The 283,670-nt window shown below is 54.3% G+C and overlaps 2 protein-coding genes across 5 annotated transcripts; one reads left to right on the top strand and one right to left on the bottom strand.

Moving 5' to 3' along the window:
* Positions 1-25,637: 25,637 nt before the first annotated feature.
* Positions 25,638-84,104, bottom strand: TUBGCP3 (tubulin gamma complex component 3). The gene is made up of 22 exons (XM_057707262.1): positions 83,885-84,104; positions 77,326-77,433; positions 75,178-75,245; positions 71,576-71,653; positions 70,146-70,357; positions 68,273-68,445; positions 67,405-67,523; positions 66,602-66,727; positions 64,864-64,932; positions 64,391-64,523; positions 62,817-62,983; positions 53,434-53,544; positions 52,987-53,095; positions 49,958-50,147; positions 47,175-47,310; positions 46,315-46,383; positions 43,754-43,889; positions 36,783-36,871; positions 36,539-36,670; positions 32,566-32,706; positions 28,665-28,781; positions 25,638-26,722 (listed from the first exon to the last, which is right to left on the bottom strand). The coding sequence occupies exons 1-22, from the start codon at positions 83,958-83,960 to the stop codon at positions 26,564-26,566; spliced, it is 2,718 nt and encodes a 905-aa protein (XP_057563245.1). The 5' UTR covers positions 83,961-84,104; the 3' UTR covers positions 25,638-26,563.
* Positions 84,105-157,931: 73,827 nt separating this feature from the next.
* On the top strand, positions 157,932-271,828 carry ATP11A (ATPase phospholipid transporting 11A). 4 transcript variants are annotated; one of them, XM_057707571.1, is made up of 31 exons: positions 157,932-158,058; positions 215,238-215,360; positions 222,374-222,463; positions 223,240-223,320; positions 226,646-226,753; positions 229,857-229,985; positions 231,957-232,060; positions 232,522-232,572; positions 235,965-236,029; positions 236,666-236,747; positions 237,900-238,050; positions 239,083-239,280; positions 240,812-240,985; positions 241,312-241,475; positions 243,171-243,242; positions 244,254-244,327; positions 248,041-248,144; positions 251,063-251,244; positions 253,123-253,374; positions 254,452-254,626; positions 256,303-256,405; positions 256,636-256,781; positions 257,357-257,416; positions 257,881-258,008; positions 259,590-259,725; positions 265,110-265,175; positions 265,807-265,910; positions 267,280-267,445; positions 268,745-268,826; positions 270,892-270,995; positions 271,690-271,821. In XM_057707571.1, exons 1-30 carry the CDS (start codon positions 158,020-158,022, stop codon positions 270,993-270,995), a joined length of 3,513 nt encoding a protein of 1,170 aa, XP_057563554.1. In that variant the 5' UTR covers positions 157,932-158,019; the 3' UTR covers positions 271,690-271,821. The 4 variants fall into 4 exon arrangements, with proteins under 4 accessions (XP_057563554.1, XP_057563556.1, XP_057563555.1 ...); XM_057707573.1 differs by lacking the exon at positions 270,892-270,995 and having other exon boundaries at positions 268,740-268,826; positions 271,690-271,828; XM_057707572.1 differs by lacking the exon at positions 268,745-268,826.
* Positions 271,829-283,670: the final 11,842 nt, after the last annotated feature.

Here is a 283,670-nt window from a genome sequence, read left to right as displayed (position 1 = left end):
TGCCCCTCTGTTTCAAGGCTTCCCAGGGGCTCGAAACATCTCCTTTCTCCCTCTCAGGTTTTCTGGGAGCAGAGGTTTGTTCTGTGGACTCGGAAGCGGCTGTCACCGCCCCCCAGGGGCCTCTCAGGACATCTGCAGGTCACGGCGCGGAGGGGGGTGGGTCCCTGGAGGCCACCCCGGCCTCCTGCCGGGCAGGCTGCCCTCAGGAGAACTCGCTTCCCCGCCCGGGTCGGCCGAGCCCTGTCCCCTGCCCGGCCTGCCCGCCCCGGGGCCTGCCGCCGCCCCAGCCCCGGGTGGAGCCCTGCGACAGCTGGAGGGCTGTGCACGCCCGTCCTGCGCTCCCACACGCCTGGTTGGCTCCGGACAGAGGCCAGGGACCAGGGCTGGCCGTGCTTGACCCTCCGGCACCTGGACCGCGCCTGGTACGCAGTAGGCGCTCAGTACATGCGCGTGGTTCCCATGAGCGTGCACTCTTCTCCGTGACCCCCCGTCTCGCCTGACACCACGACGTTTTAGGGGCTTCGTGTCGGTTCTTCCGCACAGAAGCTCCCAGAGGAGGGGCCGAGGTCGGCCGAGGTGGAGGCAGGCGTCGCGCGAGCATCCGCACCCGCCCCGGCTCCGCCGGCCGCACGCGCAGAGCCCGGGGGCGGGGGAGCCCCACCGCGCGGTCCCGCTCCTGTGTCGCAGCAGCCCCACCAGGAGGCCGTGCCCCTGAGGTCACCCTGGCCAGCCCTGCGGCTGGGGGCGGGGGCGCGTCCGCAGCTCCAGACGTCAGGGCCCTTCCAGGGCAGGAAGAAGCAGAGGTGTCTAGACCCTCCGCACGTCCCGCACCCCCACCCCGGCTGCAGGGCTCTCAGAGCCCCCCTGGGGCACCCATCCCCCCCCCCGCCAGGTTCAGGTTCTGTGGGGGAGGGAGCCGCAGACCCGGGAGCGCGTGGCCCCGCACGTGGCCCCGCGTGTGGGGTGACGTCTCTGTTTCCCGTGACGTGCGCGGGCTCCTCCCCTTTCCGTGCGTCTCCACGTGAGCTGGAACCGGGGGAGCAGCCGACAGCGGCAGCTTCGCTGGGACTGGGGGCCCCCAGGACGTGGTGCCGGGGTCCAGCCCAGGCAGGATCCAGGGAGTCCCTTGGGAGGGGTAGAGTCGGCGAGGAAAAAAAAGAGACAGAGACAGGAGAGAGAGAGAGAGTGAGAGAGTGAGAGTGTGAGAGTGAGAGAGAGTAACTTTAATTTTTGCTCGGGTCTTATATATCTTACATCTTGCTTTGTGGATTTTTCCATTAGGGGCCCCATATCCCTCCCCCAAATGTCCCAATGACTCCGCCGGGGGCCTGTCCTTAGTCAGGTGACGAGTCTTCTATGTAATCATTAGTTCTTATCAGTTCTTCGCGTTCTTGTTTTGTCCTTCCAGTGGTTACAAGGGGGAGGGGAGCACAGGATAACAATCTCTAAGGGCAGGCCTCTCAGGCGCCCAGGCTTGAAGTGACAGACACATTGTTAGCAGGTTAAGCTTAATCAGTGAGCTACATTCTCTATGCTACGTGACAGCAGACATGCAGGACATGGACATAACATAGATACCCGTAATATTCTGTTCTTATAAGGGAAGAGTGCATGGGATATTTTATAGGCAACTTTGGTTTGACGGACCCTCACTTCAGAGGTTTGGGATAATTGTGATTGGGTGAGGCAGCATTCCTGATCACAATGCATGGCCCATTACGGCCGAATTGCCAGCATGGCCCAAGGGTGGGGACAATAAGTTTAAACATTCCTCCATTACCCGGGCCCCCTAAGGGTCTACATGTGATTTGTTTGTGGCCCATAGAATTTCCACAACACCAAGAAGGCGGGGGGTAGCCACCATTCTTGAAGGCGGCGTTGGCGCCCCTCACCCAGAGAGCTCATCATTCCTAGAAAGAAAAAGTACACAAAGGAGACTCATAGTGAAACTAAATCTCGGGGAACTCCGGTACTTCCAAGATGCCTGCTTTGCAGCTCTCCCGAACCGAAGGTGCCTTCATCGGAATTCCCGCCTTGCAGGCCATTCCCGAAGTGCTCGGCCTTGCCTGAGCCTTTAGGCAATCCCCGGATGGCTCCCGGCAACGTGGGACTTTCATGTGGAACCAGGAAAATCAGGGCAAGAAGGGCCACCCCGCTGGGTGCGAGGCAGCACCGACCCAGCGCGCGGACGGCTGGTCAGCGCGACCACGGGCTTCACGGCTGGGGGCTCCGCGCTGCTGTGTGTCCACCAGCCTCCGCCCCGGTCCCAGACTGTGTTAAGTGCCTCCTACGTGCACTGCTTCATTGGTACCTCACAGAAATCCCACTGAGATCAATACAGACCCCATTTTACAGACGTGAGAACCCAAGGTCCAAGAGAAACGTGTGTAAGATCACATCCGCTGGGCACAGAACCAGAGTGTGGTCCAGGGCAGCCGGACACAAAGTCCAGGACGCCTATGTTAGACGCTCCCTGGGACAGGTCAGAGGATGTACAGGAAGAAACCCTGCCTCACTGGGTAGAAATCAGGAGAGACGCTCGTGCCGGCCCACCTGCCGGGGGACAGCTAAAGGGGGAAGTCAGAGAGAGGACAGCGCGGCAGCCGGGGCAGGAAGGAGACCTGCGACGCCCGGGCCAGGTTTCCAGCATCGTGTCTCCAGGGGGCACGTTTCCTGTGCAGGGTACCCGGATGACCTCAGGTTTTCAGAAGTTATTTAGGGAGGCAGTGGTCTCCCTGCCCAGACAGGGTCCTTTAGAAACCAAGTCCGTCTCCACGGAGTTCCTTGTGTCCAGTCCTGCGTTCACCGACTGCCGTAGGTCTGCATAGAGCAGAAGGGTGCAGGTCTTGCATCGCTGGCTTAACTGTCCTTGTGTGCTTTTCCCAAGATGAAATTCTAGTCCAGGAGATGTTGGAGCGAAATAAATCATCATCTCTTGAAACACAAAGTCTACCACCAACATCAACAATGCCTGTGACAAAGAAAAAAAGCAAGTACACATTTTTTAAAGCCTTACCTGCATGTATTCCTAGAGGTCTGGATATATATGCACAGTCCCGTCATGGTAGCATTTTGAGGCCGTTTTCTCTGGGGCAAAAGCAGACGGAGACATGGAGGAAACAGGCGTCCCAAACATTCCTGTAATCTTCCTGAGCAGGGAGGTCAAACCCAGATGGGCAGAGACAAGCTCCTTTATCCTGGCTGGTCTCTGGGTGCACGTGCACGAAAGGTGTGCGTGGGGAGCAGGTGGGGTTTAGCCGCGGCGGGAACCCGGGGCGCACGGAAATAGGAGCTTTCGACCACCCAGCACATCTGACGCTCCCCTAAGCCTCCTGAGAGCAGGGCAGGGACTGCGACCCCATCCAACAGGGGGTAACACTAAGGTCTGGAAGAGGCCTGGCCCAAAGCCCCAGAGCTAATAGCGAACAAAACAATGCGCTTTTCCAAAGCGCAGCTTCATGGGGTCCAAGTGCACACAGAGAAGTAAAATAGCGCTGAGGCCAAGACGGACCGTTAGGTTGACCCTTGCTAAGGAGAGAGCCGCGTGTCAGAAACCTACAAGCAGCACGTGAAAATGCACCCAGCAGCAGGGAAGTTCCGCATTTTCTGGAAATTTGGCTCCGGATGTAGAGTCCAATTCCTAGGATTAGCTCCCAAAACATCTGCCAGACTGCTGGGTTCAGGGAAGTCAGACGATGCCTGGCTGTTCACACCCTAACTTGCCAGAGCACTTTCTCAGCAGAAGCTGAAAACTGTGTTCGCAGCCCAAGCCGGTGCTTTTAAGTACAGTGTGGATGGAGACGGCCACGGGAGTGTGCACTTACGGCTTCCCTCGCTTTTCCACGCTCTTCATCACAGAAGCTGGTCTTGATGAGAACCGTCAAGCTGCTGGTCCTGAGGGCTCTCACGAGCTCTCAGATACTCCATCATTGTCTCTGGACACTGAGGACAAATTTCTCAATAACGGTAAGTGCAACCCAGCAGGTCCCCGCCCGAGCTCAGACGGGACAGGAGGACGGGAGGATGCGGGCGGAGACGCCTCCCTCAAGGGGGATCAGTCGCGTGGTTGGGGAGCACGGCTGCTTCCCTCCCTCCCCATTGGGCAGATTTCCCGCCTCTGTCGGCAGGGAGACCAGAAGTGACTCAGATACACATTCCCGGGGCCCCTGGAGCATCTCTGCAGGCAGGGCCCAGGAATCTGCCTTTCAGCCCATTCCCCAGTCTCTCCAGTGAGCCGGCGTCTGGTGTTTGGAGGACTGAACAGGAATAGGACCCAGTTATGGCTAATACTGCTCACACCTGTGGATTTGTCCCACGCGCTGACTTGTGCAAATCGCCCCACAGCCAGCGCGGTGTTTGCCGAACGGCAGTTTTCTATTTTTTTCATCCTTCTCTGCTTATTAATTAGGATTCTGCTTTAAGGAAGAGCGTGCCCTTGGTAAACGTGTAGGTGTGTGCGTATTTACATGTTCATTGATATCCATTCACACTCACAGATGTCTACTTTATTCCATTGACTTTAGCACATTCATGTCCTTATTTGCTTGTGCAAATCGCCCCTAATTTGCCTTGGGAACGCCTTCCACTTGCTTCTTGTGTCCTTTTAACTCCCCACCCTCCCAGGCGCTGCCTTGCCTTCTGCACCACAAGGCGTCCTGGGCCTCCTGGGCCGCGGCTGCCCCCGCCTTGGAATTGGGTTTCCTTCACTGGGGACTGAACTTAGAAACCACAGCTGGGTGCCAGGCACACTCAGCGGAACAGCGTCGCCCCCAGGCTCCCTCGGCAGGCACAGCTGGAAAGCGTAGGTATGAAGACACACAAACACGCACGCACAAATGCGCGCACGCACACACGCGCGCACGCACACAGACACGCACAGACACCCCTGTGCTGAATTCTCGGCTCCCCGCCTGCTTCCTTTGTTTCTCGGTGTCAACGCCAAGGTCACGTGGGCACCTCTGGTCCCACTCCAGCATCACTTTCAGGGGCCCATCTCGGTACCACTTTGTGAGAAACTGGTCTCCCGCTTCCCACAATATGCTTCATCCTTTGCTTAGTCCTAGAGTTCAGAATTGCTCCCTGCCCCTGAGAAAGCCCGCTCTCCCCACAAGAGAACGACATGTGTCATTAGTCCTTTCGTCTCCAGGTGCCACTGTTTTCCGGTGTCGCGGGGCCGCCCTCCCTGCCCGCCGGGCACCCCGCACGCAGCTCCTTCTGCTACGTCAGGCTCCTGTTCCCGTTTGCTTTCCCTGGCGGTCCCCTCGGCCCGCTAATTAGAAATACTTATTTACCTTTGACTCTGTGAAGCTCTCCCATGGTTCTGAAGGTCCCAACTATAGAAAAAGGAGCACACAAGGCGCCCCCCGGCCCATCACCCCACCGGGGCCGTAGGGACCAGTCTCCTGAGTTCCACCTTGTCCTCCTGCGTCTCCTTTCGCACAAATGAGGAGATGCCAGATATTCACGTGCCCCTCCTTTACTGCACGAAGGGCACACACCATACATCTCCTCTAGTCTTTTCTTCCACTTAACACTGGAAACTGAAAATCACTGTACGTCAGTTGCAAAGTATCCCACAGTGTGCGTGAACCACGCTATCTGCGTCGTCTTCTCGCGTGTTTCCAGCGTTCTGCAGTTACGAACGTTGCTGCGATGAAAAGCCTGGCGCATCTAAGGATTTCCTGTTGTCGCAGATGTGTCTCCAGGATAACTCCAGGGAACTGGGAGGGCGGGGTCAAAACAGTGATCTGAATAGTCAGATAATGCCTGATTCTATATTTACACAATAAGTTTCCAAAAAGCTTTCCAACAAAATTTGAAAACGACGTGAGTGTTTCAACCTAACCTGTTAAAATAAGATATGAGCCAAAATGTTTGTAAGTAGGTAATCAGGGAAATGTCTCCCCATTTTTTTCCATGTTCTTCACCCAAGAACCCAGTGGTGATGAGAGTTACCAAGCTGGTCGTCCCAAGGGTTTCCGTGAATCACAGCTGTCCCCTGGCATTGAAGACAGATCTCACGACAATGGTAAATGGGACCTAGTGCCTCCCCCGCCGGCACCCCGCATGCTGGGCGCCGAGCGTGGCCCGTCCGTGTGCGCGTGTCAATTATCACCAGCCTGATGGGTGAGGAGGGTGATTCCAACTTGTTTTAATTTGCAATTTTCCAATTATGAGTGAATTTGAGCATCTCATATTTTAAGGGCCATTTTTTTCGTCATTTCAAATCTTTCCTTTTATCCTTTCCCTTCAGTCTTTTTCAAGGCTTATTTTTAAAATACAGTTGGAAACATACAATGTGAATTCTGTATCTTGCTTCTTCTTGTAATAGTGTAATGATTTTCTTTTTTTTTCTTCCAGTTTTAGTGAATAGAATTGACACACGGCACCGTATACGTTTAAGGTGTACAACGTGATCATTTAATTTACGTACATCATGAAGTGACCACGATCAGTCCGTGCAACGTCCGTCATCTCATTTAGATACTAAACTAAAGAAACAGAGAAAAACAGTCTTCCTTATGATGAGAGCTCAGGACTTGCTCCCTTCACAGCTTTCATATATAACAGGCAGCAGTGCTCATCATACTTCTCTGGTTGTGTGTTATGTCCCTAGTATTTACTTATCTCATAGCTGGAAGTTGGCGCCTTTTGACAACCTTCATCCCATTCCCCTCCCCCCCCCCCCCCCCCCGAGCCCGTAACCACAGATCTGATCTCTTTATCTACGCGTTTGTTTGCTTGTTTGCTTGTTTTTGACGTATAATTGACCTACAACACCATGTCAGTTCCTGTGACACAACATAGTGAATCAATATTTCTATTCCCTTCAAACTAATTCACACACTACCAGTTGCCATCTGTCCCCACGCAGAGTTATTACATAATCACTGACTATGTTTCCCACACCGTATGTTTCACACCTGCGACTCCTTAATTTTGCAGCTGGAAGCTTCTACCTCAATCTTCCCCACCTATTTCTTTCTTCTTATTATTGAAGTATAGTTGATTTACAATGTTGTGTTCGTTTCTGACATACAACAGAGTGATTCAGTTATAAATATATACAGAGAGATCTTTTTAAGATTCTGTTGCATTATAGGTTATTAGTTCCCTGTGCTACACAGTAGGTACTTGTTTGTTATTTATTTTATACTCAGTCATGTGTATCTGTTAATCCAAACTCCTAATTCATCCTTCCCCCACCCTTCCCCCTTTGGTAACCGTGTTTGTTTTCTGTGTCTGTGAGTCTGTTTCTGATTTGTAAATAGGTTCGTTTGTACTACTTTTTAGATTCCACATAAAAGTGACGTGTGATATTTGTCTTTCTCTGTCCGACTTACTTTACTTAGTATGATAATCTCTAGGTCCATCCACATGGCTGCAAATGGCATCGTTTTATTCTTTTCATGGCTGAGTTGTATTCCACTGTATATATGTGTCACACCTACTTTCTCCACTCATCTGTCAATGGACATTCAGGTTGCTTCCATGTCTTTTCTATTATAAATAGTGCTGCTATGAGCATTGGGAATGCATGTATCTTCTCCAATTAGAGTTTTCTCTGGGTATATATGCCCAATAGTAGGATTGCTGGATCATACGGTAGTTCTATTTTTAGTTTTTTAAGGAACCTCCATACTGTTCTCTATGGTGGCTGCACCAATTTACATTCCCACCAACAGTGCAGGAGGGTTCCTTTTTCTCCACGCCCTCTCCAGCATTCGTTATCTGTAGACTTTTTGATAATGGGCATTCTGACCGGTGGGAGGTGATACCTCATTGTGGCTTTGATTTGCATTTCTCTAATAATTAGTGATATTGAGCATCTTTTCATGTGCCATTTGGCCATCTGTATGTCTTCTTTGGAGAAATGCCTGTTTAGGTCTTCTGCCCATTTTTTGAATGGGTTGCTCGTTTTGTTGGTATTGAGTTGCATGAGGTGTCTGTATATTTTGCAGTCGCATTGCTTGCAAATATTTTCCTGCATATTTTCTCCCATTGTCTTTTCATTTTGTTGATGGTTTCCTTTGTGTGTAAAAGCTTGTAAGTTTAATTAGGTCCCATTTGTTTACTTTTGCTTTTATTTCTGTTATTCTAGGAGATAAACCCAAAAAATATTGCTGCAATTTATGACAAAGAGTGTTCTATATTTTCCTCTAGGAGTTTTATAGTATCCGGTCTCACATTTAGGTCTTTCATCCACTTGGAGTTCATTTTTGAATATGGTGTTAGAGAATGTTCGGATTTCATTCTTTTACATGTAGCTGTCCAGTTTTCCCAGCACCACTTATTAGACTGTTGTTTCTCCATTGCATATTCTTTTTTTTTTTAACTTTTTTTAAAATTAATTAATTTATTTATTGGCTGCATTGGGTCTTTGTTGCTGCACATGGGCTTTCTCTAGTTGCTGTGAGCGGGGCTACTCTTCATTGTGGTGCACAGGCTCCTCATTGTGGTGGCTTCTCTTGTTGTGGAGCACGGGCCCTAGGTGTGTGGGCTTCAATAGTTGTGGCACATGGGCTCAGTAGTTGTGGCTCATGGGCTCTAGAGCACAGGCTCAATAGTTGTGGTGCATGGGCTTAGTTGCTCCACGGCATATGGAATCTTCCCAGGGAGGGGCTCGAACCTGTGTCCCCTGCATTGGCAGGTGGATTCTTTACCACTGCACCACCTAGGAAGTCCTCTCCATTGTATATTCTTGCCTGCTTTGCTGTAGGTCATCTGACCATAGGTGTGTGGGATTATTTCTGGGCTCTCTCCACTGCTTTTGTGCCAGTGCCACACTGTTTGATGCCTGTAGCTCTATAGTATTGTCTGAAGTCTGGGAGGGTTATGCCTCCAGCTTTGTTCTTTTCCCTGGGGATTATGTTGGCAATTCTGGGTCTTTGTGGCTCCATATGAATTTAAGGATTATTTGCTCTAGTTCTGTGCAAAATGTCCTGGGTATCTTGAGAGGGATCGAGTTAAGTCTGTAGGTGGCTTTGGGCAGTGTGGCCATTGTAACTATGTTAATTCTTCCAATCTAAGAGCATGGGATATCTTCTGATTTCTTTGAATCGTCTTCAATTTCCTTTACCAATGTTTTATAGTGTTCACCTCCTTTCCTTTCCTTTCAGTCATTCAGCATCACTTTAAGTATACAGCACATACTTGGATCTTGTTTTCTAAGTGTTATTGCAAAAAAAAAAAAATTAATTCATGGGTTAAGGCTACGTACACTGGAAAAGCCTGAGAGTTTCACACTGATAGAATTTTGTTTTAAAACAAACTGATAACTATGGGGTAAATCCAAACAAGGATTCCTGAATAAAGCAATAATTGTGAAGCAATTCCTCCCTCATCGTGGTCATGCAGCTGCCAGTGCTGGTCGCCCCCCAGCCTCGAACAGGCGTCTCTGCTCCCCTGACAACTCGTCCAGGCACGTTTCACTGGCTCTGCGTGAGGAGGAGTTGATGGGAAATGCTCCCCCATCTCCACCGCCACCACGCTGATACTTGTTCAGTCTTTCTCACTGCATGGGTGTAATGTTTCCTGCTTCCTGATCAGGCATTGGTTCCCCCTCCGTTTGCTCTGCAGGCATCTGTTTTGGATTTTGCAGGGCGTCTAGGGTGATAGGCTGCCAGGGCCAGGAGAGATCGGGATGACCTGCCAGGATCGGCTAGTTTCCAGGAAAGAATGGATTGGCAGAGGGGCTCACACAGCCGACGGGTGGCTGGTGACATCCTGTTAGAGGTTCAGCCCTTTTAATTAAAGGGAAATGGCATCGTGGAGCCCAAACCCAGATGCTGCAGAGTAGACATCTGCAGACTCCGAACGAACGAACGGGCAGACGAAAGACCAAAGTGTCCCAGCTGGAGGGGTGATCGAACCCTGGAGCTCATGTGCGCAGAGCACCTGCTTCTGTGGGCTTGTGTTTCATTGACATGGGGAAAAGTGATCGAGTAACCTTACCAGCAGCTCAAATGCAATTTGACAGAGTTGCTATTGTGGTAAAAGGGATGAGTTCCAGGGTCCACACACACACCCCCGGAGGGCCTTGCCGAGGTACACACCGTCCTTTTGGAAGCATGCCAGGAAGCTGTACCAGAGGGAGATGCCATGCTCACGGAGGAACTGTGCTGGAAAAACTGTGGGAAAAAAGTGAAAGGAGCATGCTCCATGTTCACTGAAGGCAAAGGGCAAAGATGAAGTCTGGGAGAAACAGGGAAGATCAGACAACAACAGGCTACAGCTGGAGAGGAACCATCTCCTTGCTGGGGGTTAGGACACGGCTGTTCCCCTCAGGCCCACCTGGTGGACTGACACCTTTCCACAGGATGAGGGGGCTCCACCAGGCCAGTGGTTTTCAAGCCACTGAGTGGGTCCTGAAATCAAGCTATTGGGTTGGCACCAACATTTGGAAGAGAAGAACAGAATAAAAACATCGCACGTTATTGGGTGTCAATTGTATCGCAATAAAAATTCTTTAAAAAAATTGCATGTGTTGAAGAAACTTTTGTTTCAAGAGACAGAACATGGTCACAACACAAAGCGCCTTCCTTGCTGAGGGTGGGGATTCAAAGGGCCTGAAAGCCAAGGCTTCAGGGGATGCGCCCGCCCTTCCGTGAGTGAGATGGAGCTGTGTGTGCGTCATGGGTCTCCTGGCTGCCCTGGTCTGGAGTCGGGACCCACCTCCGGTTGGGAGGCCCGCGGGCGCGTTCTGTCTACACTAGGGCCCCCCTTCCTCGGCTGCTGGCTGTCAGCATCTCACCCCAGGCAGGAACGTGCCCCATTGCTGCACCCTGGGCCACTGGATCCACCTGTGTGCAGAACAAAGTACCGAAAACCCGGCGCCGAAACACCAGGAACCATCCGCCTCTCGGCTCTGCAGACAGAGTCCAGAGCAAGGGGTGCTGGGCCCTCAGTCTCCTCTGTGCCCCCCGCCCCCGGTTCTGGTGGCTTCCGCAGTCCTCGGCATCTAGAAGTACCGCAGCATCTCTGCCCCTGCCGTCACCTGGCCTCATCCCTGTGCACGTCTGTGTCTGCGGCTAAATTTCCCCTTTTCATGAGAACACCAGTCGTGTTGGATCAGGACTGCCCTGCTCCACGGGACCTCACCTCAACTTGTCCCAACTGCAATGACCCCATTGTAACCAGGTCACACTCGGAGGCACTGGGGTCAGGACACCAACACGTGAACGTCAGGGCGACCCCTGACCTCACCTGCCAGCAAAGGCCTTCCAGCCAGCACCTGGGAAATCATCAAGCCAAGGGAATTTCCCCGCTGAATGTCAACGCATTTTTTACAAAATAAAAATACATACTTTGCATTCATTTCGATGAAGAAGTGGCGTGAGGCTCAGGGAGCCTTGTCTTCCTTGTTATGTTATTTCCTCCCGTGACCCTTGGGGCCCAGCCGCGTGCAGGGGGCACCCACGTCTCCAAGGAGACTGCAAATGGGGGTACCAGGGCCGCTCAGGACAGACCCACTGGGCGATCGGAAGAGGCTTTGGGGGGATCAATCCCATTCGCATATCAAGTCCACCGCCGAGCATCCTCTGAAGAGGCTGTGGTCTGGGGAGAAGCCACAACTCAAACTCTCCAACGTCTGAGCCTAGACTGACGTGTGCAGTCAGGTAGCCCATGGGCCACACCAAGAGCGTTTGCTTTTCTCATCCGTGGGCTCAGAGTGTCTCTGCCTCGAGCCTGGTCGTCCTGGGTAGGAACGTGCACAGAAGTTCATCCAGCATGAGGTTGCAGGGATGGAGGTGACAGGAGTCAGCCTGGCAGTGAGGCCAACCTCAGGGCGCCTTTCAGCGCCTCCTACTAAGAGACACAGCCCCACGCATCCCTGGGTCCCGTGACCACCCGCGGGCCATGTGTGGACAGGCCTGGCATGGCCACGTGCATCATCTCACATCGTCTTCCCGCAAGCTCACAGGTGGGCGTGTTGCCTCCTGCGGAACAGGAAGCTGTTTAAGAAGCAGGATGTCAGCGGCCCTGACCACTCGGGTGCGAGGCCACCGGCGCTGTCTTCTCTGTTCTAGAAAAGTTCAACAGAGAGAAAGCAGCTCCCAGAGGCAACCGCTCCGTGGGAACTCAGAAACGCAGACCATGAGCTGGGCTTTTAATGAGCTGGAAACATTGCCACAGAGAACACAACGAGACGGCGTTTGCCTTCCGCGGGGGTGCTGACTGCAGAACTGCTGTCCATCTAGAGCCAGCAGCCAGCGACCCCCGCCTCCCCCTGGTGACACGGAGGGGACCCTGAGCCCTTGCGCCCTGCTCCCCCGGAACAGGCAGGACCGTCCCCCCAGGCTTTATGGGCAGATTTGTCCAGAACGTCCTCCTGTTGCCAAAGATAAAATCACCTCCGCAAAAGTGCTCCTGGGCTGTCAGCTTCCTGATCTCCCTGCTCACGGGAGGCTGCCTCAGTGCTCAGTATTGATTTAAGCACAACAGGGATGTCTGTTCCCGCCTCATCTAAGATCCCAGAGTTTGCAGTGACCCATCTGAACTAGGTCAGAGGTCAACCCCATATTCTTCGAAGACAAACCATCACCTAGGAGACAGTCATCATACGTGTCTCTGCTTTGGGGACTTCAGAGCCTCAAAATTAGAAGGAATGAGTCGATTATAACATCTCTCTGAGGACCAAGTGTCAGGTAGAGCCGTTAGACATTCCTGTTTGTGCAGATCCAAAGCGGCCCCATACCCGCAGCTTCACGGGTCCCACCCAGTCCCTGGGCGCCTTCAGGGCCCCTGGCCCGGGGTCGGGGGGCGTCCCAGCCCTCAGGGTCCCCGCGGGAAGGCGGCCCCGCCTCTCTCCATCCTCCGTCCTCACGGCGCCCGCGCTCTGTGAGCAGGTGCTGGGCCTCCTGCTCCCATCGCCTCGGGCAGAGCCTCCCCCGTGCTCCGCGGCCTCCTCCCCAGACAGACGCACGGACCCCGGCACGCAGGCTGCCTCACAGCCTTGGGTGTGTGCTCACTTCTCCCACAAGCAGAGGGACCCCACGTTTCCTGGACTCGTTGTTCAGGGCGACCCTGGACCCCACCACTGCCCGCCCCGAGGGGGGCTACAGGCTCCAGAACATCGTCCTCGTGAGCCAGACCTCGGAGGCACGAGGCCAAGAGGCTCCAGAGGAGGCTCCCAGGGTGACTGCGGGCTCCACAGCCGGGGAGCCGCCCTCACGCCACTTCCTGGGCTGGAATCGTTTCCTCACCCCTAAGGCGCGTGATACCGCTGACCGTGTAACACCAGCTCCCCTGACGCTGTGAACAGCAGTGGAAGTGGAGAAGCATCTGTGGGACGTGGGGACGTGGGAAACAGCGCAGGACGGAGGCTGAGAGGCGGCCAGATCCTGGCTCCGCCTCTCATTAGCTGTGCAGCCTTGGTTAAGCGACTTCACCTCTCTGAACCTGGTTCATCACCTGTAAGCTGAGGGAACAGTGCCTTCAGCGACGGAGTTACTGTGAGGGTTAAACGAAGTGACAGGGGTAAAGAACTTGGGGCAGACAGAGCCTGGTTCATAAGAAATGTTGGGCATTATTACAAGCATTTGGGGGTTTTATGAAGGTACAGTTACACACAGTGAAATCCACTCTTTTTACTGTCCAGTTCTGCAAGTTCTGACAAGGCTCACGTCGCTGGTGCCACGAACAAGACAGAACAGTTCCGTCACCCAAGTTCCACGCCGCCACACAGTCAATTCCTTCCGCCACCCCCAGCCCTAAAGGCTGCCCTGTTTCCTGTCCCTGTGATGTTGCCTCTTCTGGAGTGCCGTCACGCGGGGTCGTTCGCTGCGTGGACCGTGTCTGGCCTCCTCCGTCGGCGATCAGCCGTGCCGTGCGTGTGTCCACCACCGTCCCCTTCTCGGTGATGCTTGTTGGAACCGTGGTTTGTTTGTTCCACCAGCAGAATGACAGATTAGAGAATTACAAATAAAGCCACCGTAACCACCTGCAGAGTCGTTCTGGGGTGAATACACATTTTCACTTCACTTAGGCAAATATCTAGAGGTGTGGTAACTATGTTTTACTTCAGAAGAAACTGTCGAAACAGATTTTTGCATTGACCAGAAGGATTCCAGTTGCCCTGGGTCCTCCTCAACACTGGTATTTTCTGCTGTTTAACCAGCCTAGTGAGTCTGCAGCAGTGTCTTACTGTTAATTTGCATTTCCCTAGCAACTCATAATATTGAGCATCTTGTCCTGCTCACTTGCCATCTATCGTCTTTGGTCAGACATCTGTTGAAACGTTTTGTCCGTTATTTATTAGTTTTCTTATTATTGCATTGAGAGGTATTTGTATATTTTGGATACAAGTCCTTCGTCAGATATGCGACTGGAAAATATTTTCTACGAGTCTATGGTTTGCTTTTTCATTTGCATAACATTGTTTTTCTGAGATCAGAAATTCTTAACATTGGTCAAGTCCAAGTTATCGATTTTCATCTCATGGATTATGCTTTCGGTGTCGAATATCAGAAATCTTTGCCTAATTCAAAGTCACAAATATCTCCTCTGTTCTTTTCTGGAAGTTTTACAATTGCAGCTTTTACATTTAGGACTGTGATCCATTTTGAGTTACTTTGTGTCCATGAGGAAAGGCACAGATACTTTGTTTTGCTTTGGTTTCTTGCACATTGATGTTCCATTGTTTCAACACCATTTGTTAAACAAACTCAGCTTTCTCTGTTGAGCTGCTTTTGCTGACACTTTGCTCTTTAATTTGCCAGATGGTGACAATCAGCTGATGACATGTGTGTGGCTCTATTTCCGGATCCTTCCTTCTGTCCCACTGACATAAGATCTGTTCTTTTCCAGAATCACAGTGCGCTGGTCCCTGTATGTTTACAGCAAGATTTGAAATCAGGGAGCGTGAATCCTCTCACTATGGTCTTGATTTTCTAAATCGATTTAGCTATTCTGGTTCCTTTGTCTTCCCATATAACTTTAAGAAACAGCTTGTTAATTTCTACAAAAAAAAAACTGGGTGGGATTTTTTTACATAAGTTTATTTATTTATGTATGTATGTATTTATTTATTTATTGGCTGCATTGTGTCTTCGTTGCTACACGCAGGCTTTCTCCAGTTGCGGCGAGCGTGAACTACTCTTCATTGCAGTGTGCGGGCTCTTCATTGTGGTGGCTTCTCTTGTTGTGGAGCACGGGCTCTAGGCACGTGGGCTTCAGTAGTTGTGGCTCACAAGCTCTAGAGTGCAGGCTCAGTAGTTGTGGCACATGGGCTTAGTTGCTCCACGGCATGTGAGACCCTCCCGGACCAGGGCTCGAACCCGCGTCCCCTGCATTGGCAGGCAGATTCTCAACCACTGCGCCACCAGGGAAGCCCCTGTTAACATTAGCTTTAACAAAAGGCTCACTCACTCAGTAAATATCAACGGAGCATCTGCTCAGAACAAAGGATTCTTTTCCAACAACCCACAGACAAGCCAACGCCTAGTTACCGCTCACGGGTTCGACAAATATAAACATCCAAACCTGAAGGGTTTTAAGTGTTCTGGGCTGTACTTATATGGAGTTTTGGGAAACCTGAAGGGAGGTGGGTCTTCTTGGTGAACTTTGCGAGTAGAGAGGGCGGGAAGGAGAGCTTCCCGCAGGAAGACCAGGGCCCCTCACAGGCAAGCGCTGCCCTGCCGTGAGCCCCGGCCCCTCGCTGACCCTGCAGGGGCCCTGCGCTCCGCTCCCCATCCTCGGCAGTGGGACCGGCGAGTGGGCTGGACAGGAGGGAGGCGGGGGAGTCACCCCTCTGAGGAGCGAGGGGTCTTACAGAACGTGTGTCCAGGACCAAGAACAGCGTCCAAGCGGTCAGGAGCACCCCCCGCGGAGGCAGCGGCGCCGGCAGACGACTCAGATGAGGCTGGCGCGAGCTCCGCACGTGGAGAGGCGCACGGGACGCGTGAAGACGTGGCCTCCACCCAACGCCTGAGCACCGGCCCGCGCGCTCGGAAGGAAGGGTGTGTCGATGGCCTACCCGAGGCCGTGTCACCTCCTGTGCTCTGTGAAACACTGCTCTCCCAGAGCTCGTGGCTTTCTAAAGTTGAAAAGAAAAGATGTTTGGAAACCTGCCTTCACTATTCAGCAAAGCTTGATTGTTATACTTATTTTTCCCCCAGGAAAGAACTCAAAAAATGACCAGCAAGGGAAACAATCGGTTCTGGACACGATCCTTGAGAACACTGGGAAATCTCCAGGTAAATGGGACCGAGAATGGCTGTAATAGAGATGCTTCCCTGGTGAGAAGGGACGTAAAGTATCCGCTCAAGGGACCCGTGTGCCCTGCGAGCCGCTCGGGCAGCGCAGGTGGCTCCCTCGCGGGGGGACCCCTGTGAGCCCCACGGGGTCTCCCGGCCACCGAGTCCATGTTCCGGCAGTCACAGGCCACCTGTGGGCGTCCCCTCCTTTCCCAGCTGAACTGGGCGAGGCCGTGCCTCTTTCCCAGGAGTGACTGGGAGGCGGGGTCCCGTCCCACCCCCCCACGCCCGCTGTGCCCAGGCCGGGGGAGGAGGCCCCCCCCACCGCCGGTGAGATGCAGGCCTCTCGGCAGGCGCCGCCCCACCTCTCCCCTCCCCCCCCAGGCCTTTTCCCACACGAGCCTCACTGCTGAAGGCGTCCACGCCTCCCCCCTGGCTTCTGCCCCCGTCCCACGCTTGTCCTCGAACCTTCCGGAACACCTCTGAGCCTCTTCCCCAGGCCGGCCTCCTGTCCTGACGGCCTCTCCCAGTGGACTTGGCAGCCACCTGAAGGCTCCAGGCAACTCCCCGGGCACCTCCTGTGCCACACACCTGTCACCTCGTTCCGCCTCATCTAACGAGTGTGAGCACCTGCCTCGCGCCAGGTGCTGTCTCAGGTCCCGAGGTTCACCCACCCCCACCCCCTCCCCCAACCCCCCACAGAGCCCCACCCTCGCAAGAGCTTGCGTCCTCGGGGATGCTCAGTGAGGCCTCACTGCTCCTCCAGGCCCCACCGTCCTCACGCAGCAGGACCACCATCCTGTCCTTGGTTCAATGCCGATGAGGATGGGGTCCCAGGCTCAGAGCTGGGACCTCCCAGGGGTTTGCGGTGTCATCAGGCACAGGCCATAGGATGCTCTGAGGTGGGGCCTCCCAGCCTCCAACTTTGGGGGCCAGAGCCGGTCCTGGGGTTCCCCCAACCTCCCCGCCAGCTCCTCCCTGACCTCAGCCGAGGCCTCTCGCTCCCCCAAAGCTGCCGGTTCTCTCTCCCCTCCTCGCCCGCTGACACCCTCCCCTAAACCCACGCGCCCCACTTTCCCTCCGGGCAAACACGCCCGATCGCCCGGGGCTCCGTCCTGCGTCTTTAACATCCTCTGAGCCCGAGGGGGTGATACCCAGCACCTCGCACACAGCGTCCCCGCTGGCCACCCTCCTCTCCATCTCCTTTCAGCCTCACAGCCCTTCCGGTCGCTGCCCACAGACCAGGGCACTTGGAGGGGTCTCAGGCGTCTCCAGTCGGGCAGCTGGGACCCCACGGGAGGCTCTAAAATGCAGGCTTATGGCAGTGAGTGGAACTCCTAGAATTTCTCAAGGAAATCTCTCTCCAAATAGGAAACTCTTTCCAGGAAATGGAAGAGGAGGAGCAAGGCCCAGAGGAGTCGGGGAGAGTGGCCTGCGAGGCCGTCCGCTTCCAGGGAGCCCCAAAGCCGCAAGTCCAGACACGCGAGAACCACCCCATCCTTAGCAATAAAGGGCGTACACGTGTACACACAGACATACTGTTACCCACTCCGCAGGCGGAAAGCTGTCCTGTGCGTGTGACCTTAAGTAGAGTCCGTTTATTTAAATGTTAAGCTAGAGGGTATGTGCTTTTCTTTTGTTTTTGTGAAGAAATAGGAAACAAACAAAAAAATAACACCTGAAAGGAAGAGCACCGACACGTTCCTCTCTTCTAACAGTTTAAGGTTTAAGGGCCTCTGAGAATTCTGTCCGTGAAGAAGCGGAGTCTGAAGGCCTGAATGTCAGCCCCCCCGCCTGCCCCCTGCAGCAGCAACGGGCACACGCGTGTACAGCACGCACCCACACACATGCGCGGACACAATGCCGTTGCATCGTCACGGTGGCCAGGCTGGGGACACACAAGCTGCGTCTGTGCTGTGGGAGGGGAGGCCGAGCTCAACGCCTACAGCGTTTTCTTCAGGGGCGACCAGAGCACAGTTTTCAGCAGGTTTTTTTTTTTGCCCAAACCCTTTCTGACTGTGGGCAAGTTATACCTCTGCTCGACTTGACGAAAGAGCTCCTTAGGACAAAGCGGTCTGCCCCATTTCTCCAGGAAGGCGCGTCTGGGGAAGTCCGTGATTCTGGCCTTAGAAACAACCGCGGAGACAGAACTTCTGTTCCGAAGGGCAGGCCTGGCAGTGGACTGCTGTCGGCTCGAAAACCCCACTTTTAAAGGCAGCTGGAGATCGGGTCAAACTAAACCATCTTATTTGTAAGTTGCCAGCTGTGCGCTCTGCTCAGGACGGACATGACCCCGTCCTCTCTTCCCTGATGTCATCAAGACAACGGTAAAATAGCGGCTGGGCTGGGGGACTGGAACCGGAGAATGAGGCCCTTCCTCCAGCCCCGAGACCCCAGACGAGGACACTGAGGCGCAGAGTGGGGCCAGGACCCACGAGTCACCACGTCAGTCGGCGGCCGAGCAGGAGGCAGGCAGCTCTGGTTCCAGCCTCTCCTGTTTCTGCGGCACCCTTCAGCAGCCCCTAACAACAGATGGTGTTCCAGAGCTGTTTTTCTCGGTTTGGGGACACACAACTTTAAATCTTTCTGTTTTCTGCTTGAATCTCCAAGAACACTTCTAGAGCACTTTGTGATTTGGAAGTGGTTTCCCCGCATGTCAGACCAATGGACCCTCAGCACATCACCTTTTAAGTGGCCAAACAGACTTTCAAAATGTTTGTAGGAAAATGTTTCTCAGCTAAAGATCTCCCGTGACGCTTTTCAACTCAGGAAGCGCTTTTCCTGCTTGATTCTGAGTCCCGGGCTGCGGGGCTCCACGCGGCTGTTCCGACGGCCCCCACGGCCCAGCGCAGAGGCCACACGCGGGGTCCGCCCCCAGGGGAGCCTCTCCTTCCACACAGCGCCAGGCCTGGCCCGGCCCGGCCCCACCAGCTCCCGCCAGGTCCCCAGGGGCCGCGGCAGCCGCTCCTCCCATCTGGGAGGCGCCAGCCGTGTGGACGCGTCCACGCTCGGCCCGAGTCCTTGCCACAACGTGAGAACACCCAAGTCCCTCCACGGACACGAGGGAGACCAACGGCGGCAGGCGGCAGCTTCTGGATAAGGGAAAAGGTAACCGTTTTACAACCGCCTTCCCTTTGCTGGTCTTTGTATCCTGCCCCAGGACGCGCGTGGGTTTTCTGAAACAAGCGGGAGACACGGAGGATCACAGAGTGGGGAGCCGAGTCCCAGCCATGGCCCTGGCTCTCCATCACCACCACCCCCTCCCCCGCCCCGCCGAACCGGGTACCCACACGGATCTTTGGGATCCGCGTCCTGGTTTTAAACCCTCCACGCGTGTCTTTCCGTTGGGTCTGATTCGACGGAAAACGTGCTGTGTGCTCCGCTGAGAGACAGTCAAGGAGCCTCCACGGCCACGGCAGTTTACTCACAGAGACCCAGTTACACGATTCCCAGGGCGGATTTCGCTGTCTTTGTTGAGCCCAAGAGAGGACAATGGAAGCCTCCGATGAAGGCGCCGGGAAGGAAGACTTCAGGACGATTCGGGAGGAGGTGGCGCGTCACTCACTGGATTCGACTTACTAACCAGCGGAGCTGCCCCAGCTCACCCAACAGGCAGGAGCGCCTCCCCACGTCGCAGCAACCCTCCTGGACCCCGGCTGGGAGCAAAGTTTGCGCGGCCGGGAGGAGGGGATGAAGACGAGAGGGCCTCACGGCCGCCACGCAGCAGCCCAGCGCCCAGGGCTCCGCGGAATCTCTGGGCCGCAGTTCGCCCCGTGTCCCGGTGCTGGAGGAGGGCGGGAGGTGGGACGGCTGCCCAGGGCCTGTCGTAGAAGGTGCGGAGGGTGTGGGCTGGCAGAGCACAGGGCCCTGGAAAGGAGCGGGCACGGGGCAGGCCCGGCCCCCACGGGATAAAGACCACCGTGGGCAGAACCAGCCGTGTTCCCACAAGGAGCCTCTCCAGACGACTGGCCCGGAGGGACGACGGGAGCAGGGCTCATCCCAAGAACCTCAATGACATCTGCAGAGACCTTTCTTCCCAACAAGGGCCTGATGTGAACATGTCTTCTGGGGGGGCCACTATTCCTCACTGCCGTCCCCAACATGAAGGACACACAGACCCTGTCAGCGCGTCACGAAGGAGTGACGTCCATTTGAACCCACCCCCCCCGCGACACGGACCCACAGGCAGCCGCTGCCTCCTCTGAGCCGCTGGGGTCCAGGGAGGAGCAGACGCGAGGGGAGGGCACCACCCTCCAGGAGATCCAGGCGGGAGAGCAGCAGGAGCAGCGCGTGGGACCCCGCGGCCACGGCGGGTGCCCCGGGGGCGGCGCCGCAGCCAGCCTGAGCCGGTTGTGCTGAGCCGGGCCTCAGCCCCGGCAGAGAGGCTCCTGGTCCCAGCGCCAGGTGAGCTGCCGAAACCGCAGGCGATGCTGAGAGCAGGGCCTCAGAAAGGATGCTCGGGGTGGAGACGAGGACCAGCTGTGGCTCCAGAGCACCTGCACCGAAGGGGCTGTTCCCCCCACGGTCCCCCCGGGGCATTAACCTCCTGCAGGAAGACGGGTGCTGCCCGCTGCGGGGAGAGCGCCGCCCAGACCCGGCAGGAACGGCGGCCAGCTGTCAGGCCTGCGCCCCTGGGATGGCCGTCACCCACGAGCAAGGAGGTGGCCCCATCTCGCCCGCGAGCAGCCCCGCCCGAGCCCCTCGGGAGTCTCCACACCCGCCCCGCACCCCCGGGTCCCCCACGGGCAGCATCGGCCCTCCTGTGCCCGCGAGGGCCCGGAGCACCCAGCCCACGGCTGTCAGACAAGCACTCAGCCCGCCCGACATCCCGTGCTGGGCAGGGCCCCGGAGACACGCCCTGGGGGGGGCCGGAGCCGTACCCACAGCCAGGCGCCGACACCAGGGGCCAGGTCACCAACGCGTCTCCGCGTCTGCGAATGGCTGAGCTGTAACCACAGCCGCGGCGCGCGCTCCTGGGGACAGAGCCCGTGGAGCCTGGCCCGAGGCCGCGTGCAGAGCAGGCCGCCGGGCGGCAGGGGACACGCCAGCCTGGGCAGGGCCGGGGCTCCACCCTCCCAGGAAGGAGGGCCCCTCTTCCCTCCGCAGCAGGAAGTAATGAAGATATTCACAGATTATTATGAAAATCACATCCGCTCCAGGAGGGATGGCTTAAAATAGGTGATTTGTGAGAAGCCAGCGGACAGAGCACAGCAAGCGGGCGCTGCCCCCGAGCTGAAGGGGACCGGGGTGCGGTGGCCGGGGCGGGGGGGCCCGACGTGACAGGCGCCGGACGCCCTCCTGCCGCCTCCGCCCCGGACAGCGACGCCCCCCGTCAGGCTACAGGCCTCGCCTTACCTGTGCCTTAAGCTTTTCATTTTCCAAAAACTGAAACAGAACTGTTGTCCCAGGGATAGAACGTGAGTCTGAAGTGATTGGTCCACACGGTTGGGTCCACATCTGTGCTGGTGGCCACACCAGCTCCTGCCGAGCTGGACGGGGCTGCGGGCGGGGCTCCGAGACCCCCAGGAGCCTGGAGCTGCGACCTCTGCCCCGCACGTGGAGCCGCCGCCGGCCTGGGCGCCCGCCCGCTGGGGCCCGGCCCACACGGTGTGGGGACCCGGCACCGGTGGGCCTGAGTCTGGGCCCTGCATCCCAGAAATAAAATGACGGCAGAGCCAGCGGAGGCGCAGAGCAGGAGGGAAGAAACGGGCGCCGTGGCCCCTCTGCACGCCGGGCGCCCCACCCCAGCACCTGCAGACGCACGGCCTCGTCGGTCCAGGAGCAGAAGGACGGTGCCGAGGAGGAGCGCCGCCGCAGCGGCACCTCGTGGACACGGGTTTCCTCCTGCAGCCCCGCCGGACGCGGCACCCCAAGGGGCACCCCGCTCAGCACGGGCATCCGGGAGCCCATCCGCAGCCACGACCAAGACGCCCTCCTCTTCCCAGGGGTCTGACAGCCCTCCCGGGGCGCCCGCCCCTCCAGCTGGAGACCCTTGGCCCCGGAGGGAGGGGAGGCGTCCGACGCGTCCCCGGCCAGCCAGCGACCGCAGGGCCCTCCTGCGCGCCCTGCCCCGCCCCTCCCCGCCGCATCCAGGGGGCAGGCAGAGGAAGCGCCACAGGGCCAGCTCTGAGCCCCTTCCACTGACACGAGGCAGACGAACCACGCGCCACCTTCAGTATCTTATAATTGACAGATTATCTGCAGCATCCCCCCAAGCCTGCGTACACCATCCGCTTGACGGTGCAATTACGAACCGACCTCAGCTCGTGGCCTCTGAGCTGCTTAAAACGAGAGCCAGGATTCAGAAACCCCAGCACGCGTCCCAGGGAGCGTGTGCGTTCCTTCACAGGAAGGTGCCTAACAGGCACCACATTAACGTCACAGAAAGCTCAAATTTTAAAAGGAAAGATGATTTTAAAATAATTTTAGGGGCGTCCCTGCGGTCCCGTGGTTAGGCCTCTGTGCTTCCAATGCAAGGGGTGCGGGTTCGATCCCTGGTCAAGGAACTAAGATCCCACATCCCGTGTGGCATGGCCAAAAAGTAAAAGCAAATTAATAAAAATAAAAATAATTTTAAAGGCATCAACTTTCTTTGCTTTACTAAAATATGACATAAATAACGATTTTAGTGAGTCTATGCATAATGCTTCTTTATCTCTGAAACACCGACTTTAACAACTTGCACTACAACCATCTGACATGACATGTAAGTTCAGCTAATTTTGACACTTGGTTTTAACGACTGTCACGTCTGGAGAAGATTCCTCACCAGGACACGTGGATCAGAATGAGAAGCGCATCCCTGCTGGGGGCTGGTCCACCCCATCGCCCGATTCTACGGGGGATTTTGTTAAAGTTTGGGCAGTAAACCCCTGCCCGTGACAGCCATCAGCTGCGGCTCTGACCGCCTAGAATGTGTTGGATTTTAGCAATTCTAACAAATAGGTCCAACCAGCTGGAACTTTTCGCTTGGAACATCTTAAAACAAGTTTAAAAGGTGTTGTTCCAAGTTTTTTAGGTGTTTAAGCCCAACTTAAAAAAAAATAAGGGATACACACCATTCTTCACGATAAAACCCCATAACAATTACGTAACAGTTCTGAACGTTCATCGTCAAGATGTTTTCTCCGGACACACACTTGTTGTGAAAAGTAGCTGCTTCCTCACTTGTCACTGGGGAGGTGCCCCTCGCGGGCCAGCTGCGCGTCTGAACACTGTTGGAAATATCTGCTCAGTGGCCCCCACGGAGGGCCGGTCACCCTCAAGGAAAGATCCACAAATTCGGACATCTGTTATTCTGGAAAACTGAACGTCTGCCTGTGTGAAAGCTCGGCCCTGAGGTCACTGGGCGTCACCGAGGACTTTCGGGGCCTCTTCCCATCTCCTGGCAAAATGCTGTGAAGATGCCACTAATAAAGGATAACTGACACTTCAGCTTCTGCTCTGGATGCAAAGGTCAAGAGGAATCGAGGGCAGCCCAGCTCTTTCCAGGCAGAGTCATCGCAGGGGCCCACGCGCTCTCATGTCCCGGGGGGCGGGGTGTACTGAGGAGGGGGCACACCTGCAACCGAGGCAGGGCAACTGAGATGCAGGAAGAGCAGCCCGGAGACCAAGGACAAAGGCTGGGGACCCCCTGCTCCTTTGGGGGCCGGCGTGTGGGACCTGCAGTGCTCTTGCAGGGTGAGATGCAGGAACCCAAGGCCCCCTCACTCGCAGACTGCAGGGTGGAGGCTTGTCCAGGGGCGGGGACCCCGCACCCCTGTGTGCGACTGGTGTCCTTCCCACATACGGGCCGAATCGAGCTGCACGGGCTGGCAGTACTTTCAGGATTCATAAAGCTTGCATTTTGGTGTTTGTGTTGAAAAATAAACACCACATATTCTTCCTTCTGCCCCTCCCCCCTCCACCCCGGCAAGCACCCAACCTGTGAACCCTCCAGGCCCCTGTCACGGGGGCTCCCAGTGTCTGCCTGTGGTACTGGGGTCTCCAGGACCCCAGGGCGGGAGCACGCGGCTCAGCCCTTCTGGAATCTGCCCTAAAGCCTCAGGTGGACCACCTCTGGATTCAAGATGCGAGGGCTTGGGGCTCAAAGGTCCAGGGTCCAGGTTCAGCTGGGCCTCTGGGTACCAAGCTGGTGGGGGGACCCCCGCCAGCCCAGGCCTGCAGCCCCCAAGGCTGAGACGCCTTCCCCCAGCCCCACCCTTCACTTCAGGGCATCTAAGGGAAGGACCCCAACCGTCTGCCAGGTAGTGTGGGAAGCACAGGCTGCAGGACAGGGCGACCCGCCAGCTGGGGGTGGAGGCTGACAGGCCACCCTGACCGGAGAGTCCCCAGCACATCCCCGTGGGCAGGGAACTCGCAGGCCCCTCCAATGACGCAAGCCCAGCCTTGAAACCAGAAGGGTGCTCTGATGGCAGAGGCTGGCCCGCACTCCCAGGGGGAAGGGTGCTCTGATGGCGGAGGCTGGCCCGCACTCCCAGCGGGGAGGGGTTACAGACGCAGGCTGTCAGGCTCTGGCGTCCCTCGGGGTGGGGGGTGAGGGGGAGACAGGGTTAGACGATGGGTGGAAACTGGGGAATTTGGGGGAGAAGGCCAGTCAGAAGCTCTTGTGAGCAGCCTGAACAAGTCGCTGTGCAATTTCTCCTCCATGCATTTTTATTAAACCCTTAAACTGGAATAAAGGCAGAGAGATACAAATTTATTTCTCTTCTTGAAGAGACACCTGGCAACACGTCCACAGAACAATATCCATAATCACTTAGTCAAATTTCCAAACCATTTGGCTCAATTTTCTGGAAAGCAGAGGTCTATTTTCAGCGCAGAGATCTGTGTGGGATTCACGCCTCCCTGCTCCCCAAGCCCCCGCAGAGCTGGGGGAGGCTGGCGGGGAGGCTGCAGCGGCAGTGCCCCCAGTGCCTCCTCCCGGCAGCGGAGGGATCTGACCCCGTGCCCCCGGGGGCCCAGGTCCCAGCGTGGGGCTTTAGCCCCTAGCCGCCTGCTCCTGCTGGGCAGGTGCCCTGAGCCACTGCACCTCCTGAACCTGGGTCCCCCCAAAACACAGCAACGGAAACACCTCCAGGGTGGCTGCTGCAAATTTCTGATTGAATGGATTTTTACACTGGAATTAAACGTGCATTCTAAGAAGTTCTGACCTTCACCCGGGGCCATCTCTGCACAGCCAGGACCCCCGAAGCCCCTTTTATCCTAAAGGGACTGTGCACCCAAAGCCATCAGGGGTGGGCATCCGGAAGCTGAAAGGGTGCCCCACACAAGCACAAGGGAGCCTCCCTCTGGATCTGCACCGAACGTTGCACGGGGTCTAATTTCTTGGTTTCGCTGATTAAATAATTCATGTACTGAAGCACGACCTCTCCCAGCCCCCAGCCCAGAACCTGGAGAGTGAACTGTCTCTTCATAGACAATTAAGAAAGAACCAACACATCTGAAAGATAATTGCTTTTAATTTTCTAAGTTTTCACGTACGCAACATAATAAAGGCAGATTTATGTGACTTGATATGACATTTTTACAAAAAATGTCCCCCCAACATATAGGCAGTTGTATATAAATATTTACAATGAAAAAATAGGCAAGGAAAAAGGAAATCATTGTTCAAGACAATTTCTTTCCAATGCTTCTCAGAATCCTGAAAATAAAATACTTCATTAACTTTCTAGGCATCCACATTGACACGCTGATTCCACTGACGGTTCAGAAATCTAGGCTCAGGGATGCTTGTTCTACATCCCTCCTGCTTTCTCTACACTACTGTCCAAGTTACCTGAAAGAGTAAATTAAATATAAAAATGTAAACGTTGAAGGAAGAGAAAAAAGGAACAAACGTGTAAATGCACTGATAGAAAGGTCCTTACAGAGGTTAATATTTTACAACACTAAAAACCAAAATAAAACACTCTACATATTTCCTTAGTAGGGACATTCGGTTTCGATTTAATTTGATAACATTAACAAAAACTGCCTCTAAAGAGGATGTTAAAAAAATAGCAATGACATGACCCTCTTAGCTGATGAATATCCCACACCCTGATTTTCTCTAAAAGAAAATGTGATTTTTTTAAAAAGTGACAAATATAAATTATATCGTGGAGGCTTAAGAAGCCTCAACAAGGTGTGGCATCTTTTAAATATGAAGACTTTAAAAAATAAGTTTGAATAGTGCAAGCAGCCTATGTAACTCGGTGACAGTACAAACCACTTCAATTCCAGCGTATAAAAGCAGGACTCTGCCTCCGCCCGACGCGGGGCCGCGGAGGCAGCAGGTCGACGGCAGCAGGCCGGTCCCGAGGACGTGGACGCGCGTTCCCATGGCGACGCCTCCCCGGCGCCCGCGGCCCCGCGGCCGGGGCTCACGTGCGGGAGCTGCGCCGGCCCCTGGCGCCCAGGGACACGCGGAGCCGCGGCTCGCGGGCGCGGTAGTGCTCGTTGAAATCCAGCCTGAAGCTGAGGAAGCGCAGGCTCTCGTCGGGGCTGGTGGTGAGCAACACCAGGAACTGCTGCACGACGCCCTGGGGAGACGCGGGGACACGCGCTCACCGCCCCGCCCGCCGCGCCCTTCGGGTTTCCACCCACGCCCACCCGGCGGGCGTCCCCGGCACCGGGGACCGAGATGCCCGTGTGCACACGTGCGGACTCACAACAACGACTCCAAGGAAGAGATCTCACCAGCAGATTTCTTCCTTTCTGCCCTTTAGTTCTACAAGAATCCGCAACACAGCAAAGCAACCGGTGGGAACACCTCCTGCTCTAATTTTCTGAGCAGAAGGCTCCTCTTACACGGTTCACCTCTCACGTGACTCACGCGAGGATGTCATCACGAAGCCCCGACGCGAGGACAGCCGAGCACACAGGGCAGCGACGCGTGCTGGGAAGCACGCCTCGCGCCCTCCTCGGGGCTCTGCAGGGACACAGCTGCCGGAGGCGCCCGCTCGGCATGCACGCGGCAGAGCGCCCGAGCGCGCCCGTCTGCCGGGGGCACGCGGGCAGGACGCCCCGGCCCGGCCCGCCCGGCCGTCTCGCGCCCGCGGGCCCGCAGCTGCTCAGGGCAGCGCGCGGGGCAGCTCTGAGCTGCAGGGAAGGGGCCACCGACACCCCCGCCGGCCCGCCGGGCCGACGCTGCCCCCCGCTCGTCTCTGGCGGACCCCCGGGCGCCGGCACGGGCGCAGCCGCGTCTGCGGACACGCGTCACCTCGCCTGGAGCAAGCACGCTGCCCGTGTGCGCGCGCGTCACCGTCCCTCCGGGAGGAGAGCGCTTAGGAGAAAGCCCGCCGGGACCCGGCTGCCCGGGTCGCCGCCCGGGCTTCTCGCCAGCGAGAAACGGCCACCCGCGGACGAGGGGCGCCGCCGCCGGGAACCGCGAGAAACACGCCCTCCCGCGCGGCCGCGGTCCCGGCGCCGCTCACGGGCCGCAAGGGACGCCTAGCTGTCAAGACCTGAGCGTTTCAGCCGCCAACCCAGAGAGCACAGCAAAGCACTCATGCTGTCCAAGAAAAGGAGTCTGAATGGTAATGATTTACAGAGATTAAGCCTGTCATTTGTAATGTGTAAAACTGGGATTACATGAGGATTGCTTTTTAAAAACTGTATTAACTCTACCGGGAAAACACGTAACCCTCACTGTCCTTTTAGAGATCAGCACCTGGACACACTTTAATTACTGACCTCTCCTGGGCAGCTGTGCACCGTCTCAGCTGACGGTGTGGACCTACCCATCAGGCTTCCGTTTTTAACTGAAGAACTGTGAACACAGACCACATACACGACCTGGGTGGAGACGGTGTTTCTTCATCGAGAACACGTGTCCAATAACGGTACTTCTGCACTGGACGTACACCAGCCATTACCACCGTTTATGAGACATGTTTTCAACAAAAAGGTAACAGGAGGCCAATGCCAGAGTGGGGCCACTTACAAAAGGGACAGATGCATCCCGAGTGACGCTGAAGAGAAGCTTAGAGTTAAAAAGCATGAGGACCTGGGGAGCAGACTAGCCTAGAGGGCAGGGGCGGGATGTCTCAGCTGGAATTTTGAACCCATGAATACACAGCACAAAAACTTAAGTTTTAAAGGTTTGGCGGTCAATGCTTGACTTGTCTAATTTATTATCAGAACTGAATGGAAAAACTCTTGATGACATCTTTTCATCTATGTTTTCATCTGTTTCCACTGAGAAACAGATGAAATCAGAAGCCAAACCCTCACAAGAGAAAGACAAAGGAGCACGCGTGGCCTCCACCGCTCAGTGACCCGAGGCCGGCCACCCGCCGCGCCCCACGCCCTCCCGCGTGTCCACAGAGGAGCGTGGGGGCCGCCGAGCTGCGCCCCCACAGCAGCCACGGGAAGGGCCACACCCTCATCTACTAAAATACGCTTTCTCATCATGTTGGCAGCTAGCGTCCAGCCCGGGAGGAGAGCCGGGTGGCGCGGGCGGCTTTGCCACGGGATACGCACCTGGTAGAAGTGCGTCAGTATCCGCAGCTGGGAGCACATTTTCGGTATCGACTCCTGGAATTCCTGGACCCGCTGGTTCTCCTGCTCTTCCTCTGCGGCGGTCACTCCCCACTGGCCCTGAAGTCAGAGGGAACCAAACGGGTTAAAGTCCAGATGGAAGACGCTGGGGGCTGGGGGTGACGCACGCCCCTCTGTGCTGCTGGGAACATCTGTGTGGTTTTCTGAGGACAAACTGTTCTCTAGCTTATTTTTTCAATTAATCATGTACCCTGGAAATATTTTACATCAATACACACGCACACACGTTCTTCACGCCAGTTACAGGGGACAGTATCACGTTCTGTCACGTCCGACAATGCAGATAACTGGTCACAAGCTCACCAGCCTTCTGCTATTACAAGCAACGCTGTGATACACGGCCTCGTCCCTTTCTGTCATTCTGTCCGCATCTCGATACAGACAGAGCACACGCAAGTGGCTCGGGATGGTTCAGAGCACTGGCGCCCTCACACCCTGCGTTCACTCTCGACGTGAAGGCTTCCTCCTGCTTCCCTTGACCGTGATGTACGTGAAAGACTGTTCTCAGTCATCAGTGAACGTGCCTGACTGCCTTCCCGCCGGCACACACGAGAGATCACGGGACCCTTTTCTTATCAGTCAGCATGGGGACCATGTGATCAAATCTCCTGAACCCCTGCATTCCTGAAATAAACCCCCGTCTTGGTGAATTATCCTTTTAATAACTGTTACATATTTCCACTAATGTTTCCTGTAAGATTTTCTCCATCAGTGCTTACACCCTAGATTCGGGATAAACATGCTCGCCTCTGGTGTCCACATCACAAAGCTCCACGAGCAGGCTCTGGGAGCTCTCCCCCCTGGCGACGGGACTGCCTCAGGGGCACGGCGCCCGTCCAGGTGGCAGAGGGGGTGATAAGCGACCTGACTTCTCGTCCTTCTGTCTAGACCTGCCTTCTGTCCCGGGTCGACTTGGGCAAATCCAGACAAACTCTTCACCTCCTGCCCGTGTGCAGGCTGACTTCATGGAGCTGCGTAAGACTGCAGCGGCGTTTCCTCAGCTCCACCGAGTGTCTGTCTTCCCCCCCACGGCCTCCTGGGCGGGTTTCCTGGCCTGTCCTGCTCCCCTGGGGCCCCCGCCCACACTCTCCCTTGTCTCACCGGGGTCTGCCCAGCTTCCCCAGGCATCCAGGTGACCGTGTCCCCGGTTACTTCTGTTCGCACGAGGGTTATGTGTTTCCAGAATCGCGTCCGGGGCTCTGTGGCCTGAGCGACACGGCTCACCCCTGTCCCTCGGGCCTCCCGCTGCATCAGGTCCTCACGTGACCCCCGCCTTCCGTCAGGAGCTGGCCTTGCCTCTGCCCTCGACCCAACCTGCTTTGCTCTGAACAATTTCACTACATCTGTCTGTCCTCTTCTTTTCACTGTCTTGAGTGTCTTTTCTGTCTCAGAACCTCCTGACCAGCAGCCCTGCCCAGATGAGCCCTCAGCCACGGGCCACATGCCCAGGGGGCAGCCCCACACTGTCTGGTACCCAGAGGCCTTTCCTCTGATGAGGTGGGTTTAGCCTGGTTACCTTTATTGACAGGACAGATACATCCGGTCTCAGGTGTCATCACGTTACTGAGACACTTCTACCTGACAGCGGTCATCTTTTACCATAAGGCCTGTGTTTCTTCTGATAACCCGGAAGACGTCTACGTTTGCTCCGGTGGTTACCTTTAAAGCAATACCTTCATAAGACGGACCACCCCGCCTCCTGCTACTTTAGATGCTGTTCACAATCCGCCTGAGCGCGAGTGACGAGCGCCCTGTCTCGCCACCTGATTTCAGGAGACACTGTAGGCACGTCCGCATCTTTTCATACATGCCCTTGTTTTACTTACTTTATGAGCTTTAAAAAATATCTTTGGCTGCTGGGTTTTAAAAGATGAAGAAATTACTAAACTTACATTTCTTCTCATCTCTTCTTCCCCTACCATCTTTTGCCTTTTTAAACAAGATTTTTAAATATTCTACTTTCCTGTAGCACAGCACATACAAAAAAGCACGGGGACCCTAGGTGGGCAGCCGGAGACGCTGTCACAGCGCAGCACACAACGCGCGGCTGGGCTCTCACATCCACCTCCACGGCAGCGACACAGCGGCTGCGGCCAAATGCTCTGCCTGGTAGATATGACTTTGCAACCAGGTAATGATTTCACACAATTCAATTCAATTCTGTTCTACAAAGGGAAGCTGCCCTGAATAATCAAAAGAAAACACGAAACTAACGAATCTGTGCCCTGAGCTGGTGGCACAGCCTAAGGGGAGCGGCCATTTCGGGGAGGGCGCCTCACGGGCAAACGCGTGGCCGGGACTGTGCGCTGCGGTGCGTGTTCAGAGACCGTGGTGTGTACAGGTGGGCACAGGTGCGTGGGGGGGCAGGTGGGGGCAGAGAACAAAGAGCTGGTGAGTTCCTGATAGAAAACAAGATTTCCAATTGTGAGACAGAGAAAGAAAGAAAGAAAAGGCCTTTAATCCTAAATTTGAATTGGACACGTCATCACACACGTGGGGTTCCTGAGAAGGGGAAGAACGCAGAAAACTGAGGGCCGGGACTGAGGCAGGAAGGGAACCCTTCTCCCCGGGAGCCGCTGTCCTCCACCACCACCACCACCACCACTACCACCAGCAGGAGAAGCGCTGGGGCGGGGAGCAGGTGGGGCCCCCAGGCGCCCCGAGTCTGCTCGCACAGTCCCTCCCACCCACGGGGGCCTCAGGCCTGACGGCGGCTCCACAGACCACCCTGCCCCCGAACGCTAACCACTACTAAGGCAGCTCCGCTCTCCCACCTGCTACGCATCCCCAGCACGTCTGCACAGACACACTGAATACCCGCCTCATCACGCAGGTCTGCCCTGAGGCGCTGACCGGTAACAGTCTGGAGAGGAGCCTGGGCCCCGCAGAGCACAGGCTCGCAACTCAGCGACTCCCCAGAAGGGCAGATTCTCTGGGCAGGTGGGCAGTTTAAGAAACCACAGCCGTGGCTGGACTTACTGGACACCAGGTGCTAAGCAGCTGACATACAGCAGCACGTGGAAAGAAGGAGCTCCGCGGAGTCTGTTCACTTATCACCACTCCCGTTTTACAAGCCAGGAAACTGGTCTCAGAGAGGCCAGGTCAGCAGAGGCACAAAGCCAGTGACGGGGTCGTGGGCCTCTGTGTGTCCAGCGTGTGGGCCTCCCGGGGCCCTGCTCCTGGCAATGCAAACGGAGCCAGCAGTACACCCATCCCAAAACACGCTGAAGACACGACGCACGCACGGCACGGCTGTGAGCCTTCCAAGTCGGGAATATTCAAAAATACAACTAATCAAACTGAATCAACTGAAAACTCTGTCACCACCCCAAGAATAAGCACCTGGAGAAAGTAAAGACTGTACAGATTACATCCAATACAAGAACTCCCGTGAGACTCAAACTCGTGCGATACATCTCCGTACTTCAAGGCGATGAAGCACACGAAACCCTGTAGTGAGGTCACTGAAAACAGCTGACGTGTAGAAGTCCGGTTCCCGTGGGTGAACGTGCGTCCACCGCTCCAGACGAGAGCCGTGCGGGGTCAGCACCGCCGACACCCGGACACCTCGCCACTCACCCGGGAGCGCTGGCAGGAGACCCGCGGCTCCCGTGAGCACGGCCTCTGCTCCCTTTTCACGACGCTGATGACGGCGATGGTGACCACTCCGTGCAAAGCGGCCCGCGCTCGCCCAGGACCCCGGCCGGACGAGGATACGACCTCGGCCTCAGCCACGCTCCGGCGGCAGTCTCTGCTGCGTCTGTGACAACCGTGGCAGCAGTTCACGGTCTAAACCGCCAGGCCCCCAGCACCAGCACCGTACCTCGGCCTCGCGCTGCTTCTTCCTCTCCTCAAACTGCAGGCGTCTCTGCAGCTCCTCCAGGGCGGCCCGGTAGATGGCATCCTGCGTGTTCTGCAGCTCGATGATTTGATCAAACACGGCCCGCAGCTGGTTTAAAAGTGCCTGGAGGGAGAAGACAAGTTTTTTCTTTTTTAACGGAGCCCCCAACACGCTTGTTACTAAGCTTTTCACATAAAATACTGGCAGTTGGTGAAACCCTCAGGTGCTCTCCAGCTGCGCGTTCGCTCATCAGCAGACAACGACCCGGCACGGCGCCCGGCCCGGCAGACGTGCGCGTTCTGAGTCACCGGAGCAGCGGCGAGCAGATGGAGCCCACGCTCTGGGCCCAGTCACCTCCCGTCCTCACAGCGACCTCGCAAACCCAAAGCGCGGAGCACATAGCTGCGTCCGCAGGGCAGCCACCCGAGGATCAGAAAGGAATGGGAGAGTACTTTTTTCTATTCTTTTTTTTGGGGGCGGGGCCCACATACCAAGGCCAGACGTGGAGAACATGAGAGCGGACATTCTTTAAAACATACAAAAAACGTCGACAAGGTTTTTTAGAAAAAGGTTTCATGTTTCAACAGCAGGAATGAAAGGATGGTCTTAAACCAAGTGTGACAGTGCGTCTCCATAATTCAGGGGGCTCCTCGGGCCACACCCACCACAGCCCATTCATTCCCCTGCTGGCGGCACGGAAAGGAGGCCAGAGCACACACCACGTGCGCACACCAGCAACCTCCACACGCCACGTGCATCCCAACCCAAGGTCACATGGTGCGCGCCAGGGAAGGGTGACGTTACAGCCACGACCACGGGCCTCTCGTGGATGCACAGCGATGCATCAGACCAAAGCGGAGCAAAGACTAACTCTATCCTCCACCATCTAAGGTTTTTCTAAAATCTATTAACAATTTGAGGGGGGAAACGTTTAAAGAGGGTGGGAAAAATCATGTGTTAAAATTTAACTCTCACTCATGGTTCACTTAAAACATCCGAACAAACGAGGGCTAGAGAAGCCCCTGCAGTTGAATAAAGGCTCCGTCAGACGTCCCAGCAAACGTCTACAGGAAACAACACAACATCCCCAACGTCAGGAAAAGACAAGGAGCCCCACCTGGGCTCCCCGTCAGCCTAGCTACCCACCAGGGCAAGGAAAAGCAGAAGGCACACCCTGTGGAAAGAAACAAAACAGTTTTTCCTTGTAAAAAACAGGATCTAAGCAGAACTAAAAAACTGGAATTTAAAAATGGGCAAATGATCGAAGTGATTAATAGTATTCCCACAGACCAGCCAAATCCCACAAAGGCAGCGATAATGTAACAAAAGATCTATACAGCGTTCACGGGAGGAGAATGATGTAGCTTCACTGGGAAGCATACAGGACACGTAGGTAACTGGAAGGACTGCAGGTTCCTGGGTCTCAAGAAAGCTGATCTGGGGAGGCACTGGGACCCAGGCCACCTGCTACTGGAAACACCTGCAGCACCAGAGGAGCCTCCGCAGCGCGGTCCCCACCCCAGCGCCTGTGGCCGCGCTCTGCCTGCTCAAACGTGGCCCCGGGAGGGGCAGTGACCTGGGCTCAGATCCCATTTGTTCACTAGGCTGTAGCAGCACCACTGCCGGGTGAGCGAACATCTGACTCTCAAATGAAACAGGACTGAAATGGTTATTTGCTGAATGACTTCCCAACAGCCTAACTCAAGAGAACGCAGACCCTGCAAAACGAACTATTCACATTCTCTTCTGTTCAGGAGAGTGCCCTCGCGGGACCCAGCCACGGGGGGCCTGGCCACGCCTGAGCAGCGTGCTCCTGCCGGCCGCCCTGGGCTCCCACGGCGAGCACCGCGGGCGGCTCAGAGCTGCCTGTTCCTGGGGGGGGGTCTCACCCGTAACAAAAAACCAAAACCAAAACTGGAGATTTTTTAATCATGATTTATTTCTTCTAATTTGTTTCCTTATTGTAGTCAAATAAAAACTTACTATTTTTGGAGCAGTCAGTTACTCTGGGTGACTGTTTACTCCAGGCTAAGCGTGCAGTTTGTGCTTGTTACCAGCAATCTGTTCAGACAGGGCAACTGCAGAAGAGCCTTCTGTGCTGACACCAGTTTACAACAATTTACAGAGCGACTCAGGATTTTCTCAAGAATGCACAAACAGAAATTACAAAAATGTTGTACACACACCCGTCACAACCTCCAACTTCAAATTTACGTGTATCAAACAGCCTTGTTTTTCTTACTAAGTGACATAAGAAAATATGTTTAATTCATGTCAATAACAGACTGCTTTAGCTTATTCTACGTATCAGGTTTCTTAAAAAACCTGTTAGTGATTATCTGAAACAATCCATCGAATTAAAAGTAACCCCTCGGCAGACGGACCATCTCAGAGAAGATCATCAGGCTTCAGCAAGACTCCTTCCACGACTTCAGCCGGGACCCGCTCACACGTGAACATCTCCTATCACGAGGAAACTATGCTACAGGCAAGAATACGTCCTCCCTTGGATTCTGTTCATCTCTGTAGAAATCTTTCAGCAGTGAACAGAGTGGCCTCTAGCTGTTTATACAGAATTTCCACATGTGCAAACAGGTGGAGACGACCCCCCCTGCCGGGCGCACGTGCTCCTTCCTCACCAGCGTAGGGACAAGCCTCAGCCCCTCACAGGCTTTCTGAAAAGTATTAAATCTAACCATAAATCATAAATCTCCCTGCAACACACACACACGATGACTCTTAATTGTTTAAAAACAGTAGCAGCTCACACGTGCCGGGCACTACGACGACGGCTTACAAGCAGCTCATGACAATTCTCACAAATCTCGGCAAGAGGGAGGGGCGCTGCGCTCCTTGGAAACGCGGGAGTGTAGGCGCCCAAAGCTGAGAGGCGGGACAGAGCCGGGCCCCGCCTGCCTGCAGCGGGCTGAGCGCACAAGGCCCCGCGTGGCAGCGGAGGCCCGGGGCCCATCGGCCGTGCCCTGGACACTCAGCTGGCCAGACTGAACGTGAACGTGCCAGCAGGCAGACCCCTCACAGGAGCCGTCCACGACGGCAGCCTGATACGGACCCGGCTCAGGGACAGAAGCCGGGAGCTTTGAGGCGCACGTGTCCTAAATTCTCGTTACACTCTGAGTATTTTACATCGCTCCTGTGCTGCTGTTTCAATACATTGATAAAACAGTCTATAGAGAAGCATCTTTGATCTAAAGCATCTATAAAGAAGCACATAGAAGTGATAATTCTTTAATAATGAAATCTGACATATCAACATATCTGTTTTCCCAGCCACGGCTGGCTAACCAGATCTACTAAAACTCAGACAAGACAAAAGCCCTTTCAAGCAGCGCGTTCCCACAGAAGGACCCTTGAAGTGAGTGCAGGTTTAGTGGGAAGCAGCCTTCTGCAGCCCTGAAATGTCTCTAAAGTTGCACATTTAACATCAAAAATGCACTTGAAATTTTGCTTCCTACTTCACAACACATTTGTCTCAAGTGAAAGCAGAGTGCTCCTCGCTTCCCCGGATCTCGGAATAACATCTAAGCTCCAGGAAGACTTGCCACACGGAACCTGCGACTTCTAGGGCTGCAGCCTGTCCTGGGTCCGCAGCCAGAGGCTCCTAGAGGCCTCGCCCCCGCCCCGCCCCCGCACTGAGGGGCGGCTCGGAGTGTCTGTTCTTGCGCTACCTGGTGGGCTCATCGGGTCAGAGGTTACCATCCCTCAGGACGACTCCCCCTAACCGCGCGCGGGGAGGCAGGCGGACGGTCGGACGGACGGACAGGCGGCGCCCGCCCGCGCCCTCCCACGCCCGGCTCAGGGCACGTCCTTGCCTCGCAACCACAGCCCCCACCCTGACGGGACACACGTAACAGCGAGACTGCGCCCCCCACGGCTGGGGCCGCATCCGGGGACGACCCCAAGGGAGGGACTGGCGGACCGTCGGTTCTGGTCTCACCCTGGAGTCGGCGTCCAGCAGGCAGCGGGAGATGACCGTGTCCAGGAAGGCCTCGTGCGCGGCGATGATGTGGTCCAAGTCCTGGGCCTGCTGCACCTTGTTCCAAAGTTCGTCCCAAGAGCACTCGAGCACCTGGAAGCGACAAGCAGAGCCCGAGGGAGCAGCTGGCGCCACGCCCCGCGGCAGCTCCTACGAAACACAGCGCGAAGGCCTCAGCCGGAATCAAGGGCGGATCCCAACGTACCTCAAACGTGATGTAGTACTGCATCTGGTGGATGAAGTGCACCATCTCGGACGCCAGGACGTGGCAGTGGTGCAGCACCCCCGAGAACTCTGCACGAGAGAAGACACCGCGTCAGGCCCAGACTGCCCGCCCTCCTGGCCCTCCTGGCGCCTGCGGTGGCGTCAAAGACCCTCCCTTCCACTCTGGACCCCTGAAGCAGGAAGCAGCCTTTCCAGAGTCCATCTCTGTGCTATCTGGACACGGATGTAGCCACCTAACCATTCAGCAACAGATTACTTCACAAAATATAAGCATCTACCAAGAAATGGCATAAAGCAAACTAACTGTATTTGAAAATCAGAGACATTTTGTTTTTATAACAACGCAGTATCTTGAATATGGTTTATTTACCATAGTCAGCCTGCCTACTGTGCGTGAGACGGTCACCATTCCCTAGCTGTTTGGAGACAAAACGGACACTTCCTTAAGGACTGAATGTGACCTTGTCACCTGAGAGAAACATGAACTTGCAGGGGGGTGGGCAGGGCCCAGATTCCAACCCTGTTCTTTATGAGATTATAAAACCAGGCAAAGGCTGGAAGGTCACCAGCGAGCAGCCAGTCTCTGCTCATTCCTGCGCAGACTCCCTGGACTATTATGGGATACCACTGTCCCTGAGGGCTCCGGCGGGGGAATGACTTTCATAGGGGTCAGACTTGACGTATTTCTGTTACCGCTTGAAGGGCCCTGGATTAGCTGCCCGGATAACTCACTTGTTGCTGCCGGCAGCTAGTGGAGAAATCATTTTTGTCCCTTCCTCAAAGAGTAACCATGAGTGAGCTACATAACCAGGTGTGAAGAAAACAACAGTGGTGCCATATACCGGAAAAAACACTCCTTCCTACTAAGTGATGCTTGCGGGATCCTGCCTGGTCTAACAGGTGCTAGAGGGAAGAAACAGCATGGCCGCCTCGGAAGATCAGCACCGCCTGACGTCCCCGAACCACCAGCAACCTGCAATCTGTGAATACGGTAAACATTCATCCGAAAAACCAACTGCAAGCTTCCTGCTTCCTTTGTAAGCCCAGAGTGAAGGACGTACTCTTCCTACTAAAACCAGCACGGGGCTGAGGCTTCTAGTCTAGGACTCAAAGCCTGTTTAACTGAAATTACTCTTCAGTGGAAATGGGCGTAAGAACAGCTGCTTTCGGCCACATTCACCCGCGTGATGGTTTAGGTGAGCTCCTCAGAGCAGTAAGGCCGTGTGTCACGCCGTCTGGGGTTTAACCAGAGCTGCAGCAGCGGGCTGTCCTCGCCACACGGCAGGCAGTCCCCCGGGAGGGCCATCCGTGCACACTCAAACATCCCACACGTGTGCGAGGGCACCAATCTGGTTCTCCAGATCTTTCCTGGTGGGACGTGGCTTCTTCCTAGAGCAACAAAGTTCCACGCAGCGGTCTGTGATGAAGTGGTCTAGAAACCCCTTGTGGAAGGTCTGTATCTTTAACAGACGCTGGCAGACTCTTCACGGACGCCCGGCGCCCCTGAGGCCTCCCCCAGCACGACCTCACCCCCACCTGGCGCACGGCTCTGCGCCCTCGGTGAACGGGGTCGGCCTGTTTCCAGCCTCGAGAGCCGAGTCTGCAGTCCACGCTAACCCCGCCTGACACCCCCCGAGACAGTTTCACATCACAGACAGAACAGCAGGTCTCATCCTGCCTCCCGACGGGTGACAGGTAAGAACGCTCAGCCCATCTCGGGGCCTGGGTCCGTGCAGAGGCTCAGGGCACACGTGCAGGCACTCGCCAGCCTGCAGCTCCAGGCCAGTCTTCACCCTCGGGGAAGCGGCGTGATTCCACGCGCTCCGGGTTCACTGCTCTGTAGTCTGGGTCTCCTCCAGGTATCATCTAAGCCCAGCCAGGTCTGTCCCGGGCTGCACATCCAGCCACCCTTAAGCACATCTCAGGTGGAGGTACCTGACAGGGCAGCTGGCTGCCCCCTCCTCCCGCAGCACCCGGAGGCAGAGGCCCAGGCACCCACCCCCGGCTCTGGGCCCCGAGGCTGCCGGCTCCCCCGGGCTGCGTCACACTCGCACACCATCACGGTGGACCGTCCGCGGCCTCCTCACTCAGCCCTCAGCTCCTCTTCTCAGGGACACCGGAGAGGCCGTGCGGGTCACTCCTGGGGGTGGACCCTCCCCAGCCCCCGCTGCACTGAAGTCACATCAGCTCCCTCGGCCTCGAGGCCCTCGGACCTGGCCCGTCCACCCCTCTCTGAGGCTGCCCCTCTGCTGGGACTCCGGCCCTGTCCCCACCGCACACGCTCCCCGTCTAACGTCCTCGCCTCCAGATGCAGCCTGGGAGCCCCCCTCCTGCGACCCGCCTGGCGGGGTTCTGCCTCCCGTGTTCCCGCAGCACCGGGTCCTTCCTGCCTCACACTGATCACCCTGCCCTGAGCGCCTGCTGATGCACCCAGCGTGCCCCACTAGGCGCGCCACTTTTTGACCACAGGGTCTCTGTCACATCCACCGCTGGACCCCAAGCGCGGGCAGCACCGAGCAGGCCCCGGTCACTGTTTACTGAATGAATCATTTCGATCCTCCAAGTTCCAGCAGACAGCCTGCATCATCTGTGTCGTGACTACTTAAAGTCACATCCCTCTCTAAAGGTTTCCATGACCAAGGCAAATCTGACAACATGACAACACGTGTTCTTTTCTTTATAGTCTTAAAGTACTACCAAACATATTTCCATTCTAGTGAAATCATCTGGCAGCCTCCTGAGAGGGACGGGACCCGAGGCAGCTGCCCCAAGGGATCTGGTCAAACAATCCACACCGTGATGTCTGTAGTCCCTGCAACCCCCACGCCTCCCCTACCGCGGGAGAGCAAGCGCTCGGTGCTAAAGCATCTTGGAACTGCTTGCTGCCCAATTCACAAGCAGACTGAATCCGCGAGGTGCACGTTGGTCTCTTAATTCCTAAAACATACAACTTACACCTGAAACAGCCCTTGAATCTCTTTCCTCAGCACCTTGAAAAGACACTTAAAATACACTTAAAACATAAGTCCTTGTGTTTTTATGACTGACCCACAAATAACCATATAATTCTAAAAATCCCAAAAGCAAAGCAACATTCACCCTGAGGTCCAGGAAATAAATGTAACTACCATCATCTCCCGCTGGACCAGCTCCAGCCTTACAGACGCCAAGAATGCCCACCTCCCCGCGGCTGACTCGGGCGCCGGCGTCAGACCGGTCTATAACTCTCTACTGCCCTCTCAAGGCTGCGAGCGAACCTCAGGGCTGGCTTTAAAACACCGCCAGCTCTTACAGGCTTGACCGTGTGGTTTGGGCATCTTTAGCAGAAGCTTCTGCCCAACTGGAGATGCACAAGAAACAGCCTTGATTGTCGTTAAAAATTACAGGAGTTTCTTTTTTAAAAAAACCCTAAAACAATGTATTCACCATTTCAAAATCACCTCCTTCAACTTGTTTCTACAGCTGTTAAGACAATATTGAAAAGTGACTTCACGAAGCTACCCATCATTCATTTCTCAAGGCTGTGGAATCAAAGGACGTGGTAGGATCCCGGGTCTCTGCTGTCTCCCTGGGTCCAGGACCCCTGGTACCGCGTCAGGGCCTCCTGCAGACACCGTCTGGCGTCCTCTGTCTACCAGGCAAGAGTGAGGACGCCTGTCCACAAGGGGCTCCCCAAGGGGCGCCCGGCTGAGAGCTGCACAGAGTCCACCCTGGGAGACCGCGAAGGCGACTGCTGCCCACCAGCCCGACCCAGACGAGGACACTGAGGCAGAAAGAAGACTAGGGATCCGCTCAAGGCCACCACCCGCCCAGGCAGCGCAGCCCAGCATCCGAGCAGAGCCCTGACCGCTCCGCTAGCAGTCCGGCAACCAAGAAGAGCCCGTTTCGCTAGCCAGTAGTCCCTGCGGACGACCTACTCATCCACGTGGACAAGACGACAGACACACCCAGGAACGTCCAGAGAGAAGAGTGCTCCTCACCTCTCACCACCACCCCACTACGTCCAGAACACCAACTGCAAGCTGTCACCACCACCTCAAGCACCAGGAGAGGAGCACAGGCCCGGGCGACAGGGGAGCTGACCCCGCCCAGTTTTACTTCCCGCGAGGACCATTCTTTGGGGAGGGGACCTCCATGCACTCCCTCCTCCCAGAACACAAAGGTGGAGAGAGAATGCGGCAGCTCATTTACCTGTAGTTTTGCATTTCTCTACTTCATTTGGTTAAATGTTATTTGAAATACAAATTTAGTTGTCACTCATAGCAACGGTTTTTAGATTAATCGCATCTACAAAAGAACTTCCATTTCTTTTTAAAGAAGAAAATATTTAAACCATTTCAGATCAACAATCTTTCTGTCCAGCCAAACGGCAAACGTGTATAAAATAGGTTTGCTTGGTCTGGCAGTCCGTTACCAAGAACTCTCGCTCTGAGCAAATCATTCCCAGGTGTAATGGTTCACTTCAAACAACTTATTTTGATGAGTATTATTCAAATGATATCTGGGCTGATAATCACGGATACTGTGCACATGACCAAACACACACGTGCACACGTGAAGGACTCCACGGGCTGCCTACAGAAGCACCTGCTGGGATCTGCCTGTATTTCTGCCTCAGATTTGGGGTTGGTGGGACATTTCTAAATCTGCTGTGTTGAAAAGACTATCTGCCCGGCTGACCTCTGTTCACCACGGCGCCAAGTCATCAACAACCAAACCACTTCCTTACAAGTCAACGGTAAGAACGCTGCACCCCAGCACCCCAACAGAGACATGGGCAAAAAAACAATTTCCTGAAAAAAGAAACAAAAATGACAGGAAAAAAAAAAAAAAAAAAGAGGAGAAGGAAAAGGAGAAAGGAGGAGGAGGAGGAGAAGAAGGAGAAGAAGAAGAAGCGTTTACATTCAAAGATAATTAAAGCATTAAAAGAAATCAACATGAACTTCCAGGGACTTCCCTGGTGGTCCAGTGGTGAGGACTCTGCGCTTCCCCTGCGAGGGCAGAGGTTGGATTCCTGGTCAGGGAACTAAGACCCTGCACGCCTAGCGGTGAGGCCAACAAAAACAAAAAAATAAATGTAAAAAAATTTATAAAAAAAGCAAATAAATGAAATGAACTTCCATTTTCACCTATCAAATTGACAATCTGAACATACCCAATGTTAGCTTGTGGGGACACGTTAAATTGGTACAACTTTCCTGAAAAGTGACCTGACCATAGGTCCCAACAGAGCTAAAATATGAACACAAACAAATGTGAGTATTAGTAACTAACGCAGAACTAAGATTCATACCTGTTAACCCAGCAACTCCATTTCCAATTCACCCTTCTAAAGAAATATTCAGAGGTATATAAGCATATATTTAGAAAAAGCTTATGGCATTATTTATATTAGTGGAAAAACAGTAAAACAACAAAAAAATAAAAAACTACACGTCCAACCAAAGAGAAAAAAGAAAATGATATGTCCACAGGAGGCAACATTATGCTATTAAAAATATTTTAGAAGATGTTTTAATGACAAGGGAAAAGGCTCGGTGAAAGAAGCTGAACTGAACACAACATAACAGGATCAAGTTATGTTAAAATTACACAGAAAATTGATCAAATAAATGCATTAGTCATCTTCAAATAGAAAACAAAACTCATTGCTGATTATTCAAAATTAGAGACAAGCCAGTTTGCATAGACATTGCTGATATTCAAATCAGAAAAACGTATCACAGCCCAATACTTAGAATTGCTATAGAGCTCAGATTTCCCAGAGCTAAGAATAACACAGTTGCTTATTTTGAAAGGAGGAGAGTGATACAGTGACCAAGGATGTGCACTGCACTGAACTGACCTATATCAGACAGTAAGGAAGATGAGAGCCCTCTGCTCACGGGCAGGAGGAGAGGGCAGACGGGAGGCGGGGCAGCCCCAGTGAGCAGCTGGCAGGCGCCCCAACCATGTGACTTCCGGGAAGGGCAGCACAGGCAGAGCCAGCGCCGCCTCCTGAGAGGCGGCCCCCACGCCAGCCAGCCCACGGTGACCGGGAAGTGGACGCTGAAGGCACATGCACCGTGCAGAGCCATAACAGGATGTAAGAGGAAACGTCCCCTCTCACCTCCTTCCCCTACCGTTAATCTTCTTGGAAGTGAGCCCAGAGGCAGCTCGGCCAGGAGCGCGGGCACCACGACCCGCTGGCCGGTCCCACCGGGAACACGGCAAGCAGGGCGCCAGCACACCCGCGATCCCGCCGTCCGCAGGCGGACGGGCGCCCGCAGCGGCGGCGCGCCTCGACCTGGCACACACGCAGAGCTCGCGCAGGCCTTCTGCAGCAACTGCTCCTTTTTTAGTAACTACTTTCACCCAAGGCTTAGCAGTATGACCACGCGGTTCTTCTCTGGAGACATAACTTGTTGAAATACTTTCTCAAAGGTTTTGACCAAATCACTTTCAATATAAAGATTTCAAAATTATTCATAATTGAAGTCATTCAGTATTTATAACAGTAAAATAAATTTGACTGACACGAGAGTTTTATTACAGCTTTTAATTATGAAATAATGTTATAAAATCTTTCCATGTCCTGGTTTATGAACCAAAACAATACTAAAGCAATTCCCAAAAGAGACTTTAATTAAAACACTAAGTGAATTTTAAGTGAGCCAGTGATTTATTAAATGGTTTTCTTAAAAATTATTTTTTTTTTTAATTAAAGTACATATATGAAAACTACATGATTCTAAAAGGAACTTCATGGCCTAAAAAAAGCTAACTTGACTCAATTTTTTTCCTGATTTGCACTGAAGTCAAGAGAAGCAGTATACAAACAAGCCTCTTCACAAAAGACAAATCAAAAGCACAAGAAGAAACCACTTTTCAATTACTTTAAGGACACTTTCATTTCTGCAAACCTGCTTGAAACCGCGGGCCAGGCGGGGACAGACCCTCTGCAGGGTTTACCTGGCATATTTCTCAGGAGCTTGGCGTTGCACATGTGTCCCTTCCGGATGTCAGTGAGGATGTACTCCATCCGCTTGGCCCTCCAGAGGAAGTTGAACACCCTCAGGTAGTGACTCATACACTCTCGAGTGAACACCTGGAAAGGTAGAACACAGGCTCACAGGCTCCCGTCCCAGGAAGGCCCTCCCAGGGCAGGGCTGTCTTTTTTTTTCTTTTCCCTTAAACAAAAAGCCAGAGGACACACAACCAACTCCAACATGTTCTAAGTAACATGTAACCAACTAACATGGACACTAGGAAAGTGTCATCATATAACAGCCACGCTGATCATTTACATGCCAGAGCACATTCAACAGACCTGATGTTCAAAAGTTCACTGCGACCACAGTTCCTGAGAACCATGAACTGTCAGCACGTCCGTGACTTACTGCAGAATAAAGTTCACAGGAACATTCAACAAATAAGCTCCTGACACCCCATCTAACACCCTGGAGATCAAGGGCAAAAATAAACGGATTTTCTCACACCCACTGTCAAAACGAGAAGATCTTTCCAAATCCTTCTTCACAGAACTTGTAGGAATCTAAAATCACACTGCGTTATAGAAGATGCAACTATGTAACTGAGATATGTGCCTGTTACAATTAAATTCTGCACAAAAATGACAAACTCAATAAGAATAGAAAGGAAATAGAGATTAATACAGTAAATTAAACAGCAAGAAAGCAGGAAATACATTTGCTTCTAAAAGTTGACTCCAAAACCATAAATATTTAAATAAAATAGCCCTCTTTTTATCTTTCTAGGAACGTCTGTATACAACTGCACAGAATTTAATGATAGTTCAAAATTATTTCAATTTCTAACATTTGTCTGACTATCTGCAGCTGTACAGTAACATGGCTACAGGCACAGCCATACCGCAGAGAACACATCAACCCAGCACGTCCACCGACCGGAGGATTGAGGGCAAAGACCAGCGGGCACAAGGCCACTTCCTGTGAGCCCCGGGCAGACCCCGCCAACCAACCTCGAGGCCTCTTCTCTTCCAATCCAGCCTCTCCCTCAGACCAGCAACCCACTGGAGATGGCAAGGAAACCGACACCCACCCTTCACAAGTAGGGGTCTGGCCTCCATCTCTTTTTAAATAACTCCACAATATAAACTTCTGTTCCTGACTCTACTGGCGCTTTTTAAAATCTAAGATTCTGAAGATACAGCAGTGCGATGAACTGGTATGCACAAGGCACGCACACGTGGGCACTCTTGGGAAGACCTGCGACATCACACAGTAACTAGAAAGTGGCCACATACACACACACACACACACCACATTCGGTTTACTTATTACTCCAGGCACCTACGTCCTGAGAAATAATCGGTGCAACTGCCTTTACTGTGGTATCGCTTATACTACGAAAAAATAACATAGTATATGCAATATTAGCAAGGTAGATAATGTGAAAGTTTCTAACATAAATCATGTGTTAAAATATCCTGTTTTGTACATTATAATTACTTAAAACTGTTTATGATATACGTCAAAGGAGAAAAAACTAATTTGAATATGACCGAAAATTAAGTCTGTGAGCAGTTATGTACTGAAAGTGTGGTAGCTTTGATCTGGTAAAATGGAAACACTGGGAATCTATGTGTAAAACATTTGCCCCGGTAGCTACCACCTCACAGCAGACAGAGCCACCTGCCAGAGCAAAGCTGTCAGCCCGAAAGGGAAAAGCAGGAGAGCCCTGCTTCGGTGCCAAGGCCCCTGCAGGAGACAGGCCCCCGTTGCACCTGGAGAGGCAGGGCAGCGCAGACCCCACGGCCGCAGAGATGGCGAGGCGGGCACTGCAGAGCCAAAGGACACTCCTTCTTAACAAAATATTCTCCCAAGAACTAGAAGAAAGGCGTGTCCTTCAATGTTTCAGATATGAAAATGGCTCACGTAAGTTCAAAGAGGTACCTCGGTCAAGGAGAGTGTACTCAAGTCTGAATAAAGAAAAACTGAGCACTGAAGAGGGCATTTTAACTGCAGACACACACGACGAGAACTGTGCTGGTCCACCCCTTATGATCGGGGAACCATTCCAGGAAACAGCACTTTTCTTTAAACACAATGAAAGCACTATGATCAATAGGACAGCTGTTTTCTCATCAGTTTAAATGAATACTAAATATCAAATGTTATCTAAGTAGTAAAAATATGGCTCCCCTAAAATACACTTCATAATTCCCTTCAAATTACCCTAAATTCGCTGCTACAGTCTAAGAATAATGGAACAAAATGCATAACCCATTTAAGAAGTACTTGCTGAAACCTGTGGTCAGACAAACAATATCTTTGAGAATTCTTAAAATAACAGGGCATTTCAGCACTCATCAGTGACTGTTTAACGCGCGGGCGCACACACACACAGGATCCTGGCTTAAGTATTCATTCCATGGGTGTATCCTGGATGTCAAGTGATCACTTCAGGAGAAGTTCTTAGAAAAAAAGCAGTTCTGAAGCAACAGGACGCACAGCCACCCGAACGGCTATGACGACGCGCTGGGGTCTTACGGTTGCAATCGGCCCGTCCACGTGGTAATCCAGGCTGAAGACATCCCAGCCGGTGTCACCGGGAGAGACCTGAGAGCAAAGATACGCACACAACTGCAGGGCTTCCCACCACTGTGAGGCTCACTGCCCACAAACCTGTCGGAATCCTCAAAGAAAAGGCATTAAAATAAAGCCCAATTTTTAAAAACCACTCAGCAGTTCTGAGGATTAGCACGTGAGAGCAGAGAAGGGCATCTTCTGACCACTCCTGAACCCTCAGCATCTAGACAATAACGGACACCTACCAGGTGTCCTGCAAATATTCTGGAATGAAGGGCATATTTTTAATGAATGTTGTAAAATCGATTTAAAATTCATCACCATTTTTTTAAATGACAAAACCCCACTACCTTCTTTGTTCCTATTCCTTAAAAGGAAACATTTTTTTAAAAACCCAAAGCTTTTGCTAATGGTCCTTCCTCATAACCAAGCAAACAATGTATTACGGTCATGACTCATTCCCCTAAAGAAGTCACCTTCTAGCAACTAAAACGAAACACATCTGTTTGTGATTAATGCTACCGTGACCTGTCACCTCTGCACCCAGTAACGGCACCATCAGCAGCTGCTGTGGATACAAAGTGTCCACGTGGGCCAGGCCCCCAGGACGGAGGTGCGTGTCCCATCAGGCGAGCACACTGAGGTGCAGGGACCCGTCTGAGATCACGCCAGGCAACGCAGGGTGGGGTTCAAACGCAAGGTAGCCAGCACCCCCCACCAGACCAGACCAGCAGGGCCTGAATGCACGCGGAGGACACATCAGCAAGAAGGCACCGGCCCCGCGAAAGCTGGAGCCCCGGGGGGAACTAGAGTGCTGATACCTCCAGCAGCCTCACATCCAGCCTTTTGAGGATCTCAGGGCTGTCAAACTGGGCGTTGGTGGCTCTGACAGCTGTTTCAAGAATTCCAGTCAAGTTGTGTTGATACAAAGTCGTAGCTGGACGTACAAGTTCTGGTCTTAACAGATTTTTGTGAAAACAAAAGAGATGTTACTTGAATTCTTAATGAACTTTGCAAAAACTTAAAATTATAGAGTTCAAATTACAAAACCTAAAAAGACAACAAAAACTAAAAGTACAACACAGTAACAAAAGTTTCACAGAATTAACTATAAATAAGATTTCATCAAGTATTTTGGGGAGTAAACATTTCTTTAAAATTAACTTTGATTCAGCTTAAAATTGAAAATACTTAAATGTGCCACCCATGTTAACACAGTTTTCAAACTTAAGCCTGGCCTATAGCAGCATGGACTACGGTAACTCCCTGTATGGATCCAATGGAGAAAGGGCTAGACTAAACCAAAACAACCGGATGTGTGGACACCATGATTCCACAGGCTGAAAACTACCGCATTACCAGCAAACATCTAAGAGTTCTGACATCGGAACCCCCAAACACGAAGCTAACATCTCAGTGACGGAGAGCTGCCTGTGTTAGGAAGGCAGCCTGTGCACCACAGGTGCATGTACACTCTGCTGCTGCAGCCTTTACAGCAGAAAAGGGTGAAAGAGGACCAACAATGTCAGCGTTCCTCAAATAAACCTGAAGCAAGAGATCAGTGGCATTCCTCTTTTTTTTTTTTAATTAATTTATTTATTTTATTGACTCTGTTGGGTCTTTTTTGCTGTGTGTGGGCTTTCTTTTTAGTTGCTGTGAGTGGGGGCTACTCTTTGTTGTGGTGCGCGGGCTCCTCATTGCCGTGGCTTCTCTCGTTGCGGAGCACGGGCTCTAGGCGCATGGGCTTCGGTAGTTGCGGCACATGAGCTCAACGGTTGTGGCTCACGGGCTCTAAAGCACAGGCTCAATAGCTGTGGTGCACGGGTTTAGTTGCCTCGCGGCATGTGGGATCTTCCTGGAGCAGGGATCGAACCCGTGTCCCCTGCACTGGCAGGTGGATTCTCAACCACTGCACCACCTAGGAAGCCCGGCGGCATTCCTCTTTTAAAACTAGAAACTTAAAACATGCCTTTGAGAAGAAATACATTTTTTATTTACTATCAAGAATGAGACACTCTAATTATTAAAACAGCATAATACAAACACAGCTAGGTCAGCTAAACATGATCTGTAACGTGGCCACGGCCTCTGAACATTCACAGACACCTGCTCACTTCCTCCCGCAAACCTGCATACCTGCTCCCCCCACGCCCTCTCACCTGCCCCCCTCAAGCCCTCCCCCACCACACCCCCCGCTTGCTCCCCCCATGCCCCCGGCCTGCTCCCCCACGCCCCCAGCCTGTCCCCTCCCACGCCCTCTCCCTCCACGCCCCCTTGCCTGCTCCCACCTTGGCCCTGCGCCACTGAAAAACCACTTCCCCCTAAAACTCATCCCCACCCACACTGCCCACAGGCACGGACCCGGGACCAGTACGTAACTCAGCAGCGAGCCCCTTCCTGGCAGGAGCATAAAGGCCACTTACAACTACAACCACCAAGAATTCACGTTCAGCAGATCAACTCTTTCATGAGCTAATTCCTCAAACAAGATTACCCGTGAGCCTGCTGTGTGTGCCCCCAAAACTAAACGATCTTTCATGCTGAAGACTGCCTTCTGCTTAGAGGTGGGACTACAGAGCTTTCATGCCTGAGGCGGGTTCTGAAGCACAGTTCCCACGCCAGCAGCACCGCCTTGCCAGGACCGTCTTAGAGACACAGCATCCCGGCTCCAGCCCAGAGCCACGGAGCCAGCCCTGCGGGCGCCCAGCCATCCAGTTCGACAACCTCCGGCAGGGATTCCCACGCACACAGAGTCTGGGGACCAAAGGCCTGAGACACCGCTCGACGCACACAGGCACAACGAGGCTGTCCTAAGGGAGCGCCAAGAAGCCGCACGGCCAGTCCCAGACGCCCGAGTCCATGATCGTCTCGTCCCGAGCCAGGCGCACAGCCGGCTGGGTACAGGGCTGTCTGCGCCTCTACAGAAGGAGGGAGGGACACACGTCCTTCTGGAAGGGAAGATGCCAGGAGGAATGTCACGGAACAAAACAGAAAGAGCAGTAATATTTGTTCTATGAAGTTTTTTGTTTTGTTTTTTTTACAAGAAATAATGTAGACTAAAAATATGGAAGAAAAAGTTCTACTTTAAAACACACATTTGGGACTTCCCTGGTGGTACAGTGGTTAAGACTTCGCACTCCCAATGCAGGGGGCCCAGGTGTGATCGCTGGTCGGGGAACTAAGATCCCACACGCCGCAACTACTGAGCCCACATGCTGCAATGAGGACCCAGTGCAGCCAAAACGAATAAATAAATAATAAATAAATTTATCTTTTAAAAATATACATTCTGTTTTGCAGACTACTTTCAAAATGAAGCTAAGCTAACGGACCACGCCACACGCCCTCACAACCCGCCGGGCGGTGCCAGTATTCGAGGGCCACCCAGGCCTCTGAGAGCAAAGCACAAAACAAGCAACACTAAAGGGGTCTCGACTTGACAATGTGACAGTTTTCTCTCTTCACAGCTTATCTTCCCAATGTTCTGTAAGAATTCAACATATTTCCTCTAATGCCATTTATTCTTTTAAGCAAAAATTGTAAGACTCTTAACCACGCTGAAATCTACTGCGCATTCATGAAAAAATCTAAAGAGTCTTCTTACTTGAGCAAATCCATTAAGTGCCTGATAAAGTCTCCTTGACCAAGCAGCAAGTACCGCCGCATGGCCTGCATGTGGTCCAGCAGGCTGTACTTTTTATTCAGAACGTCCATTAGGTACTTGCTGGTCTCAAAATAAGCCGCGTCAATTTTCCCCTGAAATGCATTTTCCAAATCTGTGAATAAATCTGCAGCTGTAAAGAACAAAAGGGAAAAGTACAAACACGTACATAATCTGCATTTAACCAAGGAGAGCGAGAGGCTCACACACACACAAGTCACTCCACACACGCTCAAGCTTCGCTGACAGGCCGAGGGCGTTTGTTCTTCAGAACAATGGTTCCATTAAGAAAAACCTGTTTTAGTACTGCTGCTGTTCTAGTCACACATTAATGCAGAAAAACTAAAGTGTCCACAGTGAGGAAAACGTACGTTTTCTGTAGAAGGTGTGGTCTGATGGTGCAGTAATGGGAGCTGACCACGGTCATATTTTGGGATGGGGTGGGAGGGGGGCAACATAAATTTCTGTTGACCTACATCATTTTAAAAATGTCAGTTTCGTCCCCAGAAATGTTCTTACTGTGCCACTGTTTGATTCATTAAGGATTTTCATTCCAAAGAAAAGGTTTAATGCCAACCAATGTCAGCCAAAGCTCCTGTCAGAAGACACACGACCCAGAGCATCACTGGACAGTCTGTGCTCCTTACGCTCCCACTGGAGAACATCTACCCTTCACTCTCTACACTCACTTTCAAATCTCCAAAATGTTTCACATATGAGAAATACAAATCTGACTTTTCCCATTGCCTTTCACATTATTATCAGCAGTCCTTCAGAGTTTCTATCTTTTATCTTCCCATCTGGACTGTAAGCTTAATAGCCAGAAAAACCCTGTCCTGCAGACGGCAGCAGTGCAGGGGGCAGGAGTCGCTGTAACTGAGGAACAGTCGTAGCAGCCCGACAGCAGCAGCAGCAGCGCTCCTTGTGGCAGCCTTGTGCACGCCCGCTAGGCACTGGGTGCTCTGCACTGGTGCTGGCCACACCTGTGGTCTCCATAGCAGGCAGGGCACACACTACTTGTCCTTTCTAAGTGCTGTCTTCCCTGTGCACTAGGGAAAGGTCAAAATGTATCCAAACATCTCTTCACCTGGCTCTTCTTCCTTCTTCTATCTCTTAAACATAGGTAGTTTCAAAAAATCTGTACTGGGACCTCCATACTTTAAGAACTAACCTAGAATCTCTGAATTGCCAAAAAGGTTATGCAAAATAGAGTGTGTTAAACACACCTGGGATGGAGAAGGAGGGGTGAGAGGGAGGCACCTGACCTGCGGCTGCAGCCACCGCCATGCCCTGCAGCCCCGTCCTTAACCAGCAGGGCGATACTGGCACTGCCCACGTCTCCAGCCAGCCCTGCCCTTGATCTGGAGGTTCAGAGCAGCGTTTCCAACACATTCCGGAATCTCCCCTTGGGGGTCCTCTCAGATACTGAAAATCAGACTGGGCCAAAGGGAATGGAAGAAGGTGCCCAACATCACCAATCATCAAGGAAGTGCCAATCAAAACCACGAGAGAGCACCTCACACCTGTCAGAATGCCCACCACCAAAAAGTCAAGAAATAACAAGTGTTGATGAGGACGTGGAGAAAAGGAAACCCTAGTACAGCATCAGTGGGAATGTAAACTGGTGTAGCCACTGCAGAAAACAGTACGGCAGTTCCTCAGAAAATTAAGAACAGGACTACATCCACAAAGGAAATGAAATCAGGATCTCAAAGGAATCACTGCTCTCCATGTTCACGGCAGAATTAGCCACAGACACCAAGACATGGAAACGACCGAAGTGCCCACTGACGTGTGAATGGATAAAGAAGATGCAGTGTGCATCCGATGGAACACAACCCAGCCTTGAAAAAGAAGGTACCTGTGCCTCTGTGACCACATGGAAGGACCTGGAGGGCATCGTGCTGAGTGAAGGAAGCCAGACAGAGAAGGAAACACCATACAACCTCACTTGCATGTGGAAACTAAAACAAACTCACAGACTCAGAGAGTAGAATGGTGGTGGCCAGGGACGGTGGAGAGGGGGAAACGGGAAGCTGGAGGTCAAAGGATCCCAAGTTCTGATTATACAAGACGAATAAGTTCTGGAGACCTGCACACAGCAGACGGCACAGTGGCCTCAGCGGGCAGCACTGCACTGTGCACTTAAGACCATGCTGGCCGTACACCTCATTTCATTTATCACTTCCTGCCATTTACTACTTACTGATTACTGATTATTATTTTATCCTACTGCACATTTAATCACCCCTCCTAGATCACAAGCTCACGAAGCGCATCACCATGAATTCACACGATCCCCCCTACAGCTACCACAACGCCCCACACAAAATAAACCTGAATGAGTCAAGACAACAGTGTAAGCAACACGTGTGGCCAAGACTGGACAGCTGTCCGCGTCATTCCAGACCACAAGAAATCAGGGAGGACACGGCAGGCAGCACGTGGGGAAGGGGCAGGCAGGACAGCAGTAAATGACGCCGCGGACGGTCACCCGCCAGCACCCTGAGTGCAGAAACACCGGGAGTCCTTGCCGATCCCCAAACAAGCCCCGAGCGCATCAGCACGTTTTTCCTTCACTCCCTTACTTCTGCAAGCTGTCGCCGCATCGTAAAAAAAAGTAGCTCAAGTTACCAAGAAGAGGAAAATAGCTACACCTCATCCAATTCTTACTAACTCTGTATAAAAAAGGAAATTCTAAATTTACGCAGTAATAGATATTTATATGTATCAAACTGTATATTAAGGTATCTTGGATAATAATTCAGAAAATCTGTCAGTCCTATTGAACAAAAAATACTTCAAGCAATATATAGCAGTCACCACCACCACCGTCGCCCCTACATCACCACCGTCACCCCTACATCACCACCGTCACCACCACCATCACTGTCACCACCACCACCGTCGCCCCTACATCACCACCGTCACCAGCACCACCATCAATGTCACCACCCGCACTGTCGCCATACCATCCTGGGGTGATTCTGCAGACTTGGTCACAGCTATCATCTTTGTAGTGGGTGTCTGGTCGTGACAAACCTGGTGCAGGAAATTTATTGATTTTCCTATTAAAAGGACCTAAAAAAGGAAAATATCCTAGAGTTACCTTTATTAACAATTAAAATGATCAAGCATCCAAGTACTACAAATATTCATCAGAAACACATTTTTCTATTGATCAGAAGCTAAATAACAAGAACATCTGGGATCGTATCCAGTGAATTCCAGGAACTGAAAGCACTGTTATCCACAAACACACACTAACAAGCTGATGCAGCCGATGAACAGATACTTCACCCCAAGAATGTGAACCCTAAAACGCCACAAAGCTGTGTTCCACTGGAGCCTGGTTTTGTCGCCTGACGCAGGTGAACACAGCACTGACACGTCACAGTCACAGGCGTGCCCGCGCCCACCTTCCTGGACTGCTCCATGGTCATGAAGGACGGGATCATCGACGCCCTCAGGGTGTACTTGTCGTGCCACAGCCGGTCGGTCTTCACTGTTGGATCTGAGGCTACGAAAAACTGAGAGCAAGGAGGCAGTGAACATTAAAAAGATAACAGCCAACAGCAACATCAAACAACGCGTGATTCTAGAGAGCAAAATCCTCCGGATACAGGGAGACGTACCATTTATACAACAAAACCTATTTTAAAAGGCACTTGGGAGAGACGTCTCTAAGTGGAATCACTTATTCCCCACTTTTTAAAACCAAAATGTAATGAAAATAAGATAAGCGTTTTCTTGAAGACACGTGGTCGCCCTTAAAAATATCAATCCCAGCCCCCGCTGAGCACATCACGGATCTGAGCGTGAGGCCTGCCCGACCCACACGGACTCTTCCCACGACTGAGAAGCACGCAGACTGCGGGAGCTGTCTGAATGGTCAATTCACGCCGACTCAGAGTTTTCCTCTCCTCCTCCTACCCATCAGCTGCGTCTCCTCCTTCCTCCTGCCGCCGCACCCGTCCCCTGCAGAGGCCCCAGGTCTGGAACAGAGGCACCTAAGCTCACAGAGGGCAGGCAATCGCCAACTCCTGACGTCCACCCAGCGGCACTGCACAAGTGACCTTCGAGGGGCGCTCTCCCCGAGAACCACCGTGCTCAGAAGCTTCCCCGTCCACTTCCCCACCATCGCTGACCCCGACCACCAGCCTGTCCGCTGACATCAGAAAGGACGTGGGACGTTAAGGAGACCACTAAGTTGCTATTGTTTCCAGCTCGTTTGCTACTGCATAGAGGCCATTCTCCTTTTCCAATCATAGTCCCAACGGACTTGTGCTTTGATTTCTATAAATTCAATTTCTAATAGAACTGCTGAGTCAAAAAATTTTTAATTATTGTAAACACTGCCAGACCTGCCTTCAAAATGGCCTGTCGACTGGCCCGCGCACCACAGGAAGCTCTACGTTCCTGCATCCCTGCTCAGTTTGGATTTTGCCAATGAAGCAAAATCACGGTTGCTTGTACTGTTCTTTTACTGACAACACAGGAAGCTGGGCCTATTTTCATAATGCTGATTACCACTTGATTTTCTTCTCCTGTGCATTGTCTTTTCACATCTTCATCCCATCTTTCTACTGTCTTTTTCTTATCAATACACAGAGGCTCTTTGTTATACAACGGATGGTGACCATTTGTGAATCATTAAGAATTACAACCGTTTCCAAGCGACCCCTCTGCCGCTGCTTAAGGTGCGCTCCGTGGTTGTCTTGTTCTTCCTGGGTCATGTTGGGGACTGTCTTCCTTTATGGCTTCTGAGACTCCTGTCTTCCTAAGAGCGCCCCATCCCAGATTACAGAAATATTCTCTACAATTTTCAGTAAGTACACTGGGCACTCTGTATCCACGGATGGGTGAATCCACAGATGCGGAACCCAGGGATGGAGGGGTGGGTACCACAGCATTTTACATAAGGGGCCTGAACATCCGCAGATGTTTAGGTGTGAGGGCCCTGGGAACAACGCCCCACAGACACCGAGGGACGGCTGCATCTCCACTGCTCGCACCCCTTCGGTCTTAGGTCTTCCATCCCTGCACACAGGAGACACTGGGGTCTGTTTCCCTCTGGGCTGCGCGTTCTCTTCACTGGCCAGGCCAGCACCAACCTTTCCTCTGAGCCAGGCTGCCTCGCCAGGGACGACTGTTACCATCATTTATGTCAAAAGATCCAAAGGGGAGAAAACTGACTCCACCCAGAGACGCTAAGGAGGGTCTGACAGCAGGTGTGCGCCATGCGTGGTCACCACCTCGAACACGGGCTGAAGCGTGTCCGGTGCTTGGATCCACCGCGGCCACCAGCCCTCCTGGCACCCGCTGCCCGCGCCCCCTGGAGGGCAGAGCACCTGTGAGCTGGTGCCGAGTCCTTCAGACTCCATGTGAGGCGTCTTCCCTGCTGCTGGCCTGATCCAGGCTCCTAAGTGCTTTCTCCCCCGACCTAGCATCAGCCACTTCTCCACGGCGCCCCAGCCCCCTTTAGGGAGAAATGGCATTTGGACCCCAGCCTGAGGACTTTAAGTCAGCAGCTGGGTGTCTCAGACGAGCACTGGCTACGTTACACGTGGCGGCCTGGTGCCCCCGCCCCGGACTGTAAAATCCATGCAAGTCCTGACATACCTAACTAACACAGCCTTTTTGTTGATTCTTACATGAACTTCAAATCACCAACTGGTGAATGACACACAACCCTGGCTACAAAGGTGTGTCTGCAGATACAAAATGGATTTAAAGAACTTAAAAAATATTTTTAGCAAGTATCTAGCAATACAAAATTAACAGTTTCCTAGCAAAGAGTAAATAACCAAAACAAACCTAAGGAAGGGACTTGAGAGAGAAACCAAGAAGGAGAGAGGGAGAGAGAAGACTCTAAAAAGAGCAGTACTTGCAGATGAAATCAGAAATGTAAACTGTTATCACGAAGACATGGGGCATATTAAACTTTAAAAAAAGCTACCTTTCTTACATTATTCTAGACCACAGAAAAATGTGCAGTACCTGTTTATTTTATGACTCTAGTTTAACACAAGCTAATCCTGATAAAAATAAAGCCCCAAACAGAAGCTACAGACCACCTTCATTTGTGAACACAGAGGAAGAAAGCTCAAGCGAAACATTTTCCTTGTGTTACTGGAATAAAATATTTTGGGGCACAACATACTTCTAATACACACTAAATGCCTAAAAGTGAATTACAGAATATTATCATGTAGTCATTAAAAACGAAGTTTGGGAATTTCCTGGCGGTCCAGTGGTTAAGACTCGGCACTTTCACCGCCGTGGCCTGGGCTCAATCCCTGGTCGGGGAACTAAGATCCCGCAAGCCGGGCCTCACGGCCATAAATAAATAAATAAATAAATAAATAAATAAGAAGTTTGTTAACTCTCAGAAGCCATTCTGAGAATATGATGAAAACTACAGATTTTCTTCCCAGGAGAAAAATGCCTATATCCACAAAATACACAATTTTATGTGCTATTCAGGAGTTTCAGAGATCACATTTTAAGAAGCCTTGGTATAGAAGAATAATGTTTAATGGCATGAAGTTTTCATTATTTACTTCAAGTAAAAATAGAGGTTACAAAATACTATGCATGGTATGATATACACACATAAAACATGTACATAAGAATACACTGTAAAAAATACACTGTAAAAAAGGATATACAAAAATACAGATTATTGGTTCATGATGGGATTCAATAAATTTTAATTTTCCCCTCTGTTCCTACATACTTAAAAATGTTTTAACTGCACAAACATTTTTAAATCAGGAAAAACTTCTGTTCAAAAGGACTGAGTGATGCAAGCCAATGAGCAAGCACATGGCACAGGAAGGACTTGGGAGAAACACCACTTTCCCAGGCGACCAACTAGAGAAGGTCTTTTCCTGTTCACAGAAATCTACTCCCAAGGGCAACCATTTAAGGAAACAAAATTTCCAATGATGTTAAGGTCTTACATTTGATCCTTGTACTTGCTCCTAGACAGCATCAATCAAATACAGCCCATCTCCTTTAAGCAGGTATCTGAACAAACGTGTGGCCTTGGTCATTTTATGACCAATAGGATGAGACCGCTACATTTATCTTCAACTCAAATTCTTACTTTGGCTGTCAGTTTACATTATGAAAGTATTTACTGATATTCCTTTTTTAGGCTTTTTTGATTTATGTTCCCTTTCTAATTTTAAACACATAACTAACGGCTGCTTTCAGTCCTACTGTAACGAGGCTATCACCACTTTAACATAAACTCAAATCAGCCCTGAGAGCAATTAAAGGGTCAGAAGCTCACCATGAACAATCTGCGAGGTTACCCAGTCACCCCAGTGCATCTGCTCTGCAGCTTGCCACCCAACAGATTAGATTAACTGCACATAAACTGTTATTTATCTGCTCTTCACTTAAATAGGAGAGCTAGTTTCTACAGACAACACACTAATTTATCCTGCCAGTTGGAGTGCAGCCGGATTTCTATCAGTAACAACAAGAAAACTTAATTTTTTTTTTAATATATAATACTCAGGCATTCAGTCACCTTTAGAAATTACAAAAGCATCGCTTCATCTGAGGGCAAAGCAGCATACAATCACCCTACTAGCAAACATTTAGACGTAAACGCTGAGAGGCCTGGGCACATTATATATAATTAATCTTGCAAAAAATATAGTTACGGAGGAAAAGAATCAAGGTCAGAATATACTTGCAATATGCTCTTATCTTATTGATGCACTTTCCAACTCGAGGTTCTTAATTTTCACCATTACATCAAACAGAAAGAAGTGTAGGAAAAATAAAGCATAACTGAACCATGATTTCTCATGAAGTATGGACAGATGCCAAGGCCTCCCTCATGAAAACAGAAATGAAGAGGGTAGTTTTCTTAGCAAGTGACTTATTTTCTAAGACCAGATCCTTTCATTCAGACCCCAAAGGACCCCAACTTCAACTGGTCAACAGGCAGGTGACCACCCCAGCCCCGCCTCCGACCCCACAGAGAGAAGCTGGAGGCTCTGGGCCAGGTAGGAGCTGACCAGGCCACGTGGCAGACGACAGCTTTCGGGATGGAGCCAGGTACATGGTCAACTTTAAATCCAGCCATTCCCAGCAAAAGTGTAAGAGGAACAGAGCAACGAGGGTGCGGACTGGCTCCCCGAGACCAGCCCCAAGGCAGCCCCTGCATCCGCTCGCGTTAGTGCACTGACCCTCCGACCCAGGGATGCAGGCCTGGGAGCGTCGGCGCAGCATCTCAGTAAACATCTGACTGCTGGCTCAAACTTCCCTAGTTTTGAAACCAAGAGTGCTGACTTTCACCTTATGTTTGTGAGACTCCTTTTCCTTGCTCTGGGTACTTGTGCTCTCTTCTTTCTCAGTGCTGTATCATATCCTACTGGTGACTAAACCACAATTTATTTATCCATTCAGCTATTAATAGGCATTTGGGTGGTTTCTGACCATTACATATAGTGATGCCTTGGGCATTTTTATACATTTCCCATAAAAATATATACCTAGGAATGGAACTGTTAGATTGCAGGATATACATGTGTTCAGATTTAGTCAATTATGCCTAAGGGTTGTCTAAAGTAGGTGTACCAATGTCCATTTCAGTCAGCAATAAATGAGAGTTCTGGTTTCTCTAAAAAAAAAAAAAAAGTGCTGACTTTCAACTTTTCCCCTCTTTTCCTGCTCCTAGTTGAAGGTCCCAGTCCTTTACAGCTCTGAGGGGTCTATCCAAAAGGCAAAACTATCATACAAATTAACACGGAGCCATCGTGTGCTCACCTCGAACACACTGGCATAATCTGTTTACCCCTCTCGGTTTCCCAAGAGAGAACCCGAGTGAGCCGCTAAACGCCTCGCGACAGTTTCTCTAGACAGTCACTGCAGCAAAATGAAAAACTCTGGTTTTCTTTTACAATACTACTTTGTAAGAACCAAAAATAATTGGAAACTTCTCCCCAAACACTGAAAGTACTTTCCACACTGACCATTTGGTACATCTATAAAATCTTTTTTTAACTGAGGTATAGCTGATGTACGTTATTATATAAGTTCACATGTACAACGCAGCGAGTCGCAGGGTTTAAAGGTTATATTCCATTTATACTTATAAAACATTGGCTAGTCTCTGCACTGTACAGCATATCCTTGTCGCTTATTTTATACATAACACCTTGTTACCCTGTAACCATCGACTTCTATCTTGCCCTTCCCTCTTCCCCCGCCCACTGAGGACCACTAGTTTGTTCTCTATATTGGAGTACGTATGCTTTTTTTTGTTACATTCTTCAGTTTGTTGTATTTTTTAGATTCCACGCTGAAGTGATACCACACAGTACTTGACTTTCTCTGACTTATTTTACTTAGCATAATGCCCTCCTATGTTGCAAACGGCAAAATTTCATTCCTTTTATGGCTAAAGAGTATTCCACCATGTACATATTTAATAGACGTATATACCTCATCTTTATTAACTCCTCTGTTGATGGACACTTAAGTTGCTTCCATATCTTGGCAACTGGAAATAACACTGCTATGAACATCAAGGTGCATGTATCTTTTCAAATTAGTGTTTTCATCTTTTCGGGCATACACCCAGGAGTGGAATTTGCGGATCTCATGGTAGTTCTATTTTTAATTTTTTGAGAAACCTCCATAGTGGCTGCACCCATTTACATTCCCATCAACAGTGCACGAGGCTTCTCTTCTCTCCACACCCTCACCGACATTTGTTATTTCTTGTCTTTTTGATGAGGGCCATTCTGACAGGTGTGAGGTGATATTTCATTGTGGTTTTGATTTGCATTTCTCTAATAAGTAGCAATGTTTAGCATCCTTTCACGTGCCTGTTGGCCACCTGTACGTCTTCTTTGGAAAAATACCTATTCAGAGGACATCTGTAAATTCTTACAGGGCTCTATTCTTGCCTGCCTTTGCACTTCATCCTAATACAAGATAAAATAAAGGCTGGATACTAATCCCTGCACCACGGGACTAAAGGATCACATTTTTTAACAATTAAAAATAAAATCCCGACTTGCGGACCCGGAGGAAGTTTTAATGATGCCACAGAAACTGCAAAGCTCAAAAGCCACCTGGAAGTTTTTCTTTCAGAAAAAAGGAGTGAAAACTCATCCTTGTGTTGCAAGTCAGCCAACCCCAGAGGCGGTCAAGATGGGACACTGAGCATCGCTCTGCAGCAGGAGGTGGAGAAAAAAGCCTCCCCAGAACCAGGTGAACACGGGCATTTGAAAGCACCTCCTGGAAGGATCACAAGATAAGCCACATTACACATATGGTGCTCTGAACAGCCGTCCGCAGAGACCAACAGGGGCTGAACGCAGGAAAGTTTCTGAGGAGGGCGGATGGCTGTCAGAGAAAGCAGGTCCAGGAGCCCCGTCAGGCACACGAGGGCAAACGGCCCCCGTCCCACAGTGGTCACGTCCACCAGTGAAGCCATCTGGCCCTGGGCTTTTCTTTATTGGAAAGGTTTTTAGGTTCCTGATTTAATCTCTTTATTCGTTATAGGTCAATTCAGATTTTCTATTTCTCCACGAATCAGTTTTGATAGTTTGTGTTTCTAGGAACTCTCTCAGATTTTATTTGGCAGGACTGTCAAGCTAATTCTAAATTCATATGTAAGCAGAAATGTGCAAAAACAAGGAAGATTGTAAAAAGAGTTGCTCCTCCCAGATATCAAACTTTAAAGCTATTTTTAAGTATTACTGACAAAGAAATAGCAAACAAAAACATAAAAATCAGAAAAAAAATACAGTCCAGAAACAGACTCAGGTGTAAGTGGGAATTCAATGTGTGATAAAGCACGGCAAAGCCAACATGTGGAGAGTACCCGTCAAGGCTGAGTCTCCACACCAGTCTCACACCTCTAAGTCTGAACATGAAAACAAACAGTCAAAGAAAAATAAAGGCAAACAGTGCAATTACAGATACAGGATAGCCAAATGTATACACCCATCCCATGAATGGACTCTTAAAAAGTCAGACAAATCCACAGGAAAAATGGGGAAACAGTACAAACAGCAATTAGCAGGACAAATAAAAACAACCAACAGACATGAAAAGCTGGCCAGTCTCACTAGCAACCGCTGAAACACAAATACGTAAATACCGTAGGAGACGCCGCATGTCACACGCTAGGTTAAGAACACTCCTCAGGCTGGATGACGTGAAGCGCACACAGCAGGAGGAATACGCGGACGGGGGTGCACGGAGGGGGCCAGGAAAGCCACCCCGCACTCGGGACGGAGGCAGCGCTGCAGGTGTGCCCGCCCCACTGCCAAGTCAGCCCACCTCACGGGACTCCTCAGAGCAGCTCAGCAACACGCACAGGGAGGCACGCGAAGGGACACTCGCTGTAGTAACGTGGGTCAAAACATGACCTGCTCGATGAGGAGAGCTGCACGGCAACAGCTACAAGCACACCGCGCGGCAGGAGGGCTCAGGGCACCCCGGGCAGTCCACAGCACGTGTGGAAGCTGTGCGTGGCCCCAAAGCACCACCCCGTGGCCCCACCTACGGTCAGACCCGCTTCTGTGACCGCTGACATGCCATTCCACGCACAGAAAATGTGGTAGGAGCAGGAGCCCCGCCACACGGGCCACACAAACAGCCCACAGACACACCTGAAACCGTCCAGCCGCCCTCACCCACCCCCACCCACGTGTTCCAGACGCCACAATCACCCATCCCACCCCGCCCAAGCCCGCAAGCCAACAACAGGGCTTTGTCAAGGTCAGTGCCGCATTTACCCTAGAATTTACGGGGGGGTTTGGGGGGGGGTTATTTATTTATTTATTTTATTGGCTGTGTTGGGTCTTCGCTGCTGCACAAGGGCTTTCTCTAGTTGTGGCAAGCGGGGGCTACTCTTTGTTGTGGTGCGCGGGCTTTTCATTGCGGTGGCCTCTTGCTGTAGAGCACAGGCTCTAGGCACGTGGGCTTCAGCAGCTGTGGCCCATGGCCTCAACAAGTTGTGGCTCACGGGCTCTAGAGCACAGGCTCAGTAGTTGTGGCGCACGGGCTTAGTTGCTCCGTGGCATGTGGCATCTTCCTGGAGCAGGGATCAAACCCACGTCCCCTGCACTGGCAGGCGGATTCTTACCCACCGTGCCACCTAGGAAATCCCAAATTTATGTATTTCTTAACCCTTTAATATGTTAAAAACTGTGCTACAGCTTCCATTTAACACCTCCCTTTCTTAACGTCATGTGATGACAAGGGTTTTAAGTGTGGTGCCCTCACTCTACTTCCTGTCAGAAGGCTGTGGTTTTTACTGTATGAGTTTGCACAGCAGTGATTTTTAGGGACACATACGTTGCATTCTAGCGCAACTAACTGTATTTCAATAGGTGCATATACACACACAGACGAATCATCTGTCTCAGTAACACTGCCAGCACCACAGTCAATCAGCATGAGTTTAGTTCACACAGTCACGGTGCAAAGCATCAGAACAGGTACCACTACCCAGCGGGGAGAGCCAGACTGAGACTCGGGACACCTAGTTCCAGCTTTGCCGCCAACTTGCTGATAAACAGGGACCAGCCATCTGACCTGGCTGAGTCTCCCACTGTGAACACGAGGATAGCAATTTCTCACTAACCAAATACAGCTCTGATCAAGGAGGTAACTGGCAAAACACACATGGCATGCAGATGCAGCATGCTGGCATCACTGATAAGAGAAAACAGTCATCATGGGAAAAAAAAATCAAGCAAGAGTAACTACGTTCCCGCACTCCGGGAACCCACGCCTGAGGAGGGGCCGCGTCCCTTACTTCATGGTACGTGTCCTCGAGCTCCCCGTCGTAGATCCACCGGTAAAGGAAGCTCAGGACAGGATGCGACACCAGGCTGAGGATGTGCTGCACCAGGGACCTCATGGAGGGGTCGCCCGTCTTGGTGTAGGCGTGGACGGCTGAGGCCAGCTCGCCTCCCTTCCTTCCTGGGGACACAGGAAAACAGCTGCATTGACACTCACAGTAGAAACCAGCAACTCAACACTAATGCAAACGGCACGTCACGCAGATACAGCGTGGCTGCTTCTCAGTAGCACCTGGGCATGGACACAGCAGCCAGCACGTCGCAGACCAGGAGCCCCGAGGCCTAGGGTCTACCTAGGCTTCCTCTGGTGTTCCACTTTTCCCTCTTTCTCTTCTGGTATAATATGCTGGTCTCACTTCATTGGACTGATGTCATAACCCATTAACTGGTAGCCCCAGAGTGAAAGCGTGGCCCTATGTTAACAGTGCCCGGCGTCCCGGGAGCACAGCTCAGCGTGACGAACCGGAAGCGGCAAAAACCAGGGCCAACAGTGTAAGCGCGCAGAGTTTCTCATGTGAAGAACTCAGGATTTTATTACATTGTGGAAAGATGTTAAGGAAAGGACTGACAGGCTCTGACTTGAGGAGGATCCCTCTGGCGTGTGTCACAAACACAGAGACAGGGCCAGGCGACAGGTTACAGGGCAGCCCGTAAGGAGAGCCCGGAGCGGGGACTCCAGCACCCGGGAGGGAGGGGCAAAGCCTGGGGGCACGAGGAGCTGGAGACGCCAGGCCTGCAGGGGCGAGTTGACACCGAAAGGGAGAGGGCTGGGAGGGAGTCAGAGAAGGGGTCTGGTAGGAATCCAGCGAGGCGGCCGCCAGCAGCTGGAGAAGAGGGAGGTATTTAGTCACTGTATTCGACTTCTTTCTTTTCTTGCGGAAGCTGCCACCCCAGGGTGCACCTGGAGTCCGTGGTGCCACAGTCCTGGTCCTGTGAACTATCCCGTGGGAGGCGGGTGGCGCTCGGAGCTGGGCAAGGCAGGGCAGCCACTGGCGCCCGCATCTCCTCCAGCCCCAACATCCCGAGGACAGAGAGACCACCAGAGTCCCAGCGTTACAGACAAGAAAAGAGAAAGGGGTTCCTGGCCAAGGGAGCACACATGGTGAGGAAAATGCTAAGAAGCAACTAGAAACACAGGCCGAGGGCCGGAGGGGTCCAGCCCAGACGTGCAAACACGGGAACTGGTGACACAGCTGACGGGCCCAGACATGGGCCAGCGCCCGGGGGTGTGAAGCGGCAGGAGAGGCTGCCACTTAAAAGACAGACAGAAGAGGAACAGAGACAAGCAGTGGTAACGCCGCGAGCCACAGGAGAGAAGAAACCTCTGAAAACAGGGTCCCCGCTCCTTCCTCTCAGCGCAGTCCTGCACCTCCACACGCGCAAGCACTGGGCCACGCTGGCGGCCGTCTGTTCTCCCCTCTGAGTTCACGCCTGTCCATCTGCATGTAATCAGCATCCTTCTGGCTGTTACGCATACAAAAGAGCAGGCACACTCCCTAAAACCTTCTTTGAAATAAAGCAAAATGACCTTGGCAGTGGTCCACCAGGGCCGCCAGGGTCTTCAGTCTTATCTTGGGGTCGTACGTCCAAACCAGGAGGCGCCGGAGTGTTAAGCTACTCTCAAGGCCCAAATTCACACCCTGATCATCCTCTAACTGTAGCTGAAAAACAGGAAAGACAGCATGTGTAAATACAGGTCACCAAACATGTCCATAATGCCTTCATCTACGTGAAGTGCCCACAGGGAAGGGACTATCCTCATAAAAATGAAACAGAAGGTCCCTCTGAGAGAACGACAGTCCCTCCAAGCTACAAGAGGTCTGTTTCAGTGGCAGGCAGGACCCTGAAAATTAGCAAAGAACTGGCTCTAGGACACACTGAAACTACAGGATTACCAGATTTTTATCTTTTAAAAATAATGCATGAAGAAACTTCAAAATTCTGTATAGCGGAATTTCGTAACACTTCAAATCGGGAAGAAATTAAAACTAAGGTCTTTACCTGGGAATGTAAAACAGAGAGTAACCGGTAGTATTCTTTGAGCTCCTGGTGCAAGGCAGCACAAAAGCTCTGTGGAGAAAGACGAAGCCCAATTACAGCATGGCGATGCACCGGAGCCAAGGCACAGGACGCCGCTCTGGACAACGTGCAGGTGTGGCGAGATGCAAGCCCGCTTCTGTCCGCGGTCCCCGCGCAGGTCCACCCACCACGACAGACACACCTAACAGCGCCAGGGAAGTTCGTCCCTCAGCACGCGCTTCGCAGAAGGGAAGTGGAGAAACGCAGCGTGCTTTTCATAAGCTAAAGGGTATTCACTTTAGACCCTGAAACTCTCAGATTCCATCCCTTCCCATGTTTCTTCTTTGGAGTGCAGTTGATTTACAACATTGTGTTAGTCCCAGGTGTACAGCAAAGTGCTTCAGTTATACATGTATATATATATGTAGACAACTACATATGTGTTTTTGGATCCTTTTCCATTACAAGTTACTCCAGGATACTGAATACAGTTCCCTGTGCCGTACAGCAGGTCCTTGCTGTTCACCTATCTTACATATACAGAGTGGTGTGTGTCTGATAATCCCAAACTCCTAACTTACCCTCCCCCAGCTTCCCGTTGGTAACCACAAGCTTGCATTCTGTGTCTGAGAAGCAGGCTTCATCCTCTGCAGGTTCTGTCCTAGGCTTTCCCCCTGCACTTCCCTGGGCTCATGCCCAGAGTTCATTCCAGAAAGTTCTTGTCACAGGAGTATCTGAAGGTCCTTCTGACACCTCTTCAGAATTTAAGACTGAAAAGGTACAAGGCAGTTTTTAATAATGTGGATGGTACGACCCTCCCCACCCCTGCCAGATGGGGGGAAGTGGCACAGAGTTGCCAATTTTAAAATACTGCTAGTGAAGAACATTAGAGAACATGAAAGAAACATTCAGTGTCCATCCACAGGTGGATGGGTGAAGACGGCGGGGGTTGGTGTGGATGTGGGTGTGTGTATATATATGGAATATAACTCCGCTGTAAAAAAGAGTGAAATAATGCCATTTGCAGCAACACGGATGGACCTAGAGATTATCGTACCAAGTGAAGTCGGTCAGACAAAGATCATATGATACCACCTTAACGTGGAAGCTAAAAAATAATACCAATAAACCTATTTACAAAATGGAAACAGATTCAGACACAGAAAAACTTATGGTTCCCAAAGGTGGGGGAGGGCGGGCTAAACCGGGAGTATGGGATTAGCAGACACACTGCACTGCAGTAAAGTAGACAAGCAGGGATTTACTGTATCGCACAGGGAATGATATTCAATACCCGTAACGAACCACAATGGACGATAATAAAAATATACACATGTACACATACACGTGTAACCCAATCACTTTGATATAATCACCTGAAACACAATTCTGTAAATCAACCATCCTTCTCAATTAAACAAAATTTTTTTTAATTGAGAGAGTCAGGTCAAAGGGGAAATACACTGAAATACGTAAAGTGACTCGCACAGCGTCAGTGTTCCTAAACAGGCATCACACAGTGAAAGAAACCGCTGCCACCGTGCACTGTGTTGTCTACTTTCTTGAGTGGACTGTGACTGACACAGTCCCTCATCAAACCTTCTTTACAAAAAAAACTCCTCCTCCGAATGACTTTCAGAGAAGACTGTAAGGCAATTAAGCGTTTCCCGAGGTGAATGGCACCCCAAGACCCCACACGTCTCAGTAACAAAGAACATACCTGGCCTACAAGTCCAAACGAACGGTCTAGACTCCTCTGGTCAGTGTACTTTCTGATTTTATTATGTAACCATCCCAACTCAGCAAGTCTGACTGTCGTATCCCTCAAAGATTTATTTAGGTTTGCCTGAGAAGTAAATACATCGAGAGTTAAAAATAAAAAAACTTTTTAACACTAGAATTTTAATTATTTTTTTAACCATTTGTACTTCTGTATTTATAATTCCTAGGCTTCAACACAGGAAACTTAAAGGTAACTAAGATACCACCACTCAAGTGGAAGCAGTGAGACTCCAGGGAACAGAGAGCACCACCTGGCAGGCAGGGAAGGAAGACACCTCTGAGCAAGTGGCAGGCGTGGGTCCCACCCCCCAGGAGCGACGGCCGGGTGCCCGGCATGGCAGGGACCCTCTGCGACATCAGCCGCCTCGTGACTCAGCTAAGAGCTGCGGAAGGACAGAGGGTCAACAGGAAGGACGGTGGGAAAGGCAGGTTCTGAGGATGGAAGCAAAAGCAGGCAGGAGCACCTGACGTGGAACCCGTGTCAACAGCAAAGATGCCAAGACACCTGTCCATCAGGCGCCCCTGGCGTCAGCGTCACAGGAGGGAAGGAGGCGAGGGCGGAGGACCGGACGGCACAGGGACCACGCCAGGCTCCACGGTGCAGCCTGCCCAGGGCTCCCGTGTCCGCACACCCACCCTCCTCACCCCAGCAACACCTCACAAACCAACAGCTCCTGCCTGGTCCTAACGAGCGTTCTCCTGACTGCTGAGCGCTTCGGGGGGTGGTTTCGGTTACTGTACCTTCCCCTCCACTCTGTAACAGTTGTCAGCGTTGCTCATCTTGACATTCCTGCCATCTATGCCCTGGAAGACGTACAGGATGTCTCTGACGAGGGCCGCCTCGGTGACTTCCACAGCACCTGAAACGCGGTTTGTATGAGATGAAACAAATTGTACGACGATTCGTTTTAGGTAATATACTCGCAACCAGAACAAAACTTAAAAACTAAATAAATGGCTTTAAGATGAAAAAGAATATGAAGTTATAAGAAAAAAGGATTTTCTGGAAAGGCTATGGAGATCACATAATTTCTCTTCCAAAAGTCTTTTAAAAAGACAAAGTAACATGTGGGAGTCTAACACACGATCCAGGACAGCGAAAGGGACGGTAATCCCTCCATACGGGGTTCAGAGAACCGACTGGCCGCACAGCCAGCCCCCAAGCCCGCTCCACCCCACCACTGTAACCAGAGGACGTAACGCAGCAGGAAGGGACTGATGACTCCCACAAGCCCGGGAACAAAAGCGAGCTCAGAATTCAGGTGTTACCCGGTATCCTGACGAGGACGAAAAGCCCAGAAATCCAAGGTCTCGGTGGAAGGAGACACAGAGCGCAGCCGGGGTCAGACCCCCACTCCAGGGCTGCAGTCAGTGCTGGGGAAACTATGCTACAAACACCAGGTGACAGTGACTCGGGCCCATCATCACCGGGGAAGGGAGCAGACCCAGGAGGGCTCTGGGCATGGGCAGCAAGGTCGGGGTGACAGGGTGACAAAGCCAGCCGGGAGGGCTGAGGCTGCTGAACCTCGTCACAAGAGTGAGAAGCCACGCAAAGGCTGTGAGCGGAGCTCCTGGTCATGTTTACGACAAGGGACGCATCCCTACTCACCACCCGCGTCCCCTTCTCTCCGTGGCCTCGTCACATTGCGAGAAGCAGCGCTGGGGACTCCTTTTGAGGTAGTGGTTTGTAAAGAAGGCTGGTTTGCAGTTAACGTCCACGCAAGACGTGAGCCCAGCTGCTGTCGGAGACAGTCGCCTACGCCCGGAGCTGGGTGAGACTGTCTGAAAGAGGAAGGGACCTTCTGTGTCTTCAAACACAGGCTCTTCTCAGAAGACACTGAGACACTCGTAGACACATTTATGTTACTGTACTGAGTGACATAATCGAGCGACCTGAGGCAGCTGAGTGACCACACCCTCCCCGACTGATCCAACCCGCCAAGGCCTCCAGGGCTCCTGCGGTGGCTCTCGGGCTCTTCCTGCCACCTCCACATCACAACCTACGCGACTTTTCTTTACAAACATAACACACATGACCCAGCTAAGACCACTTTGAAATTCACTAATTTTACCCTAAAAATTAACACCTCTCATCCAGTCAACAGTTGTTGAGTTAAAAACTCCGAAATACGGTCCCCTTCCCCGTCCTCACTGTCCCTCAGCCTTCACACCACTTGTGACGAAAAGAAATAGCGTAATCTGCAATTAGCTCTAAAAATGCACAAACATAAAATATAAGGCAAAGGCACATCCAAGGTTAAGACAGCTTTTAACAATTTGGAGAATGTGTCAAAGCTGCTCCCTGAAGATCTAAGAAGCTGACAGCTGATCTCTAATGACGAATGTTTTGACAACTGCAACAAAAATAGCGCTTCCTGGGACCGCAAAATACAGAAACGAGACTCTCAATAGCACTGCTGCTTCCAAGTGGCAAGCCATGGTTTTAACTGGTAGAGTAAGAGAGGAAAGAAAAACCTGAAACAGTCCTTACTTTTTCCTATTTTTAACAGGGGATAAAATAGGAAAACACTAAATTAAAACTAAACTAAATGAAACAACACTAAATTAAAACTGTTTTTTTTAACATAGTTCTAAATTCAACAAAATAGTCTAAAAGACCACTTCAGTTCAAAGTTCTCTATACAGCTTTTTTAATATCGTGACAGTAATTATTTCAAACACTTATTTTAAAGGTGAAAATAAGAAAGCCTATGTACTCTTTTAGCCAGAACACAAGTTTAAATTTGGGGTTTATGCTGTCTTTCTCAAATACCAGACTCTGTTTATAATCCACATGTGTGGTACGCACTTTCTACATCCTGATAACTTTAACACAATCATGCTAAGTCGCACAACGACCCTGTTACACTCATGTGGAAAACATCACCTGCTGGTGAACCCTTGCTCACTGTTCTGGAAAAACATGCACTTTCTGACATTTTAAAGCCTAATCTGCTTTAATGTGGTTTCTAGGAATGCGCATGTAAAATCACAGAGGAAAACAAGCTCCCGAGTCCCTTCCTGCACTGGCACTTGCTTTTCTCTCGGCCTTGAACTCTGCGTGTAATCGGACGTGACAGCGTGTCGGTGAGGGCCACACGCCTCAGTCTGAAGATCTCAGCACTTGAGGATGAGACAGCTTCATCTTACGATACTGATGTTTTAAATGCTTTAGGAAGAGAACGGCACACCCCGGGGAAGGGGACAACATTCACTGAGAGAAACACAGAGCCCAGCAGGACAGCCGCTCAGCCACCCGGGCACAGGCCATGCGGCCGCAGGCCCTCTGCCCACAGGCAAGGGCGCTGACGGGGTGGGAGGGGCCCACAGCGTCAGTCAGCTAGGACGAGATAAAGCCCAGCGGGCCCCGCGCCCGGACCAGCCTTGGCACACACGAGGCTCGAAAGACAGTTTCGGCCTGGTCAGAAGACAGGGACCCCCGCCTCCACCGCGCAGGCTCCCCGCACGGGCCGGTTACCCACCCCGGGAGCAGAGGCTGTGGCGGCGGCGGGGTGGGGGTGGGGCCGCTGAGGCCGTACACGCCACTGCTGCCCAGGCTGCCGGAGCTCTGGGCCGACGGGGCGCTGCGCTCCTGATAGTTCAAGGGCAGCGTCTGGGGCCGGGCGTAGTAGTAGGGCGTGGAGTGAGCGTCCCGCGGCAACGCCTGCGCGAACAGCGTGGCATAGCTAGAAACCTGCAAATAGAAGGCGTCACGAACAGGGACAGGAAATGACAGGGCCCCTTCCCAAATCAGCACGGGCACTGCACATTCAGACGTCAGCTCTACTTCTGCGAGTGGGCTTCGCACAGGCAGAGCTCGGGGACACGGCGGGTTCGGTCCCAGGCCACCGCAGCAAAGCGCGCGGCGCAGGACGTCTCCGCTGCCCAGTGCGTATGAAGTGACATGTACACGACACCGCAGTCTCCCGAGGACACTACAGCGTTATGTCTAAAAGCCACATACACACCTTACTGCTTACAAATGCTAACCGTCACCTGGCAACACAAAGTTGCCATGAACCTTCCACTTGTAAGTAATGCTGTACCTGCAAAGCCCAGTAAAACAAGATGCGTCTGTATGTATTAAATGATACCTTAGTTATTATAGTTTTGAAATATGCCTGAACTGATAAAGTTTTAGAAAGTTTTCTAAATCCCCAAACTCCCACATGGTCTGATAACTACTTTATTCAGAAACCAAGCAAACTAAAACTCAAATAATCACTCAAATATTTTTAAACGTCTGGCTTTATTATATAATGCAAGAATGCTTATTACTTAGACTACGGCTTTAACGGTGACTCTGCTTCTTTCACCCACTTTCTTCAACTTTCTAAACACTCGACCTTCCATGGTCGGGCGGCTCGCTACACCAGACTCTGGGACTCGGGACAGCAGCCCAGTGGCTCTTTCCCACGCGGCCCGGGTCAAAACTGAGCCCAGCGACAGCAAAGTTCGCATGGTGTAGCAGTAATCGACGTTCACCACGCTATCTGACAACACAAGAAAACCCTAAGAGGTCTTCTAACCCAAAGAAGAATGAAGCTGTGCTAACAGTAATAACATCACAGAGTGAAATTCTGAAAATTGATAGTCTATGCTCTATTTAACCAGACATTGTTACATTTGAAATAACATGATTCTCAAAAACATCTAAGGAAACACAGAATACTGACTAAAAATGCCCTTAAAAACAAAAAAAAAGAAAGAAAAATATCTTGACCCTCATGACTGCCCAGAAAACAGGTTTTTTTGCTTTTCTCCTATTATTTCCTTAAGTATACCAGCCAGTTGCTATCAAACTTTGGTATAACTCTCCCAGTGGAAGACGCTGTGCTTTAAAAAGGCATCGAAAATAAAATAAAATAAATAAAAGAAACAGGCATCGAGCTATGAAAACAGAGCCTCTCACCTTGTTAGGCTGCTTGCGTGGATCTTCACTAAGGCTTAGCAAGAGGTAGAGAATTGACCACTTATTTTTCAAAACTCCCTGTTTAGAAAGAAAACATTAAAAGAACAACTTTGTACTACTTCCCAGTTTCATCTTCCTTTCTCCTAAATTATCTTTATTTCCAAAACAGAAATGCATTTTAAAATTCACCTGGTAACATCAAATCTAAATTTGTCCATTTTTCAGGCACTGCCATAGGGCTACCCATCAAAAGGCAAGAGAATATTCTCAAGAGGTCAAGACCCTTGTAACCTTTAACCCCCTGAACTCTAACTCCAAAGTCCCGATGTGAATGTTTTTAAAGTACCCTACTTCTGCCTAACAGTATTCCCTCCCTGAAATAATTCTAATAACCAACTTCCCAAACGCAATGCTTGTAAGAATAATGCCGTCAGAAAATGTGCGAATGCTTCCCCGCACCACTCCCCCCCGCCTCAACTAAGTCTGATTTAGGCCATTAAAAAAAAAAGTATTAGAAAAAAGAAAATAATTCTGAAGTATAAGATGTAGGTCTCAGCATAATGTACCCTTGGGAAACTCAAGGTTCGGAAGCACCTGGAGGTCAGGATGATAACCCCGAGGCGTCTGTGTAAGGTAACGTACCGCCCCCGACTCACAACCACCCACAGCAAGCAGCCCACCCGCAACACGCTTTATCCCCAGTTTACAGAGCACTCCACTCCACTCGTGTGCTCTCCCCTTCCTGTGCACAGGCTGGAAAATACACATACTTTATTTATAAAACAAATTATGGGATGGTTACTCACATTACACAAGTTCTTCACTAAGTGTAAAAACATTCCTAGAAGGTTTCTTTAAAGAATAAGCTCATTCCACGTATTTAAATAATGGTCTAACTTTAAAAATTAATTTACACAGAATGGTTCAGAAACAACAAACTCCCCAGCTGGGACAGCGAGGAAGAAGGAGGCCAGCCTGGACGGAGCCCTCAGCCCAGTGGTCAGTAGACATCCGGACAAACACACTTTGGTATCATGAACTGCACTTCCAGACACAGGAGGAGCATTCGGTGGTCCAGGCTCACGAAAGGACGCCCCGAGGGGACGTGCGTCTCGTAGCAGAGACATGAGTCTCTGCAGCTCGGCCGGAGGGACTCCCTCATCCCCACCCTGCCTGCTCCAGGGGAAGCCAACCAGAAGCCAGGACACGAGGGAGCCCGGGGGCTGCATCCACACCTGTCAGCCCCCAGAACTGAAAGCAGCAGAAAGGGGGAGAGAACAGAGCTGGGGGACCAACGGAATCAACGACTCCGGCAGCACAGGTGTTTCAGACGATGCTGAACCGCTGCAGACCTTGTTACCTTAGACTCTGAAAAGGAAAGGACCTCAACTCAGACATAAACGTTAAACGCTGTGCACACACTGAATTTGAACGTGACGGCACGCACCAGGGCCCCACAAGCTCTAGGCGGGCATCAGAACAAGCGCTGTGCAGTTATTTAAACACTCCACGTACCCCCGCATCACACTCCGCTGACCCAGCCCAACTCCTCCTAAGGCCCCGGCAACCCCCCCGACGGCACTACCCCCCACGCCTGCCCACCCCACAGCGAGCTCGCCGCCTCCCAGGCAAGCCCCTCCGCGACGTCAGCTCTGCCCCACCAGCCACGGTCCAGCTTCCAGCCCAGGACACCCTGCCCACACCGCCACTCCCCAACCCCACCCGGGGTCTATGGACACAACGGCAAAGGGCACCCTGGACCTGCCCGGGCACCCACGGACACACTGCGGGAAGGCCCTGACGGGCAGAAGGGGGATAAAACGTCCACCACAGCGGCGGTTCCGCAGACGCAGACGGTTCCGCAGCAAGAAGGCCTGGCTCTCCTGGCTCCCTGACGTTCCCCATCAGGCTCCAGCCGCACGAGGCGCCAAGTGGACTTTCCAGCCCTAGGAAGCGGCTGCTGCTTAAAGCATCGCTGTTTTAGGAATAAGCATTCGGTGTTCCAAAGTGAATCGGGGAAAACAGCCATTTAAACTAGAAACTTCCTAAATACGTCTTCACCTCGTGGCCGGTGTTAACAGACACAACAGCCTTGACGAGGGCGTCTGCCTTTTGGACGCGCTACGTCCACTGAGCGCCTCGGGAGTGTGGCGTCTGACAGGCAGATCCCGGTAATTTTCGGTGCACAAGTGAAGTTGTTTTTAAAAGAGAGAAAGATTAAGAAAAGCAATTAATACAGCAGTTTGAAACTGTTTGCCTGGAAATGATTGTGCAAATATTTCTTTTTCTTTTCTTTTCTGGATTTTAAAATCCAATGTTAGGTTACAGTCATGATTTTTTAATCACGTCTCTCACAAGATCATTCCTGAGCTTCGTAAATATTATCAAAGATGGGAAAACATACTTAAAGCAGCGAACCCAAGAAAACCCAACTGAACTGAGAAATCAAAATGGTCAGCAAGTAAGGTGAAGCTTATTTTTAGGCCACAATAGACAAGCAAAGGGGAGACGTGGAGGAACCATGAGTGTCTTTACTGGCAGCACTAGGCACTGCCCCGTGAGGTCACCATCGTGAGGCTATCTGTTAAGTGAAGCAGTAAACCTGTCCAAATCCACTTTCTTCTCTGTAAGAGGAGGGAGACAGCTACCTAGCTGTCTAGGTTCCTTTACAGTCTGGTTCACAGACCCTCCCCTAGGAATCAGTCAGTTTACTGCAGCAAAGGGCAGCTAAGTCTTTTATAAAAATAACGTTAGAAAGAGCACTCACGTGCAAGTATCAACATCCAAGCACAAAACGTCCAAATCAGTTTTTTAATGTATTTGCTGTAACACTAATTTACTTTAACTCGGTCACCGTCACAGCAGAAAGCACACCGTGATGAAAACGAGGTGCGGCAGCAAGCTGAGCCTCTGCCGCTGTGCAGACACACCAAGGCTTCTGCCGACGCGCTTCCTCCCGGGACGGAGCTACAGCTTCAGGGACACACTCACTGCCCGGTGAGGCTGATCACTTTCCCACTGCAGCTTCACTCCTCTTTACAAGTAACTTCACAGTCAACCCAGCTACAACCTCCTTCTAACACCGAACATTTTTAAAAAGCAAACACTGGGCTTTCCTGGTGACACAGTGGTTAAGAACCCTCCTGCCAGTGCAGGGGCCACAGGTTTGATCCCTGGTCCGGGAAGATCCCACATGCCGCAGAGCAACTAAGCCTGTGCACCACAACTACTGAGCCTGTGCTCTAGAGCCCGTGAGCCACAACTATTGAGCCTGCGTGCCACAACTACTGAAGCCCACGTGCCTAGAGCCCATGCTCCACAACAAGAGAAGCCACCACAATGAGGAGCCTGCGTACCACAATGAAGAGTAGCCCCTGCTTGCCACAACTAGAGAAAGCCTGCACGCAGCAAGGAAGAACCCATGCAGCCAACAAATAAATAAATAATTACTAAAAAAATAAACTTATAAAAAAATAAAAATAAAAAGCAAACACTGTCTAGAGTTTTAAGTCACCACCCAACACAGAGAAGGGGACCGCATGTACCCAGCCACACGAACAGCCTTGCCAACGGCAGAGCAGCTCTCAGACAGGCATTGATACCTGTGAGTGAAGCTTCCTGTGGAGTTCTGAAAATAACGCAGCGTCCGCTTCTCTTCTCTGTCGGATAACTGAAAAGTTAGAACATGAGCATGTTAATCGCCGAAATACACTTTTATGATACTGTTTCCCCCACAGTAACAGATAACTCTGACGTCTAAAAGGAATCCTGAGCTTAAGAATCAAAGTAACTAGACCATGTCACTTCAGCTCCATAAATTTCGTCAAGTCATTTGATCTCACTGAGATTTGTAAAATATGGACAAAATGAGGCTGGAATTAAAGAGTTTATGTGATAAGTAGCTGAGAATAGAAAAGACAGGGTTTTAGATCCCGTCTATAAACAGGGATAAACAGCCAAGTGAGGCGAAGCACCACATTCAGCGATCTGATGAAGGCCACCTGGAGGGAGGGACAGGACTTGGAAAGAGCTCTGGGATCCTGACTGCAAAAGGCAGCAACACAGAGACCATTCATGACAGTGAGACTTAAAACTACACACTCTGCGTCCTTTTGTTAATATACACAGCAACGTTTCGTCTTGCTTTGGCGTAAGATGTAATAGTCAGTTACTATTTCAAAATCGAAATCGAAACAGCTACGTGGCTACCTTCACCCACTAATTCGTTCCATCCACGAGTATCTCCAGGATGCGCAGCCGCAGCACGTTCTCTAGAAGCTACGGGAACCAACGCGGAGCTCACAGGCCACTGGGCTCCGTGAAGGAGGATGCGGGCCCTGGGAGGAAACCCCCCCATCCCCCATCCACCACATAGCACACACCACCCATGCATAGCTGCCTCTCCAAGGAATCCCGGCACAGCCACCAGACAGGCACCGCCCCTAGAAGCAGGCTTACGGCCTCAGCATCCTCCAAGAAATCCGTGTCTGCTTAGCCCAGAGCAGCAGGACTGCTTCCTTAAACTCTCATCAGCCAAGCTCACTTAGTTTAAACGTTCGAATTCGTCTCTAGAAAGGCAACAGCTGACTTGACAGCCAACACCTTTCCACACTCCTCAGCTAGGGAAGGGTCCTGGTACCACGTATGGATCATATGAGCCACATACCAGAGGCTGCTTGATCTAATCAGAGCTGTACCTCCAAGTCTTCTTGCACAGAAAGGTAAACCTCTCTTTAAAATGCATTATTACAAAATGCATTCAACAAAACACATGCAATTAAAAATTCAATGTAACTAACTTTTATACGTTATTTCTATAGAATGAGACTGACACTGACTCACATATAAAAGTCACAGAACAATAAAGTACAACAAATAATATTAATAAAAATGAACATAGGATATTTACCCCAAAAATGATGTTTTATCTAATAGATTGCTAAATAAAGCAAAACAAGCCTTGAGTTACAATGTACTTCACTCACCAACGTGAAAAAGGAAGAAACCAATAAGTGTTAAATTTTGTCACACATGGTGAGTTTTGCAATCTGTTTCAATTTAAAAGACACTAGTATTTTATATCTGAAACAGCCACATAAAACAGCAAGTTAGCTTTCTGTGCTGTTGCAGAGGGCAGAGCGAACTCAGTGCTCATAGGGGTCCCGGTGCTCAGAGCCCCTCCAGATGCTCCTGGGACACAGCAGGAGAACCATTCGTAACCAGGTGCTAACACGCAGAAAGCTTCTTCTCTGGGGTAACAACGGTACGAAAGCTTCCAGTACCATCTCAGAATTAGTGTTCAACAGGAAGCCCTAAAGTATTGGAACTTTGGATGCTGACGGGCTATAGAAGCAGTATTTGACTCACTGAGTGGTTTAGCTGCCACGACAATGCCCTGTGTTATCTGGTCAAAGATGCATAAGATTAAACACTGCAAATCACAAGACAAGCAGCAAGTCATGTGAAGTCCTCTTATCTTCCTCACGTTCTAAACCCAAACCATGTTGTTATAACAGTGCTTAACCCGCTTTCACTATGTTCTAGTAAAAGAACTGAGCTCTCCTTATTTTTAATATATGTTTTTGTAGATCTGTAATAGCACCTATAATTAAAATGTGCTTGGGAACTCTACATATATACATACATATAAAGAAATACATAAGTATATATTTCTGTGTGTGTATACATAAAATTAAGCTCTGACAGGTTTAAGAATGCAACACATGACAACACTCAAGAAAAATACATACGTTCTTTCTTGATTTTTTCAGCTACTAGAAATTCATCTCGTTCAACAGTCGGGGCAAAGTTGCTGCCAATAACGCGCACGGCGTACTGGAACTGCTGGGCCACGTCGGCTGAAAGGTAAACAAAGGATGCAAGTTATCGCCACCAGGTTGTGATCCCCTGAAGCTCCCAGTCCCAGACAGCGCGCTGGACACGTGCATCTACTGTCCACCTTCCCAGGGCTGAACCGAGGAAGCAGGAGGAACGACTAAATGAGCAGAAGGACAGCTCTACAGACAGAGAGCAGCAGCAACAGGCCAGAGAACTCCTAGGAGACAGAAAACACACTGGACTCATAATCCTAAAAAAAAAGGAGCAGGAAAAGTCCCGCTCAAACCACAGCACCTGCTCAGCAGAGCCTACAGGGAGCGCCAGGGCCCAGGTGCACACACACCCGCAGCGGCTGCGAGCGACCAAAACCAGCAGTAACTTATGACTGGGTGTGCACCTCCAGGTGAAGAGGATGGCTTACACACAGACGTGCATCTCCACACCCTTCAAAAACCCCACTAAATTGAGAAAAGGGGAGCTTGTTTAAGGCATAAACGCACAAGAGGAAAGAAAAGCAGATCAGTAAGCCCTGCCGACTGGACTTCTAAACGTGTGCCGCACCCTGGCCCCTCCAGAGCCACTAGCCCAGCGCAACAAGCCTCCTGAGTAGCCGGGGACCCACTCCTCCGCCTGCCCCGCCCGCACGCAGCCAGAGTGACCCAGAGGAAGGCCCACAACATGGGCTGCACCTCCTGCCGCCTCCCCCAGCCCAGCTCACACACCAGCCACGCTCCCAGGTCCTGCCCTTCCTTGAGGACACCTCGCTCACGTCCAGCTGAGAACCTTCACCCACCTTCCCCCAGCTCCTCAGACCGCCCTGCCACCTCCAGCACGCGCACACGCACACACGCACGGAGTCCTCCTTCAGCACCACTGCACGGCCGCACAGAGGTGTCCAACTCGGGGAGTGTACACACAGGGAAGAGAGCAAAAGCATTCCCACAAAGTGCTTCTCTGCAGGCACGCAGTTAGAGGGGAGATTTTCTTCCTATTTTTCCACACTTTAAAAATTTTCTACACCAAGCATACATTAATTTTATAAATATTAAAAGTAACACTGAAAATCACTTATTTTAAAGGAGTGCTGCATAACTATTCTAGTTGAAAACTATTTTTAGGTAACCACGATCCTGAGTTCTACCAACAACAGTTCACTAACAACATACTCAAGGACATCAGACAAAAATCCCCATCCTAACCGTTTCATGAGCGTGTGCATTTCTCCCACCAGAGCTCCACGGCTCCCCAGCACCAGAAGCCCTCCCCCCTTCCCCGCGTCCACGCTTTCTCCACACCGCCGCACGACCACCGAGACCCTCCCACCGCTACAGCCACACTGCGGCTTCCCTGTCTGCCTGCCAGCCAGAGATCCAGTCTGTCTTTCCTTGTTGAGGATAAACTATTTGAAAAACCCATCAGCTATTCCTTAAACCAAATCTACCTATCCTATGTTTCAAAGGTAGAGGTACAAAATCCAGACTATGAAAGAAATTAGTAGAAGCAATTATTCTTCCTTTAGTGAGACTATCATTGAAGATTAAAATGCAAAATATCAATGTCAACTACAAACTTTTCCTTTAACACTCCTAAAACATTGTTCGATTTTTTAAGTATAAGTAAACTCTTTCAGTAATTCAGTGAATAATTCCAAAGCACCTACTACATGCCAAACAGTACGGACCCTAAGCATCGAACAGAAACGAAAGAGTGGCTAACAAGGCAGCCTTCGTGTGACACAAAAAACAAGGGGAACAATACACGAGGTAATCAGACTAGGACAAGTGCCCCTCAGAAATAAGCAGGACGCTATGATGGCAAACAGAGAAGCCTTCACGAAACGGGCTGGTCAGGCAAGGCCTCTCTGAGGAAGCGGCCTGTAGGTCAGGGAAGAGCCTGCCAGGTGAAGAGCCAGAGAACCGGCTAGAGAGGGCACAGTGATGGGATTCACAGAGCTCCTCTGGACACCGTCCCTCAAAGGCGGCCAGTGCCACTGGATTCTAACATCCAAATCGGAAAAGCCAAAGCCCTTCCATCGAGGGTCCCAGACGAGGAGGTCCACACGGCAGCTCTGCTATCACCTGGCTTAACCCGAGGCTAAAAATCGGAGTAGTCAACTTTTGACCACGAAGTACCAGAGGACTCTCACCTCCAGTCTGCTGTGGACATGGGGGGGGGGGGGGGGGGCGGTCCCCAGGAGCGGAAAGGGGAGGTGCACCCCTCTGCCAAGCCTCTGACGCCATTTCTTGGAGAAAAAATGACACCCATGACTTCAAGGACATACTGTGTGCCGAGCGCCAGAGCAGCCGTGGCGCGGCTGACACACTGCACACAGGCACTGAGAGCCCCACCCCCGCCCCGGGCAGGGCCCTGGCTCTCCCGCCGGCTCAGCGCGGAGCAGCGAGCGGGGGAGCAGGCATGAGTGAGTTCCAGACGAGAGGCTCGGGGACCAGAGGCCTGCGTCCCCACACGTCACTAGCCGGGGGGCAGCCCCTGCCTACTTCGCCCCCCACGCCCCAGTCTAAAGTGCGGGCAAGAACAACTATTCCCGCCTCCCAGAGGGTCAGCAGAGGGCCTGGCGCACAGCAAGGACTCCACAAATGTCGACCGTCTTCCCTGTTACCCTGAAAACCTCTTTTAAATGTACAGCATGTCCACCGCAGCTGTCAGAACCACAACGCAACAGAGCATCGTCTTCCACTTTAAGCACGATAATGGGGTCTTCATCCTGTAGACCCCATTCAGGGAATAAAATCAGTCTTCGACGGATCTGATGAAACTGTTTTCTAGAAAAGACCCTCTGGCTGCAGGGTGGGAAAGACAGTAGAGGAGGTGCACATCAGGGCCGGCCACACCGCGGGACCACAGGATCTCAGTCCCACGTGTGAAGGCGCAGACAGCACTCGGGTGCAGGCCCCAGGTTGCAGGTGGAAGGCCGCTGCCTTCGCGTCCTGAAAGGGTCATCCACACGCTCGGGTTACTGGACTTCAGGTGTGGCTCCAGTCACCTCACACTCCACAGCTGCGTGCTTTCCAGGGATTCAGAAAGTGACGGAGGACAAAGTGTTCAAGTCGTCAGTTTCTGCCCTCCCGCACCTCCTCTACATGTGGGCCTGTGTCCCGTAAAGGACGGGACAACAGGTCAGGAACCTGAACCAGCAACCCCCACCCCAGACGCAGGTCACAGTGACTGTGTTCCAGAGGCCACGCTCCGACAGACACCGCCAGGACCAGAATCTCTGAAGGTGGGGCCCACAACATTAGTTTTGGACAAGTGCCACATTTAGACAACTCGAAAAGATGTAACGCTGGATACAATACAAAGTCTTCCCCTCCACTACTGTCTGCCCACCAGCTCCTCTCCCCAGAGCAGCCAGTGTCAGCAGGGCCTCGTGAGATCACAGGTGATTCTGATCACAGAGCTAGCTGAAAAGCAATAATCTAAAACAAAAACAAAATAAAAAACATTGCTCTAGGTTTATGGTTCTCAAACTTTTTGGTCTCAAGCCCCCTTTACACTCTTAAGACTGAGGAACCCTAAAAGTTTTTCTTTGTTTATGTGGGTTACGTCGACCAATATTTACTATATTAGAAATGTAAACCAAGATCACTTTAAAATACTAATTCATTTTAAAATAACAATAAATCCATTAAGTACAATCTTTCAAGTGAAGCTTAAACCTTTAAAATTTCACTATACACGTTAATAAACATTTACTGTACATTTTAACAGACATATAATAGTTTTAATGTATATTTAATATACATCAATTTTCCAAAGAGCAAGACTACTCTATCTGGAACTTCATCAAGAACTCTTCACCATTTGCAAAAAATCATAGAGTGAAGTGAGTCAGAGAAAAACAAATACTGTATATTAACACATATATGCGGACTATAGAAAAATGGTACAAATCAACCGGTTTGCAAGGCGGAAAATGAGACACAGATGTAGAGAACAAACATATGGACACCAAGTGGGGAAAGCGGGGAGGGTTGGGGGGAATGAACTGGGAGATTGGGATACTAAATTGTACATTTTAAATATATGCAGTTTATTATACGTTAACTGTATCTCAATAAAAGTTTAAAAAAAAAAAAAACACAAGACCCACAGCGACACCACTTGTGGTCTGTGAACCACCAAGACGACATGCTCTCCCTGCCCGCACCGTGGTAGCGCCCGACGCCCTCACACAGGTGTTCCCAGTCATGGCCACCGCCTGACCTCAGCATGGGGGCTGCTGCAGTCCCACCCAAGCATGTGCCTGTATTTCTCCTTAATCTCTAGTCAGAAAGAGAATTACAAAGTATGAAAAGGGAAGTTGCCTCTGACAGAGCTGAAACACTGTAACATCAAGTACACCCTTTCGAAAGACAGAAAGAATGACTATCCAAAGATACAATAATAAGTAAAATGTTCTCCAAGAGAGGCTCGGGGATGTGGAGAGAGAATTCTCCTGTCACTGACGGGCACTGTGTGTTTCAAACAAATTCACGGCTGTTATAAGCTGGAAAAGGTGGAAATAATGGTTATGCTAACTTTATAAAAACATCAAGCACCGTTACAGCCAGGTGCTTTGCTTCTGAAGGTCCTTGAAGCCAACTACAAATCAAAAAAAAAAAAAAAAAAACTTCATGAAAAATTGATTCATATGAAATTCACATTAAAAGTACCAAGAGTCTATTATGCCTCAATTTCAGAGTATTAAAAAGGGAATATATTATAAAAGCATGAGGCCAATTTTTCATAATGTCACTAGAAAATGAAATAGTTAATCAAATGTTCTACTAAGTTAACAAATATTGATAAAATACCCACTAATGAAATTTTTTAAAAATCTCATACACAGTAAAGGCAGCAATTAACATTGCTCCTTTGTTCACTAAGGTAGAATAAATTAGAACAAGGCAAAGCTATGAAAGACTTATAAATTCTTCAACAAATCGTAGCATAATTTGGAATTATGAATACAGCTGTTTGGCAATCCAAGCTGTCCAGAGCAGAACAAAGAGAGTGTTGTTTTAGTGGACTTCATGATGTATTTTATTCTGAGAGGATATAACTGACACACACCACTGTATAAGTGGAAGGCGTACAGGACCCTATTTACTCTTAAACAGAATTCTAAATGAAGAGAGGATGGTGATGAACTTTCTGAAAAAGTTTCATCCATTCCAAGAGGTTAAAAAACAAGTCAATCAAAAGGAGCCTCAAATGCTGAAAAGAATTTTGAGAAACACGATGACACCTCGCCATGAATGAACGGTCTTCAAAGTCCAGTCGTGACCATGGAAACAGATGGCTGTGTGGTTTATCCGAGGAAACTGAGGGCCCACGCGGTTTGTGTGACGCAAATCCCGACGCGAGTGAGTCAGGGCCAACAATCTCAGCTCCCGAACATCAGATCAGAAAGGCCACTCAGAGTGCCGGACACACACGCACACAAGAGCTGGGGGCAAAGACAGCACAGCCAGGCACCCACCCGCCTTAAGACCTTGGCCCAAGCCTTCCAGGGGCCCTCCCTCTCTCCGCTCAGGTTTCTGTTTAGGTATCCTCAGCTTTGCCTCAATATCCCTTTTCCCTACTTCATTTTTCACCACAGCACCAATAATCAACTTTATAAGTTTACTGATTTTTTTTTTAATAAGGGACGTTCCTTCCACCCTAAGGATGAAAGTCTTTTTTTTTTTTTTTTAATTTTTATTTATTTATTTAACTTTCTGGCTGCACCCCACCGCATGTGGGATCTTAGTTCCCTGACCAGGGATCCAACCCACGCCCCCGGCACTGGAAGCGCTGAGTCGTAACCACTGGACGGCCAGGGACGTGCCTAAGTTTACTGATTTTACCACAACTCGGGAACCAGAACGTAGGCCCCATGAGAGGCTTGACGGGGCTACCACCCCTGCATCGCCAGGACCCAGCACGGTACCTGGAGGCGGGGGGGGCCTAAAGCTTCCTTAGATGAACAGAGCGACAGCGCGAAGCTTCACAGCCTGGACCGAGCAACCGTGTGCAGTCAGCGTCCTCTACCAGACGGACCGGGACAACCCACCTTCTGCTCCTGAGGCGACCACAGGCCATCCAGGGAGCGACGCGCGCTAACCGCCCGCAGCCGTGACAGGGCGGAGCGCAGTCCCCACGCCCGGGGCTTGCTTCTCGCCTTCCCGCAGAAGGCGCACCTTCCTGCCCCCGTCACGGCGCTTAGGGATCCCGTCCCCCGGCCGCCCCGCTTCCCGGGAAGGCCGCTTCCCTCCCGCCGGCACGGGCGCCGGGACGCGAGCCCCCGGGCCCCACGGCCCGGCTGCCAGGCCGCACCCCGCCCCGCGCGCCGCCTGCGCCCGGCCCGGCCCCGCGGGCGCGCTCGCCGCCTCCCCGCGCCGCCCTCCCGCGTCCGCGCGCACGGCGTGGGCCCTGGCCCCCGCGCCCCGCGGCCCCCGGCCCCCCACCCCGGCCCCCCGGCCCCGCCACCTTCGCTCCTGCCCAGGATCCGGCAGCACAGGTTCTGCAGCAGCACGTTCGGCGACTTCTGGTCCGGGGTCGCCATCCTAGCCCGGGGCTGCCGGCGGGGGGCTGCCCGCCCGCCCCGCGTCCCCTTGTCCGCCCCGCGGGCTCCCGGGTCCCCCACAGGCTAAGGGCCCGCGGGCAGCGCCGGCGAGGAGGGCGCCATTTTGACGGAACCCGCCGAAACGCGGGCCTCTCCCACAATGCCCCGCTTCTTCCGGGAGCTCCGGGAGCGGGTGCTCCGGCCTACAGGTTCCCCCCGACCGCGGCGGCCCGGCCAGGAAGGTTCCGGCCCCAGGCGCCCCAGCCGCTCCTGCTCGCGGTGCCCCGACGCTGGGAGGCCGGCAGACGTCCCCAGGGGTCCCCCTGGGGTCAGCACGGCCCCTGACCTGCTGTGAGAGGGACGGCTGGCCAGCAGCGCTTTCCCAGCCTATGTCTTTTTCATTTCTTTATTTTTTTAATAAATTTATTTATTTATTTTATTGGGTGTGTTGGGTCTTCGTTGCTGCACACGGGCTTTCTCTAGCTGCAGTGAGCGGGGGCCACTCTTCGTTGTGGTGCGCGGCCATCTCACTGCAGTGGCCTCTCGGCACGTGGGCTTCAGTAGTTGCCGCACATGGGCTCAATAGTTGTGGCTGGAGGGCTCTAGAGCACAGGCTCAGAAGTTGTGGCGCACAGGCTTAGCTGCTCCGCGGCACGTGGGATCTTCCCGGACCAGGGATCGAACCCGTGTCCCCTGCATTGGCAGGCGGATTCTTGACCACTGCACCACCTAGGAAGTGCAGCCCATATCTTTTTATAAAGGGTCACTGGTTCCACTTACACTCTGGGTGGACGACATCTGTTTACGGAAATACAGGGGTTTCATGATTTCCTACGCGTGGCTGAGCGTCGACACAGCCAGGCTGTCTAGCTTCTCACGAGAGCGGCGCTTGGCGCCTCCGCAGCCCCAGCCCCAGGTAACCACGGCCAGTCAGAGGGAGAAGGGCTCCGGACCACCGAGATGTCTTGTACGGGCGTGTGTGGCTCCTTGGAACGAGGGGCTGGCCGGTAGCCAGACTGGCAAATCAAGCAGCTGCTGTGCTCAGGGGGTTGGCCGCTGTAATGATGACTGCAGAGAGCACAGGGTGAGGCAGGCCGTGCTGGGGTGCCTGCTGAAAGCTGGGGTCCTCCCATTTCTAGCTAGAGGTGCAGCCCTAGGTAGGACCAGAGGCTCCTATTACAGCCCTAAAAGAAATCTCTTATTCCTGGACCTGCAGATTCATCAGAACTGAGGACCAGACTCTAAACCTAACTGTTCGAGTTGTAAATTATGATGCAAGTTGAACACACAGTCCTGTCAAGTGTCTCCTATTAAGAGTGGGTCAGGGGCTTCCTAGGTGGCGCAGTGGTTGAGAATCCACTTGCCAGTGCAGGGGACACGGGTTCGATCCCTGCTCCAGGAAGATCCCACATGCTGCGGAGCAACTAAGCCTGTGCGCCACAACTACTGAGCCTGTGCTTTAGAGCCCGTGAGCCACAACTATTGAGCCCATGTGCTGCAACTACTGAAGCCCACATGCCTAGAACCTGTGCTCCACAACAAGAGAAGCCATGGCAATGAGGAGCCCGCGCACCACAACAAAGAGTAGCCCTCACTCACCGCAACTAAAAAGAAAGCCCACACACAGCCAAAAAAGACCCAACACAGCCAATAAAATAAATTAATTAATTAAAAAAAAAAAGAGTGGGTCGTTGATTGAGAAGTGGACCAGGAGATTTGGGATGGCGACGTGTGGCTAAAATGTGAAAACCCAGGTCACCTGAACCTTCTTAAACGCAGCAGGAAACCCCTCCTCGTGTGTGCACAGAGCCTGGCTTTGCCTCAGTTTTCTGAAGAATCAGAATGGCTCTTCTCAGCAGCAAGTAAAGCAGATTTCAAAGAACCCAAATCATCCAAAAGAAGGAATGGAAGAGTGGACAGAGAAACAAAAAAATCAAAGAGGGTGACAGAAAACAAACTTTCAAAACTGTGTTCATAAATCCAGCCACACTAATGACTGCAACAAGTGTTAATGGGTGAAACGCTCTGTTAAAAGGTCAAGATCACCAGAATGGCTGAAGGAAAAAAGCAGGACCTAATTCCAGGTATATGAAGACATATCTTAATATAAGGACATAAATAAGTTGACAGTAAATGGGTGGAGAAAAGATGTACCATGAAAACAGTGAGTATAGCAAGGCTGACATGGCCACATTAACATCAGGTAAAATAGACTTGGAGACAAGGAGTGTCCAGGGACAGAGAAGGACATCTTGTACTGATAAAAGGGCCCGTCCATTAGGAAGACGTAACTGTAAATGTGTGTGTGTCTGATGACAGACCCTCAAAATACATGAAGCCAGAGGGACTTCCAGAGGTGATGGGTGAGGATGTAAAAAAAAAAAAAAAATAGCATAAAACAAAATTGCCAAAATGAACCAAGCTAGGGCACTGGAAATCAACCAAAGATAGACCACAAATTGGAAAGCATTCATCCTTGAAAAAACGATGGAGCATCTAGGGAGAAAAATGTGCGTCTGTGGTCTTCTTGCCAGAGCTGCTCCAGCCCCCACCCCACAGCTCGACCCAGGAGAGCCTGGTACTCCCAGCGCACAGCGGCTGCCTGACCATCCACGTTGGTCCCAGAAGGGGTGGGCTCAATGTGGGGCAAGAAGTGAAAAGCCATGGTTCACCAGTGAAAGGAAGCTTGGTAGGAAATGAACAGGCGACACGCCGTCTACACGAGCACAAGCCCAGTCCAAGGTTGGGGGCACACTTGGTACAAGTGACAACCCCACCAGGATTTTAATGCTGTGAGGGTGAGTTCTGTGTCACCTTGACTGGGCCGTGGTGCCCAGATGTGTGGTCAAACAGTGCTCTAGGTGTTTCTATGAGAGTGTTTTGAGATGAGATTAACATGTAAATAGAAGGCTTTCAGTAAAGCAGAGTGCCCTCCATGTTATGGGTGGGCCTCACCCAATCAGTTGAAGGCCTGAATAGAACAAAAGACTGACCTTCCCCAAGGATGAGGGAACCTGCCAGCAGGCAGCCTTCAGACTCAAGCTGCGCGTGGGCTCTTCCCTGGGTCTCCAACCTGCAGCCCACCCTGCAGACTGTGGACTTGCCAGCCCCACACTCATGGGAGCCAATGCCTTAGAATAACTCAGTCTCTTTCCCTCACTCGCGATAGATGATAGAGTAGAATATAGAACAATTAAAAATTTTTCATCCACTAAAAAAAAATAAAAGAAAGAAAAATGAACATAGAACAGGAGGGAGAGAGAACATATTAAGATGGTATGTTGAAACCAAAGTAGCTCACAAATTACATTAAATATAAATGCACTAAGTCCACAGAGGTGAGGCACAATTCTAATCACATCCCCTCAAAATATCTCACTGCTGGTGTGGCCCTTGGTCAGCTGCCCGCCAGTGGCATTTGTTCAGTTACTCCTTTTCTCTTTCCTCTCTTGCTCCTTGGAAGAACGTCGCTGAGCAGCCCACATCTAGGGAGTGGGTAGTTATGGTCCCCTTCCCTAAGTGCGGGGAACCTACACAGGTTTATTTAAAATTCTTCTGCATGGAGATGTGTTTCTTCTCCCCCATTTGTTTGTTTATTCAACAATTTAATTGTATCAGTGTGCCTTCATGGATATTTATTTTATACTTTGGGTCATAATCCGATAATGCATCACTTGTTTTCTTGCTCACATAGTTCCAGCCTTGGCTCTTGGGAGCTCTTTCAGCTGGCTCCTGTATCCCTTGGACACTCCCCCATGGCTGTGCGTTCTTTAAAAATAATGAATCGACAATGGTTTTTAGTATGCTTTTAGGTTTGTAGAAAATTCAGTAGATAGAACAGAAAGGCTCACACACCCATCCACCCCAGGCAGTTTCCCCTACTATTAACTTCTGGCATTGGGGTGGTGTATCCATCACAGCTGATGAACCAACAGGGACACGTTCGTTGACGTTAGCCCAGTGCTTCTGGGCGACGGGATATTGTGGTAAGACTGCGAATTCCGTGGTCCTGGGCCACCGTCTCACCTCTTCTGTAAAACGGGCCCCTTCATCTGAGGCAGAGTTACCGGGGATACCACGGTAGACAGTGTCCACATCTGGCTACTCGCATTCCCTTCCTCCCCGTCTAATCTGCTGCTCTCACCTCTCCTTGATATGGGCTAGATTTAAAATTCTCTCATATTCTATCTTTCATGTCACATTTGATGTAGGAAAAAATCCACTCAAGCTGCCTCTTTGGAAGTTTTGAGATTATCGAGCTTTCCGTACCCAACCCAGTGATTATAAAGATCATTAACGATTGATTGACTAAAACTAGTGAACAGGCTTTCAAATCACAATGAGTTTTTAAATTGATACTCACTTTTCTTTTTTGAGACCATAAGGATTTACTGTTCTGACATCAGATCAACAGAAAGAAACTCCAGTTAGACTTTGAAAACTCATATATTTTAGGAACATGTCGTTTAGCCCTTGTAAGTGGATGGATAAATTACTGTAGAAGTCAAGAAGTCTTTAGAGCCACGGTCCTTTCTGTTATCTTGTTTTGTATGTAGTGTTTCTTCTCATACTTTTAAAAAATTGGAATCAGTTTTCAAAGGCTGACACCTGACACGGCTTTACTACAAACACCCCGAGGACTGAGTGTTACCTGTGCCCCTCCCCCCGGCTTAGGAAGCAGGAGCCCCCACCCCCCTCTTTCCTAGCATTGTTTTTGCCTGAGTTCTTTTACCTTATTTCTCCGGTCTATATTTACAGTTTCAGAAGCATAACACATTTTTTAGTATGGTGTTTAACTGGAGTGTTGCTTCTTTGATTTTAAAAGTATTTTAAATTAATTTTAAAACACTAACTTAGAACACAAATGGTTTCCATAACGGGGATGAAATATCCTTGTTTGGGAACAGAACTCGGTGATGCTGTTCCTGTCCAGCGCTCGTCTCTCTCCTTTGACCTTGCATTTACCAACGTGAACGTCCCCGTTTACTCATGATCCGCTCGGATGTTCTTTTCCTGTGTCTGGGGGTGGCTGGGGAGAGGAGGATTCTCTTGGTAGAAGACTGAACAATTTCCTAGAGATTCTCACAACTCCTCTGTTGTGAGGAGCGACGTGAAGATGCGCCGTGGGGGAGGCTGTCCTCGTAGCTGGCGGGTGCCGTGTGCAGCGTCGGGTCTGAGGTCGGCATGCGGTGCTGGCGTCGGATCTTTGGAAGATGCAACCTGCCTCCAGGTTTCGGGACCAGATGCACCTTTTGAATCAGGTTGAAGGTGACAGCTGGGCTGCCTCCTGCGTGGGCCGCTCCGTGCCCTCGGGCCTCACCTCCTCATCCCAGGCACATGAGGTGGGCTGAGGCGTCCTCTCCTCCCGGGGCTGATAAACCAGGATTAAAGCTCTCGCTGGCCCAGGCTGGCCCTAGTACAGTGTTCGACTTCCCCGGCAGGATATACCCTATGACCCCCAAACTCTGTGAAGCTTCTGGGATCCAGGCCGCCTTTGTCCATGCATCACCCCGGGCCCTCAGAGCCCATTCACAGGGGCTGCGGGGGTCAAGATATCCACCAGGCCACCACGGCCAGCTGGTCCAGCATTGCTAGGTTACAGAGCTGCGATGGCCGCCGTGAGATCATGACGTGGACTAGTCCCATCTCTAATCATCACACGCCCAGTCTTATTCTCCCCATTGCCACCTGAAGTTATCAACCCCTCAGCCAAGTTCACGGCCAGGAGTGGCCCCGGGGTTCAAATCCGGGTCGCAGGACCCCGAGACGGTGCATTTCAGCCTCTTCTCCAGACACTCCTGATCGCTGAAATAGTTTGGAGCTGCTCTCTGGGGTCTTCAGCCCTTCAGCGCTGAGGAATTCAGGAGTGTTGCAAAGGTGACGTCTGATGCAGCGTTTGAAAAAGGAAGTTGAATCGTTTTCCGGGTGATTAGAGCGCTTCGTCCCCTGTTGTTTGAACAAAGGCTTCACCCGGGTGAACAGTGGGCACATAGGAGCCTCTCTGGGCCACAAACCCTTCAAGGAGCCGTCGGGGCTGCTGGGGTCTCCCAGGCGGTCTGAGTACACGCTCCCAGGCTCAGGCTTTGTGCTCAGGGATGGATTGGAAGCACGTGCACAGCGCGACGGCGCACGTATTCCTGCAAATATCCATCCTACTTGACCCCCGCAGCGGCAGAACTCAGCTCCTCCCTGCAGAGTGGAGGGAAGCGTTTGCTCTTTGTTCCGGTTTTGTATCGGCTGTGCCTCGGAAGACGGTGGGATGCTCCCAGGGCCCCTCCTGCCCACCAACACTGTTCGTTTCACAGAAAACTTACTTGAACGTAGTTTTAAACACACAGCTGGGATATATCAACACAAGGTGGGTCTGTATAATGTGAAGCACAGCATCAACGCCGAGGAAATCCCCCCGTCTTGCGTCTTACACGTTAACTCTTTAATTTACACCCGTTACGCGCTCCCTCCCCTCGCTGCCATCCGCATTCCGCGTGTAATGTAAAATAAAATTACGCTGCAGGTGCTCCCAAGGCAAGGTCTGCGTGCTAAAGGTTCCCTGTGTGCAAACGCAGTCTACAGTGCAGAAGCAACAGACTTAACACAACACTGTGTTCAACTATGCGTCAATAAAGAACTAAGTAATTAATTAATTAAAAGTAAATAAAAGCAGCAGACTCACTAAAGTGCAGGAAGAGCACGGGGGCGGGGCCGGGGGGGGGGCGTGCGCGGGTGTTTGACGGCTCTGATCCTTATGAGGGTGGATCATTTAACTTCTTCCTGCATTCGGATCTGAAAAACAAAAGCAGAGGTACTTTCTTAATTTCAGATTCTTGTTGAAAGAACATCTCAGGGTCCCCTTCGACCTTCACAGAATGGCATCCCATTGCAGCTTCCAAAGCTGTCTTTGTGTTATAAGGGGGTTGTGAGGTTGTTTCAGAATTTCCTCCCCTAAAACTGGGTAAGTCTTTGTTCTTCTGGGGTGATTTTATTTAATTACTAATTTCTTTGCATTTGGTAGATTTTGTTTTGTTTTTAAACTCAGAAGCCATTAAGAATTGAGTATAGGGCTTCCCTGGTGGCACAGTGGTTAAGAATCTGCCTGCCAGTGCAGGGGACGTGGGTTTGATCCCTGCTCCAGGAAGATGCCACATGCCACGGAGCAATGAAGCCCGTGCGCCACAGCTATTGAGCCTGTGCTTTAGAGCCCGTGAGCCACAACTATTGAGTCCATGCGCTACAACTACTGAAGCCCATGCGCCTAGAGCCCGTGCTCCACAAGAGAAGCCACCGCAATGAGAAGCCCATACACCACAATGAAGAGTAGCCCCTGCTCACCGCAACTAGAGAAAGCCCGTGTGCAGCAATGAGGACCCAACACAGCCAATAAATAAATTTATTTATTTATTTATTTATTTATAAAAAGAAAATTCAGTATAACAATCCTAAATGTTAATAACATACACAAACTTGTGCTTCATTTTTTAACCTTTGGTTTACAGAATGGGGTCAAAGGTAACGTACGTAAAGAAAGGAAAGCAAAGGAGGGGGAAAGGAAAGCGACTGGTTTTGCTCACTTTATTTCCAGAATTTTGCTTTGCTGCCTCTGCTCCAAATCAACACTCCAGCTCTCTTATTTTAACTGTAAATCTGTCCACCTTCTCTATACAGATCAGTGTTTCTCCCTGGGACCTTAGAGCAGATTTCCAGGCAAAGATGTCACTGCTTAAGCTCTATTTCCAGAATTCCAAAAAAGCATTATAGTGGTAAGCTGGTAGGAGTTCCTGTTTTCCTGTGAGAAAACAATTCATTCAACTTCAAACGCTTTGTTCTGATTTCTACCCGATCCTCTTAGGTTTTTCCCATTTTCCTCCGTGTCTTGGCATTATGGCCTCTTATTTTCCATTTATGCATTCATTTTACTTTTTATGCATTCATTTTATATTTCTAAGGTTTTCTTTTGGCATCTTTTAGCTGGGGAAATGGTCTCCATGTATTAGCTTACAAAATTGTTTTTATATTATTTAAATACACAACTACGTAAAAATAAACTTTTTTCTGCCCTCAAGATAACACACGTACATGAAAAAATGAGAAGCCGCAAAAATACCTAAAGGACAAAAATCAGGCATAATTGCACTCAGAGGCACGGCCCCCATTACTGCTTCTCCCCAGCGGTGTTTTAGCATCTGTACACCCAGCCTTCCTCTGTGAGTGTGCACATCCGCACATGTACGCTTGTGCTACACATGCTACTTTGTAACCTCCCATCTCACTCAGTATCACACCTTGTGTTTTTCTGTGTCATCATGTAGGCTAAAGCCTGACCATTAATGGCTGCATAATATTGCATCGTGTGGACGTGTCACAGTTGATGTGATTAATCTTCCTCTCCATGATCCTGGATGCGCTGTTTGTTTGCAAATGTTTTGTTACTATGGGTAAAGAACATTAAAGCCAATAAAGACAGCTGTGAACTCAAACCACTGGCTGAAGTCCATTTGTAAAGCCATGAATTTGGAGTAGACAAGCACTCTGTCTTCATCAGAACTGCTTCCTTGGGGATGACGTTCTCTCTCTTTTTTTTTTAATTAATTTATTTATTTTATTGGCGTGTTGGGTCTTTTTTGCTGTGCGTGGGCTTTCTTTTCACTTGCAGTGAGTAGGGGCTACTCTTCGTTGTGGTGCGTGGGTTCCTCACTGCCATGGCTTCTCTTGTTGCAGAGCACGGGCTCTAGGTGCATGGGCTTCAGTAGTTGCAGCACATGGGCTCAACAGTTGTGGCGCACAGGCTTAGTTGCTCCAGGGCATATGGGATCTTCCTGGAGCAGGGATCGAACCCATGTCCCCTGAATTGGCAGGCGGATTCTCAACCACTGCGCCACCTAGGAAGCCCAGGGACGACGTTCTCTTAGACCATCTCATCAGCGGTTAGCGCGAGTTGGGAACGATTCTGGTCTTTCCACCTCATTTGACCAGGCAGTGCCACAAGGTAGAAAGGGAGCAAGATCTGGCCCCGGGTGAGCGCTCTCCATCCTGGCTCTGCCTTCGACTGTCCGTGTGACCATCGCAACAACATGGACACGCGAATCGCGGCCTCCTGGTCAGTGTGGGGAGACAGGCAGCCTGCAAAGGTAAGTGTACCGCCAAATGCCACACAAACTGAACTCTTGTTATTGACACTGGGCGTCTACGTCTGATTGTATCTACGCTGCTAACCAGGGGTTAGAGATGGGGCAGTGTTCCTCACCAAGCCTCCCTGATATGGATATTATAACCCCTGTTTTAGAAATACGGGGGCCCGAGGCTCAGAGAAGTTGAGTGTCTTGCCTAAACTCACACAGCAGTAAATGGCCAGGCAGGGGCTAGGGTTCACGTCTCTTCCAGGCCAAGGCTCTTTCTGCTATTAGTTCACTACCTCGTAGCAACTTTGTAATAGAAATTTGGGGACTTCTCGGGTGGTGCAGTGGTTAAGATTCCGCCTGCCAGTGCAGGGGACACAGGTTTGATCCCTGGTCCAGGAAGATTCCACATGCCATGGAGCAACTAAGCCCGTGCACCACAACTATTGAGCCTGCGCTCTAGAGCCTGGAAGGTACAACTATTGAGCCCATGTGCCACAACTACTGAAGCCCGTGCACCTAGAGCCCATGCTCTGTAGCAAGAGAAGCCACCACAATGAGAAGCCCGCACACCACAACTAAGAGTAGCCCCCACTTGCCGCAACTAGGAAAAGTCTGCACACAGCAACAAAGACCCAACAAAGCCAATAAATTAATTAATTTTAAAAAATTTGAAGTACCAATCAGAATGTAATTTTTAAATCTCTGTTTGATTAATGATGGTCTATAAAATGCATTATTACTTCTTATTTTAATAGTTTAAAAATTAGGAGATAAAAACTCAATATAAAATTGTGTATTAGAAAATCTTTGGGACTTTCCTTGTGGTGCAGTGGTTAAGAGTCCACCTTCCAATGCAGAGGACATGGGTTCAAGCCCTGGTCCGGGAAGATCCCACATGTTGCGGAGAAACTAAACCCGTACACCACAACTACTGAGCCCATGTACCGCAACTACTGAAACCCTCATGCCTAGATCCCATGCTCCGCAACAAGAGAAGCTACTGTAATGAGAAGCCTGTGCACCACAACGAAGAGTAGCCCCTGCTCGCCACAACTAGAGAAAGCCCGTGCACAGTAACAAACACCCAACACAGCCAATAAATAAATAAACAATTAAGTAAATAAATTTTTTTTTTAAATCTTTGCAGGAATTCCCTGGCGGTCCAGTGGTTAGGAGTCGGCATTTTCACTGCCAGGGCCTGGGTTCAATCCCTGTCAGGGAACCTAAAGATCCCACAAGCTGTGTGGCCCAGCAAAAAAAAAAGAAAAAAAAATTGCCAGTTGACATCCACCATGTCAAAGCTGCTGTCTCTCTATGCTTTTTAAAAAACAGCATATAGTTTTTTTTTTCCTTTCCAGTGAGTGCTATTTCCTTCCCAAAAGTCCCTGGTGGGTTGCATGGAAATGTAAGGTTCTTTGTAACTCTTTATCGGCTCCTAGGAAATTCGGGATTCTTGCTGCAGGACTTACAGTCAGAAATATTCTGGAAGATAGCATTCAATACATTTGGTGCAGAAATCTGACAGGATCACTAGGTAGAGAAAATGTATATTTGGTTCAGAGTTTTCTCAGCTCTTCTCTCCATCTGTAAATTGTGGAGGACCAGCGAGGACCCCCCTCTTCTGCCATCAGGCCCTTCGTGACTTAATAGCGGCAGGTCCCCCGTGCCCCACGAGGCGCCTGTGATGGGCTACACCCAGGTCATCAGGAGAGCGAGGCCAGGCGATGGCCGTCCCTGCTGGACCGTCCTCCGTGAGCCGGCCTCGTGCTGCCCTCTGCCGGCCAGAGGGGCTGAATTGCTACCCTGAGAGCTGGGAATGGCCGCTGAATCCCATCAACCGGTGTTAGAGAATAAACCTAGGAAAGATGATATGCTGGTCCCCAATCTCTGCCTCACTGCAAAAAGCTGATCTGGAGGGCGTGTAATCAGAAGTGTGTTTTTTCGGCATCAGATGAACTGGATGCTGTCTTCAAAAACGAGGTTGGACGGTGTGTGTCGTTCTGAGGGCGCTTCTGAGGCTGGCGCCCTCTGCTGTCCGCGAGAGAAGGGAGGAGGCAGCAGAGGGCAGCGCAGGGCTCTGCGGAAAGACGGGGGCTCAGTCCCTGCCGCCCGGCACGTGACTCCAAGCAACTCATTTCTTCCACGTTCAATTTTCTAATTTTTAAAAGAGAATGAACAGATTCACCTTGCCAGACTCTGAGAGGCTTCAACAAGTTAATGTTAAAAAAATACCTGGTAAACATTTGAAAATCACAGTTTGTAAAAGAGGTTGTGGAATGTCTCCTAGTAGATTTCAATAGTGGAATATTTTCAAGACTACATTAAAAAAGACCAACAAAGAGATGTGTTTTATCACGTGGAATCTATTTAAAAATGAAAACGTGGACTTCCAGGGTTGCCCAGTGGTTAAGAATCTGCCTGTCCATGCAGGGGACGCAGGTTCAATCCCTGGTCTGGGAAGATCCCACATGCCGTGGAGCAACGAATCCCGTGCGCCACCACCCGTGAAGCCCATGCATCTAGATCCCATGCTCTGCCACAAGAGAAGCCACCACCATGAGTAGCCTGTGCACTGCAACAAAAAGGAGACCCCGCTCGCAGCAACTAGAGAAAGCCCGTGTACAGCAACGAAGACCCAATGCAGCCAATGAATAAATAAATAAATTAATTAATTAATTAATTAACTCTTTAAAAAATAAATAAATAAAAACAAAACCTAATTCAGCATTATACAGATGTGAATATTGTATTATTACATGTATTAAAAATTAATCAAAGATACACTGAAAAGCAGCAAAAGATCTAAATATATAAAATTATTTCAATAACCGTAATCAGTGTCTGGTTGATCGTAACCAAAGTCCGGCCTGCAGAGATTATCGATTCCACAGCAGGGATAGTTTTATCTCCATGGTGCACTGGTCACCATCAAGAGCTCTGCTGTCCACTTGAAATACATGTCACAAATGAGATCACATGTACAAGGTAAAACTTCTATAACCATGTTGTACGTGTGAAAAATTAACTACTTTGTCAATTAATTAAGATTGTGTTGTCTTTCACCTCACTTTCTAAAACAGAGCATTCTGACTTGGGAGCCTGAAGTCCTAAGCTTGAATCCGAGTCTGGCACTGGGCAAACGCCTCGGAGATGCTGGAGAGCACCTGTGAGATGGACACATCTCAGCCCAGTGGGCACAGAGGCCTCACGCCAGCAAGCCATTGCTCCCAGGATGCAGTCAGACGGTCCCCTCTCCTCCAGGCCCAGAACTTCTCATCTGCTCCCTCTTTTCCTGGCCATGACTCTAGGCCATTTATTTGACTCTGTGTTAACTTGGACTTGGTATCTTCCATGGCAACATACTGGGTAGAAGGTACATGTCCACTTTGAATTTTCATTTTCTAATTACAAAGTGAATACAGGCTTAGTAAAAATTTGAACTTTGCTGAAAGATAAGCAGACCAGAATGGCATTGAAAAGGCCCTGAAAACTACATCATTGAAATTACAGATCACAAAAGTAGGGCAGGCCTTAGACCTGAAGTATAACAGAGGGACTGACTGATAAAATAGGAGACTTGAATAGGATCAAGAGTCTTCGAACATAATATCCAAAATGTACAGGATACAAGCTACGAGTAATCACTTTTCATAATAAAAAGCAGGAAAAATACAACTTGAATAAGAAAAAACAAACTGACATAAATGTCAGAATAATTCAGATAGTGAAATTGTCAGACAAGGTTTTAAAGCAACCATAAAAAAAATGCCTTGAAGATGGTTTTTAGGAGACACGAGTCTGCCATCTTCTCAGTCGTCCGGCTTTGCAAAAAAAGTCATATTCCTTGCCTCAACAACAACAACAACAAATGCCTCAACAATTATTAGCTCTGTTGAAACAAATGAAAAACATAGAAAATCTCAACAAAGAAATAGAAGTTATTAAAAAAAAGGATCAGGTGGAAATTACAGGATTGAAAACCACTGTAACATAAATGAAAATACAGTGAATGAGCTCAATAGCAGAGTGGACGTGACAGAGGACAGACTCAGCGAACTCGAGGACTAACCAGTAACTTTCACACAATCTCATCAACAGAGAGAAAATGGGCTGAAAGAAAGGACAGAGCCTCGGGGTCTTGTGGGACTAGAACCAGAGACCTAACATTCATATCATCAGGGTCCCATAAGGGAAGGATACAGTGTGTGAAGTAGAAAAGAATTCACAGCTGAAAACTACCCACGTTTGGCAAAGACATAGACCTACAGATTCTAGAAGCTAAGTCAACACCCACCAGGATAAACTAAAAAAATCCACACCAAGACACATCATAATAAAACTTCTTAAAAGCAAAAACAAACAAACAAAAAAGGTAAATGGGGCATAACCTGTGGAGGAACCTGTGAATGACAGTAGATTTCTCCTCCGAACCACTGAGGCCAGGAGGAAGTGAGTGCGGCAAGAGAAACAAACCACGAACAGCCCACCTGTCCACCACAGGTCCTGGACCTGGCAGAATGATCAGGAACAAAGGGGAAACAAAAACATTCTCAGACAGAGGAAAGCTAAAGGACTCTGTCGTCAGCAGACCCACTCCCAAAGAATGGATAAAGAAAACTCTCCAAATACAGAGAAAATGGTGGCAAAGAAGACTGGGAATTTCACCAAGGAAACAACAGCAACAACAAACACCTATCTTTTACTGTGTGAGTTTCTTAAATAATATTTGATGGTTAAAGCAAAATTTATAACACCATCTAATGTGGCATTTGTAGAATAAACGCTTAAGACAATCATATTTTAAAGAGGAGAGGGTAAACAAACAAACAAACAAAGCCCCAGTGGAGACAAGATTTCAGGACTTGACTTGAAGAGGTAAAAACAGTGCCAGTAGCTTGTGATGCTGTATACATGAGTACTCTGACGACTACAGCGACCACTAAGAAAACTATACAAAATGATATTCTAAAAAATGTTTTAGATACATTAAGATGACCTTTTTAAAAAATATCCAAGTGATCTGAGGGAACAAAAGTGAAAGAAAGGAATAAGAAACAGAAGCAGGAAACGAATAGAACAGCAGACTGAAGCCCTGACACGTCAATAATTACCTTAAATGTAAGTGACCTAAATACACCCATTAAGATACAGAAATTATCAGAGTGAATGAAAAATATGACGCAATTGTATGCTGTTTATAAGAAACTCACTTCAAATATTACGAGATGGGTAGATTGAAAGAATAGGGTGGAAACAGATACATCGTGCAAACATTAATTTTATAAAAGGCTGTAGCAGCTCTATTAATGTCAGATAAAGTAGACTTCAGAACAAAGAAAATTGCTAAGGACAGGAAGGGACATTACCTAATCGCAAAAAGATTAATCAAACAAGAGTATACATAATTCCAAATAAGCAGCCTCCCCCCCCTCCAAAAAAAAAGAGAGAGAGAGCTTCCAAGTACAAGAAGCGAACGTGGTTAGAACTAAAAGGAGAAATGGTCAAATCCAAAACTACAGCTAGAGACTTCAACACCCTATTCTAAGAAATGGATGGAACTTCTAGACAGAAAATACGTGAAGATATAGAAACACCAAACACATTCAACCAACAGAATCTAACATTCTTAAAACCCTGTATCCAATAGCAGCAGAATATACAGTATTTTCAAGGACTGAAATAAATAATAACCAAAGTCACAAATTTAAAAGTATTGAAATCACACAGAGTGTGTTCTCTGACCAAATGGAAACTAGAACTCAATAAGAGAAAGAGAACAGGAAAATCTCCAACATGCAGAAGCGAAACAACACACTTCCACAAAATCTTTGGACTGAAGAGGAAGGCTCAAAAGAAAATTTGAAAACACACAAACGACAGGAAGATGAACACACAGCACATGAAAATTTGTGGAAGGCAGCTGAAGCAGCGCTGATGGGGAAATGGGTAGCTCTAAGTGCTCACGTCAGAAAATAAGAAAAGTTGCAAATCAAAAATGTAAGTTCCCAACTCAAGAAATCAGAAAAGAAGGCCAAAATGAATCCAAAGCAAGAAAAATGAAAAAAACATGATAAAGGCAGTGATGAATACAATTAAAAACAGAAAAACATCAAGAAAATCAATGAAACACAAAGTCAGTTCTTCCCCCCAAAATCAACAAAATTGATAAACCTCTAGAGAGTCTGAGAAAGATAAATAGAAGACACAGCTCAGAAATATCGGGTATAAAACAATAAATATGACTACAGGTCCTGTGGTCATTAAAGGACAAGGAGGGAATTCTGTGAATAACGTACGTTCACACACGGCGACTCAGAAGAAATGGGCCAATTCCTTGAAAACCACAAACTAGCAAAATTCAGCCAAGACGAAATAGATAACTTGAATAGGTATAAAACCTTAAAAAAAAAAAAAAAAGACCTTGCACTGGAAGTTCTGAAAAAGAAATATCCAGATCCAGATGGTTTCACTAGAAAATTCCCCAAACATTTAAAGGATAATTACACAAGTGCCTCCAGAAAACAGCAGAGAAGCGAAGAGTTGGTGAACCCAGTACAACCAAATATCATCCAAAATACATAAGGAACTCCTACAACTCAACAGCAAAAACACACAATCCAATTTTAAAGTGGGCAAAGGCCCTGAATAGACATTTTTCCAAAGAAGACACGCAAATGGCCGACAAATACAAGAAAAGTTGCTCAGCAGTCATCAGGGAAATGCAAGTTAACACCACAGCGAGAGACCCCCTCACGCCTGTCAGAATGGCCATCACCAAAAAGTCAAGGAATAACAAGTGTTGCCAAGTAAGTAGGAAAAAAGGGAACCCTTGTGCACTGTCAGTGGGGATGCAGGTTGGTGCAGCCACTACGGAAAACAGTATGGAGGTTCCTTCAACAATTAAAAATAGAGCTACCATGTGATCCAGCAATCCCACTTCTGGGTGTACATACGAAGGAAATGAAATCAGGATCTCAAAGAGAAATTGCACCCCATGTTCAATGCAGCCTTGTTCACAGTAACCAAGGTGTGGAGACGACGGGGTCTGCATCCGTGAATCAGTGGACAAAAGATGTGGTGCATATACAACAGAATGTCACTCACCAAGAGAAAGAAGGAAATCCTGCCGTTTGCAACAACATGGAGGGCATTGTGCAAAGAGAAATAAGTCAGACAGAGAAAGGCAAATATTGAGTAATCCCAATTATCTGTGGAATCCAACAACGTCCAGCTCAGGGAACCAGAGAGGGGGATGGTAGTTTCCAGGGACTGGGGGGTGTTGCTCAAAGGATACGAACTTTCACTTACAGGAGGAGTAAGTGCTGCCCATCTAGTGTACAGCATGGAGACCAAAGCTAACAGCAAGGTGTCCAATGTTTGAAACGTGCTAACACAGATCTTAAATGTTCTTGCCACACATACACAAAAAAATGGTAACTGTGTGGCGTGATGGATGTGCTAACGAACCTTGATGTGGAAATCATTTACATATATCCTCATCGCATTGTACACCCTCAACCTACACAGTGTTATTGATCATTATACCTCAATAACACTGGCACAAATGAAGGATACACACAAATTAAACAGGCAAAAATGTATCCCTCTGATTTATTTTTATCATTTAGAATCCTGCTGTCTCAACACACAGCTACCATCTCCTTTCTATATATGAAAAGAATGCGACAAGATATTTCAGAGGAAGGAAAAAAGCTGTGTTTTATTTTAGGTTAATGAGCACTGCCTTGCTCAGGAAATGTCCTTTCTGTCCACCTCAGGTTCCTTTTAGCAGCTGGTTGAGATGAAGAGAAAATGGCCTTCTGATAGTAAATCAATAACAGAGCAGGAGAGAAGGGGTGTTTTATATCAGGTTTCCATTGGCCAGCGTCAGCTGAGCGGTAATGCTTAGACGTGGTTCTGCGGTCCCTGCCAACAGACTCAAAAGTGCAATTTTGGCAAAATAAATAAAACAATGGTTAAAAAATGATTTTCTTCTGCAGTGATCTCATAGGTCACAACACTGTCATCAAGGACACGTTTCTTGCAAGGCTTGTAGAGTATGTGGGAGATGGCTGAAAAGAAAAGCCGTTGTACAATTAAATGATGTAGAAGGAGGCAAACGAGGCAAGAGGAAGGCAGATTTCACTGTGCACCTACTAAGCGCGGGTGCTTTACGTGAATTACCTTCCCAGCAGTCCCCGAGAACGGGCGAGCCCCCACTGTCTGTGGTTCCCAATCCCAGCTGCACAATTGCAGGAAGAATTCTCCAAAACTCCACCGGGATCTCTGGGGCCGAGGCCCAGGAAGGGGCAGCGCAGAGACACGACCCGCCACCCCCATACCAGCCTGACCTGCTTTTCCTTCTTTGTGATCTCTGCCCCCTGCTTCGCTAAAGAGCCTGCCTGCTTCTGGTCTGCGTACACCTGCTGTGCAGTGTTCCCAGATGTCACCCCCGACCTCAAGTCCTTAGCCCCGACACCCCCTCCATCAGAGGCCTTCCCGGGATGACTGAAAGCAGACTCAAATGTCACACCATCCTTCACCTCCTCCTGCAGTGTCTGGACAGGTAGTTGACGCTGAACCAGGAAAACAAATGCCAAGTGCAACTGAAATGATAGCTCGCAATTTTTGAAAACTCAGCCCTCTTTTTCACTTGGACACTTCCGCGGAGATGGTCCACCTCACGGGGCTGTGGAGAGGGCTTGGCACAGTCAGTGCAAGACGTTTTCTAGGTGCTGAGATGATGCTGAATCACGGAGTAGCAGCCGTCGCTCCCACGGACAGACCTCATGACAGGTCCGCGTGCGCGGTGCTTTCCCAGGGCTCCTCCTGTCCTCTGGCACCTGGTCCGGGTCCCCCATCACCTCCCAGTCACCCGGGTCACCAGCCGTGTTCAGGTCTCACCCAGCAGGGCCGCTCTCTTTTCTTGGAGCCAGAACCACCGTTTCCCTCGGGTGGAGTTCGCCCATCGCTGCTCTGGTCTCTTGCTCTGGCTCCGGCCCGGTCACCCGCGCCTTAAGGAGAGAATCACCCAGGTTTCACCCTCCGTCCTTGTTTAGCTTTTCTACCCTGTGGAGACAGAGTGTGTTAGTCCCTCATCCACCAACGCCGGGGGGCTGCCCCCAGGGCGTTGAACCCCTGCTACTGGGCGCCAGAGGAGCCCTCGGGAAGGGGTCTCGGGTGCCAGGAAGGGTCGGGGCTGGGCTGAGGGTGGTGCGGGCTGAGCCCACCCTGCGCAGCATCCTCCCCCCTCCACGTGCGGTTCATCCATCGGACCGCGAGCTCCTGGGGGCAGAGGCCACCTTTTATTAATACCTGTGTCCCAATCTCAATGTACTGCCTCTCACCGAGCGTCTGCTATGAATACATAAACGAATGCTGATTAAATATGATTCAAAAAGGCACTTAGGGGAAGACGGCTGGTGAATCATAAATATTTCGAGGAAGGGCCAAGTAGGACGCATGCTTACACACTTCGGGAGGCTAAGGAAAGGCACCTTTACTCCTCATCTTGTCCTCGTGAAATAACAGAAGTGATGTCTGATATCCATGAGCTTGGCAAATAGCCAATGACTTGAAAATTGTATTTCTTCAAATCAACAAGACCTGCAACCTGCCTTCCATGCACGTGGTTTCCTTGGAGAAGGAGGCAGCCCCTCCCCACGAGGGGCCTCAAAAGTCGTTGTCACAGCAACATCGGGTCCACTCGCCCAGCGCTCTGTGTTCTCACAGTGACGGCACAAGGGCTACATCGTGGGCGGAGCCCGTGTTCTCACAGCTGACAGCAGGGGGTTACAACCCCGTTTCCCCGTGGAACTTTGTATCTCGACCCCCAATTTGTTTCTTTAAGCCTGCTCAACCTTCTTAGCGCTAATCACAGGATCAGGAGTTCCGTGAATTTACTTATTGTGAAAAATTTATGCCTTCTTCGGAAAGTAGTAAATTCGTCTCTCCCAAGTCAAAGGAAGTTTCCCCCATGCTCTGGGGTCTGGGTTTAGCAATCGGTCTGTTTGCTCTGCCTCTGACCTTCACGGTTTTACAGAATTCAGTCTTGCCCTCGAAGGTTTCCTATTTCCAGACAGATAACTCTGTCCTTCTAGTTTACTTTTCCCCAAGAGGTGATTCCTGCAACTGGTCTTCTCTCAGTATTTCTCTTGCTTCCTCTGTGCCTAGGGGTGTAGCGTCTGAGCTCTTCCCAGCATTTCCAGAGTGGATTTAACATGCTTTGTCCTAGAGGATGCTGGAGTCGTACATCTACCTTCAATACCTGTTTGGATGACCTACGGTTTTGCTGTTCTCAGAAACTGGTGTCTGGAGAAGACCAGACCGAGTATTTCCCGTCGTCTGAATTACCTGCCACAGCACGTGCAGACAGGTCACATACGAGCGCCGGCAAAGCCCGCCTGGACGTTCAGTTTTCAAAATGTATTCGAAGTTGTACTTTCCTTACTCCAAGTGGTGGCAAAACTGTGGAATCACGGAGCTAAGAAGGACCGAGACCATCACTCAGACCCATTTTCAGCCCCTCGGAAGGACCTACGTCACCCGCCCCAGACAGGGAAACGAATCCTGCTTTAAAGGCCTTCAGAGAAGGAGACTCCACATCCTTCCCCAGAGATGGGTTCTTCATGGAACAGGTCCTGCGCGGGACCAGAGCGCATCAGGCCTGTCTTGAAGAATCGTTCCTGCCGGGGCACCTCCCCTCCATAACCTGAATCCACGTGTTTTCTTCCTCTCGTCCTCTGCCAGGTCAGGGCTCAGAGCTGCCGCCTCCTACGTCGGCCGCCTGGGTTCCACCCGCCCCGTCCGGCTTTGCTGGAAGTTACCGAGGGCTGAACGATGTCCATCCCCCCTCCTTCAGGTGTGTGCTCCTCCCAGGCCTCCGGATTCTGGGAGAAAGAGAGACCCAGATGCCTGCACCTTCCTGCCGGACCATCTATCTCCTTCCAAAAGTGGAAAAAGACTAGAGGAGAAGCAATGAACAGAAGACACAGCCCAGCGGATGGGAGCCAGACTCTGCCACGGCAGAGACATGTCAGAGCCCACCTGCTGGGAGCTGGGGCTGGGGATGGAGAGGGAGACCCGCCCCTCCGGGAGACGCAGCCTGAGGACTTGCCTGCCTGTGTGCTGCCCTCCCTGACACCGTCAGCCAGGCCTGACCGCCTCCCCGGAGACGCTCCACGGAGAGGGCCTGTCTCGGCAGGCGGGGGGGACCATGTCAAGGCAGGACCTTGCTCATCACCGCCCCCCCATGAACACGACTCCACTAGACCATCTCCAACACAGGCTTCTCGCTGCCCTCCCGACACACTCTACCCGCTGTCTCCCCCACCCCCGGCCTTAGATGGGAGCCCAAGGGCCCAACAGTCAGCCAGTGAGTAACTGAGTTCCCGCCGCGTGGAGTCGCGGAAGCTCAGCCCACACTGCCGTGGGAGGATTCCCTCCTTGTCTCCCCGAGCTCCCCCCGACCCCGGGGTGACGTGTCCACAGCTGCCCCAGGAGCTGAGCGGGCCGCAGCAGCGCAGGGCTCGAGGGCACGACCCCTGGACGGAGCCCACGCTGCGTCCCTCCCCGTCCTCGTCTCCGGGGCCGCCGGGGGCGACAACGCCGGGGACTCGTGGCCGGACTCGCGGTGCTTTGCTGGTCCACTGCTTCCTAGCTGTCTGACCCTGGGTGCGTCACTTCTCTTCCTGAGCATCTACAGTCTGATGTCACAGGATGGTGACAGAGTCTCCTGGTTTCTACTCTTCTCCGCCCAAGGTGCCTCTGATGCGGGTCAGCGCCCAGGACGAGGTCACTTTGGGCTGAAGGTCGAGATCGGCCCTCTGGGCACCTGTGCACGGCAGCCCCTGATTTTTCCTAAACCTTCAGGGTTTATGGTTATTGGAACGGTTGCTTTACAAAATAGCTGAGATTAAATGAATTATATAATAACAGTAGAATTAATAGGGTTCTCTGTCATGTCCATATTGTTATGCGTCATTTTAAGGAATATATTTGCATCAATGATATTGTTTTCTTTGTAGCTGGAAAGTATAAATAAAGACTTTCTTATATTTTAGAAAACACAGAGGGAATCATAATGGCTAAACACGTCTTATGGACCAAGCACAGCTCTAAGTGCTTTATAGATACTAACTTACTTAATCCTTGCAACAATCCGGCCGGGTAATTACTGTTATTATCCCCATTTTAAAGATGAGGAAACTGAGGCAGGGAAGCTAATTTCATGCTTGAGACCAGCTGGAGGGGGTGAAACCCAGGCAGGCAGGGTCCAGAGTCCATGGTGTTACCCGGAGCCTTCCTGCTTAGAAGTTCTGGGTCTTTCTCAGAACTATGGGGCCGTCATTCACAGCAAGGCGCTCAAAACCCCTTGTGAACATTGTGGGGAGAGAGATGGCGGGGGGTGGAGAGGAAGAGAGAGAGAGAACGATCATGCTCCAGGGTCTGAGAGTTCTGTTAATGATGTCGTGCTTCTTTGTGATGTTACTGTGACAACACCCGGTGTACAGAGGACCATCTGAGCTCTTACCTCAGAAACTGGCCAAGTGTGCAGTTAAAACTTTTGACAAACTTTAGAATCAAAACATTTTTGCTGTTAAAAGAGATTTTCCTAGAGTGAGACGTTGTCATCTTAGTATGACAACTTAAAACTTTGATTGACACTACGAAGACAGTGCTGTACAGTGGAATAACATTTCTCTTTAAATGCTGAGAGACAACGAGCAAAGAATAGAGAGAAAACCAAACATAGAAAAGAGATAACCTCCGGTAAAGGCCAAAGGCTTCAAGGTCAATACAGGAAATACAGTTTCACGGAATCTGAAGGAGAATTGACTCATTTTACGCCACTAATATTTAGGAACAACAGAAGTTCACAAAACTGCGTCTTGGGTTCAGTAACATACTCATTTTGCAAGTAGATGTCGTGTGGATGTTTTCTGCTTGCACTAACATTCATAAAAGCAGGTATTTTTATTTTTCAGCACTGTGTTTTGATGGTGCATTATTAAGTGATTAGCTCATCTAAATAACGAATTAGTGGCTAATGGATTTATTGGGAAAAAGAGAAATACACCACGATGACGCAAATGGCCTTGTGTTACGCTTGCAAGGCACAGAATTTGTTGGTCCGGGGAAACACAAAACGTGCAAGCTTATCAGTATTTTAGATTAACCAGAACAACTCGTCTATCATGAAGGAACGATGTGAATTAGGACTGTGTTGATTCTATCGTTTTGTCGTATTTAAAAGTATGAGTTCATATATAATTCTACACTTGTACGTATTTAAGTATCAGCATAATTGGAAAATACTTTGTTGAAACTGTGGAGCCACAGTAGTTTTTTCTTTCAAGTGAGACCCGCGTATCTCTCAAGTTTGAGAAAAAAGTAACGTTGACTAGTTTACATTCCTACTTTAATAAGCATATAACAAATTATATATGTATACATGTTTGAAATATTGGTTCTCATCTACCCCTTGAGGTTAACAGACTTCAACATTTTATTGCTGAATGTATTAAGTAAGAGTTATTTTGTTTCAAAAATTCCGCCTGCCTCTAACCGGTGACTGATGCAACTTCATTTCCCAGGCTTCCCTCTAGCAGCCGCGGGCAGGGTTGGGAAAACAACGCTGGTGTCACCGGCGGCCTTGAGCTCGCCCCTCTGCTGGCCGGGGCCGTGCTCCGTGTGTGCACACGTATGCCGTGTTTCAGTAAAGTCATTCGTATTGAACTTCACCATTTACAGCCTCCGGGCACGCTCTCCACGCTTCCTGCTCTGGAATGAAGCAAACAAGAATTGACTTAACCTGCTAATCATTACATCTTCCTAAGATAGATCTTTTTTTTTGTTCATTTTCAGACTGAGAAGTAAGACAGTTTCCTCTGTCAGTCTTTGTATGGCAGCCTCCTCGGGCTGGAGGACGCGGGCGCCCCGGGGCTCCTCCTCGCTGTGGTGCTGTGTTATTTATTTCTCAAGTTTGGCAGCCGGAGGCCGGGCAGACGTCAGGTGAAGGGCTGGTAGGACGGTCCTTCCTGTCCTGCTCCCGCGTCCTTCCTGAGGACGTTCGGGGATATTTGCTGGCGTTTTCTCTGACCACACAGTACATTGTGTTTCGATTTCTCTGGACGCATCCTGTAACCTCACACGTGCTCCCCACCCCCGCCTGCAACCTGCCCCATCACCAACCCCCCCCCCACAGGGCTTCCCGAATCTGTACCTTTGTGCTTCCTGCCACCGGGCCCAGGAGCCTTGCCCGTCTGACCCCGCTGTACGCCTTGTGCCACCAGATTTACCCATTCTTCCTTCCGGGTCCCTCCGAGCCCCCCTCTGCTTCTCTCCTGCATTGCCAGCCCCCCAGCTCAGCCATCCCTGCATCTGAAAAGCTTATTCGGTGCCCGCGATAGGCTGGGCCCTGGGCTGGTGCTGGGAGCCCAGAGAGAAGTAACGTGCGTCTGTCCCCAAGGGCCTTCCGGGGTAGGCGAGAAGACCCCCAGCCCCCGAGGAACAGGACAACGCCTGTGGTCCCACGTGTGTGACTACCAGCCTGGCCGTTCAGAGACTCCTTCCAGAAAGAGGGTGGGGGTGCTGCCTGGGGATCCAACCACGGGGATGAGAACCTTCGAGAGGGAGGAGGCAGAAAGGACAGGCCGGCACAGACAGCCGAGCCCGCCCGCTGACCTGATCTGCAAACCGGGGGTAATAATAGCGCCCGCCTGGCTGCCGCGCCCGCCCGGACCCCCGGCCAGTGCTGGACAGTGTGCACGCGGTGTCTCACCCACAGCGCCTGCGGTGGACACTCCAGCTCCCACCTGTGCGAGAAGAAAGCAGACCCCTGCCTGGCAAGCGGCTGCCCCCCAGGGGGTCTCGGCGGCAGCCTGTCTCCTCCTGGAGTGCGAGGCGGTGTCCGTGTCCTGCATGCAGACAGCTGAGGCCACGCTAAGTGAAGGCAGTTGTGACCACGTCCGGCAGGGACCCTGGGCAAGACAGAACTGCACCAGGCCGTTCTGGAGCACATGAGACCGGCCTCTCCAAAAGGCAAAGGGGCAGCAGGGAGGAGCGGAGCAGGAAGGACAGAGAGGGGTGGGCAGGCCTGAGGGGAGGTGGCGGGAGGGTGCCCCGGGGCGGTGGGCCGCAGCGTCAGGTGGGCGGAGGTGGGGAGCGACCACAGCTGTGCAGAGAAGACCAGGCTCACGGCAGGGAAGACGCCTGAGTGGGGCGGTTCTGCCACCCCTGGGCCCCACGTCCTCTGCTGGGCGCTCGTGTTCGTCTCTGGCCCGGCTCCCCTGCAGCCCCGTTCTCCTGCCACGTCCTCCCTCCTCGGAGGCAGCGCGTCCTCCAGCCCCCACGGTCCAGGGCCCGACCGCTCTCTGTCCTCATAAGGGTCAAGAGACACAGTTGGAATTTGCAGGAAAGCTTTTTCTAGTGAAACCCAGGGAATCCGAAACACAACAGCAACAAAGATAACAGAAAAGCATGGAACTGGGGTCACCCCGTACACAGTACTAACAAGAAACAGATATCAAATTGCACACTGTAAATATTTGCAGTTTACTGCATGTCAATCATATCTCAATAAAAGTCCTTGAAAAAAAGGAAGCATAGAAATGGCTGAATTGTCAGAATACGCGTTTCTTAGACTCTGGCAGCTCAAGCCAAGCACCAGTCGTGATCACGAGGCCTGTGCTGTTTCCCCGTCTGCGGCTGCAGGAGCTCACAACCCCAACCCCGTGGTACGCAGCCCTCGGGCTCTCCTCCCGTAACCCCCTCGCCTCCCCGACGGCACCAGGACAGTCACAGCCGAGGCCCCGTCCCGCCGGGCCGCCGGGCTCCAGGGCTGTCCACAGCCTGAGATGGGACAGCCCTTACCCCCCAGCTCCTTGCAGAAGGCAGCGGGTCCCCACTCCCGCATCAGGGACGCAGGGAGAATGCGCGGAGCCGAGACAGCGGCCGCGGTACCCAAAGGGCTTCAACAGCTGACGCGGGCACAGGGACAGGAGCCCGGCTGCGTGCGCTGACACTCGGTCACGACAGACCCGACGCGCGAGCAGATCTGGGTCCGGGCTGCGGCCAGCGAGGGCTCCGGGCCTGCTGCCGCGACGGGAGGGAGAGGCGGGAGGTCGGGGGGCTATGGTCAGGGCGGCCCCTCAGCCTCAGGCCCTGTCTTCCCTCCAGGATGCCTGGTTCCAGCTTGGCCCCTGCCCCACGGCCCCGGCCAGGTCTGCTCACGCCCAGATGCGGCACTAAAGCCTCCAAACGCTGCGGCCAGTCCTGAGCTGAAGCCGTCTCTCCCAGCCCCGCCGTTCACTCTTCCCTCCTTCCTCCTTGCCCTGAGCTCTGAGTCTGGTAAGATGCCCCCTCCACCTGGAACACATCAGCGCCGGCTGCCATGACTCCTCTCTGACTTTCCCAGGAAGGGGTACCTGGTCTCGTGTTTACACAGCCTGCCCGATACTACATACTCCAGCAGCTTGGGAGCAAGAGGAGTGACACTCTCGGGGTTTTATCTGGAATATGAAGTGATGGAAAATTACCAGAGCATATTTGGCTCTGTCCAAGCAGGGGCTCTCTTATTCTAGATGACAATCCTGGCTCTTTATACAAAAAAGAAAAAAAAAAGTACCTACGTAGGTGAAGGAAAACTCACTAGGCTACCGGGACATCTTAGAAACACCCAGGGGAATCTTCCAGGCCCTCCCACGCACCAGGCTGCAGGCCCAAGCCCTGCATCTCCCAAACCAGCACACGGAGTCTGGTCTGCAAATCTGCCCTGGTTCTAGGTCAGAGTGACAGGCTGTTAACAGCATAAACCAACGGCAATGTTTCTTGAACATGAAAGTTGAGGAGCATATTCTAAGCCCTAATGACTCCCCAGGTGCAAATGTCCCATGAGGCCGAGAGGAAAGCCGGCAGGCTGGTGTGTCCACTGTAGACCCCCCGCCCCTGTCCCCCCCACGCCTGTTAGGTGCCCAGAGCACAGCCCTGTTTACCACCCAAACCCTCACCACCCCCCCACCCCCACCCCAGGTCCCTGTGAAATGACGGCTGGAAAGGCACAGACTCACAGGGGAGAGCGAGTGGAGGATGCGGAATTAAAATGACTCAGTTGGGGCTTAAACTGTGACTCCGGGCTGAGAGCTCAACCTTGGGAACGTGGCATCTTTGTCTGTTCCCCGCTGCTCTGAAAGCAGCAATGGTTTTCGCTCCATGGCGGCCTCTGGATGGCTTTCCTGGCCTTTTGACGCAGGAGTTTTTGTAGCTCACTGCCTACCCTTTCATCCCTCGTAGAGGGCAGGGCAGACCTGAGCCCAGGACAGGTTCTGGGACGGGCAGACACCCATAAATACAGGATGAGTGGATACACGCACAGAGGAGGAAATCCCCTTTGCTTAGGAAGAGGAGCTCCAAGAGCCTCCTGCAGGATCAAGGCCACTAGTTACTACGCACAGAAGACGGGAGCGAACTTGTATTTCCAGAATTTTCAACATAATGAGAATCATAATTTCTTATCTGTTGACTTAACTGTCACCTTTTATGCGACCCAATGAGCTTTTCAACAAATAACTAGAAAAAAGCAAAGAACAGTAAGAAAGAGGAATGGGGCTGTTACCCACTCTTTGCCCACATTTCTTGGATACACGCTGTTTCCACGTCGCTGCTTAGGAACAGGAACAGGAACAAGGCCACCTACAGCCACTAAGAGGACCGTGCGCGTCTGGTGCAGGCTTCGCCCCCAGTTACCCACCCCGTGCTTCCTCCGGGGACGAGGCCTGGCAGCCCCGAGCACCGGCTCCTCCCTGGATGCCCGGTTTCTCCCAAGCTCACTGAGTCTCTTCTCTCACGAAGCCTCCGTCTTTCCTCAGCTGGGAGAGGTTGTTACCTGCACAGAGTCAGCCTTTAAAATTTCTCCTGGAGGCGGCAGAACTTCACAGTGAAGCTGGTGATGTTGATTGGTGTGGTGGAAATAATTTCACGGAGAGAAGCGTGAGAGTGAAATGTCGCCACAGCTCTGATGGGGATGAACGTTTACACTAAATGATCCCTGAACTCGTGTTTGATAACCGACCTGTTAACGGGGAAACTGCGTGAATACTGTGGACTCCGGGCGTAATTCTAAAACCCAAGGTCAAAGGGGTTTTCCTATCAACCATCACTTGAGGGAATATTTGCTGGTATCTCGTGGGAACATTCATGATGAGGGATTCATATCGAGTTCTGTCACCCCCTCCCAGAGCTGCGAAGGCCACGTGCGGGGGCGTTGTCACCTGGAGGATTAGGCCGTGGTGGGACAGGGCCTGAGATGTTGCTGGAAAGTCATAGGCTGATAAGAGCGAACAACCACTGGCATTTTGCTCGTGTCAGGAAAGGAGGGGTAGGAGCAAACAGGGCTTCCCTGGTGCTGCAGCGTTCAGGAAGCCGCCTGCCAGTGCAGGGGACTCGGGCTCGGGCCCAGGGCCGGGGCGATCCCACGTGCCGAGGAGCAACTAAGCCCACGCGCCACAACTACTGCGTCCGCGAGCCACAACCTACTGAGCCCACGTGCCGCAACTCCTGAGCCTGTGTGCCTAAAGCCCATGCTCCGCCACAGAGACACCGCCGCACTGAGAAGCCCTCACACTGCCACGAAGAGTAGCCCCCGCACTCCGCAACTAAAGTCCGCGTGCAGCAATGAAGACCCAACGCAGCCATAAATAAATAAATAAATAAAGTAAATCTTTAACAGAAAGAGGAAGCACGAGAGGCTGGGAGGAGGAGGAAGAGGAAGGCGTGCCCACGGTGCGCTGGCTGGTGTGGCTCGGGAAACAGCCGCGGCGTGGCTGCCGTGGGGAGCACCGGCGCCCAGGACCCAGCAGACGGCAGACAACAGGCGGGAAGCAGGCGGCTCGCCCGGCCTCGCTCCCGCCGCCCGAGCTCCAACCACCCCCGTGAGCCCGGGCCCCTCCCCCAGGACCAGGTGTTCACTGCCGGTGGGTCAGACACGCCCCGTCAGGGAGCCGTGTCTGCACCCAGACGCGCCGATGTGCTTTCGCGCATTTGGAATGAGAATTGCCCACCGAAAGGGCAGGCGCCGCCCCGGCAGGCTCCTCAGGCTGCGCTCTGCAGCCCGGCCGAGCTCTACCCGGGCAGGACCATGTGCATTTGGCTCGCCTTTGATGCCTGGTGGAGAGAGCAGGCTTGCGCCCACCGCCGTCTCCCCTACCTGATGAGTCACTGGAGGGTTGACAGCTGCCTCGGTTCTGGGTGGGTCAGAGGGGGAGGAGCAAACTGGTGTCCGGGGTCAAGACAGCTGTGTGGTTACTGCGCCAACGGCCATCGGGTTCCTTCTCCTCCACGTGGTACAGAGGCTGCTCCCTGGAGTGGGGGGCAGAAGGATTCCCGATGCGCTGTCCTGGGACATCCCATACGTCACTCACAGAGGAAGCCTCTCCAAAGAAGGACCAGGCCCCCAAACCAGCCATCCCCCAACCAGAAAGGGACCCAGGCAGGGGGACGGAGCAGAGCACCTTGAGCCGAGACTCAGGCATCCTGATCCCCACCTGCCCTGGGCGCACAGGGCGTGGCGGTCCTCCAAGCCACAGTGAAGGTGAAACGGGAGACGGGCGTGAACAGCTACCTATCTTCCCATCGACGGAGCAACCAGTCAATAGATCGTGCCCTGCATGCTGCCAGGCAGGGGGGCTCAGGGAAACCCCCTTGCCCCGCTCGGAGCCTTCTGTGATTTGCAACGGGGCTCCTGGGCCCAGCGACAGCTCTGGGATGGGCGGGAAGCTCGGGGCCGGACTCAGATGGAGGAGGCTGGGGGCCAGGTGTCCGTGGGGGTGGCAGCGGGGGACGCTGGTGACTCGGCTTTGGGGGACAGGGCCGGGGTCCGAGGGGCCAGAGAACACCGGGGGTCCGGCAGCGTAAGACACGGAAGTAAATACAAGTCACACAAGGAAAAAAAAAGTTTTAACCCTGAAAAAGCAACAGAAAAGACTATCCGTGGGCAGAAGATGTGGAAAAGGGGAAGGGGATTTGCGCCGGAGATGGTCCACGCGGCCCCGGAGAGAGGCGGCTGCGGAGGTGGCAAGCCTGACGGGCCCACGCTGCGTCCCCACCCGCACCGCCTCACTTCTGCCCAGAAGGGGTGTGTGCAGTCGCCCCACCACCTGCCGGGGGTGCCTCCCAAGAGCCCCCGTGGAAGCCTGACCCCGCGGGTGGGACCAAACCGTGCGTTCCCTCTGTTTTCTCGTCTGCACGCAGCCTTAAGTAAAGGTTCGTTTGTAAACTAGGCACAGTGAGCTGTTTACGACAATAACTAATAATAAAACAATTACAGCACCTCGGTCCCTTACCGGGCTTACGATTCATCTCTCCACCCAAAACTTCACTCCCTGTCCTGCGCCCCCTGACCTCCATCCCGTGCTCACTGAGCCCTACTCAGCGGGGTCGCAGGACCAGGACGGCCGCTGTCGATAACGTCGTCACGCACGGGGACCGCTGCCACAGGCACTGTCCTCACCCGCAGCCGCGGGCGTCTCTCCAGGGTGAGATGCGCGAACCTGGACCACCTGGCCTGAGCACCGCGAAGCAGGGACATCCCGGCTCCCGGAACGGAGGTAAGAAATGGCGCTCGGCGATGGTGAGTCCCAGTCGCTTTGTTCCCCCCCTAGGACCCCCCAACCCCACGCCCAGGAGGGCGGGTCTGAGGCTCCTCTCCTGCCCCCTTGCTGGAGGCCTGCAATAAACCCAGACTCTGCTGCAAACTCTCACTGTCAGAGTGTGGCTCTTGCTCGGTTACAAATACCCTGTAATAAACATCACGTGAAAGTTCTCTCTCTCTCGCTCTCTCAAAATATCTTATTTACAAATGTAATGCCTCTTCCATCTTAGCTAAGCAGTTATCACACACTGTGGTCGTAACTCTTGCTGTTTGAGTGAAGCAACAAAACGAGCTCGAATTTCTTTTTCCTTCTTCACAATTTCACGGATAGACGATTCATTCTTGCCTGGATCTTAGCAACCTTAGCATACAGGTTTCTTTTCCTTTGCCTGTGAAGTCAAGAACGTTCACCTTTTACACAAAGGGGAAGCACCTCACGGGCTCCTCATGGCGTGTCCGAGGGGCCAGCATCCCTGGGCTTACACTTGGGGCCTTTATTAAGTAAAATCAGGGTTGTCTGAGCACAAGCCCTGCAGCCCTGACAACTGAGGCCACTGAGTGGCCGATGGGTGCAGATACACTGGACAGAGGGGTGGCTTGCATCCCAGCCAGGACAGAGCATCATTGCCGCTCAGGAGCCTGCAGTTTAAGACTTATGAATTATTTCTGGAATTTTCCACGTCATGTTTTTGGTAACTGAAACCTCGGAAGGTGGAATCGTGGCTTAGGGGGGTGACTGCTGTGTGGAGGGAGTTTCCCCACAATAAGCCCATCTCAGATCCTTTTTATTACATGTCACAGTGTCACGTGGGGCTGGCAGGCACCTCCTCCTCTGGGGTCTCCTCTCTCTGAGGAGTTTCCCAGGGTGAAGACAGCCGGCCCAGGGGACGTTAGAGGTTGCAAGGATCCCTGAGTGTTGGATCACGGGATGGTTAAATGTGAACTTGTCATCTGGGGGATAAACATATGGTGGCCAACTACTTATTTTACCAAAAATGTAATATTTAAAAATAGTATAATTTGTTTTTATCATCGGTCTATCGTAGGAATGTCGTTTAACCCCAAATACCAGGAAAGCTGTGAGGGAAAGAAGGTTTTCCCAAGAAAGGGCCGTTGTCACGGACACAGTGTGCACGCGTGTATTCTGCTCTGTACTTAACTTTTCCGTGTTGTCGGGGGTGGGGCACGTCTCCAGCATGAAGTACGGTCAGCGTCGAGGAAGAGCTGGAGACCCGGGTCCAGACCCCAGCGACGGCACTTCCCTCCCGTGCGACGTGGCGTGCGCTGTTCACGTTCTAAACGCCACGTGTAAAACGTGTACCAGTTCCTGCCCTGCCTGCTCGGAACTGTAAGGAAGGTGACTGAAGGGACAGACGTGAGTGTTCTGTGCACCCGGAGAACCTTGTCGAGGTGTGAGCGGAACGCACCGTGTGGGCGTCACGGTGGACCAGCCGCAGGTGAGGGGCGCTGAACCAGGAGGCTGGGGACCCCGGGATGGGAGGCGGGCTGTGACGCGTGACTCCAGCTGCACGAAACAGGAAAACCTTGGGACTGTTCTATCTGGAGACTGCGGCACAGAAACACAGCTGTCACAGACGAGGTGGAAGTTTGTTCTCACAGAAGGTGAGTTTAGTCCTGAAACTGCTCCACATACGTGCTCAGGATGAACAAGCAACTCGGTGGGTGTCTGGGGTGGGGGGAGGCGGGGGCCGGGTGCCCTCTGTTTAGGGAGGAAATTCAGGGACCACAGAGGAGAGGCTGCACTCCTCCCCGCGGTTCTGGATCAGCCAGAGGCATCAGAGTGAGCCCACGCTGGCTTACCGCGCGTGCAGAGGGGTGGACGCAGAGACAACGGCAGAGAGCGTGTGCACTCCGTGCTCCATCGGCTGAGACGGCGAGGCACCGGCACCCAGGTGGCAGGGAGCACACCCCGTGCCCAGATCTTGGTTGCTAATCCCAGGCTCCTGTAAAAGGAAGCGGGGCTCCTTGGAGAAAGGCTGATTCTCCAAGTTGGGGCGGGAGAAATACACGCAGAGCATCTTCTAGAACCACAAGGTGAGAAACTGCTCCCCAAACAGAAGGAAGCCCTCAAGCTGGCACTTGTCGCCACGTCCCTGGGAACACTGCGAGCAAACCTCTGGCGGTCGGGGGGCTGTTTCGCAAAGTGTTAGCCGTTGGGTCCCACGGGCTCTATTCTAACTCCTTCAGCCAAGTCACGACGAAATTATGAAGGACCCTCAGAGCAGACTGAACCGCAGATGCCAAGCCCCCCTGACCCGAGTCCCCTTACCGAGTTCACCATGAACCTCTCCACCCACAGCTCTATTCCTGTCCCGGCCCTGCTCCCCGCAGGGTGGAGTGTCAGAGAAAAGGGGGGATTGGAGCCAAACAGGACCCCATGCAGCCCTCTCAAGTTCAAAACCCCTCCATGTGCCCTGTTTCTTGTTTGTGGGAGAAAAGGCTTTCGTGCCCCAGGCCTTCCCCCTTCCCCGAGTTCCAAAGAGCAGACTCAGCCCTTAACAGAGCAATAAACTCCCAGGCCACCCGGGTCCTGGAGGACAGAGATAAGACGCTGATGCGTGTCTTCCCAGGTTCTGTAGAGACGGAGAGCCCCACCCAGGGGGAGGACGGTGACCCTGCGCTGACCGCAAGCGCACAGACCTCAGGCTGGTCGGAAGCCGAAGGCTGAGATTCCTGAAACATCGCCTTGTTATCTCACCCCCAACCGGTCCGAAGAAGGCCCGCGTGCCGACCAGGCACCCTGTGACCCTCTCCCCCGAAACTGTCTTTGAGATCCCTTCCTGAAAGCCCGCGGGGGTTTGGGTGTTTCGAGCACGCGCCGCCCGCAAGTAAAGCCGACTTTGCCGCAAACGCCCGCTGTCGGAGTGTGGCTTTCTGTGCTGCAGCCGCACACACGCACCCTGGCGCAGCTGCACGTCACGCAGCGGGGACCAGGGTCACGTTCCTGGTCCGTCGAGGCAAATGCCGACCTTCCCAAACGAGCCCTGCAAACGGAACGGGATCGTGGGAAAAGTGGGAGAGAAAACGCTGTGTGTGTGAGGGTGGGTGTGTGTGTAAGAGGGTCCTCACAGAGATATTAGAGTTCGGTCCAGAGACTTTAAACTACTTTATTTGGAAAACGTGCAAGCTTACATAAGCTTTGTGGGCACCGCTCGAAGGATGTCCGTACACCCTTTGCCGAGGTTCACCTCCTGTTCACGTCTTGCCCCGTTTGCTCTGGCCTTTGTGTCCGCGTTCTCCCTGACATGTGTGATCATGTGTGAGCACGCATCCCTTCCCCGGCGCCATGTGAGAGCGGGCCACGTTCTCCCTGGCCCTCCGAGTCCTGCAGCGCGGGGTTCCTTAGACTAAGACCCGTCACCCCCACAGAGCAGCTGCCAAGGTCAGCGAGCCCCACACTGACACAACGTTCTTACCTAATCTGCAGCCCACATCCACTGTGTCACTGACCCCGTAACTTGCTTCATCCTGCTTTTCCTCCAGGACAGGGTCTCTTCCAGGGTCACACGTGGCTTCCGGATTTCCCGTCCCCTGGTCTCCTGCCCCCGGCCTTCCCCTGCCTTTCAGCTGTGGGCACAAAGCGGCAGACAGTTTGGGGTGGGGGCGGGGTGGGGGCGGGGCGATGCACGCGGCGGGGGCCAGCCCGCTCCCCTCCCCCGGTCTCCCGCAACTGGTCCCTGAATTTCTACACGTTCTTTCCCTTCCCCAAGCACCTGGGCAAAAGTCTGGAAGGAGAAGGGGCTCACCCCAGGCCCTGGACGGCCTCCGTGTCACCTTCCTTTTCTGCCCTTGGAGGACAGGGGTCTGGGCGGAAGAAAAAGAGGAGTTCAGGGACCCCGAACCCCTCCCCCAGGCCCAAGGAGGCACTGACGATGCTGTTCCCACGGCCAAGGGTCCGGAGAAAGTGACCTGGCTGCCCGGGGCCCACGCCCATGTCCTGTGGTCTCCATTTCCAGCTATCACAGGCTGAGCGGTGGAAATGCAGACCTCGCTCTGGGCTTGTCTGAAAGGCCGGGCAGAACCACAGGGCCTGTGCTAGATGATAACTTCCAAAACCCATTTTTAGGTAAAAATGTAAGCAATTACAGGCTATCTGAACTCCGGGCTAAATCTAGCTATTTCAGAATTTGGAAATCTTCAAAAGTAAAATAAAAACCCTGGAAGCATTTTGGATTATGACAACAGAACACAAGTGCCTTTTTTAAAGTAAAAAAAAGTGTACCCCCCCCCCCAAAAAAAAAAAAAGAAAAAAAAAAAGAAAGTAAAAAAAAAGCTTAAGGACCACATGTTTGAAAGAAGACTTGATCTAGCTGGTCCTGGTTATTCACTCCCAGGGGATTCCAAATACACTCTGTCCTTACATTTTTCTGATGAAAAAAAAAATCAACATCCCTTTCAAAGATCAGATCTTGTTTTCCTTAATTTAGCATTTAAATTACCATCCTTTCAGGCGGGTCCTTCCCGTCTGGGGCGTTCGTTTCTCATCTGTACCCTCCACTAGCTGTCTCTGCCAAGCCTGTGCTCACAGTCTGTCAACTAGTTATGCAAATTAACTAAGCTGCCAGTCCACAAGTAGCAGAACTGGGTTTCCCTTTTTATTTTAAGATTGTGATGTTGCAAAGAGCAGCTGTACTGTCAGGATGCTTTCAGGCGCAGCGAACAGAAAACCCCGCTAAATTGAGGGGACTGCATCGCGCGCAGGCCAGCTGGGGCGCGGTGCCCACAGGCCACGGTGGCTCTTCCCATCTCCCCGCAGCGGGGACAGCCAGGGATTGGAGAGCAGCTGGACTGGGGCCGCCCGTTCCCTCCCGGTGGGGGCGGGGGTGAGAGCAGCCAGTGCCTGGTGGTGCTCAGCCCATGCATGGGACCTGCTCCCAGGCCGGGTTCTCATGAACCATTACAATCTCGTGTCACAGGTGAGGAAAGCAGGAACACAGAGATATCAGCGAATCAGGGTAGATCCAGGGTGCGAGTCCCAAGCGGCCTGGTCCACCCCACTGCTGACCGAGGTCTGCACCTCCCGAGGAGGTTGTCAGGATCCATGCATGCACAGCGGCGCTGCACCCCCGTTATTCCCGCATGCCAGCACACGGCACTGTCACACTGTCCCCGGCAGCTGTCCGAGCTCCCGCAGAGTCTGCGCGTGGGCCCCAGCTTCCTCCAGGGCACCAGGAGGCCGGAGGCAAATGGTCTGGGGTCTGTGGATGACAAGGGCCCACGCGGGACCTCCAGCCACACGCGGCCCCTTCCTCCTTGAGACCCGTATCTCAGGAGCCAGAGCCGCTGTGAGTCTTCCAGGCTGGGCCCGAGAGGCTTGGAGCAAATTTACATCCAGCCCGAATTCCTTCACTGAACTCAGCCTACGGCTGCTTCTCTCCATCAGCACCAACAGTTCCAGGGAGAAGCACCACCTCTTAAGAAATATGGGAAGTAAGGGAAAGGCCCCAAAGGAGAACCCGAAACAATGAAACGCTGCTTCTGCCAACAGCCCAGCCAGGCTCTGTCGCCTAGCAACAGACGAGGGATGCTGCAGAGGCCTGGCCTTTCCCCTTCCTGCCCACCCTGGAATCAGAGAAACCCCAGACGAGGGGCCTCGGGCCCCCAGAGGACTGGCTAAATCCCAGTTTCCTCAGCGAGGCCCACCCCTTCCTGCTCCTCGGTCCCCTCGGCTGCGGGAAGCCTCTGCCACTGATGAAACCCCAGAGCACGTCTCATGGAGAAACTGGGTGGAGTCCTGCAGGAGCTCTTGAAACACTTCATTCAGTTACAGAGGAGAGAGGCAAGCCGCCGGCTAAGTCCCCGGCTCGGCTGATCCCTGGAGGAGGCGGTGAGCGAGGGGCAGGCGGACCACCGGCTCCCCGGCTCCCCGACCCGCGCCGTGTCCGTGGGAGGACCCTGGGGCCGGCACTGAGCAGACAGCTGAGTGTTCATTCTTTCCCCGAGGCTGCAGATGGTACCTGTGAACCTTCCAGACAAGCCTCGGCCAGGATTCCACCACCAGGCCTCTGAGTCCGTGCCGTGGCTGTGGCCCTGGCACTGATATTTGCACAAGCCGCCCGGGTGACGGCTGGAAACAGGGTGAAAAGTGCGGTCTGGATCTCTGTCTTGCGGGTTGGGTTAGAGGCACCTGTTCAGTTTGATCACGCACAGAGTCAGTGAATCCCTTTTGTGCAGCCAGGCCCACGTGAGGTCCGAGGGCAGAGGTTCTTGGCTTTGAAGGCACAGTGGAACAGGCGGGACGCCTGGAAGAAGTCCTGACGCCTGGTCCCGCCCCGCGGTTCTGCTGCACTTGCTGTGGCCGCAGCGGGCAGTGGGTGTTGTCAACCGTCCCCTCCCCCACCCCAGGTAATCCCAGGTAGAGCCGAGCCCGGGACCACTGTGCCCCGGGCCAAACATTCAGGCTCTCCTACGGGGAGCTCCTGGTGTCTCCACCTCTCAGCCGCCCCAGAAACTACGTGTGCTGTTAGGGGATGGAGAGTTTCAGGGGGAAAGCGGAGGGTGGGGGGGTGTCCTGAAAAGGCAGAGTCGTCCTAGCTCCATGTCACCGCGTCAGGCACCCACCCCTGCCGCACTGCAGCCCCAAGCTCACTCTTTCCCAGAACCGTGCTCCCTCTCGTCCATCCTTGCTTTCTGCTGAATCGGCACAGCATAGAAATGCCATCGGATCAATTAACTGCTGCTCGATGCGATGGCCGTGGAGGCGGGTGGCATCCACCCCATCAGATACGTGGCCACGGTCACTTCGGGATGAAATTACCCAAGAGGCAAAAATTACGTGAAGCTCCCCGTCCTGCCATCAGCAGCCTCCGCTCTCCTCCCGCAACTCAGGAAGCCAACACGCTCCCCTCCCCGTCCTCTACTTTAAAGTTTAGCTCATTTACCTTGAAAAGTGGTAAAAAGCAGATAAATTAATTTTCTCTAAGACATAAATGGATGGAAAAGGCTTAGCGTATTTACTTTCTTAGAGACGTTTGTATTCCATTAGCAGCAGGACCTTAAAGCTTGAGAGTTGATTTTCCCATCGTCTCTCACCTCCTGCGCCAACTGCCCTCATCCCCGCCAGCTTTTCCAGAAGGTCCACAAGGCTGACACCTTGGAGGATAGCGGCGGCCGGTGCCCCTGGCGCAGAGGGTGGACGTGCCGACCGCCAACTGTAAAAAAGTCACCTTCCCCAAGCCCAGGGACCCGCTGCGCGTGCAGGTGCCACCCGGGCCGTCCGCGTCTGCGGTGGGGCTCGGACAGGGGACCGCACAGTCACCCCGACGCCCGTGCTGCTGCAGGGCCGGGAGTCACACAGGGCTTTGTCCCTGACGGGGGCCTCCTGCCTCCCGCCGCATCCTTGGACCTGGCGGGCTAACGCAAGAGCGCGCACGTAGGGTAACACCCTGTCACGTCGCGGTTCTGGGCACTGCGTTCCTGCGACGGCCATAGAACCACAGCACGACGCAGCAACATGTGGAAACAGCAACTGAGTAAGTGAAAAAGTGACTCCAGAAACAATAGAGAAAGGGCGAGACCCTTTTACGAAGTTAAAAACAGCCACACGCACACACGTACCTTTTAGGAATAGACACGGATGCAAATCTACAGAAAAACGAAAGCAACATAACAGGGAACATGAGGTTAGGACGGTGGGCGCCCGGGATGGGAGGCGAAGGGGCTGGTGTGGGGCAGGGGGTAGGCTGGGCTCACCTAGTTCAAGGCGGGTCGTGGTCGAAGTCCTAGCCGAGTTCGGGGTGTGGGTTTATAAACGCTCGTTACATTATCAAAAATAACTCACCCACCATGCACTGGCCAGTGATGAAAGTGTGTTAATCCGGTCTGTACGCCTGAGTCTGGTTAGATAGGGATCAATAACACATTAATGAAGTTAATAGATGGTTGGCTGGATGGATGGGTAGATAATAAAAAACAGAATGAATCCTGACCCCCCCCCAGATCTTCCTTACTGAGGTGGTATATGCAGGATGAAATGAGAAGACATCAAGGGGAACATTGATTGAAAAGAACTGAGAACAGGCGCCACGGAGTATTTCGGCTACACAAGCACCAGTGGCATCCACATCTTACACTGAGGCGGCCACGGGCACCCTTCAAGCTCCGGATCTGGGCCTCCCTGACCTTCACTAAGTGTCCATGCAGACCCATCGGCAGCACGAACAGAACTCCTAGAAAAGCTCTCCACTTGGGGGGTGGCCCCCCCAGGCCCCCCAGGTGCCGGGGGAGCCCAGAAACAACACAGAACCACGGTCCCTGATTCCTGCGGCACGTCCACTGGGCTGTGCGCAGAAGGCGGAGGGGACGCGGGTGCCCCGCTCTGGGCGCTCGGGCCGAGACGTGACGCATCCTGGCGGCAGCTCTGAGCCCGGCCCAAAGCCCCCAGCGCCGCCCTGCCGACCCGTGTGGTCCGGGCGCCCCGGAGCGTGCCCTGCGTGGATGTCTCTCTGAGGACCTGACCTTTCTCCTGGGATCCCCCAGCACAGCTGGTTTCCTCCCTGGAGCACGCGCTGTCTGGGCTAACAAACTCGGGAAAGAGACGCACATTTACAGATTTGTCTAGGCCTCCAGGCTTGAGGGAAACCTTCAAAGTGGACTTCCCTGAAAGGCAGAGTTGCCCTAGGCTGAGAAAGGCTTGCACGGTTTCCGAGCAAGGAATTGTGTGTGTGGCTTAATGTTACTTTGTAGGAAACGAAAGAATAACCATCCGGGGGCTTCCCTGTGGTCCAGTGGATAAGACTTTGCACTCCCAATGCAGGGGGCCCAGGTGCGGTCCCTGGTCCAGGAACTAGATCCCACGTGCACGCCACAACTGAGAGTTTGCATGCCACAACCAAGGAGCCCGCGAGCTGCAACTACGGAGTCTGCCTGCCACAACTAGGACCTGGTGAAAATAAATAAATAAATATTTGGGGAAAAAAAAGAATAACCGCCAGAAAGTGGAATTCCAAGACCCAGGTGGCCCGGGAACTTGCTGGAGGCTTTACCGTCAAGGAGCTTTATGCCCTCATTCAAGCCCCCACTTTTCTAACCTCCCATCGGTCACAGGCAGATGGTGGCCGAGGTCTCCCCGAGCACTGAAATGCTGCGAGTCAGCGCTCAGACATCACCCCCCGCACCAGACGCAGGCGTCCCGTTCCCGGCCCCTTGAAGACGAAGGTCTCCTGCGGGGGCCGGGGGCGCCCAGCCCCGCTCCTCCTCGTCCACTTGCAAGCACGGAAGAGTCCTTGGAGCGCTGGAGGTCGTTGTTTTCCTACTGTGGGCTCTGGTCAACAACACCCGCCCCCACCAGTCTGGGAAGATTCATGAGATAATGTCTGTGAAGCTCCTGAGCTCATCGGAGAAGAGTGCTCTGTGAACCTGAGGTATTAAAAATAGACCTGGAACCAGGAGATGTTTAAACGCAAGGGTAAAAACTTCCTGTGCAGCTCAATGCGCCCGGCGCTCAGCGCTCCAGTGTGGGGGCTGGGCGGGTGACAGCCAGCTAGGCACCGGCAGCTGACGGCGCAGCAGGCAGAGCCCGCCATCCATGAGGAGGCCTGTTCTGCGGCCAGACTTCCTGGCCACACACGGCATCCCCCACCCTGCTGCCCAGCTGCCCCCAGGAGCAGACACGGCCGCCTGGAAGGATGGATAGACAGAGCACCAGGGGTCAGGACACGGTCCCAGCCCTTCCCCAGACCTCGAGCAAGCCTCATTCCACGGGGGACCCTTCCCCAGACCTCATCCCACGGTCCCAACCCTTCCCCAGACCTCGAGCAAGCCTCATTCCACAGGGGACATGTCCCCAGACCTCATCCCACGGTCCCAGCCCTTCCCCAGACCTGCCTCAGCCTCATCCCTCAGGGGAGGGGTGACCAGAAACTTCTCAGCCTCCATCCAGTCCTGTGATGCGTTTGCAACAAGGCTTTGGCCAAACCCCTTAAGCACCTGGGGTCCAACTCCTCCTGCCTGGGAGGCAGCGGAGGCCAAGAATCACAGCCCTGGAGCACGGCTGCCTCCGCCTGAATCTCAGTTCTGCCACTTTTAACTGTTTTTAAATGTTTCCCCGACGTTTTGTTACGAAACATTTTAAACGCGGCAAATCTGAATGACTTGTCCGGTAGACACCCGTGTGCCCCCTGCATGGGCGCTGTGCAGCCACCATTGAATCCACCTGTCCTTCTACCCAGGCCTCCGCTCACGAGCCTTCTCGCTATTCGTGTACCTCAGATTAAACATCACTGAAAGGACATGAGCCCCTCCTCAGCCCAGCTATGCCGCATCGTGGCCGTGTGACCTGGGCAAGCCAGTCTCTGCCGGCCCCTCGTCCGTAAGACCCGCCCGACGTGGACCCAGCAGTGCGACGCCGCACGTAAGTGTTAACGTACCTCGATCACTGGCCCGGCAGCAAATTGAGACGCTGCGGGACTCACATCTCTGTTCCAAAGCAAAGGTCTCCAAACCAACTCTCCCCGGAAAGACCAGGGTTGTACGGATGTCATTTCACAAACAGATGCAAGACCAAGGGGAGAACTTACAAAGGAGGTTGTCCCCACGTGCCCGAGCGCAGCCACCAAATGGCACTGGCCACGCAGGCCACGCCCTCGGCCACACAGCGACCACCGCACGCCCGCCCACGGCACGAGCTTGGAGGCCTGGCAGTTTGTGGAGGCTCTGGACCGAGGAAACAGAGGCCAGCCTCGTGACCCAGCCGTCTGCTCCTGCTGTGCTTTGTCGGCCTGTCTTCACCATCATAGTTTCAAGTACAGAGGACGTTTGAAAACATAACCCGTTGCACCTACTTGCATTCTTTTTTCTGATGCATTTCACGCAGATCTGTTGACCGCTCACCCCCAGACAACCTCACCCTGCGTCTCCTGTCACACAGGGAGCTCCGTCCTCTCCTCTGACATCCCGTCCCAATGACTCTGACCCAGAACCCAGTCAAGATTCACGCTTGGTACCTGTTTTTATGTCTCTTTGGTCTGTTTCAATCTAGAACGGCCTCCCAAAATGTTCTCCCTCTTTATTTACATAATATTCTCCCATGAAATATTCATTTCTCTTCCACAAGAAGCACACAGCCCCCTCACCCCTTCATGCGGTTTGTGGACTCAGAACCAGTTTTACTTTTGCGCTGGAAAGAATATCCCTCACACACGGCTACTGTCACATTGTGACACGTGTCACATCTCTAAAAGCCACGTCACTTCCTTCCTTGCTTACTTCTTTTACAACGAAGACTCTGCTTTCTCATTACTTTATACCTCTAGACCCTCAAAACAACTAGAAAAGGAACAGCAACTCGTTGCTGACTGAAGTCACGGGTCAGGTCTCCATTGCTGTTAAAAATAACGGACTCTTGAAATGTGATTGGATTTTATCAAAATTACATTAATGCCTCTGAAATGCATCCTGTTTAAGAACCAGATACAGAAATTTTTTTTTAAGAACTTTTATTGAGAGACAGTTGACATACAATAAACTTCATATATTTAAAGTGTACAATTTGATTTTTTTTCTTATTAGTAATGTATATATGGCAATCCCAGTCTCCCAATTCATTCCTCCCCCAACCGCACCCCCCCCATTTTCCCCCCTTGGTGTCCATATATTTGTTCTCTGCATCTGTGTCTCTATTTCTGCCTTGCAAACTGGTTGATCTGTACCATTCTTCTATAGTCCACATATATGTGTTAATATACGATATTTGTTTTTCTCTTTCTGACTCACTGCGCTCTGTATGACAGTCTCTAGGTCCATCCATGTCTCTACAAATGTCCCAATTTCGTTCCTTTTTATGGCTGAGTAATATTCCATTGTATATATGTACCACATCTTCTTTATCCATTCATCTGTTGATGGACATTTAGGTTGCTTCCATGTCCTGGCTATTGGAAATAGCACTGCAATGAACATTGGAGTGCATGTGTCTTTTGGAATTATGGTGTTCTCTGAGTATACACCCAGTAGTGGGATTGCTGGGTCGTATGGTAACTCTATTTTTAGTTTTTCAAGAAATCTCCATACTGTTCTCCATAGTGGCTGTATCAATTTACATTCCCACCAGCAGTGCAAGAGCGTTCCCTTTCCTCCACACCCTCTCCAGCGTTTACTGTTTGTGGATTTTCTGATGATGCCCATTCTGACTGGTGTGAGGTGATACCTCATTGTCGTTTTGATTTGCATTTCTCTAATAATTAGTGATGCTGAGCAGCTTTTCACATGCCTCTTGGCCATCCATATGTCTTCTTTGGAGAAATGCCTATTTAGGTCTTCTGCCCATTTTTTGATTAGGTTGTTTGTTTGTTTGTTTGATATTGAGCTGCATGAACTGTTTATATATTATGGAGATTAATCCTGTCTGTTGATTCATTTGCAAATATTTTCTCCCATTCTGAGGGTTGTCTTTTCGTCTTGCTTATAGTTTCCTTTGCTGTGCAGAAGGTTTTAGGTTTCATTAGGTCCCACTTATTTATTTTTGTTTTTATGTCCATTACTCTAGGGGGTGGATCAAAAAAGATCTTGCTGTGATGTATGTCAGAGAGTGTTCTTCCTGTGTTTTCCTCTAGGAGTTTGATAGTGTCTGGCCTTACACTTAGGTCTTTAATCCATTTTGAGTTTATTTTTGTGTATGGTGTTAGGGAGTGTTCTAATTTCATTCTTTTACATGTAGCTGTCCAGTTTTCCTAGCACTGCTCATTAAAGAGGCTGTCTTTTCTCCATTGTATATCCTTGCCTCCTTTGTCATAGATGAGTTAACCATAGTTTATCTCTGGGCTTTCTATCCTGTTCCATTGATCTATATTTCTGTTTTTGTGCCAGTACCATACTGTCTTGATTACTGTAGCCTTGTAGTATAGTCTGAAGTCAGGGAGTCTGATTCCTCCAGCTCCATTTTTTTCCCTCAAGATTGCTTTGGCTATTTGGGGTCTTTTGCATTTCCATACAAATTTTAGGATGTCTTATTCCAGTTCTGTGAAAAATGCCATTGGCAATTTGATAGGGATTGTGTTGAATCTGTAAGTTGCTTTGGGTAGGACAGTCATTTTCACAACGTTGATTCTTCCAATCCAGGAACACGGTGTGTCCCCCCATCTGTTTGTATCATCTTTGATTTCTTTCATCAGTGTCTTAGAGTTTCCTGAGTACAGGTCTTTTACCTCCTTAGTTAGGTTCATTCCTAGGCATTTTACTCTTTTCGTTGCAATGGTGACTGGGATTGTTTCCTTAATTTCTCTTTCTGATTTTTCATTGTTAGTGTATAGAAATGCAAGAGATTTCTGTGTGTTAATCTTGCAGATACGGAAAGTCTTGAGTGCGTTTTTTGAATGTTACTATGTGCTTTAGTGAACGTTGGAATTTGTGTTTTGTTAACGCATTCAAGGCTTGAGTGAAGCTAAAATATAAACACATTCCTCTTCTAAAGGGAAGGAATCCTGTTTAAAATTGGTACAAAGTGGCCCTACTGAGGCTGTGCCGCCTGGTGGTGGCTCTGGCCCACCTGCTGCAGGACAAAGACACAGACCCCGCCCCCTCCACACTGTCCTCACCCCCCCACTCCCCCAGGTCCACGTGGGAGGCAGAGTTGAGACACAGGGGCTGTGGGAGGCGGTTGGAAGGCGTCCCCCGGGACAAAAGTGAAATGAGTGATGCTTCTTCTCTGGGCTCCTGCCTCCCTCTCATCCTCTCCCAAACCCTGGACCCCCAGCCAGCCCCACGTGCCCACCCTGAGAAGGCCTTGGCGGTCCCGGGCCTCCCTAAGCAGTGTGCAGGCCCTGACCTCACGTCCTGCCTCAGGAGCCCATCGCACTCCCCAGCCGTGGGACGGGAGGGTGGTGGCAGGTGCTCAGGGATGGATACCGTCTCCCCCAACAGGAGCCTGTGAACGCGGCCTCATCGGAAACAGGGTTTTTGCAGATTTTACTGTTAGCTGAGGTCATCCTGGGGCAGGGCCATCCTAGTCCAACACGACTGGTGTCCTTACGGGAAGAGGGCAACTTGGACACAGACCCGGAAGCCTCACGAAGACGGAGGCCGAGCCTGGCCTGGCGCAGCGACAGGCCGCGGGCTGCCGGCCCCGCCCACACCGGGGCTTATCACTCGGGTCTCCAGGTTTCCTACGGTGCGAGCCTCCCGGGCCGGGTGCCTTGTCGGCAGCCGGCAGCCGCCGGGGGAGGCGTTCACGGCTGGTAAAGGCTGCCCTTTCTAAAGGCGGGATCGGGGCTCGGCCCCGAAGGAGAAATCCCAGACGGTGACAGCGAAGAATCAGCCCCACGACAGGGAGGAGAGGATGGGGAAGGAGGGCCTCCCGGGGCCCCAGCCTCACCTCGGCTTGAGGAGGACGTGGGAGGAAGCTGCTCTATGTTGTTCTTCTAAGCAACTGTGTCAGAACAGCCAGGTCAACGTGAGGAAAAGCTTTGCTTCCAAGTAAAGTTCAGACTGACACCCTCCCCACCTCCACCCCCGCCCCTCCCGCTGAGTCGTTTGGCCTGGGAGGGGCAGCTCACTCCATCATCCAGTGAAACAATGAGTCCCTTTCAAAAGAATGAAAGTTTCTGTGTAGGGTTTTGCTTGTTGTTTTTCTAGGTCAGGTATTGATAGAAAACGCAGCCAAGTCCAGTCACGTGCCCCGGGCAGGACTCTCTACATCTTCAACAGCACCGAGATCACAGACGTGTTTCTCCCCCTTCAATCTCACATTTACGCGCTAATAAGGAGAAACACAGGACACAGCGCTGTGGTACAATCACCCCGTTTCTTGCACCCTTCAACAAAGGCCCCACCACACCAGACTCTTTGGTAATTTGTTGATTCACGAATTGGCAAAGGAAGTAACCCACCTGTGTTTTTAAAAAGGCAGACAGGAGACAGAGAAAGACAAATATCATGTGATGTGGCTTCTATGCAGAATCTAAAAAAAATGATACAGATGAACTTTTATATAAAACAGAAATAGACCCACAGACATAGAAAGCCAAGTTACGGTTACCAAAGGGGATGGAGGGGATACATGAGGAGTTGGGGACTTGCAGATACACACCACTGCATATACAATAGGCGACCAACACGGACCTGCTGTGTAGCACAGGCAACTCTGCTCACTAGTTGGTAATAACCTCTTAGGGGAAAGAATCTGAAGAAGAACAGGTACCTGCATACGTATAACTGAATCACTTTGCTATACACCTGACAGCGTAGAATCAGCCCCACGACGGAGGAGAGGATGGGGAAGGAGGGCCTTTACATGATTTTGTTAAAAAGGCAGACAAGAAAAGAGCCTTGAGAAGTGTCTGCTGACCTTCCCTCTAAGGTCGAGGGCGGCGGGGGGAGTGTCTTGAAAACCAGACCCGAGGTCTGTCCCCAGGATTCCAGGCCTTCTGTGGGTGACCACGTGACACAAGCTGTACCCTGTGGGAGCCAGGATTGTACATTTCCTAATGACCTACAGTTTGGGGGTGAATTAAATATGGAAGCAAACGCCAGAAATACCTACAAGGAAACACCGCAGCGATGCTGCATCGATCGGGCTGCGCTGCTTCATAATTAATTCCCAGGCCTCGGGGTTTGAGCGTCTTCCTGTCTGTCCCTCAGCAGCACGGACAAGGTGCCCAGCGAGGGGCTGAGCTCAGGGCCTCGCCTGGTGTCCCAGGTTCCCGGCAGGGTGCGGGAAGGAGAGGGCTGACCTCGCGCCCCTACGTCCTGCTGACCCAGGCGAGGGCTCCCCAGCTTGGCCCTTCTGGGTTCGAGCCCCGTCGGAGCCTGGTGGGCGCGCTGGCGGGACCCCTGGCAGGACCCCAGTGGGTTTCTGGTGATGCGGGTTCTGTGGCCTTGCATCAGGCAACCTGATGAGTCATTTGAACACAGTTAGAAGCGCGTGAGCTCAACTGCGGGGCCGCTTCTGTCATAGAGGTGGGTCCCGGGGGAGCTGAGAACCAGAAATACCGGTCTCGGGTCTGCGTCTCCGCCTCTTTGCAGGAGAGACCTGGGTCTGGGTCCGCAGGGCCGGGCGCTCTGAGTTCAGGATCAAACCCAGCACGTGTGCCTCCCTGTTGGTCCTCAGCGCTGAGCCCCTGAGGCTCGGGGAGGCTCCGGTTCCCGGGTCTTACCTAATTCTTAAAAGTCCTGATCAAGTTACGGATGTAACGGCTACCTAGGTGAACATAATCTCGTTCCGAGGATTTGCCAACAGGAAGTGCCCTGGAGTATCAGCCGGTGCTTTTGTGTTTTGTTTTTCTCAGCTGCAGTGAGACGGTGGACTTCCTCATTCCGGGAGCGGCGTGGGTGTCAGGTCTCAGCGTGGACCTCCACCCCCCAGGGCCAGCTCCCGCCCGGAGGGGAGAGACGCGGCCACCCAGCTCGGATCCCATGGGGATTCAGAGCCTCCGACACAGGTTCTGGGGCCCTGGTGGAGCCGGCGGCGCTGGCCTCTGAGCTCCTCTCCGACGATTTAGGCGGTCCAGCAGCGTGGGAGAGGGTGGCGGGTCCGCGCTCACGCGGTGAGGGTGACAGTGGGTGGACGTGACCTCCAGGGCCTGAAAGGAGCGGGGGCCAGGCGTGCAGGCGCGGACAGGGGCCGCTCAGGTGAGGAGAAGGACCGCAGGCCTCTGCCCTTGCATCTTGACCTGATTCTCTAAACGCGCCCGTCTCAGGACTTAAGAAGCGTAGACGTTCAATTGTCCCTTCACCACATCGCCTGGGACGTCGGGGTCTGAGCAAGTGGAACACAGAACGTAGAAAGCGTGGGGCCGGGAGGCCAGGAAGGCACCCTTCGCACCTTCGTCCACGCACTCACAGCCTCCTTCATCCCTCTGTCCCACAAACGTTTCTCAAGCACCCACCGTGGCAAGTGCTGCCTCCCGCTCTGAGCCCGGCCGGTCCGTGCTCCTCCCGGATGCCCGGGACCCTCCATGTGGCTGGGGGGAGGGGGCCCCACCGTTTGCAAGTGAAGAGGCACACGACGCTCAGGGTCGGTGTCACCTGGGCTCACGTTAGAGAAACGTCGCTCAGCCGTGGGGTTCCTGCGTGCGTTGCACACGCGAGGGGCCCACAGGGATGAGGGTGGGGAGGCTCTCTGAGCAGCAGGGCTCGTCTCCGGTCCCTCAGGGTCTGGAACTGCTCGCTTCCCTCTGGACGGGACCTCGTGGCCACGCCGGGCCCGTCCCCGCAGCCGCTGCCCGGGCACCGCCCTCGCCTCCCCCGCGAGAACCAGCGGCTCTCGTCCTGCCCCCGCCTGGAGGGCACTCCCAGCCCCCTGCACACCCCTCCCCAGAAACAGACCCAACATCCAGCTCATTGACGAGAAACATTTTCACAGAAGATTCGACGGGTAAGAGTTCACGCTTCTCACCACAAAGCAGACATCTCCCACAACGTCTCTTGGGCAGTCGCGTTCCTTCCAAAGTCCCTCTCTCCCCCTTCTCGTCCCGGACAAAGTCGCATCTGAAGCCCCCACCTCTCTGTTCATCCTGTGAGTCATCCACTTTGGACCTTCTCTGGGCCAAGCAGAGCCTTATGCCAGGCAAATCAATCAGAAGGTGTTTCCTCAAAAGCTTTGAAATTCAAAGAACGATTCAAGGTAGAACTCTGAGATAATGACAGTGACTCCCAGAGGCACCCTTGCGGAGCACGTACAGCAGCTCAGAGTGACCACACGGACCCTGTCAGCACGAGGAAGGAGCGCGTTTCCCTCGGAGGAGAAGTGCTGTGTTCATTCCCCATTTTACAGCAAGAAGAGTGGGAGCCCAGCAAGATGGGGAGATGTGCACAGAGGACCCTGCGACCGAGGTCTGGGAGGAGACGGGCTGGACCACCACCCAGAGGGTTAGAAACCCTGGGCTCCACGCTCCGTGAGGCTGAGGATGAGTCCTGGAGAGCACTTAGAACAACGATTGGCATTTTGCCGTTCAAACCCTCAGATGCCCTCCATTCTGAGACACCAGGCTTTGAAGTTTATTATCGTGCAGCCTCTTCGATTGCAAAGCTTCCCCGTTCTACTGAAACCCTGGGCCGTGCCCAGTACACAGGAAAAGCACAGCTATTGTGAAAGGAGAGTCAGAAGAACAAAACTGAATATAAAACGGTTGCAGAACACCCTCCTTGAGGCTCATGTTTTATTCACGAATGGACCTTATCAACACTTAGACCACAAACTTTGTGCTGTAAGTGGAATTTCTCAGGAAAGTGGCTAACTTCAATTTCCTTACTTCAACCAGTTCTTTGTGAATAATGTATCCTATATTATCCAAGATGCTTGTCAAGTTTGACTTAGAAAATGGGAAAGTAAATTTAGTGAAGTAAAAAGGAAAGGAAAGCTGCAAATCATGTAAGTAACAACAAAATGTGACAAGCACTTAAAAAAAAAAAAAAACAGCCAAGAGAAACTCCTTCCCTCGGTCACCAGGCAGATGCAGAGAAACGCAGCACCTCGTGTGTAGGACTTCGCTTACCGACATTGGTTTGCTGGGTGCAGAACGTCCCCTGTCCTCGGCCCCCGCCTGGCACCCGCTGTCTGCAAGTCCCCCTGTGACAAAGAGTCAGGGGCACCCGAGTCCGAGGCCCGAGAAGCCCCGCTTCAGACGCCAGCAAGTCGTGTGCGGGGTAGCGGGGAGGGGGCGGCTCTGTCCCAGCGTCTCTCCAGTGGGTGCGGAGCTGGGCCTGGCCGTGCTCCCTACCTCGAGGGAGAGAGAAAGAGAAACCCCGGATGAGGGAGCGGGTTCTGTGGGTTTCAAAGATTTTTAATTAAATTTATTTCATTTTCTTCAGTTGAATTTAATTCAAATTCTTTTTGTGTTGAACCAAACGCAGCTGCAATTTTCTAGGTAAAGAGGGTCAGATAGGGGTGACATCACATACTTTGGCCTAAAACGCTGTTCATGGGGGTCCCTCTGGCTCAGTCCCACGTGTGCTGCACCCTCCGGGTCAGGGGTCCACAGGTTCACGTCCTAACTTACTGCTCGCCTATTCGGAGCATGGGGTTTGCTACCAAAGGTCATCTTTGCCGGAAGCTCAGTGGTGTGAACACAAGGGAGGCACCCAGCGGCGAAGCCCCCCTGACCCCAGGCAATGAGCAGTGGATGAGGGGTTGTCAGGGAGAGTCCACGCCCAGGCACCACCCGCACGTGGACAGCTGCACTGCATTCATCCGACACGTACTGCGTGAGAACCTCCTATGTGCACTACGAAGTGTGTGCACTGCACGGTGGACAAGACAGACATCGTCCTGCCCTCTGAACGTTCATGACCTAAAATGTAAAAGGAGGCCATGGTTTCTCAGATACAACACCCAAAACTTCAGCATGCAAGGGAAAATAGATAAACTGCACTTCATCAACATTTAAAACTCTGTATTGAAAATCCTGTTAAGAAAGCAGAAAGCCCATGGAGTGGGAGAAAATATTTGCAAATCGTGTATCTGATGGGAAAGTCGCATCTGGAATATACAAAGAGCTCTTACAATTCAACAGTAAAAACGCCACCCACATCTCAAAAGGAAATGGACTTGCAGAGACGTTTCTGCCAAGGAGACATACAAGGAGCCAATAAGCACATGCAAAGATGGTCACCATTGTTCGTCATCAGGAAATGCAAATACAAACCACACCGGGAAACCACTCCTCACCCGCAGGAAGGCCACAATGAAAAGCAGGTAGTGACAGACACCAGCAGGGAGGTGGGGACCCCGGAGCCCACAGAGCACTGGCGGGACGTGAAGTGGTGCCGCCTCTTTGGAAAACACTCTGGCGGAAGGTTACACACAGAGTTGCAATGTGACTCAGCAATTCCACTCACAGGTGTAGACCCCGAGCGACAGACACCCGTGTGCGCACAAAGACTGTACATTCCTGTTTGTAAAGGCCTTATTCACAACAGCCATGAGAATATGTCAGAACCATGGAATTACACACTTTAAAGGAGTGAATTTTGTGGTATGTGAATTATATCAGTATCTCAATAAAAATGCTTTGTATAAAGATACACAATACGAAAGTTTATACTTGGGGAAAGGAAGAAGGCACCCATCATTTCATCACATAAAGTGCAGAAAATAAAGTTCAACAAGATCATCTCTCTGGTAGTTTCTGCTGGAAGGGTATCCTGAGCCGTTTACCAGCATTGTGTCTGGTGGATAAACGCTGAGAAACGCGGTACAGACACGTGTCCTGATTATACTCACCCTGCAAGAGAAGGAACCAACTGCTTGGAAGAGAGGCTATCGTGTGAGACAGTGTTTTATGGTTTTACAGGGCCATTTGGCAGAATTAAAATCTCCCTCGGACTCTGCTCTGAGGTGCAGAGCAAGAACGATTTCGTGTGTGGGAAACAGTATATGCTCTAATCTCAGCCCCAGAATTCTGTTGTCCAAGAGATCTGGGTCACGAAAAAGGGGGATTTGCTTTGCTTTTGCTTTTACACGGGCCACTTACGGACGTATTAAGCAGGTTCTTGGGCACAATTAACCTAGAAGGAGGGAGACAGAGGCTCCACACACACAGCCGCTCATCAGGGTCCCGGTGACAACCCCATGGTGTCCAGAGCAGCCCGGCCGCGGCGAGGCTGGCGGCGCCGTGCACGCTGTGGGCTGCGGGGAGGGGGGCAGGGCAAGGGCCGGGGCTCTGCCTCCCTGGCCTGTCTTCCCACCGCACCCCGCAGGCCCTGCTCCCCTGGACGGGCGTCCTCCAGGGTCATCATCACCGGGCGATTGGAGAGAGAAATGCGATACAGCTACAGGACGAAACTCAATTCAGCGACTTGGGCAAGAATGAGGGAGAGCTGCACATGTTGGCAGAAAACTCTCTGGTTTCTTAGTGAGAAAACAAGTTACAGAATATTGTGGAGACCACAGGACACACACATGTGCACACAGACATACATGCACACACACATCCGGGAGCAGGATGTGAGGTTTGGGAGAGGAGTTTTCTATTTTTGCCTATACTCGTTTACATTTTTTTCTTTTTTTTTTCAAATTTATTTTAGGGAAGGATTTATTTTTTTAATTTATGTACTTATTTTTTGGCTGCGTTGGGTCTTCATTGCTGTGTGTGGACTTTCTCTAGTTGTGGCGAGCAGGGGCTACTCTTCATTGTGGTGCACGGGCTTCTCAGTGCCGTGGCTTCTCTTATTGAGGAGCACGGGCTCTAGTGCGTGGGCTTCAGTAGTTGTGGCATGTGGGCTCAATAGTTGTGGCTCATAGGCTCTAGAGCACAGGCTCAGTAGTTGCGGCGCACGGGCTTAGTTGCTCCGTGGCATGTGGGATCTTCCCAGACCAGGGCTCAAACCCGTGTTCCCTGCATTGGCAGTGGGATTCTTTACCACTGCGCCACCAGGGAAGTCTCTATATTATTTTTCATTGGTAAAAACATGAAAGTGTCTTATAACAAAAAAGTAGTTAATAAGTATTTTTCAACCTCTCTCCCGTGACAACAATCTCACCCGAATGTCCTGCTTCCCGGCCCCATTTGCCAAGATGGGGATGTGGAGGGGGTGACATAGAGGGAGGATGGGGCTGTTTTCGGGGCTGAATCTGAGGCTGACCCACCCCTCCGAGAGGCGTGGCTGATCCCTGCCCGGTGGGGGGGCAGGGGGCGGGGGGGGGGGGAGGAACGGGGACGGCCGTCCTGGGGGCTGACCCATCCGTTTTGGGTAGTACCTGCAGTGAAGGAGGGACCCTGGCTGCCCAGAGATACAGGGTCACCCACCTTCTTGACCCTTCAGGCTTCTGTGCTTCCAGTCCCGACAACACTGTGCTCCGGGCCCTCGAAAGGAACGAGGCCCAGCCATCCTCCGGGCCCTCGTGGGAGAGGGGCATTGCTGCTGCTGGGTGGGACGCGCCTCACCCCGCTGTCTGCACCACCCGCTGCGCGAGGCAGGTCCCCGCGCCGTAAAATGAGGAGCGGGTGGGCCGTCTCTACGGCCCTGCAGCCCCTGGCAGGGAAACACAGGCAGGCAGGAGCCTGGCTGCCAAAGTCGGCGTGCAGCCGGCTTTCTGAAAGATTTCCCATCTGTTTTATTTGCTTCCAAGGCCTCCGTCTTGGCCTCAGTCCAGACCAAGAGACGCTGAGTGTGAGTCCATGGGGAAGCGTCTGTCTCACGAGGACGGGGGCTGGGTGCCCGGCACGTGGCGGCTGCACAGAAAACACACGTGGAGTGAACGGGAAGCCCCCACCCCCCGCCCCCGCTGCTTCCCGGGGCAGCTTGTGAAGCCAGTGCGGCCACGGGACCCCCAGGAGAAACCTGGACGATTGCTCTGCAGTGAGTCTCTCCGAGGACCCAGGGCCTCTCGGGAACTGACCTCGTGGCCCGTAGGCTGCCCCCCAAGCTGGACCCCCAGGACGGCAGTGGTGCCGTGATGCGGTGAGCCAGCACCCAGAGACGTGAGCTGACGCTCCGGCACAGCACCGGTGTCTGCAGTGCGTCCCGCTGAGGACGGTCCGTCTCCACCCACTCCTGGGCCTTCAGGATGGAAGGCCCAGCTCAGGCCTCTGCCCAGCCCGCATCTTAAATGCCCACGAGGGCTTTTTTGTTGGCATCTTTCCTTTTACCAGACAGGATCAATTGTTTTATTGTTTCCTATCTTCCTGCTCTCTAATGATTTTTGCAAACTCAGGGAAATGTACGCTATTTCTACAAGAGGAAGGAAGGAAAAAAAGAAGAGCCCTAAAGGCCTAAAAATAAACTGCCTCTGCTAAGGCAAAAAGACGGGCCTGAGTCCCTTCCAGGGGCTTTGCCAGGTTGGTCCGTCTGCCATAGAAAGTGTCCAGGGTTGTGCACTGAACAAGTCAGCACAAGAATGCACACTATGTAAGAATTTTACTTCCAAGCTTACCAGGATAAAAAGGATTTTTTCATTAATATCAAGAAGAATACAAGGAGGTGCAGTGGTTAGGAATCCACCTGCCAATGCAGGGGACACGGGTTCGAGCCCTGGTCCGGGAGGATCCCACAGGGCAACTAAGCCCATGTGCCACAACAACTGAAGCCTGTATACCTAGAGCCCGTGCTCCACAACAAGAGAAGCCACTGCAATAAGTCTGTGCACCACAAGGAAGAGCCGCCCCAGCTCACTGCAGCTAGACAAAGCCCGTGCACAGCAACAAAGACCCAATGCAGCCAATAAATAAATAAATATTAAAAGACAAAGAGGAGGAAGAGGAAGAAAAGGAGGAAGAGGAAAACAGCCAAACGGAGTCAGGTGTTTTATAAGTGGTGACCAAATGCAAGTGAGTAGTTTTCCATCTTGAATTTCTACGAGAAAAAATGTGAAGCCTGGACAGGCTCTTGGTGAAGATAGCAGCCTCCGACAGCAGAACGGGAACGTCTGAGCACGTTTATCTCCTTTGTGTTCCCGAAGCCTCCCTTGTGGACCGCTAGCAACCTGGACTTGCAGCCATCCCACATGCTGTTGACTAGAATGGCTCGCAGGGATTCATTCCCGCTCTCTGCGCACGAAACACAGCTCTCTTCTCAGATGCATGTTCAAGCCCTCCATGCACATCAGGTAAATATTTTCTGATCTATCCCCTTAGACAGTCCTCACAGCAATCACCATCCTCGTATTGATGCGGAGAAACTCAAGCTTGTAAGTAGTTTTGCCAAAATCAGTTTAGCAACCCAGGAGAGGATGTGAAACGTTCAGACCCGCCCTTCAGCGGCTGCCTGGCCTCCCACGGTGGAGAAGCTTCCTCCAGATCCCTTCTCAGGTGCCTGCCCTCCTGGTGGGGACTCAGCCAGGCTCCGCCCTGGCTGGCGGGCCTTGTCCTGCCCTCTGACCTCCCTGAGCCTCGCTTCTCCCAGCGGGAAGGAGAGAGCCGTCTGGGCCCCGCCCCGCAGGGTGTTTAAGATGACTCACAGGGCAGAACCTAACCGTAAAAAACTGAGCATGAAAGCACTTAAGCATCGTGTACACACAAGGCACGCTTTATCGCTCTCGAGGTTTGACCTTGAAAATACAGGGTAATATACCTGTACTGTTTCAACTCCCAGGAAAAAAAAAAAGGAGTCATAGATTTATTTAATCACTTTCCTGAAATCAGAGTTTTTCTACAACAGTACTAGTAAATTATCCTCAAAAGGACCCAAGAATCAGTGTCTGGGCCAAGGGGCCGTGGGGGCGGATACCATCTTTGTTTCCCTGCAAAGCGCTGTGTTGGGGGCGGGGCTGTGTTTGTGACTCGTGCGCGTGTTGATTCATTAGAGAACAGTGCTTGGCTTCTGTCTGCTGGAGCTGGAATGACGCGGAGACTTAGACTTTCCGCTTCTATCAGCTCAGCCCCGAGGAGAGGTGACGGCTGGGGGGTGCGGGGGGTAGGCGTCTGCTGTTCAGTCATGATGGGGGGGCACACAGTGAGCAGGGACCCTCTCCAGGCCCTGGATGGGGGTCCCTGAAGCTGTGGGTCCCCCCAGCGGGGGACGCCCTCTTCCCTCCCGACGGTTTACGTCAAGGCCAGGACAGCACGTGCGTTTCCACCGACCGAGGACCGCTGGCGCCAGGCCCTTCCTGGGCTCCGCTGTGACGTTTGGAGGCGGCATTCGTTGAGGACCTCCTGTGTGCCCGGCATCACGGCGGCGCTTTCCGTGTGTTACTTCCTGTAACCATCTCAGAACCCCTGGGCCCTGGGGCACAGCAGCCCCTCCATCACAGAGGAGGGGGCCTGGTGACGTGGACCTGACCATTTTCTCCTCCAGAGTCCTGTCCCAGGACTGAGACCCCAGGTCCTCAGCCGGCCTGAGCATCCTCCGGGCAGGGGGACGGGTGGGGAGAAGGGAGGCTCCGGGTTGGTGGACACGGAGGGGGTGGAGGAGGGGGCCGGGGACGGGAGGCCGAGGGCAACCAACCTCCCCGCTTGCCCTGAGCCGAGGGGCTTCCCAGGGATAGACCCCGGGAATCCAGGGGTCCGACCCCGTGACCCTCAAGTCCCACCCCAGGCCCTAGACTAACTCCGCCAGCTGCGGTTCTGCGAGGCCCTCCTCCACGCCCTGCCGGCCTGTCCCTTGACGGCGCCGATGGGGCGGGAAACGTGCAGTCACCACCTGTCGCCAAGATTCGCAGCAGGTGCCTGATAGGAGCGGCCTCACACCTGCCTGGGGATGTCTTGGGGTATTTTTAGCAGGAGTGCTTCCTGGAATGTGCTTCAGTGCGGCTCACACACCAGCACAGCTTCCCTGCTGATGTAGCAGAGCTCCGGGCTTCTGTGTGAAGGTTTAATTTCACAAGTTAAATAATTTACGACCCCAACGAGCAACTTAAAAGTCACATCTGCCGATGCCAGTGTGTTTAGTTTTTGTCTTTTTTAACGTTGATTTGAAAGAACAGAGTTAAAAGGGATAAGCTTTCAGGCTTTCTTTTCCCCTCAATTAATGGTTTTTCTTCAGGCAGCTTGACGGAAGCTGCTTAGAGTTGGTTGCAGGGAATAAAGTGGCAATTTGAGACTTAGAGCCGGGGCAGGGCCGGGGAGGGGGGAGGATGCCTGTGTGGCGCTCACATTCCATATTCCGCGTGCGTACGTGTGTGTTCCCCAGCACATAACAGAAACACGGAGATATTGGGACCCCACGTGGCACTAGATTCACTAGTTTGAGTCATACATTTTGTACTGGGAAATCAGAGACAACATAATGCTGTATTTACCTGATATTTTATCTAAAAGCGACCATACACGTGTGATAGGAATAGAAGAAAAAAAGGAGTTGTGCTGTGACCTGCCTCTCCACCTTCACCCCGCCCCTCCCCTCCCAGACCCCTGCCCCATCCCGGCCCCCAGGGAGGCTGTGGTCTGCAGAGGCAGGAGGAGGAGAGGCTGGACCGGTGCCCTCACCAGCCTGAGATGACGTGAATTCACACGCGGCGTGAACACCCTCAACACAACATAGAAAGATCCCCATGGCGCCCAAATTCCTACGCAAAGAGATGTAAAGGAGAAACCAAGAGTAATTTATGATAAAATAATGTGTATCTAAGAACATAAATTCTCAGGCACCATCACAGGAGAAAATATAAAGTACTCAGGTAAAGTGAGCAGGGCCTCCCTCACTGTAATGTATCCGTCTTTGTGTGTGTGTGTGTGTGTGTGTGTGTGTGTGTGTGTACCACGCCACGCAGCTTGTGGAATCTTAGTTCCCTGAGCACAGATTGAACTCAGGTGCTTGGCAGTGAAAGCATGGCGTCCTAACCACTGGACCTCCAGGGAAGTCCCTGATGTGTCTGTCTTGATGTTTAAAAAGTAAGTTAAGACGTGTTACTGTTCACAAAGTAGAGAACGTGGCAGAAGAGTGGTACAGGTGGACATGAGACTCTCAACAGCGAGTTTGCCTTCCGCATGCTGAAACCACACACAACTACCCAGGGTCCTATGTAACATGAGTGTCCAGGCTGACACTGAAGACGCCTCAAGGACCACTCAGTTACCGTGACAACCAAAAGTGCCCCCACATGGCCCCAGAACACACCTGGGAGGCACCACCGCTTCAGTGGGGCGGAAACGGTCAGATGAACTAATATGAACCATCTTTCAAAATAAATTAAACCCTGTTGGTTTTCTTAACTTTGGTCCCACGTAATTCTAGACCTAAACATGACAAAACCCCCCCAGTGATAAGGGTCTTCAGTGTCCATAAATCTTGGCGGTGTTACACACGCCACCGTGACCCTTGAGGCTGCTATCCGGCCTTGAAAATGGGCTGCTGGAGGGGAGATCCTTGCAGGCGGTGAGCCGATTCTCACCCAGGAGGTCAGTGTGCACCCAGGACTCTGAGCCTCGGCACTGTCATTTTTTGCTGTGGGGGCTGCTCGGGGCGTTGTGGGACGTTTAGCAGGGTCCCTGCCTCCACCCAAGGGGGGCCAGTAGCGGAGTCCCCTCCCTCCCACCCCCCATCAGGAGGGTCTTGTTAAATGTCCCCCCCTGCCCCGCGGGGGTGGAGTCAGCCAGGCTGAGGACAGCTGGTGTGAGCCGTGTAACGTCCTCCTCTGGTTTCTGTTTAGCGCATTTAGTGATTTTTCAAAAAGAGAGCACGCTACACAGAAGCTTAACGCACCTGCTTAGAGCAGGGTCAGTACTGCATCAAGATGGTGAAAATGTTCTCATGACTTCCAGAAAACTGACCGCGGAAAAATGCTTATCTTTCCTCCATTATTCCAATTAAGATCGCGTGTTGTTTTGTGTGCGAGTTTAGCTAATATGAGTTGAGCTAGTAGGGTGTGCGTTTAGCTACTTTTTAAGATTTTCTCAACCACTGGGAACACCTTCGCAACAGTACTGACAGCGTACGTGAGCCCTTTGGAACGTGACACTCAGATTCGGGTTTGATCAACACCGTTAGGATGAAGACTAACATGTGATTTTCGTTTCTTAAGGAACCCTTGGAACGATGTATCCTCACCCGTGGGGTGGTCAGTGTAAACAAAACGTCCCCTGATCACTAGCTCATGCGACACGGATTTAATTGATTTGCTTTTGTCGTTAAAAACAAGTGGATGATTTGTCAGAGGTGACTATTTATAGTTCCAGTTTTAAAATCTGAGCTCTCCTTTATGGGCTCTAGGACTAAGCAGAGAGATGTACTTCATGTTCTCTCAGATTATACCAGAAACAGCCCATGAGCCGGTAAGACTTGTGCTGCTTTTGGTTTTATGTTTTCCTGATTTTATCACTGTTTTTAAATTTTAAACTTAATTTGTACCTATACAGATTTTCAGTTTATTCAAAACTACCTTCCCACTAATTTTGTTTGTAAATGGAGCCGGCAACCCCATCACGCCACGTTTCCGCGGCAGCGTTTCCACCCGAAGGGAAGAGCTTGTGAAATGATGTCCGCCGGCGCCTCGCACGGTCCCCTGTTTGCGTATTACCCCGTTTTACAAGAAGGAAGCTGAGGCCCCCAAACCCACAGACGACGCCCACGACGAAGCCAGGCGACAACATCTTCCCACAGCCCTGAACGTGAGCAGGTGAGGATAAACCACCAACAGCCAGGAGACCCACGCGGTGTCCACGGTTAAGACACGGAGGGCGGGCAGGAGGCCCCCGGTGGCCTGGACAGCAGGCCTGCAGTGGCCGAGGGTCCCAGCCCCAAGGGACGGCGAGGCCAGCCGCGCAGGAGCGCAAGGCCGCGTGGGTCTGCGGGCTGCAGCGTCCGGGGCGGCTGCCGGGGGACCACAGCCGCCTCTGGAGGGGCAGGTGTGGACCCTGAGCCCAGAGCCGAGCTGAGAGGGGCATCTAAAGGCAGCAGCGCCGGGACGCCCCGGGGCAAAGCGAGGAGAAGGTCCTGAGGAGGAAGAGGGGCAGCAGGCTCTCAGGAAACAAGAAGCAGCTTTTAAGGTTTTTTTTTTCACTTTGTGAAAACAACAGTAAAGTGAATAGAAAATGGACCTTTCTGCCAGAGAATTAGATGACGTAGATGAAACAGGAAAAGGCCTAGAAAAACAGAAACTACTGAAAACAATTCATGAAGTTATAGAAAACCTGAATAGACTTTTAACAATGAGATTTAATTAGTACTTAAACCTTTTCCGCAAAGAAAAGCCCCGACTCAGATGGCTGCCCTGGTGGATTCTACCAGACTTTAAAGGAGAGTCAATACCAGGCCTTCACAGACTCTTCCCCAAAAGAGAAGAGAGACACTTCCTCACTCACCGCACGGGGCCAATATTACGCTGACACCAAAACCACTAAGACTGATCACAAGAAGAAAAAAGAAAACTGCAGACCAATATCCCTCATGCATATAAATGCAGCAATCCTCAACAAAATACCTGCGAAGCACACCCAACAACATGTAAAAAGGCTTGTACGCCGTGGCCAGGTGGCGTTTATCCCAATAGCGGTTCTACATGCAAAAATCAATCGTGTCATAGGTCACGTTATTAGAATAAAAGACAAAAACCTCATGGATATCTCAGCTGGCACAGAAAAAGCAACCCTCTTTCCTAACTAAAACAACAACAACAAAACTTACAGAACTGGGAATACAGGGAACTTGTTCAGTGTGATAAAGGCCACCTATGAGCAGCTCAGGGTTAACCTCATCCTTAGCAGTAGACGTCTGACAGCTTTCCCTCTGAGATCAGGAACAAGACAAGGATGCCCACTTTTTGCCGTTTGTATCTGATATCGTAACAGAGGTTCTCATGAAGGCAGTTAGGCCAGAGAGAGAGAGAGGGGAAAGAAAGAGAGAAAGAAAGAGAGAAAGAGAGAAAGAAAAAGAAAGAAAGAGAGAGAGAGAGAGAGAGAGAGAGAGAGAAAGAAAGAAAGAAAGAAAGAAAGAAAGAAAGAAAGGAAAGAAAGGAAGGAAGGAAGAAGGGAGGGAGGGAGGGAGGAAGGAGAAAGAAAGAAAGAAAGAAAGAAAGGAAGGAAGGAAGGAAGGAAGGAAGGAAGAAAGGAAGGAAGGAGAAAGAAAGAAAGAGAGAAAGAAAAAGAAAGAAAGAGAGAGAGAGAGAGAGAGAAAGAAAGAAAGAAAAAGAAAGAAAGAAAGAAAGAAGGAAGGAAGGAAGGAAGGAAGGAAGGGAAGAAAGAAAGAAAAGGATAAAAGTTTTCCATATTGGAAGGAAGAAGCAAAATCATCTCTGTGTTGAAAGTTCTGAAGAGTCATCTCTACGGGGATGGGATGGGTGCGGGCAGAAAAGAAGAAAGCTTGACCGTGAGTTGACAGTAATTGAAGTTGGCTGAAGGACACCTGTTTACTCCCATTTCATGTGTGTTTAAAATTTTACGTTGCTGTCACATTGGAAGACAGTTTTTCTCAGCAATGATAAATATTCCTAGAAATTTCAGATATCTAGAAATCTAAAGGGGACAGAGGCCATTTGGAAGGAACACCTAGGCTTGTTCTTCCTGAGCTGGTTGGTCCCACGTGAGGGTCTCATCATGAGGGTCTAAGGCTAGTGGATAACTTTACACCAGTCAAAATCCACTGCTTGATTTGCTCCACGTCTGTCACAGGGTATCTTGTGGACCTATTTACTGATCTCGTTTATTAAGAGAAAGCTCAGTATGAACTACTTCCAGCAAACACCTTCGTAAAGATTTATGTCATTTCCACTTTTCTCCAAGTCGTCCTACCTTGGGAGTGACTCACACACCCACGCCTTCTCCTTCCCCCTAATGAGCCTGTAATTAGCAGAATTACCACTTTGGGGCCTCAGCTCATGTCGTCGCTGTCCTGAGGCACCTCCTTCCAGGCCGGGGTGACACTCAGTGACTCCATCAGTCTCCTTCAGAGCCTTTAACCCAGGGTTTTACTGTGTATTTGTTTTGAAGACTAGCTGTGTTGATGAAAGTTCAAGGAACAATCAAGTTAAGAAAAAGAAAGGGAATTTTATGCGAGCCAAACTGAGGATTGCAATCCGGGAAGCAGAAGCTCTGAGGACCTTACCCCATTAGAAATGGAAGGCACCGTCATACACGTTTTGGAGACAAAGGCTCGTGCATCAGAATGACAGGTTGATATTTCACATGGAGCTCACCAAGCATGCATCGTCCAGGGGAGCTCGTAGGAAGGAGCCGCGGGTCACCGTGACCCCAGCAGGGCTGGGAAAGGACGCCAGCCTTTTCAGCAGTTACGTTGCTGGTGTCGGCAGAAAGGAAAATCCGGATCCTACGGTGGAGCCGACACACCCACCGTTGAGCGGCAGATGCTCACTGCACGTTAGGGATGGAGGCAGGCGGTCTGAACGGACACAGAGAGAATCTTATGTTTAATTTTTCTTGTCCTGCCTTGGGCACTGCCGACCGGACTGCAGACGTGCTGAACACGGGTCCGTATCTGTCTTCACCTGATGCCGCCCCCAGACCCCCGGGCAGCGCGGCCGTCATGGGTGCCACACACGCGGCTGTTGCACGTGGTGATGGATGGATGGATGGATGGAGTAATTAACGCTGTTATTTACCAATACCTGGTCAATCGTTATACTCTATACATAGATGTCATAATAGAAAAAATTGAAATTTTATATTTTTTCAGAGCTTCTCAGCAGCTTTACGAAGTATATCAGCTTTAGACATTTCAACTTATTTCTTTGGCTTATGGTCCACCTGCTTTTCGACTTCATTCAGTACAGTCTTCAGGCTTCTTTTCATTAGTTCCTCAAAGTGGAATTCCACTCACATCACTGTAGGACTTCTGTATCTATGTATTTAACTGTAGGACTTCTGTATTTATGTATTTAATTGGTCTCTTACAAAAAAGAAGCTTGTTGGGACATTGAACAGAATCTTAAAATAAAAGCCTCCTCATTTTTTGTATTTATTTTACTAAATTGTTTTGAATTCAAGAGCTCTGTGGGGACTTCCCTGGTGGCCCAATGGTTAAGATGGCGTCTGCCCAATGCAGGGCTGCTCAGGGAGTTGGATCCCTCGTGCCACAACGAAGACCCAACACAGCTAAATAAATAAATAAATAAATATTTTAAAAAGAGAGAGAGTAAATCCTAAGGATTCTCATCACAAGAAAACATATAATAAAAAAAAAAAGCTCTGTCTCAGAAATCCTCACCCAAGTTTCACTTCATTTGTAGTATTCCAGTAAGTTCACCAGAAAAAAGACAAAAAACAAAAAAAAAAACACTTGTACTGTCATTCTGTGAGTGAGCACCAGAAGACTAAAAAAGCTTCATGATTAATGCATGTAGTTCTTAACATATCCAGCCATCTGTGCTTTCTGTGGTCTGATAGTTTGTTAATAATGCATTAGTATTTGTTTGTGTTCCCAATAAGTCACATGACAGGAAAAGATACCAGAATTATAACCCACTTGTGTAGTCTAAGCTGCATGTCAGATGTGAATGACACGTCCTCTCCCCCGTCCCCTCCTCTTGTCTTCTCCCCCATCCCATCCCATCCCATCCCATCCCATCCCATCCCATCCCATCTCATTCTCTGGCCATGTTTGCCACTCTTCTCTTTTCCAAAATACTTATTTCACAATTGCTTTCAGTTATTTCCTTGAGATCAAAAGATCAGTCATGTACAGTTCTTCAGTCTTCTTGTCCTGTTCTAGCTGCGAGTTCTGCATTCAGAGCCGATAGTCAGCTCCCCCTGGGCCCCAGGGTGCAGTCCTTCCAGCTGGTGCCGAGCTGACGCCCTTCTGCTCGTCGAATATTTCCAACTTCTCTGCAACTTCATTAAATGCAAATGATGCCCCTAAATGTTAATGGTCCTACTTTTTCAACGAAACCTGTGAGGCCGGATCCGAGCCGCCCTATCTCACGAGGAGGAGGAAACTATTTCCCGAGGCTCTGAGAGGTGACCTTCGTGTGGACGGGGCTGGGGGCAGCTGGGTCCGGCAGGAAGGAGGGTGGGGGTAACTCAGCTCCATCAGCTCCCTGCTGGGATGCAGGAAACACACAGGTTGGAATCCACAGAATCTGGATCCTTCTCTGAAAGGACGCAGGCGTGTACAGAGCGCCTGTCACGTCGGCAGCATCCTCCAGAGACCCCTGGCCAGGCTTCGGGACCTGAGCACAGGTGTGATCTTCAGGTTAGGAAGGTACCCGTGCTCACAGGTCCATGACACCTGCCGTGCTGTGCACCCCCTGCTTGGCTCTCAGAGGGAACGTAAACAAACAACAGCCTCTTATCTGAAGGACCTTAAAATTAGTTTGGGAAATAAGAGTAACATAGGGAGTGATATAAAATGACACTGTCCGTAGTGAAGCAGAAAAGGATGCAAAAATAGCAAACACGCAGGGCAGTTTTCAGAGCTTCACGTGTGTTAATTCACAAATCCCACACTAATGCACGAAGGAGGGGTGGTCCTTTCCCCCACGTTACAGACGAGCCCCAGAGAGCGTGTGCACCTTCCGGGGAGGCAGGCCCAGGCTTCAAGCCCGACTGTCCTACGGACAGGTGGACGGCAGAATTGGGGAGGGTGACTCCCCCAGGGCTCTTTGGTAGGATTCAGGCTTCTTACAGGACAAAGGGAATTCACAGGAAGCACACGGGGCTCCCAGAATTGCAGGAGGCTGCAAGGCCAGGCTTAGAAAATTACCTGGCAGGAGGCAGGCTGGGGGCGGGGACCACAGGGGGTGGCACCGCATGTCTCCGGGCTGGGCGCTTCTGCCACGAGAAATCCCACTTGCAACGTCCCCTTTGCCTTCTGGTCATTTGCTCAAGGGTGAAAGTCACAAGAGATGGGTGAAGGCGGACCAACAGCAGATTGGGAAGTTCCCAGTCCCTGTCCCATACATGCTAGGCCTCCTGCGCGTGGTCCCCGCCCACCCGGGCGCTGCCGTGGAATGGGGCAGGGAACCACATCTCACGGAGGGACCCGGGAATTACCTTCCGGGTGGGGGGGCTGCCACAGAGGGAGGCGGGGCTGGGAGGAGGCAGGAGGCCGCGAGCCCTCACTAAGGAGCACCGGAGCCCGGCTGGGCGGGGCGGGGGAGGTGGGGGGAGGCAGAGCAGGGGGCACGGGAGGGGAGGGGGGGGGCGTGGACCACACCGAGGCTCCCATCCCGGCAGGTCCTCCTTTGTGGCTCAGCTGTGCCCTGGTCATCACTGCAGGGGTGGCCACGGCAATGCCTTCCTGAAGGAACTCGCAAGAGCAGCGCGGGAGACCCGCCTGTAAGCGGAGAACGCCCACGGGGCAGGAGCCGTGCTTGCAGACCTGCGGCGTGCCCGGGGCGCGGCAGTGGTTCCCGGGGCGGCAGAGCCGTGATCGCAAACGTGGGGGTTAAAAACAACACTATCATCCCAGGGTTTCCGCGCGCGGGCCGGGGGACAGGAGGCGGACCAAGGCGGCGGCTGTGGCCGGGGTCGCATGCGAGGCCGGGCCGCCGTCCCCGCTCGCCGGTGGGAGCGGAGCTGGGGTCCTTGCGTTGGGACCCAGGCGGCTGCTCCCGGCTGCCTGCCGGCCGGGGACCATCTCGGGCGCGGGGCGCCTGCTCCCCGCGCGGGGGCCCTCCCCCCGCCAGGCGGCCCTCCCCCCCCAGGCAGCCCTCCCCCCACCAGGGGGTGTGTTTGTCCCCTGTGGCCGGAGCCCCGCCTCCCTCACCCGTTCTCCAGCCCCGCCCAGGAAGGTCTCCGGAGGAACTCAAAGCCACCTGAGGGTGGACCGTCCCTCCACCTGCGGGGTCCCGTCCTCCTCTCAGCACGAGCTGGCCCCGCCCGGGGGAGACGCCCAGGGGGGTCCCGCGCTCACAGTGGCGGGAGGGGAAGGGAGCGTAGAGAGTGCCCGGGGGTGAGCGGGGGAGCGTCTTAGAATTCCTTCCCGGAGGAAGCAGCCACTGCCGGGCGGAGAGAGCACCCCAGCCCCGGTCTCGAAGGTCAGTGAGGTTTGCCCGGGACAAGGAGGAAGAGGAGTGGGCGGGGTGGAGAGCGCCCCGGGGAAGGGAGGCAACCTGCCTAAACAGCTGCCGGTCGGCCAGACGCCGAGAGGCTGCGAGAACCACATGAACACGCTGAGGGGTCCTGCAGGAAAAAGCAGTCACAACTATTGAGGCTGTGCTCTAGAGCCCGTGAGCCACAACTACTGAGCCCGCGTGACACAACTACTGAAGCCCGCACGCCTAGAGCCTGTGCTCCGCAACAAGAGAAGCCACAGCAATGGGGAGCCCTCGCACCACAATGAAGAGTAGCCTCCACTCGCCGCAACTAGAGAAAGCCCGTGTGCAGCAACGAAGACCCAACACAGGCAAAAAATAAATAAATAAATAATTTTTTAAAAAGTTAAAAAAATTTATGGAAGTATAGTTGATTTACAATGTGTTAGTTTCAGGTGTACAGCAAAGTGATTCATATATATATATATATATATATATATATATATATATATATATCTGTTCTTTTCCAGATTCTTTCCCTTTATAGGTTATTACAGAATATCGATATTGAGTAGAGTTCCCTGTGCTATACAGCAGGTCCTTGTTTATCTATTTTATGTATAGTAGTGTGTATCTGTTCATCCCAAACTCCTAATTTATCCTTTTCCCACCAATACTTAATTGTTAAGATAGTGTCCGTGGATTGGGTGACTGGATCAAATTCCTTATAGTAAAATTCACAAAGTAAAATTATTCCGTAATTGTATTGCAACAAATAATAGGGCTTAAAATAGGTCCTAAGCAGCCACTTGATGCACTTTCAGTCAGACCTGAAAGCCACATGCTCTTAGCGTCCCTCTGTCTGTCATCAGGAAGTCTTGGTAGCGTTGACTCTTACACAGCAGATTTCAGGAAGAGCGCCCGCCCCAGACACTCATCCGACAACACCGAATGAAGTCCATTCGCCCAGCACCCCACTCCCCAGCTCGCTGCAGGGCCCGGGGCACAGGCGCTCGAGGGTGCATGGAGCTGAGGTGGAGAGAGAAGACAGGAGACGCGCAGGAAGGCAGCAGATCTGGGGGTCCTGAGCCGTCTTCTCTGCAGACGGAGGGCTCCAGAGCTTCATCTGTCTCTTCTCTGCACTCACAGTCCCCAAACCCTCAAGAATGGAAACAACAGGAAGTTAAAATTTTCTTTTACCATTCTTAATTTACACGGAATTCCGAATAATGGAAAATCAGGGCCCAAACAGGTGACAAAGAAGGGTGCTCAGTACCCCCACAGACTTGAGAACAGATCCAAAATCTCTTGTCACACTTAAAATAGCAGAAGATACAATCTCTGGAAAGTTCCCACAGAGAGTCACGTGTGGCGGTAGATAACGTGACGTTCTTACCAGAACCCAAGGCAGCCTGCGCTTGGTTTTCTGCCATGTTACCTTTCCTGCTTAGCAAATGTCCCCCCAACAGCTGGAAAGGACTGGTGTTTACAAAGGGCTTTGAAGATGGAAATTAATGCCAGTGCTAAGATTATTATTAATAACATTTCAAATTGGGTACATGGAATTGGTGGCTGCACTTGATGACATTTTAATTAAGTTTCTAATTTTACCAGTCGGGGGGCAAAGAGAATTTATTTTTAGCTCCGAGGCTTGAAGTCACGTCTGGCTCCCAGACTGCAGCAGTGTGTGCTCAGGACGCTTGAGTTCCGGCTGAATGGGTTTGCACGTGGGCTCACTTTCTCAAGGCTTCCACAAGTAGATGGGAAAAAATACCCACCGCCCGGTGTCTCCTGGAACCCAGACGCCTCTCCTTGTCATGAGACGTCACTCAGCAGAGACACTGACATCTCCCCACCTCCTGCTATGTTAGCCCAGAAATTGATCATTTCTAGAATCTAAAAAATACAGCAAAGTAGTGACTCTAACAAAAAAGAAGCAGACACAGATTTAAAGAACAAACCAGTGGTTCCCAGTGGGAAGGGGAGGGGGGCGGGACAACACAGGGGCAGGGGAGCAAGAGGCACAGACTATTAGGTATAAAGTAAGCCACACGGACGTACCGCACAGCACAGGGAGTACAGCCATAGATGGAGTATCACAGGTGAGAATTGTGAACCACTGGGTTGTACACATCCAGCTTGCAGAATATGGTGCAAGTAGACTTCCATTTAAAACACAGCCTCCATGGCAAAAGCCTGATTAAAAAAAAGAAATTGATCACTTTTTTGGTCCAAAATTGGTAAGCCTCTTTCCATTTACAGCTCGGACTTAAAAATGAGAAACAATTTTTAGAAAATTTGCTGGTTTAAACTAAATATACTTGCTCTTTGTAACGAGTTTTTAACGTTAGAATGAGCTTCGCCAAGCAAGAAATCATTTTAAGAATTTCCACATGCTATTTGCTTGATTTTTTAAAACAAATTTATTTATTATTTATTTACTGGCTATGTTGGTTCTTTGATGCTGCACACGGGCTTTCTCTACTTGTGGCGAGAGGGGGCTACTCTTCATTGTGGTGTGCAGGCTCCTCATTGTGGTGGCTTCTCTTGTTTGCGGAGCATGGGCTCTAGGTGCTCGGGCTTCAGTAGTTGTGGCTCACAGGCTCAATAGTCATGGTTCACAGGTTTTAGACCGCAGGCTCAATAGTTGTGCCGCACGGGCTTAGTTGCTCCACAGCATGTGGGATCTTGCCGGACTGGGCTTGAACCTGTGTCCCCTGCATTGGCAGGCAGATTCTCAACCACTGCACCACCTAGGAAGTCCCTTGATTTTTTTTTTTATTAGTTGTTTAGTAATGAATTTGCAAAATTCCAGTACCTACCATGGACCATGAGAACTTCTCTTAGTAACATCTATGCATATACCCACCTGTATTTTGGGGTTCATGGAGATACCTTGTCACCCATTTTGTTGTAAATGTGGTACGCGGGGTTTCGTTTGACGATCTAGTTGCTTGGTTTTAACGTTGGGATTTGGGAAGATTAAAAACTATGTCACCACCATCCTTTCCCTTCAGCATTTTTAAGAGAAGTAATTCCCACCTGCAACGATGTATCCAACCAAATTATCCATCAAGTATAAGGTCAGAGAAAAGAACACTTGCAACATTTACTTTCCATGCATCCTTCCCCAGGAGGCTACTGGGGAATATATTCCAGAGGAATCAAGAAACAATTCAGGAAAGGAGACATCAGGGATCCAGAAAATAAGGAATGGTGAGGGAGAAGGAGGGAATTCCCAAGATGTTGAAGTAAAGCCTGGGGAGAGCCCGCACGTGGCGGGGGAAGTCCTGTTTACAGAAACAAAGGGACAAGAGAAGGCAGCTTCCTAGTTTTCCAAAACGTGTCCATAAAGAGATGATGCAATGAAATGATGTCATGTGACGTCAACGTGACTTGCTGGGGCGAAGGTGCAAATTATCACGCGTAGAGTTGATTCTAATTCCCGTTGAGCTCCTGCTTCCGATGCCTTGTGGTTTTATTTACCTTGTTGGAGAGGAGCAGAAATCGCGAGTCTCTGCTGAAAGAAGTGAAAACAACAAATTGCTTTATTGGTAATTTCAGCATCAGAGAACTTAGCTTCTTTTCCTGAAAAGAACCTGGAATTAAAATAATCAATCTCTTTGGGGGCTGGGAGGGTGGGGAGAGAGGGAAAGGTGTAAAGAATAAATAAGGGAAGAGAAAGGGATTCCTAGCAATGTTTGATGTATTCTCACTGAGAAACCATGGAGAGAAAATGGGTGGCTGAGAAGCACCATTAATCCTGATTGGGCTCATTTTGGGACAAGCACCCCTTTGCCTGAGTCTCCCCCGTCAGGCGTGAGATGGGGTGGGGCCCCCCGGGTCTGGGCAGGGAACACCTCACTGTGGGAGGAAGGGCCCGGAGGACGTGGTCCTTCTGGGATTCAGTCTCGACCTGCGTCTGACAACCCGAGGAAGAAAAGGGCTCAGACTGGCAGAGGAGACCAAAACCTCAAGGACCCGGCATGGAAGAAGGCGCAGTCTCTCAGGATGGGCCCATCGGACCCTTGGACGACCAGGAACCCCGGACCTGGCGAAAGCTTTCAAGGCAGAGCTCACACCAGCACTGCACGCACGGTTCCATCCTAATTCTTTGAGACGGGCACTCGTGTTATTCACGTAGTTTGGATTAAGAATGATAATGAATCAAGGAAGGGAGGGAATACGGGGATATGTGTATAAAAACAGATGATTGAACCTGATGTACCCCCCCAAAAAAAATAAAATTAAAAAAAAAAAAAAAAGAATGATAATGAAATGTGACTTTCCACTTTTTGATACCTGTGTAATGGGCACATTAAACTAGACTTTTGAAAGTGACTTGGTGGCACTGCCCCACAGCTCCTCCCGCGTGGGGGGCACTCTCCGTGAGAAACGGTCCAGCAGAGCCTCATGGATAGGGTGACCTTGAGCTCACTCCTCATGGTCACGGGCACCGTTCTTCTCCACATGTGCTCACAGCAGAAACGCTAAAGCCCTCCCTTTATTCTGCTATACTAACGCTTAGTGGGCGAAAGAGCGGGTTAGGTGCATTTGGTTCTTTCAACATTCATTAAGCATCTTCCTCGCACACGGGATCGTGCTGTGCCCGGGAGGCATCCTCCACACCTTCCCACTCTAGCAGGGACAGACACCTAGAGGACCAGGTCTCAAACCTGCTGCATCCGAGAGCATCTGAAGAACAGGGATGCCTGGATCTCATGCTGCACGGATTGAATCAAAATGCCTGGGCTGGGGAAGGGGTCCTGGGGAACAGCTGGTTTTTAAAAGCCCCTGGATGATTTCGATCAACCGCCAGGGCTTAGAGATGCCCTTTTGGACAAGCTACGAAGCTAACTCAGTGCTACCATGAGGTCGCTGAGGGAGGGACCCTTGTCACTGTGTGGGAAGTCAGGGGAAGGTGACACTCAAGTGTCACCACAAGGATGAGTAGGACTTGGTGGGACAGACAAGGGGTGGGGTTGAAGATTCCAGACAAAAGGGGTGAGGGCGGTGAGTGGGAGCCTGTGGGAGGTACAGGCAAGGGTTTCTGCCACCAAAGAATTCTAGGACCAGTCCTTGGCAGGACAGCACCAAAATAACCCCAGACCAGTGGGATCAGTAACCCAGGAGAGGGGTACAGATGTCCCAGCACTTGGAGGACCAAGGATGCTCACCTGAGGCCATGCCCCACGTACGTGATGTGCTTTTCCTCCCTCCTGAAAACAAAAACATGGAAAACTCACGCTTCCCTGCTCTATGTTTTCAGTTGTGTTTTGGCTTCAGGTTCGTCATCTGAGGTTCCAGTAACGATCACTGCCTTCAACGCCTTTACAGGAAGGCTCCACTTTTTGCGCCTCCCTCCTCATATCACCCCCCCCCCCACCTTGAAGCAGCCATGCCGTGTGCAGGGCAGGGGAAGCCCCCATAATTAGGGACCCTCAGCCCCTGTGGGCACCTACTAGCCAGGCGTCTGCACTTGATCCAGGCCTAGGCCAACCATCCATGATATTCCCCCACCCTAGTAACTGACTGGCCAGGAATGGGCACAGGGTGTGGCCAGTCCAACCAGCGTGGAGATTCTCTTTCCCCTTGGATGGGAATAAAGAAACTACATGTACCATAATGTTTATTGCAGCACTATTTACAATAGCCAGGACATGGAAGCAACCTAAATGCCCATCAACAAATGAATGGATAAAGAAGATGTGGCACATATATACAATGGAATATTACTCAGCTATAAAAAGGGATGAGATGGAGCTATATGTCATGAGGTGGATAGACCTAGAGTCTGTCATACAGAGTGAAGTAAGTCAGAAAGAGAAAAACAAATACTGTATGCTAACTCACATATATGGAATCTAAAAATGGTACTGATGAACTCAGCGACAAGAACAAGGACGCAGATGCAGAGAATGGACTGGAGAACGCAAGGTTTGGGAGGGGGCAGGGGGTGAAGGGGAAGCTGAGATGAAGCGAGAGAGTAGCACAGACATATATATACTACCAACTGTAAAATAGAAAGCCAGTGGGAAGTTGTTGTATCACAAAGGGAGTTCAGCTCGAGGATGGAAGATGCCTTAGAGGACGGGGAAGGGGGGGGGGGGGGACTCAAGGGAGGGTGGGGGGGGAGTCGAGGGAGGGAGGGAATACGGGGATATGTGTATAAAAACAGATGATTGAACTTGGTGTACCCCCCCAAAAATAATAAAGAAAGAAACTACAGGCCCTGGAGTTCCCTGCAGCCGTTTCACTGTGACCTTCCTGTGATATTGCCAACTTACTCTGTCATTGTTTGACGCCTAAGGTAGGTTATTTCCAAAGATGACTGCTCACAAGTTCTCTCTTCCTTTATGTGTAAGGCTCTGCCCCCTCCCCCTTGAATCCAGGATGGCCTTGGACTTACTTTCCCCAATAGAATGAGGGGGAGGTGATGGTCTGGGACTTCCAAGCCCAGACTTTCAGGGTCCAGACGGTGTCCACTTTCACCCTCTTGGGATCCAACTGCACGTAAAGAAGCTCAGGCTGACCACTAAGTATGGAGAGAAGCCAGCCTCCTCCCAGCTCTCCATTCACCCAGCCGAGACACTAGACATCTGACTAGAGCCATCTGAACTCCCAGGTCCAGCTAAGCCCCTCAAAGAATGCAGACACGTGGATTGCCGAGACCAGCTCGGCGACTCGAGGTGAGTGACGGGTGCCGCAAGCTTGAAGAAGACACAGACACAGACTGAAGAGAAAAGTGGGACCGGGGGGCTCAAGACCTCTTGGATCAAGAGCCCCACTGACTCATCCCAGGCTGCTTTTATTGAGTTCGTGGGCTAACATTCTCAGGTTACACTCATAAACAGTCAAAGGCCTCACATGATTGAGGCAATTATCTTTGTTTACTTCCTGGGTCTGAGTTGAGCAGGTGTGGATTTGAGCTGGGGGTGGAGAGCAAAACAGCCCTGGGGGCAGGAGACCTCTCTCAAAAGGATTAAGGGTCTGTGCCCCATCCCTGTTGGCCCCTTTGCGACTGTGCCTGTCTTAGGTTGTTCCTCCCTTGAGGAATCTTACCCGTCTCTGGCTAACCAGTCATCCTCCAGGGCCAAACACGGTGATATAAGGAAGGTTCTATGCACCACCCCTGTTGGCCCCTCTGCGGCTGTGCCTGTCTTAGGTTGTTCCTCCTCTGAGGAATCTTACCGGTCTTTGGCTAACCAGCCATCCCTCAGGGCCAAACAGGGTGATATCAGTCTCCACGCCCCGCACCCTCAGCTCCTCCACTGCTCAAGCAGGACATTCTGAATCCCATCGCTCGGCCCACATACTTCAACATTTTCAATGTTTCAAAAAGGTTCCAGAATGTCTTCCCACAGTGGATGATCCCAGCCAGGACCAGGTGGGAGAGAGTAACCTTCCGCCAAACCACAGTCCTCAGCAGTAATTGCTCACTGTTGTTTAAGCTCCCACGTTTGTGTGCTTTGTTATGCAGAAATAAATAACCGATTCACAGGGTGAGTTGGACTTAACTTTAATCTGCTTCTTAACGGGTTTGTTTCCATAGATTTAAGAGTTAGGATGCTGTCAGCTGCTAGCAACAGAAAATCCAGTACAATAAGGACATTTATTACCTCTCGTAAAATGAAATCCAGGTTAGGGTAGCGGCCCAGCGGTGCCACCAAGGACCCATGCTCTTCCCATCTCTCCACGCTGCCACCCCCACTAGGATGAAGTTCCTGTCACAGCACGGATACAAGACGGCTACAAAGTGCCAGACAACACATCCAGACACACAACACCCAGCAGGACACGAGGAGCGTGTCCTCTTTATGTGTCTTTTTACCAGCGGGGAGACTTTTCCCAACAGCAGGATTCATTGGCTTAACTCGTTTTAAACCAATCACGGGAAGAGGCGCGGAGTTACCGAGATTAGCTTACAGAGACCAGTTTATCCCCAGCCCAGTAGCGGGTGGCTACCTGGACCAAGGTGGGTTTCTGCCAGCAAAGACAAAGAGGGCATGGGTGTGGCCACCACAGCATCCACTACAATATGAGGTTAGCATCGCCCACTGAAGAAAACGGGTGTTCCTGAAAGGCACGTGGCCTTTATCCCGTGGCCTCGGATGATCACTGCGTGTGTGCTTCTCCCCGCCTTGCAAATGTCACCGTCTGCAAGGCGGCAGGCCAGTCAACGTCGGGCTCCAGCAGCCAGGGTCCTGGCAGGAAGCAGAAGGCATTCCTGGGAGGAGATGTGGATGACAGCCTGGCGACGGGCCCATCTGCAGCAGTGTGGTCACGGGTCCATGGCCCAGCAGAGGTGCTGCTCCCCGGCGGTGGGGCGCGTGGGGTGACGACTGGGGTTCCCGGAGCCTGACATGAGCTGGTCCAACAGAAAAGGAAGCGGGACGAGCACTGTGGTCACCGACGGACACAGACACTGCCGGGCCAGGGCGAGGCAACGGTGCAGAGGAGGGGAGAGAGGCCCCGGCCTCTCCGCGTGGTCTCAGCCCGCAAACGGTGCCCCCGCGGCCACGCTCCACTGGTAATGGCCACGGGCCTCCTGGATGCAGAGCAGCAGCGAGTAGACTTGGTTGGAGAGAGGACAATCAGTGCGTTAGCTGACCAAAAACCGCACCATTTTACTGAAGAAAAGCAGTTCAGAATGCAGATGGTGTAGCCATGACCACCACTCGCTCTCGCTCATGCCTGAGCCCCTGTATCTAGTCCCCAACGTGTCCAGCGGCTTCTCTTCCACCCCCAGCCAGGGGGACACTGAGTCGCGTTCCTCCAGGGGCAGGCGTTGTCGGCCCGCTCTGGTTTCACAAGTGGTGGCCCGCGGCAGCGAGAACAGAAGTCGGAAACAAAGTCTGTCCATTAATTCTAGGCTGACTGTGATGGAGAAGACACAGTTTGTTTCACGTTGGGAAAACAGAAACGCTTCCTGGGATTGAAATCGAGGTGTCGGAGCGACGGACATGCTCTCCCTCTGATGCACGGGTAACGCACGAGCGCGTGCCCCTGGGCCTGCAGGCCCGGAGCCCAGAGCGGCTTCCCCCGGCCCGGCTCGGCCTCGGGCGACCGCCAGGCGCAGCCGGGGGCGGAGGCAGGAGCGGGACCGGCCGGGCTGGCGTAACAGGTTCAGGGCTGATTTCGGCCCCCGAGCCCGCTCCGGATCCGACTGTGGCAGCTCTGGAGTCCTCGGGTCGGGGGGCCCGGGCGAGGGCGCAGGCGGGGGTTCAGAGAGCAGCAGGGACCCCCGGTGGGAGGCCCCGCGCGCCCCTTCGCCGCCGCGCAGAAGAGCCGCGCGGCCCGCCTCGGAGTCCCTCCTGCCCACCAGCAGGGGCCACGCGTGGGGCTGGCGAGCACCGGGGAGACGCGGGCCGGGTTCGGCCGGCCTCCCGCCCCCGCGTCCCCGCCATCCCGCGCCCGCCCTCGGGCCGGACCCCGCCCGCCGGGCCCGCCCTCCCCCTCCCCCTCTCCCCCTCCCCCCCTCTCCTCTCCCCCTCCCTCCCCCCTCCCCTCCCCCTCTCCCCCCTCCCCTCCCCCTCTCCCCCCTCCCCTCCCCCTCTCCCCCTCCCCCCTCCCCCCTCTCCCCCTCCCCCCTCTCCCCCTCCCCCCTCCCTCTCCCCCTTCTCCCGGGGTTCCCGGGGCGGTGCGGCTGCCGAGGGCGGGCAGGAGGGGGCGGGGCCGGGGCGGGGCGGGGGCGCGGGGCGCATGCTCACACGCGCTCGTGACGTGCGCGCGGGCACCGGCGGCCGGGGCCGGGCGGAGAGCAGAGCGCAGAGGAGGCGCCGCGGCCGGAGCCCCAGAGCAGCGGCCGCCGCGCTCCCCGCCCGCCGCGCTCCCCGCCGCCCGCAGCCCCGCCGCCCGGGGACCGTCCGGCCGAGCGGCCACCCCCGCGCCGGCCGCCGCGGGCCGGGCCGGGCATGAGCGCCGAGGGGCCGCCCCCCGCAGCGCCCGGCGCGCCCAGGCGGTGAGCGGGCTCGGGCCCGGGCCCATGGGCGCGCCGAGCCGGGCCCGGGGGCGCTGAGCGGCGGCGCGGCCGGCGGAGCCATGGACTGCAGCCGCGTGCGGACGCTGGTGCACAGATACGTGAGTGCGGCCCGCGGGGGCCGGAGGGGCGGGGGCCGGGGCGGGCGGGATGCTGGCGCCCGGGCCCGCCTGCCGGGGAGAGGGATGCCCACGCGGAGCAAGGCGGCGGCTGTGCGCCTGCGTCTCCCAACAGAGCGGGGGGTTCGGAAGCCAAGTTTGGGACCTTTTCCCCGCAAGTAGCCAGTCCGAGCCGAGCCCGGCTCTTCGGGCTTCCCCGGAGCCCTGGCTCGCGGGGGCGCGTGGCAGGGCCGGGGGTGCGGAGGGGCCGCGGCCGGGAGAGTCGGGTCTGCTTCGCCTCGGCCCGGGGGGAGCTGCGCGCGGGGCTGACGCCGGCGGGGGGCGGGGGGTGCGCGCAGGGAGGGGGAACCGGCCGCGTCTCCGGCCCCCCGGCCCCCCCCCCCGGTCCCCGCGGCCCCCGCGCGCACCGCCAGTCCCAGGTCGGCGACGTGGTGCGCGCCGAGCTTTCCGCTGGAAGAGGGAACGGCTGCGGGAGCTTCATTTTCTCTGGCTGAGGAATTAGTCGTTCGTGTTTGTGAGCTTCGAGCAGGAGACCTTGGGCGCGCACCGAAGTGTTTCTGTTCACCCGAGGGGAACGTTTCCCCCACATCCACTCCTCGGGGGACTCCAGGGTCAGCGGAGCTCGTGGCACCTTCTGGTGGCTCTCCTGGGGGGGGGGGGGCAGTCTGCCTTCCGGGAGCGGGGCGAACTCCTCCGGGATTCTGGTAAGGGGCCCGGGAGGCTTCCCTCGGGGACTCTTGAGCCCACGTTATAACCGGAGGGTAAGCATCAGGGCTCCCTTTGCGTCTCTGCAGTGGCGAGTTCCGGAAACCCAGCAGCAGTGGCAGCGGGTAACCAGGTGCCTTAGAGAAGCGCTTGGTGGGTCCCAGACACTGTGTTCTTAGCGGCGCCCGCGAGGGTGGCGCCGGCGTGTGCCTAGGATGTGCTCCCTAGTTTTCCAGGTAATTTCTCTTCTCTCCCGACTCTGCGCCTTTGTGACGCAAGCAGAGTGGAATCGTGAGCGCAGTGTGCAGTCTGCGTCCAGGAGGGGTGACGGACGGGCCACCCCCCCCGCCCCGCGGCCCAGGCCCGCTGCCTGGTGGGTCTCCCCTTCCCTCCCGTTCCTCATCCCTTCCTCTTGGGAATCCGGCAGACGTGTGTCTGGTTTTCGTGCTTTTGCTCCCTTACTTCTTTCAGGCCTTCAGCTCTGTCTTGTCCTATCAATCTACACACATGGTGGTGTGCCTCACATTTTTAAATTCCCCTCTGCTATGTTATTGGACTTACAAAGTCAAACTTTCTCTCACACCTAACTGGTAAATATTCTTCAGTGACCTTTCCCAGCACGTGCGTTATTTGGTAACGTCCCTGGTCCAGTTATGGGATACTGTCGTTAAATCTGTGTTTCTCATTCCACATCTTTTTTTTTTTTTTAACAGTCTGATCGTTTGCCTGCTTCACCATATTCACATACAGAACCATTCATTTCCGTGATATTAAACTCATTAAACTAATTTGACTTTTTCCAGAAACAGCCAATCTGTTTGCTTATACCTGGATTATGTTTCAATGTGTAGGATTAGTTATGTTTCCTTTTCCTAGAGGGGACAAAAGACTCTGGGATTGAGTATTCATCTTTCCTTGTGGTTTCCATATATGACTTAGTGTGTAAGCATGCATAAAGTCATCGCCTGTTCCCATCTAGTGTTCACAGAGTCAGAACTTCTAGGACAAAGAAACCTTTTCATGATGATGCCTGAGGGTTGCCAAAGATGAAGGAGTCCTTGGAAACCAGTGCTGTGGGTGTTTTATTCTGGGTTCATTCCAGAGAGGTAGAGTAAGCAAGTGAGTGAGAGGCTGCTGTTCTGGGCCGGGCCAGGCGCTCTGCAAAGCCGGCTGTCCTGAGCTGTGTGAGCCTGGCTGCCCGGAAGCCACGCGGAGACGTGCTGCGCTTGTAACTGGCCAAGTGCGTCTGTCGCAGGAGCTTTTAAAAGAAATGCTTCACAAAGTGGGTGGAGAACTGCGGTGACCCCTTTAGAAGAGATGTGAGGTGGGAAACCTAGATTCAGCTAGTTTAAGTTCTCGGGAACCTGCAGAGTCTCTGGGCGCCCACCTGGGTGTGGACCTGGCCTGCTCGCTTGGAGGCCGTGTCTCTGCTTTTTCTCTGCCTCGGTTTCTTCACCTGCGAGTGAACGGTGGGGCCCGTTTCCGAGGGTTCTTGTGGGGATTAGATGCGTCAACACAGGTGCCTGGCTCTGTGAGCGAGACTTTGTCCCCGGCGGGGGCCTGGCGGGGGAGGGGGGGAGCCGGCCCGGCAGGGGCAGTACCGCTGCCGGGGCACCGTGCAGCGCTCAGACGGGGCTTGGAAAACTTGAAAACAAGGGGTGCTCACACGCTGCAGGCCCCCCCGAAACGTCTGCAGGCCACGTTTGGCCACAACACTTGTTTCCAGGCCGGGATGACCCCCTTGGCAGGAAGCGTCTCTCCTTCCTCCCGTCCACGCCTCACGTTCAGGAGATGCGACAGTAAAGTGTCGTTTTGCTGTGTCTCCGGAGTTTGCTGTTAATACTTCAGCCTGGATACGGTTAGGCTTCTTGTCAAAGTTCTTACTTATTTCTATCGTACAACCTTTGCTTTCCAGGATATTTCTTACCTTTCAAGGCAGCAAGACTTCTGGAGAATCTGAAGGTTTTCCTTCCTGACGGTAGATATATGTTTTTGAAACAACCTGTTACATTAGGATTTCTTTATAAGGGAAAAATAAACAGTTTTGGTCCCAGGACAGCCTCAAGCATGGCTGTGTGAGAATTCTTTAAACGTTCTTAAAAACCCTCCATTTCTGTGCACGCACAGGGCTCTGCTTTTGTTTGTTTGTTGTCACCACATGGGGTGTGCCGTGGCCGTCAGTGTCCCCGATGCTGCTCGAGAGGCCGGCTTCTTCATCTGACGCCGTCTCGGCTTTAAAAACGTCCAAGTGCTGCCTGACTTGGAGTTGCCCTCTCCGTGCTGCTTCTCGTGAGCGGCCTCCTGGGGTCCACACCCCAGAACCTTAGTTAAGCCACTTGAACCACCGGGCCCTTCAGGTATTTGAAGTAGGCGACCCCTGAGGCTGGCCCGCGGGCTGTGGAGGGGGCTGTGCTACCGTGTTTGCACGTGCCTTTCAGAGCCAGGTCCCTGCTGTATAATTTAACCTTCTCCTCCTGGCTGTTAAGTTCAGTTCCTTCCTTTCACACCGTGTTTCCTGTCTGTTCAGGACAAATGATCTCGAGATACTTTCCTTTCGTGCCCGAGGGTAGAGTTAGTAGCCGGAGGGGAGAGGGAGTTGAGGTGGTTGGGTGTTGCCGCCATCAGTTGATTTTCCAGGGATGGGCACGTTGTCTTCGGGTTACAGGTGGCTAAAACCACCTGGAATCCACTGAGCTGCCCTCTCACCACGTGACCGCGCGGCAGGGCCTCTGTTTACAGCTCTGCTGGGCCCTGAAACCTAGAAACACACGGTTCCTCGGTGCTGGGACCTGTACATGTTGCACTGGCAACGGGGGAATCAGAGATGCTTGGATTCCCAGGTCCCAGACTTGCAAATGCTTTTTTAACCAAGTTAAATGCAGGCAGAAAGGCTGTTTATGTGCAAGGAAAATCAATAAAAAGCCATTTTTACAGCAACAGAAATTCAACAAGATTGAACAAGGGATTGTTGTTGCTTTTGCTTGGATCCCGGTATCTGTTTGTGGAGGTCAGAGTTCCGCATCAGAGCCTAACAGCTGCAGGTGGAGACCTGGCCCAGCCTCAGACTGTGGGGCCTCTGGCGTCTTCCTGCTGGAAATGGAGGCCCTTCCTGCGGCTCCCTGGAGGGCACTGCAGGGGGGGGGGGGTGCGCTCTGACAGGGGACGTCGCATTTGAAACGTGGTCTGATGCTGGCGGCAGCCCCAGCTCCTCAGAGGCCCTGCGGCTCCTGCTTCCTCGGGCTCCCAGCCCCTTCCTCCTGGCGCGGAGGGGGTGGAGGGCCGTGGCCTTGCCCTGCACTTGGTGGAGGACAGCGGCCCTCAGACAGGATGCCCCCTCTGCCACCAGCCCACCAGCCCGTCCCTCCGGATGCTCTTGCCACCCTTGGTCTGGGGCAGGGGACCCCGTCCTGCGGAGGTCTGCCCTGCAGCTGGGGTTGGGGCCTCCGGCCCCGCACCCCTCCTCCTGAATCAGCAGCATCTCTCTCGGGGCCACGTCACCTGGTCCCTGTGGCCCTCAGTCGGGCCTTTACATCGTCCTTTTTGTATTTGTTCGTTAAACTTTTTATTTTATGTTAGAGTGTAGTCGATGAACCATGTGTTCGTTTCAGGCATGCAGCAAAGTGACTCCGTTAGGCGTCTACACGTGTCTTCTTTTTCAGAGTCTTTTCCCAGGTAGGTTATGACACGTATCCAGTAGGTCCTTGTTGGTTATCCATTTTAAGTATAACAGTGTGTGTCATCCGTTTTTAAAAAGCAAGCTCTCTCGACCCCACCTTCCTCTCCCACGGTCCCCCCCCCCTTGTCTGTTTCCTCCGCAGCCGCATTTCTGTGATGTGGCATCTTTGTGTGCCTCCGGTGGGCACGTCCATCCCCATCTCCATCTCGTCCGAGGCGGCCCTGCCAGTGGTCACCTTTCCGCGCTCACACCCGACCTCAGTTTACGTGGTGCGGGTGTTACCAAACCCACGTTCACTGCCCGACACACAGTGAGGCCAGACGCCAGCACATCGGAGTTTGGAGCAGAGAACGGTTTACTGAGGGTCAGCAAAGAGAACGGGTGGCTTGAGCTCAGAAAACCTGAACTCCCTGATGGTTTCCGAGAAGTGTGTAAAGGCACCCTTTGGGGAGAGGGCTGCAGGGAGTGTGGCTTTCTTCTGATTGGCTGGTGGTGAGGTAACCGTGTGCTGCTCCAGGAATCTGTGCTCAGCCTGAAGTGTCCTTCCTCCACCTGGGTGGGGTTCCTGGAAGAACTGGTAGACCTTGTTTCGTAAGTGCCTGCCGGTGGGGGGATCCAGGACCCGGCCCCAGGCTGCACGGTTTTTTCTTGACCGCCCCTCCCTGGTCTCTGCATCTGATAGCAGCTGTTGGCATCTGCCCTTTGGGACTCAAGGAAAGTCATGGAGGCCAGAACCTTTCTCCTGCAAACCAGAGATGGGGGGCATGGGAAGGTTTGTAGCTGGGAGGCCCCACAGGGTGCTGCTGGGTTTCCTAGGCGCAGCGCACGTTCGGCGAGCGCCTGTGCGTGTTCGCTGATACAGCCTGAGCCAGACGGGAGAAGGACGCCCAGACCCCAGTCCCGTCCCGGTGGCGCTGACCTTGGGGCAGGGGGGGCCCAGAAGTGACGTCCGAGTGTGCTGGGCCGCGGTGAGTGCTGGGGCCTGAGCTGCAGGTCTCTCTGAGCCACGGTGTCTGGCCAGTGTGTCTAGGGAGAGGGGAGGGCCCCCGCAGGTCAGCACTAGGGCCACCCCTGGGGCCTGATGCTGGCACCCTCTGCTGCCCCATCGACACCTGTGCCTGCGGGAGACCCCACGGTACTTTCTGGAGCCCAACCTCCCCCAGGCCGCCGGGGAACGCGCCTGGCGCGGTCAGGGCTTGGTAAACACCTGCCCCAGGACCGATTACGCCTCTTATCATTGCTGTTAATAAGAACCTTGAAGATGCTTCTGAAGGAAACTGTGCTACTTCCAAGGACTTGAGTGATTAATGACAGGCTTTTAAAGTCTTGTTTAAGGTTACTGCAACCTTTTGGATTCTCTTTCCCTGGTACATTTCACAGAGTCATAACAGCATGGGGAAAGGGGGAGGGCATCTGGTCCCACCCCCTCACTGAATAAACACTCAGGGGGAAGGAGGTACGTCTCCAAGGTCACAGCCCACAGTCCCCGCACCTCCGGTGGGTCTGCCTGCCTCGGGGGTAGCTTCCCCCTGCCCCCGTGCTCTGTCTGCGGCTCTCTCTCTCCATCAAGGGCTGGTCCTCCGGAGACTGCGGTCCCAGGACTTGTCTCCTCTTTTCTGCATCCATCCCTTGGACTTCGGGGCCCGGAAAGGACCCTCTCCTGGGGCCTTGTCATGAAGGAGTGTTCTTAGTTGGTCCCCCGTGGGGCCTGGACCCCCATCGCACAGAGTGCAGAAGATTTTGCGCAGATACTTTCTGTTTTCCGGGCAAGGGGTTCCCAGATTTGCTGGGTTCGCAAAGGTGCCCTGGGGAAGGCTGAGACCCTTGTCTGAAGACACGGGTGGGGAACCGGCGCCCCGATGTGGTCGTGTCACCCGCTCAGCGGCTGCAGAACTGCTCGCCTTTCTAGCCAAGATTTAAACACGGGCGCGTGCAAGCGCGTTTTCAGACATGGGGTGATTGGCAGGGCACGCTGGGCGGCTTCCCGGGGCCACAGCTGCTCTTGACGGAGGGCTCAGCGCCCTGTCCTGCGGCTGTGCTGTCACCACGCCCCACGCCCCCCCCAGGATACAGCCTCCCCCAGTTTGGGTGGACACTTGAGCCTAAGGCACGCTCTGTCCATCGGCCGTTGAGGAGGCACCCACGTGACCCGCCCGCTGGAGCGGAGGTGAGTTCTGGGTGCCCCCCCCCGTGTGTGTGCGGGGGGCTGCGCTGCGGGGGCCGGGCCAGCGGTGTCTGCGGGGCTGGGGGCCGTGTGTGGACCGGGAGACAGCCCCCCACGGGGCCGAGAGGAGGGCCGTTCAGGCTCCGCACGTCGGCGTCCCCTCCGTCCCCTGGGCGGAGGCCAGAGCGGAACAGGCGCTCTGGGGGCGTGAGTCATTGGCTGCCCTTCACGCCTTCGCCTGTTTCTTCCCCGGTTTTAAGTGGAGCCGGAGGGAGCGCGTCGGCCCCGAGGCCTCCTCTCCCCGCGTCCCCCGCGGGGAGCGCGTGGGTGACGTGTTCACCTGTGTCTGCAGCTGTCCCTCCCGTCGGTGTTTCCATCCGTCCTGACGCGGGGAGTTCGTCCTCCTCTGAGGATGCAGAGGAGGGGTTTCCAGGTTCTCGTCCTGCAGGTGTTTCACCACCTCCCACCCTGCTGAGTTTCTGTGGGCAAAATGTTTCCCACTTTTCTGTGGTGTTGATTTCCTCTTTGGTGGGTGTCAGAATCAGAGCGCCTCTCGGGAATGATTTAGGGGTAGACGCCGTCGGCTTTCCTGGGGGGCAGCGGTGTGCCCCACGTCCCCCGGCATCGGAATCTGCCCCCACTCACACGAACGTGAGCCCACGGCACTGGGCTGCAGCTGTCAGGGTTGGGGGCCCCTTGAGAAATTTGCACAGTTGGTTGTGTGTTTTGTGGGTGAAAGATGTTAACAGAGATGGGCTGCCGCTGGCAAGAAGGCTTTGAGCCTCCACTCACGTTGCTTCCGCTGTGCGGACACCATGGCCTGTTTCACGGGTTCCGTGACGGGTGGAGGCCAGAGTGGCTGTCTTCTGCACCGTCTCCTTCACCTCTCAGCTGCGGGGGACCTGCACCTGTTCTGCACAGACAGGCAGAGGGAATGCTGCCCGCGTGGCCGCGGCCGTCCCCCGGTACCGGAGAGCGTGAGCGCCTGGGAAGATGCGAAAGCTCTTTGTCAGCTTCCACGGGGCTCATGAATCTCTCTGTGAACACGGGGGATGGGGCCTGGTTCGTCCAGGGGGCAGCTCACCACCCCCCGTCCCCTCACGTCTGCGTGGGGTGAGGGGCTTCCCAGCGCCTGGACATCAGGCCCTGTGCCTTGACCTTTCGGTGCCCGTCCTCACACCTCTTTCCTGGGTTTGGTTCGGTGAGAGACCAGCCAGCACGGCTCTGAGATGCGGTTGCTGTCAACACACACGCTTGGTCGTCGAGGACCTGATGCCAGGAACGTGGCTGAGGAGGGGGGTCTCTTGAGGGCGAAAAGCTGACCTTGTCTCTGGCCTCGTTCTCTGAGATACTCGCCGTAGGTCTGTGAACTCAGATGTTGTGTTGAAGCGCCAGCATCTAAAGTACGAAGCTGCGACAGGCTGGTTGCCTGACCGCAGGCAGGGCTGCTGCCCACAGCAGAGCTCAGACTCTCAGCCCTGAGGCCGGAAGTATCGGACCCCGGCCGGCAGGTGGGTTCCCTGAGGGCCCTCCTCCGGGCTGGCGGCTGGCAGCCTCCTCCCCGTCCTCCTCCTCCTTGCTTCCTTTGCCCCCAGAGAGGGAGGGAGGGAGGAGGGAGGGGGGAGCAGAGCAAGTGATCTCTCTCCCTCCTCTTGTGAGGACACCAGTCCTGTCAGATTACGACTCCACCCTTACGGCCTCATTTCCTCTTAATTACCTGCCCAAATCCCTGTCTCCAGCTATGATCGCATGGAGGGTTAGGGGTTCAACGTGAGAATTCGGGGGACACAGTCTAGTTCATGGCGGTATACTCTTAAGCAGGTGCTGTGTAGATGGTAAACGTTCACATAGGTAGAGAACATCAAAGGAGGCGGTTTGGAAAAGTGCCTTGTCTGTGGACTGTTTTATCAAACAAATACAAAAAAAAAAATGTTGCGAAAATGTGGGAAGACCAAAATCAAATAAATGTGTCGCGGGAACGGGTCACTTTTTCAACCTTTGAAGCAGATTTGCGCGTTCCATGATTCGACCAGACCCGGGGCTGTGTGTTTGTATCTTTTTCTTTTCTTCCTGTGGCTTCTTTTCCCCGCCGTAGGAGGCTTGGTAGGAGAGTGGTGCTTGGTATGCAGACCAGGCTGGGAAGTGTTGTTGGGGGTTTGTGTTATCACCGAAGTCCGCAGCATCTGGCTTGCCGAGGGGACAGATGTCCCGGTGTCCGCCACGTAACTGGATTGGACGGGTGTGTCTGCCGAGGGCTCTGGGAGGCGGCTGCGTGTCCCGGTTCTCCTGGTCAGTGGGAGAGGGTGTCAGGGACTCCCCGCGGCCGGCCTGCTCTCTGCAGGGTGACCTCCTAGCTTGGGCAAAATAAGACAGTGATGGTTGGAGGGTGACCCTGAGCTCTCGTGAGGGTGACAGGGACGTGACTTCTCAGCGGGTCCGGAACGTGGCGTCACCCTCTCGCCCGCACGTTGTAGGCTTTCGCGGTCGTGCGTCGGTTCCCAGGCCAGCTGCTGTGGCCCTTTCCCTCTGAGGTTTGTCTGTAATCACAGCCTCGTTCTTTTTCCTCACAAGGGTGCGTAGGCTGCTGTAAGCCGTCCAGGAAGCCACCCTGAAGCGTTACTCACCGTAGACCGGGAGCGCAGGCCGGGCGCGCGGGTGGCCTCTGGGGGCGGGGGTGCTGGTCGCTCGCCCCGTCTGGTGCTGGGACACTGGTTGAAGCCACGGGGCCCGAGGGGCTCGCCCACAGCCCTGCACGTCCTGTCTCAGCTGTCTGTGCAGAGTGACAGGACCTGCTTCCTGAAGGTCACGTTCGCACCTGGGGCGTGCGCGTCTGACGCTGGCCCTGCGTGCTGGCCTTGACCCGCTCCCGCACGGGGTGGCCTGACTGCCCCCCCCTGCACAGACCCCCGGCTCCCAGGGAAGAGGGGCCTGACGTAGGCTCCCTCCTTCAGAGAAAAGAGGATTTCCTCCAGCCTATTTTCAGCGGAGGATTAGGGACAGTGAAGGTCTGCCACCGGAACACTATCCGGATTTCTGTGTGATTTTTCAGGAAGGTCTCAGGGACTGCCCACAAAACACGGGTTTTTAAATCACGGAATTAATTTAACGTTATCCCGTGGGACAAAATCATGGCATGATCATTGGTGTGAAAGAGGTGTGATTTGAGAGTAGAGCAGACCTAGATTTATCTGTCACTTTCAGGTAGACTATCTGATAAAATATCTGAAAGTGACATAAATTATACGCACGTGGAATAATTTACGTTTTCTCTTTAGAAAGTGTATGGACACAGTTGTTTTGATTCAGATCAGTATAGGTAAACCATTAGAATAGTAGATAACCGTGAGGGGTGTGCGTGTACTTTTTTAAAACTTGGATATAAGTCTGAAAGCAACGTGTGTGAGAAGGTTGGGGTGACCGTCATGGGGTTAGAGTTTGAGTCCTCCCTTCTGACGTTCGACTCATCTCGCCGGTTTTCTGATGTAAACCGGGAGTAAGCTATACAGGAGCTCTCGGCAGGGAAGATCGCGTGTGGAGCAGAGCTAGTAAGATTCTAGCAGAGGGTGGGCGCTCAGCGCAGGCCGTTCACCAGCGTGTATCGACAGTGGCTGTGCACAGGCGATTCCTTGGGCGGGGGGGCGGGGGATCTGCAGACACCCCGGGCACCCCCCGGAGACTGTGTTTTAGGTGACACCGTAGACTAGGTGTCCGGAAGGGTCAGGAGGGTTGTCGGGGAGGGGGGTGGGGGTGGGGGAGGGGGGACAGGATGGTTCCGGGCAGAGGAAACTCAGGGCTGGGCGGGGGATGGAGACCAGAGGCCAGCCCAGGGCAGCAGGCCCGGCGGGGGCGGGGGGTGACAGGGACGATGTGTCACCGATGTTTTACTAAGTAGGAGCGTGTGGCCACCCTGCAAATTTCATTGCTTAGAATATGGAATATGTTGTATTTGTTGCCTTTGATAAAGGTTTAAATTTGTTTGAAAATTGTCCGGACCTGCTGCATAGCACAGGGAACTGCACTCAATGCTCCGATGGCCTATGTGGGAAAGAATCTGAACAGGAGTGGACATTTGTGTAACTGATTCACTTTGCTGTACACCTGAAACGAACACAACATCGTAAATCAAATATATGCTCCAATAAGAATTAAAAAAAAGAAGTTATATGGCCAAATGAGGAAAATGTTACCTAATAGATAAATTAGGGTGGTTTTAACATTATAAAGATGTGTTGACTTATTGAATGAATATACGGTTGGTTGGTTTCTGGGCAGTTTTTTTATTGTGGTAAAACATACATAAAATTTACCTTTTTCACCATTTCAAAGCAAGTGTGTAACTCAGTGGCTTTAAGCACAGTCACGCTGTTCTGCAACCATCCATTTCTAGAACTTTCTCACCTTCCCAAACAGAAACTGACTCATGGGCGATTTTAAGTAGTTTATTCTACATTTGATATTGTATATCTTGCTTTTTTGGAAACGTGTGTGTGTTTTTTTTTTTTAATCAATAAAAAAGACCTTATCAGGGTCATGGGAAGACTTATTGAAACCTAAGCACTGATTAAATTTTAATGGAAAATGTACCCTTGGCAGGAGGGGTTTTTTTCTTCTAAATAATTGGTGATGGTAAGTTTTATTAAAATTTAAATACTTGAATGAATGTGAGGACTCAGTTGGGCTTTATGTTTTGCTTAATATGTGCTTGTTGAGAGCAGCCAGAGTGGTGATAATTGCTCCAGAGAAGAAAATCTGATATTTGTCTTAGAACAAATAATTCTGTAATGAAACAGAATATCATAAAAGTTATGTCTAGCTGGCAGTACATTCAAATAATATAGCTCATAATGATGTTTGTTTAATGACATTATAAAGCCACATGGCTTTCCCCTGAGTGCTTTGATAAGGAATAGGGATTAAAGCATTTTATGTGGAATTTTCTTCCAGAAACTGCATTCCGCTGATTGACTAGTTCAGATAAGTTTTCTGTTTTGAGTTAATCTACAACGTTTATTCTTTTACTATCTAAAAAATTATTAAGGAATAGATTAAACTTAAAATTAAATGTGAGGATTTTTCTCTGTAAAATTATTGGGTCTGTGAGAAGCAGTTTCCTGTTATTTCTGCTCCAAAGGTGATATGAGATTTTTTTTTCTTTAAATTGAAATAATTCTTTGATTTCATAAATTGCTTTGTTGCTTTTTAGAGAATAGCACGGTCTCAAAAGCAATATCTCCTGTTCTTGTTAAGTACTTAATTTATTAACGAGAAACTTAGTTGTAAAGTTGAATAATTATATCTCTTAAGTAGTTTGGCTCATTAAAAACCGCAGCCGAACTAGGGAACTGGCGAAGTGCCCTGCTTGGCAGGTGATCTTTGGAGTTGACGGGAAAGTAAAAATTAAAAAGTGCTAATGGCATTTCCTTCGCACCCTCACAAGTTAACTTTCTTAAAAGATGGGTTGACACTGGTTTCTATCGATCCACGGCCCTTGCAAATTCAGGAAGATTTTAGGTCCCGTCTGCACAGAGGCCCCTGCCTCTGCTGGGATGTGGACGTGTCACTGAGGTCCCCTCGCTGGGATGCGGACGTCCCTGAGGTCCCCGTGCCCGGCACTGATTTTCTCCCCTTCTTTGTCCCAACCCTGCCGCACACAGGTCGCCCGCCTTTGGTCGTTTTCTCGGCGAGGGGCCGGCGTCCTGCCTGTGCTGTGACCTCACCGAGGGTGGGGTTTGTGTCCGGATTTAGGGTCACGTGTTTCTGATGCGCCTCGATTTTATTTTTCTAACGGGCCCGGCCCAGGAAGAGAGCAGTGTGGGGCGTGTCTTGACCTGAAGGCCGCGGGCTGGGCCCAAGAGCAGACCCGAAGGGGGATTCGGGATCCGGGGTGTGTGGGGGTCCTGCTCCACGGCAGGTGCCCCGTCCTGCGCCCCACGCGGGCCCCGCAGGCTGCCCGCTCCTGCCCCGGGCTCACCGCCCTGCTGGGGGCGGGGACGTGGGGGGCCCTGGGGTGTGGGGTCCGGACGCGGGCCTGCCGCCCGCTCCGCGTGCAGCACGTCTGCCCAGCGTCGGGCCCGTCCCCAGCGGCCGCGTCGGCAGGCTCCCCTGGGCTCTCTCCTCGCAGCCGGGCAGGCCCGTGACGTCACGTTCCCCGTGATCGCCGGGTGGCCCTTCTCGAAAGGCACCGTCTCAGCGGATTTCGGAGTCTATCTTCGAGGCCAGGACGAGGCCTCCCGTGTGTAAAATCCACACGTGACTCCGCGGCCAGGACGCCGTCCGCAAGCGCATGTGGAGTCCGCGTCCTTGCTCGCGGGCGTGGTTCACGCGGGCGTGCACTCGCACACGTTTGCTTCTCCAGTTTGGTCCTAACAGCTTGACGACCCCTTGCTGAGGCAGAGCGGCCCCCCACGGCTCTCCAGCGGGTGGAGTGAAAACGGGCGGCGGGCCCGGCGCCCCCCCGGAGGCCAGCCCTGTATCGCGTCCGCGCCAGCTGTGCTGGGGGAGGGTACAGCGGGGGGTCCGCTCCAGCTGTGGTGGGGGAGGGGGACAGCGGGGGGTCCGCTCCAGCTGTGGTGGGGGAGGGGTACAGCGGGGGGGTACGCGCCAGCTGTGGTGGGGGAGGGGGACAGCGGGGGGGTACGCGCCAGCTGTGGTGGGGGAGGGGGACAGCGGGGGGTCCGCTCCAGCTGTGGTGGGGGAGGGGTACAGCGGGGGGGTCTGCTCCCGCTGTGCTGGGGGAGGGGGACAGCGGGGGCCCAGACCCGTGTCTGCGGGGAGTGTGGGGTCTCCCTGGGCCTGTGGGCGGTCCTGACACCTGGGCCCTGCGGTCGGCGTTGTGGTTGCGGGTGGGGCCGCCAGATGTGAAGGCTTCAGTGGAAGGGGTGACGGAGGGAGGCGGTCCCCAGGCGGCCAGCAGGGCCGCGGGACAGTGAGTGTGATAGAGATCGGTGTCCGACCAGCGCCGGACGGGGCAGGCTCTGCCCTTCCCTGCTGTCACCGCTGCTCCTGGCGGGGCTCAGGGCCCCGGCCCCCCCTTCCTGCAGAGCCGGGCCGTGGCGAGGGGCGGGGGGCGGCGCGCGGAGCAGGGGGCCGGGCTGCAGGGGACACTGCCTGGGCGTGGTCGGGGGGGCACGAGGGGCACAGCGTGGCGCCGACCGCTGCCCCTGCCGGGAGCGCCGCGGCACCTCGTCATTGAGAACAGGTGCTGAGGTCAGAGGTCGCTGTGGCAGGTGAAGGCGGGGAGGGGGCTCTGTGCCGCTGGTTCTGCGTCTGGTGGGGGGGTGTGCATCCAGGGACGGGCCCCGTGTGCCCCTCCCACGTGAGTGCGGGTGGCGGGTGGCCCACTGGACCGACGCCCGGCCGCTGTCCACCCGCTCCAGGGGTCCAAGCCCCCGTCCCGCCGGCCTGCAGGGGGCGGGAGGCGGGGTGGCCAGAGCAGGAGGTGGGTTTATCGTCGGCCCGGGACCCATGTTCCTCCTAAACCAGAGCCAGGTTCCTCTGCGGTCCTCTTGTGGTTTATTATTTAGTCTTCACCGCAAGGTTTGGTGGTTTTAAACACGGACTTGAAGTAGCCAAGGGGAGAATTGTCCTAAGTTACCTATTTGTTCAAAATAGAAACTCAGAGGGAAGAAGCTATCTTAGGTCAGATCCCAGCTCTGCCTGACGGGATGCAGGGGAGGAGAGAAGGGCCACTGGACTCGCGGATGTGTGACCGTGCCCCGGGCCCAGGTGTGCTTTCATGTTGGGGCAGCTTTTCAGAATTCCAGACTTGAATTTACTAGCGAGTGGTGATCCGGGAGCTGGGAGACCCCCCGATGTGTGAGGTTGGGTTTAACGTTTGGGGTGATGGGGACAGACAGAAAGGAGGCTGCATGGTCCCCCCGTTTTTCTGAATGTATCGCAGGAGCGTTGGTGCGGACTTGCTTCTGGAGCGCGAGGACGGGGAGAGCGTGGGGGAGAAGCCTTACTTAGCATCCCCAGCCTGGCCGGCCGTAGGGGACACGTTGCTGGACAGAGCTTCGTGGTAAGAGCCACCACGTGCCTCTCTCCATGTTTGCTTCCAAACGCCTAGCACTGCACACGCCTCAAAAATACTGCCGTCGATTTCTGCTACCCAGTAGCTCCCGGAATAAGCGATGAAGTATCCCCACAGGTAAAGAGCAGCCTCATGAAGCCCCCCACCCTGCCCCCAGACCTGGATGAAAGGCAGCTTACCCGGGGATCAGGGCGTGAGGGCTGGTTTCCTGCAGCCCTCCTGTGTAGGTGCTGTCATTCAGACCCCCAGCTTACAGACAGTGAGGGGTGGCCACCAGCCCAGGTCACGCAGGCGCTCCAGGGCGGGTCCCTTCCCTTCGCTGTGTGGACACCATGCGCACCTTCGGGAGAGAGCTCACTGGGTCCCACAGCTTGGCCATAAAGAGCGGATGGACAGGCCCGGGGTAGAGGCTCTTTATGGTTGGAAGTGCTGCTGCTACTGCTTAGCTAGTGGTCACGGCCACAACTCCTTTCCCGAGGAGCCCCCTCCACGGATCAGCCTGGTGCCCCAGCAAAGCTAAAATCTCTCCAACAACCATCACAAGGTAATTGGCCAGGCAGCGCCCACTCCTATCTGCTCTTACACCTGTGGGACAGAGCCACAAAGCCGCGAATGTTCTGCAGCCCTGTTCCAGGACCCAGTGCAGTGCTGAGCATTTAGTGTCCGACACTGTCAGAATTGGGTGGTTTTCTGGCAGCCGCCCCTGGACCTCCGAGCCCAAAGAGCCCTGCAGTTGGTGTGTGTTTGGATCTTTGAACGAGACGCGTTTGGTTACTGTGAGCAGAGGCATGAGCGTTTGAACCAGGTTCAGCTGGGTGTCCATGGACTTGGGATGGTTGTAGGTTCATCCACACAGTATTAAGAGCAGAGTTCGCAGAGCTCTGGGGGTCTTCGTGAAATGATTGTTTAAAATTCCATGGTCCTTCTGGATGTAAGAATTCTTATTATTGAACACAGTCAAACAGAAAGGAATCGTGCTCCGTGTAAATGTCAGTATGGTAGTATTACGTGTTCTCATGTCTACCTTTTAGACGATCTTATGGGTGTTTAATTCTTGTTTAAGCTGTGGCTTCTAAGGCCGCAGTTGTTTCAGGCAGAATGGAAATTTTATTCCTGTTTTGTTTGTGGGAAGATCACATTCTGGCCATTTAATCTTTTGCTGACAGCTAACTGTTGATAAGGATGAAATGGAAAGCAGATATCTGTTTGGCTGTACCGGACTGAGGACAAGAAAGCCAGGAATGCGGCCTGATACCCAGGCAGGCTGCGTAGGACAGAGGAGGGTCAGAGGAGCCCTGTGGCTTCGTGCCCTGCGTCCCTCCCGCAGGGGTTGGGGTGGGGCTCCCCGGCTCTCCTCCTGCCCCCTTGCGCTCCCTCACCTGCGCGTCTTCCTCCGTGACAACCCCGGGTCCCCTCCCTTTCCCGCCCTCACCCCCCACCCTTAGGGAGCCTCTTCCAGGTTTGACCGGAAAGGTCCCGTCTCAACCAGAGAACATGCTCCTGGTGGTTTTCCTGCCCCTTGGAGGACCCCCACCCCCAGCTCTAAGTCACCGCGAGGCGGGGGCGACGGGAAGGGAGGCTCAGGCGTGGGGGACGGCCTGGCTGCCCGCTCGGGCCAGTCCCTGTTCTGGCCCCACACCCTGGGCGTGTTCTGTGTGCGTCTGTGATGTCACAGGTGCTCTGTGCAGGGCAGCTGACGGAGGCACACATGAAGGTAGCGTGTTCCTGATCACAGGACAGCTGCACACGCCCAGGCTGTTTGTCCTGCGGCCTCCACGGGGTTCATGAGACGATGGTGCGGCCCTTTTTTTTATTGTAGTGATTTGCCACCTGACCCTTTAGGATATAAAATCAGAGGCACTGAGCACGTTCACAGTGTTGTGAATCGTCACACCGTCCGTCCGTGGGCTCGGGAGCCGGGAGCTCCGTCCCCGTTCAGCGCTAGCTGCCCCCCCCGCCCCGTGACCACAGCTCTGCGTTCCGTCTCCGTGACTTTGACGCGTCTGCGTCCCTCCTGTAAGCAGAGTCAGTAGGGAGTCCCCTCCGCAGTTTCCTCAGGGTTCATCCACGCTGCGCACGTGCAGAAACTCCCCTCCGTTAGAGCCGGGTCCTCACGTGTGTATCGCGCGTTTTGTTTTCCCGTCATCGTGGGTGGACACCAGGGGTGCTTCCCGCAGCGGTTCTCGTGGACCCAAAGCCGCCTGTGAAGACCAGGGCCCTCGGGTGGCCCCAGACGCCGCCGGAGCTGGTGAAGGTGGCCCGAGGCGCGTCGCTGTGCCCAGGCCTGGCCGCCCTGCTCGCCCCGCCGCCGGGCAGCACCCCTCCGGCCCCAGCTGCGCCCCAGCTGCTCTCCTGCCCTTGCCTGGACCCGCCCGTTCTCTGGGAGTTCTTTTCAGGCTACTCTCTCTCCACGTGCGACCCCAAGCCGCGTCCTTTCAGCACACGCGTGGCTGCTTCGCCGTTACTTGGCTTTCGTCCCCTCCTGCAGCCCAGAGGGACCCAGAGGGAGCCACACGGGTGCTGCTGACCTGGCCCTGCCTTCCGGGGGCAGAACAGGTGCAGGACTGGCTGCCTAACGGGTGGGCGGGCTCTCACCCCCTCCATCCAGGGCCAGCGTCTGGCTCCACGGACGTGGACGTGCAGTGCATCCCCGCCGCTCACGGCCTGGGTCCGTGTGTGGAGTGGGCTCGGCTGGGGGCGACCCCAGTCCATCAGGGCAGCCCCACTCCCCTTCCAGGCGGCCCCACCACCCCCCCTCGCCTTCTGCTTCGGGAGACGCCACGCGGGCGATGCGGGTGAGACTGCAGAAACCCCAGCAGTCCCGGGGCCCGCCCGAGACCCGTGCTTTGTGGGCCCTGGGGTCCATGGACACACAAGCCCGGGGGTCGAGAGCCCTGCACGGGGGTGGTGGGCGTGGGGCGAGTGGGCGGTGCAGGCGTGCTCTGAGAGCGAGGAAGTGGAAGCTTTCTGCTGGAATGAGAGCAGAGATTCTCCTACTTGGGGAAGAGATTTCTTCCAGTTATAAAGAGCCGAATGAGCAGGGCAGAATGTCAGATGCAAAATATGGCCTCATGCATTGGGAGTAAAAGCTGGCGACGTAGGTACGTGAGCCATTCACAGCTGGAAGGACAGTCTTCCCCCGGAGTCACAGCCAGTTCCACTTCAGGGTGTGCGGCCGCCCCCCGAGGCAGACGGCGCGCTCCCGTCACACCGGCAGGTCGGTCCTTGGTCAGGAGGGGACGTGGGGTTCTATGGAACAGAGTTTTAGAAGACATTTTAACAACCAGACATACTTGGGTTGAGAAAAAATACCTGCAGGTGCTCTTGTGGTGAGTGGTTGTGATTTTGGTTGTACATACAGCCTTTATGCTGCTGTGCATCAGAGACGCTGCTGTGTGTTCCGGATGGTCATGTATGTTACACGTGTCGCTGTGCTACCGAAATGCTTATAGGTCCTAGGTTTTATTTTGTTAATTCATTTTCAGCTTCTCTGCAGGTAGGTTTGTGGTGGCAAACCTATTTCCCTAAATATCTGATGATGTTGAATTCATTAACTAATGGTGGTGGGTGACAGAACAGTGCGTATTATAAACTGTTCTGAACATGTAAAAGACGTATGTACGTTGAAAAGGGCGCGTGAACAGGGTGGTCCTGTCCTGCTCACCGCGTGAGGTCTTCGTTGCTTGTCTTTATTTTCACCTTTTCTGTAAGAAGCACCCATTGCTTTGCCGTTGGGAAAAGGGATAAAAGCAGTGGAAATAGTAAAAGTATCTGGATTTTTTTGCAGCTTTAACAGTGGTAAGTTTATTTTCCACGGGTGATGTTCATTCTGCTTTTCGTTTGTGCTGATAGAATTTTATTTGTTATCCAATCAGAACCAGACTTTTCCAGTTAACAGTTTTATAGCTTTACACGAGGTCTGCACACCTCCCAACCGAAAATGCAGCTGCAAATGTCCTTTGAAACTTCAGGGGTGAGAGCAGCCTTTAGCGAGGTCCCATGTCCAGGCTGCGTGTGCTGGACTCCTGGGAGCGGGAGGTGGAGGAGGGGAAGCCCCTCTGTTCAGGTTCTTAGAACCTCAGCCTCCGAGGCTGCCTGGGGGCCATTCCCTGGGTTCTGAGTTAGCACGCAGCTGTCAAGAGCAGGTGGGTCAAAGGCCCGACTTTTAGAACAGGATATTAAGGGACCAGGGAGGCTTAGAACTTTGACAGTGGTTGTAACAGAAAAAGAGAACACTTGTGTTGACGGCCTGAGCCTATCAAACTGCACGCCTGTGGTTGTTGGCTGTCGCAGGGCTGCTGTCCAGTCGCAGGGTTTTAGGGCCCACAGGCCGTGCGGCCTGGGTCTGTTGTCTTGATGCCCCAGGTAATTCTATGATCAGCTGCTCCAGGTGTTTAAACTTTCAGAGAGGGAATTTGAAAAAGCAGATAAATGTAAAAGACTATCCGCTATTGTTTTAAATATAATTTTCCCCATTTATTACTTTGTCTTAACACTATTAAAATCTAAGAGTAATTAACGTGTAGGCTGTGGGGATCATCCCGTTGATCCTCAGGACAGAGTAAACCCTCCCACTCCACCTCTAGGGATCAGCCTCAGGACGTCACGGCCCAGGTGCACGAAGATGGCCGTGGTCAAGTGTTCCCTTCTTTGTAACGACTGTGAACAGAGTGTAGCCTTTATAAATTGTGGATCACTGTGTTATGCACCTGTGACATAATAATGTTGTCAGCAGTGCTTCAGAATAAAGTAAAAATAAAATGTTCCCTGCAGCATTGTTGACTACAGCAAAGAAGGCAACTCCACTCTGTCAGCAGGTGCCTTAGTGAAAATTCACCCCATGGAATACTGTGCAGACCTTTAAAAAGAGGGTGTAGGCTTAGGCTTATTGACATGGGAAGACGTTTACACTAGGTTAGCTGGAAAGCATATCACACACTGTGCGTGTGACACGATCCGATTTCAGTACACAGGCCTTTGTGTGGATTCATGTAAACATATCCCAGGGAAACCTGTGGGAAAACGAAACACAGACATGTGAGCCAGTGATGCTCTCTGGGTGTCAGGATCGTGGGTTATTGTTATTTCCATGTTTTTCTGCGTTATGCTGAAAGTTTTATACCGCTCATGCATTGTTTCTGTAATCAGAAAAAAGAATAAAGCTTTTGTCCTTAAAATGAGCGGTGCAGCTCAGAACATCGTCCATGCTGTTGCTGAGGAGCAGACCCTGGTAGGAGGTGGCAGCCGTCCTAGCGTGAGCGTGAGAGGAGCTCTCCAGGTGGCCTCCCGGTTACGCGCGAGGCCACCTCGCTCTGCGCTGCGGCCGCTGAAAGCGTCCAGTCCGTCTGATGAAGAGGTTTCCCCCGCACAAGCCAGCCGTGCACTCACAGTCACTGTGGGGAGAACCAGCGGAAAGGAGGGTGCCCCTCACCCCCCCCCCCAGCCCTGTGCCGCCCTGGGACCTGAGAACGAGGGGCGGGGGGTCTGACAGGACAGCGGCGCGGGGGCTGGGGCCCTGGTGGCCAGAGCGAGGGCCCGGTCCGCGGTGGCCGGGGTGTAGGGGTCCCCTCCGTCCTGCCTGGTCTCCACACCCTCCCCAGAGGCTGCTTCCCTACTTTAGATTCACGGGAGCACAGGGGGAGACGTGAGAGGGGGGTGCCCCGAGAGAGGGGCTCCCGGCCCGAGAGGTGGTGTGGGGCCGGGCGGACCTTCCTCCAGGTGGAGGGGGTGGTGTGAGTCAGTGTCACCCAGTCGCCCTGGGACGGTTTGACCTGAGAGTCTGGAGTTGAGAACATCCAGGCGCCGGTGTCTGGGTAAGTGATGGCGGCGGATCCCTGTGCCCTGAGTCCCCCCCCCCCCCAGATGGTGGTACCCTGAGTGTACAGGACCCCAGAGCCTCTGATGCCCAGGACGGCACGTGTACAGGTGCCGTTTAATATGATGAGAAGCCTGTTGTGGCTGAGGTGGTGTGACCCCAATTGTCAAGTCAGGAGAAGGGGGCTCAGAGTTTGGCTGCACCCCAGGGCGCATGTCTGCTGCCACACCTGGGGGAGCCGGTTCTGACCCGGTTCCCCGGCACCAGCGGGGGTCCTGACGGGTCAGGGCTCAGTCCCACGGCAGCCACCGGCCGCCAGGCTCGGCGACACCTGTGCTTCTGACCGGCCAGCTGTGAACTCACGACCCCCGACCCCCTTTGGGTGGATGATTCGCTAGGGCGAGTCCCAGAACTCACTGTGAAGGTGCAGCCCGAGCAATTCCAGTTTTTAGGAGAGGCGACCTAGCCCGGCCCAGTGGGAGCCCTGCCTGGGGGTCGGGGTGTCTTTCCCAGCACCCGAGGTGCCCGCCCACGGGGAAGCCCGGCAGTGGGCGGGCGTTCCCACCGCGTCATCAGGGTGAACCCGTCCAGGGCCCGCCTGGGCCCCCTGAGCAGGTGTGGCCAAGCCTGGGAATGACAGGGACCCTCCTGCCACACAGGGAATCCCGGGGGCTTGCGAAGCCCTGGGCCGGGAACCTGGGCCAAGGCACGCAGCCGGGACGGAGCGCTTTGCTCTCCTTTGCCCCCCACCCCTGGCCCCAGCCCCGCGGCTTCCCGCCGCCCTTCTCCAGGCCGCGCCTCCGCTTCCGCCCCGGCCTCGGCGCCCCTCCTCCCGCGGACCCCGGGCCGCAGGCCGCGCAGAACCACGGGTGCCTCCGTGGCTCCCGTACGTGCGCCTCCTGGGTCCGGGCGCGTCCGCAGAGGAGGGGGCCAGAGGATGCTGCGCGGGAGGCCGGTGGCTTTCCCTCCGCGGCAGCCTGCCCCGCCTGGACCAGGCCCGCCGCTGTCCGAGGCCCCCGCGCGCCGCCCCTCGCGCGCCCTCCTGCACGGCCCGTGGGCCGCTGCTCCCGCAGCCTCGCTCTCCCCGGCGCCCGCGGGGTTTGCGCAGTTAGCGCCGCGCGTGGGTGGTTTTCTCCGCTGCGTCGCGTTAGCGTGCGGCGATGCGGTGCCCGAGGAGCCGAGGCACACGGGACATTAGGTTCTGGACCCAGTTCCATGACGGGCCGGGACTGCGGGCGGGGGCCCCTCACACATCCAGGCGGTTCTCCAGAATCCAGCTCAAGCCTGACGCCCGACCCGGAGACGGGGCAGATCCCGCAAGCCCGCCTCTGCTGCAGACGCCGGTCCCACGAGCAGGGTGTCACCTGTGCTCTGACGCCCCGGCCGCAGGCGGAGGCTCCCACGGCCCCCTCGGCTTCGGTTAAGTTGCTAGTGTGCTCGCGGGACTCAGAAACACTTGACTTCCTAAGCCATCGGTTTACTGTGAACGTGTACGACTCACTGTAGCCGAGCAGGGGCTGCGAGCCTGCGGCACAGAAAGTCAACCCCGAGGGCAGGTGTGCAGCAGAGTCTGGGTTCACTGCAGGCCTCCAGCAAGGGGGCGGGAGAGGAGCCTCAGACCCGCCCTCCTGGGCGTGGGGTTGGGGGGTCCTGGGGGGGGAACAAAGCGACTGGGACTCACCATCGCCGAGCGCCATTTCTTAACCTCCGTTCTGGGAGCCGGGATGTCCCTGCTTCACGGTGCTCAGGCCAGGTGGTCCAGGTTCGCGCATCTCACCCTGGAGAGACGCCCGCGGCTGCGGGTGAGGACAGTGCCTGTGGCAGCGGTCCCCGTGCGTGACGACGTTATCGACAGCGGCCGTCCTGGTCCTCCGACCCCACTGATTAGGGCTCAGTGAGCACGGGATGGAGGTCAGGGGGCGCAGGACAGGGAGTGAAGTTTTGGGTGGAGAGATGAATCGTAAGCCCGGTAAGGGAACGAGGTTCCTTCAGGTACAGCCAGTGGGAGAGATGCACGGGGGGAGGGGGCGTGGAGGGTCCGGGCCACCACTGTCCCCATCTCCACCTGCTCACCAACCACCAACCTGCAAGGTCTCCAAACCCCGTCCTTTGGGCTTTTTATGGAGGCGTGGGGTTGGGAAATCTTGTGGAAAATTTGGGGGACATTTCACATCTTTGTTGAATTTACCTCTTTAAAACTCTGGCGTAGGTCTGTGAATTCTTTAACTCAGTGGTTTAGGTGTTGGTGAGACTGAACTCTGTTTCTGGTGATAACTTACAGCTCTGTTTTCAGCACGTTTACCTGTAGTTTTCACTTTATTCAGTAATTAAGGCGCACCCACTGTGGACCAGGTATTGTGCTAACTGCTGAGAATACAGAAAAAACTAGACGATAAACATAAGAATTGGTTTCTTCCCTGTAGGAATTTAAAATCCAGCGGGAGAAGCCGGCAAAGGGGCACAGTTTTGTTCTTGCGCAGGAAAGAATCTCGCCGGTGAGGTGCAGGGATTTTCCGTGGGGGGGTCCTGCAGAGCCCGGCGCATGGGTGCAGAGCTGGCTTCCTCAAGGGCCAGGGCGGCTGGCTGCGGGTGGGGAGGAGGGTGGGCGTCTGCTTACCCAACTCGTGTTTCCAGAAGGAAACTCTGAACCAGGCAGCCCACCCGGGGCTGGCCTCAGGGCCGGGAGCGTTTGTTAGGGGTGAGCCCACACTTCTCGTGTACTTTGCACAAGCGACTTAGCTCCTCGCCTCAGGACTCGGAATGAGTGAGTAACGGTTACAGCTGTGATTCTAGCGTCAGCCCTTCTCAAATGAGCAAAGGAGCAACATCCCTCTTCCCTACCTTTTCCCTAGATGTTCTCCATCTGTTTACCTCGATGACCTCGCTGATGGACGGATAGACATACACGTCTAAGATGCAGACGTAAAAGAAGAGCATGGGGTGAAAGCCCCTCTCGCCCCGCCACCCCACGCACTGGGCTGGCCAGTGGGCACACGAACGAGCGTGGCAGGGAGGGTGGCAGCATTGGGTGCTGTCTCGTTTCATGGATTTGAAGCAAGGGCTTTCTCCTCTCCTAAAGTCCAGGTCAGGGCCCAGCCGCCCCGAGAACCCACGTGACAGCCTTGAGGATTGGAGAGCAGCCTTGTCCAGCCCAGGAAGCTCGGGCCGCGGGGCCTTTCCGGGGCTGCCGCGCCCAGACCTTGTACAGTTCAGGGTTCACCCAGTCCACACTTCATCCCCACCGCCTGCGCGCGTGTCCCTGGGCGGGGCTCTGCGTGCGGCCCTGTTACGGGTGTGTCTGCAGCGAGCCGTGCAGGAGGGCCATCCAGGCCGCCCAGCTATTCTTAGTCTGCTGCTATCTTTAGCGGCTGCCATCGGGCCACCGTGGGGCCAGCAGGCCACCTCCTCACAGGAGGCTGCCTCGCTGCCTCTTCGAAAGCCAGCAAAGGGAACCGGGAAGCTGCTAGTTTGGAAACTCTCGCCAACTGCTATTTTGGTCAATAATGAATCTGATTTGAAGCAAATTGGGAAAAATAATCACGGCTCCCAAGTATGGCTTGGCGAGTTCTTTAGGTAGAAGGGCAGTCCGTACTGCTCCACTGACCTAAGAAACGTCAGTCCTGATTCTTACAGATTTGGGTCTCTGGGGGGAGGCACGCAGAGGCCACCTCCTTCCTCATGTTTCCTGGTTAAGCGTGTCCCTGACCCTGTGGACAGGAGTGCTGCTTCACGGGGAGTGAGGTCATCTTCGGGAAACCTCAGCAGCCTAAAGAGTGTAGACGGTGGACTGAGCGGATGTCCCGGGCGGCCACCCCTGGGCAGGAGCACAGCACGGGGGGCACGCGGCAAATGCCGCCTCGGGGCCGGTCTGCTCCCCCCCGCCCCCGCCATCCGCAGCAGTCTCTTTCCCGGGCTCTGTCTGTGGTCTTTGTTTGCAGAGGTCCGGGCTGCCCACCGGAGCCTCGTGGGAGGAAAGGCGTTGAGGGGGCGGCAGACTCCTGCTGTGTGAGACCCTCCTCGCGCGGGGTCACCTCACACAGCATCCAGTCATTTCCACGCCGGTGCCTCGAGTTAAGTGCGACGTCGGCTCTCATCCTCGAGGGATGTAGGTGTTCACTCCTCACACATCGCTGTCTCTGGTGACGTGATGGGGCGGCACGCAGAGAACAGACACAGGGAAGACGCTGGGCCCCCGTGCCAGTTTGGGGTGGGGGCTCTGGAGGTGGGCTCCCGCCTGGGCACTGCCCTACTCTCCAACCTGTAGGGCTGCCCGATGGGCCTAGCAGGTGAACCCAGGCTTGGGTCAGATGGTGCATTTGTAAGTAATTTCCAAAGGGAGAGGCTTGTTGGCGCTTTAGGTGTTGGAGGGGAATTGCTGTAACATTTCCAGCTTCCCAGGAGAAGGGGATAACTATCTCCTGGCTGGTTTTGGTTGCACAGGTTTTCATCCGGGTGGTTATCTGCTCACCACACACCTCACTTCAGCCGTTTAGCTGATCCTGGAGGCAGTTGGGGTTTCAGCGCGTCACCCACAGAGCAGGGTTCTTGGAGGAAGAAGACCTAGCACGTCAGATGTGAGAGGTGGTCGGACCGGTGCTCGTGGAGGGTGGGATCCACTGAGCCCGGCAGGCTGGTGGGCGTTGAGGGGCTTGTCTGAATGTGGTTGCTATTGTGGTGAAGTAAGTGGGCTTTTAAGCAGAACTTTCTCATGGGAAAATGCATCATGTATACGTTCTTACATAAAGCAAATAACATATTAGAGAGTAAAATTAGCTTTCTTACTGAATGAAGAAGAAACGCCTTAAGAGCAAAGACTTAAGAGGCTGCACCCAGAGCTCTTCTGATGACAGTGTGGTCCCTGACCTGAAGCGCGTGCCCCGATTCCCCGCCAGGGGCCCAGCCTGTGCCCCATCCAGCCCCCCAGCCCACCCGCCCGCCGGGGTTCTAGCGCGTCAGCAGTCGCGCTGTGCGGAGTGCTGTGTTGCATTATTAGGTCCGAGGGAATGTGACGTTGTGGGTGGACATTGGCCCCACGTGGTAGAAGCTGATTTGTCCCCATTCACTGACCGCCTGGCCTGGCTTGTGTGTCCCCTGGCGGGGCGGGGTAGGTGAGGCCACCACGCCAGACCTTAGAGCCCGGGGGCTGGGGGGCAGGGGGCAGGCAGCCTGAGCCAGGTTGGAGGAGGGAAAGTGGCCTGCAGGTGTCCGAGTGTACAGGGAGGCCCTTCAGAGGAGAAGCGTGGGGTACATCGGGGAGGTGTGTGGGCCCCAGGCGCCCACACGGGGTGTCCCTGGGCGCACCGGTGTTTGCCCATCACAAGCACTGACCAGTTGTTAAAGCTCAAGCAGGGCCTTCCCGCTGTCGGGAGCGTAGGTCTGGAGTGCCCGTTCTCACTGCGTCAGCAGGGATGCGTCTGTGCTGTAACCGGTACCCTCACCTGGGCTTCTGCAGCTGCCGGGGTGGGCGGCGGGCAGGGAGGTTAGGACCACAAGACCGTCTGACCCGTCTGCTGGTGCATTGGCTTTATTCCGAGGAAGTTAACTTAAACATCTTCAAGTTAAAACGAATTCTGATTTACTGTCGAACACTTTGCATAAAATAAGAACAAACACAAAGTTGAAAAGAAATTGTGTGTTGTGGCGGGTCCCTGAGAGTCCTGGTGAGCAGGTCTCTCTGCCTGACCCCCTGCCCCCTTCCCGTCTTCATTCTGTGTCTCTCTCCTCGCTCTCTTCTGCCCTCAGTGGTTGTTAAGCCAGAGGAGTACCGGCACTTTCCTGTCTATTTTACGGGGGCAGATGCTGAAGCAGTTGACACGTCTTGTTTACAAGCTCATAGTGTGTATATAAAGCTTGTTATTTATGTGAAGATTTTTGTACACATTTTTCTTCTAAAAATACATTTCACTGTTAAAATTCAGCATTAGAAGCACCCTGATGTGTTCCTTAAAGAATCCGTTGTGCAGGCAAACATCGTCTCAAAGCAGCCGTTCGTGTCTCTCAGCGTCCACACACCTCCACACAGTGACCAGAGACGGGAAGCCGAGGCGGGGGGCCCTCAGCTCACCTGAAAACCCGGTGGGGCAGTGGAGAGTCAGGTGGGTCAGTGAGCAGAGCGAGGACCCCGCCCTGGGTGTGGGACGAGTACTGGGCCACAGGGCTCGTCTGGTGTGAGTACTTTGGGCAGAAGTACAAACATCCTGTGTTAATCCTGGCTGTAAACATCCAGGGTGATGCCTTGTGGCAGGCTTCCGGATTTACAGGCTGGGAGCACACAGCCTCTTTCACCGTTCTGTATACACCCGGTGTTTTTTGACGTGGTTTTTCATCTCAGGATGGACGTCACGTGGACCCGACGATGCTGTTGACGGCAGGTCTGCTCCCGTCTCTCTAATGATAGATGCTGCAGCGGACATCTCTGTGCACCTCTGCCTGGACCTCTGATGCTTTTGTCCTTTAAGGTAGATTCTCAAAGGAGAGTGAATCTGAGAGAGACAAGACTGGTTCCCAGACTGCAGACTGAGAGGTGTGATCGCTTCCACGAGCAGCCGGAAGGTGTTCAGTGTTACTGTCTTCTTGCCAATGTGCCTTTGTCCTGTTGTTCTAATTTTCATTTTGCTTCTTCACAGTTTCGTGTCGAGCCTGGCTGTTTGCTGAGAAGCTCGCAGGTGGGGTGGTGGGTAAGGAAATCCGGAGCCCTGAGTCCCACGTTATCACTGAGACCAGGGTGTTGCCCAGCACATTCCCCTTTTTCTTTCTAGAATGTGTTTGTCTGTGCACATGGAGCAGACTTTTGAAGATCTGAGCTACATATTATGTGTCTCTGGACTGAAATAGGTTTGTCTTCAAGGAATTTTTAGTAACTGAAAGTTGAAGGTGAGAGTAAAATTTCTTGTCTTTATTTTTAATCTGCCAACTAAAATCGGGGCAGAGGTCAGGTTTTCAAGCCAGAAGGCTTAGCCATCACACGCGGGTCCACCCTCAGGCTATTTGAACAGCCAGACCCCAGCTGTATTGGACTAAAAGTAGATTTACTAATATGGTAAATATTAGCTTCCAGCGTGACCTGATCCTTCAGTGTCATTTCCCTTCCACAGTTGTGCGGATTTCACAGTGGATGGCCACACGCATTGGTCTCTTTGTCAGTGATGCTTTGTTTTTCTTGACACAACAAAACCGCTCCTGTCTCCGGCCTCTGGTGCCCGCCGCCCCACTGTCGCTTGTGGGAACGTCTTCCCAATGTCGACAGGATGGCAGCTCCAACAGAGTGTAGTTTTAGACTTTCCTCAACTTCCGGGTTGTACTAGAAGTGCTCGGAGCCACACAGATGAGATCTGGCCTTCCTCCTTCCGGAAGGGTTCGAAGTAGCTTGTGCAGTTAAATGCGGAAAAAGCAGGGCATTTAAGAAGAAAAATGTCAGCAGACAGCTGCCAACATCAGCTCTGCATTTTCTTGCCGTTACACTAGAAAACGGAAATGTCCATCTGGGTCCGTGAGACATTCTGTACGTTTACTGGGCAAAGCAAACGCTTCCATTCAGGGGAGAACTAATTATAAAAGGACCCTGGGAAACTGGTCCTCACTCTGCTGATGTTGCTGAGCTGTGCAGGGTGAGATGTTGCCCCCTCTGGAATCGCGCAGGCCTGGGACCCGCCGTGTGACTGCTGGGCTTTGCTCTCCGAATTCACACAAGGCTCACAGCAGCCATTTTTAAGGTTTTCTGCAGCAGAGGCTCCTCTCAAAATAATTTCATTTGTATAAATGTATAAGTTCCATGTTTTAACATTTACTTACTATAAATCAGAGAAAGTTGAGACTTCAATGAACAGCAGATCCGCAGCCAGAGCTTAGCATGCCTGCTGGGGCCGTTCTCTGCTCCCAGGCTCTCTCTTGGTTGCCTCGTGTAGGGAAAGTCTTGCTGACGTGTGAGGAGGGGGCAGGTTTTGGAACCCTTCCCTTTGCAGGGCAAACAGTTCCAGGACCTCCGGAGAGACATGCATGGAGCTCAGTTCTCTAGCAGCTGTTTGAAATCACGTTTCGGAATGGAAACATGTACCCACATCTTAGAATGGTTGCCAGTTGGAGGTGGTGCCGGTGACGCGTCCGGGCTCGCCCCTTGGTGTGAGTGTGCGCAGAGGTCTGGCCCTCCACCCACACCTCACACTGCGCGTTTACCACGGGACCAGGATGCTGCTTGTGAGGGCAGTGTGGATGGAGGGTGAGACCCGGGGCCCAGTCACCTGCCCTGGGTTTTAATGTGTCTGTCACTTAGCAGATGTTTGACCTTGGCAAGTCATTTAGTTTTTCTGAGCCTCAGTTTTCTTGTCTGTAAAGTAGGATTGTAATAGTGCCTTCTTCCTGGGAATCATCATAAGATTCCCAGGAAAGCGGTTAAATGGTATCTGATATAGTAAAAGCACAAAGAACATTAGCTAATTTTGTAGGAAAAAATGTGAGTATGGGATAGCAAACTACCTTCTAAGAGTAGCAACTCTGACAGTTGAGCCTTTTAGCTTTGCTTCAATTTCTAGAAGGCAGTATATGTAAGCCACTCACGCCACTCAGCAAAAAAGGTCAGGCTGACGAAAGAGTAAAGAACTGCTAACTGTGAGTTGTAGTAACCCTTTCCAGGAAAGACTTGAAGCAGCTTACTGGAATTAAAAAAAAAAAAAAAATCAGTGTGGAGCTACAAACAATAGGAAAAGTTCTATTCTGAGGTGTGCACAGAAAAGTGAATTAGCCTGGCAACACAAATTCCACGTAAATCTGGGAAGTTTCTAGCATGTTAATGTTTACGGTACCTTTGGATATGCAGGCCTTCTGTCAGTGTTCTGAGGATAGTGCCCTGGTGGCGTCCACGTGGTCAAGTGTCCGTGGCGGGGACGGGAGGCGAGGCTGACAGCAAACAAATCACCTGTTGATTACACCGTAGACGACCCGGATGTTGGCCAGGACGTGGCCCTGCTAGAACCCGTGTACATACACCTCTCGTGGGAGTGCAAACTAGGGACCACTTCAGACAGCAGTGTGGCAGCATCCGGTCAAGTTACACAGATACACCTGGAAACAACCCCAACATTTTTCCTGGGTAGAAGGACACAAAATAACTCATGATGTGTCTGTACAGTGGCACAGCACACGACGTAAAAGGAGTGAACAACACACGTGATTCTCACAGACCTAGGGCTGAGCTCCAAGAAACCAGACGGAAAGAGTCCCATTTCATGACGTTCAAGCCAAGCACAGAGGTCACGATGCAAGTACATTGGGTGGCTGGGAACCGTGGGAAGAGGCAGAAGAGATGTTCTGTTCTCGATCTGGGTCTGGGTGCCCAGGCGAGGGCTGGGCTGCACAGCTGGACGGGCACTTTTTGTTTGTAAGTTACTTTCCAAGGGAATGTTCATTAAAACGTGACGCGATACGGTGGTGAGTATGAAGGGGAAAGCTGCGGTGGGGCCGGAGCTAGGGATGGTAGGCTTGGGGGGCGTTGCAGGCCCTGAGGTGGGAGGAGGGTGGAGTGGCTGGAGCAGCGAGTGACCGGGGGAGCCTCGGGCAGTGAGGTCAGGGAGGGCCTGGGGGCTCGGACACCTCTTCCTCTTCCTCTGGGTGGATGGGAGCCTTGGCGGATTTGGGAAGAGGCGGGAACGCGGCGACCCCCTGGCTGTGCGGAGAATCCCTGCAGGGTCAGGTGCTGCGTCACAGCTGTAGGGGTGGGTCTCAGGGAACGGGACCTCCCGAGTGTTTTCCCCACAGCGGGTTCCCTGTGGTCCTGGGAGGCGCCTCTCCAGCACGTCCTTCTAGAGCCTTCTGAGCCCTGGAGCGGGCGTCAGAGGTGCTCACGGCGGCCCATCTCCGCTTCCTCCTGGGAGCACACTGGTCAGAGCTCCCAGCTTTCTGAGCCCTGAGCCCCGGAGGGCGGTGGCGCCCCTCCGACGCTGGTCTGTGCGTGAAGGTGGTGGCGACTTTGACCTTTGGTCTCTGTTCCCTGAGCTTGGAGCAGACGTGGGCGACGTGTATCAACAACGGGTGATGCACGGGGGTGGGGCGGGGCGGGGGGTTGTTGGTAAGAGGTCCGCGTGGTGGCAGTGACAGGGACAGGGAGGGCGGGCAGGGAGCACGGCGGCCTCTGGCTTTGCCCGGCCCGGCTGCGGCCACCTCCCGGGGCCCTGGGCGAGGACGGAGCCCCACGAGTCACCCGGGTGAGGAGGGCGCGGGGTCGGGCCGCTGGAGGAAGGCCCCCACACCTGCCGAGCTTCTCCCTGGCCGTCTCTGTAAGGCCTCTCTCCTCCGGCACACACGTCCTGTAGGGAAAACTGTGAGGTGTGCATCTCTCAAGTAAGAAGAACTGCGTCCCGTGGGAGGTTCCTGTGAGGTGTGTGGTTTATATGTAACTTCCTTTAGGTTTAACATTACTTAACTTTAGGCCTTTTTGCTAGGTGATGCTTCACTTTTGGAGACTCCAAAGGAGGGGGATGTTTAGAATTAAAATCTCATCACATTCACCATGGGTCCTTTGCGCATTCTTAAGGCTTATCACCTTGCCACTGGGTTTGCAACATTTACAGTTTGCAGTTTGTAACATTTACATGTACAACACTTGTAAATGTTTTGCAACATTTGTAATTTACAATGACAAATCCAAGTCTTCGACGTTGTTAGAGGTGTAAGGACCCAGTTTAGGAGTCAAGCACTGTGCGTGTGTGACTCTGCAGCTGTGGGACTCAGGTGACGGTGGAGTGAGGCCTGAAGCTATAAAATCTGCTGTAAAAGCCATGCATTTCAACATATAGCAGTTGAATGTGGTATGAAGGTTATTTGCTATTAATAGCTATAAAAGGCTGTTATTTCTCAGTTCGCTATTAAGTTTATTCTAAAGCAGTAGCAGTAAAACCCTAGGATGCAAAACTGCCTTTACATTATGTATGAATAGGTCAAAGACAAAGGCAGTATGCAGAGGAGAAAACAATTTATATGAGTGTATCATTCTGGGCCATTTGCCTTTCTTTCCAGACCTTCTGTAATTTTATCTTTACCAGAATAACTGGAGCAGCAAGTGGTGAAAGGGCACCATTGGTTGTGTCTCTGCCAGCATAGTTGGCATAAGTGCTGTGGGGCCAGACTTGTGGACAAAATAAACTGTCAAAACTTTTAATATGCCTCAGTTTGTCTCTTAAGAATAGTATAAGAAGAAGAATTAATAAGAACTTTATCAATTTGTTGTGAGAATTAAATGAATGATAGTTAAAGTGTTGAGAACAGTGCTTAGAATTAGGATTTTATGAGCAAATTTCATTTTTTATCATGGAAATGCAAGTTTGTGAGTACGCTAAAAGAAGTTTCAGCTTCAGTAATATCAGATAAAACTGCCTTTAATATGCATCTTTCTAATATTTTCTTAACATTTCATTGTTTATTTATTTATTTATGGCTGCATTGGGTCTTTGTTGCTGCACGAGGGCTTTCTCTAGCTGCGGCGGGCAGGGGCTACTCTTCGTTGTGGTGCGCGGGCTTCTCATTGCGGTGGCTTCTGTTGTTGCGGAGCACGGGCTCTAGGTGCGTGGACTTCAGTAGTTGTGGTGCACGGGTTCAGTTGTTCCACAGCATGTGGGATCTTCCTGGACCAAGGATTGAATCCGTGTCCCCTACGTTGGCAGGCAGATTCTGACCCACAGTGCCACCAGAGAAGTCCCTCTGCATCTTTCTTGAGTTGTCTCTGGTCTTTGGCAGAAACGTCTGTGAAGTTAAGGTAAAAACAGTTCATGCTTTGTGCGGCTGGGGAGCTTAGTAACCCTTTGGAAGGAGCTTTAAAGTGAATGGTACCTGAGCTCCAGAAGAAGCTTACCCCAGAGAAGAGCCGATGTTGTACAGCCCAGCAGGCAGGCATGCCTCTCGTTTGGTATAACTGGGCTGTACCGTCACTGCCTGTCTGCTCGTCCCCGTCTGTCACACAGCCTGACTCCATGCAGATTCCGCTCCAATGCCCAGGAGTGCTGGCTTTTATGGAAGGTGAACCATATTTATTAACGAAACACTCGATGCTAGAGTCACCCGGCAGTCAGCGAGCTGTCCCATCCCAGCTGCTAATATCTTATCGCACTGCACATTGTTAAGGGTGACATTTAGCTGATCAGACGTGGATTCTGTGCATTTTTAAGGGTGTGTTTTCTGCAATTTGTGATTGAGAACCAAATGAGGCCGGGATGATGCTGATTTAATGATTTCTACGTGGGATTTTGTCTTTGTTTAGGTCAGTGTTTTAAAGAATATAAAGCCAAACAAACAACTGCTAAGTTTCTCTGGGAATGGTAGTGTTGGGGGCTGGGGTTTGGGGAGGGGGGCAGGAAGCCATTGTGAGGAGGGGACGGGGGGCCACGGCGGGTGGGGGGAAGCCGAGCGGGGAAGGGCAGCCAGCCTCACCAGGCTCTGTGGCAGGTGCGCACCCGGGGGTGACCGAGTGGGGGGAGGGTGATGTCCGGAGCTTGCCACCCAGGTGGCCCAGGGACACCTGTTAGCGGGGGGAGCAGAGGGGCTGGCAGGAGGGCCGTGGCCTTGCCGTTGGCAGAGCATCCAGCGGGGCAGGTGGCCGTCCTGGGGCAGCAGGAACCTGCTCCTGTGTCACGGCGTCCAGCCTGACTCCGGGGTCCGGTTTGCAGCCGAGGCCGCTGTGCCACTGCAGCTTGGCTGGACGTTTTCTCTGTCTCCCTGGGTGGCACCTGGTCCTGGAGGCTTGAGGGCCTCGGGAGCTGGAGGGGGTGTCTCGCCTTTAACACTGAGACAAACACTTGAGCCTCTTGTTCCAGGACTGTCCTGGGTCCCGCGGAGTAAAGGGGACAGTGAGGTGACAGTGGCCCCTTCCCTGCAAAGTCCTGGCTGTCCTGACCCAGAGCAAACACCGTGCTCACTCCTGGTCTCGACTGCCTGCCGAGGAGAGAGCCCCAAAACGAGTGCAGACCGACTTGGAGACTGCTGTCACCTGTCGCAGCGTGGCTGTGACGCCAGCGCGCACCCCCGGGACGGGCACATTCCGGAAAGGCGCCCCGGGGCAGGCATCCCTCTCGGCTGGCGGGTCTGAAACCCGAGTCTCCTACCACGTGGGTGCCGAGGGCGGCCAGCCGAAGGAAGGGGCTCCCCTTTGGGTCCAGGCCTGGAGCACTGGTCGCTGTGACGTGTCAGAGGTGCCATGCCTGCGGGGTCACAGCAGCGCCGGGGCCTGGGTTACAGCTGGTGGGTATCAGGGGAAACTTGGTAGTAGCTCTCCGTTTAGATCCCGGGGAACCAAAGGAGAGGCAAGGAAGAACTAAGACTCCTCTCAACTATGTGAAAATGATGCTAATTACAGTCCCTTGTGTGGAGCCTGTTACCGTGCGCGGGAACAACCTCCTTTCTCGTGAGCCACCAGGCTTGCTGATGGCACGGCCCACGTCAGGCAACCGGCCTTCACGACGTGCCCTGCGGGGAGCTGGCCTCAGGGCTCCAGCGCGTGTTCTCAGCCTGAAAATCACAAAGAGCGTTCTCAGATTCTGACCTTGAGACTGTCGTGGTGTCCTGTTTACAGAACAGGCGTGTTTCACAGCCTTTATTGACTAGACGGGAAGAGGGGAAAGGAACTCAAGAATTGACCAGGAGTTTGATGAAGATAACCTTCTGCGCTCGTGTAGTCTGGGCTTTAGCCTTGGGGAGCGCAGTTTACGACACGGGGTGCGGGCAGCCTTTGCAGATGCAGAACGATTTCTGAAGCACAGCTGCTAGCCGGCTCTGGCTCTGCAGACAAGACCCCAGGGATCCGAGCGGAGCTCGCGGTGAAGGGCGCGGGCGTCGTGGGGCGCCTGCCTCACAGGGCTGGTGGTGCGCACCGTCAGACGGTGGAAGAGCCGGGGGCCCTGGGGTGTCTCCAGACCCTGGACTCTTTACGCAGATGCTGCAGGTTCGTTGTAGCTGAGTCTGTGGAGCTACGTTTACCCTGACTTGTGTAGTTTAAGGGAAGAAATGAGTCATTTATCTGCTCTGGTCTCAGCAGGTGCCCTATCGTTTAAAAATAGGGCCATCAGGCCATCCGGGGGGGTTGCTGTGATTTGGGGGATTTGTCGAGGACCCTGACCGGTGTCTGAAAGGGAAGGGGGGTGTTTGCACGCTGTCTGGTTATGACTGAACCAGCGGTACAGGTTGTGGGGAAAGCCGATTTTCACATTTCAAAACTATTTTGTGCCGGTGTGAAAAGTGGCCATTTTAGTCATAACACTGCTTGTAACTGGAAGCACTGAACCAGACCTCCGGTTGGGGGAGTTCTGCTGTTTGCCTCTTTCAAGTAAGAAATGCCTTCCTCTTTGGCAAGAAAGTTCATGAAAGAACCCGAAGCGTCCCTGTTCTTTAACCCGGTTTGGGGTGATCTTGAAGGGTGTGATTCGAGGGTTCCTCTCCGTGTTGACTTCTGCTTTCTTCTGGTGATTTCAGGGGTCGTTTCTTAGTCCGCGAGTTGGTCCATCTCTGGATCTCGCCGTTTGGTGACCCCTGGACCCACCGTATGAAAGTTAAAGAGCTTCGTGTGGTTAATAGCTTATAGCGGCCGTCCCCTCCCCCAGAAGTGGGGGTGCTGGCTTATACGCTGATCCTGTGTTGAATTTTTTGAGGACCCTCCCGGCTGTTTTCCACGGTGGCCGCAGCATCGCACGTGCGCCGTGCGGTTTCTCCACGTCCTCGCCCGCGCCTGTCGTTCTCTGTTTTGGGGGCGGCCACCCTGATGGGCGGCGTCTCATTGTGGTCCTGATCTGCATCTCCCTAGGGATGAGTGATGCCGACCGCCTTTGCCTGGGCTGATGGGCCACTGGGATAGCTGCTTCGTGGAAGCGTGGATTCAAGTCTTTTGCCCATTGTTTGATTGGTTATTGATTGCTGTGTTGTTGAGCTGTGTTGGTGTTGTGTCGTTGAGCTTCCTAAGTGGTGCTGCCGGGGTTGGGAACCAGTGATGCGACATACACCAGTCCATAACCCAAGTGACGGGTCTGAGATTCTGGTCTTGTGTTGCGAGATGCGCTGTGTGTTCAGGAGGGTGGGGGAGGGGCAGGGGTGTATCTCCGGACCGTTGCCCTTAGGAAGCGGGTCCCCGCCGTGTGTGTGGATGGGGGTGGGGGGGTGGGGGTCAGTTCAGAGTCAGGGCCAGGGTGCAGACAGGGAGGGGTTCACCTCAGGTGCCGTGTAAACCTTCAGCATACGTAGATCCTGGGGGAGACGTCAGAGAGCAGAGGAGGAACCCTCGATCCCCAGGCCCGATGGGGGCGGGCAGAGAGCAGACAGCGTCCCCGCAGGCTGGCTGACACCCGGGCCGCCGCCTGGACCGTGGAGCCCTGGCTGGCGAGGACTCACCCCACTCGGCACAGGGGCGACGGTGCCAAGACACTGCCAGGGCAGAGTGGTTTCTTTGGCAGCGTTTCAAAGAAGCCATGCTTTTCTTGGAGTGTGCATTATGTGCACATTTCACAGAGCCTTTGTGGCTCTTTGCAGGAAAAAACAAAAAATGTAGGACTGTGTGCAAAAAGGAAGGATAAGACGAAATTGAAAGGCTGGGATGAATTCATAAAATATTTATGCAGAGGCTGGAAGCCATTACACAGACCAGGACGCGCCTTTATTACCCTTTAATTCTGATGATCGTGCGGTAGACGCGGTTATTCTGAGAAGCAGTCCTGAGTATGAATGCAACTTTAAAATTATGGGAATTTATGCTTATTTTTTGTTAATCTGAATAAGCAATTGTGTTGTCAGCGAGCCAGCTGCAGACATAATGTACGAAATTCTGTACAACCCTATTATCAGGCAGAAAATGCTACCTGTAGGTCTGCATCTTCAGCATTGGCACCATTAAAATTTCAGTCCGTGGCCAGCTCTGATTGCAACAAGGGCTTCAAGGTCGGTCTGGCATCTTTGTAACAGCTTAAATTCGTCAATTCAGCCGTCACTGCCTGCTCTGTGGTGCCTGCCACCTTTCTCCAGCTCCCAGCATTCGCGGGGAGTGGTGATATTTGCACAAGGCTCTGGGTGGATGGATGCGGCCCGGTGACACCCGCGTCCTCAGCCCCTGGGAAGCTGTCTGTTCAGCCGACCCCCTCCTGGCCCTGCCCTTCATCCCAGCAGGGTCACAGCTGAGAGCCAGTTGGAATCCGTCACCCTGGCCCCAGGCTTCTGTTTCTGATGCCACACTTTCCTAAAAAAGGGAAACTGATTTTTTAGCATTTTGGAAGGAAGGGATTGTGAACAGTTTTTTATGAAGTAAATCAGGCACGCAGAAGAACATGCAGAATGTATACGAAGAGCTTAAGAATAATGACACAAACATGCAGCTAAATACATCAGTTATCACCAGTACCTGCACAGTTCCCGTGGGGCCTTCTGATCTCATGCCTCTCTCTTGTCCTTCTGTACCATTTCTAAAAACATTTATTTAGGAAACCTTTCACCATATTTCTTTTTTTTTTTTTTTCCTGCCCCTGACCGCACCACACGGCACTGGAGATCTCTAGTTCCCTGACCGGTGTTGGAACATGCACCCCTGCGGTGGACGCGCGGGGTCTTCACCACTGGACCACCAGGGCATCCCTCAGCATATCTCGTGATGTAACAGTGTTCTGCTTAAATATACCCGATGCTGGTCAGAGGCTTGATGCACTTTTTATGGAAAGAATTGTGAGCTGTTAGAAGTATTATGGGCGGTAGATAAAAACAGGCCAAGAAGATGCACAGAAGTTAGAAAGAAAGAGGGAAATGCAGACGTGTTTGGGGGGAAATTCTGAACCTAGGTAGTGATCACAGAGAGTGGAGAATTGGTTTCTGGGAAGGTGGGCCCCTGGCTCAGAAGGGAGGAGGGAGAGGGACACGGAGGCTGAGGGTGGAGGAAGGCAGCACGGGTGGGACCGGCCCCCGTGCTGTCGGGAGTGGGTCCGGCGGACGCCCTGTGGACCCGGCTGCCTGTGGGGGGGATGCTGAGAGGCTTGGCGCGTGGACACGGAGGCCAACCCCTGACCTCTTCATGGTCACGTCTGAGCGGGTCTCCCCTTTGTAACGAAGAGGGCGGTGACTGTGACTATCCGCGGCCGCCACACGTGCGCTGCAGTGACGTCCGCTCCAGTTACGCCCGTCCCTCGTGAGGGTCCACGGGGCAGAGCAGCGTTCCTCTTCCATTTTGCAGACGTGACTCGAGGCACAGGAAGAAGGAAGCTGCCCTCGTGACGCGGCTGTGAGTCTCGGGGAAGGAGCGAGGCTCGGGATCCACCCCCCACGGTGAGGGCACAGTTCTCATGTGCCGGTTCACACGCACACGTGTGTGCAGAGGCCGTGCGGGTCTGGAAAATGATTACACAGCCAATTTGTCTGTCTTTATATGGCCCTCGGGGAGGCCACGTACTTTAGGGACGATTTCTCTTTCCACACAGTCACCCTTATCTTAGGAACTTAAGGTGTATGACCTTTCCCGGGGCATTGAACTTGGAACCTGGTCTCATGATGTCACACAGCGTCTGTCTCCTGCCAGAGGAATTCTCTGCTTGTGGAAAGGGTGGCAGCTAGGGGTCAGGGCCGCCTGCACCCTGGCAGCGTGGCTGGGACAGGCCTCTCTCTGCCCGGGGACTTAGGCGTCGGGCAGGCTGTGAAGGGGAGTTTTGTTGGTTTCGGTGCCACCTGGCCGTCCCGCACAGCACGCTGCCGGCGGCTGGGCGGATGTGCCCTGTGCCAGGGGGCGTTTGGGGTGGATCCCTCTGTGGCCTCTGCAGGCTCTTGATTGTGATGTCGGGGAGGAGCCCGTGCGCTGCGCCCAGGCCTCAGGCTGAACGGAAAGGCCCGGAGAGGGTTACACGTGAACCTGGTGTCCAGACGTGAGGGGTTCTGAGGATGCGTCTTGGTGTCTCTTTTGGTTTCATCAATCCCACAGGCATCGCCTGCGTGCCTGCCCTGCCCGGCGCCTGCTGGTCCTCCATTCTGGTGGGAGTCAGGCAGTCGACACGTAAAAACAGCAGCCGCTTTGTCAGATGTGGGGGCACAGGGAGAGGTGGGGTGGGAGGAGGGGGTGGGCGCGGTGGGCCGTGTCACGGGGTGCCAGCGGGGAAAAGGGCGTCTTGAGCACAGACCTGGGTAGTCAGAACAGCGCCAACATCCCAGGCCGAGGCCGCGGTCCACGGCCTGAGTGGCCGCCCCTGGGTGGTGCTGTTTGTAAAGCTGGGCCAGTAGGGCCTCAGGGCAGAGCCCATGTGTCGGGGGCAGAGCTGCAGCCCGGAATGTGGACGGTCCCTGCTGACGGGTTGTGTGTTTCTATCTGAGAAAACTAATGAGGACTTTTAGTCAGAGATGCTCTGATCATACGCGCTTAATGGCCTCCTAAGTGGAATACACCCCATGTTTCTCCCAAACAAAACACGTGATGTAGTCTGACAGCCGGAAGAGCTGCAGATGCCAACAGTTTACTTTGCATCGCAGACAACGCGCCGGGCTCTCGCCGTCCTGAAACTGCTGGAGAGAAGATGTGGGGTCGCCAGGCAACATCAGAATTTCCAGGAACGCCAGGCGCGGTGCTCCCTGGAGGGGGCTCTTCTAGGCGCTGGCGGCTGCTGGCGAGGGGCTCTCGGGGGACAAGTCCTCCGGAGTAAATCGGGGTGATGGAGAAATAGGGTGTTATTTGCACCTGCTGCTCTAAAGAGATGGAACACACAGGTGAGCTGCATGTCCTGCTCGCACACACGTGAAAAGCCCAGGTGCTGTCTTTTCATTTTTCACCCAGAGTCTTCTGGCCAGAATAGATGAGAGCATCAGGACCAGGTGACTTCAGCCGGCAGTCGTGGGAAGTCTGTTCTGAGCCTCAAGTGGTCTGAAGATACGGTTCGGCAAAAAATGGGTACTTGCACACCATCAACATTTTATCTTTTTCAAAATCACCGTACTCTGTAGACACTTGTTTGGAGAAAGGAAATGAGATCCTTATTTCACTGCAGGACACTCAGGAAGCGTGATTCTTAGCATAGAAACAAGGGAACCGTAATCAGCAAATGGAACTTTCCACGAATCCTGCGTGGATTCAGAGGCAGAAGTAATTTAGGGAAAATGACTGACTTATTAGTGTGGCTGAAAGTCTTGAACCAAATTTTGGAAAATACCAGGAGGATTGGGATCATGTGATCATGTGAACACGTGGATTACATGTTTCATCCTCTAAAAGTTCTCAGAATATTAGGGTGGGTGTGGTTTTGCCACCCAAGGGACGCTCGGTGACGTGGGGAAGCGTTTTCGGTTGTCGCAGCTGGGGATGCTCCTGGTGTCTAGTGGCAGGGACACTGCTGACACCGTGCAGAACAGAGTCCTCCGGCCCGAGGGTGGCAACACGTTGTGCTCTTAGTAGAAAAGTACCGGCGATTTTGAAGTCATTTCTGATGTTTGTGGGTTGTTGTTTTCTTTACTGCTTTTGAATTAAAATGCAAATTGTAGAATATGATAGAATATCATACAGCAGTTACAGTAGAGATAAACGTGTCAATATGAAGAAATTCAGTGTGGAGTTGAGGAACAGGAGCACAGCAGTCATCCCTGGGCACGTGGAGGAGGAATGAGACGGTCAGGGTCCCACGGGGTGGGGGGGGGGTGTTCTTCCTGGAGCAGCTGAAACACACCACTGCAGGTGGGGGCCGGAGGCACAGGGGTCTGTCGGGTCATGCCCTGGAGGTTTCCACCTGAGTCAGTGTGTCACGGGGCCGCGCCCCCCGACCGGCTCCAGGGGCGGGTCCTCCTGGAGGCCCGGCTCCCACCTCTGAAGGTGCTGGGGCCCTCGTGCTCCTTGGCGTGTGGGCGCCTAACCTCCTCGCCGCCTCCATCTTGCCTGGTGTCTGTGTTTCTCTTAGAAGGATACCAGGTGCTGCACTCAGGGCCCATCGTAATCCAGTGTGAGTTGATCTTAACCAGTCACATGGCAAAGACCCTCTTTCTGCATAAGATCGCCTCCTGGGCTTCCAGGAGTTAGGACTTGAACTTGTCTTTTGGGGGGAACACAGTTCAACCTATTACAGATGGCAGGGCTTCGGTTTTATTTAATGATTATTCCTTGAGTTAGACAGCAGGTTCACAGATGTGTATCGTATTCTCTGTATTTTAGCTTTTTGCTGTGCACATTTCCAAACGTGCAGAGTTAGAAATAACGACGTGATAAACGCCGTCTGACTCAGCTTCAGCCGTAACTAACCTACGGGCCGGGTTTTTCTCCTGCCAGCACTCCAGGTGGCTCCACCCGGAGTATCTCGCACGGGTCTGTGACGGGAGAGGACGTTGTTTGAACACAGGTGTGGTGCCGTTGTCACAGCGGATCAGACCAGTGGCCGTTCCTGGCTGGGGTCTACTCTCCAGCCCGCGCCCAGAGTTCCCGACGGCCCCCAGATCGGTGTCCGTGCTTCGTCTTTCTCACGCACGGCAGGAAACCGTAGGCTCTGTCCTGTCCTCGTTCTCCCGTGTGCCGTGCATCCGGGGGCCGCCCCGCACGTCAGCATGCTGCGTGGACACGGCTGGGCGACGTGCCCTTGTGAGTCAGCCGGCCGGTGTGTGGACGCTGGCCGCTGGTCGTCTGCGGCTGCGGCAGCGCCGCAGTGACTCGCCTTGTGAACGCATCAGTAGTGTTTTTGCAAGGGTGTGTCGGGGTAGACTCTTAGAGGCGGGGTGTCTGGGGCAGGAGGAAACGCCTCTTTCGTTCCCTGTTCTGCGTCTTCGCCTGCAGTGATGCGGGTGCCCTCCTCTCCCGCGCGGCTCTCAGACTTCGGGGTTTCCCTGCATCTCGTGTGTGTCCCCAGCTTTGTGTGGGGGCAGGGGGAGCACCAGGATCACCGAGATGCCTGGGTCTGGGCGGATGCCGAGGGGACCAGCTGCGATCGTTTTACCCTCGAGAAACGCTCATCAGGTCCCAGGCTTCCCGGCCACCTCTGTCCTGTCGGCAGAGCCGGCAGCCCTGTCAGGGCCTTGGTGGTGAATACGTTAGGCTCTGAGGCCACGTGGTCTGTCCACTCTGATCTGTCCCGCGGTCTGAGCGCAGCTGGGACAGCCGTAAGGGGCACGGCCACTGTCTGACAGTGCGACTGCGTTACGGACGGCGATGTTCTACTTGCCTCCACTTGTCGCGTGTCACGAGTCATTATTTTCCTTTTGATTTTTTTCAACCATTTGAAAGTGCAAAAGCTGTACCCAAACCGCGGGCCACAGTTCCGCAGCCCTAGGGGGTCGCTGCCTTCGGCTCCCCATGCCCAGCCCGGCCTCAGACCTTCCAGGCGCTGCCCCCGCCCGGACCAGCCTCACCCCCGCCACGAGGGACCGGTTTCCTCCTCTTCCCCGTGTCCTGCAGGGGTCGTCCCCGCTGGCACTGACAGCTCAGCAGCTCCCGAGGGGCCTGTGGGGTAGCTCCTCGTCCCTCCGGCCTTGGGCTCCTGTCTGTCACAGGGACACGGGGTGCCTGCCCTCCTGGACCGCTGCCGAGGCTGGAATTTCAGGTGTCCGGCAGCTGCTCTCTGTGTCTAGGTTTCCGTCTGAGTTTTTCAGGGTGGGCTGCACAGGGACGTCCTGTCCACCTACGTGGCCGCCGTGATCCCACAGCAGACGCGGAACCCTTGGCCAGGTGTTGGCGGGAGACCAGGACGTTCCTTGAGGCCGTGGAGCTTTCGGTCCGTTTATGCTGACAGGGGCGTTGGACTCTTCCTAGGCTGTTTCCCCGTGTCTTTGCCGGCACGGGGGCAGCATCTTTCAGGGTTGTCCGGTTCAGGTGTGACAGTGCGCGTGTCTGAGCTGGTGGCTGGGATGCGTGCTGTAAACGTGTGATGTGATCCTTACACCTCACTCCTGTGAACACCCTGCGTGTGACTCGTGAGACCCCGAAACTCTCAACGTCTCCATGTCCACTGTGGGTGGCTGTCCAGTAGAGGTGAGGCAGCAGTCTGACTGTATTGGGTGAAAGGCTTGTGTTTATCCACTCGGAAAACAGCTGCTGGGTGCCCGCCACGTGCCAGCCTCGCCACCCCTCAGCTCGTCCGCACGCCGTGCCTTCTTTTTTAAGTGCAAGAGATTAAAAGTGTACAGGCCCTAGGAAAGCCGCAGCTCCCAGCCTGCAGGGGCCGTCGCGGGAGCCGGCGGTCGTCCGTGACAGCATCCCGGGGACGATTCCCGTCGGGGAGGCCTGGGTAGAGCCGCGTAAACGTCTCCGAGAACCCTTATCTCCACTTACTTTTATTGTAATGATACTTGTATCTTGACATTACGTTATACTTGTGCCATAGAGCCAGACCCAAAATGCAAAATAAATCCAACCTAACCCATGCAGCAGGAGGTGGTGCGGCCGCGTGCCCCGGCGGTGGCGGAGCCTAGGCGCGCAGTGGGGCAGCAGGCGCGGCGCTGCGCTCTTTGCTGGGCGCTGCGCCCGGGGCCTGTGCAGGCAGCGCTCAGAGGCGATTTGGGTCCGGCGGGCATCACTGCTCCTGAAGATGCGGGAGGTGGTCCCCCGGCAGGCAGCGGCGAGGGGCTCTGGAGTCTGCCCGGCCGCCCTGGGGGCTCTGGGCCGGGCCCTGACCCGCGTGGCTCTTGGCAGCGCAGGACTCGTGCGGCTGCGGCACGTCCAGGGCCTCCTCCCCGAGGCACAGACCTCACGCCCTTCACAGGTGCGTGTGTCAGTGATGCGCTGTCGGCAGTCTGTGACCTGCCGTCTACCTGTTATCTTTGATGAGTAACAAATCACCCCAGCCTGAAAGCAGCCCTGGTGACCACCTGAGTTTCTGGACCGGGAATCCTGGCGCCGGGGAGCGGGGCCCCGTGGCTCCAGGCCTCCCCTCCTGGCCTCGCTGGGGGCGTCGCCTCCGGGTCGCCCGGGGGCCCTGGCTGGCCTGGGTCCTCACGGCTGCTGCCTCTGGCTCCTCCCTGGGGCGGCTCACACGGAACACCCCCAAGTCGACTCCTGTCCTACCGCGTCCTTCGAGAGGCTCGTCCAGAAGCTTCTGTCATGGACGGGGAAGGGGTGACAGTCTGAGGACATCCGCCGGACTGTGGCCCGTTCCTGGGTCTGGTTGTCAGGAGACGGGGGGCTCGTGGCGGATACGGGCCAAGGATAAGAACCGGGTGTCTTTTGGGGGGAAATGGGAATGGATGTGTGCTAACTGTTTACTTCAGCAGCTCTGTCACCTGGTAACTTACTAGTTGAAGTCACGTTACCTTAATGAACTGTTTATAAGATGATCATACTTTAAACACCAGCTTTCCTCAGACTCATTCCACTACTGCCTGTTGCATACGAGGTACCGCACTGGCGGCCGTGCTGTGTGTTCAGGCAAAACATGAGGCGTCGTCACCGAAGTCACTGAGTGTCACAGAGCAGCTCCCCAGGCTGTGAGGCTCAGGCGCCCGGCACCCTCGGAGCAGGGCGGGGACGTCTGACTCCGGTCCTCACAAAAAGGCAGCGTGTCTCCCGGTCTCCGGGCCTCGGTCCTGTGAGCAAACACAGAAGCCCTTTCATTTCAGAGTCAACAAGGTGGAGGCCCCTCCCGCGGCCTTTTAGAAGGAACACATGTCACCTGCCTGGTCTTCTGGGCGTGTTGCTGTCACTGTCCTCGGCTGCCTTTCGCATCCAGTTCACTTCCCTTCACAGGAATTGTGAGAAGTGGGCAGCCTGTTCAGCTCAAGACTGCTTTCTCTGGCTTTGCACGGTTTTGTCGGGAGTTCCCAAAATTAGCTGGGTTTTTTAGCGTTGCCCCCCCGCCCCCAAGCTCTCCCCCCACCCCACCAAAAGAAAAAAAAAAAAGGGCAGAGAATTGATTGAATCAGGAAATAGCCGGACCAGTCCGTGACCAGTCCGCCTCCCTGACGCTCACCTGGTCACCTGTGCATGTGCTGGGCGGGCTGTAAGGCCACCTGTGACCTTGGTGCCCCTTCCCTGCAAGCACGTGGACACGGCCACCTGATTCATGTGACTCAGGTTCAAGCCAGCCTTGACTCCGACTCCTGGGTTATGGTAACAGTTCACTGAACTCACTTGCCAATAAAATTTCCCCAACATCACGCTTGGCTCAGCAAATTTATTTTCATTTCCTGATGGAAACATCAGATCAGAGATAGGCGTTCTTTATCTTCTGTTTGCTCTGTCAAGGATGCTTCCAAGATTATTTAGAGGGTTTTGGAGCCTGTCTCGGAAGCTTTTGTTTTGGTTTGGTTTGGTTTTTTATAGAACGACATCACTTTGTTCTGATTTTGCCAAGCAGGCAGAATGGCATCAATTCTGAAATCTCGAATTCTTACTCAAATTAACATGTCATTTGAAAACAGACCTTGTGTAATTATTCTCCTAGAAAACCATAGGAACCGACTTGGTAACAAGTTATGCACTTTGCACTTGAGTTGCTTTTTGCTTAAAAAAAAATGCACACAGTGGAAAATGAAACCTTGTAGATCGACCGGTGGCACTAATTCCTGCGCCCATCAGCTGACAGGAGGAACAGCCCGCCTTCTGCCCTCAGTCCTCAGGGGCAGGTGCCGCTCGCAGTTTAGGGGAAGAGAAACACGATGGTTTCGAGGTGTTGAGGGCAGCGTGTGGCCTGAGCGTCCTGTCCCTCAGCCTCTGCACGCACGCCGTCCAGAGGTGGGAACAAAAGTCGCCTTATTTTCTCTCGGTGTCTGGAACTCACGAGAGTGCTGTCAGGACGGTTGCCCGTTTAGGTCCTGAGCTTCCCGGGGTCCAGGACCCTGACGCCAGGCCCGCCAGGCCAGCGGGCTCAGAACCACACACGGCCCAGCTGGACGGCTCGGTGCTGTTGGAGCACTTGGTGGTTTAAGCAGACAAGGTTTCTCAGGCAGAAACCTGCACAAGTTGGTGTCAGGGTTATTTTACACCGTCATTTCAGTATTCCTTTGTACAGAAATTCTATCTTGACTTCAACATACTTGCCTAATTATCTCCCCCCAGTTCACACAGACCCTGAGGACACGTTCAGAGCTGGGCGGGCCCCACCTTCCACTCTGACTCACGTTCCAGGGCCCCAAACCACATCTGTCCAGCCGGTGATGACCACAGCGCTGCCCGTAAAATGTAGGGCTTTGGTGGGAATTTGAGAAAGTCAGGCTGAGATGTGAAGCACCGCGGCTGAGAAAGGATGGACGTTAGTTTTTATGTAGGAAGTGTTTCGTGTGCCGAGCCCACAGTTCTTTTTAGTAGCCGCTGGTGCCGGGGCGTGCCTTGCTGTACACCTCATCCCCCAGGCCAGACGTCACGGCGTGTTCTGGCTGTGCTTTTTCAAAGCCTTCAAACTCTGCAGCTTGGCCATGGGCGCCTCAGTGTCCCTGCTGCCCCGTGGCTGCCCCGGGACAGGCCACCTGGCCCTGGGGCACGCCCACCTCCCGCCCTCAGTTACCTGCCCGGCCCTGCAGGTGTTTGAGTCTCTGACCCCGATAGAAGATAGAAACAACAGTAGATGTCAGGGAGTTTTAGTCTAGTCGAGATCATGAAAACTAACACTTACGAAAGGATTTTATTCTCCCCTAATTATTTATCCATCCCAGCCTGACTACTTGGCATATTATTTCGGCTCCGGTCCTGACAGCCCAGGCTGGGGACGTGGGTGGGGAACCAAACCCCTGGGTGTGGCCCTGGACCTGCTGCTTTGGGCGAATCACTTCCTCCTGCTGGAGCTTTGTCTTTCCTTCGTCTGTCAAATTGTGTGGTGGGGTCTTTAGATCAATACATCAACCAGCCCTCAAGTCTGTGTCACCTCGGAACGGAAGTCAGCTAATGTGTCCTTTAAAAGTATCAGTGTATACAAAGTTTTGCAGAAAGATGGGTAAATCTGACTGCATCACAGTGTAAAACTCTATGTGATAAGGCGATAAAAGTGAAAAGAGAAGTGACTGACGGGGGGGGGGGGGGGGGGGGGGCTTGTGTAGTATTTTACCCGAAGCATCAGTGTCCGTCACCTGGAACAAGCGTCTGTGAATCTTGAGAAAAAGAAAACCCAGTAGAGAAGAGTGGGTAAATGACACGGAGCTCAGTTCACGAGGGTCAAGCTGCACCGGCCAGTAAGGCCGGGAGCTGTTTCCCCTAAACGGTCAGCTTGGCCGTGTGGACGAGCCCTCGACAGCTGGCGGGAGGTGGGGACCTGGGGGTGGGACCTGCTGGGGGCTGCATCGTGGGATGTGCGTTCAGAACACGTCAGCTTCCCCAAAATGCGCCTGCCCGTGGTGTACCATCCAACCTCCTCTTCCAGGGTGACCCCCAGAGAGGCTCGTGGCCACGTGAGGACGTCTGCCTCCGTGAAAAATCTGGGGAAGGACCCCTCGGGTGCGTGGACCGGTCGTACGCTCCTGCTGTAGGGTTTGCAGCGGGTGGAAGCACGGGCCCGGCCCGTGCTCACCCGTGTGGATGAGCCATTGTCTCCGTCGTGTCACGGCCCCGAAACCGTCACCCTGGGTGAGACAGCAGTGCTGCGGTTGTATGAGACGCCTCTGGGGACACACGGCTGTACCACGTGGTGTGCAAGGCTCGTGGTTGGATGGACGTGGGTGCCGAGTGCGGCCGCGCCCTTGGGACACTCATGAAGTTCACGATCACGGGATGTGCCTCGTGGCGGGCGGGGGGGGAGGGGCGGGGGCTGCCGGGGGAAGCTGGGAGCCGTACCCGGAAGTCCCCCGTCGGACATCGCAGGATGCTCCCGTCTGCCCGCTCCGGGCGCTGGGCCTGCTGGTGCATCTCACCCCCCCTGGGGCGTCTCTTCATTAAAGGGAAAAGGTGTTTGAGCCCAGAGATTAAATGTGGGGAGCGCCCGGGGCCATTTCCTGTCTCTGCCTCTCCGTGGGTTTGGAGGTCCCGGCAGAGGTGGTGGCCCCCGCACGCTCCCTGGGACTTGCCTCTCGCCGTGCAGGGGTTTCACGGCCTCCTCCCCTCCCCCCTTAGTTTTTAACGACACGTTGTGCATGGCAAACAGGGCAGCGCCCCCGAGGCTCCGTGCAGCCCAGCTGTGGGGCGCCCGCCCCGCCCCGTCTCGCTCCATCCCCCGCCCTCCTGCGGCCCTGGGGCGGCCCGCCCGGCCTGCTCCTGTTCCCGGGGGCCTGGCGAGGACACATCCCGGCGCGCTTCATAACATCAGCTGTTGCGTAAATTGTGGGGAGGTTGTACTTCATCTTCGTTAGAACTTCACCTGGACGGGTGACGATCGTGGAAAGTCACATAGCCTCTAGTATCTCTGCTTGCGGTGCCGGAGGCCAGGGAGGCAGGGGTGTCGTGTGTCATTGCCCCCGACGCGGACCCGGGGTGTCTGTCTGTCTGGGCGTCGCCCGGTGACGTCCCTCCTGAGGTTTCAGGGGGAGCCGTGCCTGTGTCTCACGGGCTGAAGCGAAGGGGTGGTTTTCCTGACGTGCGTCTCTTCCGTCTTCCCTTTACCCAGAGCCTCCCGGTGGTTTGTGGACGTCACTGGGGTAGTCAGGGCTGTTCGCGGGCGTTTCACAGCAAGGGGGCGTCAGGAGGTGTGTGCGCACGGGAGGAAAGCCTGGTCCGACGGGGCGGTGCGCGCCCCAGGGATGCGCAGGGTCTCTGCCCTGGACGGTGCCGGCGCCCCGGGGCTTGCTCTGCGCCCTCCCGCCGCCTGCCCGGCCCAGGGGGCCTCCGGGCAGCTTGGCGACGGGGATGCTGGCTGCTCACCGAGCCCAGGACGGGCAGTAAAGGAGCGGCCCCAGAGCGCTGCGACACCCGGTCCTCCCGTAGCCGTCAATGGAAATCATCCGTAGACAATCCGTAATGGAACAGGAACGTTTCCTGAGAGCCAAACTGAGGACGACAGCCCGGGAGACACCCATGTAAGAAAGACTTCTGAGGCTTATAAAGGCAGACCCGGCAAAGTGACGTAAGTTGCTTGTGAAGCGTTAGGATTGGAGCTGCGAGAATGGGGTGCTTGCCAAGGGAGGATGGTCTGGGGTCCGAAATGGTCGCTTCGTTACCCGGGGAGACCCTGGGACCTACGGTTGCAGCCGGCAGGTGTCCCCTGACCCCCCACCCCCAGCCCCTCAGTGGCCTGGTGCCCTTCGGGCCTCTGGAGGGGGTGGTGTGACAGCCCTCCCCTCCGTCCCCTCCTGGCCTGCGGCTTCCTGTTCTGGAAGCTTCTCTCTCGGACCCTCCCGTCTCCTGTCCAGGCCTCTCCCCCCGCGCGCCACCCTCCCCGCCCCCGAAGGGCCTGCCTGGCTGGCGCCCGGCCTCCGTCCAACGCGTCCTTCCTCTGAGAGTGTCTGGTGACACAGCGAAGACTAAGAAATGGCCTCAAGAGTGGGCGAGGAAATACCGGCGTTTCTTAAGTGGGCTTCACACACAGGAAGAAACCCTCAGTTATGTTCTCGTGTTTGGGGAGTGAGTCACGGGCTCTGAGGCTGAGAGCCGTTCATTCTGAGCACCTGTCAGGAAGTGGGGGGGCCTGCACCTCCACGGGGGGAGGTGGTGAGAGGTCACGCCGGGGCCTCTGCCTCCATCGGGGGGTGTGACAGGCCACGCCGGGGGTGGACGTGACAGGCCACGCCGGGGCCTGCGCCTCCATGGGGGGGTGCTGGGCCTCCTGAGCCCCTTGGAGGACCATCACGGCGGCTGCCCCGGGGAGGGGCGGAAGAGTGGGCGAGCTGGGCGTCGGGAGAGGGGCTCCTGGGAGCCGGGGGGGCCGCCACTCCTGGTCATGGGGGCCACACGCAGACCACAGGGCGGCCCCCCGCTCTCCCCTCGCTTCTGCCCCTGCCAGCCCGGCCGGGTCTCAGGGCTTGTTGTGGCCCCGGTGGCCCCTTCCCGGGCCTGACGCACCGACCGCTGTGGGCTTGGCCTCGGCCTCGGCCTCCGCCTCCCTGGCCGGTGAGTGGACCAGGCCCCGGCCCTGAGCGCACTCTTCGCTTTGGGGCTTCAGAGATCCGCGCGGGTTTCAGGCAGCCTGTCTCCGGGCGGCGGCCAGCCAGCTGAACCCCGGCTTCCGAAGCGGCTCTGTGGTCGTCGTTATCCAGTTAGGCGGTATGTTCGCCGCACCGTTTGCTGTAATTCCTGACGCAGCCCTGCGGTCCTTCATTAGGTATATGTTCAATGTTTAGAAAACATGCGTCCAGTGCCGTTGAAGGTATGTCATTTCAGCCGTGAGAAGCCTGCACGTACACCCACACGTGTGTGTGGGAAGTGGGTTCGCTTGCCCAGTTTCCTGGCTAATTCATCTCTAGAGCAGACCGTCTGTCTTGCGAAGTAAACCCAGAGCTCACGTGGTCCTCCGGCTGGCCTCCCGGTGGCAGCTTCCCCAGCGCCGTGTGAAGCGCGGGGGGTGGGGTGCCTGGGCACCGCCTGTCTCTCGGGCCGCGTTCCACCCCCACCTCGGGCTGTGCTTCCTGCGGGCCCGTGTGCTCAGCTAACTCCTCTTTGCACTTGTCCGTGTTCTGGCGTCTTTGTCCACGTTTCAGTCTCCAGAGGCTGCTGAAGCCACGCGTGATGTGAGCAGCTGCACCAGGATGAGTTCTCTCATACACAGGGGCTGTTTCTGGGGGGGAGGGTCTGGAGAGGAGCCCGCAGCCTCAGGTGAGGGTAGCAGGTCGGGGGCGGGCGTGGGAACTGGATCGGACCCCGGCAGGCTGCCCAGCCCGCTCCCCCGTCTCCTCGGAACCTGGCCCCCCGTGCCCTCTTCTGTCCCTTCTTCATAAGGGCCCCTGCTGGGCCCAGCGCAGCCCCCTGCACGGGGACCATCCGGCCTCTGACCCCGTCCCCCTCCCGAAGCTCCAGGGGACACGGGGTCGCCGTGCCGTGCTCTGGACCGCGGGAGCCCTTGGCCCCCAGCTCACAGGCGGTCGTGATCTGTCAGCGACTCGGGACTCCCCGCCCTCTCTCTGGCGGGAGCAGCCGCAGGCTGGGCGCAGTGGCCGACACGCCGGGCTGCGGGGCTGGAGCGGGCCCCTCGGCCTCCTCGCCCGCCGGGGCCGGGCCGTGTCCCCTCGGACAGCCGGGCAGAGGGGCTGGGCTCACGTCTAAGACCTACGGCTGAGGGTCTTTCTCCAGCACGTGTAAACCTGGCCTCTCCTCCTAGAGCTTTCCTGTTCCGCCGCCGGTCACTCACTCGGCCCGTCTCACCGCCCGCCTCTCCCCGCGCCCCGCCCCCGCGACGAGCCTGCATCTCGGCACAGGAGCTGATGACGCGCGCCCCGAGGGGCCACGGCGGGGAACCGGGCAGAAAGCCCCTCTTGGATCACTTCTGCCATTTTCCACATGAAAGTTGCGGCTGCTTCGTACCCAGCCTCACCTGGAAACTTATTTTTGTCAAAAACGTCGCTGTTGCTTTCACTCCTGTGTGTTTCACGAGGGCTGGGCAGGGGCGGCCGGTGCTCCGTTCCGTCCAGCCCGGTCCCGGCCTCCCGCCGGGGCCCCCCCAGCACGGGACTCTGCTGCCATGAACTGTCGGATTCGGAGAGCCCGGGGCAGGCCGAAAGCCATCTGTGGTTAGAATTTTTATGTTTACTTTTGTTCTGGACGCAGTCAGTGATGGTTGAGGTCGGCCGGGTGTTTACCATTCTCCAGGTGGCCAGTGTTTCCAGATGAAGCGGACCATCACTGGTGCTTCTGGGATCCAAACGATTTTGTGTTTAGAGATGTATTCGTGGCAGAAAAATGCCCCGAGAGCCCTGCAGAGGCCCCCGATTCGCCCGGGAAGGAAGGGCCCGTCTTCCCGTTGAGCGTGGTCAGTGGGGAGGGGCCTGCAGCAGAGGCCAAGGGCGTGCGGATCCAGCGAGAGGAGGGAGGGTGCGCCCTGGGCTGCTGCCGCGCTGCGGGGGCCCAGACCCTGCTCACTGGCCCGTGCAGGCGCGTGGTCCACGCGGAGAACTTAGATCCGATCAGCAGTGGAAGCCGTGGGCTCCACTTACGGAGCGTTACTTTAATCATTGCACCCGCGCGAGGCTCGCGGAAGCAAGCGTGAAAACTCCCTGGGCGCAGACCCCCTGGGGGGTGTGGGCTGGGGGGTTGTGGGCAGAAGGGGCCGCCTCACAGGCGTATCCTGCCGGGGACAGTGAGCGGGAAAACGCCTAAGTTTAGAAACACCTCGGCCCTCATACCCATCAGACAGGAAATGTTGCCTTTTAAAGCCGTGCAGACACCAGAGCAAGGAATTACTTCGTCATTGGACGCCGCCTGCAAACTTAAACAGCAGTCATTAGGTGGAACCAGCTCTACAAACATCCATCTGGTAATTCGAGGCTAGACTACATGCTTATGTTCCTGTCCGACAATGTAAGGCAGCTAATGGGGTCTGTCTGTTTCAGCTGAAATTCAAAACTTCCATTAGGCGACCAACACTGGCTGAGACGGATCTTCGGCGTTTTTTAGACTCTCTTCTGTCCTTGGGTGCCTTCTGACTCTAGCACTCAGGCTGCTGTGCCCCAGACCCTGGCGAGGCCGATGGCCTAGCTGGTGAAGGCGCGGCCACCGCATCTCACGTAACTGACGGCCCCCAAGGCCCCCAGAAGTGGGCTGTGCGCTTGGCCAGGCCGCGAGAGCGAGGGTGCACGTCTCGCCACGCTCCTTCCGCTTTACCGGGGCTGTGATCTCTTCCGCTGTTGGGCGTTCTCCTTTGGAAACGCATCGAGCTCAATTTTACCCATTATCTGTTACAAACCAAACCTTAAAGATGTTTTTCGTTTTCTCTAACATGGAGAGAAGCCCGCATTCTGATTAAACCCCTTCTCCCCTGGAAGGCGGCTGGCTCAGCTTCAGGGACCTGGGGCTCGCTGCACGGACCCAGGGCGGGGTCTCCGCTCCGACTCAGGAGCGGGTGATCGGCAGTGCTCAGGACCCAGGAACTGGTGGGGAGACCTACCCGACGGCTTTATTGAGATAAAATTCATAGATTCTAGAACCCACCTGTTCAAAGAGTACAATTCAGTGGAATTTAGTACTGAAGCAAGTTACGGAACATCCTCATAATCTAATTTTATCCATCTATCTATCTAGTCTATTATCAATCTATCTTTATCTATCTGGTCTATTACCTATCTGTGTTTTATCTATCTATCTACCCATCTACCTACCTATCTACTATCTTTGGCCACACCGTGCGGCATGTGGGACTTAGTTCCCTGACCAGGGACAGAACCCGTGCCCCCGTGTTGGGAGCATGGAGTCTTAACCACTGGACCGCCAGGGACGTCCCCATCATAATCTAACTTTAAACACTTCATCACCCCGAAGAAACCCAGTGCCCAGGCTCCGGCTGCCCCAGCCCGTGGCAGCCGCGGCTCTGCGTTCGTCTCCACGGTGTCCCTTCTGCACGGCCCCCGTAAGCGGGTGGCCCGGTGTCTGGCCCCTTCCACTCGGCCAGGGTTCGATCTCCGTTTCCTGAGGGGCTGTTGACTTTGAGCATCTTTCCACGTGCCCTTGGCCGTCGTACGTCCTCGGAGAACATCCGGTCACGTCCTCCTTACTTGTCTTTTTGTTCTTGGTTGTGATGGCCTCTGTCCCAGGTGCCAGTCCCTCGTTAGATATGATTTGCGAGTATTTTGTAGGGCACCCTGGGGACCTTTCACGCATCCTCGGGGGCCGTGCAGGCGGAGCCTTGACCTCTAGTTCACCTGTGTCTTGGAGGAACGTCTTGTGATTCCCCAGGAGCGTGGAAGTCTGTGGGGCCGGGTCCCACCCGCCTGCCTGCCCCCGCCGGGAGGGTGTCCCGCAGTTTCTCGTGGCGCCTGGGTTCTGACGTGGGGAGGAGGGGCTGCCCTCAGCGCTGGTCTCCAGCAGCTCCCGGATGTCGGGACCGCGGCCCGGTGTTCACGCGCACACGGCTTAGCCTGAGGCCATGGGAACCCTTGCCGCTGCTCCTCGGCTGTGCCCGCCGTGCGGCGCCCTCCTGCACCCCAAGTCTTCGTTTCGGGAGCCCAGCGGGGCCCGCTGGCTGCACGCCCTCGCAGTGGACAAGCAGCAGTGCCCTTCCGGCTCCTGGTGAACCGGAGGCTGCATCCGTGGAGCTCCTGCTGGGCGACGGGAGACCAGGGAGGGCCGGGGGAGAGGCGGGTGGCACTCCGGGTTAGCTCACCTGCGGCGCTCCCCTGCACTCAGCCCCAGGTGGGAACGTCCCCTTCACGTCCACAGAGCCCTGGGGCCGACTTTAGGTGTACCCGGGGCCTTAGATGTACCCGGGGCCTTAGGTGTACCTGCGATGTCAGGTGTGCCTGTGAGGTCGACACCCCTAGGTGACACGTGTTGGGGGCTGAGCTGTGTCCCCTTAGGGGTGTGTGCAGGTTCTAAAGCCCCGTCCCTGCTCCTGTGGGGTCGGGAAGCGGGGAGGAAGGCATCACAGCTTGGAGTGTGGGTTTCAGCCTCAAGGGGCCAGTGTGGCGCGAAGGGGTGCGGGGCGTTTAGGAGGGTCACCCCCCAGGCCGCCCTGCGTCTCTCCTGACTCAGCTCCTCCCTGTCCCGCACGGGAGGCCCAGGCCCAGCAGGAGCAAGGCCCCTCCCTGCCCCGCAGCTCTTAGGGAGTGTCTCCCACGCCCCCGGTCCTCCCCGAAGGTGGAGGAGAGCTGGCCTCACACATCCAGGGCCTCTTTCCATCGGAAGTTGAGCGTCTGTGTCGCGACGGTGGCCTCCTCTTTCCGTGTGTCAGAGCGAACGGGGCCGAGGGTCTGCTGAGGGTCCTGACGGTCTAGCACGTGCCGGTGGAGAGCTGGGGGGGCAGGTTTACGTCTGCTGACAGCTTGCAGATTTATGATTAAGTAGCTGAAACAGCTCTGCCTTTGTACTTTGGACACATCACCTGCCGTCGGGCCCAGTGAAGGGTGTGGATACCCCTGAAGTCCTGAGACGCGTAAGGAGTGTTGACAGTGTCTCTGGGGAAGATGGGACTCATCTTCCTCTTGCATGTCCGGGTGGAGCCCGAGGAGGACCAGCTCTGGGGCAGGTTTGCTGGGTCACTTCTTCCTGCTGTCATCTGACGGGGGCCCGAAACCCCTCACAGCTCCGGGACAGAGCGTGTCCGAGATGCGCTGAGGGTCCCGGGCCACCAGGGACGCGGGTCCAGGGCACGGGCCCAGCAGTCCTGATGTCATCTGTTTGTTAACACAACTTCCGTGGGCGTGAATTTCACCTGGGTCTGGTTTTAGGCGTTTCCTTTAGTTTTAAAAACTGTTGACACCTGCCCTTTTCGTATGTTGCCTGTTGTAAAACTAGACATTGGACGTCTTAGAATCAGGGCTTCTGGTCCCTCCTGACGGCTGGCGTCTCTGGCTTCCTGCCCTGGGGGATTCTGTGATCACCGGCGACATCCTGGAGCCCCGCGCGGCCTCTCCCATCCGCATCACCTGGGCTCTGCGGCTGATGTGTGGTTCAGGACGGGCCCGGTTAAGCAGTTGCATAAGAGGCTAAGGCTGTTTCCCTGCTGGGTGTACAGAGACCCAGAATCCAGTCGCGTCCCTTCACGTGACTCGTGGCAGGCTGCACACAGAGATGCTGAGTCCGAGGGCCACACAGCACTCGGCATCCAGACTCGGGTGACCGCAGGCGTGGCTGGACCGCGGGGACCGTGGCAGGCGCTCCCGGGGCGTCCTGTCTATTTTCTCTTCCCCTTTTGAACATTGAATTTGACCTTCTTAGGATCTGCACGCTTGCGCAGGCAGCACGCAGAGCCCGCCGGCCCGTCGCGCCCGCGCCTCCTCGGCCACTGTGACCTCGGGGGGCTTCCCCCGTGGGTGCCGCCGCTGCCCGAGCATCGAGCAGGGCCCAGGTAGACACAAGGCCCCGGACGTCGCACTGTCCGCCGAGCCGTCCGCGGCTGCAGGAGGCGAGGTGCCTCCGGGGCCCCCGAGGGCTGTTGCCTGTTTTCACCCTGCAGGGAACAGCATGAAGGCTGCTCTCGCGTCGGGGCTGAGTGGGCACGAGTTTCAGCCCCAGCGCGCCTGTGTTGCGACGACGTGGCGAGTCCTGAATGTCGTGTTGGGTCCCACGGGCAGGAACGGCACCCCGACCTGGACAGTTAGAACAGCACCGAGCCGACAAGCGGTGTTTGAGGTGTCTGGTGATTGTGCTAGAAACCCGCTGTGCCTGGGATGTGATGTGGCCTTTGGAAGCCTCCTGACTTGCCTCCCTGGGGACAGGGCTCCTCCTGGGCCTGAGCCCTGGGCGGCAGTGGAACTACTGTCTTTGAAATCTAGGAGAAAAGTTTCCAGGATTTTCATGTTTGTGTTAAAAGTCATATTTTTACGCTTTCTTTCCTTTTCTGGCTCATTTATTATCTTTCCTTTTTCAGTGTAACTGCCCGAATCCACAAGATTGAGCAGCACCTGTTTGGCTGTGTTTTGAGAAATAAAGGGAAATCAGGGACCTTTCCAACCTTCTTAACTTTCATACCCACAGGTTTATTGGTGAAGCTCTTAAGCAGGATTTTGAAGTCAACCTCCCTTCCCGGTGGCCTCACCTCTATGGGAACTCTACTTTTGTGGGGGGGGTGCTTCTGGGCAGGGAGGGCGGCCTGGCCTCCGCGTGGCCTTGTCCCCGCAGAGGGACTGTCCACACAGCCAGGCCCTAAGAAAAGGAGAGCGGTGGAATTTACCAAGGAAATGTGCAAGCAGGCAGCTTCTGTGAAAAGGTGGTACTGGGGGAAAGGGGGTACACACATGAAAAGACTTCTTTGCCCAAGAAGTTGACAGAAGAGCAGAGGAGACAACAATATAAGCGAAAAAGAGAAAGAAAAGGGCAACGTGAGACAAACAATAACCTCAGACGACGGAAGTGCTGGATCCCTCTGTTCCGCCTGCGTGGCTTCAGAAAGGGCAAGTGCCCTGAGGCCACGGAGGCTGGACACGGGGCCGGCGGGCGCCGGCACACGCGTGTGCGCCCTCTCCTTGCCTCTGTTTGTTCTTGACAGCTGTGAGCCCGGGGCTTGGACCCCCCGGCTGGGGCTGCCTGTCTGAGGGGGGCGTCCAGGACCCCCCGGCTGGGGCTGCATGTCTGAGGGAGGAGTCCAGGACTCGGCACTGGGGCTGCCTGTCTGAGGGAGGAGTCCAGGACTCGGCGCTGGGGCTGCCTGTCTGAGGGGGGAGTCCAGGACTCGGCGCTGGGGCTGCCTGTCTGAGGGGGGCGTCCAGGACTCGGCGCAGGGGCTGCCTGTCTGAGGAGGAGTCCAGAGTCCCGCGCTGGGGCTGCTCTAAGAGGCTTCATCTTATCCTCTTAGCAGCAGCGGTAGTGTCTCGGGCCTGCAGTGCTGACTGCAGACTGCTGGTTGAGTGTTGGTAGAAGGTTCCTAGGTCGGAGGTGTTTCCTTGATGCCTGGTGGGTGAGATTCTGCATGATGCCAGGGTGAGAGGGACCCGGGCCGTCTCCGTTTCCAGGAGGCCTGTTGATGAGATCCTGCGGCGGCTGAACAGCCCTGCCCTGAGCTCCTAGTTGTACTTTCTTCTTCCATTAAAGACCTCTCCCAGGGTTCTGGGATCCCTGTCTTTTCTTCTGAAGCCTCAGGGTTTTGCTGTCACTTTCTGGTCTTAAATGGTCCCGTCTGTGTCATTTCCACTGACCGTCGGCTTTGAAGCCCCCTGCGGCTCCCACTGGGGTGCAGACAGCGCTCAGACCGCTTCCTCGAAGGGCTGGGCGGGGTTGAAGCACTTATCCCGTGAGGGCCCAGTGGAATGGGGTGGGGGGTGGCCTGGCCTTGCGGGTGGGCCCAGCCCTCCCCAGGGCCCCGCACAGACAAGTGTCAAGGCCAGAGCCCGGGGAGACACTGCCCCCAGGCCCGAGCCCGCACCGACCCCTGCGCTTTCCCCGCAGTGTGCTGGGGAGGAGGACTGGGTGGACAGCCGGACCGTCTACGTGGGCCACCGGGAGCCCCCGCCAGGCGCTGAGGCCTACATCCCGCAGAGGTACCCGGACAACAGAATCGTCTCCTCCAAGGTAGGTGTCTGCCTGCGATGTTGCACAGCCCTCGGGGCGCACGGGAACTTCCTGCCACCACCCCGCCCCCTGAGCAGCCGGGCTGCACGCTCATCACCCCTACAGCTGCCCCCAAAACACTGCTGAGACTTGACAAGACGTGACAGCACGTTCTCTTCACTCCCCTTTTAATTACGTCTTGCTTGAGTGTCTGATTCGAAGCCTAGGATGTTCAGATCCTACCGGCGCCACGTTTAGCTGTCTGGCCACATGCTACTCAGGAGCCACCCCAGGCCAGAGTCCCCTCCTCTGCAAAACAGGGATGACGCAGGTGTCACTGGGGCCACCCGCTTGTCAACAAGCACGCTGAATGCACGTCTTTCCCATCATGCTTCATCCGTCAGTGAGGTGGGCGAGACCCTTTTGTTGCCTAGAGGATTGCGGGGCCATCTTCACACCGTAGTAACCAGTAGGTGGTTTTTTTTTTTTTTTTTTTTTGGTTCTCCAATGAAACTTTATTCACAAAATAAAAAACAGAGCAAGTGGGCCTGAGCCTGTGGGCTGTACGTGGCCACCCCTGATCTATGGCGTTTTTCTAGAGCGTTTTCCTAAACAGCGTGTTGCAGTTGTGCCTCTGCTGACCACCAGGCAGCAGCGTGTGGCGGTCTAAGTGCTCCCAGCTCTCTTCTAGCACCGCTCACCGTGACTCTGTGCATCTAGTGGAGGGGTCTTGAATGGGGTTGAGAACACAGTTCCTGGCCCTGGAAAAAAGTAAATGGCCGCTTCCCAAGCTACAGAGAACGTTCTGCTCACCTGGGTGTCCTGCACGCTTACGCTGTGTCACAGCCCTGCCTCATTCCCACACCAGGGTGCTGTGTGTGCAGACGTGTGCGGTGGACACGCTTAATTCTTCTACGAGTTATCAGCGTGTCCTGTGTTTGTTACGAATCCTTGGAATACTTGGGAACAGAGAAGCTTTTTTTAACACAGTTTTCTTTTTTTTAATTTATTTTTTAATTGAGGTATGGTTGATTTACAATGTTGTCTTAATATCGGTTGTAGAGCAAAGTGACTCAGGTATACACACACAGTCTTTGCCATGTTCTTTCCCATTATGCTTTACCCCAGGGTATCGAATACGGTTCCCCGTGCTGTGCAGGAGGACCTTGTTGTTCATCCAGTCTATATGTAATAGTTGGCATCTGCGAATCCCAGCCTCCCACTCCGTCCCTCCCCCATCCCTCTCCCCCTTGGCAACCACAACGCTGTTCTGTGTCTGTGAATCTGTTTCTGTTTTGCAGCGGCAGTTTTGTATAAGGCAGTTTTTTTAATAGAATTATTTTATTTTAAGCCTGCAGTGGGAAATAATAATAACGTTAATCTCCAGAAACACAGCATGGGTAAGTTAATTGCTCACAAACAAAATCAGAGCCAAACAAACATAGTCCTTGGTTGCCCAGACGTGACAGACGGAAGGAGAAATAAACAGGAGGACGCCGTATCCAGAAACAGGCCTTTCCAGTAGTGACATTTATAAGTTAGACAGCCTCAGGTGGCGCGCACCGCAGATGCACTGTGCCAACCGCTAGTGCCCCCAAAGGAACAAAATCTCAAGTGTTTTCTTAAAAATCTGCTCCTGTGCCATGCACGTGCGTCGAGGAACAGGAAAGTGTGCTGAAAACGCTCAGATGTCGTGCACGTGTGAGCTCGTGGGGACGGGCATCAGATCCCCTGCCGCTCCGTATCTAGCCTGGGCAGGACGTTTGACAAAGGCACCTCGGCCCCTGAGTCACATCCTGAGCAGTGGTTTCTTCTCCAGAGGCGAAGCTTGGACCCTGCGGCCCCTGCCCCCTTTCCTCCTGACAGGGGAGGTTTTGTGCAGGCCGCTCAGAGGAAACTCTGGAAACTCAGAGATCGGAGCAGCAAAGCCCTTCTTGACGCGGTGGATGGACTAGAGCCTGAGGCCGCAGGACGCTGTGTTTGTTGTGAAGCCGCGCCCACGCTCTGGGGGAGGTGCCCGAGAGCAGTGATTCCCGCGTCCGTTTCTGACCCCGCTGTTAGCTGACTCAAGTTTTGGGCCAATTTATCATTTGCAGGTTCTCCCTTCAAATATTCTGCAGCCAGTGGCCAGCAAGACCTCAAGGTGGCTCGTGTCAGTCCTTGTCTGCTTGTCACCGCCGTTCTCTCCTGTGTTGGGAGAGCTTACCTCGCCTGCGGTGGCAGCCTCCTGTGTTCCCCAAGCCTCCTCGGCTTCTGACAAAGGAAACCCACCCTGGGGGGCAGAGTGCGTGCTGCAAGGATAGGTTTCAATACACGTGCAGGGTCCTGGGCGCCTGTCGAAACTGCTTCTTCTCAGGAGAGGTCCTTCACCCCAGGAAGCTGTGCAGCAAGAACTGACAGAATGAAGGGAGCATCTTCCCCCAGGAGCAGGTCAGGCTGTCACACGGGAGGGGCTGGTGTCAGGAAAACTCAACAACTCTGAGCTCCCAGGGGAGAGGGGACGCGACCTTCATCCCTCGAAGAGGCGGGATCGGTGGCTTAAAATCAGTTCCAGGCAGGTGATGGTGTGGAGTTTCAAGAAGAGTTACAGACAGCATAACCTCGGCCGCTAGTTGATCTCAGTACAGAGGAGGCCCTCAGACCAGGACCTGGAATCTGAGTCAGAAGTGAGGTGGACAGGCTGAGGGTTTACACCAGGTGGAAATCTAGACACGTGATCCTTTTCATTTAAAAAGAGCTCAAGATGTGTGAAAAGTACACTTTAATTTGTAAAATGTAAGTTTAGGAACAAGTTTGGAGAATATGTTTGTGGTGATGTATCTGTGTTTCCTTGGGAGGAAAACGTTCGTTTCTACCTTAAAAGAAAAGATTGCCAACTAAGACTTCTTAAGTGCCCAGATGCCTATGCTCAATAAGTTTGATTTTATTCAGTCCGAGGTTATGAAAGCAGTTACCATGTGAAGTTACACGAGGGGTGAAAGTGCCCCTCTGGCCTGATCCGTGGAAGTGCTGTTATTGGTGATCAGGGATGGATCTGAGTTCTGTTTCCTTTTTGCGCAGAACCTGGTAGATATGACCCCGGCACGACGCCTCTCCTTTGCTCCTGACCTCACGCCGGGTCCCTCACCCAGGGCCTGCTCGAGTGCCCCGTGCCCTGGGTACCGGGTTCAGGAGCGTGGTGGGGCTTCATTACTTTGCAAAACTGTACTTTTGAGCAGAAAATAGACGTGGCTTCCAGCTCCGCCCTCGGGTCACTGTGGAATTAAATACTCGGCTCAGGCTGTGCTGTCCCTCCACCCCGTACGGAAAGCTGCCCTGTTTGTGAGCTTCTGGGTGCCTTCCTGGGCGGTGAGTGACCGTCCACAGTGCCTGCGTGGGGCGCCGCGTGCGCACCTGTGCCGGGTGCACCTCCAGATAAGCAGTAGCCGCGGCCCCGGCAATTTCCAGACGCTCTGGTTTCACTCTCTGGGGCCAGGAAGCAGAGTGGCGCCAGGCTGTCTCCTGTCTCCCCGCCTCCACGTGCAGGAGGATGAGCAGGTGGGACGGCGTCTCTGCGTCTGAGCCGCCCTCGCAGCGAGTACAGAGCACAGGTGACTCTCACGGAGGGAAGAGAGTGGCTGAAACCCGCTCGGTGCTGACGACGCGCGACCCCCGGGGCAGATGCACACTTTGGCTGTGACGTCTCCTGCGGCGTGAAAGAAACGCAAGGCCAGTAATCGTCCTGTGGATTCAACACTCCCCGAGTTGTCTGATGGGAAAGAGATGTTCCTTCTGCCTCAGGCTCCTCAGCTCCGTCATAGCAAGAAAAGGCCCACTTTGTTGTGGCCCAATACCAAGGATTCCAGGATTAAGTTCTATTCTACTGATTGTATCTCGGGGGAAGGACTTGACGTTGGATGTAGGTCAGAGTGTTACATTGTACATTGTAATACAAAGTATTACATTATATTGTGGCTCAAGCCTCTAAGCAAATATTTAGATCGTTGCAATTTAGCAGAGATCAAAAAGACACAATTAGCACACCATTGTCCATTAGCCAGCTCCTAGTGTGTAAGAAAATGCTGGTTTTATTTTATTTTATCCACACAGTACTGATGTATCAGTGCAGGCATGAATGTTTAAACTATCTGATAGGGTTTTCACTTTTCCTACCGTACATCACCGGGGATTAATAACCCTCTTTTTCGCCATATTACTATTAATCAGCACGATTAACTTATGACAGTCAATTATTCTGTAAAATATGGAGATCACAGAACATAATATCTAAGCTGCTGCATGGGCCTCCTGCACCTGATAGGAATAAAGTCATCATTTAAGTGGTTTTAAATTCCACATCTGTGCTGGTTCCTTGGTAGACTAGGATTTAGGAAACTGAAAGGGTGTCCTGAAATAGTAGCATTAAAATAAAACAAGACCAGATATTCACGTAGTGTGCTAGGGTTAATGAAAACTGATCTGCATGTTTGGTAGGATTGTAGAAGATGACATTCTATAATACATATATGGAGTTTTCTAATATGGAAACTTTCAAAAACATAGGAAAGTAAAGAGTGCGGGGTAGCACATGCCTGTGCACTTACCACTCACTGTCTGCACGTATCCATAGGTAGCCCAGCGTGTCCATCTATGCATCCATTTTCTTCCTCGAGATCATTCTGAAGCAAATCCTAAGCAATATATAATTTCCATCTATAAATATTTCAGCAGATAGAAGATGGGATTTTAAGTAGGAACTTTTTCCGCTAATGTGACTTTGCTGCTGAGTAATGTGTTAGAGGTGTTTGGGGAAGTGTCTTAATTAACTACTGGGTGGTGAGTTTGTTGGCCTGGGTGCCGGGAGCGAGAGTAGGTTTCACAGGCTGGGGTCTTAAAGACAGTTCCCTGTGGGATCAGTATCTCATAGAAACGAGTGTATGAAGAGTGAAAGATCTTTCTCTGCTGGTCAGAGAACCACAAAAATGAGACATAAATGCTGTGATGGTATAATTTATATTTCTTTTAATAACTCCTTTTGAAAGTTAGTGAAAGTAACTCTCTCAAACCTTTAAAAAGATTGATTTGTTTGTGCTTCTTCTCAAGTTGTAGAATTTCAATGTCTCTGGCATTTTCCAGACCAGTTTTGAGCCAGAACCTCAGTCCTCATCACATTCCTTTAAGGCACAGGCTAGTCTTATACTCATTTTATAGACAAGAAGGGTAGCACTCAGTCATTAAATAGTGTGCTCAAGTCTTACCCAGTTTTTAAATGTTAGGACCAGAGTTTAATATGGGGTCTGACTCCAAAGCCCATGTTTTTTATGGCGTAATAAAGAGTAAATATTTTGAGAATTCCGTAGAGTAGCTACATGTCTTCAGGTAGGAGTAGCAAATTAAAAATTCAGATCATAGTTTTGGGGGTGTTTGTTTATTTTAAGGAAAAAAGTGCCTGTGCTTTTACACGCCATCAGGGTTGTTTTGTTTGTTTGTTTTTGTTTGTTTTTTCTGATTGAGAAAAAGAGGTAAAGAAGCTCTAACTGTGTGTTCTCCACTCTCTCAATTTGTGTGGCTATGTTTCTGTCCAGGACTCCTGCCTTTTGGTTCTCAATTTGGTTGTACTCCAATGAAGAAAACCTAGTGGGCATTTGACAAAGTCGAACACCCATTCGTGATAAAAATTCTTGGGACAGAGGAGAATTTCCTTAACATCTAAAAAAAAAAAAATAGCTAAAATCATTCTTAATAGTGAAAAACTAACTAGATGCTTTCACCCAGAGATTGAGAGCAAGGCAAAGAGGCCCTTCTCACTACTCTTATTCAGCATCTTACTGTTGGGTTGGTCAAAAGGTTCGTTTGGCTTCTGCCATGAGATGTTATGGCAGTAACATCAATAGAAGTTGTAGCTGATACAGTAAGAGAAGGAAAGGGAATAAAAGATAAACAGAGTGGGAAGGAAGCAATAAAACTGTCTTTGTTTACATGTGATGTGATTGTCTGTGTAGAAAACCCAAAGAATCAACAAGAACCTCCTGGAATTTATAAGCTCTTATAGCAAGATTGCAGGATGCAAAAGTCAATTGCGTTCCTATATGCCAGCAACGAACAAGTGGAATTTGAAATCAAGACACAGCATCGTTTTCGAGAACATGGGTTTGTGAAGCTCTTGGGATGAGTTTGGTAACCAGTGTCTAGGTCCCCTGTGCCAGCTCCCTCCCTGTTGGGAGCTGACCAAGGTGCTTACTGGCCCAGATGCAGAGAGATGACCAAGGTGCTTACTGGTCCAGGTGCAGAGAGATCACCAAGGTGTTTTCCGGTCCAGGTACAGAGAGATGGAGGGCAGAGCAGGCTCTCCCTCTTCAGTGAACAATCTTCACTAAAAGGCAAACCTGTCAAATGGAATTTTAAAAACAGTTTCCAAGCTCAGCATTTATACTAGGTTAATGACATCTGGCACATTGTTTTTTTTTTTTTCAACACAGAGGTTAGGGAAAGTCTCCTCCTCAGGCAGAAACGAGACATTTTGAGAGTAAATGTCCTGACACCCTCCCTGTGTCCCTCTCCAGCCCTATAGGGGAGGGGGAGGGGCTGGCCCAAGGCATCCCCTCGGTGCAAGAACCGTAGCCAGGCCGGGTCAAGACCACCTGAAGATGGTGACTTCTGTTTTACTTTGTCACCTCCTAGGCATGCCGTAACAAAGCAGAGAGCTTACCACAAATTACGATCAAAGAAAATTGCTGACCTTGTGCGTTTTAATGATCAGAGGTTTATATTTCATGAGAGACATTTTAATAGTGAAACGATTCTTAAGCTACTTTGCATTACCTTGAATTATCAGGAATTAGGTGATTTGCTGCTTTTAGAGTACACTTTCTGTGTTAGCAGTTTGTTTTTACCGTCAACAAGTTGATAAAATGTCTACAGACCCTCAATTTTGTTTTGTATCTAAAACTAGACGTTTTGTACTTTGAAATCCAGGGTTGCCTATCGTGGTAGAGTAACACTGCACAATGCAAAATGTGATCAAAATGACTCCTTTCTGTTTTTCTTTCATACAGTACACATTTTGGAACTTCATACCCAAGAACTTATTTGAACAATTCAGAAGAATAGCCAACTTTTATTTTCTTATCATATTTCTGGTACAGGTAAGGCCCGTCATCTTCTCCTGTCTCCTCAGATATGAATGTAGACACGTGAGGTTTATTCTCAGGTGACGGACTGGTTCACTCATGAGGAGGAGCAAGGCCTTGGTGCCCCTTTGTCTGCAGATCCTCCGCTTGTTTCTTCAAGGACGAGTGTGCTGGTTCAGAGAGACCCGGTCACTAAGACATAGGCGTGAGCGCAGTGCGTGGGAGCTGGCCGCGGCCACCCTCCGTCCTCATTCTCCAGTACAGATGGGAGGCCAGGAGCTTCCTAATCCTTTGTGGGGGGGAGGTGATTTTCCTAAAAAACATTAAGGGAAAGAGAGTTTAAAAAAAAGAGAGTGAAAACCACAGTGAGGTGTGGATCGGGAACAGACCAGATGTGCTTCAAGAACAGGAGCCGAACTTGTCTCCATCAAGCAAAATACCTTCGAAGGACTTTTAAAATTCCCCCAACAGTAATTTATGCAAATAAGGAGAGTAAAGTGTGGCACCAGAAGCAGAGGGGTGCATTGAAGTAAAACGAGCCCTGGGATCAGCGGGCGTGGTTCCCCACGCACATCCCGTAGGTACGGAGTGCTGCCCTCGGCTTCGGAGGAAACTAGGACGGCTGGCGTCGTGTCTGGTCTGTCTCCAGCCGTGGGAAAAGGCAGGGTGGCCGTGAAGCAAGCTGACATGAGTCAGGGCAGATGTTGGGAGGGGTGACCGGGCCGCCCGGTCCATCTGCAGCCCCTGGAGGTGTTCTTGGAAATGACTCAACGGCTCTCTCCCCACCGCAGCTGATTATCGATACGCCCACGAGCCCCGTGACGAGCGGCCTTCCCCTGTTCTTCGTCATCACGGTCACGGCTGTCAAGCAGGTGAGCTTCACCAACGGGAAGGACGAAGGTCCCGCAGAGTCTCTGGTACAGGGCGTCGCCTCTCACCCACCGCGGGGTGCCCTGGTGTGTTTCAGCTGGTCTCACAGGAAGTTTAACTGACTCCTAGAAATTCCCTTTTGTAGCTGGTTTAGATTCATTTTTTTTTTTTTTTCATATATAAATTTATTTATTTATTTATTTTATTGGCTGTGTTGTGTTGCTGCGCGTGGGCTTTCTTTAGTTGCAGTGAGTGGGGGCTTCTCTTTGTCGTGGTGCGCGGGCTCCTCATTGCCGTGGCTTCTCTTGTTGTGGAGCACGGGCTCTAGGCACGTGGGCTTCAGTAGTTGCAGCACATGGGCTCAATAGTTGTGGCTCACGGGCTCTGAAGCGCAGGCTCAGTAGTTGTGGCGCACGGGCTTCGTTGCTCCGTGACATGTGGGATCTTCCTGGAGCTGGGCTCGAACCCGTGTCCCCTGCATTGGTGGCAGATTCTTAACCACTGTGCCACCTAGGAAGCCCCTAGATTCGTTCTTGAGTTAAGAGACACTTGAGGGAAATGAGAGAGATTGTATAATTCAGTGCTAGTATGGTGCCCGGAGAGTCTGAGGAGGACACCGTCCTCGCGCTGCATCACCTGGAGACGGCACCTGAGCACTTCCCCGCCGCGTCCCTGCTGCCTGGAGCCCGAGGACCTGCTGCTGCAGCGGGTCTGGGACGTGGCTCAACCATCCCCTCTATTCAGTTCCAGGAGATTCCATCGTCTTGAGAGAAACCCCTGAGCATCACTGCCCGTGCCCTCCCCAGCCCCTGGCAGCCACCAGGCTGCCCTCTGTTGCTGTGATTTCCTGTGCTGGATGCTTCGTGTTAACAGAGTCGGACAGTACGTGACCTTTTGTGTCCGGCTTTTTCACTGAGCACGGTGTGTTCAGGGTTTACCCACACTGTCGTGTGTGTCAGTGCTTTGTTCACGGAGGAATAACATTCCATCCTGGGGATGGACATTTTGTTTATCTGTCATCTGCTGATGGACATTTGGGGTGCTGGTACTTTGGGACCATTAGGGAGAACACAGTTGTGAACGTTGACATACAAGCTTTGTGTGGACGTAGGTTTTCATTTCTCCTGGGTACATACGAAGGAATAGAATTGTAGGCATAGAATTGCTCTAATGTTGTAAAGAACTGCCAAAGTATCTTCCAGAGTGACGGCCCCATTTTCCGTTCCCACCAGCCGTGTGTGAGGTTCCAGTGTCTCCACATTCCTGCTCAGGCTCGTTGTCCATCTTTTTTATTAGTCGTCCTGGCGGGTGTGGGGTGGTACCCGTCGTGGCCTCGATTTTGCATTTCCTTGGTAACTAATGATGCTGAGCGTCTCTTCATGAGCTTATTGGCCTTTTGTAAGTCTTCTTTAGAGAAATATCTTCACATCATTGGCCCATTTTTAAATGGCGTTGTTTTTTTATCCATGAGTTGTGAAAATTGTTTATATATTCTAGATGCAAGTCCCTTATCTGCTGCAAACTTTTGAACACAATGACATTTGCATCTGAGATAATTTACAAAAAGACAGCCTCCAGTTAAATTCCAGATGGTCACATTGTTGCTGACAAAGCCAAGCTTTCTGTGTCAGTCTCTAAATAAAACAATTAAAAACGGACACACGTGTCGCACGAGACATGGTGTAAGTGCAGCCCGTGGGTGACAGTGGGAGTGAGGTGACAGAGTGTGGCAGAGTGATTGACTGCAGAGCAGGAACGCGTGAAGAATGGCACGTCAAGGTGACCTCTGTGAGTGTCAGGGCGGAACCCGCTGCTGGCCTAGCTCATCTTCAGTGTGAGGACGTCTGGACGGGTCTGTATTTAATACGCATTTCAGGATTGCTTTGTGATAATTTAGGTTTTATTTTCCACTCAGCAGTCTTCAGGAAATACAGATTTGAAGAACAATGTGATTTTACTTGATGTCCATTACGTTGGCTTTTAAATGTCGTAGTCTGAAGGGCAGATGGGATGAGGATGTGGTCAAGTAGGCGTCCACACACACGGCTGCGGGGGAGCCGGGACCGTCCTGGGGAGCAGTTCGGAACGTCTGAGGAAGCTGAGGGCCTGGATACGGGGTCCCTTGGCGCAGATGCAGCCTGGTCTGTGCCCTTAGCACGTTCCTCGTGAGCCTCTCAGGACAGACCAGACGGGGGGCTGGAGACCCCCGTCCTGACCTTAGAGGGTCCTCTCCTGAGGCAGCGGTGCAGGCAGAGCTGAAAGAACACGGAGCCGGCCCCAGGAGCCCCCTGACCCCAGCGAGGGGCCTCTGGGCGCTGCGGGCGTCCCTGTCCTAAGCGTGTGCCCTTGAACTCCCCGCCCCGTGGCCACAGAGTCTCAGGGAGAGGGCTGCAGAGGCTCCCAGCAGAGGGCTGTGGTAGCAGCTCCCGGTGAGTGAGACCCACCCACGGGCACCGTGGCACCTGCCTGCCTCCTGGGCCAGGACACAGTGCCAGGCAGGTGGGAGCACTGCCCTCTGCAGCCCGGGCTCATTCTGGCTCAACCCTGGGTCTCGGGCCGGCAGCCCCGAAGGACTTGAGGAGAGGACGAAGGAGGTCCTCTGTCCGAACCGTGACCTTCCAGGACCCCCTGCCCCCAGACGTACCTCCGGCTCTGCCAGCCCTTTCCCCTCCCCACAGGTCCCTCTGCTGACCTGGCCCTGGCCCCAGGGGCCACCTGCCCGCCGTCCTCTGCCTCCCTCCCTCCCTCTTCCTCCCAGCGCTGCGTCCTCCTCCCTGTGTGCAGAGCCCCTCCCGCGGAGCCCCCCGCCCCCCCGCTGCTGTGCCCTGTGCTCGCCTGAGCAGCATCTGACGACCTCGGGCGCCTCTGTGCCACCCCCGCAGCGCGCACCTGGGCGGGCACAGCCCCTCATTGCCACCTGCTCACCTGCCCGAGCCCCTCACCCCACTCTCGGCCTCTCCGCTCGGCATTTGCGCCTCATCACCTCTGCCTTTTCCGGCAAGCGCTCGGCATCTCCTGAGACCCAGGGGGCTCTGAGCGGGTCCCGGTCCCCGGGGACCCCGGGCACGGTCCCGCTGACCCGAGGACGGCCTTCCATGTGGGTCCCGACAGAGCGCTGGGAGCCGTGTCAGGTGGGGGGGGGGGGGGGGGCGAGGGAAAGTAGCAAAACGGCGACCAGGCTTCGTGCGTGGCCGTGGCGGGAGCACAGGGACGCGGCTCCTGACCGCCTCGTGTCCACCGGGGGAACGCGCGCGCTCGACCTTGGCCGTGGGCGCGGCCGTGCCAGCCACAGGCAGGAGGGGGCTCACGGCGTCTCTCCCGTCGCAGGGCTACGAGGACTGGCTGCGCCACAAGGCCGACAGCGCCATGAACCAGTGCCCCGTGCACTTCGTGCAGCACGGCCGCCTGGTGCGCAAGCAGAGCCGGAAGCTCAGGGTGAGTCCCGGGCGGCCCCCAGACGGCCACGCCCCCCCCCCCCGCCCTTCGGCCCCCAGATGGCCACGCCCCACCCCCCCCCCCGCCGGCCCCCAGATGGCCACGCCCCCCCCCGCCCCTTGGCCCCCAGGCGGCCACGGCCCCCGCCCCGCGGCTCCCAGACGGCTCCCCACCACCATCCCCAGTCGACCCTGCCCCCCGCCGAGCCCCGGACGGCTGCGAACCTGTAAGGGCGAGAAATCGTCCCAGCTCCCTTTCTTTGGCAGGAGCTTCGTCTGAAGTTGCTGTATGTACGGGGGGCAGACCCACCGTCTTGCCTGAGCACTGCTCACTCAGGCACGCACCTACCACCATCTTTTTTTAGCTTCTTATTTCTGTCTATTAATTTTTAAGGCTTTAATTCACTTCACGCTTGGAGCAGGTTTAGGGTCGTAGGGAACGGAGCGGACGTCCAGAGCCTCCCCGTGTCCCCCGCCCCCACCCCAGCCCCTCGCACAGCCTCTCGGCCACCGGCTTCCCCAGACCTGTTGTCTGAGCGCGTGGCCTGATAGTCACCAGTCCGGACGGGGACCGCTCTGAACACCTGTACGACAGTTGTTTTACAACAAGGCAAAATCCCATTCGTGTGATCAACTCCACTGGCTGGAAATTTATGAAAATGGGGACAGAAACCTCCCGAAAGCTGTATCTTTACTTCTTTTTTTCCAGTGTGTTATTGGTGTATCATTATCCTTAAACACACGCTTAACTTATTTCAGGGACTTATTTTCAGACCTACGCTAGCTGCTTAGAAGCGCCTGTATGTGTACGGACAATAAGTGTGACGTTTACGGTCTGTCCCCGAGTCCTGTCTCGCTGTGAGCCTCGGGGTGGGGCCCAGCCGGCCTCCACCGGCCTCCCCCTCGTCCTTATCCTCGTCCTGGTCGCCGGCCCCCCTCTTCTGCGCCCCCACCGTGCCCCTCCCCTGCAGCCCCATGGTCCCTCTGTCCCCTCCCGACCCCCCGGGCTGCTTTCCCTGCCAGAGGTCACGGCAGGGCCACGGGGAAGCTGCCGTGAGGGAGAGGCACCAGCCCTCGTGCACAGGGATGAAAGGTGGGCCTCAGCTTCCCTGAACCCGAGCCGCTGCTTCCGGGCACAGCCCTGAGCCCCGAGGAGGGGCGGCGGGTCAGCCTGGGGGTCCGTGGGTGTCTCGGGCAGAGGGCAGGGTCAGGACGCCAGGACGCGCCTGTTCTCGTGGCCTCAGGACGTGGTCCATCTTTGTCAACCGCGTAACCGTTATCGTGTGTGTTCTATGTTAGATGTATTTTTAAGTTTTTAAACCACATTTTGCTTTACGAATTTCACCGTGTGGGCATTTCAGTAATTCCCCTCCGGTAGCCTAGGTTGGCGATGTTTCCCTCGTGGTCGTGGGGTCGGGAGGTGAGGGGCTGGGAGGACCACCTCTCAGTGGGAGCAGCGGTGGGGATCCCCACGCACATGTTAACAGGCTCCTTCGGACCTAGGCCCTGAATACCATTTCCTTTAACAACTATGTTTCCTTTGCAAAGTCTTCCATACCTTTACTAAACACCTCTTCAAAAACAGACCTAAACAGTACCTGTCCGCAGAAAATTGAATTTTTAAGGTATTCATCTCCTGTGGGGAAAGTCTGCTCTGTTTCCAGCCTGTTTTACCCGAGAGGATTTTAATGGATTTTGTGAGACGGGGAAGAAAGAAAAGGCTGCTCGAGGCTAGTGGAGAAGAAGCCTTTGATGTGGGCACCTCCGGGATGCGTCCCTGTGTCGGTGGAGCCGTGCAGTCTGTAACCTCCATGCAGCCGAATTCCCTTGGGACTGGCCCAGGCTGGGCATCTGGGTGCCTTTCTTTCATTGCAGAGTCTGTGGGGTGTGGTCCAGGTGAAGGATGTTGAGGTTTCTCCAGTTTGGGGCCAACACGAGTAAAGCTGCTGCAAACATTCATGTACAGGCTTTTGCATGAATATTGTTTCCATTTCTCTGGCGTCAAAACTCAAGAGTTCAATTGCTGGGTCTTAATAAAATAATGGGAAATCCATTTTTAGTTTTGAAAGGAACAGCCACACCATTTCCCGAGCGTCTGCACAGTTGTTTCTCAGTGTCCCGGCAGCGTTTGGTCCTGTCACTGTGGCTCCTCTTGGTCTTTCTGATGCTTGGTGTGGTTTACGCGTGTGTCTCCCTAGTGGCCGGTGAACATCTCACCGTGTGCTTATTTGCCATCAGAAACATCTATTCGTGGCTTTTACCCGTTTCCTGCTTAATTATTGAGGGTTTTTACTGTTGAACGTTGAGAGTCCATGTATTCTCATACTAGTCCTCTGTCTGAAATACCTTAGTGGGGTATTTCACAAAGCAGACGTTGTTCACGTTGATGACGTCTAATTCACAGATGTTTCCTTTATGGAAGGTGCTTTAGTGTCAAGGTTAAGAACTCTTCACCAAGCCCTGGAGCCCAAAGATTTTCTCCGATTTTTTTTTTCCTGTAAGTTTTATAGTTTTATGTTTTAGATTTAAGTTCCTGCTCCATTTTGTGTTACTGTTTATGTTGGGTGTGAGGTCCAGGTGAAAGTCCCTTTCTTGCCTGGAACTGACCACATGCTCATCTGTTGAAAGGCTGTCCCTGCTCATCGCGTGGCTTTTGTACCTTCGTCCAAAATCCGTTAAGCGTGCTTGCGTGGCTCTGTTCCTGGGCTCTCTGCTACGTCTCGATGGTCTGTGCCAGCCCTCCGCTGGGACCCCACAGGACCACGCGGCCCTGACCACTGCGGCCACATCACAGGCTTCGCGCCCACAGGGAGACCGTCCACCTCACCCTCCTGGTTGGAATGCAAGTACTGCAAATATTGCTGTCACCACAAGATAGGATGTTGCAAAACATTCTGTCCTCATGCCCTGTGCAGCATCCGGGTCTGAGCCTGGAGCACCAGCCTCACAGGTGTGCCCGGGTTTGGGCCCGATGCCCAGGAAGCCAGCTTTCTCAGTCGCCTTAGCATCCACACCCTTCCCGCAGGTGACACCGTGACGGCACCTGTGGAAGCTGCCACCCCGAGCCCGGTTTCCGGTTCCTGACACTGTCTTCTGTCCCGCAGGTCGGGGACGTCGTCATGGTCAAGGAGGACGAGACCTTCCCCTGTGACCTGGTCTTCCTGTCCAGCAGCCGCGCGGACGGGACCTGCCACGTGACCACCGCCAGCCTGGATGGAGAGTCCAGCCACAAAGTAACGTGCCTGTTATTCATGCCCCATCAGGGCCTCCCCGTCCACCCCCCCCCACCCCGTGCTCGTGTGGCCAGAGCTGCGCCAGGCGTGAGGCTCTGTTCAGGGAGAACCCACAGGCTCTGTCCCCTCGTGCGCGTCTCCCTTTCTTCCTTCCACCCTCAGTGCCCTAATGACCAGCCTCTCGGGCTGAGAGAAGCAACTCCGTGTTCCTTATTTAGCCACGTTGTTTAGTGGTACCCAGTTAAGGATGTAAGGAAGAGATTGTTGGAATTTTTAAGTTTTCATTTTACGGGTCAAAGTTAGTGATGCGACTGCACTGGAATTGTGTGAAAAGTGATTCTAGATTTTGCCCGACTGTTACTTCAGTGAGTCTTTTTGTTAGAATATCTTAGGAAGGATTTTGGGAAATTATGATTCATTTCTTACATTCAGTGTGGAATTCTGTACCAGCAGTTGGTGCTACAAAATTCTAAATAACCGTCACAAAAGAAAAATCACATTGCTGTTAATTTTAAGGGTTTTATTGTTTTCAAAGCCCTGGACGTCTCCAAGGAGTTTATGAAAGTGAGCCTGGCTCTGTGAGTCCGATGTTTCTGAGTCTCTTGCTCCGGAAACGCGGCTGTAACGGTGCCTGAACCCTGCGGGTGCACGCAGGCAGTTCTGCGACGGGGAACACCGAAGGACACCCTCATCCTCTGTGGGTGACTCGTGGTCTCATCATATAAAGCCCCGCGGGGCTTCCACGTTTACTCTCGTGTTTTCTACCTAACGAATCCCAGGAGAGGGAATCTTCTGGCACAGTCACTGTCAGGGAAGGCAGTGCTGGGGTGGAGAGTGCTGGGTGTACAGAGACCATCGGAGCCTGGGGGGTCGTGTGCCTCTTCCCCGCCCCCGGAGAGCCACACTCATCCGGCTGCGGGCAGTGGGCTGCTCTCCACACCCCCGACCCACGGAGGGACGTTGCTGCCCAGACGCGTCCCTGAGGCAGACGCCGCGAGCCCTCCGGGTGTGTCACTGCTGTCAGGGTCAAGTTTCATGGCCATCACCCTGGCCCAGATGTGGCCCCTGTCAGCACCGGGGCTGCACTTGGACCTCTGTGTGTTTATGCTCCGGGGGCTGGAGTCACCTGAGCCCTTTCCTTAAAAGCAGAGGTCACGTCTAGGGAGGTTTCACATCTGTCACAGACCTGTGTTCCAGGGGCTCTTGTGAGGCTATAATTAGGAAATTTCCCAACGTGCTGGATGCACCGTGTTACGGGGATGCTGTGATCACGTGCCCCATTGCTCTGAATCCTCACGTGCTTTCCCCGCACTGACACCTTGGAGACATGGAGGAGACTGCATCCTCCTTACGCAGCCCGTCCTTCCTCTCCACTCCCAAAGCCCGCCCACCTGTCCACCTTCTCCAGATGGGGTCCCAGGCCAGCCGACCCGCATCCCCTGGGATCAGGTTAGGAACCTGGTTCTCAGGCGCCGCCCCAGCCCCTGGCCTCAGGCGCTCTGGTGTGGGGCCCAGGGCCTGGGACTCCCTTAGTTGGAGGAGCCCTGGGGTCAAGGCTCCCCAGACAGCTCTCAGTGGACAATAGGGCATCCTATAAACAGAAAGGAATAGTTTAGGTCCCAAGTTTGTTTTGTATTTGAGGAGCTACCACTTGAACAGATGAATCCAAGTGTCCGGTTTTGAAGAAGAATCTGTTAGTCTTAAGTTGAGGACACTGGCTAAGGGTGGAAGGATTTCCTGGCACCTCATAGATGCAGGAATCCCGGTGGTACCTATGGTTCTATAACCTTTTTACACTCGCAAACCCTTTATTATACCCTCCTGTCTCGTCCGGTGACCAGGCTTTGTAATCGGGCTTATTCATGTGCACAAAAAGTGAAGCCGCAGTGCAGCCCTGGGGCGGGAGGCCCCCGCTGCCGGCTTTGTCTTGACCATTTTGGCTGTGAATTCCCATGTCTTCTCAATCTGCAGACCCACTACGCCGTTCAAGACACAAAGGGGTTTCATACGGAGGAAGACATAGATGGTCTCCACGCCACCATCGAGTGTGAGCAGCCGCAACCCGACCTCTACAAGTGAGCCGGCCTCCTTCGCCCACCGCCCTCCCCGCTCTCCACCCCTCGTGGCCTGGCCGCGTGGCTGTCTGGAGGGAGCGTGGAAATCGCTGCTGAGAGATGAAGACCTGGTCAAAAACACGTTCCTTTTATATTTTCATAGTCCAGCAACAGTCCAATCTGTAGCTATTTATACAGACATTTGAAAAGGCTTAATGGAACTAAATTTGTCAAAGAAAAACGAGTTTTCTGTATTTTGAGGAAGTGACTTTAAGGAGCATCGTTTAAGCTGTAAGCTAGTTAGAACAAGCACGGTGGGGGCGGGGGAGGAGGAGTGGTTTCCCCGCAGCCCTGTGTTTCCCGTAGAGATCCCCAGCCCGTCTAGGCACGGGTTGGTGGGGGGACGTTGTGTTCCTAGAGCAGGGTCTCGGGTCCCTCCCACCCCCGTGGCCTTGGCAGTGACCTGACTCTCCCCCCACCAGGTTCGTCGGCCGCATAAATGTTTACAGCGATCTGAACGACCCCGTGGTGAGGTGAGGACCCTGCCGCGTCCACACCTGGGCGCTTCCGTCTCTGCCGCGTCCACACCTGGGCGCTTCCGTCTCCGCCTTTCACGCAGACGTGGCTTCTTCTCCCCATGAGAGTTTTTCATCATTGCTGTCCCGCCGGGTCTGAGGGGGGCCTTCCACGCACCCAGGGGTCCGGGTTCCACCCCCTCTGCTGGCTTCTCCCGTGTGCATGTCTGGACGTGTTAGCAAACCACTGACCCCCGTGGGGCACGTCCTCCCGCAGTCGGCTGAGGGTCCCCTCCAGCGGGAAGGGTGGGCGCCCCGCCGGCAGGCGAAGGGAGGGGCGTGTCCCTTACAGAGGCCTTTGGTAACCGAACAGCCTGTGCCTGCAGCTGGGGGCTGCGAGGGTCTGACTTGGGCCGCGTTGCTGGCTGCAGGAACCAGCTCACCCTCCTCCCTGGACACCTGCTCGGCCTTGGATGTCGGGGTGGGGGGGAGTGGGGTGGTCTCCCGAGGGCACGCCCAGGCTCACGTCCCCCGGGGACACAGGAACCTGCTGCGGGGGATGGGTGGTGACCCGTGCGGGTCCCCGGTGGGCGTTCAGCATCCCCCCGACCGCCGACAGCTGGGAGGACCCCCTGAGGCCGTGCTACCGGAGCTGCCTCAGCCTGGGTGTGGCCCATGCCACCCCTGCTTCCTGGGCTGTGGACGTTTTACCTGCACGTGGTCTCAGGTCTACACTGAGGAACGGACTTTCAGTAGGTTTTGAAGTTGCTCCTTTTCCACAAACCCCACTGGTTAGAGACATTCTTTTTCTTCCGATGTAAGCAGTCCCCAGACTGTCTGTGTCCTGGTCATTACCTTGTGTGTGAAAGGAAGCACTGGCCCAGAAGTGGAAGAAGCACTCAGCGGGAAATTACTACAAAATAGATAGTCATGGGGCTTATCTCCTTGAAAGCCTCCAGAAATCACTTGTTTTAAGGAAACAGTTGGTGTCCCTCTTAGCACGTTTTTTTTTAAATAAGTTTTTTTTTTATTTGTGTTGGATCTTCATTACTGCACAGGGGCTTCTCTTGTTGCGGAGCACGGGCTCTAGGCACGCGGGCTTCAGTAGTTGCGGCACGTGGGCTCAGTAGTTGTGGCTTGCGGGCTCTAGAATGCAGGTTCAGTAGTTGTGGCGCACGGGCTTGGTTGCTCCGCGGTGTGTGGGATCTTCCCAGACCAGGGCTCAAACCCGTGTGCCCTGCATTGGCAGGCAGATTCCTAACCACGGCGCCACCAGGGAAGAAGCCCTCCTTAGCATGTTCTGATGACCGTTCTCCATCAGCAGGTGAGCAGGTCCTTTCCAGAGCCTGTGGAGGGCATTGCCGTGGTCTTTCTTAACTATGTATTGTACTGAAGGTTAATGCCTAGTTCCTTTGGAGAAATAGCCTGGCTTTCCGTGTCTTGTGAGGATTAACTTGAGTTTGAACGAGAATATAGTATAGTGTTTTTTTGTTGTTTTTTTTTTAATTAATTTATTTATTTATTGGCTGCATTTGGTCTTCGTTACTACTCACGGGCTTTCTCTACTTGTGGCGAGCGGGGGCTTCTCTTCGTTGCGGTGTGTGGGCTTCTCATTGCAGTGGCTTCTCTTGTTATGGAGCACGGGCTCTAGGCACACGGGCTTCAGTAGTTGTGGCACATGGGCTCAATAGTTGTGGTGCACAGGCTCTAGAGCTCAGGCTCAGTAGTTGTGGCATGCGGGCTTAGTTGCTCCGCGGCATGTGGGATCTTCCTGGACCAGGGATGGAACCCGTGTCCCCTGCATTGGCAGGCAGATTCTTAACCACTGTGCCACCAGGGAAGTCCTGAGAGTGTGTTTAGATGAACGCATATTGCCAGCGGGTGAGTCTGAGAAAGTAAACGCTGCAGGCTTTCCTTGTTTGATATTTGGATGAAGTTGAAGGTTGAGCCCTTTGGGAAGATAATTACTAGTATAGTTTGTATTTTGATACTTATTTTCGTTTAGCTTTTTAAGTACTTATACAATTCAGCAGACTTAATATTTGGGTTTTTAAAGATATTTATAACTTTGTGGTGTGGACAGTTATGAATTGTATATCCACACTCTCAGTCCTTTCAGAGTGATGTTTCTTCATCCTCCTGTCCAAACTAGAAGCAAAGTACTTTTTTAAGCAAAAGTATTTTCAGACTCCCTGGGGACACTTACAAAAGGGACATTTCTTTCCATAAGTACCTTGGATGTGAGCTGTCATGTTTGCTAACAGAGGCTGGCAGTACATACAACACAAGCAGACAGCACGTGTGCAGCCGGGTGTCGTCCCGCGTGGCTGTCAGGCTGGGGGACACACACTGAGACCACAGGACGGCCCTGGGCAGGCCTGTCAGGTCAGGGCTGTCGCCGCCAGCGTGCCCCGCCGAGAGGCCCCTCTTTCTCATCTTCAGCCTGATGTGGTCCTGAGCCGGGGCAGCTGAGTACACTGAACGCGTTAAGTTGATAACGTTCAGCGGACGCTCGCCTCCCGCGAGAAAGGGAAATCATCTTTCCCTTTACCCCAGATCAGCGCTTCCCCTTTACCCACCAGAGGAGATCAGGAGAGGACGGTAAATGGCCAGATCAGTGAGTCTGAATTCTGCCTCTTGTTTCCCTTCTACGCGTGGGAAGCGAGAAGGAATTACGACTCGGAAGGCAAGCACTGGGCCCTGAGCCCCTGAAGGCTGCCCACCGATGCATCTTGAAGGCTTGTTTTGCGCGAACGATTTTTAACGTCCTCGGTCGCCACATTTGCCCCCGAGCAGCCGTGCCTGGGCGGCTCCAGACCTACAGGCCACCTGCCTTCAGGGCCTCGGGCTCGGCTGCGGTGCTCACAGGTGCTGCGCAGGGCTGTCCGCCTTCCTCTCCGAGAGCGCCGCCGTGTCCTGGACGTGAACCTCCCCGAGGGTGGACCAGAGACAGCCGAACAAGTCGCAGGCACCACCTGGGGTCCGCGGTGCCCCAGGCCTCGGACGTGAAGCCTGGAGGGGGCGGGTTTCCGGGGGGGGGGGTCTGTCGGGTGGCACGTCTGACACGTGCTCAGGTGCTGCTGATGGAACTGAGCGGGGGCCCCACGACCCTCGCCGTGGCCAGTGGAACGTGGTTAAAGCCGTGGGTGCGGCCCTTGGGGCTGGGCTGGGCTGGGGCCCCTGCCGACTCTGCGGGAATCTCCCGGCAGACAGGTGCCGCCGCCCCCCAGGGAAAGAGCAGGTGCGCTCGCGTGGACCCGGCCAGCCGTCCTAGTCCCGGTGCAAGCAGAGCTGCCCTGAGACGGCTTCCTCCTGGAACAGCGTGTGTGGAGCGGATGCGCTGCCTCCGCCTCTCAGCGCGCCCACCCTCTGCCTCCGTCGCCCTGTCACTGGTCGCCTTATCTTTGCAGGCCGTTAGGATCCGAAAACCTGCTTCTTAGAGGAGCCACGCTGAAGAACACCGAGAAAATCTTCGGTAAATGTTTTAACTGGTGAATTATTAATAATAGCTTCTGAAACCAAGGACCATTAAGCAGTTAAAACCCATAGAGGGACCTTGAGAGCGTCTCTTTGTGCTTCAAGGTGCTGTGGGTTTATGGCAGCAATAATTTTCCTCACGAAGAAAACCAGTCTCCACGTCCAACCACAACCCACAAGGCAGTGGCATCTGAGAACATTGCTCGCGTATTAAGTGCCTGCCGTTTTTGACACAGATATAAAGTTACGTCCATGAAAGAATTCGCACAGCATAGTTCTGCAAGCAGTTTCCTTTAATGGCTGTGTTTCTTTGCTAGTATTTCCCCCTTCTGGTGGGCTACTTTTTCTGTTTTAACTGAAACAGCTTATAAATATAGAAATGTTGGAAAACTCAATATATTAGAATCTGAAGTTAAAAAGAAGTGCTGTTGGTCTCTATGCAGGAAAAAAAAGCATTCCTTTGGCCTAAAGAATCTCGTGGTGGGACTCTTTTTATGGACAGGTAGCTTGCCTAGAAAAATTTTAAATATGATTTGTTTTGTCCAGAATTCCGTCTGCGTCATAGCGGTGCGCACTTCGCTGTGTAGAGCGAGGCATGGCCATGTCGCTCTGACATCCACCCTCTGCTTCGCAGGTGCTGCTGTTTACACGGGCATGGAGACCAAGATGGCACTCAACTATCAGTCAAAGTCCCAGAAGCGATCTGCTGTTGAGAAGTAAGCTCAGGACCCCATGGTTCGAAGCACGTAAAAACCCGTACCTTTCCGCCGTCGCAGACCCTGCAGACGTGGAATCCTTTTCCTCTTGGTCTCATCAGCAACTCCTTCGTGGGGTCTGATAGCCAGTCGAGCAGGTTGTTTGGCTCTCAGGTCGACTGTCGTATTCTGTGGGGACTAAGTGGCCACGTGCCCTCTGCCCACGTCTGCAGGGTCCCACCCGCACAGGGACACCCAGAGTCCTGGTTCAGGGTCAGCTGTGGACACCCAACAGCTCCTCCCACCATTTCATGAAAAAGTCAAAACTGGGTCACTTTTCTGAGATGGTTTCCCTGAGGAAAGCATTAGCAGAGGGAACAGTCCTCTTCTGATAATACGTCGGGGATGGAGTTGAATTTGTAAGAAAACATGACCCGGGATGGTGTCTCCTTTGCCTCTGAAAGCGCGTCCTTGACTTGAGGTGTACGGCTGAGTGTCCACACGCTGTGTAATAAAGATCTGTGGGCTCCTTGGTGATGGCGGGGGAGACCGTGGGGGCATCTTCCGGCTGCTCTGGGCACGTCGACCTTGAGATGTGATCCTGGGTCTCTGTCCGTCTGTGGCTGCATCAGATGTGAAATTGGGCAGTTGGTTCTTATTAAGGAAGAATGCTTAGTTTCCAGAGGTCTGCACTGACAAGTCAGTTTCAGAAATCAATAATGGAAAATCAAAGCTTCTTCATAAGATCCTAGGACACTGGCTGAGGACTCAGCACTTTCCCTGCACTCCCCGCCCCGCTCCTGGCCCACTTCCTCCGTGGTGGTGATGTCCGTGGTGGTGATGTCCAGGTTTGGAACTCACCGGCTGATGCTTCATGGTGGAAGAAGTTGATTTCAGGGTGTTCTTTGAATTAAGTGCCTGGGGAGCCAGGCTGTGCCCTCTGCCCTTGGCTCTTCCCCTGGTGGCCCGAGAACACGCACCAGTGCCCACGGAGTGCGCTCAGACGTAGACGAGCTCTCGGGGCGGGGGGTGGGGGGGTCCTCGAAAACCCGTTGCTGTGCTGTTCCTGTCTGTTCACAGCGTGCTCCCCCGACGGATGAGAGCAAGGGGACGCACGGCTCGGGCTTCCTCGGGGAGCGGGCGCAGAGTCACCACCCCTGCCTTGTGTTTCAGGTCCATGAACGCGTTCCTCGTCGTGTACCTCTGCATCCTCGTCAGCAAAGCGCTGATCAACACTGTCCTGAAGTACGTGTGGCAGAGTGAGCCTTTCCGAGATGAGCCGTGGTACAACCAGAAGACGGAGGCGGAGAGAGAGCGGAACCTGGTACGGAGAGCGACTCCCTTGTGCCGGTTGGTCCCCCGCCCCTCCCCCCGCCGTCGCCGTGGAAACACGGGGAGACCAGACGACGTCTGGGCGATGAAATCCTTGATGGTGAAGGCGTCGGCTGCACCCCTCCCAGCCCCGCGCCCGGCCGTGGACACCGGGTGCCCCTCCCTCTTCGGGTTTCTGAATAGTCGGGTCTGGAACGGTATCGGCGTCCATCCTGAATTCACGAGGACAAACCTCAGACCCTTTCGCTGCTCCAGGACCCAGTGCCGTGACCCGTATTCGAGGGGCGGAGCAGCCACTCTTTAGGGACTGTGAGAAACATGGTCCCTACTCGGGTAACAGGTGGAGAACAGGAGCGTGGCAGCGGTGGGACGTTATCGTGAGAAAGGGTTGCGCTCGCACGTGGGGGCCGGCACCTGCTTATCTCCATCGGAATTGTCTTCCCCCAAACCAGTGCGTTGATTTGATAAACGTCCCCTACTTAAAGTGGCACGGTGTCCTGGCCGGTCCCTCCACGTCCACCTGAGCCACGTGCACGTCCAGGCCTGACTGCGCGCAGCTCAGAGCAGGGCCGTGTGCAGACCCCAGCCTGGGCCCCGCGTCTTCCCTGTGTTCCGTCCGGCCTCCCGTGAAACCCGATGGCTCGGACATAGGGACAGAGCTACACAGAGACAGCATTTGTTCACACCCCTACACGTGGTCACTTATCAGCATCTCAAGGGAAGCTTGAAAGAATCACCGTGCGCGATGTCCTGCGGGCTCTCGGCGGGAGACGCCCCCCGCCCCCACCCCGCTCTCCGAGTGCGGCTCAGGGGCGACCCCGTCCCCTCCGGCAGAGCGGGTGTGGGGCAGCTCCGGCCCCGGGCCTGCCTCAGCACGGAAGCCGGGTGCAGGCGGTGAAGCCCATGGCCCCGCTGCCCCGGTGGTCTCCACCTCTGGGTTTGAAGCACTTGCATTTAAAAACAGTGCTTGTTGAGCTGTGCCTGGCGGACTCTCAGATTTGGGGGTCACGTCGCCTTCTCTCAGTTCCTCAGAGCCTTCACGGACTTCCTGGCCTTCATGGTCCTCTTCAACTACATCATCCCCGTGTCCATGTACGTCACCGTGGAGATGCAGAAGTTCCTCGGCTCCTACTTCATCACCTGGGACGAAGAGATGCGTGACGAGGAGACCGGGGAAGGGCCTCTGGTTAACACCTCGGATCTGAATGAAGAGCTGGGACAGGTCAGCGGCTCCTGAACTGTGTTCTCACTCGTGCTGGCGGCCGAGTCCCTCTGTCTGACGTGCCCGGGTTTCTAGACGCTGCGGGATCCTCATCGTGCAGGCAGGTCGTCTGGGTGGTCACGGGGGGCGTTTCCACTTCAGCTCAGGCTCAGAGATACGACCTGTACCTGGGGAAAGAGCAGCAACGTGGCTTTTTAACTTTTTTTTTTTAATATTTATTTTTATTTTTGCTGCGTCAGGTCTTAGTTGTGGCACGTGGGCCCTTTCCTTGCGGCGCACGGGCTCTTCGTTGCCGCGCGCAGGCTTCTCTCCGTAGTTGTGGCTCAGGCTTCTCTTGCTGTGGCATGTGGGCTCCAGAGTGTGCGGGCTCAGTCGTCGTGGCACACGGGCTTAGCTGCCCCTCGGCGTGTGGGATCGTAGTTCCCCGACCGGGGATCAAACTGGTGTCCCCTGCACTGCAGGACACATTCTTAACGTCGGGACCACCGGGGAAGCCCCCGGCTTTTTAACTTTATACGACAGTGGGGGTGCTTCTGTATCTACAAGTTATGCAGATTCGTTACGTTAACTCACAGACGCACGCGCATCTGTGGCCTCTGTAAGTGGAGCCGATGCTGGGTCTCGGGGTGTGCACTGAGGTGGATTAGCAGGGAGCCTGCGGGGGGCTGCCCTCGGCCCTCCCGTCCCATCTCCTCCGTCCTCACGGGCCCTCGTCATCGTCAAGGTGGGCAGAGTGACACCTGAGTTCCAGTCTCGTGCTGTAAAGAGAGTTCAGAAGCCGTCCACCGAACTCCTGCTCCAGGCTGACAGCTCGCAGCCTGGGCCCTGCCCTCAGGGCTCTCGACCTGTGAAATGGGTGTGATGACGGGTACCCGCCCTGCGGAGTGTGGTGGGGGCGGGGGCCCCGCGCAGGAGCCCAGCGGGGTGGGCGGCATGTGGAGGCGCCCGGGCGGGGGTCTCTGACAGCCGGCGATGGGGGCACCCGTGCTCACGATGATCCCACGGGGTCCAGGTTCCCCACCTTCCTTCAGTTCATCTAGATCCAGGGTTTACAACCAGGTGTCGTTGTCACACGTCCCACAGTTTTCCGTCGAAGTTTGTCCTCTTATTTGTTTGAATTCTATCTTCCAAACCTTAAATGACACTGGGCATAAGTTCATTGCACCCACATCCTTGATTTTTCAGTTAAATCAGATCCAGGCCCCCACCCCGCCCGTCTCCGTCTTTCTGTCGGACGCCCAGCGTTTCCATCCCCGGGAACGCAGGCTTCTCCGTGCTCCGCGTCCGGGGAGAAGTAAAACCACCCTCTCTGGTGAGAGTGCAGTCCTCCCACACGCACCCCGAGCCGGGCTCTGTCTGGACGGTCGCGTGCACAGAGCTGGGGGCGGGGGACCGCCCGCGTGCGCCCCGTCCAGCCCGAGAGGCAGCACTTTTGGGTGAAAGCCGCGGAAATCCGTCTCCTACGAAGAGCGCCGTGGGGGATCCGCGGCCCCTCGAGGGGCAGCCGCGCCCAGCTGAGCCGTGTCCGCAGGTGGAGTACGTGTTCACGGACAAGACGGGCACCCTCACCGAGAACAACATGGAGTTCAAGGAGTGCTGCGTGGAGGGCCACGTGTACGTGCCGCACGCTGTCTGCAACGGGCAGGTGCTCCCTGACGCCGCCGCCGTCCACATGATCGACGCCTCCCCGGGCGCCGGCGGGCAGGTAGGTGGCCGCGCTCCCGCCTGCCTGCGGGCGGTCCCTGGAGGGACCGGGGCACCTCCTGTCCTGGGGTCCCAGGCAGACGCCACCCTCCCGTGACCCGCGGGAGAAGAGCTGTGAGCATCCGCGTCTGCCGGGCGTCCCCGGGGCGAATCTGGCCGTCACTTGGGGCCGGAGACCCCTGTCACCGGGGCACCGGGTCGCCAGGGCACCGGGTCGGGGCAGAGCTAACTCCCGGACCCCCGAGGGCTGCAGGCTGCGTCTTTGGTTGTTTCCTTCCGTTTTGAGCGGGTGTGCTGTAGAGGTGTGGGTTTGCGCTGCATTTCTAGGAGCGGGAGGAGCTGTTTTTCCGGGCCGTCTGCCTGTGCCACACCATCCAGGTGAAGGACGAGGACGAGGGGGACGGGCCCCGGAAGTCGCCGGACTCAGGGAAGCGCTGCTCGTACGTCTCGTCCTCGCCTGACGAGGTGGCCCTGGTGGAGGGCGTCCAGAGGTGTGTCTCTGGTCCCAGGTGCGGGTGGGGGGTGCGGGGGTTGGGTGCGGGGGCCTCGCCAGCCCCACCGTGGCGTCGTCCTGGGAATGTCCCGAGTCAGGCCCCGGGGCCTGGGGTGTTGTGCTGAGGGAGGGGGCCGAGCCCTCGCTGCCTCCGTGCTCGGGGCTTCCCCTCGAGTCCGCGGTGGTGGACGTGAGTCCCTCCTGCTGTCTCAGGTGGGTCGTTTTCCCTCCTAATTTCCGCGGTCAATTAGTTAAAGGCCATTCCACATAGTTACAGGCTTTTGAAGATGCAAACAGTCGTAGAATCCTTTTATGACCTAGAGAATTGAAGCCCAGAGATGTCGAGCAGGTTCCCCAAAGTCACACAGGATGGAAAGGGCTAGGCTGGGTGCTGGGCTTGCCTCACTGCTTGCGTCCCGTGTGTCCTGTCTTGCCAAGTCCACCTCCTTCGAGATCTTTTTATTGGGAGCTCCTGCGTCCTCATGACGTGGGGTTTTAAGCAAACTCTTGGAAAAACACTTTTTTTCCAAACACGTGGCATCATTTCAAGTCAGGGAAATGTTTTTCCGTCCTCACAGCTTACCACCCTGATTTAATCCTGAAGGTGCAGGATATACTTTGCAGCACAGGGAACTAACCCAGCGTCTGTAACAACTTGTAAAGGAACATAATTTGCCAGGAGGTTACACAGCGCTGTACACCTGAAACTAACCCAGGGTTGTGAATCAGCTATCCTCCAGTTAAAGAGATGCTGAAGGCACTGACCTGCCCCCTTTGCTGCCTCCGTGAGTGGGCGTCGGGCGCCTCGTGTCTCATTGGAATCATGTTTTTGTTCTTGGCTAAACTCTGCGTTTTTCCCCTGCAATTTGAAAGTGACATCAGGTATGTACGTTGTGTCACTACAGACCTTTATGCAGCGTACACATTCACACCTGCGTAGGTGAGATTTCTCTCTCCTGGTAAGACGAGTTCTCAGGTGCGAAGGTGCATTCAGTCGTGCAGATCACCCTCCAGGCAGCCTTCCTGAGCCTGCCAGCTCCTGCCAGCTCAGCGGGGCCCTGTCCCCACGGTCCCGCAGTGTCTTCGTGACACCGTGAGGGCTGCTGCCGTGTTAGGGCACGACTCCCCTCCCCGTCCCGTCAGCTCCCCGAGTCCAGAAGCCAGGTCCGCTTCCTCCTTCCCATCCTGGCCGGGCCCACCTGGGCAGAGCCCTCGCACGTGCTGGCGGAGGAGGGGCGGGACACATCAAGTGCCCACAGCCCCTCGTCCGGCTGGGCTGTGCTTTCCCCATCAGTGAACGGGAGCCGTCCGCTTGGAGGTGGACAGGCTCCCAGAGTCCTTCTAACTCTGACATCGTAGCCAAGCTCTAAACAGCCCCACGGATCCGTAGGGACAGGGACCAGTCCTCAGGCCGGCTGCCGTCCACGCCCACCAGGAGGAAGGCAGCCAGGTGCGTGTGGTGCGCCGGGCGGCCGCGTAAGTGAACCTCCCCTGGGCTCGTGGAGAAAGTTTGGAGACAGTGAATGGATTTGGTGCTTTAATTTCCTGCTTCACAGTGCAGCTCACAGCCTCTGCGTGCTGGACGCATTTCTTTTCTAAAAGGAAAGCTCTCCCCGGGTACCAAGCGAAAACATCCTCCGGAAGAGGAGGGTTGGGGCCCACGTTAACCCCGGGCTTGTCTCCTCCTCTGCAGGTTTGGCTTCACGTACCTGAGGCTGAAGGACAACTGCATGGAGCTGCTGAACAGGGAGAACGACATTGAGAGGTGAGGACACCACTGCACAGGGACGGGGACGTAGGACCGTCTACAGTCTCTTCACTGGGGAAAATGCCGCGGTCTCCCCCTCCTCCCATAGCTCTTTGCCCTCTTCTCAGTTACGACCCCAGGAATGTCACCGAAAGGCCTGGAGCATTTAAGTGTCGGGCAGTTAGAGGAGAAGCTGGCTGGGCGGGTCAAGGCGTTGCACCATCAGACAGGGTCGGGTCAAGCCGCACGTCGCCAGTTTTACGGCGGGAGTTCACAAAGCTCCTAGTACGTGCCGACACCCCTGAGGCCGTGCTCTGACGCCCCACGAGGGGGAAGACGGAAGCCTTTCCCCCGGGAGTAGCCCCGGAATCCCGTGTTCTCCGAGCGGGTTCCCGGGCCATGGAGCACGGGGTCCCCTAGAAACGCTGAGCGGTGGCCTCGCAGGGACCAGATGGACGGGCGATGTTTAGGGACCGTCTGGTCTAAAACTGCTGGTCCCAGAGACAAATGGCAGGTCCTGATTGTGGCTCAGAAGATGGGGTCGTCCGTGTCTCCTGGTAAATAAACATCAGAGAGGAGTCACGGGTACTGCACCCGTGGCAGAGAATGTAGCATTTGGTGGTGATGGCCTCAAAAGAGCTGGATTTTAAATTGTGTTCTTAATAAAAATGAACTCCCAAGTCGGCGGGTGGGGAGTGAACCCCTCGACTCGGGAACTGCTGCTGGGTCCCGGGCCGGCCGAGGTCAGCTGGGGCTGCTTCCCCAAGCCCTTGGGGCCTCTGGGTGCTGTGGGGTCACCCCGGAAGGGCAGTGACCTTGCTGTCCGGCTTCTGGACAGGTGAGAGCGCCAGTGAGGGCACCAGCATGGCCTGTGGGCCAGCGGGGGGGACTCGGCCTCACGGCTGCCGGGCCTGCACGTTGCTGGGTCGCTTAGGGATGTGAGCACGTGGCGGGGGTCAGGAGTCACCCAGTTGTCGTGACACACGGAGGGAGGTGGTCGTGAAAACAGTTTTTCAATCTCTTTTTCAGGTTCGAATTGCTGGAAATTTTGAGCTTTGACTCAGTTAGAAGGAGAATGAGTGTACTTGTCAAATCTGCCACAGGTAGAGATTCCTTTCCCTTTGGTTTCTTAAATGATACCTTGTGCTTATGTTTTATTCTGATGCCTAAATTCTGTAGGCGCTGTAAGGATTTAACTATTAATTCTCTTTTTTAAAAACATAGGTAAACCAGCACTAACTCCTCAACCTCAGGCCCCGTTTGTCCCCAAGCGTCAGGCTGAGGTTTAGTCACCTTTGGTTTTTCCCTCGAGGGAACGTCCTGTGACTCAACCCCAGGGCTCCAAACTCCCCTCCGTTTACAGACCACGCAGCCTGGGTCCTGGGTCCCCCGCCTGCAGGCCCCACCCAGGCATCTGAGACCACGGCCTTCTCAGGCCCTTGTGTGCTCCGGTTCCCTGCCAGGCCCCCTGGGCTCCTGTGCTTGATGGAAACAGGCAGCTGAGGCCCTGAGCTGCCTCCCAGTTTCCTTCCCAGGCCATCCCCACAGTGTGCGCCACCTGGTGTGAACTCTTCCAGCTGGAGGCCCCCTACCTGGTGCAGGCTCTTCCTCCTGGAGGCCCCCTACCTGGTGTGGACTTTCCACCTGGAGGCCCCCTACCTGGTGTGGGCTCTTCCAGCTGGAGGCCCCCTACCTGGTGCGGGCTCTTCCTCCTGGAGGCCCCCTACCTGGTGAGGACTTTCCACGTGGAGGCCCCCTACCTGGTGTGGGCTCTTCCACCTGGAGGCCCTCTTACCCACGTGCAGCTCTCCCAGGACACCTCCACAGCCACCTGTAGGAAGCCTTCTTGGTTTACCTCTGCGCTTGCTGGGGTGCACACGTGCTGGAGGCAGAACGACGCTTTCTCAACAGTGGGCCCAGCCCAGCAGTGCCACACGCTCAGTGAATGCTTCTGGGTTCAGTTTACAAAGCGATTTCAAGTGGCATCTTACCAGGAGACACAGGATCATATTCTTTTTTGTTTCTTAAAACTAGACCGTACCAGGCTGTGTTTTTCTGTTTGGAAATTTGCCTGGTGAGCAAGCAGACAGAGCCACTGCCCTGAAACAAAACGGACCCAGCCTAACGTGCGCCCTGAGGCCCTGTTGGAGAGTTTTGCGTCAGCGGTGTCATGCACACTGAGCGGATTTCCTTTCCACAAAGCGAGTTCCCTTAGCAGGGCTGCTTGAGTCTCGCCCAGCAGGACCGGAAGTGCCTGATTTTGTCTCCCAAGCGGGTCGAGGACGTCGGGTGGTTGCTGAAGGCCGGTCTTTCAGCCGCGCCCTGTGACTTGTGCGGGAGAAGGTGGGTGGCTCAGAGCTGCTCCTCTGACCCGTGTGGTTGTCCCGCGTCCGAACCAGGTTGTCAGACGTGCCGGCTCCACCGAGAGCTGCCCCGGTGAGCATCAAGGAGTGCAGGTCCTTCTTGTGAACGCTGCCCGGGACACGTGGTCGCGGGGCGGCAGGACACGGGAGGGAAGCGCACGGCCCGTCACGTTTGGAGACGCGTCCCCAGGGCCGGTGCTCCCCCCGCGCCGGGCTCGGGCCCACCAGGAGGAAGGCGTCCAGCCGCGGCGGCCCCACCATCCGTCTTTTTGGCCCATGACTCTCCCCGTGCACGCGTGAACCCTGCTGACACAGGCCAGGAGCCGGCGTCCCGGCCACAGCGGCGGGCAGCGGTGCCTGGCGGGTCACAGGCCGCCTCCCGCCCCGGGCACCGGGCTGGAACCCTCACAGACGGCGACGCTCCCGGCAAAGAGCGCGGTCGGGCCGGAGCAGCAGCTGGGTCACGCGAAGGCCTGTGTCTGCGGCGTTCGCGCCTTAGAAACCCCTCCCCCGAGGAGATGTCCGGCGCGCCACCCGGCCCACCCACGTAGCAGTTAATCCTCAGAGACCTTGAATGTTGAACTAAACGAGCTGTTTTCTGAGCGGCCATCCCTCCCCGGGGGTGACTCCGACGGCACTGATCTGCAGCCCCGTGGGCAGGACGGAGACCGGAGCCCCTGCGCCTTGAGCTTCTGCGGATCTGCCCTGGGAAGCCGCTGCAGCGGTGGCGGCCCCCCGGGGCCCGTGGCGCTCAGCAGGGGCCGCGGTCGCCTCCGCTGTGTGTTTGCACCGCTCCGGAGTCGTACCTTCTCACTCGTGTGCAGAACTGGAAAAGCGGGAGCTGCAGCAGGGCCCGTGGTGCCTGTGCCTGCCCCCTGCAGGTCACGTGTTGCCTCACACGCGGATGTTTCCGTGCCAGGGTCTCAGCTCGACAAGTCTTCAGGCTGAACACGTCCGGGGCTGCGGTGGCTGCAGAGCGATGACGGATGAAGACGGTGATTTATGTCATTCACGAGCCATCGCTGTGAGTCATCTGTGATTTTTCTAGAGAAAAAACACCACAGCTGAAGAATGCATCCCTGTTCAGAGTTGTCTGGACCACAAGACTTGCTCTGTCCTGTATCCGATGTCGTACGTACGCGCGTTGCCCAGAGGTCTCGGCTGGTGCCGGGCGTGGCGTCTGCGATCAGGCTGGCAGGCACGTGACCAGGACTCCTCCCCAGGGTGTGCAGGCTTCTGGGGGTCAGACCCGCTGCCCTGCCACCTCTGTCCCAGCTCGGCCCCGGCTCCCCCCGCGTGCCTGCAACCACGCTGTGCGTGCCGTCTGTGCTGGCCGTCGGCAGACGCTGCCCTGGATGTATTACTTCCAGGACTTCTGTGAGCACGAACTTGACTGTGTTTTAAGTGTTACGCTCTGTGTGTCACGGGACTCACTTCCCTCTGGGACCAAGGACAGGGCCAAGGTGGGCGCCGATGTGGCCCCTGGCTTCACGGGCCCTTGTCCGGGTCCCCGTGTGACCAGCGGCTCTGGGCTCCCCAGCCCTCGCCCCGGCACTGTGCCTCCTCCTCCAGACCCCTCCTGGTGCCCTGGGTTTGGCTCCCGCGTTTTCTTCCCACAGACCGTCAGCGTCTCGGTGTTCAGGGACCCACCCCCGGGCCAGGGCTCAGTGTGTGTGATTTCTGTCTGATGCCAAATTCCGAATAGATACCAGGTCTCAGCGGCCATGCCCCCCTCTGGCCCCACAGCTGCTGTGACAAGCCCCTCAGTGCTTCCACGAGCAGAGAGCCACGTGGTTTGCGGGTTGGAAGATGCCTCGAGAAAGAGGAGCCCCAGCGCCAGTGGCCCGTGGGTCAGCGCGGGCGCCTGCGTCCCCTCCGTCTCCGTTTTGTCCAAGCCGAGAGCTCCCCGATCTCTGTCTGGAAGGGAAGGCCTTTCACCTGGAGGGAGCAGGAGCGTGCCGCCCCGGCACGGACCCGTGCGAAGTGACCGGGGCAGCGGGTGTGGGGGGCATCGTACGGCAGGCGCGTCTCGTAACTCTTAACGCAGAGGACGGCCCGACGGTCGCGTCGGCGTCCCAGCAGCTCGTCATCCCGCTTGGGGCCGGCCACGCGCTCGTGTCCTTACTCCTTCCGGCCCCCAGGGCGTTCGTCCCTCACGCACATCCTTGCCGGGGAGCAGGCGCGAGTGACGGGAGGACGGACGCCGGGAGCCAGTTTCCTTCCTGGTTCCTGACTCCCCTGAGTTGCTGGGGTTGTCGGGATGACGTGAAGCTTGGGGGGAATCTGTAGCTTTGACGCGTTCCTGACTTTACAGCTTAACGGGTCCATCGACACCTCCGCAGCAGTCTCAGCGCTGGTGTTCCTGGTTGTTTTTAATAAAAGCGTGATTTGAGAAATACTTTAGGCTTCTCCACCGTGTGATTAAATGAAAACCTTCTGTTCTTGTTTTCTAGGAGAAATTTATCTGTTTTGCAAAGGAGCAGATTCCTCAATATTTCCCCGAGTGATAGAAGGCAAAGTGGACCAGATCCGATCCAGAGTGGAGCGCAACGCGGTGGTGAGACGCGGCTGTGGCCTCCCGCCGCTTCTCCCTAGTGGGGGGCAGGGTTCCTGCTGGGCGGCCACGTGCCCTTGGGCAGGGCTCTTGCCAGCAGCTTTCCACGGGTGTTTGGCGGGGGTGGGGATGGGAAGGGCGGTGAGAATGACTGGCACGTTGTGGTGATGCTATTGGAGAAAAGAGACCCTTTTTTTGGCCACGCCATGCCGCGTGTGGCATCTTCGTTCCCGGATCAGGGATCGAACCCCTGCTCCCTGCTGTAGGGGCCCGGAGTCCTAACCACTGGACCGCAGGGAAGTCCAGAGAAAATAGGTCTTTACCCTGAGGACTCCGGTGTTTGGCACTTAACGCTTCCCCTTGTGACCTGTTTGGCTTCTTCTCGCGTCGAAGCGAGTACTCGGTCTGTCCCAGTTCCTGCGTCGCCAGAGCTTCAGTCTGTGTTGTGGCTGAATCGTGTCCCGTCGTGTGGACGTGCTGCACGTGCCACGCTCTCTGTCCATCGTCTGTTGCTGGGCACGTGGGTTGTTTCCACCTTTCGGCCACTGGGAGCGGTGCTGCTGTGAGCAAGGGTGCACTGTGTCTGTCCGAGTCCCTTTGGCCACGTTCCTAGGAGTGGAACGTCTGGGTCACCTGGTGATTCTCACGTGGTTCACTGTTTAAGGACCTGCCGGACTGTTCCGCACAGAGGCTGCACCGGTTTCCATCCCCACCAGCAATGCCTCCGCATCCTGGCCAACACCTGTTATTTTCCAGTGTGTTACTATAGCACCCTGCTTAGCTGTGAAGTGGCACCTCGTTATGGCTTTTATTTGCATTTCCCTAAAGACTGAAGACGTTGAGCTTCTTTTTAGGTGCTTATTGGCCGTTTGTTTATCTTCTTTGCAGAAATGCTTATTCAGGTTTTTTGCCCATTTTTTAATCAGGTTTTTTTTTCTTATTGAATTGTAGGCATTCTTTATATATTCTGAATATCAACACATCAGATGTGTGAATTGCAGATATTTTCTCCCAGTTTCTAGCTTGTCTATCACTCTCTTGATAGTATCCTTTGATGCACAAAAGGTTTTAGTTTTTAATTTTAATCAAGTCCAGTTTTTTTGTTGTCATGGCCTGTGCTTTTAGTGTCATATTTAAGAAACTGTCATCAAATCCAAGATGATGATTTGTCCCTGTGTTTTTTCCTGAGAGTTTCATAGTGTAGCACTTATACCCAGCTCTTTGATCCACTTAGAGTGAATTTGTGCGTGGGGACAGTTAAGGGTCCAGCTTCACTCTCTTGAGTGTGGACCTCAGGTTGTCTCAGGATCGCTGGTTGAACAAGAGTGTTCTTTCCTGTTGGATGGACTTGGCACCCTTGTGAAAAATCACTGGTCACAATGCAGCTGTTTGTTTTTGGGCTCTCAGTTCTTTCCCGTTGGTCCGTGTCTGTCTTTATGCTACGACCATACCATTTTGGTTGTTTTTCCCTTTCTGGTGAGTTTTGAAACCAGGAAACAGAGTTTGTCCTCTGGCCTTGTTCTCCTTTTATGAGATCATTGTCTATCCTGAGTCTCTTGTTTTACTCTCCTGTAGACCCTGTAGGTTTGGTCAATAACCATGTGGTTTTCCTTTGGTGAGACCCATGTAAGATCAGACTGTTGCACAAACTCCCCACGTAAAGCGTCACATTAGAAATATTACGTGGACTTCCTAGGTGGCACAGTGGTTAGGAATCCGCCTGCCGATGCAAGGGACACGGGTTCGAGCCCTGCTCTGGGAAGATTCCACATGCTGTGGAGCAACTAAGCCCGTGCACCACAACTATTGAGCCTGTGCTCTAGAGCCCATGAGCCACAACTATTGAGCCCTTGAGCCACAACTACTGAAGCCCACGCGCCTAGGGCCCGTGCTCCACAACAAGAGAAGCCACTACAATGAGAAGCCCATGCAGCACAATGAAGAGTAGCCCCCACTCGCCGGAACTAGAGAAAGACTGTGTGCAGCAATGAAGACCCAACACAGCCAAAAAATAAATAAAATAAATAAATAAATTTATAAAAAGAAAAAAAAAAGAATATCACTTGATAGGACTTCCCTGGCGGTCCAGTGGTTAAGACTCTGAGCTTCCAATGCAGGGGCCGCAGGTTCCATCCCTGGTCGGGGAGCTAAGATCCCACACGCCACATGGTGCGGCCAAAAACAAGAAAAAACCATCACTTGATATTTACTCTCCTGAAAAGGGCTTACTTGTCAAAGTAAAAGAATGAAGCCTTATCTTCCGACGGCCCTGGTTTATGTTGTATATTCCCACGCTCACTAGATGGAAGACTTTATAATATGCCACGATTCTGTATGTTCAGTGTGAATTTGAATGATTCAGTTGCAGACGACCAGCCCATTGAGTGTGGATTGGCTTCTGGTTCTCTGCTTAGTTTCTCTAGCTGGAGAGGGGGTGTTGGGAAAGCTCTAGGTAGGTGGAGAGGGGGTGTCAGAGAAGCTCTGGCTGGAGAGGGGGTGTCGGGGAAGCTCTAGGTGGAGAGGGGGTGTCGGGGAAGCTCTGGCTGGAGAGGGGGTGTCGGGAGAGCTCTGGCTGGAGAGGGGATGTCGGGGAAGCTCTGGCTGGAGAGGGGGTGTCGGGGAAGCTCTGGCTGGAGAGGGGGTGTCGGGGAAGCTCTAGGTGGAGAGGGGGTGTCGGGAGAGCTCTGGCTGGAGAGGGGGTGTTGGGGAAGCTCTAGCTGGAGAGGGGGAGTCGGGAGAGCTCTGGCTGGAGAGGGGGTGTCGGGGAAGCTCTAGGTGGAGAGGGGGTGTCGGGAGAGCTCTGGCTGGAGAGGGGGTGTCGGGAGAGCTCTGGCTGGAGAGGGGGTGTCGGGGAAGCCTTGGGAGCTGATATTCGGCGAATTGACCCTTGGGTTCGTGTTACGTGCTACTTTGTCCTGCAGGAGGGGCTTCGGACCTTGTGCGTTGCCTACAAAAGACTCATCCCAGAAGAATACGAAGGCATCTGTAAGCTGCTGCAGGCTGCCAAGGTGGCGCTTCAAGATCGGGAAAAGAAATTAGCAGAAGCCTACGAACAAATAGAGAAGGACCTCATCCTGCTCGGGGCTACGGCCGTGGAGGACCGGTAAAGACTCGCAGTGCTCGTCTTTGGAGATGATGGTGTTGTGATGGGACGGCAGGGGCGACACGGGGGCGCGTCGAGGGAAACGTGTCGGCCACACCCGCGTGGACGGTGCACACGTGGACGGTGCACACGTCAGGGCCGGGCAGGCTGTCTGGTCGCCTTGGGGAATAGCACAGGGGGTCAGGCCTGGGTGATGTGTGACTTTCCACAAATAAAAGGCCTGAAAGTCACACTTCCCCAGAAGAAACCAGAAGTGGGCAGCATTTTCACAGCATATTGTAAATAGTCAAGACACAGGGCTGTGTTTTTCAATTATTGTTTAGAATGGAATCGATACCTAATTCTGTTCCGAAATTTGTCACTAGCTCTTTCCAAATATGAGTGTAAACATTTTAGATCTTAACCTCAGTATTTTTGTCATCGCTTACTGAAGAAATTTAAAATCATGAAGTAGAGTATTGCAAAAACCAGCAATAATAACTGGTGAAATTGCTGGGTCCTTGGAGGACGTGGGGGAGGGGAGGCTCTTATGGGCGGAGGGGTCCTCCCCTGCAGAGCCGAGGGCCCTCATGAGGGTCCTGGGAGCTGATGAACCCGGTGGGGAGCTGGGACCCCAGGGCACTGAGAGTAGATCCCGGGGATGGGGGAGGGGAGGGGCTGAAGTGATACTTGGTTACAAATTATTTCTTTAAAATCTCTACCCAGCACCTTTACAGACCACTCTGGGCCTTGGTTTCCTTTTTCCAAAAAGTGATGGAATTGATGGTGGTTTTTTCTGTCTCTAGAATAGTATGATTGTACAATCTGCAGACTTGACCTAGGAAGTTTATCCCAGAGTCTAACCAGATAGTTCCAATCAGAATCCAAACCCTTTCCTCTCACTGAGCACTGGACGGAAACACCATGCATCAGTGACACACAGCTGTCAAGCTAAGACTCTAGATCTAGAAAATGTGGCAGGCCCCCACAAATGAGGCAGGTGTGGGTTTTTTGTTTACTTTTTTGGTTTTTCGGGGTTTTTCTGTTTTTCGGGTTTTTTTGGCTGCACCACGCAGCATGCAGGATCTCAGTTCCCCAACTGGGAATGGAACCCGTGGCCCCTGTAGTAGAAGCACGGAGCCCTAACCACGGGGCTCCTAGGGATGTCCCAAGACAGGCAAGGTTTTGATGCCGGACTTCCACGGATGGCAAGACAGCCTGACCAAGGTCACGAGGGCCGTTTACCCTGGGACCCATTTTGTGACCTCTGCAAGCCTTGGGTTTTCCGCACGTGGAACGGGGTCATAACACAGTCCTCATCCCGTGAGGCTTTGACAAGTGCCTCCTGCCGCATCTGGCTCGGTAATGCCTGTCACCTGTGATGCCGTCAGCCAGGCCCAGAGCCAGGACGCGCACCTCCCATTCTTCAGGGGAACCTGGGCTCCAATTTGATAAGTGGCAGATTTCAAACAGTTTATGGGCAAAGAAAAGGTGGTGAGTGTCACCTCTTTTCCAGGCCCCAGTTTTCCCTGGTTAAGACTTTTTTGGTTGGTGGTGATGATGGCTTTCTCATAGTTGCGTAAAGTCCTCTCCAAGGAGCAAGTCCCACCAGACAGAAAACCTGACGTGTGCTCAGCAAACGTCACTTATACAAGATGCCATTTTTCTTCTTAATGTTTTATCCTTGTGGATTATCTGGTATCAGGAAGCATTTTGTTGTAAAAAGTTAACACACAACTGTAACCAGCTTCGGGTCCTTTCCAGTCAATCACGAGCCAGCGCCGTGGTGGTTTTTACTTAGGGGGCAAAAATCGAAAGTTTAGTAGATCACAAGCTCTTGCAATTCTCCGCGTGGGTTGACTGTGTCCGGCTGATGTGCGTGTGTCGTCCGCCCCTCAGGCTGCAGGAGAAGGCGGCCGACACCATCGAGGCGCTGCAGAAGGCGGGCATCAAGGTGTGGGTGCTCACTGGCGACAAGATGGAGACGGCGGCCGCCACCTGCTACGCCTGCAAGCTCTTCCGCAGGAACACGCAGCTGCTCGAGGTCACCACCAAGCGGCTGGAGGAGCAGAGCCTGCACGACGTGCTCTTCGAGCTGAGCAAGGCCGTCCTGCGCTGCGGCGCCAGCCTGACCCGCGACACCTTCTCAGGGTAGGCGGGGCGTGTGGCGGGGGACTGGGCGACCTCCGTGGCCGGGGCCGGGGCCTCAGCTCCCTGTGCGGACGTGGTTCTGTCCTCCGGCCTCTGACAGCATCCCGTGGTCGGACCGTGCCCAGAGCTCTCTCTTGTTAGCAGCTGTGACACGCCTTTTTGCATAAGAGGGGTGTGTGTGTGTGTGTGTACAGGCGTGCTCACTTGCAGACAGTTGGCTGAGGACGCAGAGACTCGATTCATTGATTTACGAAATATCGTGCGTGGGGTGAGTCCCATCTGCTCCTGGGACACTGGGGCCAGAGCAGCAGGGAGACGTGAGTGACGCACGGTGGTTTGTCCAGGAAGACACAGCAGTACGTGCCCAGCAGTCGTTTTCTCCAGGAACGTTCACCAGTTTATTTGCATCTTATCTGCACTTCTTTTGCTGAGATTCAGTGCATGATCTAAGATTAGATTTCATTTGAGTCATTTCAGATTTTCGTTACCTTAGGCACAGCAAAGGCAGCTCCCTTATATGAGAATTTCAAATTATTCATTCATAAATAGTGCGGATGTATGTCCCTTCACCGGGTCTGCAGATTCAGATCAGGGAATAGAGATGTTCCCTTGTAATTTTGAAACCCAGCAAAGAGAACTATTACGACCTTGTGCTTTCCAGGTCAGGTCACCCAGGCAGGGTCGCAAGGCGGGGCTGGTTGTAACAGGAAGGACTGTGATTGGCCAGGGTGGCTGGGAGGCGGGAACGAAGGCCGACCTCTCCGGATGGCAGAATAGATGCTCTCCTCCTGTTGCCGAGACATGCGGGACCGCACCCAGGAACCCACAGCTGAGGCCGTGGTGTGCTTTGCCTCACACAGAAACATTTAATTCACACGCAGTTTAAAAATGTAGGCAAAGGTGTCACAGCCACGAATCTAGAGACTGTATTATTATGGACAAAAAAAGAAAAACCGGTTTCTTAATCCTTGATCCTGAATGTGTAGCATCTGTAGATATCCCCCCCAAAGGGCATCATCTTCTGAAACCTCTGGACGTAGTTTCTGAGTGGTTCCTCTGGCTCGTGTGATCTGACAGCCTCTCGGCCGACACGCAGGACTACGGCTTAATTATCGACGGGGCCGCGCTGTCCCTGATCATGAAGCCGCAGGAGGACGGGAGCTGCAGCAACTACAGGGAGCTCTTCCTGGACATCTGCCGCAACTGCAGCGCGGTGCTCTGCTGCCGGATGGCGCCGCTGCAGAAGGCCCAGGTGCCGCGCGGGGCGGGGCGGGGCGGGAGGGGGACGGCGGGAGGCTTACACCGTGACGGCCGCTCCTGAGCCCCTGCGGCCTCTGGGGGGGTTCTTTCTCTTTTTCTTTTTCTTTTGAAATCTAGCAAAACACCACTTTTTAAAAATGGAAGCAAAAATGATCGAAATTGAAAGGGGAGACCTGTTTTGCTTGCTGTGATTAGAAAGCGTTGAGGGACTCGAACGGATGGCCCGTCCAGGTCACCCCTCACGTAAAATAGAACCGCATCACGGAGGTGGAGCCGCTCGTAAGAACCTGTACTGCAGGTGGGAGGGGAGGCGGCTGCCAGTTGCAGAGACAGGTGTGAACCCACTTAACCTTGACAGTGACCTTGAGATGAGGGGGGTCATGCGAATTCTAGGGGTGAAGTACCTAAGACAGAACATCGGGAGAACCTGTCTGAGAGGATGATTTGGAGAGTGGCGGTCCGGACCCGCTTCCACCCTGTCGGACTCCAGACTCACGTTCTGCCCGCTGCACCACGCTCCTGTGGAAACACCACCTAATGTGTGTTTTTAAATATTTCGTAAAGCATACGAGATACTTACTTGAGCATGGGCGCCTTTCTGGTGTCGGTAAACCTAAAACAGTCCCAGTTCTGTAAACTGTACTTTAGATCAGGGAGATCAGTTTCTCTGGAATTATTCATGAAGGAATCCACAGCTTCTCAGGGTGACCCCGCGGTTCAGGTGAAATACTGAACACCACACGCACGGGGTCGTTTTCAGCATCCTCGCACGTGTGCTGCGCTGACCTGCCACGTGGCAGTGTCACTAAGAATACGACACCAGCATCGCCTGGGGTGGGTCTCAGTGAAGGGAAGCAGGTGAAGATTCATACACGCTATTTGGGGTGAAAACGGTTGTATTCCCGACTGTCCCTAAGTGTGTGACTCTGCGGAAACCTTGTACTGTGACGTCAGAATGGAGCTAAGGTTTCTGCTTGCTCTTCACACGTTACCTGGTATTTTAGGTTCTGAACTGACGTCTGCAAACTTTTATACCAATTAGTGTCTCAGTCTTGAAACAAGAAGACAGTCCGCACATTGTTCCCCTCATCTTCCCAGTCCTACATTGTGGAACATGATGTACGAAGGCACAATAATAGGGAAAAAAAGACTGTAAAGAAACAGACTAAAAATTTGGAAATTATTCATTGCATTGAGTTGTCAGATGTGGTTTTGCACACGTGACAGAAAAAAAAAAAGAAAACTAAATGAACGGCTTATTTTAAGAACAAGCACTGTTGGAAAAGCACCATCTTCTAACAGAATGCAGCGCTCACGTGTCCCCCCGTGTATGAAATCGGTCTCCCCCACGCCTACATCAGTGAGTGGAGCAGCCCCTGGAAGTGACTTTCTGGGGCCGCGTCTCCGTCCTGTGTGCCTACCCGCCTGCCCAGCTCATCGTACTGCAGTCATTTCTTAGCTGCTTACGTGTGTTTTGCTTTCGACATGGAAACGATTTTATCCTAAGTGGGTACCACGGACGGAATCTAGTAAATAATTCACTTTATACACTTAATTGTCTCATTTGCCTTGACTGACTTTACATCGTTGTCACTTCTGCCTAGTTAGTGAGTGACCTCTGCAGAAATAAGACAGAGACGATGAACTCTGCGTGTGCTTCTTTTCCAGATTGTTAAATTAATCAAATTTTCGAAAGAGCACCCCATCACCTTGGCAATCGGCGACGGCGCCAACGACGTGAGCATGATTCTGGAGGCGCACGTGGGCCTAGGTGAGCCCCTGGCTCCGCGGCCCACGCCTGCGGGTCCCCCCGCACGGGAAGGGGCGCGGCCGAGGCAGGGCCGTGGAGTCCAGACGCCCGTGTAGGCCACGGCGTGGGACGCAGCGCGTGCGTGACGGGAAGTCCCACAGCAGCGGTTCCGTCTCCCCGCGCGCCTGTTTCCGTGTCCACCTGGGAGCCGTTGAGAAAGGCTTTGCCACACGTCTGCTCCCTTCTCGCAGGCGTCATCGGGAAGGAAGGGCGCCAGGCTGCCAGGAACAGCGACTACGCGATCCCCAAGTTTAAGCACTTGAGGAAGATGCTGCTCGTTCACGGCCATTTTTACTACATTCGGATAGCGGAGCTCGTGCAGTACTTCTTTTATAAGGTAGGGAGGCCTCCCTGCGGCTCTCCCTGTCTCCGTGCGTGTGAGGGATGGCACGTCCGGCACGGTGCCCGAGGCTACGGGGGGCACGCGTCCACCCGCGGGCGTCGCTGTCAGACAGGAGGGGGATCGCACGGCCACGGGAGGAGACTCCCAGGTCTCGTCTCACGTTCTCAGACCTGAATGCGGAACCCGTGAGACACGTGCCGCAAGTGCTGGAGGAGGGACGTTCTGTTGTCATAACTCCTCGAAGTAGCTCCCTCTTCTTTATGCGGTCGCATCCTTTCCTGTCTGTCCTCACGCCCACGTTGCCGCCTCGGTTCTCTGCCATGAGTCTCCCTTTACTCTGATCTCCGGGTGACCAGAACGGCCTCGTGCGTGCTGTGGGGGCCCCTGAAGGGAGAGCAGAGCTCTAGAGCCGCTGCCCATCTTGCTGGAGGATGTGGGGCGCGTCGGGGCGCTTCGCCCAGATAGAGCGTGTCACGTGGCTGAGCTCTTCAGAGCCCTGTGACGTGGCAGAAAAGTGACTCCTCCTCCAACGTGCCCTTGAACTAACAGGCGTGTGACTTGTCTTTCAGAATGTCTGCTTCATTTTCCCTCAGTTTTTATACCAGTTCTTCTGTGGGTTTTCACAACAGGTGAGTCCTGACGTCTGAGGTCACGCTCTGCCCCTTCCCCGCGTGTGGCTGTGGTGGGTTGGGGCTGGGGGCGGGGGGGGTGGACGGCAGGGCGTGTGGGCTGCACGACCCCTATTTCGTCACCCATCTGCTTTCACCTGAAGCGCCTGGACCGGGGAAAATTGAAGCTTTAAGGTGGCGATCAGAATTGCAAACTTTTATGCAGCTTTTCGTTATCGCAAGTTTGCAGTGACAGGACGGGCTGGGTCGGCCGTGGTTTTAATCCAGGCTAGTTGACATCGCGACGCTTTGAAAAACGTCCTGATCCGTCTGCATCTGTAGAAACACGGCTCCGTGTGCATCTTAGAATGCTCGTGCTTGTGGGCCTTTGCAAATGAAAACTGCGTGCGTGTATTTAAACAGATTATCTGAAAATCTTGTCCAATGCCCGGGCGCTGTTTTCACGGGGCTTTTGGGTCCTGCAGACGCTGTATGACACTGCCTACCTGACGCTGTACAACATCAGCTTCACCTCCCTCCCCATCCTGCTGTACAGCCTGATGGAGCAGCACGTCGCCATGGACACGCTCAAGAGGGACCCCGCCCTCTACAGGTACCACGGGCAGACGCGCCGTAGACGCAGAAAAGGACCGGGCAGCCCTGCTGGGACGCCTTCAGATCAGGCCTGGTTGACGTACTTAAAGACCAGACTGTTCAGTGTCAGCTGACCCTCTTGCGTGCCCGGGAGATTCTTCAAGCAGGAAGCGGGGCAGTTGCAGTGAATACACACGTGCGGACAGGATCTGTGTTGCAGTTGACATGTGCGCTTTAAGCCCGTCTGTGTTTTACCATGGTTTTCGGGGGTCGTGAAAGACCTGGGATGCGTCCCTGTCCACTGCGACCCCCGTGGGCTTCTTTTAGTGACAAGGGAAAGCTGTTCTGCTCTTTCAGAGCTGCACCTCAGGATGCCTGGCCGATTCCACCTGCTCCTGTTTCTTGTGGCTTTTGCACGTAAGCGCGTTATTTTCAGCATAGCCACATGTGGTTGTAAGCAGTAGTAGCGCGGTTCTGTGAGGTTTTAGCGGTTTCCCAGCGGTGACGTCGAGCAGGCCGCCCCGCGGGAGCGTAGGACAGGGTCACCGCCGGGGCACCGCCACCCCCGCCCACTGTCTTCCTGGAGTCTCCCCTGTCTCACTGATGCGTGTGCGTGTGCTCACGTGGGTGCGTGTGTAATTCTGTGCAGGCTTCTCGCGTGTGCGGGTCCTGTGCCCGCACTGTCAGGACAGCTGGCCAGCCCCGGGGCCTTCCTCGCAAGGCGGGGTCTTGAAGTGCTGGGGTCCGGGGTGATGGCTGTAGGCCGTAGAAAAGCAGACTTGGAGTTTGTCCTGTGCGCCTCGTGGTGCAGGAGCAAGTCCGAGACCGCAGGAGAGCGCACACCGTTGCAGACACACACGCAGAAGGAGCCCTGCGGATTCTCACGTGTGGAACTAGACCGACAGGGGCGGGACGTCCTGTCGAGGGTGTGCAGCCCGGTCCAGGAGGCCCGCGGTCTCGTCAGGACGCCCGTGTGGCCCTGTGTCCTGAGTGCTTGCTTTCAGAAGCGCGAGTGTGGGCCCTGGCGTCTTGCTGCCTGTAGCGATACCACATCCACCCTGAGAGACAAAACAGCCAAACAAAAGCTGTTCAGGGACATCTGTGAGCGGCCCCGTGGCCCTTCCGGGACCAGGTGTGCCATTGAGTGAAGTGACAGGCCGTGGGGCAGCCGCAGAGAGTCAGGTGTGACGTGGGGGTGTGTTCAGAGGGGGAGCCCACCTGGCGTCCACAGGCTCCGTGTGTTCAGAGAGCGTCGCCGGCCAGGGGACGGGCGCAGGTGGGGTCCGGCCGAGACGTGGACGGGCTGCGGGGTGACCCCAGGCGGGCGGGCAGGGATCCCGGGGGCTCGGCCAGGATCCTTGCCCAGGACCTGCGTCTCGGGGCTTGGCGGAGCAGGTGTGGGTCGGGGCCCCGCCGGCTCTGAGGGCCCTTGTCCCCCCCGCCCCCGCCTGAGCCCAAGGCCCTGCCCCCTCGGGGCTGTCGGGGAGTCGGGGACCCCCGGACGAGGACGGTGACCGCAGAGCCGGAGGACGCGGCCGGGGGGCTGGGTGGGGCACGTCTGCGTGGACGCCTCACACGCTCCCCCCTTTCCCTCCCGCAGAGACATCGCCAAGAACGCGCTCCTCCGCTGGCGGGTGTTCATCTACTGGACGTTCTTGGGCGTGTTCGACGCGCTGGTGTTTTTCTTCGGTGCTTACTTCATGTTTGAAAACACAGCTGTGACCAGCAACGGGCAGGTGAGTACGGAACTGGGTCGTGTCCGCGTCGCTCCAGGATCCTCTGGGGATGAAGCGTGCCTCCGGTATGATCCCGGGTCAGCGCGGTGTCGGCTCAGCCCGTGGGGACCGTGTCTGGGGGTCTGCCCGCGAGCTGGACGGAAGGGACGCGGCGGCAGAGCCCTGCCGGCTGTGGGGACACCCTGGGGGGTTCCAGGCTTTAGTTCTGTAACTCTTTCACCGTTAGCTACTTACCTAGCGGTTCAGCTGGGTCAGTGAGGCGTGGCTTATTTACTGTGGGAAACGGTTGAGTGTTGAACCCACGTCAGCGCTCGCTGCCGCTCTTGCGTACCGAGCAGCTTTACAGGCTCCCGGTAGACATCCAGCTCTGGGCGTTTGCGTGATCTCCGGGGGTTGTTTTATCTGTATCTCGCTTTTTTCTTTTCGCCACGGCTTCCTTGCCACTCAGACCATGACCACCAGCTCACACATGGTAAGAGTCTGTGGGTGTGTCCTCTGTGTTTTTGGAGTGCATCACAAATAAAATATTTCTCGAAAATATTTTCCAGCGTGACTCCCCCTCTGTGCGCTTTGTCAGTGGAGACGCTGTTAGCTGCTCCCCCTCCCCCCCGTCTGCAGGACCGAGGTCGGCCCAGAGACGTGTGTGTGTCCTCTTGCGTCACTGGTGCTGGGGGTTCTCCCTGGATTTCCGTGTCACAGCTGCCAGCCGAGTCAGTGACGTGTCCGAGGTCACTTGCTCTGTTTGGACGTCCCTTGACCCGAATAAGTAGGAAGACACACGGGCAGGGAGGCCGTGCTGGCCGTGGCCGCCCCCCGCTGCCTGGAGGACGCTGCGTGGCCCGGGGCCTGGGCGTCCTGCCTCCGGCCCGCCGTGGCGGGGCCCACGTCACGAAGGGGAGCTTGTGAGCAGACGGCACACGTCTCTCTGCCCGTCTGTCCCCCCGCGTGGGCGGACCGGCGTCCGCAGTCTTGCCGTGTGTCCCGGGCAGCTCGTCCGCCCCTCGGTGTGTCTGCTGCTATTTTCTCGTGACTGAAAGGTTCTGCTGTCGCTCCTTATAACTTCAGCCAGTTTTTACCAAATTGACCTTGAGGATTTAGTTTTCAGAGTCTTGTTGCACTTTTCTAAAATGTGTATTACGTTTTTCCAGAATGTGCTCTGTGTCTCGGTTTCCGTTGAGCAGCTCCCGGGTGCCCCCAGGCCACAGTGCAGCTGACTGGAGCGGCCTCACTGTTCGTCCTTAGGCACCTGTGATCGATTTCCTTGCTGGCCCAGCTTGCAGGGAGCACCTCGCGTGTGTCTTAAAGAGCGCAGACGTCGCGTCCCGGGCACCGTGGTCCCAGGATCCAGGCGGCCTGTCGCTTCCGCAGGCGTCACCCTCGGTCAGCACGGTCGCCCCTTCAGCCGGACAGTTTCCTGGTTAAAGTCACGGAAACAGACGTTCAGGCAGATACACCTGTACCAGGTCGGGGAATTAGAGCTCAGGCCGGGACGTGTGTTTTAGTCCACGCAGCTGCTCAGTTGTCCTTCTGTGCCACCACGGGGGGAACGTGGCTGACCCCGCCCACGGGGCGGGTGTGAGCGGGGAGGGGTGCACAGCCCGGACATGGGTGCAGGCCTGGGGGCCTCCCCGGCGCGAGGCTGCGCCGCATCCCCTCCTGCTCGGAGCTGCCGTCTCGGGTGGTCTGAGCTCCTTCCCGTGAGCCGAGGGCGTTGGCGGTTCCTGCTTCTCTGCTGCCGCCCCCGCGGGTGCCCGGAGCCAGCGCAGGACCTGGCACAGTGTCTAGAAGGATCTTTTCCACGAGACTTTTACATGCCATCCCGCCCGCCTGTGGGCCTTTGCTCAGCTCTTATTGGACAGACGTGTTGGTTAGAATCTGAAACGATGGGGAAAACGCCAGCTGCGGGGCCCGCGCTCACGGGCCGGGAGCTCCGAGGGCCCCGTGGGGACAGAGCACGGGTCGCGCTCAGCCTGCCACACGAGAAGCTCCCGAGACGCACGCGGAGTCCAGGAAGCAGCGTGCGCGACAGTCATGCCAAGTGGGGTGCTGGACACGGGCGTCGTCCGCGGCTGTGCCTGGTCCCTGGCGCCCGGGGCAGGGCTGGACCTGAAGACACGGAGCCGCGGCGCCTGCGCCCGCGCCCGGGGTGGGCCTGTGTCGCTGGGAGGCCAGGCCCAGGCCCCGCGAGGCGAGCGCACCCTGTCCGTGCTCTGAGTCTGGACCCTGCGGTGCTTCGCGGGCTCCACGCCGAGCCTTCTGGACCAGGGATCCTTCACGGCTTGTTTGTTTGGGGGGAAGGAGGGTTGGATCACTTACACGATTAAAACAGGGCTTTTGTCTGTAGGGACTCAGATAAAGCCACAAAGCTGTGAGTCAAGGGCGGCCTCGGGGGGCGGGTGATGCCCTTGGCCTTGGGCAGCAGGCGGTTTGGTGCCCGGAACGGTCATCGAGGGCCCCCTCCAAGGAGAACGAACGCGTCTTCTTGGTGGGACATTTCAGCGCCCTGTTCTCGGGGGTGGGCGGGAGTGACCGCTGTTTTAAAGACCTAAGTTATTCCGTGGGAATGTTCGTGGATCTATCGAGGGGACAGTAGAATCACTGATAACTTCTGAAAGAGGCAAGTTCGTTTGTGGAGCATTTTTGCGCAGACGCCAGGAGCCACGTTACGTCGCACGTGAGCACGTACGACGGTGCTGTAGGTGAGGGCGGACACGCGGGCGTCAGGGGTGTGCTGTGACACAAGCCAGGACCCCCCAGAGCCGGGAGGTGAGGGGCCCGCGGGGGACACTGAGGACGAGGGCGCCCACGGCCCAGCGGAGGTTCCAGGTCCTGCCGCGAAGTGCGTGTGGTACCGTTCCTGTGACTGCGGTCTTGAGACGACACGACTGTCGTGGAGTATTTGCACAGGGTTTTAGAGCTTCTATAGCAGGAAAATTTCCTACAAAATACTCCTGAGGAAGAGGAAAGAGGGCGGAGTGAGAGGAAAAGGAACTAAACGTGGACCTGTTGTGGGGGAAGCTCCGGGGCCTCCTCCTGGGCCCCCCGCGTCCTCTGAGTGAGGCCCGGAGGCCGGCGCCCTTCTCCGCGGAGACGCGGTGTGGCCTTGCGTGACGCTCGGCGGAGACGCGGCGCTGGGCCTCACTGGGGGGCGGGGAATGGGTGGCACTGGGAGAAAGGCCGCCCCCTGAACAACCCTTTGAGAAAGGTGTCCCGTGAAGTACCCTCAAGGTCCATGGAGATAATGGCGAGTGACTTCAACAACCGTGACTGTTGGCCTGGCCTGAGGGCTCCCTTAAATAAGGGACGTGAGAGGAGCCGACAGACGGCAGCGTCCCCCTGAGCTGGGGCACGTGGGGAGAGCGCAGGTGAAGGCGGGCAGGTGGCCCAGGTTCCAACCCAGATCCCAGATCTGACTCGAGACACGTGTGCTTTGCTGCTCTTCAGCCGTAAAAACCTCAGCTGAGGCCCCTGTGTTTTTCTGGGCTAGGCATGGACCCCAGATCCCCCGGAATCTCGGCACTGCCTCAGGAAGGGATGAGAAGCCGTTTCGGTGATGGAAACCCGATTGTGATGCCACTGGAGACGCCGTGTCACTCGGCCACGTGGACTCCACGGCCACATTTGCTGTTGTCTGAGTTTTTAAAAGATTTCTGAGACGCCTGCCAAGCCGAGGTGGCAGATACACGGGCCGTGGGGCCTCCTGGCCGCCCCGCTGCCGGCACCCACGTTGTTCAGCGCTGCCCCCTCACTGCACCTTCACCTTTGCTTTTGGCTGAAAATGGTAGTTTCCAGGGACGTCCCTGGCGGTCCAGTGGTTAAGACTTCGCCTTCCACTGCAGGGGGTGGGGGATCGATCCCTGGTCGGGAAGCTAAGGTCCCACGTGCCTCGAGGCCAAAAAACCCAAACCTAAAACAGAAGCAACGTTGTAACAAATTCAGTAAAGACTTTAAAAATGGTCCCCATCACTGTGTCCTCCTGCACCTGCTGGCCTCTGCCTAGCTGCCGCCCACCTCACAGGCAACGCTTTCCAGCCCCCAGCGTTAAGCGTGGAGGAGAGAGCCCTGTTTCTGAGGGTTTCCCAGCCTGGGCTCCGTTGCCGTGTAGGGCCAGGACTTCTCGGTTATGGGGCTGCCCGTGCAGTGAGCAGACCCCTGGCCTCTGCCCGCCGATGCCAGCAGTCCCCCAAATGTCCCCAGACGTCGCAGGTGTCGCCCTCGGGGGACAGAGTCGCCTCCTGTGGGAGCCGCTGTGCTGTGGGTCTGAGGGTGAAGCCCCGTTTTGATCTCGATGATGAAGTGAAGCAGAAAGCAGTGAGGGTCCTTCAGTCTGTCTCCTGCCGAGGTCCTGATGCTTTGGTTTTTCTCCTTGAGCTCTACAAGCAGGTTCCTGCTGCGCTGAATACAGCACAAGGCCTGCAGCCCACACGCTCACCTGAAGTGAGTTGCGTGTGGGGATGTTTCTTTGATTGAAAACTAATTGCACAGGGAAGCAAGTTTTATTCCAGCTGTTCATGCTTTGTGACATAAAGCTGTGTTTTCTCTTAGAGAAGAACTAGGAGCGTTTTCTGAGAGGCGCGGCTCACGGAACCCAACAAGGCAGAAATGGGCCAGCTCTTAGGTAGTGTAGAAATCTCAAGGAAAATAACTCGCAGAAGAATGTCTGCAAGAGGCTGGTTTGTCCCCAAGAGAAAGACCCCCAAGTGGCCGGTGTTTCCTTTGGCTTGTGTCTGTGTCTGTGGGTGACAAACGTGTTGTCTCGTGGTTGGCCGTGTGTGCGCCCGCTGGCCGAGCCCGCGTCCCGCCGGGGCCTCGTCCGGGCGCCGTGCGTCCGAGGTTCCGGCCGCGGACCTGCCTGGGCCCTTGTGCAGCTCTGTCGCGTCTCCCCTCCGCCCTTTCCGTGACTCCCCCGGGGCCCCACGCCGTGGCGTCGCCCGCAGGGGACACGGCTGTGGCCCCCACTGCCCCAGGATAATGCCCGCGGCGGCTTGTCTTCCGAGCGACAGGTGTTTGAGTTCAGAAGAGACGAGACGCACGCTCTACGCGCTTCCTCGGGGGCGCCGGGCTGGGCTGCGGGTAGGGGTCTCATCCGCCTGAAACACGCGTGGGGAGAGCGGAGGCGGCCCGTGCAGACCGCGGCTCCGGCTCCCGGGCGTGTCCGCTCTGGTGTGAGCAGGGCCGCCGCGGGTGGGCGCGCCCAGGGGGTGACATCGGGGCACCCGTCGGGAACCACCACCGGCCCTGGGCCTCAGAGCCTCCCGCTCGCGTCGCGGTGGCAGCACGAGGTCCCCGCGTCTCTGGGGGCGGCGGGAGGCTCTGGCACGCATGCTGCGTGTGGAGGAGGAAAAGCGTGCTGGTAGGAGACGCGTGGATGCCTCTCTCTGCAGATCTTCGGGAACTGGACCTTCGGGACCCTGGTGTTCACGGTGATGGTGTTCACGGTCACCCTCAAGGTGGGTGCCCGACCCGACCACCCTGCTCCTGGCCTGGGCAGCCCCCCAGGCCTAACCCTGCCGGGGCCCCCTCCCCGCCACTAGCTCGGCCCAGCCCGGCCTGGCCGGGCAGAGGTCAGAACTACACAGCAGGTGAAGGAGGGAGGAGCCCTTTGTGTGCGAAAGGACCGGGACTGGACTTTTAAGGGGCAAGCAGCCCCCAGTATAATCTACATACGTTTTAATTGAAACAAATTAATATTTTGTGGGAAATTAGCTTTTTTAAAGTCAAGTCAGATTCTTGGTGGAACATCATTATGAAAGTCCCAGGTCCCACTCACCTGAGTCTTAGGAGGGAGACAGAGAAACCCCCGAGCACCGTCCTGGGTGGAAACAGAGACAGCGTGGCGCCTGAGCCCATGGGAGCGTCTCCCCGGGATCCGCCAGAGCCTCTGGCGGTGTCACGGCTCCGGGGCCCTGGGCGGGGTGCCTTTTTCTCCATCGGAATCTAACGTATGTTTTTCCCAGACAGGTTTACATAGGCATTTTGGCTAAAACGAAGGTGGCATTTGTTTCTTTTTCCCTTATTTTCTAGCTTTCTCAGCCGTCCGTGCCCAGGCAACACCACCGTTAATTGCCTTTTCTCTTTCAGCTGGCGCTGGACACGCACTACTGGACTTGGATAAACCACTTTGTTATCTGGGGGTCACTGCTGTTCTACGTCGTCTTTTCCCTTCTCTGGGGAGGAATTATCTGGTACGAGTTGATAACTACAGAATCATCCTCACGTTACTAGTCCTGCAGCATCTTTCATCCGTACAACCTCGATCCTGGGTGCGGGAAGGGCATCGTGCCAGGGCCCCGGGGACCCGCAGGGGGCAAGGCGGGTGTGGTCTCCGCTCCTTTCCCCCAGGTTCAAGGCTGCATCCTAAGTGTGACAGGGTGGGGGACAGACCAGACCCTACAGCAAGGGACCTATTTCAGATGAAAGGTTGAGGAAGGCTTCTCCAAAAAAGCTGTCGTGCAAACGGAAACCTGGGAGAAAAGCACCGACATCATCTCGGTGGGTGCGCCAGGGGAGCTGGCCCTGGGCTGAGGCATTCGGGCCCAGACAGAGCCCTTCCTAACGAGGGAGCTCCCACGTACAGATGCCCTGGGGCAGGGCCCGGCGATGGAAGGAAGGTCCAGCCTGCAGGCCGCGTAGGACCCCGACCCCAGCCAGACACCACCGAGGACTGTAAGCGGAGGAGCCGCAGAGTCCGACTGCGCCTTCAGGAAGGTCGCCGTGGCTGCCGTGTGGAAAGTGAACTTGGGAGTGGAACACAGACAGGACCACACGTTTAGAGACACAGGCTCCGCCCTGACAAGGGCAGGAAGTGGCTGCATTTGGCGTCTGCCACAAGCCCGCCTTTGCCAGCGCTCTGCCTTCTGCCCAGATGAGCTCCTGTGCATCCTTCAAAACCCGGTGGCCCATTGTCCTCCTCAACTCTTCCCTCGAGTCACCTCCCAGGCAGACATTTCCACCTGATCCGCCAAGCATTTCTTCCTGCTTCTGTCACAACACATGCCGGATTTTCCTGTAATTCTACCCTTTACTTTTCCACCTCCCCGTGAGACGGAGCGTTCCCTCAGCAGGGCAGGGCAGGGCAGGGATGGGGGGAGGCGAGCGAGGCCCAGGGCCACAGCCTGGCTGGAGCTGAGGCCAGAAGCAGTGTCCCCTCCACCTGGTGTCCTCAGTGGTGAGCACAGCCCCCGGGAGGGGCAGGCGGCCCCTGAGCTGGAGAGGCTCCCGGTCCATCGCCTCCCCGAGCGGAGGTTGCCGAGCTGACATCCCCCGCGACAGCCCACTCCGTTGCTGCCCCCCAGTGGCCAGCGGCATGCAGTGCATGTTTCCCCGGCCTAACGCGCAGGGTCGCAGGGAAAGGTCACGCTGGAGTTTTCCGTGCTTAGTCCCGGCAGGCAGGCGAGGTGGCTTGTCGGGTGACTGTCGTGACAAAAGTGCAGACTGCCGGCACTCACGGGCTCTGGTGCAAGCGGAGCAGACAGCAGGATTGCGGGGCTTCTGCGGCCGGCGCTGACCGCTGCCCGGCCCTCGGGCCGTGTTTCTCTCCCCTCGGCGCTGCAGGCCGTTCCTCAGCTATCAGAGGATGTACTACGTGTTCATGCAGATGCTGTCCAGCGGCCCCGCCTGGCTGGCCATCGTCCTGCTCATCACCGTCAGCCTGCTCCCCGACGTCCTCAAGAAGGTGCTGTGCAGGCAGCTGTGGCCCAGCGCCACCGAGCGCGTCCAGGTACCGCGTGGGCGGGACGCCGCCGCCCCTCCCCGGGCACCGGGGGGCGGGCGGTCCGTAGACAGGGGAGCGCGGGAGGTTGGGCCGGAAACGGGATCAGGCCCCTGTTGCTCAGAATTCCGTGATGACACCTGATTTTACACCTGAACCTGGTGACCGGCGGTTAGACTTGAGCGGCCAGTCCCTGGGCTAAGGAAAACATTGAGAGAGAAAGATGAAGCCAATACGAGAGGCAAATTGTTTTGTGTAAACCTAAACGTTTTTTTAATCCGTCATTAGCGTGAAGGTGAAATTGCATTATTTTGAGGGGTGGGAAGTTGGCTCACACGGGAGCCTTTCCTTCGGGAAGCTCTGGTTGTGAGTAGGTAGGGCTGCCACGTCCACACGCCCACACGGAGCTGAATTCTGGAATCAGGAAAGATGCGCGGTGCGGAGGGTGCCCAGAGCGGCCTCGGACCCAGAGGGGGTACTCAGAGCCTCCCGAGAGCACGCTGGCTCTCCCGGAGCTCTCAGGGAGGGGACGTCCCCCACTCCTCGCCTCTGTGACCCCCTGTCCTCTCACCCCATGACCCCTTACCCCCTGACCCCTGTGAGGTGCAGGCCCCAGGAAGGGGAGGAGGGTGCCAGGAGAGGGCAGAGGCCACAGCAGGGGCCAGTGCTGCAGGATGCTTGTCTCACCTGGAGCACGAGGTGCTTGTGCAGGTGAAGGGGCGGGGCCCGCAGGTGGGGAGGGAGGGGAGGACTCATCCCCCGTCCTGGGGCCGAGTCCCCCCGGAAGCTCGGGGCCCCGTGGTCGCGGTCCCCAAGTGCCGCTGGCCGACGCGGGGTGGGAGGCAGGAGGCCCGGCCCTCCCAGGGCTGGAGCCGCGGTCCCCGTGCCCCCCGCCCCCCAGCAGCAGGTGACGGGTCGGGCGGGCAGCACGCAGACCCCCGGTGCGGATTTAAAATGCCGAGCACAGGCCCTGCCCCGGGGGTCTGCCGTGTCTGTGGCCAGTGCCGAGGAAACGCAGCAGGGCTCGTGCAGGCCCACGTCTCTGGGAGGACACAGCCGGCAGGGCGAGGCCAGGGCTTCCCCCGGCGGGGCGGGGCCGCGGGGGGCCGTGTGGCCTGGTCTCCGGTGGCCGCAGGGACCCCCGGACGCGGCCGCCGCCCCCGCCCCCCCAGACTCACAGCCTTTTCTTGTCTCTTCCTTTCCTGGTTCCTTTCGTCTTCCGGCCTCTTTGCCCACATAACCACCTTGTTTAACGATGTGCATGGCCTCCTGACCTCTGACCTCTGACCTCTGGGACCGGCAGACTAGGAACCCGTGCCTTTCTGTCGAGCAGCCCACCGTCTTTATGCTTTCTCAGACTTCCAGCAGTCTGACTTTCTAACGGAACAAGGTGACGCTTTTCTGTCTTTTTGCATGTTTGGGACGTAGTCACAGGACGGCGCAGGGCTGACGGTTAAGCGGGGGAGCTGCGCGCTCAGGCCCCCCCCAGGCAACGCTGGGCCGCGGGCGTCGGGGAGGCGGGGCGCTCGGCTCCTTCCGTCCACGCCACCGACCAACCGGAGCCCCTCTGTGTCCCTGCGGAGCGTCAGGGCCCCTGTGCCGGGGCGGCTGCCGTGAGGCTGGTCCCAGGGGGATGGAGGGCAGGTCCGCCCCGTCCCGCGTGCCGGAGCCCGCTCTGCAGGCGCGACCAGCCTCAGGCCGCGCCCCGGGACTGCGGACAAAGCCGGGACAGACCTGTTTGGGGTCAACTCTTTTACCAGTTTCCCTCTTAACTTTTTTAAAAAATCTGATCATGTTTAGAAAAAGGCTCTGACCTTGCCTTAAACAGCCATAGTGTGTCTCTCTCAGGCACATAGAGCCATTCACGCAATTTTCTGTGGCCGCCGCGCAGGATCAAAGGCTTTTCGTCCAGAGCCAAGGCTTCAGGCACAAAGCTTATCTGTTTTCAGTTGTTTGTGAACCTGAGGTGGCATTTACATCTGCCTCCAAATTAGGCCCACTTTGAAGACCTGTGTTTGGTGCTACTCCTTTACCAAGGCAACTTGCTTAATAGGAAAATGCCTAAAGCAAAAAAAAAAAAAAAAAAGTTTTTTTTTTTTCCTTTAATAACTGTCCATATTCTATACAGTCTTGGCACTGTTTTTTAACTGGCAGGATGATAGATTTTTTAAGTTTGCCTAATCACCGGCAGTCACAATGTTTCCAACCTGGTGCCATCAGCATTTGTTAGAATAAATTACATAATTCCCTCCAGTCGTTTATACACTTGGAAGCACGTGGGATGGAATTGTTAGGGACATTTTAATACGTCGCAGGAGGTGCCTGTGAGGTCAGTTCCATCGCGCCAGCCCCGGGCTGAAGGTACATCCCCTGGCTGTTGATGGAGTTCCCTGGGAGTGACTTGCTTCTGAGCCTTGGCGGAAGGCAGGCTCCGGCTGCTTGGATAGGGACCCTGAGCCGTGACCCCGGGGGGTGCCACGCCCCCCTCCCAGGAGCTGCAGCCCACACTCCGCCGCACTCAGGCTGACGTTGCTGTAAAACCATCCAGCTTCTGCACAACTTTGGAGGAATAAACACTTGACTCGCCCTTCTGCGGAATATACCGCCTCTGAGATGGATGGCTGTTTCTTTTCATCTGTCCTGTTAAAGCGAAAACCATGGCAGGTGCCAGGTTACACATACATATATGTACGTGTGTGCACACACGTGTGTCATGTACATGTATGTGTGCATTTGTTTCTACATCCATCTGCACATACGGTCGTATGTGTTTCCGCGCCTGCAAAGCGCAGCCCCCCAGCGCCTGTGCCTCACCCTGCTCCTCGCCAGAGGACATTCCACGCCTCAGACCTTGTGATTCTTCAACTCTTAAAATTCTCTTCTTCCTTGTTACCGAGAAATTCATACAGTTGGACTAGAAAACCTCAGTGTTCAGACGCCCAGCCCCTCTGACCTGCGGCCTTGCCACTCCTTGGACGTCCCGGATTCTGGTCTCAGGCCGGGACTCTTCTGTTTGAATGGAGACGGGGCCGAGGGACAGAGCCGGGCAGGTGCACAGAGAAGGACAGAGAGGGACAGAGGGACAGGCAGGTGCACAGAGAGGGACAGGCAGGTGCACAGAGAGGGACAGGGACAGGCAGGTGCGCAGAGAGGGACAGGGACAGGCAGGTGCACAGAGAGGGACAGAGGGACAGGCAGGTGCGCAGAGAGGGACAGAGGGACAGGCACAGTGCTCCTCCCTCGGGGCCTGGGTGCCCTCTGGGGGAGCACAGCCATCTTGGGGTGGGTTTGGGGCGAGCAGGCAGGATCGTGGGCGCCGGGGCCCCCCGCCTGGACGAGAGCCGCTGCTGCGCCGAGAGCACAGGCTGCTCGGTGACCGTGGCCGCCTCCCTGGCGCCGCAGCCCCTTCGGCCTTCTGCGCGGCGCGGGGCTCAGTGTCTGTCCTCGCCTTGCAGAGGAGCCCGAGCCGCCGAGCCCCGGCCCACGCCGCGCCGAGCCCCGACCGGCCTCTGCTGACCGACCCCGAGCCGCGGCCGAGGCGCGAGTAGCCGGCGGATAGGTAACGGCCGCCCGCGGGCAGCCCGGTGTGCTGTGCTGGCGCGCGTCCCCGCGGTGCCGTGGGCGCCGTGTCTGTTAGGGCCGCGGGACGCAGACAGGCCTTTGCACGTGTGGGGTCCGGCCCAGGCGAGTGGCCCGTCCGAGAGGCGAGCTGCGTGGGGCTGCGTGCGGCGCTCACACGCGCTCACACGCGCACACGCCGGGCGGCCGTCGCCCCACCCGCGTCCGGGGTGCGCGCCCAGCACGCAGCTCGTTCACTCGCCCGTGGCGGCGGGAACGGCCCCCCGATAGGTGCGTCAGGAGAGACCCCCTTTGGAAATGAAAGAAGGGGACGTGGAGCGGCCAGCCCCCGCCTCGGCCGGCACGGGCGTCCAGCAGCCTCCACCGCCCTGCGGGCCTGCGCCCGGCCGCCCCTCCCCTCCCTGCGCCTCCGAGCATCCTCCGGCGAGATGCCCGCGGGGGAGCCGCGGGGCGAGGTCGGCATCCCCGCCGGGAGGGGGCGGGGGCCCGTGTGTGCACCCCGGTCTTCTGCCGGACCGTGGGCCCGGGGGGCGGGCGCGGTGGCAGCCGGAGGGGCCGCACGCCGCCCGCGTGTCTGGTCCAGCTCTGCTGGGGGAGCCCGGCCGTTCAGTCGGTGCTGGAGGGGGTCCTCGCGGGGGGCCCGGGGCTGACGCTGTGCTTTCTGTTCCCGACAGACCGCGCGCTGGGCGTCAGGACCGCCTCTCGGGAGCCGCCCGCTTGCCTCTCTGTAGACCCCAGCCCCGGGCCGCGTCCCGGGAGGCGCCGGGCCTGTTCCCCGCGTGCGTCCCCGCCGGCTGGAGGCCGCGCTCCCGCAGCGAGGCGGGGCCCGGGCGCGCGGACGGCCGGGGCTGCTGCCGGAGGCCGCGCGGCGGGCGCCTCTCCCGCGGCCGGACGAGCAGGACGGGACGGGCGGCGACCGGGAAGGACACGCGCGAGCCCTGCGCTCCTCGTGTCCCCGCGGCGGCGGCGGGAGGGTGCCGGCTGGGGGACCGCGGGCCGCTCCCCCCGGCACCACCTCGGGGGAGCACGGCCGAGCCTCGCGGGCGGGGTCGGGCCTGGACCCCTCCTCCCAAGCCAGACACTTCTGCTTTCGGACCGGCCCGCGGACACCGCAGAACCGGCGCCGCTGCCGTCCGGACGCGCGCGTGGGGAGGCGTCCGTTCCTCCGAGGGGGGCGGTGCCCTGGGTGCTTCGGGCGCCCGCCCCCCAGCTGCCTCCCTGAGGAGGGGACCTGCCCCCTGAAGCCTCCGGCGCAGGTCCTGAGACTCATCTTTCCGCTCCCGAGGATGCGGCACGGAGGGAGGGTGGGGCCTGGGTGCCCGAGCTGGCCTCTGGTCGTGGGGCTCGGACCCCCACTGAGAGCCCTCCTGGGGTGCTGTCCCCCCGGATCCGTGTCAGGCTCGCAGGCCCCACAAGCTGGCCGGGGCCCCTAGAAAGCAGTACTTGCTGGCCCGCCGCCACCGCCGCGCTGGTTCCGACCAACCCTGCGCTGCCCGGGGCCTGTCCGCATCCCCTCGGGGTGACCCGGCGCAGGCAGCTGTGCTGTAAGCTCCCTGTCACTCTCCTGCAGCCGTATCTTATTTCTAGAAATAACCCGTTCGACGTAGCCTTAATGGTCCGTAAAGAAGACACTTCAGTTTGAGATTCAAACTTCAGGTGGTGGAACAATGGCTTTTTAGGGAAGCGTCCCCCAGAAGCTGAACGTAGCCCCGCTGGAGGCTCGGGTGGGCTTAGGGACGTCGGTGAGCCCACGCGGAGTCTACTTCCCAGACGCTCAGCGTTGGGGTTTGGGAGGTTCAGGTGTCACAGTTTGATTGTATAATGTTCACCTATGAAATACCTATTTGAACGAGGGGATGAGTTATAGCAGCAAGAACAGGGTACACAGCTCTTCAGGATGAGGCAGGTGAAGTATAAACATACCAAAGACGGGGGAGATGGACGTGGGGCTTCGAGTGAGACAGGGATGGGGGGGCCGTGTCGGTCTGAGGGTCCTCCAGCCCCCGCCCCACCCTCTCTCGCTCCCGCCCCACGTCCTGCGTGTGGTCCACACTAGACCCTGCAAACAATGGTGTGTGCATTTTTACAGCCGTTTTTAAGAACCTAAAATGGGTATAAATGTAATACCTGTGGGGGGACAGATTCTCTGTATGTTTAGTTAACAAATTCTTTGTAATGTATTTTTTTAGAAATCTTAAAATTGCCTTTGCACTGAAGTATTTTCATAGCTGTTTTTATCTCTGATTCATTTATTTGTTAATATCCCATATCTAATTTTTAAAGTATGTTTTTAAAGCTTTTATTTTTTAAGTTGATGACATTTTGGCCGCTTTACATTTGAATTCTGGTGAGCGTTTTGGCCAAATGTCTAAATATCTGATGAATGTGAATTTTCAGCTTTGATTTTATTCTCCACACCTGTTCATTTTCGGTATTTCTGGCCGTAGTGAGTAGTTAAAAGACATACTCACAGTCTGATGATTTGCTTTGCTCTTTCTTCACAGTTCATTGCAATTTTATCTGCTTTTTGTTTGGTTTTTAATTTATATCCTTCGGCCTTAAAATAGAAGCTTCTATGGCGGTTCAGTGTCCTCTTTCTGCCTGTATTGAGATGGTTACCATTTACCTCGGATAATTCAAGACTCCTTATGAAAGTTACTGACCTTTACACGCTACAAAACGTCTTTTTAAAGTTGTTTGGGAAATTATTTAGTGACTGTGCCTGGTGATTGGAAATAGACGAGGGGCGTGAGAACAAAAGTAAAGTCAAAGGAGGGACAGGAGAACCCACTGAAGTGACATTTCAGACAAGACAATGAAATTCCCACCTGACGGTGGCAGTGCTTACTTGCCTTAAACTAAGCTTAAAGCAAGTAATTTAAGCATATTCCTTAGTTGTGAAAATCTTACTCATAGCTGCACGTTAATCAGTTGTTGACACCTCCGCCCTTGGTCCGGGTATCTGGTTCCTGACCCACACCATCCCCCAAGGCAAGTTGTCTGTAAGCCGTGCTGCTCTGGCCTCGTCTGGCCTGGTCCATTCTTCTGCTTTCCGCTCACAGCCACCTGAGGCTGCAGGTGCACACACAGCCCACGTCCTAAGGGGACCCTACCCGAGCCTCTGAGCCCCGCCCTCAGGACAGGTGGCCGCCAGCAGCTCCCGGACCCTGCCCGCTGCAGCGTCCCCGTGTCCAGAGCCGGGAGAAAAGACCCTCTCTTGGCAACTCCTGTTAGAACCCAAATCAGCCCGTTCCTGTGCCATCGATTCCATGGGGTGAATGCAGACCAAATGACCCCCCCCCCCGGGGTGGGGGAGGCATGGCCCCGTGAGACCCGCAGGTGGCAGTGCCCGGGCTGGGGGAGGAGCCCAGAAACACCCGCTTCTGCAGTAACAGGTTTATAGAAGCATAGTTTGGCCCGGTGAGATCATGCAGCTTTCGCTACAGAAATGCCTCGCACACGCTGTGTAATCATTCTTAAATCCATGGCCACCAACCAGAACTTCAGGGCAGCCTAAGGGACGTCTCCGGCCTTTTTCTTTAAAACCACTAAGTTCATCTGTTTTGCACTGACTGTTAACAGCCTAGTACAGCCACTTCTGCTTTATCTTAAAATTAATGGTATTTATTTGACAACTCAGTGTAACAGCTTGCTATGCACTTTCTTCTGGAAGTTTCCCAATTGTAACTTTAAAAACAGGAAAAATGTCAGCTGGCAAATACATTTTTTTTTTTTTAAGTTAGAGGGTAGGTGATGGGGTTGCAAGAATTGTTCTGATTGTCTATAAACAAAGCTTTAATGAAGATGTGTCGGAGTATTATTAAAGTGTGATTCTACTTTTGCAGAAAAAAATCTAAAGATCAGTTCATATAGCTTTATTTTTTACCTTATCGAAATACACAGAATTTTAATATGCATATATTGTCTCTGACTTAAAGTTATAATGTGTGTCTGCATTGCTGTTTAAAATGTCCATTCATTACGTGATGTAATAAAAGAGAATCTTAAAAAATATTTAACACGGATGGTATCTCTAGGTGTTGTCATCATAAATACTGGAATTTATTTTTAAATTATTGAATATAGTAGGCGCATTTAAGATAATAAATCAGCCTCCAGACAGTCATGTTTAATTGATAATAATTTATTAATCTGCTTTGAAAAATTAAATTGTGAATTAAACCAAATCTTAAATTTCTGTAAAATTTATTTTGTATGCTGCTGTTTTTAACTTTTATTGCTGTAAAGTATATCTTCATAATATTAATTATGATTGGACTTTTCTGCAGATTATCTAAGCAGGGGACCTCAATCTGCTTGCAATAAAGAAGAAGAAAGGTCTGGGTTCGTTTCTTTACAAATTAAAAAGATCGTAGACGTTGGTATTAAATTTCTGCCGGGTAACCATTCTCAAAGCCAGTGTCGCTGTTTGGGATGAAGGGGGCGGCGCCGTGGGAGCAGCTGCCCCAGAACGTGTGGGATGGGGGGGCTGGGGGGCGGCGTGGCGGGCTGCTCCCTGACCATCCACCTGAGACCCCTTTCCCTCTGGACTCTCCTCCCTCCCCTCCTCTTGTCCAAACCCCGGGCCCCCCGGGCCCCCCGGGCTCCTGCGCAGTTAGGAAGGAGGGTGGGTGCCACGCCCCCCAGCGCTGCCGCACTCAGGTTCCAGGTGCTGCCCGCCCCCCGGAGGCCCGCCTGGCTCTGCCCCCACCAGCCCGGGGCTCCCCATCCTTTGGCGGCTGCCGCCACCCCCCGCCCACCCCCGCCCCCAAGCTGTCTCCTCTGAAAACTCTAACCTCAGAACAACACAGATCCCTCCGGAGGTCTCATTCCTGGGATCAGGGTGGAGCCAGGCCGAGGGTCCTGAGAGGGGGCCTCCCTGGGTGCTGGCAGGCCTGCCCCTTCAAGGCTGACTGGGCTCCTGGGAGGGACCCGCTCAGGCCTGTAGCTTCACCGGGCACAGCTTTGAACGGGGGGGCCCTTTTCCCAGTCCCCAGACGCCGCAAAGCAAGCACACGGCAAGGGTGAGTAACACCCTGAGTGGGCGACCTTGGCCGTCAGCCCCAACGCCAGCGGCCGGCACAGCTACAGGCGCTACAGGAAGCAGATGCCGCAGGTGACGGGGGGGGGGGGGGGGGGGGGGGGGGGGGGGGCCCGGGCTGCTGTTCGCGGTGGTGCAGTGTCCGCACCTGCCTCGGGTGGCCCGAGCGCGTGACCACCCTAACCCAGGCAGCGGGGAGCAGCGCCCTGGCCTGAGGCTGTGCAGGTGCGCCGCGCCAGCCAGCCGGCCCCCCGCGTGCACACGAACGCAGCCCTTTATTCCGTCAGGTCGCACCCCAGCCCGATCAACACCCACACGGGAGTAAGCGTCCTCTTTCGGGGAAAAATCTTAGAAACACATCATTTCTCTATTCCTTTCTTGCACTAAGGGGATACCACTAAAACTGTATCATCGTGTTAACTTCCCCAGGGAAAACGCTCACCTTTGTACGTTTTTATTATTCAGGCAGTTGGGATAATTCAGGAGCATTTAATCAGATAGAAAATTTCTAACTCAGCATCGAGATACATTTATTAGTCCTAATCAAGCCTGACAGAGGCCCAGCAGAAATCGAGAGACACATCATCTTTAATCAGGTAAGAATTTCCTACTGAAGACAGGTGGTCAGGTGTCATGTCTAAAGCCGACCTTAAGTCCGCCCTTGACACCCAGAGAAATTTACACTCAATGCCCCACAGCAAGTTCTTCATGTTCTTCAAGCCCCCCCACCCTGTCCCCTCCTTACAGGGTTTTGTGTGTTCCGCTGACCTCTCAGCAAGGTACGAGAACTCCTAACACCCCAGAAGCCATGGCAGGGCCGTGCCTTGTACCCGAGGGGCCTGTGACAGACCCTGTCCCAGTTTATTGGTTAAAACTGTAATGAGAAACGTGCACTCCTGCATGTGTCGTTTATTAAAGGCATGTGTCATCCTACAAAATCAGCGACACAAAATCATAACTGGAAAAAATTCACTCCGCCATGCTCTTACTCACTTGGTTTTTACAAGTTTCAAAGAGAGAGAAAGCGTTTTTAAGATACTTCAGAATAAAATTTCCTCTGAGATTCAGATAGTTTCAATTCCTTTAGAATTTTTTAAAGATCTACTGTAAAGTCTCAAAATATAAGCTACACATCAAAACGCACATGGTGCTTTAATTAGCTAAGACTTTGTTTCGTTTGAGTGATATCAGTTCCCAAATCTGTATAGACTAGTCAAGCAAAAAGCATGCATGTTGCCAGGGACGTGTGCCCTGTGACACTGAACGTCTCAGACCAGAACACCAGCTGTTACTGCAGCACCTGTAGGTCGTCGTAAAGAGCTGGTCATCCTACGTGGACAGGACAGTGTGACAGAATCCCCGGGCAGCAGAGAAATGCTGTCCCACTTGGAAGTAAATCTGTGTCTCCTCCAACCAGCCCACTCGCTGTCGGTCCCCTGGGGCTCAAACACAGGAACTGGTTGTCCCTCGGTCCCTGAGGTCAGGCTGGGTCCCTCGGGGCTGGGAGGGAGGGTCCCTGCGACCCCAGAGGCTGTGCCCTCGGGGGCCTGTGTGTGGGGAGGGAGCAGCACAGGGCGGGGGGGGGGGGTGGTGTTTGAAGGTGGCGTTCAGCTGCCCCTCCCCAACATCTCCACTGCTGAATCAGCGTGGCTTCCACGTGGTCCTCCTTGGAGTGCGAGCCTGTGACCACCTTGGGGAGTCCTGGGTCCCGGGGGGCCTGCCGACACCCGGCCAACTCGATACTAGGAGATAAGCCCCATGGCCCCGGGAGCCTGCCTTGTCCCCGGTGAACTGCCTGGTGGCCAGCCTGCGGCCTGGGGCTGTGCCGCTGCCTGAGTAAATCCCAGGCTAGGCGGCTCAGGGCCCTGCCTGCCAAGGCCCAGCCGCGCAGCATTCCTGGGGCACTGGGGGGTCGCCCAGGCAGCCCCGCCTCTTGCATCCGGGGTAAGCCATGGGGCGGGGCCGGCCTGCAGCGGAGCCGCTAGCCCAGCCCCGGAGGAGCGGGTGAGGGGGGGTGGGGCCAGGGTGCTGCCGACGGGGGGAGGGGTCTGTTCTCCCCCAGCAGGTGGATGCTCGGAGGCCTTAGGGACAGGGTGGCACCCTCCCACCCCCGCAAGGGATGGCCCCTCAGGACTCCAGACGATCAGATGCCCTACCTGGCCTCCTGCATGGTCCAGTCTGCTCCTCCGTCCCGGGACCCAGCAGGGCGGGGGCAGATCCTGAGATGCCGTGGGGGCCCCAGGCTGACAGGGAGCAGGGCGGCGCCTCTCCCCCCGCCCAGGTGCTATTCCTTCCTTTAACACAGACTTCTCTGTGGGAGCAGCGCTTTCTGCAGAGGATGTAACCTCCAACCGCAAAGTTCCTGAACGGCCGCCGGCACAGGCACCGAGCGGGGATGCCCTCCCACATCTCCGGGGGCCCCGGCCGCCAGCCCCACCTCCCGGGAGCCCGCGAGGCCGCGGGCCCACGTGTGGGAGGCCCTGCTCTCCCCACCCGGGGTGGGGGGTCCTCCCCCCAGTGCAGAGCTGAGGGTCCTTTACACCCAGGCTCGGGGCTCTTTCTAGAACCCCGTTTGTGATGGTAATTTCCTGACCCCCGCTGGGGCCTCGGCGCTGTGAAAGCGGAGTCTGCACAAAGGGCTCACCAGGCCCCGTTGCCCGCCGCCAGCAGGGCGCCTGCCCGGCTTTTGTCCTGGGATTCGCTCCCCTGAGTTACAGCGACTTTAATGAGCCCGAAGGATTCCTGAGAGCACCGGAGTCTCGGGGCTCTGTCCCCCGTGCCCCGTGTCCTGCCCGCGTCGGTGACCGTGTCCTGAGGCAGGACGCCCTCATGCTGGAGCCGCTCCCCGTCCTCGTGCGTGGGACCCAGTGGGGACTCGGGACCCTGCGTGGGACGCCCGCCTTGGGGCAGCTGGGCTTCAGGCTGGGGCCCGTGCTGCCGGGTGGTGGGATCTGGGCCCGCCCGCAGATTCCCTGACCAGGGTCATGCGGGTCACGGACCCTTTCCCCTCCTTTCCGCACCAGCGGTGCTGTCTCTTGGCACATCCGGCCGAGAACTCCCCGCACGCTGGCCAGGCTGCCTCCCTCTGGACCCTCACTGCCCCAGCACGGGATGCTCACACAGCCTCTGGGAGGGCGTGGTCCCTGTGTCATGGGAAACGGGCAGGTGGTCTTAGGTCAGGTCAGGGCCGCACGCTGGTGCATCAGACCGGTCTCTCGGCCCTTTGAGAAGACGCACCTGCCTCCGACTCTGGCAGGTTTCTTGGGGGCGTTTCCAGTGGAGGGCCCCCCATTCCTTGAAGGAAACCATCCAGCCGAGGGAGTGCCCTTCCTTTCCTTTCCTGCCCCCTCAGGCCACCCTCCTCCTTCCTGGGCGGCCGCCCCTCCTCCGTGAATGCGCGGCCGTCCTGTCCACTCAGGAGCCCCGTCTGGCCTGCACCCACCGCCTGGGGGAGACCTCGGCCGCCCCAGCCCCCGCGTGGGCTCCAGGGCGCGAGTTCAGGCTCGCGGATTCGGAAGGCGAGGCCGTGTGATGCTGCGTGGCCGCGGGGACCGCACTTCGAGGGCGAGGGTCCTGCAGAGGCCGGGGCCGCCTGCCCCCCAAGGCCAGCGCCGGCCGCCCCGGGGGTGTCAGAGGCGCCCGGCTGCTCGGGGTGTGTCCCGCCCTGGGGTCTTGGCGGTTTGCGTTTACCGCCCGGCGGCACCACTCGGGTTTCGCTTCACTCGGGTTTCCCAGCGCAGCCGCTACACGCCGACGGCTCACGGCCCGACTGGACGTCCGCCCCAGGCCGCCACCGCGGCGCTTCGGGGCTCCTCCTCGGGGACGCGGCGCCCCCCGCTCTGCACGGCCCACGCGTGAGAGGCCGGCCACCCCCTTTCCCGCAGGCGCGGCCGCGGGGTCGGGACCCCCGCCCCACCCGCGTCCTGCCCGGGACCCGCGAACCCCGAGCCCAGCCCGAGCGCGTCCCCGAGACGCGCGTCTCCACCCGCGCGCGCGGCACCTGCTCCTGCGCGCGGGGGGCCGCGGGGGGAGGGGACGGGAGAGGGGGAGGGGGAGGTGGGAGGAGGAGGGGGAAGGGGGAGGGGGAGGGGGAGGGCGGGGAGGGGAGGAGGGGGAGGGGGGAGGGAGGGCGGGGAGGCAGGGCTCGGGCCGCCCCTCCCCCTTCCTCCTCCCCCTCCTCCCCCCTCCCCCGCCGGCCCCCGCCCAGGCCGTCACCCCTCTCTCCCCTCCCCCCGCCGCTCCTCCCGGCCCCTCCCCCCTCGGCCGCTCTCCCGCCGCGCGGTCTCCTCCCCCCTCCCCTCCCCCAGGCCGAGGAGGAGGGGCGGCAGCGCGGGCACCCGGGCACCCGCGGGTGGAGGAGGCCGACGCGGGAGGACGGTCCCACCGGGCAGGTGTGCGGGGGCGGGGGCGGGGGCGGGAGGGGGAGGGAGGCGGCGCCGGAGGAGGAGGGCGGGGCGGGCGGCGCGGAGGCCGCGTCCCCGGTCCCCCGTCGCCTCGCGCCCGCGCCCCCGCCCCGCGTGCGGACCCCGGAGAGCCCCGGGGGCCCCGGGCGGGGGCCGCGAGCAGGGGCGCCTCCCGCGGGGGTGCGGGCCCCAGGGGCACGGACGCCCCCCCCCACTGTCGGGGCGGGGCCCCCCACCCCCGCGGGCGTCGCCCCCAGGCCCTCTGCCCCAGGGTCCCCTCCGCGCCTCCCGGGCCGCGCCCCAGGCTCTCCGCCCGCAGCGGGCGCCGGCCGGGGGCGGCGGGGACCGGGGACGGCGGGGACGGGGGGACGGCGGGGGACCGGGGACGGCGGGGACGGGGGCGGCGCGGCGTGGGCCCCCGCCTGACCCCGACGCCCGGGCCGCGCGGCGGGCCAGGCCTGGCCGCAGTCCGGCTCTTGTGCGTGTCAGCCCGGCAGCGCAACAGTAGCCTCTGCAGCTTGGGAACGTGTCGCTCGCTCGACTCCAAAGGCTGCTCCTGCCAGCTGTTAGAAACCAGGCTTTGTGGCGGCTGCGGCGCTGGACGCAGAAACAGGAGGCCGGCGGGCGGGCGGGCGGGGAAGCAGCCTTTCTGCAGCAGGTGCAGCCTGGTGGCCGCACTGGCCCTGGCCTCATCCGGCCGCGGGGCCGCGCTGCCCCTGACGGTCCGCCTGTGAGCCCTGGACGGGGACGGGGTTAAGGTGACCCTGAGGCACAAGGCAGGATGTGTGGGGGTGGCCGTGGGAGGCCCCAGGATGTGTGACCGCGGGGAGGGGCAGAGCCGGGCCACAGACACAGAAGTGCGTCCCTCGGGGCTGCTGGTGCTGGAGTGTTTGCGGTCCCTCCCGCCAGGCAGGGGACCCCCCCTCCGGGCAGGTAGGTGACGGGGTGCAGGCCCTGGGGAGGAGCCCTAGAGCTGGAGGGTCTCCTAAAACGCACATTTGACCCAACGACTGGCCCGAAGCTGGTTTGGGGACCTCAGTTCTGAGCCCTGCTCCAGTCTCCTGGGACCCGCTGCAGCAGGAGAGACCCCCCCCCCCACCGTGGGGGACGCAGGGAGTCCTGCCTGCGGTCCTGGGGGGTGGGAGGGCAGGAGGGCGCTCTGTCTGGGGTGAGTCATCCAGGGAGGAAAAGAAGAGAGCGTTTTCAGCCCTATTTTAGGACTCCCGCCCCCCGGGGCAGGGGTTGCCCTTCCAGATCCTGGCCTCACAGTCTGGGCAGGGGCTGGTGCGGCTGTGGGGGGACACCCAAGCCTCTGTGGCCTCAGCTACGCCCTGTGTGCCGCCTCCCGTGGCGGCCAGAACTGGGTTCGTGTGAGGGGCGCCTGGTTCCTGCTCCTGGTTGCTGCTCCCAGCTTCAGGCGGACCCTCCAGAGTGGTGGGGGCACGGTCTCCCTGCAAGAGACCGCAGACCGGGAGGGGGCCCGCAGTTTAACTTGTCAGGGTGACTGGGTTTGTGGAGCTCGGGCCACAGAGGACATCTGTGCTTGAAGTGGTGCTCGAAATCCTGTCTTTCTCCTGGCTTTGAGTGTCTCCACGCCCCCACTGCCGTCATGGCGGGGCTTCTGTTGAACTCAGGTCCTCAGGTTATAACTGCAATTGGTGGTCCAAGGTCAGCTTTCCATGAGACCCCCTTTCTGAGTTTGGGGCTCAGTTGTGAAAACTGGACGTTTATCTGGGGAGCAGCATTCTGGAGACTAGAAGTGAAATTACAGCCACTTGGAAAGAAGAGCTTTCTGCCCATAGGTAGAGAACCTGAAGTTGAAAGAGAGGTTACTGGGGTATTTGCGGGATGGGAGTACACTGGCCTAGCACGTTACCTGTCTGCAGCACCTGGCCACCACCTTAGTTGACTTTAAGAGGCTCCGGAAGAAGAAGTTCGACATGTAACAGTAGCAGTGACGGAAGGTGACTCGGCTCTACGTAAAGCTTAGCCTCTCTTTCTCAAGTTCACTCATTTCACCCTCACCTGAGCTCAGGAGGGCCTGGGTGAAGCTCTTACCTGATGGGCGAGAGACACTGGGCTGAGCACCCACACACACCCTGAACCTGGCCAAGGAGGTCGGGGCCGTGTCTGGAGCCTCCCAAGTGATGCCCAGTCCCCTTCTCCCTTGGAGCAGGCGGTTGGCATCTGGGCCGCGTCCAGAGCAGGCGCCGTTGGCGGTGCGGGCAGCGTGGGCTGGCCAGCTGCACTGCCAGCCACGTGTGGGGTCTTTGTGCTGGTGGAGCCGGTCCGTGGCGCCCTCGCCTTGGGGACGGCTGCGTGCTGTGTCCTCTGGGCCTCCAGGTAAGACACTCATACTGTGTGTTGAGCCTGAGTGCCCGCTGACACGTGCGGGAGCGCCTTCTCGGGTTGGTGGAAGGGCTGTCCCGGAGCCGGGGGACACCATGGCCACGGGGGAGAAATGTGAGGCCGGCATACCGGCCTTTTCTGTTCCTTCTGGAGGTTTGAGATCACGATCAGCCTGTTTGAAATACTCTGAGTAGAATTTGGAAGAAAAGAGGACAAGGGGGGACTTCCTAGGTGGCGCAGTGGTTAAGAGTCCGCCTGCCAATGCAGGGGACACAGGTTCGATCCCTGCCCCAAGAAGATCCCACATGCCGCGGAGCAACTAAGCCCGTGCACCACAACTGTTTTTTTTTTTTATTTTATTTTTTTGGGGGGGTACACCAGGTTCAATCAATTGTTTTTTTTACACATATCTCCATATTCCCTCCCTTCCTTGACGCCCCCCCCTCGATTCCCCCCCACCCTCCCTGCCCCAGTCCTCTAAGGCATCTTCCATCCTCGAGTTGGACTCCCTTTGTTATACAACAACTTCCCACTGACTATTTTACAGGTGGTAGTATATATATGTCTGTACTACTCTCCCGCTTCTTCTCAGTTTCCCCTTCACCCCCCGCCCCCTCCCATACCTCGAGTTCTCCAGTTCATTCTCTGTATCTGCTTCCCTGTTCTTGTCATTGAGTTCATCAGTACCATTTTTATATTCCGTATATGTGAGTTAGCATACAATATTTGTCTTTCTCTTTCTGACTTACTTCACTCTGTATGACAGATTGTAGTTCTATCCACCTCATTACATATAGCTCCATCTCATCCCTTTTTATAGCTGAGTAATATTCCATTGTATATATATGCCACATCTTCTGTA

The sequence above is a fragment of the Hippopotamus amphibius genome, chromosome 14, assembly GCF_030028045.1.
Source record: "Hippopotamus amphibius kiboko isolate mHipAmp2 chromosome 14, mHipAmp2.hap2, whole genome shotgun sequence".
Taxonomy (NCBI): domain Eukaryota; kingdom Metazoa; phylum Chordata; class Mammalia; order Artiodactyla; family Hippopotamidae; genus Hippopotamus; species Hippopotamus amphibius.
The sequence above is the reverse complement of the archived record's forward strand: the minus strand, read 5'-3'. Positions and strand labels throughout refer to the sequence as shown.

Excerpts from the sequence above, each read along its gene's own strand:
- TUBGCP3 (XM_057707262.1), bottom strand. The coding sequence starts at position 83,960 with ATGGCGACCCCGGACCAGAAGTCGCCGAACGTGCTGCTGCAGAACCTG. Across the intron at positions 75,246-77,325 it reads TGAAAAAATCAAGAAAGAAC|TTATCCGACAGAGAAGAGAA; the intron begins GTATGTATTTTT and ends CTAACTTTTCAG. Across the intron at positions 53,096-53,433 it reads CCATGGAGCAGTCCAGGAAG|GTCCTTTTAATAGGAAAATC; the intron begins GTGGGCGCGGGC and ends TTCCTTTTTTAG.
- ATP11A (XM_057707571.1), top strand. The coding sequence starts at position 158,020 with ATGGACTGCAGCCGCGTGCGGACGCTGGTGCACAGATAC. Across the intron at positions 257,417-257,880 it reads TCTGTGGGTTTTCACAACAG|ACGCTGTATGACACTGCCTA; the intron begins GTGAGTCCTGAC and ends TGGGTCCTGCAG. Across the intron at positions 258,009-259,589 it reads AGGGACCCCGCCCTCTACAG|AGACATCGCCAAGAACGCGC; the intron begins GTACCACGGGCA and ends TCCCTCCCGCAG.